This window comes from Mus caroli, unplaced genomic scaffold, assembly GCF_978045245.1.
Source record: "Mus caroli unplaced genomic scaffold, Mus_caroli_1 scaffold_4, whole genome shotgun sequence".
Taxonomy (NCBI): domain Eukaryota; kingdom Metazoa; phylum Chordata; class Mammalia; order Rodentia; family Muridae; genus Mus; species Mus caroli.
In genome coordinates, this window is record NW_028227259.1 from 128,035,145 (window position 1) to 128,237,033 (window position 201,889).

General features: G+C 48.0%; 6 protein-coding genes across 12 annotated transcripts; 3 read left to right on the forward strand and 3 right to left on the reverse strand.

Annotated features, from left to right (window-relative positions):
• Positions 1-34,748: 34,748 nt before the first annotated feature.
• Positions 34,749-36,632, reverse strand: LOC110295351 (hydroxycarboxylic acid receptor 2). The gene has a single exon (XM_021163872.2). It carries the CDS (start codon positions 36,574-36,576, stop codon positions 35,494-35,496), a length of 1,083 nt encoding a protein of 360 aa, XP_021019531.1. The 5' UTR covers positions 36,577-36,632; the 3' UTR covers positions 34,749-35,493.
• Positions 36,633-48,324: 11,692 nt separating this feature from the next.
• Hcar1 (hydroxycarboxylic acid receptor 1) lies at positions 48,325-51,502 on the reverse strand. Its single transcript, XM_021163836.2, has one exon. It carries the CDS (start codon positions 51,171-51,173, stop codon positions 50,118-50,120), a length of 1,056 nt encoding a protein of 351 aa, XP_021019495.1. The 5' UTR covers positions 51,174-51,502; the 3' UTR covers positions 48,325-50,117.
• Positions 51,503-78,765: 27,263 nt separating this feature from the next.
• On the forward strand, positions 78,766-97,992 carry Denr (density regulated re-initiation and release factor). Its single transcript, XM_021162974.3, has 8 exons — positions 78,766-78,919; positions 79,649-79,763; positions 86,717-86,736; positions 88,641-88,725; positions 92,627-92,710; positions 95,130-95,246; positions 97,393-97,532; positions 97,645-97,992. The coding sequence occupies exons 2-8, from the start codon at positions 79,658-79,660 to the stop codon at positions 97,687-97,689; spliced, it is 597 nt and encodes a 198-aa protein (XP_021018633.2). The 5' UTR covers positions 78,766-78,919; positions 79,649-79,657; the 3' UTR covers positions 97,690-97,992.
• Positions 97,993-101,037: 3,045 nt separating this feature from the next.
• Positions 101,038-138,920, forward strand: Ccdc62 (coiled-coil domain containing 62). Of its 7 annotated transcripts, none has more exons than XR_015047001.1 (14): positions 101,038-101,254; positions 104,619-104,811; positions 106,740-106,906; positions 108,848-108,949; positions 111,563-111,734; positions 113,994-114,095; positions 119,186-119,274; positions 119,808-119,923; positions 122,145-122,867; positions 126,122-126,230; positions 128,414-128,606; positions 129,900-130,016; positions 136,284-136,376; positions 137,939-138,669. XR_015047001.1 is itself a non-coding variant. In XM_021163904.3 (13 exons), exons 1-12 carry the CDS (start codon positions 101,093-101,095, stop codon positions 136,335-136,337), a joined length of 2,052 nt encoding a protein of 683 aa, XP_021019563.2. In that variant the 5' UTR covers positions 101,042-101,092; the 3' UTR covers positions 136,338-136,376; positions 137,939-138,669. The 7 variants fall into 7 exon arrangements, 5 of the variants coding, with proteins under 5 accessions (XP_021019565.2, XP_021019563.2, XP_021019564.2 ...); XR_015047000.1 differs by lacking the exon at positions 128,414-128,606 and adding an exon at positions 138,800-138,920 and having other exon boundaries at positions 101,043-101,254; positions 137,939-138,343; XM_021163904.3 differs by lacking the exon at positions 128,414-128,606 and having other exon boundaries at positions 101,042-101,254; positions 108,848-108,895.
• A 4,535-nt stretch (positions 138,921-143,455) lies between these two features.
• On the forward strand, positions 143,456-172,390 carry Hip1r (huntingtin interacting protein 1 related). Its single transcript, XM_021162507.2, has 32 exons — positions 143,456-143,690; positions 158,845-158,908; positions 159,113-159,255; positions 159,459-159,515; positions 160,456-160,536; positions 160,953-161,029; positions 161,290-161,351; positions 164,013-164,153; positions 165,022-165,079; positions 165,165-165,240; positions 165,339-165,479; positions 165,623-165,684; positions 165,874-165,946; positions 166,034-166,217; positions 166,307-166,395; positions 166,469-166,585; positions 166,657-166,758; positions 166,963-167,157; positions 167,931-168,078; positions 168,212-168,298; positions 168,666-168,773; positions 168,952-169,088; positions 169,314-169,424; positions 169,520-169,578; positions 169,779-169,809; positions 169,889-169,951; positions 170,160-170,260; positions 170,375-170,480; positions 170,594-170,717; positions 170,800-170,861; positions 170,957-171,163; positions 171,290-172,390. Exons 1-32 carry the CDS (start codon positions 143,598-143,600, stop codon positions 171,335-171,337), a joined length of 3,207 nt encoding a protein of 1,068 aa, XP_021018166.1. The 5' UTR covers positions 143,456-143,597; the 3' UTR covers positions 171,338-172,390.
• Positions 172,391-173,849: 1,459 nt separating this feature from the next.
• Vps37b (VPS37B subunit of ESCRT-I) lies at positions 173,850-201,658 on the reverse strand. Its single transcript, XM_021162471.2, has 4 exons — positions 201,475-201,658; positions 180,167-180,338; positions 176,844-176,926; positions 173,850-175,977 (listed from the first exon to the last, which is right to left on the reverse strand). Exons 1-4 carry the CDS (start codon positions 201,583-201,585, stop codon positions 175,486-175,488), a joined length of 858 nt encoding a protein of 285 aa, XP_021018130.1. The 5' UTR covers positions 201,586-201,658; the 3' UTR covers positions 173,850-175,485.
• Positions 201,659-201,889: the final 231 nt, after the last annotated feature.

The following is a 201,889-nucleotide window of genomic DNA, read 5'->3' on the forward strand; positions in this document are numbered from 1 at the left end:
ATTTTAAAGCTCTAAATAACAGTATATAAATACATAAAGGCACACCTTATAAATGGTCATGTTTTTTTCCACTTTTGTCGTCAAGAATAAAAAGAATTTACTTATTCTTTTAAGACTCCAAATAGTTCAGATACCCCTATCCCCCAAAATACCACAGGCTATCGCCACCACTGTTGATTGTCCACCAGAGCTTGATGGTAAAACACTATTGCTAAAGACACCATACACTCTGGCCACAGGACATGGAGAAATCAAGCTGGTGCTAAATAGGACAGTTCTTTCCTGCTGGTGACTTTTTGTAGAACTAGAAGGTGCCATAAAGGTCCAAGTTATGCAGGAGATGTCATGAGTAGTTTTACCCAGCTATGGACACCATGGGCTACTCTAATGACCCGTATGTCAAGAGAGTCCCATGTGTGCCACAGTGGCACAATTGTCATGGGGGCAACCAACCAATCACCTTATTCTTAGATTGAAGGCCTGAATTGCAAGAGAAATGCATACCTGGTACTGAGTTTCTGACCAGGGACCCACGACAGACATCAGGAGTGAACCTGTCTGTCTCAGTTAGGGTTTTACTGCTGTGAGCAGACGTCATGACCAAGACAACACATAAAAAGAGAACAACACTTAAGTGGGGCTGGTTTACAGGTGCAGAGGTTCAGTCGATTATCATCATAGCAGGAAACACCGCAGTCTCCTCCAGGCAGGTATGGCGCTGGAGGAGCTGAGAGTTCTCTACATCTTCATCCAAAGGAAGCCAGGAGCAAATTGCCCCCAGGCAGCTAGGAGGAGCGTCTCAAATCAGAACCCCACAGTGACATACTGCCTCAAACAAGGCCACACCTCCTTCAAGAAGGCCACACCCACTCCAAGAAGGCCACACCTCCTCAGTGTTACTCTGTGGGCCAAGCATATACAAACCATCACAGAACCTATTAATATCATTAGACTAAATGGACACAGTATCAACCTGCCCTCTATATTTGTACCTATATGGATAGACTTGCACATCTCTTAGGCCCCATTAGTTTCTTTGTTAACTCAAAAGGCTCAGGAACCATTATAGATGGGGGGGGGGAGGGGATGGAAAGACAGTAAGAGCTAGAGGGCGGGAAGCGGGGAGCAGAACAGCAGACCAGTCAGGACTGCTGCAGTTCCGAACTCACAGAAGCTGTGATTGCCTGAACAAGATCAAGCCAGTTAACGCTCCTTTAAATACTTACGAAATTACTGAATTTTTGTCTACTCAATCTCAAAATAAAATGAGTCCTTATGCTGGGCAGTGGTGGTGCATGCCTTTAATCCCAGCACTCGGAAGGCAGAGACAGGCAGATTTCTGAGTTCGAGGCCAGCCTGATCTACAGAGTGAGTTCCAGGACAGCCAGGGCTATACAGAGAAACCCTGTCTTGAAAAACAAAAAAGAAAACAAAATGAGTCCTTATATGTTTCATAGTCACAAGGACAAATGACAAGGGACAGAAAGTGGGAAGTTAGTAAGCACTGACTAACTTCCAGGGAACAGGGTGAGTTTTTGAGACTTACGTGTACTCTTCTACATGTCAATCAGAGTGACACTGCTAACGTTTTAATCCCTTGACCGCTTGAAATGGAGCGTCAGCTGATGGAGTGTTCTTTCTCCCCTGGTGACAGAAAGCATGACCTGATAAAAAATAAAGTCTGAGCTGGGCGTGATGGCGCACACCTTTAACCCCAAGCACTCTGAAGGCAGAGGCAGGCAGATTTCTGAGTTCCAGGCCAGCCTGGTCTACAGAGTGAGTTCTAGGACAGCCAGGGCTATACAGAGAAACCCTGTCTCAAAAAACCAAAAAACAAAAAAATAAAAAATAAAGTCCGGGGCTGGTGAGATGACTCAGCGGGTAAGAGCACTGACTGCTCTTCCAAAGGTCCTGAGTTCAAATCCCAGCAACCACATGGTGGCTCACACCCACCCGTAATGAGATCTGACGCCTTCTTCTGGTGTGTCTGAAGACAGCTACAGTGTACTTATGTATAATAATAAATAAATCTTTGGGCTGGAGTGAGCAGAGACTGAGCGAGCCGAGGCTGACCAGAGCTAGCAGGGATTGACTGGAGCGAGTGGGTCCAGTGAAAGCAAGCAGAGGTCTTAAAAATTCAATTCCCAACAACCACATAAAGGCTCACAACCTTCACAACAGCTACAGTGTACTCGTATACATAAAATAAATAAATAAATCTTTTTTAAACAAATGAGGTCTCATGAGGGTTTGGGAACTGAACCCAGCGCTTCAGTAAGAACCGCAAGCCCTCATAACCCCTGAGGCCATCTCTCCCGTCCATTACTTTTCATTTATGGACATGGGTGTGTATTATGTGAGTGTGTGCAAGTGCCCATAGAGAGGAGAGGGCGTCAGATCGCTAGGTTGTGAGAACCAACCATGAGGGCTGGGGACTGAACTTGGGTCGTCCATAAGAGCAATTTGTACTCTTAAAGGCTAAGATCTCCCCAACTCCATTTACATAGTTTTTGATGGATTATTATTTTTTTTAATTTTTTGGAAAACATTTTATGTGTGCAGGTGTTGTGCCTGCATGTATGTTTGTATACCATATCCGTGCCTGGTGCCTGTAGAGGCCAGAAGGCGGCATTGTGTCGGGACACCATCCAAGACTGGAGCTGTCCGGGGAGAATTCTGAGTGCGTGAGAGAAAACAAGAGGCTTATGGCTTCACTCTCTCTTCCAAATGGAAGTTTTCTTGAAATGCATTTTTGTGCCTCTCCCAGATGAAGCAGATAGGAACGAGCTTACTTCAAATTATTTTTTACTGCTTGCTGATGCTATTCAATTGGAATTTTATTTGTTTTAGTTTGTTTTTCAATTTTTCTCTGTATAGCCCTGGCTGTCCTGGAGCTCACTCTGTAGATCAGGCTGGCCTTGGAACTCACAGAGACCTGCCTGCCTCTACCTCCAGAGTGCTTGCATTAAGGGCAGGTGTCATCACCACCAAGTTCAATTAAATGTTTAAACTATCCTTTCTATGCCGCTGTGGAAAAACGTGTTTGCCATTTGTGGTTTGTCCTTGTGATTGTACACAGCTTGAACTCATGAGAACTTTACTCCTGTGGTTTCTCTTTAACCTCCGAGTGTAAACTGTCTGAGGACCTGAATCAGCATCGCTGTGGCAGGAGACTTTAGTATGCTCATTTAGCGGCTCCGGTCTCCCAGCTCCCACCTCCAAAACTTTATTTAGGGATGTAAGCGCATGTGGTGGTTGGAATAGAAGCCAGGTCCTCTACAAAAGCAACAGATGTCCCTAACCACTGAACCACCATCTCTCCAGCCCCGTGGTGGATTGTTTGAGTAAGAGAGTCAGCCTATTTGAAAGCCCACAGAGAGTTGCCTCACTGACACAAGACACTGATAGTCCACGCAGGAGTTTATGAGAGTTTAGTAACCTGTCAAGATTTGAGATCAGGCGCCCTCACATGAGAAGCTGCTACGAACACTTGGGTATGTCCTATTCTCTATGACTGTCCCTTCCAGAAGCCACACCCAAGCTTTTTTCTTCCTGGTGCCTCTCTTTAGTCTGACCCCTTGTGTTTAAACTTAGATTTAAAATCTCTTGGGCTGCTGAGATGCTCAGCAGGTAACAGAGCTCAGACTGACAACCCGAGTTCAAACGCTGAGACCCACGTGGTAGGAGATAACCGACTCCCACAATTGTCCTCGGACCCCCTTGTGTGCGTCATAAAATGTGCATGGGAGCGCATGTGCGCATGCACACGCATATACATACACACAAAGTAAGTAAATAAATGTAATCTAAAAAAATGTAGAGCTAATGAGGCCTTTCATCACGTATGAAGCAATAGCGTATCCTCTGTATTGGAAGAGATGACACAGGGAGGAAAGAGAAGGAAGTGGTATTGCTTCAAAAACAAGGCTTGTTGGCTAATTTTTGCCAGTGCTCCTATATCTAGGCTTCATTAGCATTTTAAGTCCAAAAATGGTTACATAATGCACAGCACATACTATATTTTATACCTCAGAAAAAGAGAAGTGGCAATTTACAAAATCGCCCTGACTACTTTTGGTCCCATGATGTCATGTGCCTACCCTTGGTGTCATGGTCATACGGGAGCCATGTGTCTAGGAAAAGTTGCATCATCAAACCCCAGGAACTGGTACAGTGAGGTGTCTTCCTCTGTTTCAGTGCCCCGTGGCCATCAGTTATATACTAATGACCATCCTATGGTTATAAATTTACTATGTAAAAAAATACAAACTGTGCGCACTGGGCTGCTGTGTCTCAGTGGTAGCCTGTTTGCATAGCATGCATGAGGCCAGGGGTTCGGTCCCCAGCATTGCCAATAACAAAAGAGTTCTGCAGTGTAGTCTCTTAGTAGAAGGCCTTTTTCTTAGGAAGCTATTTTCTTGTGTCTAAGTTGAGGTTCATAGTGACATTTTTCTGATTTATGTTTCACTCATAGGCCTGCAGGGAACGGGGAGTGTACCTGATAGGATAAAATAAGAACATGTATGTTAAAGGTTGTAAGGTAATGAAAAAGAGACCAGGCACAGGGTGACACAGGCCTTTAGTCCCGGCTTACTTCATTGAGGCTGGCTATGAGTGTTTATAGGCCTGCCCTACTTCAGTGGGCTGATTCTGTCTCTACGTTTGCCATTGAAGGGTTGCTTTCTCAGCCATGCATGCCAACATGGCTACCAACATGGCTATCATGTGCTACCATTCCTGCCACCTACCAACATGCTGGTCACATACCACCATGTCTGTCATGTGCCACCATGACTGCCACCTGTCACCATGTCTGTCACATGCCACCATGCCTGGCGCCTGCCCTATGCCTTTCTCACATGAAAGATTCTTATTCTTCTGGAACTCTAAGTTGCAATGAACTTTCTTTTGTAAGTTGCTTTTATGCATGGTGGTTTGTTTATTTATTTATTCAAGTTACATACCAGTGTCAGCCCCGTTTTTTTTTTTTTTAAGATTTATTTATTTATTATATGTAAGTACACTGTAGCTGTCTTCAGACACTCCAGAAGAGGGCGCCAGATCTCGTTGTGGATGGTTGTGAGCCACCATGTGGTTGCTGGGATTTGAACTCTGGACCTTCGGAAGAGCAGTCGGGTGCTCCTACCCACTGAGCCATCTCGCCAGCCCCTCATGGTGTTTTATTGCAGCAGCAAAAAGTAACTAAATACTTCCTGCCTCAAAAAAGAAAAGACAGAAAGTGAAAAAGGAGAATGTCATGGGGTTGTGAGTTTTGGGGGCTTTGCTGTTGGTGTTTACAGACGCGTCATCTGTCTTGTTTCTGTTCTAAAGATAGAACCCAGAAGTACAGCGGTGGGGGTGCCGCTCGCATGCCTTTAATCCCAGCCCTCGGGAGGCAGAGGTGGGCAGGTCTCTGAGTTCGAGGCCAGCCTGGTGTACAGAGTGAGTTCCAGGACAGCCAGGGCTACAGAGAAACCCTGTCTCGAAAAACCAAAACCAGAACAAAGAAAAACAACAAGAGTTTGTTCTCTCAGTTATGGAGAACAAAGGTTAGGGTTTGAACCTTCAGGCTCCCAGCCTAGCGGAGATATTTTGAAGGTTGGGGAATGTTGGGAATAGGGCCTGGTCAGTAGGGACCAATGTTTGAAAGCTTACCTAGCAGGCTTTCTTGGCTTTCCTGGTCAGCTTCCATATGCTGCTATATGCCTCACTCTCGTGAGCATGCACCTTTATACCTTCCCAATACAATGGACTCAAATCCCTCTGAAACCCTAAGCCAACGTAAATCAGTGTTGGTCGATTTGGCACAAGCTAGAGTCACCTGATAGGAGGGAACCCAAGTTGAGAAAAATCCCTTTACAAGCTCAGGCTGTGGGCAAGCCTGTAGGGCATTTTCTTCATTAGGGGTTGAGGAGGGAGGGAGCAGGCCATTCTGGGAGGCGCCACCTCTGGGTGGGTGGTCCTGGGTTCTCTAAGAAAGCAGGCTGAGCAAGCCCTGGGGAGCAAGCCAGTAAGCAGCACCCCTCCATGGCCTCTGCATCAGTACCTGCTCCAGGTTCCTGCCCTGAATTCCTTTGATGATAAACAGTGATGTGGAAGTGTAAGCAATAAACATACAAACAAACAAAAAACACCTTCCCTCTCCAATTTGCTTTAGTCATGTCACAGCGATAGTAACTCTAACTTAGACTAAATCTTTGCTCCCTTAAGTTGTTTTTCTTAGTCACTCGATTAGAGCATCTCCAAGTGACTGATACATCCCATTTCCCAAATCCAAGCTCTTGGTTTCTGCAGGATGCTGCACCCTCCAGTTAAGTCCTAAAAGAATGAGTCTGGAGCTGGAAACATGGTTTAGTTGATAAAGTGTTTGCCACGTAAGCAGGAGGGCCTCAGTTTCAACCCCTAGCGCTCACACTAAAACGCCAGGCTCAGTGTTTCAAAGGCCATGATCCCAGCCCTGGGGAGGTGGAGGGAGGCCAATCCCTTGAACCTGCTTGCCAGCCACTCTGGCCTGGAGAGCAGTGAGGGGTCAGTGGGACAGCTCAGTACACAGAGCACGTGCTGTGTGACCTGATGGCCTGAGTTCTGTTCTGTCTCCAGAACCCATGGTGGAAGGAGAGAACTGGCTCCCAAAAGTTTTCTTCTGATCTCCATATGCGTGCTGTGGTATATGGGTGCCTGCACACACACACACACACACACACACACACACACTCACACTCACACACTCACACACTCACACTAAGAGCAAAGCGGGGCCGATGAAGATGGCACAGAAGATAAAGATGCCTGGCCCCAAACCTGAGCACCTGAGTTGGATCCCTGGTGGAAGAAGAGAACTGATCCCTGCAAACTGTCCTCTGACTTCCACACTTGTGCTATAGTGTGCATAACACACACACACAGAAAGAGAGTTAAATGGATACATAAAAAAATAGGTAACAAGAAATGAGAGACACAGCCGGGCGTGGTGGCGCACGCCTTTAATCCCAGCACTCGGGAGGCAGAGGCAGGCGGATTTCTGACTTCGAGGCCAGCCTGGTCTACAAAGTGAGTTCCAGGACAGCCAGGGCTACACAGAGAAACCCTGTCTCGAAAAAACCAAAAAAAAAAAAAAAAAAAAAGAAAGAAATGAGAGACACCCAGTGTCAGGTGCTGTCCTGCACACACTTGCACACACATGCTGTCTCTCACACACGTAAGCACATGCACACAGGCACACACAGAGAAGTCTGAGGTCTGAGGATGTTGTTGTTGTTCTTCTCCTCCTCTTCCTCCTCTTCTTCCTCCTCCTTCCCCTTTCTCATTAGTGCTCTCCTCAGTTTGGGGCTGTGACACCCCATTTCTGCCTCTGTCATCACGGCCTCCTCCCTGTGCATCTCTGTCTTCTTCTTCTTCTTCTTCTTCTTCTTCTTCTTCTTCTTCTTCTTCTTCTTCTTCTTCTTCTTCTTCTTCTTCTCCTTCTCCTTCTCCTTCTCCTTCTCCTTCTCCTTCTCCTTCTCCTTCTCCTTCTCCTTCTCCTTCTCCTTCTCCTTCTTCTTCTTCTTCTTCTTCTTCTTCCTCTTCTCTCTCTCTCTCTCTCTCTCTCTTTCTCTCCTTATTGTGTATATAATGTTCTCCTTGCATGTATGCCTGCATACCAAAAGAGGGGACCAGATCTCACTATAGATGGTTGTGAGCCACCATGTGGGTACTGGAAATTGAACTCAGGACCTCTGGAAGAGCAGCCAGTGCTCTAATCTCTGTGTCATCTCTCTAGTCCCTTCTTTCTCTTACAAGAACAGTGTCATCGAACGAGGGTCCACCTGTCTGTGATCTCATCCCAATACTTAATTACATGTGCAAAGATTCAATTCCACATCAGGCTGGTTCTTAGGATCCCAGCAGACCATGGAAGAGCAGCCAGTGCTCTTAACTACTGAGCCATCTCTCCAATCCTTAATTTATTTTAAAGATTTCTATTATGTGTACGGTTGTTTTGCCTGAGTATCAGGTCTCTACATACACGTGTGCAGTACCCATGAAGGCCATAAGAGGGCGATAGATACCCCTGGAGCTGGAATTTCTGATGTTTGTGGGCCACCATGTGGGTGCTGGGGATTGAACCTGTTTCCTCTGGAAGAGCAGCTGGTCACCCCTTAATATTTTTCAATTATGGATATTATCATGCTAGACAAATAAATACTCTGCTACTGAGATATATCCTTTATCTTTCTTTTTCTTTTTCTTCATACTTTTTTTTTTTTTATGTCAAAACAGGCTCTCATTAAATAGCCCATACTGGCTTTGAATTCACTCTGCGGCCACACAAGCCTTGATCTTCCAATCTTCCTTCCTTAGCCTCCTGAGTAGCCAGCCATTGCTTAGTAGAATGTATACGGCAACCCCCTTGGACCTGATTTCCATGACCCTGTTGAATCTACAGAAACCCTACATAGTCCACAGGAGTGGGTGAGGGTTTGTGGTGTTGCTCAGTGAACCATTCACAAGGTTCTGGATTCTAGTCCCAAGGGAGTCAGAAAAGGGCATCAGAACCGGGGATATTGATGCTTGTGAATCAACATCATGGATGGTGGGAACCAACCCCGGATGCTCTAAAAGAGCAGTCAGTGGGCTCTTGACTGCTGAGCAACTGTCTAATCCTATCAGTTTTTTGTTTTTTTTGTTTTGTTTTTTGCTTTTGTTTTGTTTTTGTCTTGGGGGGTTGTTGTAGAGTTGTTGCTGTCGTTGTTTTGTTTTTCATTTTGATATAGAATCCCATGTAGCCCTGCCTGGCCTGTAACTCACTATGTAGATGAGAAAAGCCTTGAATTGCTGATCCCCCTGCCTCTGCCTCCTCCTAGGACCACAGGCCTATGCCAGCACACCCAGTTTATAGGATGCTGGGGATCCAACTACGTTTCCCATATTCAAGGCCAGCACTATTCCCCCAGCTGTTTTCCTCCCAGCTCCAGGTGTGTCTGTTGAAGCAGGATTTTGTTGCTCACTGTATAGCCCAGGCTGCCGTCACCCTCACGAATACTGAGACTACAGCTATACACCACCACATCCAACCGAAGGACACATCTACGGAAGAGTCCTATATTTCTCTCCCCCTAGGTCACTCCCAGGGAGCAGTCTCCAGGCTCCCAACTCACAGCCATCTGCCCAGCTCCTGGCCTTTCCCTGGCGTCCTGATTCCAGCAGCTATCTCCAAGTCAACAGGGTTCCATAGTTTTGTTTCCTCTTATTTTTGCTCTCCCCCATTGTTTTGGAAATAGCTTGCATTCCAGACCACTCAGGACTAAACAAACAGCTCACCTCCGCATGGACAGGACACACTGAACACAGAAATTCTCACAAATACTGCAGAAAGAGAATTAAAAAGAGAGAGAGCCCCAGATGCAGACAGATAGAAACGCAATTCCTTTCCCTAAGTTCTTAGAGCAGAGCTGGAAAGGTGGCTGCAAGCTGGCGTCCCTCTAGAGCAGGGGTTCTCAGCCTGTGGGTCTCGACCCCCTGGGGGGCCACATATCAGATATTTAGACGACGATTCATAACAGTAGCAAAATTACAGTTATGAAGCAGCAGCAAAATAATGTTCTGGTTGGAGGCCGCCACAACATGAGGAACTGTATTGAAGGGTTGCACGCAGCATGAGGAAGCTTGAGAACCGCTGTTCTAGAGAACCAGAGTGTTCAGTTCCCAGCGTCCAGCAGCTCACAGCTGCCTGTGAGTGCAATTCCAGGGGATCCAGTGCCAGTGCCCTCTTCTGACTTCCACAGGCGAGCGCGCGCACGCACACGTGCTCACACACACACACACACACACACACACACACACACACACCCCTCAGAGGGAGCAATCTTGATGCTTCTCCGTCACAGTTAATTTCCTGCAACTTCAAAACCTTTTATAAAGGAGTTGCTAAATCCTCGGGATTGGCTGAGGGGACATGGAAGTCTTTGAGGAGCCAGGAACTCTACAGAAGCAGATCTCCCTTTCATCAGAACAGCGAAGGGCAGAGGCCTCAGGAGTGCAGAGCACCCGGGTGAAGGGGGCTTGGGTGAAGGGGGCTTGGGGCTCTCTAGGGTGAGAGAAGGGAATTTTAGGGTGGAAAATTCCACATGCAGATAGATGTGTTGCCCTGCAGAATTAAAGCTGTAAATGCCTGTGGGAGGATGCTGTGTCGGTCAGGAGCTTCCTGGATCCTGGCTAGAGATAACCAGAAGGATGATGGGACCCGGGTCCTCTTGAGCCTCTTTCTGTCCCTTCTTCTCTTCCTCCCTCCTTCTCTCTGTCACTGTCTCTTTCCTCTTCCTCTCCCTCCTTTTTATCCCGCTATCCTGAAGCTGTTACCAGAGTGTCTGCTTTCCTGTCCTGAGTCTCTCAGCCTTCCTGAGGGTTTTGAGTCAGGAGACCTGCAGTAGAATATCTCGTTGATATTCGGACGGCTCCGGACCTGTTTCTCTTAATCCATCAGCTGTGCGAGCAGGTTTTCCTGTGGGCGACTCGGGACGTTGATTTTCCTAGCTGGTGCGTTGTTACACAATGGCTCGGGTGTTGGTGCTAATAAACATAAGGAGACCCAGTTCAGCAGCACTTACAGGCATTAACCCCCAGATCAGCCTTCTGCCCACGCCCCACGCAGAAGCCGGGCCAGTTTCCCTTTTCTTACAGCGTCCTCCCATGTGGAGTAGCAGGAACCTTCTGGGGAGCTCTCCTAGAATGTTCCAGAACCATGGACGCGTGAGTGGGGCAGGAAGAACTGTTCATTCTCTCTGCTCTTCCCTAGTCACTCCCTCAAGGTGTAGGAAGAACCCGAGGGTTGGAGGTGTATTTCTTTTCTTTCTTTCTTTCTTTCTTTCTTTCTTTCTTTCTTTCTTTCTTTCTTTCTTTCTTTCTTTTTTTTTTTTCTGAGACAGGGTTTCTCTGTGTAGCCCTGGCTGTCCTAGAACTCACTCTGTAGACCAGGCTGGCCTGGAACTCAGAAATCCACCTGCCTCTGCCTCCCAAGTGCTGGGATTAAAGGCGTGCACCACCACGCCCGGCTGGGGATGAGTTTCTGAGGCAAAGCATTGTTGAGTATGAGACCCCGCCTTTGATCCCCTATAGAAGCCAAGCTGCCTTTGATCCCCTATAGAAGCCAAGCTGCCTTTGATCCCCTATAGAAGCCAAGCTGCCTTTGAACCTGGGTGTTCTCACCTCTCTGCACAGACCATCACACAGAAAGGGTGAGCTTGCCGGGTGTGGTGGCACACGCCTTTAAGCCCATCACTCGGGAGGCAAAGGCAGGTGGATTTCTGAGTTCGAGGCCAGCCCGGTCTACAGAGTGAGTTCCAGAACAGCCAGGGCTACACAGAGAAACCCGGTCTCAAAAAACAAACAACAACAAAAAACATCGTATAGGCCTCTACTCTGAAAAACTATATTTCTTCTACCTAAGCTGTAGCCATACGGGGCTGTCTTTTGTTTTGAAAAGAAAACGCAGTTCTTTCACCTCTGGGTCTTGCTCCCCCTTAGATAAAGCTGTTTCTTGTCTTCTGTTTCAGAGCCTTGCTGCATAGCTAAAGGTGTCTTTCATTGGTGAAATCTGGGGGAGGTGTTTAGTGGGATATACAAGGGAAATCAGGGTTCCTTCTTGGTGCTCTATATAAAAGAATTTAAGAGTGGACTCAAACAGAAGTTCAGAAACACTGACACAGGGGAGGTCGGACAAACAGCCACAGGGCACGAGAGAAGCTTCAGAGAAAGAGCAAGAAAGCCCCAAACTCTGTGGGAAAAGCCCAGCATGCTTCGAGAGGCTGCTCTTTCAATTCTGGAGAATTCAGAAAAGTGGACACACCCTGTGTGGCTGCAGCTCATCATATTCTCCCCTGGGAAAACTATAGCCTCTCATTCATGACAAGTTCCTGTCCGTGTCTGCTACATGGCATAGGACGAGCTCACCTTCCGGAGCGTGGTTTCTGGCTAAGTGAAGGATGGGGCCCAACTGGAGTGTTAGGTCTCCACCCAGGCCAGAAATCCCATTCTCTTGACTTTGTTTACTCAAATACGTTGATGGCACAAGATAGATATTTAACTAGAAATGGCTTCAAGGAAGGATGGCATCTGTGATTGTGTATAGTCAAGAGTTCTGGAACAGGCCAGGAATAGAGTCAAGAACCCATTCTATGGGTTTTGGGTTTTTATTCCTGGTAACTGGGGATCGAACCTGGGACATCATGCACGCTACTCAAGGATTCCATCACTAAACTACACCCCCAAGCAGTAAAAACTCAGATTTGGTTATCTGGTTGGTTTTGGTTTTTCCAGACAAGATTTCTCTGTGTAGCCCTGGCTGCCCTGGAACTCACCAGGCTGGCCTTGACCTCACAGAGATCTGCCTGCCTCTGCTTCCCAAGTGCTGGGATTAAAGGAGTGCGCCACCACTGCCAACTAGAACTTAGGTTTTGTTTTTTTGTTTGTTTGTTTGGTTTGTTTCTTTTGTTTTGGTTTGTGTGTGTGTGTGTGTGTGTGTATGTTTCTCTCTTGCATCATTGAGCACTCTAGTTTGCTCTGTGCTTGTCACCTCAAGATACAAGAAGGGCTTGAGTACCTGGCGGTGGTGGCACATGTCTTTGATGCTTCTGAGGTTCACCTGCACGGCAGTGTGTGTCAACGCTCCGTTTGTGTGACTGAACCATATTCCACTGTGTGAAGAGTTTTGTTCATTCATTCATCTGCCTCTTTGGGGCTACTTCCTCCTTTTGGACATTGCTAAATAGTCTTGCAATGCTCTTATGAAAATACCTACATACATATTGCTCTGGGTAACCTGTTTTTAATGCTTTGGTCATTTACTTAGTTGCTGGATCTTATGAGAATATCACGATTCACTCTCCGAGGAATTGTCATATCTCATGTAGCCTAGGCTGGCCCCTTACTCTGTATGTAGCTGAGGATAGCCTTGCAGTTGTGACTGTCCTGCCTCTACCTTCCAAATGCTGGGATTACAGGCCTATGCTATAGTGCTGGGAAGTGAATCCAGGGCCTCATGCATGCTAGGCAGACACTCATGAACTGAACTGCATCTCGGGATCCCAGAAGCCCTTTAGAAAAATCAGGAAAATCCGTGCAAAGTGGCCCCGACTATCACATCTTCATGTCCACAGCATTGTCTCGGCAATGAGCCAAAGCTAACCACACCCCACTCTGTAGCTCAGTTGGGATCCAGTCACCTCCAAAAAAGGCCCAGTTGCTTGGAGGAGGGTCGTTTTTTTGAAGGACAGGACAGCGGCAGTCATGACTATGACTGTGGGTTCGGTGCCAACAGTGCCTGCCGCTGTCCTTACAGTCATCTGCATCCCAGTCTCAGTTATCAGTGTGTCAGCTTCTCTTTGGGGATTATGTAGCTCTCTTTGTTCGTTTGCATGTTTATTCTATAAACATTTGTACGGCTGAAGGAAGTGTGGGAACAAGAGTCACAGCAAACAGCGAGCCCGGGGCTCAGAGCTTCATACCTTCACGCCTTCGTGTCTGCTTAGAGCCTGCTCCAGCCAGTGGCTGTGGTTCTTGGCTTCCCTCGGGCACCGAAGACCACCGATGCTTACTTCCCCTTTGGCCCTGGCATGCATGTGTGCAGGCCCACAATAATCCAGTAGTAAATAGCTTTTTGTTTGTTTGTTGTTTGTTTGTTTTGGCCAGGGTCTCTCTCTGTAGCTCAGACTGGCTGGGAACTCACTCTGTAGACCAAGTGTGGCCTCAAGCTCAAGAGATTTCTTTGTCTCTGCTTCCTAAATGCTGGAAACACACCCACTAGCTGTGCATACTTTTTTTTGTACTGTAAGCTTATGGGTCACATGATCTCTGTCTCACACTCAGCCCTGCCTTCTAGAGTCAGGACACTAAAGGTGGCCCACAAGTGACCTGTGGAACCTAGGTCCAGGTGGGAGGAGACACATTCAGGATTGCAAGCTATAGGAAGGCACACCCTCTCCAGTCATGCTGGGACAGGGATAAACTTGAAAAAGAGCAAGAGCTTTTGCATTTTATACTGTGGGCGATGCAGTAAACACAGCCCCCTCCCCGGCCTTGTGAACAGCCACATTCTAGGAAAGTGGTATATATTAAAAAGCAATCAGTAGCAAGGTGGTTGGGCCTGTGGGTTCTCATTTGCTACTTGACTCTATTCAGCCCTTTGTTTTTCAACTCCCAGGAGTTACCCAACTTTCCCAACCACCGGTATTTGTTCTTTATGCTTCCCTGGGTTGCCATGAAGTCTTCCACTGATAATTTTTCTCCCCTTGTTTTAGAAAAACAGAAGAAAACATGCTTCTCCTTCTCCTTCTCTTCTTCCTTCTCCTCCTCCTCCTCCTTCTTCTCCTTCTTCTTCTTCTCCTTTTCCTTTTCTTCTTCCTTCTCTTCCACCTACTCCTCCTCTTCTGCTTTTTTGAGAAAAGGTTTCTCTGTGTAGCCCTGCCTGCCCTGGAACTTGCTCTGTAGACCAGGCTGGCCTTAAATTCACAGAGATGTACTTGCCTCTGCCTCCCAAGTGCTGGGATTAAAGGTGTGCACCACTTGATTAGAACATAAATATATATATATATATACATATATATATTTAACATGCATTTTTAAAAGCATCATGTTTTTCATACTTCCCAATAACTTCTAGAAGTAACATAAATCAGAGACTGACATTATCCTTAATTGTTAACTAAATACCTCATAGGTAGGACATAGCATAACTCATCCAATCATTTCCCAGATTCTTTACTGGGGGGGGGGGGATTCCCCCTGTGTCCAGTTTTCTACCCCTCCCACCACCAAAAAACAAAGAAAGAAAGAAAGAAAGAAAGAAAGAAAGAAAGAAAGAAAGAAAGAAAGAAATCTCCCATAAACTTCTTTTTAAAAATACTTGAATATTGCTGTCCTTTTATTTCTCTGGGACAGCTTCCCAGGAACGGGATTAGCATGTCAAAGGGGACGTTTGGTTTCAATTTAATAGGCTTTGCCAGATGACTTTCCCCAGTGACCAGGCAGTATCTGGGAATACCCTTTTCTCTACATTTCTGCCAGCTATTGACACCATTTCTCTTTCCTGTCCCTGTCAGTAGGAAGGATGCACTGTGATGATACCTTGTTGCAACATTCCGTTGTTGTCTAATCAATTTATTTCCCTTTGTGTGTGTGTGATGGGGTGTCAGATCCCCACCCAGGAGCTGCAGTTAGGTGGTTGTAAGGTGACCCACATGGGTGCTGGGAACCAAACCAAGGTCCCCTTAACCCCTGAGGCATCTCTCCAGCCCCTCGGTTGTGTTTTTCTGAGTACTGTTGAATTTGAGTTTCTTTTCCTAAGTGGGTTAGCCATTTGGGGTTTGCTCTTCTGTAAACAACCCATTTGGCTTGGTCAGGTCAATCTGTAAAAGCTCTTTAAATAGCGTGCATTTGGCTTTGGGCTTCCATCTTGGGGGGGGGGTCAGCGAAGGCTGCCAAGGGTCACATCTTGATTCCGCCCCACTGCCCATGTGACCTCAGCAACTTATTTAATCTTGTCATGCCTCAGTTTCCTCATCTGTGGAATCACCACTGCCGTTGCCACCGTGATCCCTATTTGGCCGCATTGCTGGGGTAACTGCAGAATACACGCAGAGTAAATAGACAGTTGCCTGGGGCACGGTAACAGCAGATGTTGGCAGCTGTTATTTATATTGCAAATATTTTTTCAGCTCCACCATTTGAATTGGCTTTATTTATGGTGTCCTTTGTCACACAAAACAGTTGAATGTTTACGCAGTCAAATAGATCCATTTTCACTCTCATAGCCTCAGAGTTCCCAGGCTTGAGTAAGGTCTGCCCCATGTCCTTCATGACAAATCTCCCTCTTGGAAAGTCAGAAGTATATGACTACTCCCTACGTTGGCATGCGCCATGCTCTGACCTCCTTGGCCTGTTTCCTGTATGTATGTCCATGTTTCTTGTATGTTCACGGTGTTTCTCACCCCAGCTCTGCGGGCTTTCCATACCAAGTGAGTCTCCAGTTCTTTTTGGACATTGTTATGATTTGAATCTGAATTGTCCCCAACAGATTCCAGTTTTGAACGTTTCATCCCCGCCTGGTAGAACTATTTAGGAGGAAGCACAAACACAAGCACGTGGGAACAGGCCTTGGATGGTTATCCTTGGCCGCTGGTCCCTGCCGTGCTGCTGGTTCATCACGGCGTAAACAGCCTCCATCACCCACCCCGGCTGCCCTGAACTGAGGCAGCGTGACGCACTGAAACCCTGAACCCAAAATCAATCTGCCCTCCCTTAATTTGTGCCTCAGTTCTCTTTCTGCTTGGTTGCTGTGATAAGACGCCATGACCAAAAGCAACTTAAAGAAGGATGGGTTCGAGGTGGAGGCTGGGGGTGGGGGTGGGGGCGCGGAGAAGAAACCATCGTGGCAGGGCAGGCATGGCAACCAGCGGGAAAGGCATGATGACTGGAGCAGCAAAACCACTGAGCACATTTTCGCCCCAACACAGGAAGCAGAGCGAAAGAACAGGAAGTAGGGTGGGGCCGTAAACCCTCCGATCCCGCCCCTCAAGATCCCACCTTCTAAAGGTTCCCTAACCTCCCCAGATAGTCCTACCCACCGGGGATCAAGTGTTCAAATAGATGAACCTGTGCGGGACATTGCTCATTCACACCACACCCGGTGTTTCTGTCCGGATTGAGAATTCCCCAGCCAGGCATGGTGGCACACACCTCAAGTTCCAACATGCCGGAGGCAGATTTCTGTGATCTTGGGGGTCTACATAGCAAGTGCCAGGCAATCTAGTCTACTATAGCAAGTTGCAGGCCAGGGTTGATTAGTGATTCAGGAAGACACTTGAGTTACATTTACTGTTCCTGTTTCCTTGTTTTGAGACAGGTTCTCAAGTAGCCCAGGATAACTTTTTTTGTTTTTTGTTTTCCAGATACAGTGTCTTCGTGTAGGCTGGGTTTCCTGGAACTTGCTCTGTCCACTAGGCTGGCCTGGAACTCAGAGGTCCACCTGCCTCTTCCTCTCGAGTGCTAAGATTAAAGGCGTGCGCCACCACCACTGCCCAGCTCACGGGTGCTACTTTATCCTCCTCCAAGTCCCTCCCAAATGCTAGGATTACAGATGTGCACTACCACACCTGGTTTTATGCCGTTCTGGAGATAGTGCCCAGAGCTTTGTGCATGTTAGACAAACACTGTACCAATTGAGCTGCAAACCCAGCCTGTGTTTTTGTGTTTGTTTTATACAAGGGACAACTTGCCTTTGGTCCTGTGGGATTAACAGGCCACTGCCCTGTGTAGGACTTCCGGTGTGTGTGTGTGTGTGTGTGTGTGTATGACCACGTCTGTAGTAGTCTATCCTCAGCACCCTAGTGATGCAGCAGCCTCAATTCCACAAGTAGGTTGAAAGCTAGGGATGAGATGCCACTGAAGTTCTAGAGGTCTCATCTAGGGGTAGAGTGCTTGACTAGCTATAAGGCCCTGAGTTTGATACCCAGTACCACAATCAATCAATCAATCAATCAATCAACCAATCAATCAATAATTGTCATTGGCAGCCAGGTGTGTTACCACATGCCTTTAATCCAACACTCAGGAGGCAGAGGCTAGCCTGGTCTATATATTGTGAGTTCTAGACCAGCCAAGGCTATATAAGAGACCCCGTCTCAAAAAAAAAAAAAATCAAATCAAATCAAATAAAAATGTCATTGAAGCTAGGATGCCCTGATGTTGGTTTCTGAAGTGTCTGACACGGGATCTTACACTACAGGTGCCAGTGGGTAAAAGCCCAAGATGGGGTGAAATATTCTCCCACGCAGGTGTCTGTCCCTGTGCCACCAGAGAATTATAGCAGCGGGAACATCATGGCGGCGGCAGGGTAGTGCGGCAGGTGTGGTGGGAGCCCTTTGGTTTAGATTTCAGGACTCGGATTGGTGTTGTTCTCCATGTTAGAGATACCAGCATGGGAACCTGATTTTCTAACAGTAGCTCTGGACAAGGAGCCCTGTGTATGAATGGCGTGAGAACCTCTTAGACGTGTCCTTGGATTAATAGTCAAAGCTAGAGGGCTTCCTGGGGAGGTGAACCAGGCACAGCAGAGCCATGACTAAATGCTCTTTGTGAGCCTTAATTTCCCTGAAGATAGTCTTCCAGAGTCTGTCAGCATCTCTCTCCCTCCCTCCTCCCTCCATCCTTCCTCCACCCCTCCTTCCCCTTCCTTTCTTTCTGCTTGTTTATTTCGTTATTTCGTTACTATTTTACATGTATGAATAAGCGTTTATCTGGCCTTTATGAATGTGTACCATGTGCTTAAATGCCTTACAGCCAGACTTTGGGCGGCTGTGAGTGGCCTGAGGGCCGCTGGAGCCGCAAACCCAGGTCTTCTTCGAGAGCGGCACTTTCGCTTACCCGCCATCTCTCCGGCTCCACTTGTTTTCCTTCTTCTTTTTTAAGGCGTCCAAAGGTTTGTTTGGGGGTGTTGGTGTTGTTTTGGTTTTTTTGAGACAGGGTTTCTCTGTGTGGCCCCTGCTGTCCTGGAACTCTCTCTGTGGACCAGGCTGGCCTGGAACTCAGAGATCCACTTGCCTCTGCCTCCCGAGTGTGCCCTGTTGCTCAAAAGGGTTTTAAAAGGACGTTTATGATAGATCATTAGGATATGTGGGTGTTGGGGATGGTCGGGAGAGTTTTCAGGTGAGAGAGAGTCCTGCAGTCTGGGGAGGTGCTCGGAGCCCACTGCATCCTGCATCCTAGGACGGGTTTGATCTTAGCAACCGTTACTCAGCCATTTAGAGGACAACATGGTGCATCCGTATGGCAGTTTCATCTGCCTGTTTCTCCGGAACCTTTAAACAAGCGCATTGCATGTTTTGATGAAAAAAATTTTTTCTCTTGAAATTAAAAATTAAAGAAAATGCCTCAAGAATTGTGAAATGGAAGAGATCTGTGGTGCAAAATCCAAGGAGGGGAGAATTGCTTCAACCGTGCACGACCTCTGTGCGCATGCTCCTGGGTGGCTTCCCCCATCTAGCCCAGCAGCGTGTTCAATGACCGGGAGGTTACCCAAAGAAAGCTCCGTCAGTCGGGATTTTACGGGCACGGTTGCTTGCACTGCCGGCCTCAACAGTAGGTAGGACCAAACAAGAAGCAGGTCCTGCAAGCTGTTCACTGTCCACCGTGTGTACAGTGGTACTCAGACGCTGAGACTGGGAGTTGGTGCCCTAGGATAACCTGAGGTACAAAGGAGGAGACAGCTCTGTCTACCCATCATCATCCCGGATGCTCAAGGCCACACAGAGCTCTAGCAGGAACCAGTGACAGAGGCGAGTGTCCATTTCCCATGGCGTCTCTTCCTTTCTCCTTTACCCCAGTAAAACGAGAACTTCTTGGCACTTTCTCTTCTCTCTTCTTCTTTATTTTCGCTCACATTCCCTCACGGGCTGTGAGAGACATCCATTTCCCACCCTACTCTCTGGGGCTTGGCTGAGAGAATGGCATTTTGCACAGTTTCCCTGACAGAAGGATTTGAAATCCTCTTTTGCAAGCGTCTGATACAAACCTGCTTAGATTTTTTTTCCCTCTAGACTGAGTTTCTCTGTGCAGCTCTGACCGTCCTGGAACTTGTTCCTTAAACTAGGCTGGACTCGAACTCATAGAGATCCACCTGTCTCTGCCTCCCAAGCGCTGGGGTTAAAGATGTATGCCATCAACGCCTGACTCTGTTTAGATTTAAAATGTTGGGAACACACGTGTCCAAAACACCGTTTCTCTCCTTCTCTTGCATATTTGTTTCCATTTACTGAGACGAGGTCTTCCCGGGTATCCCAGACTGGCTGGAATCACAGGTACCTGACTCCACCACTCCCGGCCCTCTTGGATTGTCTTTTTAGGTTCAGGGTGGTTGCTAAGTCTATTCTCAAGTACTTTCATCAGATGATGCCCTGGGGGATACAGCTAGATTCTTGGCTACCCTTTTTTGGCTTACTCTTGATTCTTTAGGGTGTTAAAACTACACAGGGGATGCTCAGTTGCAGTGTGAGTGCATTTTGCCTTCCATTTCTTTCCTGTAATTTTTCTTTCTTTAAAAAAACAAAGCGAGGGCTGGAGAGATGGCTCAGTGGTTAAGAGCACTGATTGCTCTTCCGAAGGTCCTGAGTTCAAATCCCAGCAACCACATGGTGGCTCACAACCATCCGTAATGAGATCTGATGCCCTCTTCTGGTGTCTGAAGACAACTACCGTGTGCTTAGATATAATAATAATAATAATAATAATAATAATAATAATAATCCCAAAAGACATTTCTTTTGAGACAGGATCTCTCTATGTAGCTCTGACTGCTCTGAACTCAATATGTAGCTTAGGCTATCCTCTAATTCCATCTGCCTCTGCTTCTCAAGTGTTAGGACTAGAGGGATACACCACCACACTGGCTATTTTTTTTTTTTTTTTTTTTTTTAGATATCATGATCATGAGGATGGCCTTGCTAACTTAAAAAAAAAAAAAGTCAGGTGGTGGCGGTGGGCAACTTGAATCCCAGCACTTGGGAGTCAGAAGCCAGCCTGGTCTACAGAGTGAATTTCAGGACAGCCGAAGGGGCTGGGAGAGATGGCTCAGTGGTTAAGAGCACCGACTGCTCTTCCGAAGGTCCTGAGTTCAAATCCTGGTAACCACATGGTGGCTCACAATCATCTGTAATGAGTTCTGATGCCCTCTTCTGGTGTTTGAAGACAGCTACAGTGTACTTACATATGATAAATAAATAAATCTTAAACAAAACAAAACAAAACAAAAACAAACTTGTCAGGACAGCCAAAGCTACACAGAGAAACCCTGTCTCAAAACAAACAACAAAAAAGAACAAAACAAAAGCAAAAAAAAAAAAACTTTTTAAATTCAAATTTATGTGTATGCGTATGTCGTGCCTGTTTGTATATCTGTGTACTATGTGCATGCCTGGTGCCCTGGAAGGCCAGAGAGTTTCAGATCCCCTGGAGCTGAAGTTCCAGATGGTTGTACCATTGAAATGTGGGTGCTAGGGGTCAAACCAGAATCCTCTGGTTGAATAACCAGAGCTCTTAACCGGGAGTCATCTCTCCAGGCCTAGGCTTGCCACTTCCTGAGCCTCCTGTCTCTACTCACAGGCTGTGACTGTGGGATGTGCTGTCAAGCTTGGCTATCTATCCCTAATTTCTATTATTAGCATGTTTTGTCTTTTCCTCTTCCCCCCTCTTTTGTGTTCCATAGCAAGACTGTAGCAGGTAGGTAGGTAGATAGATAGATAGATACATACATACATACATATGTACATACATACATACATGCATACATACTTACATAGATACATACATAAATGGGTTAATTGATAATAAATAGGTAGGTAGATAAACACACACACAGAGACACACATATAGTTGCTTGAGGTCTTGAGTTCCCTGGAGCTGGAGTTATGGGCAGATGTGACCTACCTAACTTGTGGGTGCTGGGAACTGAACTCCAGTCCTCTGCAAGAGCAGTAAGCCCTCTAAACTGCCAGGCCATCTTCAACATCCAGTTTTAGTTTATTTCATCTTAGTTTTTAAATCCTGACTGAAATATCAGATCTGCCTGCCTCTGCCTCCCAGGCGCTGGGATGAAAGGTGTGCGCCACCTGGCTATCTTCTTCTTTTTTTTTTTTTAACTTAAACAAATATCTGAGTGTGTTCGTATGTGGCGGTCAGATAACAACTTGCAGGGAAACACTGTCTCTTCCTATCTCATGTGTCTGGGGACTCCACACAAGTTGTCAGCCTTGGTGGCAAGTACCTTTGTCCACTGAGCCATCTTGCTGGTTGACTGAGGTGTTTTTTTTTTTTTTTTAAGTTGCATTTTAATGGACTTTTGCGGATTGATTTCCATTATCAAACAAGGTAGATGGGCAGATAGGGGAAGCACTTGGGGTATGTTTGCCTATGAAAAGCCAATATGTTCCTAAGGTGATTCTGCTTTCCCTAATGTTGAATTTCTCTGTTGTCCAGCCTAGCCAGGCCCCCCCCCCCTTTTCTTTTTGGCAAATTCTGTTCAGATTTATAACTGATAAATTGGTTCTTAAGCAAACACATATGGTGTTCCGTCCTGGAGCCACTAACCTGACCCCACAGAAGGCTGATAATCAGATTTCACCTCTGTCACCCAGGGCTTTTGTACAGAGCAGTTCAGCCCAGGCAGCATCAGCGACAGACATTTATCTCCTTGCAGTTCTGAGTGTCATGGCTTGGATCAGAACTGGATCCCGTTGGCGCAAACATTTCCTTCCTGTCCCCCAGCTGGTGACACTATGTTGGGAGGCTGTGACCGCTTTAGGAGGTGGGCCCCATCTGTCAGAAGTCAGGCAGTCATGTGGGGGAATGTTATACCTGCCCACTTCCGGTCTGGCTCTCTGCTTCCTGACACTCACCACGGCCACTGTCGCCATTTCAGTGAATGGACGTATTCTGCCATTTTCAGATCAGTGGCCAAGACAAAGCTCTCCTCTCCAGAGAGGAGATCTGTTAATATTGATTACAGGGATATGAACGCAAGGCAGGGACCAGCATGATGGCCCACACTTAGAATTCCAGAAAGCATTTTAGAGGCGGAAGCAGGAGCAGAGGCTGAAAGTTTGATACCATTCTGTGTTTCATAGCAAGACTGTAGTAGGTAGGTAGGTAGGTACATAGATGGGTTAGTTGTTAGTAAATAGGTAGGTAGATAAACACACACACACACACACACACACACACGCGCGCGCGCGCATACAGAGGAAGAGCATCTGCGTTCTGGGAAACAAACCCAGGTCCTCTGCCAAGAGCAACAAGTGCCCTAAACGCAGATAATGCTGACCCACCTGTCTACTTCTAGCTATCTACCCACCAGGTAGATGCAGGATTATGTTGTTTTGATTGTTTTAAATTTAGATAATAATAATAATAAAAACAGTTTTATGTAGCCCAGGCTATCCTCAAACTGGCTATGTAGCTGAGGATAGTCTTTGTACTCCCGATCCTCCTGCTTTCACTCCTGGAACACTCAGATTATAAATGTGTGCGCCACCATCCTGTTTATGTGGTGCTAGGGATCAATCCAGAGCTTTGTACATGCTGGCTGGTAGCTAGGCAGGCGCTCTATTAACTAAGCTGCATCCCAGCCTTGCTCTCTGTCTCTCTGTCTCTCTGTCTCTCTGTCTCTCTGTTTCTCTGTCTCTGTCTCTCTTTCTCTCTGTCTCTCTCTCTCTCTGGCTTATTGACTTTTTCATTTGTTTTTTGTTTTGTTCACGGCTCTCTATGCAGTCTTGGCTGTTCCTGGAGCCTCATAGATCAACCAGGCTAGCCTTGAAATCACAGAGATCTTCCCACCTCTGTCTCTTGAGTGCTGGGATTAAAGACACATGTCACCGCACTCACCCCAAAGATTTCTCTTTTTAATGATGTTTATATACATGAGCGTAAGTACCTGCAGAAGTTAGAGCTAGAATTATAAGCAGTATAGACTGCTGGATGTGGATGCTGGTTCACATTTAGGTCCTCTGCCAGAGCGGTAAATGCTGTTAACTACTGTCAACTCCAGTCCCTGTTTGTTTTGAGGCAAGTGTCTCCTGTAGCCCAGGCTGGCCTCATACTTTCCATGTAGCCCAGGCTGGCCCCATACTTTCCATGTAGCTCAGGCTGGCTTCATACCTTTCATGTAGCTCAGGCTGGCCTCATACCTTCCATGTAGCCCAGGCTGGCCTCATACTTTCCATGTAGCTCAGGCTGGCCTCATACCTTTCATGTAGCCCAGGCTGGCCTCATACCTTCCATGTAGCCCAGGCTGGCCTCATACCTTCCACATCACCAAGAATGACCTTCAATCACAGTCCTCCCGCCTCCATCTCCTCAATGCTGAGATGACAGGCTTTCCCACCTCGTCTCACAAGGGCTGTGCTTTTTGAGCCCTGCCCCCTGATCTCTGGTTGGCCATGCTCTCCTGGTTCTCCACAGGATTTTCCCGAGGAATGTCCATCCCAAGCAAGATGGCTCATCAGGTAAAGGCACTTTCTGACAAGGCTGAGATTCCGAGTTCAAGTCCTAGAACTCACATGGAGGAAAAAAAGAACTAACCCCTGAAACTTATTATCCTCTGACCTCCACATACACGCCGTGGCATGTGCACGCACGCACACGCACACGCACACGCACACACACACACACACACACACACACAAATGTAGAAAACAAAATTTTTGATAGAGTCTAATTAGGTAGCCCTGTCTGGTCTGGAACTCTCTAGACCAGGCTGGCCTTGAACTCACAGAGATTCATGTGATTCTGTCTCCTAGTGCTGGGATTAAAGACATGTGCTGCCAGGCTCTGCGAACCATTTTTTAGATCTATTTACTTTATATGTATGAGTGTTTTGGCTACACATGTATATACATGCACTGTGTGCATGCCTGGTGCCCACAGTGATCACAAGAGGCTGTCAGATGCCTTCCCTGAATGTTGAGTTGCAAGTTGATATAAGTGACCATGTGGGTGCTGGAAGTCATGCTGGGTCGTCTAACAAGAGCAAGAACTGCTCTAAACCACGGAGTGACTCTACCTCTCATTTCCTTAAAGGATTTATGTTACTTTTAATAGTGTGTGAGTCTGTGTGCAGGTAAGTACACATGTGTGCAGATGTTCTTGGAGGCCAGAAGAGGGCCGTAGTAAAGTATCCTGTAATCCTAACACACTTGGAACCCGGTAGACGTTGTGTACCACCACATGGGTGCTGGAAACCCCACTCAGGCCCTGTACAAGAGCAGCCTGCACTCCTAACCTCTGAGTCATTTCTCCAGACCAGAAGGGGAAACAAACATTTTAAGAAGGGGGAAAGAAATCAAATGCACTGAGAACCTTTTATGAGGAGGAGCAAGGTCATCCAAGAGTCAGCTTTGGAGATGGGAACCAGCCGTTCTAGAACATCCTCTAAGTTCTAGCTAGGCACTGCGCCAGGCAGCCTGGAAGGGCCTGAGGCTCTAATAGTTGGGAGCCTGGGAAGTTCTAAAAAAAAAATCCTGGACCCCCTCACGTGGGTCAAGGCTTGCAGCCTGTTTTCCAGGTCATGTTATGTGTCCACCTGTCATTTCATAAGAGCTCAGACCGTGAAGATGCTTATGTTTGCTCTCCTGGTTTATCATTGACCAGGAATGGTTTTAAACAGGTGACACAAACCCCCTGTGCTTCCATTGACTTCTCTATGAAACAGGGAAGAGCAACTTCCCTGTAACGGCACCACTTAGGGAGCCGTCGCTCTAGGATGAAACGGAACTGGCTGTGTGAGCCCGGCATGGAATCCATCAGCTGCCAGAGAGCAAATCTCAGGTTTGATAGGTAACCCGGGGTTATCAAACGCTGCCACCGCCGCCACTGACATAAGTAAGACCCTCCCCGTTTTGCCACCAACCAAATGTCACATGTTTTGCAAATGCTGAGAAGAAACCAGCTGCTTTTCAACCTGGTGACGTCAACAGAAGAGCTCAATTTCTCCTCTTTGCTGACTCGCTTGGACGATGTCAGGTGCTGTTTCCAGTGTAAACTCTCATCCGGGTGTGGCCAGGGCTCCGGGTGAATCAATATTTGTTGAGAGCCTGAAGGGCCTCTTTTTTTTTTTTTTTTTCGTACACAGGGCCATGGGATTGTAGACCTTAGGTCAGGCTCTGATGATAGCAATGCCCCATGTCAGCCCCTCCACCCCGCAAAGAGACAGAATGCAGCCAAATGTTACAGTTGGACCCGAAGAGAATCCGGCACTGGTTATGAAATCGTCATGTTCCTTTGGTCATCGAAGACAAAACAAGGACAGAAGTTACAGAACTTCTTTGTTTCTGTCTGTCTGTTTGTCTTTTGTGTGTATGTGGGTGAATGCATGTGTGTGTGCTGGTGCATGTGTGTGTGCTGGTGCATGTGTGTGTGCTGGTGTGTGTGTGTGTGCTGGTGTATGTGTGTGCTGGTGTATGTGTGTGCTGGTGTGTGTGTGTGTTGGTGTGTGTGTGTGTGCTGGTGTGTGTGTGTGTGCTGGTGTGTGTGTGTACTGGTGTGTATGTGTGCTGGTGTGTATGTGTGCTAGTGTATGTGTGTGCTGGTGTGTGTGTCCTGGTGTGTGTGTGTGCTGGTGTGTGTGTGTGCTGGTGTGTGTGTGTGCTGGTGTGTGTGTGTGCTGGTGTGTATGTGTGCTAGTGTATGTGTGTGCTGGTGTGTATGTGTGCTAGTGTATGTGTGTGCTGGTGTGTATGTGTCCTGGTGTGTGTGTGTGTGCTGGTGTGTGTGTGTGCTGGTGTGTGTGTGTGCTGGTGTGTGTGTGTGCTGGTATATGTGTGTGCTGGTGTGTATGTGTGCTAGTGTATGTGTGTGCTGGTGTGTATGTGTCCTGGTGTGTGTGTGTGCTGGTGTGTATGTGTGCTGGTGTGTATGTGTGCTAGTGTATGTGTGTGCTGGTGTGTGTGTGTGCTGGTGTGTGTGTGTGCTGGTGTGTGTGTGTGCTGGTGTGTGTGTGTGCTGGTGTGTGTGTGTGTGTGCTGGTGTGTATGTGTGCTGGTATATGTGTGTGCTGGTGTGTGTGTGCTGGTGAGTGTGTGCTGGTGTGTGTGTGTGTGCTGGTGCGTGTGTGTGCTGGTGTATGTGTGTGCTGGTGTGTGTGTGTGCGCTGGTGTGTGTGTGTGCTGGTGTGTGTGTGTGCTGGTATATGTGTGTGCTGGTGTGTGTGTGCTGGTGAGTGTGTGTGCTGGTGTGTGTGTGTGCTGGTGCGTGTGTGTGCTGGTGTATGTGTGTGCTGGTGTGTGTGTGTTGGTGTGTGTGTGTGCTGGTGTGTGTGTGTGCTGGTGTGTGTGTGTGCTAGTGTATGTGTGTGCTAGTGTGTGTGTGCTAGTGTATGTGTGTGCTGGTGTATGTGTGTGCTGGTGTGTGTGTGTGTGTGTTGGTGTGTGTGTGTGTGCTGGTGTGTGTATGTGTCCTGGTGTGTGTGTGTGTGTGTGTGCTGGTGTGTATGTGTGCTGGTGTTTATGTGTGCTAGTGTATGTGTGTGCTGGTGTGTATGTGTGCTGGTGTGTATGTGTGCTGGTGTGTATGTGTCCTGGTGTGTGTGTGTGCTGGTGTGTGTGTGTGCTGGTGTGTGTGTGCTGGTGTATGTGTGTGCTGGTGTATGTGTGTGCTGGTGTGTGTGTGTGCTGGTGTGTGTGTGTGCTGGTGTGTGTGTGTGCTGGTGTGTATGTGTGCTAGTGTATGTGTGTGCTGGTGTGTATGTGTGCTAGTGTATGTGTGTGCTGGTGTGTATGTGTCCTGGTGTGTGTGTGTGTGCTGGTGTGTGTGTGTGCTGGTGTGTGTGTGTGCTGGTGTGTATGTGTGCTGGTATATGTGTGTGCTGGTGTGTATGTGTGCTAGTGTATGTGTGTGCTGGTGTGTGTGTCTTGGTGTGTGTGTGCTGCTGTGTGTGTGTGCTGGTGTGTGTGTGTGTGTGTGTGCTGGTGTATGTGTGTGCTGGTGTATGAGTGTGCTGGGGCGTGTGTGTTGGTGTGTGTGTGCTGGTGTGTGTGTGTGCTGGTGTATGTGTGTGCTTCTGTGTGTGTGTGCTGGTGTGTGTGTGCAGGGACACATGCAAGCCAGAGCTCAAGCTTGGGTATTACTCCTCAGAAGCCAGAAGCCACCCATCGTGTGTGTGTGTGTGTGTGTGAAGTGGACATGAGTGCCTCTGAGCACAGGCACAGGTCAGACGACAACTGGTAGCAGCTGGCTTTCTCCTTCCTCTAGGTAGGATCTAGAGATCGAACTCAGGTCTCCCAGCTTAGTGGCAAGTACCTTTACCTGCTGAGCCATCTTGCCTGTCTGTAACTTTAATTTTTTTCCAAACCTTACTTTTTAAAAAGATTTATTTATTTATTTATTTATTTATTCATTGATTTGTTTATTATATGTAAGTACACTGTTGCTGTCTTCAGACACCCCAGAAGAGGGCATCAGATCTCATTACAGATGGTTGTGAGCCACTGTGTGGTTTCTGGGATTTGAACTCTGGGCCTTCGAAAGAGCCGTCAGTGCTCTTAACCACTGAACCATCTTTCCAGCCCCCAAATCTTATTTTTAATGATGATTCTTAAACGCTTTAACCTCCCTTGTAGCCTACCACCCACCAGAGGTAGTGGAAAAGAAATGAAACGGGGGGAAGTGGACCTGTTTTAAAAGGTTCTTTGGAGCAACTGCCATCTGTGTTGTCTGGAAATCGGCAGTTCAGTTCACAGGTTAGCAGCAGCAGCTCGATCCACTCACAAACACCTCGAGGATACACCAGCAGTCTAGCTTGGTAGAGTCGGGTTAGCAACAGCAGTGACAGGACCTAGCAGAGACAGCCAGACCTTAGCCTCGGCTTGAATCAGCAGGAGGGACCGACAGAAATACCAGGAGAAGTGCTTGGCTGTGCCTCTCTCAGCGAAGAAAAGATCAGTGAAGACTCGAGACCCACAAGCCTTGCACAGCTAGCTGTACCAGCAAGCCAAGCTCTGTCTCTGTCATTCCGTGGAGTCCTAGTTATACCCTCCAAACATCTCGTGTCCTTCACATGTTTTACTCTCAGCACAGGTCTCACCTCAGTATGTTCATAAAATCAGCCCAAGTCCTCAGAAGTGGCAACAAACTGCAGCACACCACCAGAAGTTTTTTGGTGCAGCTTCTATGGAGTCTCAACAAACGTAGCTCAAGTATGCAGTGTAAGGCAGACCGATACATTCGTGTCATAAGCAAAGAATCCTTCATCACATGTCCTTTCACGTGCTTGCTTTAGCAGAACATCCTCTCTCCTGTGTCTGCTTCAGCCAAATGTTCCTTCATGAGTCTGCCTGAGCCTTTCACACCTTAACAAAACGTTCCTTCACGTGTTTGCCCCAGCAAAACGCCATCCGACCGACTTTCCAAAGAACTCTAGAGTTTCCACTCCACCAGTCCTCACCTTGTTTTCTGAGACAGGGTCTTTCTTTTGGTCTGGAGCTGGAAAGGAGGCAAGTCTAGCTGGCCAGCCAGCCCCATGGGTCTGTCTGTCGTCACCTCCCCAGCGCTGTGATGACAAGTGAGTGCCACCATGCCCAACCTTTTAGCTGAGTCGGGTAACCAAACTTGTGCCCTCATGTCTGCATGGCAAGCATTTTACCAACTGAGATGCCTCCTCTCCCTTCTGAGTCCCAACCTTATTAAGCAATGTACACCACTACAAAGACCTTCTTCATTCTCCAGGAAGGACTTCTCCAGGCATTTGACCACGGGTCACAGGTGAATGAATGGGTCTGGGCTGGCAAGATGTAAATTGCTCCCATAGGTTGGTGGATATAATTGGTAGAAACAGTTTTATAGCACAGCTGACACGGCACAGTTTTTCCAGGGAGTTGAGGTGGGCTGGGCTAGAAGCTGGTGACGTGCAGATTGCCCTGAATCCTGACCCGAGGAACACATGGCAGAGAGCGTGTCTTTGTGCACACTAGTAAAAAAAAAAAAACCAAAAACCAAAAACCAAAAACAAAACAAAAAAAACCCTGTTTCTGCTGCAGTGGAGACCAAGGTTGGTCCAGAGCCACCTCATTCTTCTGAGATCTCTGGGCCAGTGAGTCAAAGCACAAAGTGTCCTTCAGTGTCTGGGACCCCCTTGTGTTCTCTCGCCACTTGGCAGCTACACTCAGGGGCCATCAGGACCATCCACTTCTGCCACTGCCTCTCCTAGATTATAGGATCTTGCCCAGCATGCTTTGCACCTCTCATGACCCCCAGGACCACAGCTTGGAATAGCTGAAGCTGAGATCACCTCTGTTGGCAGGGAGGAGGCATCTCCCCTACTGTTCCTGGTGAAAATATAAAAATGAAGACTAGGAATGTAGTTCTGGTAGAGCATTTGCCTCAAACTCCTGAACTACTAGGATGGATGTCCAGCACCACAATAAATAAATGTGCAAACCAAAAACACACACACACACACACACACACACATCTGTGAATGGCCAGTGCTACTTTGGGCTTTTAAATTTATTTGTTTATTTTATGTATGTGAGTACACTGTCGCTGTCCTCAGACACACCAGAAGAGGGCATCAGATCCCATTACAGATGGTTGTGAGCCACATTACAGATGGTTGTGAGCCACCATGTGGTTGCTGGGAATTGAACTCTGAACCTCTGGAAAGGCAGCTAGGGCTCTAACCGCTGAGCACTCCAGCTCTGGACTTTTTTTTTTTTTTAATTTGAACTAATCATTGTTGTGTAAGATGTGAGTGTGTGTGTGTGTGTGTGTGTGTGTGTGTGTGTGTGTGTGTGTGTGTGATGGAGCACTTTTGTGCTTAGGGACAAGCTCAGGGAGTCCGTTCTCTTATTCCTCTGTGTTGAAGAAGGCTTTCTTGTTTCTGGCCGATGACCCTCTCTGCCTTTCATCTCTGCAGGAGTGTTGCAATGACTGCTGCACACCACCACCTCCAGCTCTTTTATGTGGGCTCTAGGGCTTGAACTCGGGTCGTCGGGCTGGCGCAGCAAGCCCTTTTACGGGCTGAGCCATCTCACTGGCCCCTTCATGGCAGTTTCTAAGCATTGATTTGGAATCAGTAGTTTCTCCTGTGTGAAAATCCGACTTGTCTGACGTGTCCACAGGCTGAGTCACAGTCATGGCTAAGAGTGAGGTGATGGACCCTGTACTGGCTTGGAATTGCCCAAGCCAAGTTTCTATTTCTTTAAATAGGGATTCACCATGTGTCCCTAAACGCACTGTGGAGTCAAGGCAGGCCTTGAACTCACGATCCTTCCGCCTGACCTTGTGAGTGCTGGCACTGCAGACGTTTTGCTATCACATCCTAGCCTGGTTAACTTTTCTTCATCTTCTCTGACATATCCTTCCTCTCTCTACTTTTAATTTCTTGCGCAAGCTAACCCAAAGTGGCAGGGATTTCCCGAAACCGTGTCAAGAGATGTCTGCTTGCCTCAGATAAGACATCTTGGACAGGTGACAAAACAATTCTAATTCCACTCGAGTCAAGCCCCGTGAACCAGTGGGTTTCTTGAGGTTACTCTCAGGAACCTGGCTAAACAAAAGGCAGCTGCATCACTGGGAAGCCCACCCCAGCATGGCTGACATCTTATACAACTGTATCTCTGTAGCACCAAGCACAACTTGGTGGCAGTTCTACTGAAGAGCTTTTCCTCTAACAGCAAGTATTTGCTGCTTAGAGAGCCTCAGGGTTAGCCCTCTGGGGCTTGTCATTTTCTTCTGAGCTCCTTGAGCGTCTTCCGTCCGAGGTAATGTTTCCAGAGGCGGGGAGGCCCTGGCTACACAGTAAGAATATATTGGAGTTCTTTGTAGCCCGGGGACCCTTGTATTAACTCATTATAACAGGCACCGCTCTCCTGTTACTATAACAACAACAACAACAACAACAAAAACAAGTGGACGTGTATGCTGAGGTCAGGAGTTGATGGAAGGTGGCTTCCCCAATAGCCTTTCTTTCTTTTTGATACAAAATCTTTCATCAAACCTGGGGTTATCAGTTCTGCTAGGCCAGGTGTCCAATAAGCTCTAGTGATTTCCCCTCCCCAACTATCCTCCCTCCCCTGCTGTCTTAGCCCTCTCAGCCTTAAGGGTACAGATGTGTGCTGCTGTGTCTAGCTTTTTGTTTGCTTGTTTTCTTTGATTTGGTTTCTGGAGTGTTTTGTTTTGTTTCTGTTTCCCCCCCCCCCCCTGTGGCTGAGTCACACTATGCATGGTGTTGGCTGACCTGGAACTGTCTATGTAGACCAGGCTGGCCTCAGCTTCCTGAGATTCAGCCTCCCAAGTGCTGAGATGTAAGATGTGTGCCGCCATGCCTCGTTCTGTGTGCCAGGCACTTGACCACCTAAAGCCATTTTCCCAGCCCCTGACTTTTGTTTTTGTGTTTGATTTGAGGCAGGGGTCTTCCTGTAGTCATCAGATTGGCCCCAAATTCCCAGGCTTCAGCCACCCTCCTCTCTCAGCCTCCCAAGTAGACTGCAAACCTGTTCTGGAGGGAGAGCCTTGTTCCACCGTGAAGATATCACCAATTTGAAGCAAAAGCTGGGCCAGCCGGAGCTGACCCAAATCCCTTGGTGTTGATAAACGGTAAATCCCTGTAACTTTGCCAACACTGCTACTGTCTGAGGCACCCTGACGAACTGGTTTCTTAAGTCACTGATTACAGAAGCAAAGTCAGGGGTGTGAGGGTGAGGGGTTGGAGGCCCCTGGACAGGTCATCAGTGTGGGCAGCTGGCACTTGTCAACCGTGAATCCCACACAGCACCAGATCACATTCAGGAAGTGTTTTGAGTGTTAAACCTAGCCACAGTTGAAGGGCCAGGGGGTGTTGTCCTTAAAATCCTGGATGCTGTTCAGAGTCCCCCACTCTAAGAAAGGTCCCAGAGCGGGGTTGGGGATCGTCTAATAAATCTGAAAGGATGGAGAGTTCCTGACATCAGGAGTGGGTCATAGTCTCCAACCCCTGGCTTCTGGTTCTAGGCTTAGAGGATGATCTGTCCACATTTGGATGAGGTTGTTGGGATTACCAAAGAGGACGTCTCTCTTTACAGAGTTCAGAGTAATTGGAATGTGCAGCTCCTAGAACTCTCATGCTCCCAAAGGAAAAGCAGCTGCAAGACAGGTTTAGAGGGCATAAAAGAAAATACAGACAGACATAGATTATTGTAACATGGGTAACCGGGGCCAGCTAGGTGCCTCAGAGGGTGAAAGCAATTGGCCGCAAACAGAGCTGAGTTTGATCCCCAGAACCGGAGTGAAACTAAAAGGAGAGACTTGACCCTACAAACTTGTCCTCTGACCTCCATATGTAAACAGTGGTGTTAGGCACACCATTCACAGAAGGACAACAATACATAAAAACTTAAAATTAAAAAAACACTATTATAATTGCCCTTCCAATCTGAGCCTACACACACAGGCATTCATACACTGGGTTCCAGGATACCCACAGGGCCACAATCCCAGCATGCTCTAATCCCTTGTATAAATTCAACAATATTTGCATAGATGGTGTCGATGGGTGGGATGCTTGTCTAGAGTATATGAAGCCCTGGTTTTGATTCCTAGAACCACATAAACCGGGCATGGTGGTGCATACATGCCTGTAATCTCAGCAGGCAGGGAGTGGAGGGTTGTTTCTACAAGCCAAGTAGCAGAGGGATCGCTGTCAATCACAGGGGTTAGCGCAAGATGAGGCAAGCTGGTGCTAGGAGCCAAACTCGGCCAATACCTTGATGCTGGGTAAATGTCCTCCAAAACTTAATAATATATTTCTATTTTGTTTGTTTGTTTGTTTTTGTTTTTCAAGACAGGGTTTCTCTGTATAGCCCTGGCTGTCCTGGAACTCACTCTGTAGACCAGGCTGGCCTGGAACTCAGAAATCCACCTGCTTCTGCCTCCCAAGTGCTGGGATTAAAGGCATGCACTGCCACTGCCCGGCAATTTCTATTCTTCTAAGTCTCTCAGTTTGTGATTCTTTGTTAAGGCAGCCCTTAGGAGACTAACTCACACCCAACACATTCCTCGTTACCTCAGGACCTTTGCTCTCACTCCCCTCCCTGCGCCACCCCCCCACCCCCCAGCCCAGAGGTCTTCATAGCTTGCTCTGTCTAGTTAATCCTGGCTCAACTCAATATCACTTCCTCCTGGAGGCCCTCCCAGCCATCCCCGCCCTAGCCACCCTCTCTGTTCTCATAGTCACACCTGGCTGGTTTCACAACACCCGTTGCTTTTCATCCATGATCTTTCCTTCATTCCTGCCTGCCTCCCTGCCTTGAATTTGGGTTCAATGTGACGAAGACCATCTATCTGCTTAACTCTGGCCGTATTGCCACCACCCAGAATGGTGTCTGGCACACAGTTGCTGTTCAACACATGAAAACCAAACAAATGAATATCAACTGTTAACTTCGATCGATCAAGGACCAGGAGTTTCACCACCAGGTTCCCCGTGATTCATCCGAGCTGGGGAAATCCCTGTTTGGCTCCAAGCTTCTGTCTGCCGCCTTCCAGAAGAAGGCAAACCCTGCTTTTAAATTCCCACTTGTAGGAGCCGAAGGTAATAGAGACAGAAAACTGGGAACACTTGAACTAGGAGACGCTCCATCTGTCTGTCCCTGGTTTCTTGCCATCTACCGAGGGCTGAGAAATCACAGTATCTGAATTCTTAATCTGCATCCAGCTCGGGAGGGAAAAAAAAATAAGCCTCATCTTGCCAAAGGATCTAGGAGGGACAGAAACTGGAAATGAAAGTACAACAGAAACTTCTTGTTTCTCAACTGGCACGACGCAACCTGGTACATCTCCTTTCTGGCTCTAAACTGGGAACTGAAACCATTCCATAGGAAGCTCCTCTTCCTTCTCCTAGGGGTGGGAAAAAAAAGCCCACTCTGGTCTGATTCTCTTTTTAATATACAGCTATTAATAGCAATGCTCACCAAACTGCAAAGGGAAAAAACTCCGCTGTAAACTTTTCGGTATAGCCTTTCAAACCTAACTAACTTACATATTCCCCACCGGTGCCGTTCCCCTTGGCTATCTCAAGACAGGGCTCTTCTGCACCCTTCTGTGTTTTTGCAGTACACTAGATCTTCCTGCTAGGATACAGTTCATAACCCAGGTCTTAAGTAAGAAGACCGTTTCTGTGAACCCTAACCCAGACAAAATGCTGCAGCAGCCTGTGTCTCCTGTCGAAATTTATTGAAATGGTAGATGTTAAAGTACAGAAACCCAAGCAATGAACCCGCCCCCCCCCAACCATGGACACAGTTGAATTCCTTTTGATAAGAAACGCGGGGACAGAGGAGGGAAGCCACTGTTTCCCCAAAGCCTTTTAAAGCTCAGCTGAATTTTTTACTGTTTCTCTCCAGCACTGAGTTCAGTCCCTCCTGGGGCTATCCCCCTCTTACCACCATTGGAGACTCGGAGAACAATCAAATCTTTTGCATCTCCTCCCCTCTTTAGCATTTCTGCTAAAGTCTGGCTGAAAGGTAAACTGGTCCCACCGAACACAAGTGACCAACTGGCTTGTCAGTGACATCTGGGTAGAAATCCCCTCCAGTTTCGTGGATCCCCTTGTCCCCACTGGGGCCCACGGACAGGCTAAGTAGGACCCTAGGACGAAGAGCCATCTGTGACTTTGAGCAGAACTGAGGTGTGTCTGGGTGCATCTGGGGCTCAAACTCTGCAGGACTCTGTCTTCTTCAGTCCTGTAAGCTTAGGAGGCTGAGAAGTTCCCACTGTCTGAAAACTCCGCTTTCTGTTCCTCTGAGATTTTCTATGGCTGCTCCTTGCAACCAAAACTGCTCACTGCACCACGCCGTTTTCTCTAAATTCGATTCTCCGAATCTAGAAGTTCCAAGAAAGCGTAAGCCAAGTCTGAAGATGTTACCCTGTTCAACAAATGGCCAAATCGCCTCTCCAGAGAGCACAGGCCTGAGTGGCAATCTCCCTTCTTGTCATTATAACTTAACGAGATGTGGAAGCCAGATAAGGGGGGCTGCCTGGCTCACTGGGGTCAGCCATTAGCGCCCCTGGAATACTTCTGGTTGTGCTGGGGTCCCCTGTGAGCTCCACACTAGTGCTTCGGTTATTATCGGGTTCACCCAATGTTTTCTTTCGAAGGCAGCGGTTGATACATGTGGAGAAGAAGTTGGGGAAAGATGGACTGGAGAAATAGTAGACCACAGGGTCCAGCATGCTGTTCATGTAGGTAAAGCTAAGGGTGGTGAAGAAAGCCAGGTCCACCGAGGAGTAGATGTCACAGTTGCGCACGTTATATTTGTAGAGAAGCCAGAAGATGCGGATGCGCACAGCCACACTGGGTAGGAAGCAAATGATGAATACAATAGCCACCACCATGATGAAGTTGATGGCCCTCTTGATCTTGGCATGTCTGTCCATCTGTCTCTGCCTCAGGCTCCAGATGATCCTGCCTGAGCAGAACAAGATGATGGCCAGGGGCAAGAAGAATTCCAAGAGGAACATGGCATCGTGCCACCTGAAGTTGTAACAGATGCTGAAGCTGCTACACAGATATGCCTCGCCATTTTTGGTCATCATGTTTGTATAGAGGAGGTGGACCGTCAGGCCGATGGTGAGACCCCACAAGAAGCAAGAGATGATGGCCGCCGTCCGGTTGGAGATCTTGTTCAAGAAGTGGTGTGGATGGACCACCCGGAAGTAGCGGTCCACAGCCACCACGGTGAGGAAGATGATGCTGCCCTGTCGGTTCATGGCCAACATGAAGAGCATCACACGGCAGGGGATGTCTCCGAACCTCCAGTCCCAGTTATGGACATAGTTGTCTGTCAGGAACGGCAGGCAGATGATCAGGAGAAAGTCAGCCACGGCCAAGTTGAACAAGAAAATCCGGCTGGATTTCCAGGACTTGAGGTGGAAACAGAAAATCCACAAGGCAAGGCCATTGCCCAGGAGTCCAAACACAAATTCCAGCCCCAACACCGGTGGCAAGACCTTGGCGATGTTTTCATCTCGGAACACACAGCAGTTCTTGCCGTTTATCACTAGAAAATGGTCTGACTTGCTCATGAGTGGATCTGGCCGGTCCAGCCTCAGAGTGCCTCACCTAGCGAAGGCTCAAGGCAAGTGTGTGTCTGTGTGGTGAACCTGTGGTTCAGCCCTCGGCTTTATGTCATGTCAGGGTGTTGAAAGAGATGACTGAATGGTTACCAGGAAACTACGAAATCATTTAAAAAAAAAAAAAAGGCTAGCAAGGCTCTTATGCAATTTACTGTTTGCATAAACAAGTAATAAAAAAAAAAGTCCCCTGGGCAGACGGGAACCCAGAAATTTTTCTAAACGTAAAGGATAAGTTTAGGCAAGCCGACTCTCAGAGGTGGACAAGTCAGATCTGAGGGCATTCCTTCTGAAGGCTGCAGGCATGCACACTGGCTAGGTGATTGGCCTCAGAGAATCCATTCACTGCCGTTTACTTAGCTGACAATAATTAATAAATTAACAAGGGCAGTAACCATGCACCATACTAAAGGAACAGTCAGGCTTTCCAGGAGCAGTAAGAGTTCGTGTGAAATTCTACTATGCATTGGTAATGTGGATACGGTTTCCTCTGTCTGTCTGTCTGTGTGTCTGTCTGTCTGTCTGTCTGTCTCTCTGTGTCTCCCCCACATCCTTGTTTTCTTTCTAGGATTTATTTTTATTTTTGCATGCCTGTCTGTGTGGCTGTGTACATACAACAACAGCCCCAGAGGCTGTTGGATACCCTGGAGCTAGAGTTATAAGACAGTTGTGAGCCACCCCAATGTGGGGATAGGGAGCCGAACGCAGGTCGTCTGCAGGAGCAGCGGGTGCTCCTAACCTCCAACTCAGTTCTCTAGCGCCGTGCTCTTTTTCCTTTCTTCCTTCCTCTCAGATAGATGTCTCCTCTCGCTACGTCTCCCAAGCTGGCTTCTCCACATCTTCCTGCTTCTGCTTCCCAAGTGCTGGGATTGCAGACCCAGCGCCTGGGTGTGTGGTATTCGTAGAAATAGCTCTGATTTCAAGCCTCAAGAGGGTGCAGAAAGATTTCTTTTCTCTCTCTCTCTCTTTTTTTTAAGTGTGATTAAGTGTCATCCTACAGAGTATCTACCATTGACTATCTACTTTGAGTTTGAAATTAGAAATTGGAAATTTGCCAGGCGGTGGTGGTGCATACCTTTAATCCCAGTACTCGGCAGGCGAAAGCAGGTAGATCTCTGAATTTACCTGCTCTACAGATGAAGTTCCAAGACAGCCCGGGCTAGACAGAGAAACTCTGTCTCAAAAAAAAAAAAAGGAAACGTGTCCCTTTAGTTGCACACCCAAATCCTCTAATGGCATTTGATAGACCTTTGTAGTCTAGACTCAGGGTGACCTGATCTTGGATCCTATAGGATCAGAGATACTCCATGGAGACTGTGACAATGACAACTTTGAGATTGGTGGTGCCCACATTGCAGTTTCCAGTGTTCCAGATTCCATGTCTTGAAACTCCATGTTTGCCGGTTTTTTTCAAGATTGATTGATTGATTTTTATGTATATGAGTATACTGTAGCTGTACAGATAGCTATGAGCCATCATATGGTTGCTGGGAATTGAACTCAGGACCTCTGCTTGTTCCAGCCCCGCTTGCTCCGGCCCAAAGATTTATTTATTATTATATGTAAGAGCAATCTAGCTGTCTTCAAATGCACCAGAAGAGGGCATCAGATCTCATTATGGATGGTGGTGAGCCATGTGGTTGCTAGGATTTGAACTCAGGACCTCTGGAAGAGCAGTTAGTCCTCTTAACCTCTGAGCCATCTCTCCAACCATCTTTGTTTGTTTATTGGTTTTTTTTTAAAGATTTATTTATTTATTATATGTAAGTACACTGTAGCTGTCTTCAGACACTCCAGAAGAGGGCATCAGATCTTTGTTACAGATGGTTGTGAGCGACCATGTGGTTGCTGGGATTTGAACTCCGGACCTTCAGAAGAGCAGTCGGGTGCTCTTACCCATCTCACCAGTCCCCCGTTTATTGGTTTTTGAAACAGGATTTCTCCTTGGAGCCCCGGCAGTCATGGAACACATTGTGTAGACCAGGCTGACCTCAAACTTTTTGCCTGCCTCTGTTTTTTAAGTACTGGGACTGAAGGTGTGTACCACCGCACCCTGCTGATTTGTTTCTTTAATCTGTATGAGAGTTTGCCTGTGTTAGAATGCTATGTACACCACCTACTGCAGTATCCAAAGAGGCCAGAAGAGGGCGTTAATCTCTGGAAGCAGAGTTACAGATGGTTGTGAGCCACCACGTGGTTGCTGGGAATTGAACTCAGGACCTCTGGAAGAACAGCCAATGCTCTTAACTGCTGAGCCATCTCTCCAATATGTTTTTTTTGTTTGTTTGTTTGCTTTGGGGTTTTTTTGGGTTTCTTTTTGTTTGTTTGTTTGTTTTCAAGGCAGGATTTCTCTGTGTAGCCCTGGTTGTCCCGGAACTCATTCTGTAGACCAGACTGGCCTCAAACTCAGAAATCCCCCGGTCTCTGCTTCCCGAGTGCTGGTATAATACTGTATTTTTTAAAGAGACTTTTTGAAACGTTGAGAGAGAGAGAGAGAGTCTGTGTGTCGGTGTGTTTGTGTGTCTGTCTGTGTATATATGCATGTGAATACAGGTGCCCTCGGAGACCAGCAGAAGGTGTCAGGTTCCCTGAGGCAGGAGTTGCAGTTGGATATGAGTTACCTGATCTGGATGCTAGAAATTGAATTCAAGTTCTCAGCGAGAACAAGTGCTCTTAACTGAGACGTCCATCTCCAGTCCCTTAAACAGGCTTCTGAGACAGCATCTCCCTATGTATCTCAGGCTGGCCTGGCCTCACTGCTGGCCCCGATTGTCCTGTCTGCACGGAGTGCTGGGATTACAGGCTTATGACATGAACCCAGATCACTGCCTCTTCCTCTGCAATTGCCTTGAATGTTAGCTGGCATTGACGCTTGCTTGACTTACTGCCTGTGGGTGCTGGTAACGCTTCCTCCTGGGTAAATGTGATCTTATTGAGGGCATGTGTTTTGGTTTGAAAGTAAAAGACCCCCCTGCAGGCTCCCAGGCTGAAACTGTTTTTCAAGCTTAGAGAACTTTGAGGATGGTAGCTGGTAGAGACCAATCGCTAGGCCTGGAAAGTTATATCCACTTTAGGTTGATATAACTTTAGGTCTGCGCTCCTCTCCCTCCAGGTCCAGGCCTGAGGCACCACAGAGTGGGCTGCTTGATGTCACAGTGGACTGTGACACACCAAAACAGATCTCTTCTAAGTTGTTTTTGTCTGGTATTTGGTCACAACAACAACAACTTGAAAGTAACGCACACAACACCCGTGAAGTAATCCTATGAGAAACAACTAGCCCTGATTGTTGCTGGCATCCAGAATCTGTGTGTGTGTGTGTGTGCACGCGTGCGCGCACAGTAACTGAAGTGTGTGTGTGTGTGTACGCACACAGTAACTGAAGGCTGACTGCGAGTGGCTTCTTGAGCTGTTGTTGCCCACAGAACTCATTGTCTGGCCAGCCAATCCCAAGAGTCACCTGTCTTGACCCCACCAACCAGCACGGGGGACTACAGACACGCATCACCATGCCCGACTTCATACAAGAGTGCTGTGGACCTGACCTCAGATAAAGTGTTTGCATAGCACACCCTTTGCCCAATCGTACCCTTAAAATTAAAAAAAAAAAATGTAAGCATTAAACCTAGGACCCTGCAATCCTAGTTCTTACGAGACAGAGGCCGAAAGATTCGGAATTCAAGGCCCTTCTCAGCTCTAGATGGAGTTCAAGGTCAGCCTGAGCTACTTGAGACAGTCTCAAGACAGACAAAGGCAAACCAACTAACAACAAGAAGGAAAAAAAAAAAAAAGAGCCATTATATAGGTTAGCTTTTATTGTCAATTTAATACAACCTAGAAACAATTGGGTAGAGTCTCAATAAGGGATCGTCTGCATTGTGTTTGCCTGTGGGTATATCTGTAGGAGATTGTCCTGATTGTGTTAACTGATACAGGAAGACCTAGCCCACCATGGGTGGCACCATTCCCTAGGCCAGGGGATCCTGAAGTATATGAGAATAGAGAAACTGAGCTGAGTGTAACACAGTGAGTGAGCGAGGTTGCAGAAGCTTATCTCTCTCTGCTCTAAGTGTGGATATAATGTAACTAGCTGCCTCAACTTCTCGCCTTGACTTCCTCACAATAGTGAACAAGAATGGCAAACTTAAATAATCCCTTTTCCGCCCATGCTGGGTTTTGCTGGGGTATTTCTCACAGCAAACAGAAATGAAACCAGACAGTCATGGATAATTCTGTTTTCTTTCTTTCTTTCTTTCTTTCTTTCTTTCTTTCTTTCTTTCTTTCTTTCTTTCTTTCTTTCTTTCTTTCTCTCTCTCCTTCCCTTCCTCTCTCCCTCCCTCCCTCCCCCTCTCCCTCCCCCTCCCTCCCTCCCTCTCTCTCTCTCTCTCTCTGTCTCTCTCTCTCTCTTTCTTTCTTTCTTTCATTTTTTTTCTTTTTCTTTTTTTAGACTGGATTTCTCTGTGTAGCCCTACAGAAACTTCTTCTGTAGACCAGGCCTCCAACTCAGAGATCCACTTGCCTCTGCTTCCTGAGTTCCAGGATTAAAGATGTGTTTTCACCCCCCCAACACCCCCCCCAGCCTATCACAGATAAAATTAGAGTAACTACGAATAGTCAAATATGGCAACGTAGAACAGCTAATTCTGATCCATCCTTAGGGGGCTGTTATGCTCCTTACTTGTCCCCCCAGTTTCCTCTTGTGGAAACTGGGGACCTAGGTGACACCCCTCCCTTCCTGCTCCTGAGGGCTTCCCTACAATGCTCACATTCAAAGCTTCTAAACAGGAAATTTGGAGCTACTTAGAGGGAATGTAAATTGAGGTCTCTGGGTGCCAGGGCCTGCTATGGAATTTCCAGTCTTCCTACCTCTGGAGGGCACGCCCTGTCTTGTACTGATCTTTCTTTTCTTTTTTCTTTCCCCTTACTGGTGCGTGAGTTGTACAGAAACTTGTTACAACGAATCCCTTACAGTGATTGTGCAGCTTAGTGGAAAGGATATTATACTCATGGATATGACTCTCAGTCATCGAGAGCCCCTAAGCTGGGTGGGACAGCTTGAAAGGTGTGCCACGGTTCTCACAGAAGTTATTATGAGTTGATTTTTCACATGAGGAGGGTCTCAATATGTTAGCCAGGCTAACCTTGAATTTCTGGGTCAAAGGATTCTTCTTTGGGTAACTGGGACTCCAGATGTTTGCCACTGCTCCCACAAAACAGTTTTAAAACTTTGATAGGTCCTGGCGGTATATGTCTGTGAGCTTTGAACTCTGGAAGCAAGTAGAGGCAGGAGGATCACTGCAAGTTTATGGCCAGCCTGGTCTACATGATGAATTCCAGTCTAGCCAGGAGGGATATATAGACGCTGACTCAAAACAAACAAACAAACAAACAAACAAAGGGGCTGGAGAGATGGCTCACAAGCAGTTAAGAGCACCGACTGCTCTCCCAGAGGACCCGGGTTCAATTGCCAGCATCCACGTGGCAACTCACAACTGCCTGGAACTCCAGCTCCAGGTCTTCTGAGACTCTCAGACAGACATCCGTGCACATAAACCAAAGCCAAAACCAAACGTTAACTGATTAAACATGAGTACATAAAGTCGAGGAGGTGGTAGGTAGATGATGCTTTTAATCCTAGTACTGGGCAGACAGAGGAGTCATCTCTTTGAATTTGAGGCCAGCCTGGGCTACACACCAAGTTCTGGATCAGCCACAGCTACATGTGGAGAGCTTGTTTCACAAACAAACAAACAAAACAAAATAAAGAATTAAGCAAATAAATATAATAGGGCCAGGGCTGTAGCCCAGTGGTAGAGCACTTGCCTAGCTCACCCGATACCCTGAGCTTGGTCTCCAACAATATAAAAGTACCATAAGAATACCAGCTGTCCCTTGTCAACTGCTTGCTGTCTATCAGGCATCTTACTGAGAGATTTCCACGTGCAATCTCATCTTCTCTTCACACACATCCTGTGAAAGAGGTTTTGTTACCTTACCTCTGGAAAAACAGGGCCTAGAGCAGCAAGCGGTTCTCAAAACCTCCCAATGCTGCTACCCTTTATTTAACACAGTTCCTCATGCTGTGGTGAGCCCCAACCGTAAGATTGTTTTCGCTGCTACTTCATAACTGTCACTTTGATACTGTTACGAATCACAATGTAAATATCTGATATGCAGGATATCTGATATGCAACCTCTAGGAAAGAGTTGTTGGACGCCCCCCCTCCCCAAGGGCTGAGAACCATTGGCTTGGAGACTTTAAGCAGGTAACTCTCTCATGTCTGCAAATAACCTGGGTTTCTGTTTTAGTTTATCTATTACTGGTTAACGAGTCACCACCAAAACCAGTAGCTTAAAATAAACGCCACTGTCCTTTTCCTTCATGGGTATCTGGGTATCATGGTGTTCATGGGCATCATGACTGAATTCAGCTGGTTTCCTTGGGGCCTTTTCAGTTGGGGGTCTAGGTTAGAAATATAGAACTATACTCTTGTCACGGCCAGGAGAACTAGTTTTTCTCCTGGCCCTGACAAGATACTCAACAAACACAACTTAAGGGTTTGGTTTTGGCTTACAGTTAGAGGGGATACAGTCCCAGCATGGCTGGGAATGCAGAGCTATGAGCACGAGGCCTGGGGTCAACACATGCTGCGGTCAGGAAGCAGAGGGAGGTGAGCCAGAGGTGCTTTCTCCTTTGTATCAGTGTGAGACTCCAGCCTATACACTTAGGGTGGGCCTTCCCTCCTCCATTAAACCTCTCTGAGAACACCCCTCCCCCACTCCACCCCACCACACACAGAGAAAGTTTGAGACTGAGTCCTGGCGATGATCAAGAATGACACGGAGACACACGGGTTCCTCACCCTCTCGGTATAGTCGTATGCTTCTCCACGTGGCTTCTTCACCTGGCCCTGCCACGATGTGTTCTGCACACGGGGTAGGCTGGGCTGCATGTGGGTCACTCTGGGTTTCCAGAAGGCCACAGGCTGACCTTCTTCATGCTTGTGCTTGGGAATCCCAGAACACCACCACTATCATATCACAGCAAGGGTTCATGGTCCACTGAGACAGGAGACACTCGTAGAGTCCAGTGGCAGGAAGCACAGATTCTTGGAGGACATTTTGAAAGGTGTCTCACTGCAGACTGAAAATGTCATTGAAGGCACATGTGGCTTAAGGAGACAGGACAGACCTGGGGCTCTAATAAAGACGACAGAGTAGTAGAAGTGGAGAGATAAACATTAGTTGTACAAACGTGTGTGTGTGTGGGGGGGTATTTATATATACACACACACATACATATATGTGTGTGTGTGTACATGCATATATATACATATATGTATATCTACATATATATGTGTGTATATATATGAATAATAAATGCAATGAGTAGGGAAAGTGAGAAAGAATTTTTTTGTTTGTTTGTTTTTTCGAGACAGGGTTTCTCTGTGTTCTCTGTATATCCCTGGCTGTCCTGGAACTCACTCTGTAGACCAGGTTGGCCTTGAACTCAGAAATCTGCCTGCTTCTGCCTCCCAAGTGCTGGGATTAAAGGCGTGCACCACCACTGCCCAGCTAATAAAGAATTTTTCTATTTTCTTTTCTTTGTTTCTTTTTTCTCTTTCTCTTTCTTTCTTTCTTTCCTTCTTTCTTTCTTTCTTTCTTTCTTTCTTTCTTTCTTTCTTTCTTTCTTTCTTTCTTTCTTTCTTCCTTCCTTCCTTCCTTCCTTTCTTTCTTTCTTTCTTTGATGCACAATCTGACATAGCACAGCTGAGAATAACTGAACTTCTGATCCTCCTGCCTCAGGAGTGCTGGGGTTTCAGGCATGCACCTCCACTTCCAGTTCACGCCAAACTTGGGACTTAATGCAGAGTTTTGTGGATATTCAGCAAGCATTCTCTCAACTGGGCTACATCCCAGCCTTAGGGTTCTTTGTTTGTTTGTTTGTTTTATGTTCATTGATGTTTTGCCTGCATGTATGTCTGTGCGAGGGTGTCAGGTCCTGGAACTTGAGTTTCAGACAGTTGAGCGCTACCAAGTGGGTGCAGGGAACTGATAGCAGGCCCTCTGGAATAATGGATAGCACCTTCGGGTTGGGAGCCTGGCATGGTGGTTTTAAACCAGCCTGAGCTACATAGTGTGCCCCTGTTTTAAATGTCCAAAAAAAAAAAAAAACCCAAATCAAAACAACAACAAAAGCAACAACAACAAAATCCTGCTCTCCAGTACTAGGGCAGTAAGTGTGTGCCACTCTGCTCTCCAGTACTAGGGCAGTAAGTCTGTGCCACTCTGCTCGGTCTCATCTTGAAATTTTCTATGCTTTTTTTTTTTTTTAAGGGCCCTAAAATTTCCATTTTTGCATTATACCCTGCAGGCTGCAGAACCAGCTCTGCGGCTATGTATGCTTCCGTCCTAAGACTATGGTCTTGCATCATCCTGGAACTGGATTGGGAGCTAAAGGCCCAGAAGGCCAATGGGGCAGCCCTGGCAGCACAGTGAGGTTTAACTCCTCATGTGCTGGGGATCTCATCCCTTCAAGCCCTATGCACGCATGACTTCAAACCTCATCCTAACCAGTGTATCTTCAGTTAGAGGGTCAGGCATGGTGGCAAAGACGTTACAATCTTTCTTTCTTCCTTCCTTCCTTCCTTCCTTCCTTCCTTCCTTTCTTTCTTTCTTTCTTTCTTCCTTCCTTCCTTCCTTCCTTCCTTCCTTCCTTCCTTCCTTCCTTCCTTTCTTTCTTTCTTTCTTTCTTTCTTTCTTTCTTTCTTTCTTTCTTATGTGAATCAATATTTTGCCTTCATTTAAGTGCACCACACTCCTGTTTTGCCCATGGAGGCCAGGGGAGGATGTTGGATCTCCCAGAACTAGAGTTGTAAGCTGTTGTGAGCCACCACGTGGGTGCTGAAAACTGAACATAGATCCTTTGCCAAAGCAGCAAGTGTTTTTAACCACAGAACTGTCTCTCAGCCCCAGCACCCAAGAGGCAAAGGCAGGTGGATCTCTGTGAGTTCAAGGCCAGCCTGGTCTATATAAAGAGGTCCAGGCCAGTTAGGGCTGCGTAGTGACACCCTGCCTCAAAATAAGATAAAATAGGTTAGGAACATCTATTCCGAGGATATCCCAGAACTCACGTATTTTCCATTGTCATTGTCAATTAAAGACACTTGTCATTTGCTCTGCATTATCCTTATAGGCTATTGACTTTCCCCTGTGAGGGTGAATCATTTCCTTTAAACCTACTGTGTTCCCATCTAACAATAAACACTCAAAAAAAAAAAAAAAAAAAAAAAAAAAACAACAACAACCAAAGTTACACCCCTCCTCTTCCTCGCCAGTTCTAAAGAAAGCTTTTTGGTAAGACAGACTTGGCTGCACTCTGCCAGCTCCTAGGGGAAGTGTGTTATAGGCAAGGCTGCGCTTGGGGTTTTGCTTAATTTTCCTGGCTTTTGGTTTGTGGTGAGGGCCTCTGTCTGTCTGTGGGCCTGCCATGGGCTTCTGGGTACTGGACCTTGTCGAGGTTCGGTTTTTTACTGTTTATTGTAGTGTTAAGTGCTGACCTCCAAGACCCAGAGTCAGCCTTTGGGACCTGGCCCTCAGTTAATTCTGATTGGTAAATAAAAACACATGCAGCACAGCAGCTGGGCAACTGCCTGCCCTCCATGTTGGCTGAAGAGCAACCAAGATGGAACATGGTAAACAGTGATAATTTTGGGGTGGCAGATGGGAAAGTAGATTCTAACATCATAGAGGCTAGGCAGCCGCCCAGCTATTGTGCTGCCTAAGACATATTCAAATATAAAGAAATATAAAGGCTGTGAGTGTCTTTCATCCAGGAACATAAATGGTTAAAGGTGGGAAGGAACCCCGTGCCATGATTTTTTTTTACTGAGTTTTGTTTGTTTGTTTGCTTGGTTTTTTTTTTGTTTTTTTTTGTTTTTTTAGAACAGGACCTTTAATTCCTTCTCTTGAAGGACAACATCATTAAAAAGTTTTTTGAGCTAGCGTCACACTTAAGGGACAGGCTTTTCTCAAAATCCATTTTTACCAGGATCAGGCAACAAAAGTGTGAAAGGTTATGCCCAAGGATAGCATTTTAGCTGGGCAGTGGTGGCGCACGCCTTTAATCCCAGCACTAGGGAGGCAGAGGCAGGCAGATTTCTGAGTTCAAGGCCAGCCTGTTCTACAGAGTGAGTTCAAGGACAGCCAGGGCTACACAGAGAAACCCTGCCTCAAAAAACAAAAACAAAACAAAAAATCCCCCCCCACACCACCAAAAAAAAAACAAAAAAAACAAAAACAGTCCTCTCACTGGTCTCCATGTGGTTTTGCATATAGAATATGTATGTGCATTCGAATGTATGTGAAGACTATAAACCAACCTCTACTGCCATTCCTCAGGAGTGACTTAAAACATTGTTTGTTTCTTGTGTGTGTGTTTGCACACATGCATGTGTGCACACCCAGGTAGAGCAGACACACACTTGCAGAATTCACCTCTCAGGTCAAACTCAGGTTATCAGCCTTGGCGGCAAGCGCCTTCATCCCCAGCCATCATGCCAGCCCCTGCCATGTTTGCTTGTTTTGCTGTTGTTTCCTTTCTGACATGGAGTCTCTCACTGAGACCTAGAGCTCACCCATTCAGCTACACTGGCTGGCCATTGAGCCTCTCCTGTCCCTGCCTCCCCAGCCCTGGCATCCCCAGCGTGTGCCACCATATGAAACCTGCAGACTAAAGTTGGGTCTTCATGGTCATGTGATAGGCACTTTACTGATTGAAGGATCTCCCTAACCCAGTTTCCACAGATTTCTAGCATATAGGAGAGGCAGGCAGATCTCAAGTTCAAGACCAGCAAGCTAGCCAGGTGTGGTGGTGCACGCTTTTATTCCCAGCACTTGGGAGGCAGAGGCAGGTGGATCTCTGAGTTCAAGGCCAGCCTGGTCTACAGAGTGAGTTTCAGGGCAGCCAGAGCTTCTCCGGCTTCCTAGGAAGGAGTCAAGCCAAGAATTCTTACCAGCACCAAGGATCACATACCGTCTTTCTTTTTTCATGTTTACCATCAATTATTATTATTATTATTACTTTGTTTTGGGTTTTTCAAAACAGGGTTTCTCTGCATAGCTCTGGCTGCCCTGAAACTCACTCTGTAGACCAGGCTGGCCTCGATTGAAGATGTGTGTCGCCACCGTCTAGGCTGTATCTGCTTCTCTATAAGCATCCACGCTACTGTGTCAGTCCCTAGAGAGTCGCCATATCCCAAGTCCTGGCTCACAAAGGCATACATTTCCCATTCTCTTTTCTGCTTTTTCTTTTCAACCTGGCCAGAGCCTAAGCATTCCGTCTCTGGTACTCTGGGCTCTCCCACCCTTTCCCTGAAACCCTCCCTCCCCCCCTCCCGACCCCCGTCCCCACCCACCCACGGTGTGGTTGCCCATCCACTCTGGTTGTTGACAAAAACCACCACGGCTCTCTCTCTTCCTCTTCTCCATCTCCCTCCTCCAGCCACTGAGATTTCCAGCTTGCCTGCCCTGGAATTTTTCTTGTAAACTTTAATAAAATTACCCTCGAGCTTAAAAACAACAACCACAACAACAAACCCCATGTAATGTAGTAAGCCATTATTGAGCATGTGTAGCCAGAGATTCCCGTTTGGAGCGATTATAGTTGTTCAGCAACTGTTTATTTATCATCTACTACACACACACGGTCTTCTTCCGGGCACCTGGGAACAATAGATTTCTCGTGCTTCTGAGTGTACAGTCATTGACTTTGCTCCCAAACCCTTTGGCATCAGTATTAACCCTGCTGAACATCAAAACTGAGTGGCGTTAAATAAAGTCTTCCCTACGAGCACATGTCTAATAAGCATTTAAACTAAGATTCAAACTTGACCGTGTAGCCAAAAATTATTACTGCGTTAATGTATTTGGTGGGCGGGTGCGCGCGCATGCGCAAGTGTGCATGTGCGCATGAGTGAACCTATGTGGAGACCAGAGAAGCACCTTTGGGATTTGGTGTCCTCCTACCGCGTGGGTCTCAGGGATACTCAGGTTGGTGGTTTGGAGGCAGACCTGTTTACCCACTGAGCCTTCTCGCCAGCCCTACAGTCAGGCTGATTTTCGCTCCTGGGCTGGGCAACACCTCTGGCAAAGGAAACCACGGGGACAACCTTGAGGAGCATCTAAGGCTAAAGACATAAACGCCAAGGTCCCTTCCCTGGGGAGAGTACCCTGGAAACTGGAGAGAGTGAATGGCTGTCACCACTTGTGTGGCTTGAAAGTGGAACTAGGGTTAATATGGAATCAATTTCTTCTTCTCCAGGACTGGGGCAGCCTGGACTTTCACAGAATCACCTAGCTGTGAGAATTCTGGGTAGTATTTGGGGGAACATACGTGCTTGAGGGAGGCCCCCAATAGGAGACCCGGATGGCTGACCAGAAGTCTAGACACTGACGAAAGGACATGGAGCTAAACTGTTGCTGCCACCTCTAATGCTTTGCTTTCTCCCAAAAGTTGGCTAACGACGCTACAGCTAAAAGGGGCACAGAGGGGTTGGGAGTGCAGTTCAGTGGTCAATGCTTGCCTAGCTCGAGTAAGGTCCCAAGTTCAATGCCCAGCACCAAAGACAAAACAGACGAGGATGCTGGACAGGGTGGGACAACACACTGTGGATTAAACAAAGACTTGAGAAGGGAGGAAGGAAGGATTTCAGCTCAAACTCATGTGTTAAGCAGTGAAGAACAACCATGCTTGAATTAACCCATCCCAAATACCAGAAAGGACACCCCCCCCCCCCATGGCTGCGGTAAGCAGGCTCTCAGTTCCCACTGGAGAAACGATAGCTGATATCAGGTGGACAAGTCCCTCAGCATCTTCTTTGAAATGCAAACAAAAGAAAAACAAAGAAAGAAACCACTTAAAATCAGAAAAAAATCGTGGCGCCCGCAAGGTTAGAATAGATTCTTTTTGCTGCCCTCCTGGGGCACCTGGATGTTCAAACCTTGAAATGTGTGAGGCTCCCCAGGGAAGATTTAAAAACGGCTAGGTCCGGGTGTCCTGCAGTAAAGGGTCTCGCTCAGCTGGAAATAAGTGTATTGACTCAGTGCAGTTTCTATTTTTTCAGTCCAGGAAATACCGACGAGTTATTGAGATCGTTAACTCTCTCCTAGCTAGAACAAGACCCAGCCAGGCTCATACCGCTTTTCTCAGCCATGCAAAGCGACACCGGCTCCGGGTAGTTCCTAACCCGACACCCGCGGTTTCCTTCACACTCACACGCTGCCCCCTTACCATTGCAATCAGAGTATTTAAACACAACCAACCGGTTTGGAACCTTCTGGAAAAGGTCGAGCAGGATGGATCCCATTTCTACCTGAGTGAGAAAGATACAGCTAAGAGTGGGAGGGGGCATCTTCAAGTCCTCCACCCTTCAGATTTAACTCACATTGCCCACTTCTCTGCCTCGTTGTTGGGCTGTTTTTCTTAATGGCATTCAACACACTTGGAGATCCCACTGCCCATCAGATGGCCTCTGGGAACGATTTGCCCCATCGATGGAGCTCTTACTGCAGAGGTTCGAAATTGGCATCTCTTCTGACCTCCGTGTCTTCGAGCGTCCTGGGTGTTTGGGCTTCAGGCTGCATATTGTGAGCTTGGCGTAGAATTTGGGGAGCGAGGGGCTTGAGAAGTAATATACAAGGGGATCCAGCATGCTGTTCAGGTAGGTGAAGCTCAGGGTGACGTGGAGGGCTGTGTGGACAGAGGGGTCACAGGCACTGGTGGGCACCGTCCAGAGGAAGTAGAGCCTAGCCAGCACACTGGGCAAGTAACACGTGATGAACACAGAAGCCACCACCATGATGAACCGGGTGGCCCTCCTCATTCGAGCTTGTCTGGTCAGCTGCTGCCTCCGTCTCAGGCTCCAAACAACGTTGACGGAGCAGAACAAGATGATTGTCAGGGGCAGGAAGAACTCCAGCTGGAACATGACATCGTGCCACCCGTTGGCTGACTCCATGATGAAGCTCTCACAGGACGACAGCGTCCCCTGCACACACAGGTGACTCTCCATCAGAAGATACACAGTCCCCAAGATGACCAAAGTCCAGAGGACACAGGCAGTGGCAGTGGCAGTCCGGTTGGAGATGGCATTCACCATATGGTGGGGGTGGACCACTTTGAAATACCTATCCACAGCCACCACAGTGAGGAAGACAATGCTCCCGGCCCTATTCATGGCCAGCTTGAAGAGGACCAGGCGACAGGCGATATCTCCAAAAATCCAGTGTCTGCGTCTGAGGTAGTAGTCTGTCCGAAGGGGTAGGCAGATCATGAGGAGAAAATCGGCCACAGCCAAGTTGAAAAGGTAAATAGTGCTTGACTTCCAGGTCTTCATGTGAAAGCAGAAGCCGCACAGGGCTATGCCGTTGCCCAGGGCGCCAAGCACGAAGACCAGGATGAGTAGAGGAGGCATCACCTGGGAGATGGGTTCCCCCTCGATGAGACAGCACGACCCGTTGTCCATAGCAGTTGGAGAGAGGACCGGCATCCAAGGTGGCCGGCACAGAGGCACAGCTGCCTATCCGAACACTAGGGCTCCTCTAGCAGCTGGGCCCCTAACCTCATCACCCTGGGATGCAGGCGCTGCACCCACGAGAGAAACTTCAGCTAGGAAATGAAAGCCCGCAGCAAGTCCTTTCTCCTAGGCTTGGATCACAAGCTGCATGTCCCCTACAGAGGTGAAGCTTGCAGCTGGGTCAGGCTCTGGGGCGCAAGCGCTTTCCCACGAGTGTACATTTCTGGGTCGCAGCTCGGGGGTCCGACGCTATACATGCTACAGACTCGTTGCTAGATCGAGCCCTGGAGATGACTTTTCTTTTTCTGGTTTTGTCTTTTCCCTCACGCTCTGCACTGCAGAATGCTCTGATCTGCCAGAAGGCTTGCGGGGTGGGGGTGTGGGGGGAGCTTGTTTGCCCTCCCTCCTGGTGGAGAAATCTAAACATTTCCTGGAGTCGTTCTGGGCCTCTGCCTGGCTGCTTTCCTCCCTAACCTTTGCCTGACTACCCGTCCTCCCTCAATCCCCTGGGACACTCCCATGCAGTGCCAGAGAGGGGAGACTGTGTTCTGAGGCCTCTCGGGGCCACTTCCGGTGCCCACACCCAGAAGCACAGCCTCCACTCCTGGGAAGGTCTGCAGAGAAACGCAGTTTGAAACATCTGCCTGGTATCAGAAAAATTCTTTCTGGGCTGAGGGTCTGAGTCGGCTTTCATTTCCTGAGTCTCTGCGCTCGGAGACTGCGGCATGTGCAAAACTCTGCGCTTTGGGCTCTAGTCCTTCTGCCACCCCCACTCCAAAGAGATATGAAAATGATTTTCTCCTGTCTCCATGAGGCAACCTCTTCTAGAGAAGTCGGGTCCCTGCTCTACTGGGAAGTAGAATCTAGTTAGTTAGTTACTTTTGCAAAACTTTGGCTCTGGTTCCAATCCTTGGCTCAGAAGAGGCAAGCATCTCCCGATAGCCAGGTAGCGGGGTGAGTATGAAACCAAGAGGTCGCTTAAGGAGTTAATTTCTAAAATAATCACGGGCAAAATGAAACTGTTTAAAAAACTGGAGTCTTTGCTGAAATTTCCTGTCCTTTGGCTTGAGAGAGTGTCCATCTGCCGCCTTTTCCGATGTAGGAAGAATTGGCCCGGGGGGAGGGAGGCGGGGGGGGGGGGGACGGGACGGTGTGCACAGAAAGAACACAGGAGTACCTTCTTCCATATGCCGATTAAAGCTAGATTTGGGCTGGACATGGTAGTGCATGCCCAGAACATGCATGCGTGCGTGCGCGTGTACACACACATGCACACACACACACACACACCTTTAAAGTTTTGTTTTATTTATGTGTTAGTACCCATGGAGGCCAGAAGGGAGTGCTGGATCTTCTGAGATGGAGTTGCAGGTCGTTGTGGCAGCGAGGTGGGGCTGGGAACTTGCTAACACCAGTCCCGGGAAGAGCAGGAGGTCCTTGCTCTTCACTGCTGAGCCACATCCGCATCACCGCTCCATCACCGGTTTCTGGTTTCTCTCTCTCTCTCTCTCTCTCTCTCTCTCTCTCTCTCTCTCTCTCTCTCTCTCTCTCTCTCTCTCTCTCTCTCTCTCTCTCTCTCTTTCTCTCTCTCTCTCTTTCTTTTTCTTCTTAATGAACCAGTCCCATCCGGGTGTGGTAGCCCACACCTTTAATCCCAATGCTCTAGAGGCAAAGGCAGGAAGATCTCTGTTCAAGGTCAACTTGGTCTACAGAGCAAGTCCAGGACAGCCAAGGCTACAGAGAAACCCAGCCTGGGGCGGGGGGGGGGGGGGGGGGGGGGGGGGAGGACAGGGAGAGAATCTGTCTCAAGTGGTCCAGGTTAGTCCTGACCTTGCTCTATAGATGATGACCTTGAATCTCTTATCTTCCATCTTTCAACTACTAAGGTTAAAGTCTATGAGTCACCAGCCAGTTAGAATCCCCTTATTTATACCTACTTTCTGTTTTTCTTCCCACCTTTCTCCCACCCAGTCTTTCCCCTTCTGTCTCCTTTCTTTCCCCTCCCTTCACCTCTTCCTGACTTTTTAAGACAAGAGGTCTGTAGAGCCCTGCATTCACTTGAACTCTTCATCCTTGGTGTCACCAGGCCCACTGCTTACATTTTCCCAGTTGAATACTAGACTCCAAGTCAGCTCCGTGTATCCCCATGCTACCCCATCACAGATACCATCACCTCCTGTGGCATCACCCACTACTCCCCCATCACTGACAGTCACCTCCTGCATGGCTGTAGAAACCATGTCCTACCTGCCTTCACTTCCTCTCATTGGCCTTTGACATTCAGCTGCCACTGAGAAATTAACGTTGTTCTGTCCTGTGGCTTGAACCCAGGGCTTTGTGTATGTATTCTTGGCCAGTGCTACCATTGAGCTGGGGTGAGGAGTGTGTCATACCTTTCCTTCTGGCCTTTCCCTCCTCCTCTTTCCCCTCTCACTCCTTCTCTTTCCCCTCTCCCTCCTCCTTCCCTCCTCTCCTCTCCTTCCTCCTCCTCTCCTCCCCTTCCTCCTCCTCTCCTCCCCTCTCCCTCCTCCCCTCCTCTCCTCTCCCTCCTCTTCCCCTCCTCCCCTCTCCCTCCTCCTTCCCTCCTCTCCTTCTTGCTCCCCTTCTTCCCTCTCCCTCCTCCTTTATTCTGAAACAGGATCTCTCTAAATTGCCCATATTCTCTGTCTTTGACTTTTGAGGTGTATCTATCCCAAGCAGATCTTGAATCTGTGGTCTTCCTGACGGCATGTCTCAAGAGCCAGGACGGACACAGCTAGTCTACTGTAAGGCTCAGCTATTCCAATCCTCTTTCTTTTTGCATCGATGGGCCTCGCTAATTCCATCTGGTCTGTGAAAGTGCAGGAAAAAAAAAAAACAAAAAAACTTCTGTTTGGCTCCATACAGTGCTGGGAATCGAAGCCAACACTTGCTCAGACTAAGTAAGTGCTCTACCCCTGAGCTTCATCCTCAGGTGACTTATTTTACTTTGCTGAGGCAGAGTCGCACCCTATAGCTCAGGCTGCCTCAGCTTCCTGGGTACTGTTATTACAAGCCTGAGCCACCATGCCTGCCTGGCTCACAGGTCTTTTTACATTTCTGTTCTGTTTTGTTTGGTTTTGTTAGAGACAGGGTTTCTCTGTGTAGCCCTGGCTGTCCTGGAACTCACTCTGTAGACCAAGGCTGGCCTCGAACTCACAGAGATCCACCTGCCTCTGCCACCAGAGTGCTTGGACCAAAGGCGTGCGCCACCACTGCCCACTTCACATTTTTGTCTTTTTGTGTTTTATCTATTTGCTTTTTTTGTTTTGTTTTGTTTTGTCTTGTTTTGTTTTGTTTTGTTTTGTTTTCAAGACAGGGTTTCTCTGTGTAGCCCTGGCTGTCCTGGAACTCACTTTGTAGACCAGGCTGACCTCGAATTCAGAAATCTACCTGCCTCTGCCTCTCAAGTGCTGGAATTAAAGGTGTGCGCCACCACCGCCCGGCATCTATTTGCTTCTTTATGTGGATCGTTTTGCTTTTGTTTGTTGACAGCATCTCTTTTTGTAGTTCAAGCTGGCCTGGAACTCACTGTGTAGACCAGGCTGGCCACAAACTCATGCCAATCTCATGCCAATAGCTCAGAGCACCACTGCAATAGTCTATGATAATATTTCCTAAATGTGACAGATACACCAGAGATAGTGGGAAAATGAATCAAGAGGTCATAGAACAGCACACACATGTTTTTATTTTATTAGGTATGAATTTAATGGGAGTTAGCAAAATGCAATTGGTACCTTGGGCCCCTGGGCTCTAGATTACAGAAAGAGTTTAGGGGATGGGAGAGAACTGTTAGAATCTCCAGGGCAAGAACAGAAGGAGCCATTATTATTGAAAGTGTTTGCAAAATGGTCAAGATTATAATATTGCTGAATTATATAAACAGTCCTTTTCATAATGAGCTAACATTTGACTTTAGCACAAAAAAGAGAGAGATTTTAGAACATGTAAAATAATATTTTTAGTTTTTCTCATTTTGTTACCAAATTTCAAACCTCACATAGAGGTTATTGTAGTATATTTGACATCCTATATACCTGTGATTAGAGATGTGACTATATATGAGGGCTAGGCGTGCTGTGTGCCCGAGCTTTGTCTAAATGTTATGCAGAAGTTTATAGAGTTCAAGGTACGTAGGTTTAATTCATGCAGGGTCAATAGTAAGTGCTCTCTTTTATACAACATGCATTGCATCTGGACCTTAAACATATAAAATGGTCAGTGAAACTTCTGTGAACCTGAAGAAATTATTTAAAAAGGCATTTAAATGAAAGAAAAGGAAAGGAAAGGAAAGGAAAGGAAAGGAAAGAAAAGGAAAGGAAAGGAAAGGAAAGGAAAGGAAAGGAAAGGAAAGGAAAGGAAAGGAAAGGAAAGGAAAGGAAAGGAAAGGAAAGGAAAGGAAAGGAAAGGAAAAAGTAGGAGCTAGTTTTTGTTTGTTTGTTTTGCTTTTGTTTTTGTTTTGAGACAGTGTATCATTATGTAGCCCTGGCTAGACTTGAACTCACAGAGATCCCAAATGCTGGTGTTAAAGTCATGAGCCACCATGTCTGGCTGGGAGATGTTTAAGAAGCCTTACTGTATAGGAAGCTTAAGGGATATCACTTCCCTTAACTCCAGAGTCTTCTGCTTTAAGTTATGACTCTTCCACGAACTAGTCTACCGCCTACACACACTCTCGAACACCCACATGTGTGTGAACAACATGCAGGAATATAATGACACTTTAAGTGTCTTCCCAGAGCTATGGAGTCCAACACATGGAATGGAGAAACTACACAGACAGTGCATCCTAAATAAATAACCGAGCGAGAAGTGACTGCAGACCCAGCCGTGTGCACGTGTTGTCCTGGCTGAGAGAGGACCCTACTGGGCAGGAGGAAAGGGCAGAACAATTTGAAACCTGCCCGGCTGGTCCGATTATCAGCTCAGGGCACACACACCCTTTGGCACTGTCTACTCCGGTGCTTTTGTGAGTTGGCATTCCATTTTGTCCGTGACAAGGGCAGGGCATGGGATGTCCAGTGGGGCTTCCTACTAGCAGGTGGGAGGAGGAGAAGAAGGAGGAGAGGTATGAATTCGGGAACGCTGCTTCCCCAAAACTCTTTCCCCAGGAACCGGTGGGAGTGTGCACTGTCAGAGTTTCCCTATTCTGATGTAAGACCTTATCACAAGTGTGGCGACTCAAGTTAGACTCTCATGACACTGGAGGCCAGAACTGGGGAAATCTAGGTGTCAGCCATGGTCCCACTGGCTCAAGGACAGGTTCTGGTTTTTGCCTCTTCCAACTTTCTTGGCTTATGGCTCCATTCCTCTGTCTACTGGCTTTCTCTTCCATATCTGTCTCTATGCCTCTGTCTCTCTCTCTCTCTTTCTGTGTATGTGTATGTGCATGTTTATGTGTACGTGTGTGTATTTATATGTGTGTATGTGCTTATGTGTGTGCACATGTATGTGGTATGTGTGTTGTGTGAGTGTTGTGTATGGTGCGTGTACATGTGTATGTGTGTGGTATGTGTCTGTGTGCATGTATGGGTATTGTGTATGGTGTGTGTGCATGTATATGTGTATGAGAGTGTATCTGCCTGTCCATTCCAGCATGAGTATGTATGTGTGTGCATGTGTGTGTATGTGTGTATATATGTGTGTGTTTCTATGTGCATGTATATGTATGTATATGTGCTGGAGATTGAACCTACAGTTTCATATAAGCTAGGGCAATTGTTCTATCACTGAGTTATGGGCCCAGATTCCATTTATCTTTTATAAGGATATCCACCATTGATATCCTACCTGAGTTATGGGCCAGATTCCATTTATCTTTTATAAGGATATCCACCATTGAATGTGAAGCCCAGCTAGTCTAAAAATAGTTCATTTAAACCTTTTGTTTTTACTCTGTGTGCCTATTTGTGTGTGTGAGCGCCACCATCCTCATCTTCTGTACGTGAAACAAGGTCTGTTTATTGCTTTAAACACCATGCTCGCTGGACAGACAGGATTCTCCTGTCTGTCTCCATCTCACTGCTGGACTCCCTGACATTTGTGAGTCTCCTAATGTGTGTGCTGGGAATCAAACTCAGGTCAAATTCTCTGGAAGAACAGTTTATACTCTGGAGCCATCTCTCCAGCCCAGTGTTTGTTATTGTTGTTTGTTCCTGGTTTTGATACAGAGTCTCTCTGTGTAGCTAAGATTCAGCCTGTCCCTGTGCTGGGTGGTCCTTGGGTACAACAGCAAAGGCTCTTTCCAATAGTCCTGTTCACCACTGATCAAGTTTCTAGTGAGTCAGGTTTCTAGAAATCAGTAAAGGGCAGGCCTGAAGACATGGTTCATGTGCTAAGAGCACTGGCCTCTCTTCTAGAAGACACAGGTTCAATTCTCAGCACCCACATGGCTGACCACCACTGTCGGTGACTCTAGTTCCAGGGAAGCCAATGATGTCACCTGGCCTCCCTCCAGCACCAGGCATTCGCATTATGTACAGACATAAATGCAGGCAAAACACCCACCCTAAATTAAACAGTGTCAGAGCATTGTGTGCATGTGTATATGTGTGTTTGTGTGGAACATGTGTACATTTGCGTGCATGAACAAAATTAAACAATATCAGCGCATAGATGCATATTTGAAGAGAGACTATTATAGTGTAGTGGCTTTTCAATGCCAGTGTTCAAGTCCTGGGGTTCCTTTATACCCAAGTATTTCAAAACACCTCTTTGTAAGGGAAGAAAAATTATTGACAAAATTTAAAGGTTATGGTTTATTTATTTATTTATTTATTTATTTAAATTGGCTTGTTTTTCTACAGGTGACTTTGGCCCAAGGCTTACAGCTGGGAGAAAGTTCTCCTAAGTGGGGAAGCAAGGATTGCTTCACAGTGTGATCATGTGTCACCCTGACCTGTGACAGGTTCTGAAGGAAGTGCCTGCCATTTCAAAATAAACTTTGAAAACTTAAAAAAAAACAAAAAAGGGAAGCCGCCTACTCCCGAGGATGGGTTCTCTGAACATATGAAATGCTAAAAAGTCTTAAAAGGGAGAAAGTCCAGAGTTAAGAAACACATCGATTGCAATGTGATTCAGAGTTCCAAGTGAAGAGCCAGGGACACTGAGGGACACTGAGGGACATATGGTCATTGACTGACAAATTGAGACTATTCAGGGTTTATTACTAGTTAGGGGTAGTAATGATAACATGTTACATTTAAAGAAATAATTGTTAATTTTTTTATTTAATTAAACTAGTTTATTGCCAGGTGGTGGTGGCGGCGCACGCCTTTAATCCCAGCACTTGTGAGGCAGAGGCAGGCGGATTTCTAGGTTTGAGTCCAGCCTGGTCTACAAAGTGAGTTCCAGGACAGCAGGGCTACACAGAGAAACCCTCTCTCGGAAAACCAAAAAAAAAAAAAACCCCCCAAAAAAAACCCAAAAAAACAAAAAAACACCAAACCGTAGTTTATTTATATACTTATTTGTGAAGCAGGAGTGCATCTCCCTTGACACACTGTGTCAGTCGGAGGACAACTGGAGGGAGCCAGTTCTCTCATCCCATCATGTGGGTCTCAAGGGCTGAGCTCAGCCATCAGTGTCACCCACTGACCCATCTCGCTAGGCCAAGAGAGTAAGTCCTAGGACTGCACATGATGGCCCAGGCCTGCACTTCTAGCTCAGCGGCAGAAAGCTTGCTTAGCGTGGGCCAGGCTCTAGGTTCCAGACAGCACTGAAATAATAAAGGAAAGAGAAGGAGAAAATTGCTGCTGATGGCTCAGCCAGAAAAGCCTGGAGACTTGGGTTTCATCTTCCTGGACCCATGTGGTAGGAGACTTGACTCCCACAGGTCATTCCCTAGCCTCTATACCTGTGCTTTTATGTAAGCCATCTCTCTCATGCATACATACATATATACATACACACACACACACACACACATATATACATACACGTACATAAACATACATACATAAATGCACATACACACATGCATGCATGCACATGCATATACATATACACACATACATATATGTATGCACACACATACATATACATATATATACACATATATACATGCACACACACATATACACACATACATACACATACATACACATGCATGCACATACACACAATACACACACATGCATGCACATACATGCATGTGCATACACATATACACATACATATACATATATAAACACATACATACACACATGCACATACATATATACACACATATTACACACATACACATACATATACATACATATATACATATATACACATGCATACACATACACACACACACCACCATTTTCTTTAAAAGGCATATATTCACTTTTCTTTTTTTTTTAATCAAAATTTATTTATTTTATGTATACGAGTGTTCTATCCATATGTATGCCCAAATGCCAAAAGAGGGGAGGGCATCAGACCCCATTACAGATGGTTGTGAGCCACCATGTGGTTACTCAGGACCTAGGGAAGAGGAAACTAGCAGGTAAGCTAGCTCTTTGAGCCACCTCTCCAGCCCTCACTTTTTTTTTTATACTAAAGACCTCATGTAGGGCCTTGAGCCTGCCAGGCAAGCATTCTCACAGTGAGTTGTGTCTCTTTAGTTTTTGGTTTTGAAGCGAGTTGTCTTTTGAAAACTCAGTGTTCTGTTTCTGGGAAGAGATACCATGACTGTGGCAACTCATACCAAAAAGCATCTAAAGGGGGCTGGCTTACAGATGCAGTTTCAGGGGTTTAGTCCATTACCATCGTGGTGGGAGACATGGTGACATGCAGGTAGACGTGTTGCTGGAGAAGTGCCTGAGGTTCCATGTCTTCATCTATAGAGAGCGGGACCACACTGGGCTTGGCGTAGGCTTTTGAAACTTCAAAGCCCACCCCCAGGAGCACATTTCCTCCAACAAGGCCACACCCACTCCAACCAGGCCACACCTCCCAATTCTTCAAGAAGTATCACTTCCGGATGACTAAACCTTCAAACATATGAACCTTTGGAGGCCATTCCTATTCTAACCACCACACAGGGTCTCACTAAGATGTCCAGGCTGAGCTTGAACTCATTCTCTGCAGGTCAAGCAAGTACTGAATTTGCGATCCTGCATGTCTCATCCCCCAGGCCGCGGGCATTACACACAGGCTGATACTACCAGTCAGTCAAATGCTCACTTTTTAAAAACGAAGTAGCGGGTCGTGGAGGTGGGTCGTTTGCTTGTATGTCCGCTTTGAGACAGGTTCTTGTTGTGTCTTGTTGGCCTAGAACTTACTACGTAGACCAGGCTGTTCTCAAACTTAGCTACTCTGCCTATACCTCCCATTCAGGAACCACGGAAATCAGCTCAATATTCACTTTCTATGATCGGTATTATATCATGTGAATTTCAGCCCAACGTTAAAATGCGTGTTGAATGTCTGGGGCTGTATTACGGTTGATACCACACTTGTCTAGCACGCACAAAGCCCTGGGTTGAATCTCTAATACTACGTAAACCACGTGCTGTCAGTGTTCTGGGTTATGTGGGACTATGGATGAAGAATAGAGAGCCATTGCAGGATGAATTTAGGCTTCTCAGACAGAGGGACCAGCTTCTAGAGGACTGAACCTTGACAGCTCCTTTTATTGGTACTCAAACATCACCTTTAGCCAGTCAGTTCCCTATCTGACCCAGAGGTTATCTTGAAAGACCCATCCCCTAAGCAATTCTCAGCCAAACGAGACTTCCGGGTTTGCCCAGCCTGTCTCGGGACTAAGTTATGAAAGGCTCTAAAAATCCTTCAAAAGAATAACCCCATAAAACCAGATAGCCATCCCTGACAAAAGGCCACTTCAAAACTTGGGCGCCGTCACTCCAGATTCACGCCAGACACCATGATTCTGCTAAAATTCTGCTACGTGTGGCCCTGTAGAGATCTTGCCTCAAGAATAATGGCTAGGAGGCTGGAGAGGCGGCCCAGAGGTTGAGAGCATTTGAGGAGTTTGCGTCAGTTCTCAGTACGCACATGATGACGCACAGGCACGTGACTACGCACAGGCACGTGATGACGCACAGGCACCCATAATTCCAGAGGATCTGATGGCCTTTTCAGACCTCCGAGGGTTCGAGGCACAAATATCCATGATAAATAAATCTAATTTTTACAAAGGTATATGTGTCTCATAGATGCAATTTAAAATATGAACTATCAGAATATTCATCTCGGGATGAGGGACCAGGGGATGCGGAAGACATACTCGGAATTCTGCCACGTGGGTTTAAAGGGAGTCCATTCACAGGTTGGGAGATCTTCCTGTTGTTGTTGGTTTTCGTTTTTAATAATTTATACATTCCCACTGTCACATAGCCTCCTCCTGGGCCTGTAACCACAATCCTGAGAAAAGGTCGAGTTCCTCCTCCCTCCCGACTTTTCTCTTCTTCCCCCCACCTAGAGGCAGCCTCTGTATTCCCTCCCCCTCCCATATGAGACCTGTCACATGGTGTGACTGCATAGATCCAACAGTGACAGATTCCCCTGGATTCTCCTGGAACAGACAGTTGTGAGCTACCATGTGGGTGCTGGGACTTGAACCCACATCCTCTGGTTCCAGAGATGGTCACTGAGCCATCTCTCCAGCCCCTTGTTTTGTTTTTTCTTTTTCTTTTTTCTTTTTTAAAAAAGAGGTTTATCTATTTATTTATGTAAGTACACTGTAGCAGCCTTCAGAGGCCCCAGAAGAGGGCATCAGAGTTCATTGCCAATGGTTGTGAGCCACCCTGTGGTTGCTGGGATTTGAACTCAGGACCTTTGGAAGAGCAGTCAGTGCTCTTAACCACTGAGCCATCTCTCCAGCCCATATATTTGTTTTTCTTGAGACAAGGTCTTGCTATGCAGCCCAGGCTAGCCTTGATGATCTCCTCTTTCTCCTCTTCCTCCTCCTCCTCTTCCTCCTCCTTCTTATCTTAAAGATTTATCTTCTGTATGAGTGTTCTAGCTGCATGTACACTTGCATGCCAGACCCCATTAAAGATGGTTATGAGCCACCTTATGATTGCTGGGAATTGAACTCAGAACCTGGAAAAGCAGTCAGTGGCCTTAACCCTGAGCCATCTCTCCAGGCCCTGGCCTTGAACTTTTACACTTGAAGTTCTGGCTTGGCTAGTTAAGGGCTGAGATTACAGGCATGTACCAACATATTCCTCTGGCTATGAGTCTTCAGCAATCTAGGTCACTTCTCTCAGGTCCTCTGCAAGAGCAGCCAGTGTTCTTAACCATCTTCCCAACCCCACCTCCTGTTTCCTGAGAAATGGTTTGGCAGTGTAGTCCAGGCTGGCTTCAAACTCAGGATAACCCTCAAACGCTGAAATTGTAGGAATTTAACACTTTATCCCTCTGTAGCGGGGCTTTCAGGGTCCTACTTGTGGTTTAATAAAGAACTCGGAAACATCTATATAGTTTAAGGCTGTTGGCCTTTTTGCTGGGGCAATCTCTCAGCTAGTTTCTAACTTAACCTGACTTCTCTGCCATTGTGTCTCTTGATGTGGCACTCTCGCTATTCTACTTCCTGGTTCTGTTCTTGTCCATACTTCTGTCCCTCTGCCCATCTCCTGCTTTGTCCTGCAGTCCTTCTGCCCCAGCTCCAACCACCAGCTCTTTTCAAAAGCTGCACTCCATTCTCACACACACAAAAAGCTATTAGCGCAGTGGGAGGAGTCGCACACCTTACTCACTCTGAGCCCATCTTCAGCAGGACAATGCCAAGTCCAGATCTTAGTGTTTCCCTTTGGCCAGACTGAGGGCAATGTGACTTTCCGTGACCTCCCCCATGGCTGCTTGCTCTTTAACAGGATCTCAGAGAGTCCTCTTTTCTGTCAGGGGAGGAAGTGACAAAACATATAGAAAGCAGGTGATGGGTCATAGAAATCGCAATACCAAATATCCTTCCAGCACGTGGCTTTGCCCAGCACAGCCAATAATGAAAATACAGGGGCACACATAAATAGCCTTTTGATATGGTATGTGTCAGTACAGGTCATCCCAATATCCATCGTTAATTATTTCTTTATTGCTGTGCTGTGGATCACATGTAGGGAGATGACAAGTATTCTGCCCCTCAGCTATAACACCAGCCTTCACTTTAAAAAAAAAAAAAGTTTTATTATTAGTCTGTGTGCTGCAACATTTCTATGGAGGTCAGAGGCCTCGCTGGTTCTTGCACTGTGGACCTGGGGTTCCAACCCAGGTCATCAGTGAAATATAATGCGGCGAGGTGGGTATATTTAGCGGGCTGGAGCCAAGGTGTATCCCTGAGAAGTTATGTCATGCAACAGATCTGATGTAAACGTTGTTTATCGGGGGGAGGGGAGGGAAGTGGGCACTTAAGGAAGGGATATTGGCAGACAGGTGGACATATAGACAGGCAGACAGACAGGGCACATAAGCAGAGAGAGGGGTCAGAGAGGAGGAACACACAGATAACAAGAAAGGGAATGCAGAGAGAGCTGGGGTGGCTGGCGGCAGAGCGTGGCAGCAGATGATGACGTCAGCAGTTGCTAGGTCCTAAGAGCAGACCAGTGGAATTGCCCGTACGATAACATTCCTCCCTGTCTGTTTAATTAGAAATGAGGAACTAGAGAGGGTGATGGTGAAGCACCAATGAAGGGATCGTGTTCTCCAGACTGCTCCCTGCTGCCTGCGGGCGGAGGTGTCTTTTGGGAAACCTAAGAAAACTGGGGTGCTGACCAAGTCCTGGAAGAGCTGGCTGTTTCACTAGCTGTCCCAGGATGCTGGAACAGATATGTAAATTAGGGGCAAAAGATTAAGTTAAGGAGTTTAGGGGGAATATTTTTTCTTAGGCATACATTTGAAACTTTTAGGCCCGGGGTCTTGGTACTTGTGGGAGGGGAGTCCCAAAACCAGGGAAAGGGGGGAAGGGACCCCACCTTCTGGTATAGACAATAACTGGGAAGCTCAGGTTGTTGATTGACAGGGGTACTTATCTGGACTCCATTTGACCCATGAGAGGTGGATTCAAGTCGATTCCCTGAAGCTTATAAGACTCTTAAAGTTTACAAAAGAAATGTGTGCCAGAGCCAGGCATGGTGGCGCATGCCTTTAATCTCAGCACTCAGGAGGCAGAGGCAAGCAGATTTCTGAGTTCGAGGCCAGCCTGGTCTACAGAGTGAGTTCCAGGACAGCCAGAGCTATGCAGAGAAACCCTGTCTCGAAAAACCAAAAAAAAAAAAAAAAAAAAAAAAAAAAAAAAAAAAGAAATGTGTGTCAGACATATTAGCATCAGTGTTGTTTGTAACCTGGACTGAAGCCCGCATTGTAGAAAGCAGACCCACACCTTTGCCTCATAGAAGCTCGGGAAACAGTGTTGGGTTAGACGCATGGATGCTTTTTAAGGCAAAGTCAGGGAAGGCAGATGCCTTCCATGGAGCTGAAGAGCCAAAAGTTCCATTGATCTTGATTTTCAGTCTGACTACAGACCGTGAAAGAGGGGCTTCTTCCCTTCATCCTGAAGACGGACGGGGTGGATCTACAGTTAGCACAATGAGAAGCACTTTTAAGTCTATACTTGGAACAACCAAGGAAATGTAAAATCTTGACCTTGTGATAATGATAATAGTGGATCATAGAATAGAAAGCTTTAAAAGAATTAGACTAATAACTTTACAGAACTTTATTGATTAACATTAAAGCTCTGAATGTCTGCAGTCTCGTTAAAGACAAAGAATCTAGATAAATATTGCTGTGAACCTGACTAGACCTTAGGAGTTTATAAACCTTGATTATCAAATATATCTTTTTAAAAACAGATTTATTTATTACATGTAAGAACACTGTAGCTGTCTTCAGACACTCCAGAAGAGGGCGTTAGATCTCATTACAGATGGTTGTGAGCCACCATGTGGTGGCTGGGATTTAAACTCAGGACCTTCAGAAGAGCAGTCAGTGCTCTTACCCGCTGAACAGCCCTATTGAATATATCTTATTTATCAAACATTCGTTGCTCCTTCTCTGCATTCTCTAGCAGCTTGCTGTTGAGCAACTAGCAAGGCTGTAAGTAGACATATATCCTAAATTAGCTGTTGTTAATCCAAATAGGCCTTTATAATCTTGAAATTCCATCATCAAATACAGAATATTTTAAACCAGGGTTGAATCACATATACAATATGTTGTAGCAAATATTATTTTGAATTTCTATCATCATACAAAAATTTGTACCAATCTAAAATATTTGAGACTTGTTGCATTCTTAGTCTAAAAGGGAATGTAATAATAAACTGAGGTCTAAGATGTTTTGTAATTGTTGCTTTATACCATGTGGTCATCTTAATATGGGGAAGTCATACGGCAGGTTGTAAGCCATGTGGCCGTTTACATCCTGGTGACATCACCAGCCAAGAAGAAGAAAAGCCACATAGTTGCAGTTTAAAAACATGTGTGTTTCTAGTGATATATATATCCCCCCCCCCCCGAGACAGGGTTTCTCAGTGTAGCCCTGGCTGTCCTGGAACTCACTCTGTAGACCAGGCTAGCCTTGAACTTAGAAATCCGCCTGCCTCTGCCTCCCAAATGCTGGGATTAAAGGCGTGTGCCACCACCGCCCGGCTCATGATAGATATTTTTAAGATGAGAGTTGCATCCAAGTTACATTCACATATACATATGGAATGAAGTTCAAGTTACATGCACACACACAAACACACTTATACACAGTGTATAGCTGTGTATATATTTTAATTATAAACCATTTGTTATAAATTTAAAGCCAGATATTGTTGCAGATTTATATAGATTTTAAACCATACCTAATGAGCAATGTGCCAACTCTTAGGTCAGAATTTACAGCATTATCTTAAGATATTAATTTTTTTTGAGAACAGAGTGTAAGGATGGGAACTAGAGCTTTAAGCAGAGCAGAGCAGAGGGAGTTTAGACGTGAGATATTTGGGGATCATTTGTCTGTGTGTCCATGGCAGAGAGGATTTGGAAATCAGGTGTGCCAATTTCTGACCATTGAATGAAGCTAAGTTGCTGTTATAAAATCTGAGTCTATGAAAGGAAAGAGAGAGAGTGCACAAGCTTAGCTTAGTTGTGCAGAAAGCAGGAGGGGGGGAGTGCATGTGGTCCACACAGGTAGGCTGCAAAAGCCAGAGCCTCGTGGAGGACACAGAGCGCTAAAGAATCAGACTCTAGAATTTGGAATCAAATTCTCAAACGGTCTGTGCATACGTCCGGAGTAGTTCTGAGAGCAGATGCTGCTGCAGGACCGTGTGTTGAAGGTGCTGCACTTTTTGCTCCTATCTCACTTCAGCTTCCAGCTCTTGCAAACTTCCAGGCAAGACATTTACGTGTGTGGGGAAAGGAGACCGGACAGAAACAAAACAGGATTTGGAGCGAGCACACAGGAATAAAGAGAGAAGTGTTTTTGTTCCCCAGATCACTTGGGTGGTATGTTGAGGCCAGGTTTGACAAGTTTAGAAAGTAGGTGTGCCAGGACACAGTTCTCATGAGAAGAGTTCCAGACCTGGGTCCGAGGCATCCCAGGGACCCTGGGGAGACCAAAATGAGAAGGCACAAGCTGTCCAGTGAATTATCATCCAGTGGTCAGGGGCCAGGACTAAGCCCCAGCGGACACCATTTACCTGGTACCAGAATTTTCCAGAAGCTAAGAGGGTGGGAAACTATGCTGGAAAAAAAAAGAAGCCTCATCCAGGGAAATGGTCAGACTAAGAGAAGCATTTAAGAGAAGTTAGAGCAAGAACTCACTAGTTGTCTGTGTTGGATGGAGTCCCTAGCCATCAGTGGGCCAGAGGGCAGATTGGTGGCAGGTGTAGTGGGCAGGTGGGATTCCCATGTGGTTAGACACCAAGAGAACCCCTCTGAGCTTACGGCACCAGTGTCATGAAATGTAATACATCAAGTGGGTATCTTTGGCAGGGGCCAGCCAAGTTGAATCCCTGAGAAATTATGTCACACAACAGATCTGCTGGAAAAAGAGGAGTGAGGACTTGGGGAAGGGATATTGGCAGACAGATGGACATGTAGATAAACAGACAGGGAGAAGAGAAAGGGCAGGGGTGGCTGGCAGTCCTTTTTATCTGCAGCCCATACTTGGCACACCTGGTAGGCAATGACGTAAACAGTTGCCAGGTCCCTGAGAGCAAGCCAGTGGACTAGCCTGTACACTGACCACCAGACTCATAAGCAGGTTTTACATCCTGAACTATCACTGGTCCTCCAGCCTTGAACTTACTTTTTTTTTTAAACATGAGTAGCTTGTAGTGAGAATTGTGGTTAAAAAAAACAAAAACAAACAAAAAAAACCAGCTATGTTACATGAACATGTTTTTTTCTTAATCCCAGATGTGGGTCTGCTTTTGATTGCGCACAGCAGTTGACGACTTGCCCTGTGTGTGCCTTGGGAGGGGCGTGACCTTTGCCAGCTGCCTATAAGTTTAATTCTGAGGAGTCTTGAGATGGGAGAGATCCAGGGGCAATAGCCTCTCCCTCTCTTGCTGCCCCTACTGCTACTGGCTGCTCCTGCTGCGGCTTTTATTAGTATTGGTTTTACGGGACTGCTGGATATCCTGATGATGATCAAGACTGGACTTGCCCCAAGGAACTGTGTATGTCTCTACTCAGTAGGGAGTAGCATATTGAGGTTCATTCCCTTTCCCCCTGGAACCTTCTCTCCTACCTAGGGTTGGGTTGGAAGGGATTATGGTGGATAAGGGTTGGAAGGGAGGTAGAAATAAAAGAACCCAAATAAAGTAACCTCCTCCCCAAATTATTCCTAAAATACCTGCAACAATTTTATAAGATTTTAATAGGGGCTTTGATGAACTGTACGAAGAATCTCAATAAAGACTCCCTCTGCTTTGTGTTCCTCAGATCCAGAGATCTCACCGGCTGACTAAGCAAAGATGGTTTCCAGGCCTGGCAGCTCCAGATAACAGGGTGTTATCTTTCTAAATCGATCTTCTGTATGGAATATGCATGGGCCTCTTGTGGCAGAACTGGTTGAATCCCTGTTGGTCCTGTCTTGCTAGAATAGCAGATGACCTTATTAAAGAGCTAAATTTTTTTGGAGGAGCCAAACAGGTTGGTTTTCTTTAACCCCTGAGGAGCCGCCCACTTCCTTTACACTTCAGTTCCTAACCCTGCTCGCTTGGCACAGGGTTCTGGGATCAGGAGCTGGATAAATGGCGTGTTCGTATGCTGTGACTGTCACCTCAGTATCCTGCACCCTTCCTTTGTTATTTATATCCTGTCTAAAGTTTAGGAAGATAGGTCTCCATGAATCAAAGATAGCCTGGTCAACAGAGTGAATCCCAAGCCAGCCAGGGCTACAAAGTGAGGCCCTGTCTCAAAACAAAAAGCTGTTCAAGTAAAACGGACCTCTTGAGAGGGGATGGATGGCCAAAATATGGCGACCAACAAATATCCAGACCCACGGGATGGCTCCACGGTCAAAGTGCCTGCCACCAACCCTGATAAATCTGAGTTTGGTCCCGAGAACCCGCCTGGTGGAAGGAGAGAAGTGACTACTGCAGATTCGCCCTCTGACCCTCTCATGTGTGCCCTGATGTGTACCCCCCCCAGCCCCTCCCAAACAAAAAGAAATGTAATAAAAGCTATTTTCAAGCTGGCTGGAGGTGGCGCACGCCTTTTAATCCCAGCACGCAGGAGGCAGAGGGGGTGGATTTTTGAGTTCAAGGCCAGCCTGGTCTACAAAGTGAGTTCCAGGACATCCCAGGCTAAACAGAGAAACCCTGTCTTGAAAAAAACAAAACAACAAAATTCAAGGGACATTCGAGTTACCACAGTTGGTGATGAACCAGGCAAAAGGAACCACGTGACCTAGTGCTGGTGGGAACACGTGACTTAGGGCTGGCAGAGAAACGACAGGATAAAGCCTGTGATTTCTGGAGAATCTGAACCTTATGATGCTGTATCAGACGCCAGTCACAAAACCCTGGGCACCGGTTCTGATTCTCATCAATGGGAGACTTCTCAGAAAGGAGTGTCCACGTGGCCCCTTCCTGCAGGCTTCCAGTGACTGGCTGATCACGCCCCATCACTTCCCCTTCTTTTTCAACCAGGCCTTCATCAAGTGTCTCTGGACTTGCTTAGTATGCCTACAGATTTCTTTCTCTTGAGCTAACGGGAATATCTGGTTTTCTGGTGGTATCAGTCGGGTAAGCATTCTATAGTGCAAGTGAGAACCCTACTGTAATGGTTTGAACACATGGGGGCTAGAGTTTTTCTTTGTGTGTGTGTGGGGGGGGGGGGCGCAGAGGACAATCTCAAGTGTCTTCCCTCAGCCACTAACCACCTTTTTTTTGCCTTTTTTTTGTTTTTTGTTTTTGTTTGTTTTTTTGTTTTTTTGTTTTTTTGAGACAGGGTTTGTCATTGTCCTGAAAGCCATCAAGTTGTGGAGGCGACAGGACAGTAAGCTCCAGGAATCTGCCTGTTTCTGCCTCTGCATCCCTAGTATTACAAGAATACGTGGGCCCAGCTTAGTTCTGGGAAACAAACTCCAGCCCTCAGACTTGCAGCGCAAGCAGTTTTTTCAGACTGACATGTCTCTCCAGACTCTGAGTGTTTGTTTTTCAAAATAAGAAGCCCAGGATGGAGAAAATCAAGAGCCCGTAAGGCTATCGTTAGCATAGTGATTAGCATAATACCATAGTCATTATTATAAGTACTACCTGCCTCTGCCTCTGCCTCCCAAGTGCTGGGATTAAAGGCGTGTGCCACCCCTGTCCGGCAGCAGATGTTTTTTAAAAAAGATTTTTATTGGCCGGGCGTGGTGGCGCACGCCTTTAATCCCAGCACTTGGGAGGCAGAGGCAGGCGGATTTCTGAGTTCGAGGCCAGCCTGGTCTACAAAGTGAGTTCCAGGACAGCCAGGGCTATACAGAGAAACCCTGTCTCGAAAAACAAAACAAAAAAAAAAAAAAAAAAAAGATTTTTATTTATTTTATTTCTGTATATGAGTACACTATAGCTGTACAGATGGTTGTGAGTAATTGAATTTTGGACCTCTGCTCACTCCGGCCCAAATATTATTATTATTATTATTATTATTATTATTATTATTATTATTGATAAGTACACTGTTGCTGTCTTCAGACACACCAGAAGAGGGCATCAGATCTCATTACAGATGGTTGTGAACCACCATGTGGTTGTTGGGAATTGAACTCAGGACCTTCGCAAGAGCAGTCAGTGCTCTTACCCACTGAGCCATCTCTCCAGCCCCTATTCTTAGACTTTTAGACTTGGTCCTTGTGGTCACAAGGTGGCAGTTTTATTTTCTGCCTTATGTATATGATCGATCCAGTCAAAAAGAAGGGAGCAGAGGTGAAGCTGGGAAGGGTTACATTATATAAAAAAAATTGAGGGCTGGAGAAATGGCTCAGTGAGTGAGGGCACCTCCCATCAAGCTGTATGGACCGTCTCTCAGTCCTCAGTACCTACATGGTGGCAGGAGAGACCCAAGCCTTGCATGCTGTTCTCTGGCCTCTGACCAGGTACCTTGTGGCATGCAGGTGTGTGTGTAGCCTTACACACACAGACGTGTAAATAAGTGTAAATGTTTTTCTATTTAAAAATTATGCTGTTTTAAAAAAAGATTTAAAAACATGATTCTCTCCAGGTGGTTGTGGTGGTGGAGGTGGTGGCGGTATTGGGACACCTTTAATCCCAGCACTCAAAAGGCAGAGCGGCAGGCAGGTCTCTGAGTTTGAAGCCAACTTGGACTGCAGAGAGTGAGTTCCAGGATGGCCAAGGTTTCAAAGAGAAATAGCATATCAAAACAAAACAACAGCAAGAAGAAGAAGAAGAAGAAGAAGAAGAAGAAGAAGAACAACAACAACAACAACAACAACAACAAAAACCAAACCTAAACTAAACACAGACGAGCAGTGGTGATACGTGCCTTTAATCCCAGCACACAGGCAGATCTCTGTGAGTATGAGGCCAACCTGGTCTACAGAGTGATTTCCAGGACAGCCAGGCTACACAGAGAAATCCTGTCTTAAAAAAACCAAACCAAACCAAACCGAAACCATGATTTGCCCAAGTATAAAATGTATATGACAAGAATTTGATTTATCTCCTTATTTAACAGGGTGTTGGTTTACAGACAATTCTGCTAGGCTCCGCCCAACAGCTACCTAGCAACAGCTTGTGTCTCTGCCTGCCAGGTGGGAGCCAGGCCTATAAGAAGACAGTTCATTACCACACTCTCTCTTCCCCTTCTTCACACTCTCTCCATCTTCTTTCTTTTTCTGTTCCCATGTGTTCCTGGCCAACCTCTCTTTCCCTCTTCCTTTCTTCCTCTCTTTCTGGCCTTCTCCCCCACTTTTTCTCTGCCTCTGTGTCTTTCCGGATCCTCTTCTCTTCCTCCATAAAGATACTAGTATAGTCTGTTGCGTGGTGTGATTCCTCAGTGACACACCATAGCCATTCAGCCAGGTATTCCTTCCCCTCCCCCACCTCTGCCCCACTGTAATTACACCAGATTATACCACCTTGTAAAACATAATACAAGGAAAGATGCTAATTACTAGTTCAAAGAGAATTTAAAACAAAGCCAGTTGAATGTATCTCAGTGGACCAGTACTTGCCTGGAATGCCTGACTTTGATGTCCAGCACCAAATAAAACCACTTGGATTTGTCTTAGTTATGGTGACTATTGCTGTGATGAGACACCTTGACCTAAGCAATGTGGGGAGGAAAGGGTGTGTTTGGTTTATGCTTCATCGGATGAAGTCGGGACAGGACTGAACACAGGGCAGGAACCTGGAGGCAGGAGCTGGTGCAGAGGCCATGGAGGGGTGCTGATTACTGGCTTGCTCAACCTGCTTTCGTATAGAACCTGGGACCACCAGCCCCGGAATGACACCACTCAAAATGGGCTATATACACCACTGAAAGAGAAGAGTAATTACCAATCCCAGTCAGCTATGAACCCTGCAAGCTACAGCACTGACCTGCCTGGCAAGGTGTATGCACGGGTGCTCTAGTGGCCAGATTGTTATGGGGAAAACCAGTTACCTTTTTTTTTTTAAGATTTATTTATTATTATAAACTGTATCTGTCTTCAGACACACCAGAAGAGGGTGTCAGATCTCATTACGGATGGTTGTGAGCCACCATGTGGTTGCTGGGACTTGAACTCACGACTTTTGGAAGAGCAGTCAGTGCTCTTAACTGCTGAACCAGTTACCTTTTGACTGGACTGAAGGCCCAGTCAATGAATGGAACCCATGTTTGACATAGTCACTGAGGAAAACTGTTAGCATTTTGTCTAGGCTCCGCCCCACAGTTACTTGGCAACAGCCAGGCACACCACACCTGACTCACTATAAAAGGGGCCGCTTGCCCCCTCCACTCTCTCTTGCTCTCTTGCCTTCTTGCTCTCACTCTGTCATCTTGTTCCTTCCCCCCTCTCTCCCAATCCTCCTCCCTCTCCTTATGGCCGGCCTCTACTCTATTCCTCTTCTCTCTCTCTCTCTCTCTTCTTTCTCTCTCTTCCCTCTTCTCTGCCTTTCTCTGTCTCTACTACCCTTTCAACTCCCCTCCCCATGCCCTGAATAATTTATTCTATCATGTGGCTGGTCCCTCCAGAAGGGATGCCTCAGCACGGGCCCACAGAGGCACCCCCATCTGACTAAACATAGACCTTCTCTCCTTCTCCTTCTCCTTCTCCTTCTCCTTCTCTCTCTCTCTCTCTCTCTCTCTCTCTCTCTCTCTCTCTCTCTCTCTCTCTGTTTTTTTTGAGACAGGGTTTCTCTGTGTAGCCCTGGCTGTCCTGGAACTCACTCTGTAGACCAGGCTGGCCTCAAACTCAGAAATCCACCTACCTCTGCCTCCGGAGTGCTGGGATTAAAGGCGTGCACCATCACTGCCGGGCTCTCCTTATCTTTTAATAAACACAACAGAAATCAACTACTGTTATCCTGCTAAATGAACTTAACAATTAAACGACTCCTAATGACTTGGTTCTATACACATGGGTCACATCAGAGAAGGTACTTCTTTCAGTAGACCCACACTGGAGAATGCAGAAACCAAGAGCCCTCAGAATGCTCAGTCCTAAGTGGGCTGATTCATCACGTTCCCTCCGCCCAAGGCTGAGGGGTCTAGGTGCAAGACGCCATTGAAAGATTTGCAAGAACCAGAGGTAGCAGTTAGCTTCCAGGAAATAGCACTGACCAGTAACAACAGAGCAGATGTACACATAAACTAACAGAGAGTGTGACAGTGCCCAAGACCTGGACATGCTCAAGCCAGGCAAAATTCAAACACAGAGGAACGGAGGCAGGCACCAGTCCCACCCCCAGGTAAGGAGTTCTTGGCATTTAATTGCGGCAGAGAGAGGAACATCAATTTCCTTCAGTGTTGTTGAAATTATTAATCCCAAACCAGGGTTTCTACCCCGCCTATGATCATTCAGTTCCCGGATAAAAGACACACACACCCTTTATATTTACAATAAGCCTTAAACAGCACAAGAGCTGGGCAGATATCTATCTTGTATGCTATTAGAATCTACTTTCCTATCGGTAACCCTGAGTTATTGCTTACAGTGTTTCATCTGGGCTGCTCTTAACTCCAATTGGTCAGCCCTCAGGGCCACATTCATATGGCTCAGCTAACCCATGGCAGCTTCTCCTTCCTTCTTTCCTTCCTTCCTTCCTTCCTTCCTTCCTTCCTTCCTTCCTTCCTTCCTTCCTTCCTTCCTTCCCCTTCTCCTCACCTCAGGGGTTCTCCTCTGACCCCAAGCTGGGAATTCTAAACCCCACCTATAATTTCTTCAGCCCAACTATTGGCTGTTGGCATCTTTACTTACCAATCAGAAATAACTTGGGGACAGGGTCACATAGGACCTATATGCAGGATCACTTGGGTCTACATGCAGACTCCTGTTCTTGCAGGTTCACACTTAGCGTTACACTAGACAACAAGACCAAACCCCAATACTATCTGATGTTTTGTTTTGTGGTTTTGATTTGTTCAAGAGAGAGAGAAAGAGAGAGAACAGATATAAAATTTATAAAATTTGAGAGGTGCTTGGGTAAGGGGAATTCCCATTTAAAAATATATTCTTGGGCTGGAGAGATGGCTCAGCGGTTAAGAGCACTGACTGTTCTTCCAGAGGTCCTGAGTTCAATTCCCAACAACCACATGGTGGCTCACAACCGTCTATAATGGAATCCACCCCCCCTCTTCTGGTGTATCTGAAGACAGCAACAGTGTACTCACATAAATAAAATAAATAAATATTTAAAAAAATATATGTCTCAAAAAACCAAAAAAAAAAAAAAAAAAAAAAAAAAAGCCAAAAGCCAGGCGTGGTGGCGCACGCCTTTAATCCCAGCACTTGGGAGGCAGAGGCAAGCAGATTTCTGAGTTCAAGGCCAGCCTGGTCTACAAAGTGAGTTCCAGGACAGCCTGAGCTATATAGAGAAACCCTGTCTGGAAAAACCAAAAAACCAAAAACAAACAAACAAAATAAATATATGTATATATACATATACATACACACATATATACATATATATATATTCTTAAAGAAAATCAACAAATAAAAAATTACAAAATACACCAAAGTACAAACAAAAAAACAAGAAAACCAATGTGTGTGTGTGTACACATGTGTGCATGTATACACACAACTATATTTATAACACTATGTACACGGGCAATCAGAAAGATTAATATGAGTTTCAATAGAAGTGAGAAGCTTCACAGAGGATCAAACCCCGATTTTCCAACGGAGACTCATTTGCATATCAGTGGACAGGAGCCAGTTCTGCTAGCGTCAGTATTAAGCAATTGTGAAACACCAAAAACAGCACAAGATGGGGGTGGCTGGCAAGGAAGAGAACGCTAGGACCAGATCAGTCAGGGTTATTTTTCCTTCTTCTTCTTTTGCAACAGGGTGTCACTAAGTAGCCCTGGCTATCCCCGTACTCATGATGTAGACCAGGCTGGCCTTGAAGTCACAGAGATCTGCCTGCCTCTGCCTCTGCCTTTTGAGTGCTGGAATTAAAGGGATGCACTACCAGGACCAGGGATAGTTAATACTTTTTTTTTTTTAAGTATATATGAGCATGAGGATGCCATAGTAGATAACTACGTGTTAGCATGAGTGTTAACAATGGAAATCTAGTCTCCAGGAAAAGAAACAAAAACTCTTAAGTGCTCTCTAGCGCAGCCAGTTCTCTAGCACAGCCTTGAACTTCTGACCCTCTTGCTTCCCGTCTCTCAGCTGCTGGAACCACAGGGCATACTGTGGCTTATACAGTGCTGGGATTTGAACCCCAGGGCTTTTGGCCTGCTAGGCAAGGACTGTACCAACTAAACTACATCCTCAGACCCCTGACTAGGGCGGTGCTTGAGAGGAAGACCTCAGGTCTCGGAGAAAGATTCTCCCAGTTGCTCAGTGGCACTTACCGTACCTAAGAGCTCATGATATAAAATACAAATTTTGAGTTCTAGTGCCAAGCGTCCAGCTGAAAACCAAAACCACTGTGTAAGCATGCAAAGCAAAAGAGGTTAGCATTCTGCAAACTGGTTTCATGTGGGAAGAAACTGGTGAGTGGGCGTGGTCACGAGGCCTTAAGCTAAAGGCTAATCTCAGAATGGGTGGGGCATCACAGAATTCCTGGCAGTGGAATCCCCCGAGAGTGAAGAAGGGGGTTGGGGGGAGAAGAGCTGAGGGGACACACGACTCAGCAGTTACTGCCAGATATGTTGCTCAGGGTAGAAGAAGGCTGCTTCTATGGTTGCCTCTCATTGGCTGAACACCGACCTAGAAACTGGGGAACAGGAAGCTGGCACAGCAGTTTGTACGGCACCCTCTTCTGGGCAAAGCACAGGAGGAAAAGGTGAGAAATAAAAGCTTGAGGACGTTGGCATCTTGGGCACCTAGCACCAGGCAGGTACTCCATGTCATAGCATCTATGTCTAACAGCCACCAATTGTCACATGCACAACTATCTTAGATACCATTACAATGCTTACCAAGTGGGCTGAAGGGATGGCTCAGCAGTTAAGAGCACTGGCTAGTCTTCCAGAGGACCCGGGTTCAATTCCCAGCACCCACATGGCAGCTCACACCCGTCTGTGATTCCAGTTCCAGGGGATCTGACACACTCACGTAGACATACATGCAGACAAAACACCATGAAATAAAATAAAATTTAAAAAATGTTAACAAGTGCCGGGCAGTGGTGGCACACGCCTTTAATCCCAGCACTTGGCAGGCAGAGGCAGGTGGATTTCTGAGTTCGAGGCCAGCCTGGTCTACAAAGTGAGTTCCAGGACAGCCAGGGCTATACAGAGAAACCCTGTGTTGAAAACAAACAAACAAACAAACAAACAAAAATGATAACAAGTAAACTGACCGATGTTAACAATTCATTGCTATGTACTTTGATGTTTTATTTTAATGAGTAGATATATATTCATATGTGTGTGTGTATATGTAGTGGTGTGTTTGTGTGTGTGTGCCTGTGCATACATGTGTGTGCACAGGCAGGGGGCAACATTGAATGTCACCCCTTTGACATTAGCCTGGACCTCAACAGTTAGCATAGGCCAGCTGTTCGGTGAACCCCAAGGATCTCCAGTTCTGCAGCACAGGGATGGTAAACACGCAGCACCACGTCTGGCTCCGAATATTTGTTTGTTTGTCTTGTTTATTGTGTTTTTATATGGTTGGGAGGGCCATGGCAGACATGTGGAGGTCAGAGGACAACTCCGGTATTGTCTCTCCTCCTACCTTTATCTGCGTCCCAAGAGCCGAACTCTCAGGCTGCTAGGCTGTGGGGCTGGTCCTCTGCCCACTAAGCCATCTCAATGGTCTCCATGCCTGGCTTTGGACATAGATCCTAGCAATCTAATTCAAGTCTTCGTGTTTACCAACTGGGCCGCGCTCCAAGCTCTCTGTATCATGGTGTGCTTTTTCTTTTTCTTTCTGGTTTTTTGTTTGTTTTTTAAACATAGGTCTTACTGTGTAGCCTTGGGTGACCTTAAACTCAGCAGTCCTTCTGTTTCAGCTGCCTAAGTGCTGAAACTACAGGCATATAACACACACGCACACACACGCGCGCACACACACACGCACACACACACACGCACACACACACACACACACCCGCACACACACACACACACACACACCACACCACACACACCACACACACACCACACACACACACCACACACACACACACGCATACACACACATACCACACACCACACACACACACCACACACACACACGCACACACACACGCACACACACATATATATATATATATATATATATATATATATATATATATATATATATATTCAGGGTTTCTCTGTGTAGCTCTGGCTATCCTGGAACTTGCTCTGTAGATCAGGCTGGCCTCAAACTTAGAAATCCACCTGTCTCTGCGTCCTGAGTGTTGGGATTAAAGGTGCATATCACCCACCATGCTTAGCGAAACGTACATCTTTGCTGTGTGTTTTTTTTTTTTTTTTCCAGTCTGTAGATTAAACCCAGAGCCTTGTATATTCAACACAAATGCCCTACGCCTAGCTACAGGCCAACAACTTTTAACTTTGTAGACTAGGTTGGTCTAAAACTCAGACACTGGCCTGCCTCCGTCTCCCAAGTGTTGGGATTAGGGCTGGGCCTGTAACTCAAGGCAGAACACTTCTATAGCATTCACAAAACCCTGGGTTCAATTCCCAGCACCAAAGGAAAGTTCCGGGAGGGGGCCATATGTCGGGTAGCTTAGTTCATGCAGGTGATATTAAAAGCAAAAACGTAATGGTCTTTCTACCAGGCCCTTTCTGAGCTCCGAAAGTGTCCCAGTGCTATTCCTGTTTCACAAGTGGGACTTGGGCTGAGTATGCAGATGAAGGGATTTCCCCAAAATAAAAACAAGGAAGCAAAATTTAGACAAGGACCCGTGTGGTTAAAACCAGAAATCCTGAGACCGGATGGGAAAATTCCCGTTATAGAACACGTAGAAGGTGAAATATGCAAAAAGGAGCATATAGGAACAGTCGTCAGCCTGATGAAATAAATTCGAACAGTAATTAATATGACCTTTGCAGGAGTAATTCCTATTTAGGGAATTGGAATGAAATAAAACCCTATGTCTCATTCAGCCACCATCTGTCCGCCGTGGGGTGACTTATGCATCAGGCTAGTTAGTGGTTAGTCGGGACACTAGGATGTAGCCCAGACACTGGGGCAAGGCTGCCCACATCATTAATAGAGAGTCAGTCACCTGTGACTCAAGAACCTCTGCGCCAGTCCAGTCCACGCCCCACTGCGCAGGGACAGCCTGAGCCGCTGGCTCCACCTTTGCCAATGGATAGCCAGCGCCCCCTACCCGCCGGCCGCCTCTACACAACTCAGTCCGGTTTCCCCAACCCACACCCCTTCCACCCGGGGCTCTACGCAGGGGCGCATGCTCCTCCCTTTTTTGGCCCCGCCCACCCCCGGCACGGTGGCGTCTCGCGACATCCTCCTAGCGGCTGGCCCGGGATATCGCGATAAAGGCTCATTGTCTCGCGCGAGCGCGCCCCAGCAGCGAATTTCGGGGCAGCCGTGGCCGGGAAGAGGAGTTGCATGTGTCGCTTCAGCTGGCGGGAGCGGAGGCGGCGGGGGCCGTGCGACCGGCTGGGTAATGAGGGCTCTCATTCGCGCTGCTGCGGCGGCTTCCCGGGGAGCTGGCGGCGCGGCCGATGGCGGCCCAGGCGCTGCCTAAAGCAGGAAGGGGGCCGGGCCGGGCGTCTCCACGCCCGCCCACATGGGGGCCTCCTGTGGCGTCCCCGGGATGTCCCCCTTAGCCCAGCCTTCCCGCGGGGCTACCTGTCCTTTTCCCCAGACCTGGCCCGATTTCCCCTCCCCAGGCTGTGGCATTGCCGTCCTTGTCCCTGGCTTGGTCTCTTTTAGGGATTTTGCTGTCGCCGCACCTTGCATTCTGGGCACCTCGAGTGACTTCGTCCCTGTCGTGCCAAGATGTCCATAGCCTTTTAACTGCAGGCTGCATCCCTCCCATAGCAACCTCAGACCTGTCCCGTCTCTGTTGAAGCCACCACCCTATGTCCCCCCTACTGCTTCCTCTTTTCCTCTGGTGTCCCCTTTTGCCCCTGCCCCAATCCTGAGCCTTCACGGCCCCATTTAATTCTCGCTTCCCTGTAAACCCGTGGATGCAGGTAGATGAGGCTCCAGTTGATCATCAGTGACTCTAATGAGACTTCGTGTCCTTCTTTTAATAGACTCAAAACAGCTTTGGTGTTTGGGGATGCACAGTGGAAGCTAAGACTGCACCCCACCAAGGCTGCTTATTTGGGGGGCGGGGGTCGAGCTTCTCAGATAGTGAAGTCGTGTGTGTCATTCTTGTTTCCAGGTTTGTGAGATGGCTACTGACATTTCTGAATCCAGCGGGGCAGATTGCAAAGGCGATACGAAGAACAGTGCCAAGTTAGATGCGGATTACCCTCTTCGAGTCCTTTATTGTGGAGGTAAGTGTTGGAACGACTTACTCGCTGGTTTTTATACCTGATATTGATAGTTTCACATTTGGTCGTGTTCGCTCCCCCAGCTGTCTTTGGTGGTTGGGTGGATTCTTAGTTGAAGAGACGGGGAGCCTAGTGAGGACCCATGGGTTGGTAGATACTCCTCCTTTTCCTGGGTCATTTGGGTCTTGCGTCCAAGCCTGGAGGAGTTTCCTGGCCAGTTGAAGTAGAGAGATATACCAGGAGCCTGATCCCAGCCTGACTGGTGTTCCTTTGTTAAGGAAAGCTTGTTGGAAGCTAAGGAGCCTTAGGGATGGTGAAAGATGGAAGAGCTAAGGAACAGAATCCTAAAGGAAATGAAGCAGGGCCTGGAGATGTTGTTTGGTGGCACGGCACTTGTCCAGAAAGTTCAAAGCCTCTACATTCAGTCCCAGTCCTGGAGTGAGGAGGGTTGGGGGGGGGGGAGCTTGATGTCTGACTAGAATCTTGAGTGGGTTTATTCCTCCCCCATTACATTTTAATTTCATTTGTGCTTGTGTGTACTCGTGCCACATCCATGTGTGGCTGTCGAGGACCTCGTGTGGGCCTTGGTTCTGTACACTGTGTGGATCCCGTGGCCCTCAGGCTTGGCATCAGGTGCCCCATATGCTCCTTGAGCAATGTTAAATTCTTACAGCACAGGAAGGGTGTTGGTTAAGGAGTAGACGGAGAAGATGAGGTCGGAGTGATGTGTAGTCTGACAGTCTGTGGAAAGTCTGGCTTGAATGATATGATGGGGTTTTGTGTGTGTACGTGTGTGAGTGCGTGTGATAGCAGAGGTTAGTGTTGGATGACTTCCTGACTCACTCCCGTGTGTCAGTTCTTGGGAGAGGTCTCTCACTGCATCTGGCACGCACTAATGAGCTGGACCAGCAGGCTAACAGGCACTATGGATTCAGCCTCTGCAGGGTCGGGACTGAGGGCCTGTGGCTCTCTGCACAAGTTTTACATGGATACTGAGGTTGCTGGGGATCCTGACTCAGTCTTTAGCCTTATGTGGCAAGTCCTTTATTGAATAAGACTAAAGCATCTCCAGACTGTTTCCCCCAAAGACAAAGCCTTTTTATGCTGCCCTCGCTGTCCTGGAACTCCTTCTGTAGACCTGGCTGGCCTCAAACTCAGAGATCCACCTGCCTCTGCCTCTCAAGTGCTGGGATTAAAGGCGTGCACTACCACTGCTTGGCCCTGCTAGACTTATTAATAAAATGAAGTTGGAGTTTAAAGAAACAGGCTCTCCCTCCCCCCACCCCCGATCCCCGTCACCAAGGAAAGGGGGGTTTATGTATATACCTGAGTGTATATGTGTGTGCCATGTGTGTGCAGGAGCCCGTGGGGGTTAGAAGAGGGCATTGGATCCCTTGAAACTCAAGTTACAGGCGGTACTGAGCTACTAAGTGGGTGCTAGGAATCAAACCTGGGTCTTCTGTCAGAATGTAAAGCCTCTTTAAGCACTGAGCCATCTCTTTAACCTTCACCCTTTCTTCCTTTTTCCCCCCTTCTTTTAAACAAGCTTGGTTAACTTTATTGTAGAGAACCTGTGTGGTAGCCATGGTTAAATCCTGGGTCCTCTGCATGAAGATTCTGGTTTGAGTTTTCACAAGACATTCTGTAAACTCCTGATAAGGAGATTTGAATGAACACGGTCTCTTTCCAGAGGTCAGGTAGCTGTAGAATCAAAGCTGGCCTTGAAGTTGATGAGGTACTGTATAGTCCGGACTGAAGTACAGTGGTCATTATCGGTGCTACTCATTGGCACCAGCTTCCTGGACATAGGAGCCAAGATGGTGCCGATGGCCTTTTTAGTGTCAGTGAGATGAAGCAGCACAAGGCTACAGCAGCCTGCCACTTCATATGGGTGTGCAGTTCTTGTGCCCTTAGTAACCTCTCTCCGTAAGGATGGTGGGAAGCTTGGCCAAGCTCCTTGGATGGCAGTGGCTACCCTTGGAACACTTAACTTTCAGACCAGTGTGACTGCTGTAGTCCCCAGGAGCAGGAGTAGTCCCTTAAATCTGGGCTGCTGGGCGGTATGAGTGTCTTCTGCCTCAGCACTTATCCTTAAGGGATGTCCCCAGGAGAAAGCCAATGTCCTGATTCCTTAAAGGGCGGGCAGAAAAGATCTCTAGAGGCTTGGTTCTCGTGTCCGTAGCACCAAGTGGCTCAGCTTGCTGTTGAGGATCCTCTCCTTGCCTTTGGTCTTCACTCCATGAATAAAATACTCTGTGGCCTCAGCCCTGGCTCCTGTCACGACCCTAGAGACTTCTGCCAAGGCCTCTGAGGGAGTTACAGTGGCCTCCCAAGCCTGGGCCCCTGAGCCTCTGCCTCCTCCAATGCATCAGCATCATCTCCCCTTAGGTGTTTTCCCATGGAAGATGCAAGAAACTGTAAGCACGGGCTTTAAGGGAGCTTGTGGGAGGTGCTTAGGAACAGGGAAGAACACAGCTAAGACATGTTTGCCGGCTTCCTAAGAGAAGCCATCAGGGTGGCTCAGCAGGGACGCGTGCTTGCTGAAAGGCCTGAGCACCACATTCGTTCTCTAAATTTGATGTAAAGGAACACATAATCCCTGCCTTCATGAAGCTTAGGCAGGAAGATCTCAGAGCTAGACAGACTCTGTCTCCTCAAAACCCTTGAAAGGAAGGAAAGGGGCGGAGGTAGAAAGGAAGACATTACATAGAATGGATTTGAGTTTTGTTATGATATTGGTTGTGAGAAGTGATGGGCCAGAGTATGCTTTCTGACTTAAATACTTCCAAGGTATGTGGCCCTAGGCAAGTTCCCTGATTTCTGTAAGATTTAGAGATCTGTTTCTTAAGGTTTGTAAGATGAGAAGAAAAGAGAACATATTAAGGCAGATGAGCCCGGCATGGTGGCAGATGTCTCATCCCAGCATTCAGGAGACAAAAGCAAGCTGGCCTGGTCTACAAGCAAGTTCCAAGCCAGCCAAAGCTACATAGTAAGACCTAGTTTCAAAAACAAGAAACAAAACCAAAAAAAAAAAAAAATCTTAAGACAGACGATTTATATAAATTCCGTGGCACAGTTAACTTAAGAATAAAATACTAATTCAATATAACATTTTTCAGACTGGGTCTCTCTGTATCCCCGAGTGGCCTGGAACTCACTGTATAGATCAAGACTGGCACTGAAGTCACAGAATTCCTCCTGACTCTGCCTCTGCCTCTACTCTTAGCTAGCTAGCTTGCTTGCTTCCTTCCTTCCTTCCTTCCTTCCTTCCTTTCTTTGAAGAAATTTTAATTTTATATATGGTGAGTACACTGTCACTGTCTTCAGACACACCAGAAGATCCAATAACAAGTGGTCGTGAGCCACCATGTGGGTGCTGGGAATTGAACTCAGAACCTCTGAAAGAGCAGCCAGTGTTCTTAACCACTGAGCCATCTCTCCAACCCGTAATTTTTTTTTCTTTGATTATTTTTTTTTCAAGTCAGGGTTTCTCTGTGTAGCCCTTGCTCTTTTGCAACTTTAGCTGTAGACCAGGCTAATCCCTAGGGTTAGAGTAGGAATTAAAGGCACATACCACCATTCCTAGCTTCAGTGTAGTTCTTTAAGCTTGTTTACCAATGCAGTTAAGAACTGTTGGGCTTGGGGAAGGGGAATTGTGACCAGGACATGTTTTATGGAAAAAAGTTTTACTTAAAAAAAAAACCAAAAAAAAAAAAAAACAGCCAGGCAGTGGTGGCGCACGCCTTTAATCCCAGCACTTGGGAGGCAGAGGCAGGCGGATTTCTGAGTTCGAGGCCAGCCTGGTCTACAGAGTGAGTTCCAGGACAGCCAGGGCTGCACAGAGAAACCATGTCTCGAAAAACAAAAACAAAACAAAACAAAAACCCAGCCATTGGGCCTCTGAGATGGCTCAGCAGGTACATGATTGTTGTACAGTCTTGAGTTGGAACTCATGACCCGCATTGTAGAAGTAACAAACCAACTCCTGAAAGTGGGTCATGGCACAGCTACCTGTATATACACACAATAAACAACTAACAGAGATCAAGCCGGGCATGGTGGCTGAGGCCTGCAGAAAGGAAAGTTGTTGCAAGATTGGGGCCAGCTTGGGCTACAGAGTAAGACCCTATCTTAAAAACATAGCAGAGCTTACCTTTAGTACCAGCACCCAAGAGGCAGAGGCAGGCAGGTCTCTGAGTTTGAGGCCTTGCTATCTATCTATCTATCTATCTATCTATCTATCTATCTATCTATGATTTTATGTGTATGAATGGCTGTTTGCTTATGTGTCTGTCCATGTACCACTTGAGTGTCTGGCAATCACAGAGCCAGAAGGCATTGAATCCTTTGTCTGGCCAAGAACTCAGTGTACTCTAGGCTGGCCTCTGCTTCCCATCTGCTGGTATAAAGGTGTAAACCACCACCCTCTGCTAGATTTCAGGGGGGAAAAAAGGTCATGTAGCCCAGGCTGTCCTTGAACTTGCTGTCTAGATGATGATGACAGTGACCTTGAACTTCTGATCATCTTGTTCTGCCTGCTGAGTGCTAGCTTCAGTTGTGTGCCACTGTGTCCAGTTTATGAAGCATTAAGGGTCAATCAAGCCCAGGGTTTCTTGGGTTAGAGAAACAATAAACAGATATACAATCCTAGACCTTATGTATGTCACCTCTGAGGTGACTTTTGAAAGGGTGTGTGTGTGAGTGTAGAGCTCAGGACAGCCGTTGATAGTTAATTTTCCCGGTGTTGAGGAGTGCAGTAATTGAACTCAGGTAATCAGGCTTAGACTGACTGCAAGTGTCTGCCTGCCGGTAGTTCTGTTCCCCGTCCTTCGCCTTTTTGAGATCGTGTGCTGTTTTTCCTTTCCCTCCCTAAGTTTTGCTGGTATTGCAACACTAAGGGAAGGGGTGCTTCTAACTCCCAGGGAGCTTGAGATCCACATGTATAAGAAACACTTGGGAGTAATGGGCTCACTTGTAAAGGAGACTGCTACCAAGCCTGACGCCTGAGTTCGTCCTTGGAACCCACATGGTAGAAGGAGAGAATTGCTTAGGGAATAGAAAACACTGAGTTAAGTGATACTGATACAACTATAAATTAGGAGTGGAGGAATGGAAGGGTCTCGGACGAGTGCAGTAAGGGGGTGACAAGCAAATGGGCCCTGTGTTCAGCCTTGGGTCCTAGTGATAATAGTGTCCTGTGAAACAGCAGTTTTATTGACTGCCTGTGTGAGTCAATGATACGAGGTGTTTTCTGTGGCCCAGGCCTGGAGAGCAGAGGCTACCAAAAGATACATTTAAAGTTCTACATTAGCATGTTAGGATTTTGGGCTTCATTAGCCAGCTTGGTAGGAAAGTACAATGGCGTTCTTAATAGGTCCATATCACAGTGAATCTGTAATTGACATCTGGATAAGGTGCTGTTCTAGACTCTGGGAAGAATTAGAAAACAGCAAGGCTCTGCCTGTTCTCTGCATGTAACTTAACATTCACTGAGCAGCTTTAGTGTTAGGGGGCAGGAGGGCAGTCAGGGTACACAGGTGTAATTGGTAGCAGAGGGAAACAAGAAATACACATCTGGGACAGTCACGGTGGTGGTGTGGAAGGGGAGAGGTTGTGGAGAGTTGGAGGAGACTGTAGAGGTGAGCACAGTTGGTAGGAAGGTAGAATTTAAGCAGGGACAGAAAAGCAGGGAAAGTGGTAGGAAAGGATGGGGAATGGAGATTTGCAGGGATTGTGGTGTGCTTGATAATGATCTTTGAAGTAGGAGCAGAAAATTGAGACAGTTGGGTCTGGGACCAAAGTGTGGGGACTTGGGTCTTAGATGCTGTTGGTCACTGAAGGATTTTGAGCAAAGAAGCTATGTTCTCACGTAGCTTCATGTCTGGCAGCAGGATAAAAATTGGAGGAAGCAGACTTAGTGACTGACCAGCCTACAGGAAGATTTAGTCAGATCTAAGTGGGGTTTAGAAGAATGGTGTAGTGACCTATGGTGTTATGGACCTACAGTCCCAGCTGCTCAGGAGACTGAGGCAAGATCATTTGAGACCAGGAATTCCAACCTAGCCTGGGTGGTAGTGTTATGTGGCCCTGTCTCTGTCTCCTTCTCTGTGTTTATTTATGAGTCTATGTGTGTTTTTGTCACACCCTGGGTCCTCACAGATGCTGGTTGAGGGTGGCAGATCTCCTGGAGCTTGAGTTACAGATGGTTGTTGGACACTGATGTAGGTGCTGGGAACTAAACTCCCATCTTTGCAAGAGCAACAGGTGTATTAAAGTGCTGTGCCACCTCTCCAGCCCTGGAGAGATACGAGTTAGAGGACACTGGTGTTATCTCTCAGCTAGAGATTTACTTAGCAGGGATTTAGAGGACAGATTGACTTTATTTAGAAAACATGTTTTATGCTTCTGCTTGTGCCATTGTGTTTCATTCAGAGAAATGAGTAATGCACAATTGTCTTGAGGAAGCTCTCATCTTAACTAAAGACTAACACTTATAGATGAATTAGAAAATACTAAAAAGTTTGATATTACATCAGCAGACAGTTGTCTTTAGATCATAATGTCAGCATACTGTCATTTGAAATAATCGTGTATCTTTTACCTCTGAAGCCTGCAGAGCAGTGTTTGAGAAGTAAGTGGTAGAGACAGTGATGAAGGCAGGCAGGCTGGTGCGTGCTGGTGACCTCAGCACCCAGGAGGCGGAGGCTGCAAGGTCATGGCATTTGAAGCTAGCTAGAGTGATTCCTGCCTGGTCCTTAGTATTCTTGGAGTGTTAAGAGAGGGAAAACCCTAGAATATTTGATTGAGAAGTAGAAGAGGTAGTGACACATAGGTGACTTTAAAAAGGAGACAGCTGGGGGTGGGGGGTGGAATGAAGTACTCTGTCAGCTAGGAAGGGTTAGGAGGCTTGTGTTCCCATGGCTCTAACCTCTCATCTTTTTTCTCCCCATCTCTAGTCTGTTCATTACCAACAGAGGTAAGTCCTGCTCGGCAGCTTTGTTGTTTTCTGCATGTGAGATCACTTTTTTTTTTTTTTTAAAGATTTATTTATTTATTATATGTAAGTACACTGTAGTTGTCTTCAGACACTCCAGAAGAGGGAGTCAGATCTCGTTACAGATGGTTGTGAGCCACCATGTGGTTGCTGGGATTTGAACTTCAGACCTTTGGAAGAGCAGTCGGGTGCTCTTATCCACTGAGCCATCTCACCAGCCCCGTGAGATCACTCTTGATGTTAGAGCTAATCTTAAGAACTTCTGTTTTTCATTTCCTATCATTTGATAGCATTTCAACTTTTTATAGACAACTTTGGATCAGAATAGTTTGTGTGTATGTGTGAGAGCGTGCGGATGTAACATGTTCCACAGTGCACCTGTGCAGGGCCGAGGAAAACTTGGAGTCAGTTCTCTCCTATCCTGTGGGTTCCAGGATACCAAAGTCAAGCAAGCTTGGTGGCAAGGACGGACATGAATTCACTGAGCCATCCTGCTGACCCTGGATCAGAACATTTTTATCTTATAAATTAGACTTTTGAGTTGTCCATGTACCCTGTTACTTGCTTGTTTCTTTAAATTAGGGTCTTAGCTAGGTGTGATGGTGCACACCTTTAAGCCTTTAATCCCAGTACTTAGGAGACAGAGGCAGAGGCAAGTGGATGTCTTGTTTGAGGCCAGCCTGGTCTACAAAGTAAGTTCCAGGACAATCAGAACTACACAGAGAAACTGTCTCAACCAAAACTGAATGAATGTTGGAATGTTGGAAGGTCTTACTATGTTGCCTAGATTATCCTTGAACTCACACATTTAAACAATCCTCCTGCCTCAGCCTCTTGAGTAGCTATGACTATAGATGTCATTTTTCTTTCTTAAAAAAAAAGATTTGAGTTACTTATTGATTTACTGTGTATGTGCCTGCATGAGTTGTATATTGTATGTGCACAGCAGGTGCCCTTAGGTCAAAGGCGGCATTGGAGTCTCTGGAACTGGAGTTGCAGATGGTTGGTAGCTGACTGTGGGTGCCAGGACCGGCTGTAGGTTTTAGATTTTTGTGTGGAATTCGTAGTAGTCAGATGATGGAAGCAAAATGACCTGAAAGCCAGGACATACATGTTAGAGAAGAGGAAGAATGACAAGGTCACCGTGTAAGACTTTCCTTCAGTCAAGCTCTGTGGACAAGTCAGGAAAATAATGAGGGCCATGCTTTTTTAATGACTCCCCGCCCTCCCTCTTGTTTCTCAGAGGAGGTGGCCTCACTGTATGGTTTATGACTTTGATCTCACAGTTCTTGACCTGGTCCTCTGAGTGCTGGGCTCACAGGCATGTGCCTGTGCACCTGGCTGTCACTCTTCCAGGGACCCTTCTGCTTGGTGGAGAAGGAAACTGCTGCCCTGAGGGGTCCTGAGCTCTGAGGGGTCCTGATCTGGGATTTCTTTCTTTCTTTTATTTTTAATATTTATTTATTATGATATATAAGTACACTGTAGCTGTCTTCAGGCACACCAGAAGAGGGCATCATATTTCATTTCCAGTGGTTGTGAGCCACCATATGTTTGCTGGGAATTGAACTCAGGACCTTCGGAAGAGCAGTCAGTGCTCTTACCCGCTGAGCCATCTCTCCAGCCCTGGGGTTTGTTTATTAAAGGTTTATTAGATTTCCTGAGAATGAGTCAGGTGAGGCTGAGCATGGCGGCCTGGTAATTCCAGCACTGCACAAGCCAGAGGATTTGGATGTAGAGGCTACCTGGCTACCTAGTGAGACAGAAAGAGAGTGTGTGTAGCTTATTATTCTTTGTGTAGGGGGTATATGGGATGGTTTCTAATGAAGTTGTATTGATTGAAATGCATGATTTCTCACTTAAGAGTTCTTTTCCTTCTCTTCTAGTACTGTGAATACATGCCTGATGTTGCTAAATGTAGACAATGGCTAGAGAAGAACTTTCCAAATGAATTTGCAAAACTTACTGTAGGTATGGACTCTTTTCCTTTTTTGAACATTGTTTTGTTTTTAAGTTAGAATTGTATTGAACAAATACACGTGGGCATTTTAAACATAAGAAAGTTTAGCTGGGGGGCCTAAAGAGATGGCTCAGCAGTTAAGAGCACTGAGTTCAGCAACCACAGGGTGGCTCACAGCCATCTATAATGGATCTGATGCCCTCTTCTGGTGTGTCTGAAGATAGCTACAGTGTACTCATATACATATAAAATAAATAGATAATTCTTAAAAATAAAAACAACAACAAAAAAGAAAGTTTAGCTGAACCTAGTGGTGAAGGCTTAACTGCCCCAGTGATATGGCAGGCTGTAGTTGGACAGTCAAGGCCAGCCAGGCAACTTAAGAGACCCCATCCGGTAATGGAAAAGAGACTCGTAGATGTAGCTTAGTGGTAGGGTTGGTGGTGCTGAGGTGTCACAGACAGGAGGACAGACCTCTTGGCTCCTCTCATAAGCTTGGTAAAATAAAGGTAGTAGCAGGAACAAGAAAAGGTCTAGGCTGGAAACGGCCTATTCCATTCCAGTTTGTCCCATGTTGCCCCTTTCTTTGCTGCTCAGTTTCGTATTGTTTCCATGAAGCAAAAACCCTTGTCTTTGGTAAGGCCTTTGCAGGAATAGGCACTTACTTAGTCACTCTTGGAAAGAACACTTGAGCCTGGTCTTGTAATTAATTAGCCTCTGAGCATCACCTGCCTAGACTATGATTGTGACTTGGAGAGGGATGCAGGAAAAGCAAGTCTCATCCAGAACCCGATGTTAACAAGAGCAGTGTGTTAAGATTCTAAACTGACAATGAAATAGGTGCGATTGGCTCATTCTGTGAGTGCTGTCCTGTCTGGAGAGTAAAATGAAAACAATTTTACATGGGGTCAGAGAATGCTACCACTGTGAGGGAGGATGCTGTCAGCAGGCTGACATAAAATAAAGGGACTCCAGGGATTCCTTCGCCCACAAGAAGAGCCTTCTCAGACTGCAGCTGCCTGTGACATTACTGTCACCTCTACTCTGGCCTTGCTGCAGAAGTGGCTGCTAGGTTTCTGTCCTGCTCACCATTCAGGAACAGACTGGCAATGAGGAGGAAGAAGGGATAATTGAAGATCATGGGAATGAGGCAGAAGGAAAGAAGCAAGGTGAAGTGGGCTTAGCTGAAGTGTTTCCACTTTGAGGCTGTGAAGGGGCGATGAGTGTGCATCTGCTGCACAGAAAGCTGAGGTGCTCACTCACTCACAGGACGAATCCTGGGAAGCACGTGGCCTGAAACTAGCTGTCTTAACTGGCAGTCACTGAGGAAGGTGAGGACTGTGAGTGAACTGCTGATTTGTTTGTGGAGCAGCAAGTGAGCTTTATCATTTAAGTACTTTGAATGATACATGAATCGAGCATCTTTTTCTTCATGTAGCCCTGCATATAGTCACTGTGTATCAAGATTGGCCTCAAGCCCCTTACCCTCCTGCTCCCACTTCTGTGCCAAATCATGGGGGACAGAACATGCCGCCATGCTTCTGGCTAAATGTAATTCCTTCCCAATTGGCTGCAAGGCTAGTTTTCTTTGGTGAACATTGGTGTTTAGATTGAGTCCTTTCTGTTCTATCCCTGCAGCTCTTTTTTTTTTTTTTTTGGTTTTTCGAGACAGGGTTTTTCTGTATAGCCCTGGCTGTCCTGGAACTCACTTTGTAGACCAGGCTGGCCTCGAACTCAGAAATCCGCCTGCCTCTGCCTCCCGAGTGCTGGGATTAAAGGCGTGCGCCACCACACCCGGCTCCCTGCAGCTCTTAACTGCAGCTGCCGTGGTGTTAACACGTTGCTTATATTGTATTTTTATTCCTATCTGAACAATACAGGTTGTTTTGTTTTTGAGACAATCTCACCATAATTCTGGCTGGCCAGAACTTTACAAATGTTGAGAGAGGGAGGGAGGGAGGGAGGGAGGGAGAGAGAGAGAGAGAGAGAGAGAGAGAGAGAGAGAGAGAGAAGGGATGGAAGAAAGAAAAGAAAAATGTTGAGAGAGAGAAGGGATGGAAGAAAGAAACGAAAGTTTCCCTTATTTATTTATTTGTTTTTTGTTTTGTTTTGTTTTTTTCAAGACAGGGTTTCTCTGTGAAGCCTGGGCTGTCCTGGAACTCACTCTGTAGACCAGGCTGGCCTCGAACTCAGAAATCCACCTGCCTCTGCCTCCCAAGTGCTGGGATTAAAGGCCACCACTACTCTGCCTTTTTTGCTTTTTTATTAATTTTAGATTTTATTTTTATTTCATGTATATATACTTGAAAAACATGTTTGCATACATGTCTGTGCAAAACATGTATGCCTGGTGCCTGTGGAGGCCAAAAGAGGATGTGGGATCTCCTATAGCTGGAGCTACAGGTCACTGTGAGCCCCCATGTAGGTGCTGATAGTCAAACCTAGCTCCTCTGCTAGAGCAGCAAATGCCCTTACTTGCTAAGTCACCTCTGTAGTCCCATTAGAAATTTCCTTGATCTGAGTATTTTACTTCCCTTCCACATGGCTAAAAAAGAATCATAATTTGTGAGCTGGGCATAGTGATGTGTCCTGTAATCCTCCTACCTGAGTGGCTGAGGCAGAGCCTTGTGGGGTGTTTTGTGCTTTGTTTTTAGATTTTGAGACAAGGTCAGCTACCACAGAGTCTGCCTATCTCCTAATTGCTCCTTCCATTCTCTCAGAGGTCACCCTGACTGCTCTTAGGGACTTGGGGAGGAAGATATGTGCAGCAGTTCCAGGGCCTCAGAGGGGAGTCTGTGTAAGGTGCCACAATAAAACTTTACCAGGGGCAGTGATCGAGGGCTGAAGACACCCATTTGGGGATGGTGTGTATCTTTGGGGCTTGTCAGATGAGTGTGGTAACATTTGTAACATTGTCTACCATAAAATGTAACTATGGAGGAGGCCATTTGTCTGTCAGCTTGAAGAGTTCAAGGAGTAAACTGGGCAGAGTGGAGCACACCTTTAATCCGGGCTCTTGAGAGGCAGAAGCCAGTGGATCCCTGAGATTAAGGCCAGCCATAGCTACATTGAGTTGCGAAACTAGCAAGGTTACACAGGGAAACCTTGTCTCAAAAACCATAAAAAGCAAACAAGAAAAAAAACAATTTAAGTTTATGTTGGCCATTGAGTTTCTTTGACTGTAATCTCATGGGGAACATTTTAAGATACAAAGTTAATGAGGAAAAATTTTGACATCTTGGTTAGCTTGGTTTAGTTTAATAAGATGAGGCATAACTTTGTAGCTGGCAGAAACATTAGAATCCTGTAGGCTGATTGGCAGCATTTTACTAGTAAAAGATCCCTCTGTTCATAGTCCTCAAAAAAAAAAATCTGAGACAAGCCCTCCAAAATGATAGTCTAGAGGTTTTGATCAGGTTTCTTTTTTCTGTCAGTTAAATAATTTAGAAAATAGGAAAAATCATGCCAGGCGGTGGTGGCACACGCCTTTAATCCCAGCACTTGGCAGGCAGAGGCAGGTGGATTTCTGAGTTTGAGGCCAGCCTGGTCTACAAAGTGAGTTCCACCAGGACAGCCAGGGCTACACAGAGAAACCCTGTCTAAAAAAAAAAAAAAAAGGAAAAATCTGATAGCAGTAGAGAAATCTCAAGCATACAATCAGCAGTTGTAGAATGGTGTTTACTGGGGGTAAGGAAACACCCGCCAGCCAGCACAACTGGAAGCCAAAACATCCAAACCTTGTACTTCCGATCCTCCTGCCTCTACCTCAGTGCTGGAATTAAAGTAGGGGCAGAACCCAGGGCTTTGTGCGTTCAAGCCTGAGCCACATCCTCAGCAGGTGATTTCTTTCTTCTTTAAAAAATATTAGTATAAAATGATGTTCATGCTCTTCCGCTTCATTATTCTATCCAGAAAATTCACCCAAACAAGAAACTGGAATTACTGAAGGCCAAGGACCAGTAGGGGAAGAGGAGGAGAAGAAAAAACAAAAAAGAGGTAAGGCCTACCCGCAGTTGTGGTTTATGCAAACGTTCCGTCCCTTTATAGGAAGCGGGTGGAGAGAGGGGGCTGTGAGTTGAGGCTTATGTGCCTGCTGACCCGAGCGGGCATGGTGGCTCCTGCTCCAAATGTTAGTGTTTGAGAGACTGAGGCCAGAGGACTGCTGGGAATTCAAGGGCAGCCTCAGCTACATAGAGACTCTTGTCTCAAAAAAAGAAAAAGCAAAATCAGCTGGGACATGGTGGGACACCTTAATCTCAACACTTGGGAGATGGAGGTGGAAGGATCTCAGTGAGTTCCAGGACAGCCAGGGTTTGTAGAGAGACCCTGCCTCAAAGGGAGAAACAAGACTTACTCAAAATACATGCATGTCTGTCCTATGTGCATTTAACATGCAGCCATTCTGCTGAAGGCTCCTTTTGCTTACACTAAGCTCTGTCCTCTCTAAAACAGTCTTCATGCTGGAGCGCCATCCCGCTCACCTCTTCCTCGCTGTTTTGTGACTAAAATCAGCTCCCCTCCCCCCCCCCCCCGCATGATTTATTTTTATTTTAATTGTATATGTATGGGTGCTTTGTCTGTATGTCTATGCACTGTAGGCATGCTTTGCCCATGGAAGATAGGCAGTAGGACTCCTATCTCTGGAGCTGGGCTCATCTTAGGAGCATCAAGTGTGCTTAACTGCTGAGCATATTTTAAAGATTTGCCCTCCCCTATCTTCCCTCGGTGCTGGGCTTTGGACCTAAGGCCTTCTACATGCTGCTTGAAGAGAGATCTCTGCCAAGTCTGTCGCTCCCTTTTCTTCACTGTTGTCATGTGTCCTCAGTCAGACCTCTGTACTAGGTAGACTGTCTTCCCACCCCCACCCCTGTCACTCACTGCTGTTCCAGCCTGTCTTATCCTTACTTTATTTAACCTTACTGAAACTGTGGTAAAAGTCACCAGTGTCTTGGTATTTGCTAAGTAGAAAGAACATATGAACCTTTCTGAAGTGTGAATTTCTCTTGTTTGTCTGTGTAAACCTCTTTTCTTCCAGGTGTCCCTTAAAAATGACTTCCCAGGCCCTCATTCTGCTTGTCCTATCTCTAACTTCTGCTACAGTGTATACCTATAGTCCCCAAGTCTGTATCTCTGCATCTGGAAATGTGCCTGGTCCCCACAGATACCACACATGACGCACTTCCAAAGCTAAACTGACTGGTCCTGAATTGACGCTTTATTTCCCCCTTTTTGGCAAAGGTAGCACAATTATTCTGTCATCTAATCTGGAAACCCAAGAGCTGCGCTGGGCTCTGCCCTCTTTAATAGTCCTGAAACCAGCCCTTTCTGTTCCTCCTGCTCTTTACTCTGGGACTAGCAGCTGTTACGGAGGCCACACTGGGTTTCTTTTTTGCTGAGTTTCTGCTGGAGTGACTGCAGGAGCAGTGATTGCCTCCCCTTCCACCTTACTCTCATAGACCCACCCTTCACACGACAGCTGACATGATCCTCACAGCTATGAATCTTTCTTTTCCTTCTTTCTCTCTTCACTGGTTATGCTTCGCCCAATGTAGTGATGCCTGGGCTTGGCTCCCATTCCTTACTGACTTCTGACGTCCTGTGCTACCTAGCCATAAGCATTCTCCAGTGCACTCCCTAGATGCAATGTCTTTTTCTCTTGGACTGCATATACATGTGTGTCCAGCCATTTGTCTTCACCTGAATACTTTCCTCTTTATCATTCACCTTAGGAGTCACTTCTTTGAGGAAACATTTCCTGTTTGTTGCTGTTGTTTTTTATTTATTTATTGTGTTGGGTGGTGTCGGCTCACACTTTTAATCCCAGCACTCAGGAGACAGAGGCAGGTGGATTTCTGAGTTCCATGACAGCCTGGACTATACAGAGAAACCCTATCTTGATAAAAACCAAAACTGTATATATATTTATTGTATGTACAAGGTGATGCACATGTGTGGGAATCAGAGGACAATTTGCAGGAGCCAGTTCTTTCCTTGTATCACATAGGTTCTGGGGTTTCAACTCAGGTCATCAGGTGTGGCGCAAACACCTTTACTTGATAACAAATCCATAGGCCCTTAAGTGGTCTGACTGAATAAGCCAGGCTGGACTTGAACTGAGTGCTGCGATGCTATAGGCCTGCACCACCATGTCTGGTTTAACTCCCCACCACCTCTCATTTTAATAGACTGTGAGTCTGCAGGATGGGAACTGTGTCTTGTTTATCTTTGTACCCTAAGTCCTTCGTGCAGTGCCCAGCACATAGTAGGCACCAGTTGGTAAATGTTTATTGGATAAGTAGCCTGGGTAATTTTGTATTAGAAAAGAACTTAAAAATGAAGCAGAAGACTCAATATTGTGCAGTGTTTTATAACTGTGAAGAAGGAAGCAATTGATGTGAGTTCTTTCTTAATGAAGGTGGAAGAGGTCAAATAAAACAGAAGAAGAAGACAGTACCACAGAAGGTCACGATAGCCAAAATTCCCAGAGCAAAGAAGAAATACGTGACGAGAGTGTGTGGCCTTGCAACTTTTGGTGAGTTGAGATGTAGTTTGTTTCTTTGTTTTCAGCCTCAGAGTCTAGCAGCTTAGGTGATGAACTGGAGTCTGTCTTATCCTGAATAGCAGTTGTACTGCGTGCTTGTGTTTGTGGCTTTGCAGAAGCTGCATCCCAGCTTCCGGATAGCTCTATATGCCAAAGAGGTGCTAATGGGGGTTTTGCATTTCTTTCCGTTTTTGTTTTGTTTCATGTGTATGGGTGTTTCACTGCATGCATGTTTGTGCACCATGTGTCTGCCTGGTGCAAGAGGGTGCTGGATTCTCTAGAACTAGAGTTACAGACACTTGGGAGCCGCCATGTGGGTGCTTTGAATCAGACCTAGAGCTTCTACAAGAGCAGCCAATGCTCTTAACCACTGAGCAATCTGTCTTTCTGGCCCTTGTTCTAAAAATTGTGTTTTAGACAAGATCTTGCTCTGTAGCTCAGGCTAGCCTGGAACTTGCTGTCTAGTTCCGGCAGTCCGCTCACCTTATTTTCTAGGTGTTGGGGATTGTAAGCATGTGTCATGTTCAGCACGTTTGGTTTTGTTTTCTGTTGCTGTTGCTGTAAAGTTCTGTTGTACCTTAAAGGTAGGGTTGCCAGGTGTGATGGTACACCCCTTTAATTCCAGCACTCAGGAGGCAGAAGCAGGCATATGCCAGTCTGGTCTATATAAGGAGTTCTAGAGTAGCCAGGGCTTCATAGTGAAACCTTGCCTCAAAAACAAACAAACAACAACAGCAGCAGCAACAAAAAGACTGAGTGAAACTCTAATGCCTCAGGCTGGCTCTGCGAGTAATGAGGGATGTCATTGACCTGATCCTCCTGCTTCCACCCCCAAGTCCTGATTTCTAGGAGGGTACTAGCACCCTGCCTAGTTTATGTGGCCCACTGCTGGAGATTGAAGAGAGGACTCTGCTTACTCATCTAATCTCCGGCCCTGGGTTTTACATTTCTAGCTAATTTTAGAACTAACATTTAAAATCTTCTGTAGAAAATACTAGCACCTTCCCCCTCTCCCCTTTTTGGTATTTTTGCTTGGTTTTTGTTTTTGAGATGATATTTTGCCATGTTGCCTTAGCTGACCTCAAACTACTTCTTAGCTTCTTAAGTATCTGGGGTCGCAGGTGTGTACCAGTGCCCAGCTCTTAGGGATTATTGCTTGGATGTTTGTACAGAGTGCGGTGGGGTAGATAGAATTTAATACTGCCCAGAACTGCTCCTATTTTTCTACCAGCCTTTTTTGAGAGGTTTGAAAACTAGCCCATCTCCAGGATTTGACAGTAGAGGTGAGGGGAGGAGGGTAATGGTGTGACGTTTTGTTCAAAGCCTTCAGGTGTTAGATTTAAATTATAGGTATAAGATGGCATACCTATAATACTGCCACGTGGGAAGCTGAGACAGGAAGGCTCGAGGCGTCTGGGCTTAGATATATAAAGGCCTGGTTCTCTGTTTCCAGTGTTTCTACTATAAAGAGCTTAATTAAGCATGATGCTTGGAAGTAATATGCTCCTGGATTTTCTTCTTTCTTTCTTTCTTTCTTTCTTTCTTTTTAAAACATGGTCTTTCTTTTGTGGCACTGGATATCCTGAACTCACTGTGTAGACCACGCTCTCCTGTAATCCAGAGATCCTTCTGCCTTTGCTTTCTGAGTGTTGGGATTAAAGGTGTGAGTTACCATACCTAGCCATTTTGGTCTTACTGTGTGGTGGAATAGTGTGGAGGATGCTATTTTATGTACTGAGACTATATGACCTAGAAAATACATGTTACGGGGCTGGAGAGATGGCTCAGCAGTTAAGAGCACTGACTGCTCTTCCAGAGGTCCTGAGTTCAAATCCCAGCAACCACATGGTGACTCACAACCATCTGCAATGGGATCTGATGCCCTCTTCTGGTGTGTCTGAAGACGGCTTCAGTGTACTCCTATATAATAAACAAACAAACATTTAAAATAATACATGTTAAGACCTCTACCTGTGGGAGTTTTGGTTACTCCTGGTGGGGCGGGAGGGGGTCATTAATACCATCTGTTAAATGGATTTAAAATGTAGATGAAATTTCAAAATGAAGAAATACCTTTGTTTATGATTCCAATTATGCTCTCGTCCTTTCTTTTTCTAAAACAAACAAACTGAAACAGAAATTGATCTCAAAGAAGCACAAAGATTTTTTGCTCAAAAATTCTCCTGCGGTGCCTCAGTGACAGGGGAGGATGAGATCATCATTCAGGGAGACTTCACAGATGACATCATTGATGTCATTCAGGAAAAGTGGCCAGAGGTGAGTGCACAGGCTGCGTGTACCCATGGATGCAGGGTCTTAAAGCAAGTCATTTCCTTTCTTTCTTAGTTTTGGCCACAATTCATGAAGTTCTTTCACCTGTGTCTTCTAGGTGGATGACGACAGCATTGAAGACCTTGGAGAAGTGAAGAAGTGATTCTGAAGTCATTGTTTCTGACTGTGACCTGAAAGCTGACACGGCCAGCAGAGGAGAGGCCTTTCAGAATATATACATATGTACATATGTGTGTATATATACCCTACAGTAAAGCTGTCGACTCCTCGTCCTCGGCGTCCTCACTGTTCCGTACAAGGCTGCTTGTTTGGTTGGTTGGTTTGGTTTTGTTTGTTTTTATTTTAAATTGCCAAAGTCTGAAAAGTGAGAGAGAGGGAGAGACTGTCATGCTTATGCATGAATCTGAATTTAGTCAAATAAAACATTTTGGTCATTTGGTACTGATTTTTTTTCTCTTTTTAACTTTTCATTTTAGAAAAACACTCTAGATTCTCCCTCCACTCAGTGCTGTCAGTGGACCCAGGGCCTCGTGCATGCTGGGCAAGCACTGGCACTTCTCTGTGGGAAGTTTCTGTTGGTTAGCTCACGGGGAGAGAGCTGAGCAAACTTTACAAAAGAATCTGTCTTTCATTTCCTTACTAGAAGTGTGTCTCCTTGGTTGGTGAGAATCTAATGGACTTTTAGTTGGATTAGTTCCTTCATTAGCAAAAGTCCACTTTGTCACAGGGTGGGTAGGTTTGCTCACGCTGTTTGGAGATTACTTGGTACAGTGTGTTAAAAGCCTTAGAACCCTGTGCACTGTTTGACCCAGTAAACCACTTCAACACTATCGTAAGCTAAGGGCAAGTCCTGATACAACTCATGGATGAGGGCGCCAGGCAGTGTTACGATGTTGGAGCTTATAAATAATACAGACTGGGTACAGAAATGGTGCAGCCTGTGGTAATATACTATATATTTGAAAATGCCTTTTCCAAGAATATTAGGAACCTGTTTGGTGATGTTGACTAAGACTGCAAATTTGTTTTAGACGTTTATTCTTCCTGTTAGGAGTGACAGATGCTCAGCAGAGCTAGGAGCTCTTACTCTGCCCATATACCGTGGGGGTAAAATCCTAACCAGTTAAAAACAACATCTGTCTGTTTTCAGTCTATAGTTTGGGAAATTGCAATTTAACTATCTTACTGAGAAACTAGGCGTTTTAATGAATGAATCGGGTGAACTTAAGTTTTGGAAATCAGGTGTTACATGTGAAAGTCATTTATCTTTTAAACGCCTTAGGTGTGGGAATATATGTAGCTGGGCAGAAGTGCTTACCTACCATACTTGTAGCGTCACAAACACAGTTGTTAAAGATTCCTTCAAGAATGTAGAGTCCACGAAATCATTATGCAAAAACATCCTTCCTTGAACAAAGGGGTGCTTTTTTTGTTTGTTTTAAAGTCTTAGTATAAAATGTGTAATAAAGATGTGAAGTTAAGGGCTACAGAGATGGCTCAGAGGTTGAGGGCACTGACTGCTCTTCCAGAGGTCCTGAGTTCAATTCCCAGCAACCACATGGTGGCTCACAACCATCTGTAATGAGATCTGGCGCCCTATATGCAGAACACTGTATATAATAAATAAATCTTTAAAAAAAATAAGAGTGAAGTTAAAAATGAAATTCTTCGCTAACTGAATTTGGCTAAGTGGCAACATTTGGCAAATCAAGTGCACCAATCATGGATACTCCAGTTTGTGTTCTGGTGGTGGTTTCTTGGTGCTGTAAGAATCCCGGTATAGGTACTACACCCTCGGTGTTCATGGAAAAGACAGGTCAGTGTCCACAGACTGGGCCCCCTTTGGGTATGATGCCAACAGAAGCTAGAAGAACCTGTAGGAGCCCCTGGAGCTGGAGTTAAAGGTGGCTGTGAGCTGCCTGCCCATTTGCATGCTGGGAATGGCACTTAGCACTGTTAACCACTGAGACCATCTCTCCAGATCTGAAACAGTTCTTGAAAAATGCATTTTCAATCCTTATCGTTATCATCAGCAGGTGTTACTGCTAGAAAGTGGTCTAAAATTGTCCTTATTGATAATGTGACTTTTTTCCTTCCACTTGAAATTTAACCTTCCCCCTAGTTTTAAAGGTTGATTTTAATTCTAATTGTCATAATCTTGTTTTGTTTTGGGTTTGGGTTGTCTTGGAGCTTGCTCTGTAGACCAGGCTGGCCTTGAACTAGGACCTCTGACTCAGGAGATTTAAGGATTTAAGGTGTGATCAACGCCTGGCTAGTTTTTATTTTTTTGCTTTTTCACTTGCTTTTTTTTTTTTTTTTTTTTTTTTTAGTTTTTCGAGACAGGGTTTCTCTGTGTAGCCCTGGCTGTCCTGGAACTCACTCTGTAGATACCAGGCTGGCCTTGAACTCAGAAATTCGCCTGCCTCTGCCTCCCAAGTGCTGGGATTAAAGGCACTATGCCCGGCTCACTTGCTACATTTTTATTAGGTGTTTACACATGTGGTAAAGAGTTTGCTTCCTGATGGTGACAGATTCAATCCCTAGCACACAAATAATTTTAAGTTCATTTACTTTGGTGTGAGTGTGTGTTGGTGTGCAGAGATAAAACAACTTTGAATTCTCTCCTTCCACTGTGGAGTCCTAGGATAAATCTCAGGTGGTCAGGCCTGGGTGGAAATCGCTCTTAGGGTCCAGGGTTATTCTGCTTACCCCCCTCTGACTCCCTAACAACCATAAAATGAAAGGCCGTAATCCTAGAACTGGGAACCAGGCAGGAGGATGGCTGGATAGCCCTTTTAGCATAAGTGGTGGACCTGCCTCAAAGGTGATGATGGAAGGCCTCTGGAAGTTGCACTGGTGCGGGAATGCACAAACATGGAAATAATGAGACCCAGAATTCCCCTAGGTCCCCGTCGTTCCCCCTCAGCCGCGGAATCCAGCAGTAATACGGTAAATGTGACAATAGCACATAACAGGCTGGAGAGATGGCTCAGTGGTTAAGAGCACTCACTGCTCTTCTGAAGGTCATGAGTTCAATTCCCAGCAACCACATGGTGGCTCACAACCATCCGCAATGAGATCTGACACCCTTTTCTGGGGCGTCTGGAGACAGCTACAGTGTACTTACATATAAGAAATAATAAATATAGTATATACATTAATGATATAATTACTAAAATATCTTTTAAAAAATAATCGCATGTAACAGTTCTCATCACTACTAAGAGCAGATCGATGATCGATTGACTGGTAGACCCTCTGTCTCCAATGATCTTGGTTCAGGCCAGTGCTGAGAGCCCGGCCCGGTTCTTAAGACTAAACATCCACAGGGAGCGACCCAGGGTCACTGGGACGTAGAAACGGCTTTTAATTCACTTCGTCTTTCCCGCTGCGACGCTCCGGGAACCTTAGAGGCGCAGAAGCCTTCCGGCATGGGAATGAATGTAGGTTCTGGTTCTCGAGCCGCGAGCTAGCACAGGCGCAAGTCTCGCGAGAGCATCCCTCCTGCGCAACGTCGGCCCGGCGGTTTGAGTGCGCATGCGCGCATGCGTAGCTCTGAGGGCGCGGCGTGCTGGGCTGTGGCCTTGCCCCCGCCGCTGCGGCCGTGCGCCTATGGCGTCTCGGAGGTGACCCGCTGCTGGCACCAACTCTCTCTGGGGGCGGGGGCATCATCCATGAACCCTTCGGCGACCTTATACCGGCGCCAGGTGAGCGCCGCCGCCCCGGGACAGGGAGCCGAGAGGCCGGCCCTAGCTGGGACCCAGCGACGAGGCTCGAGCACCGGAGCGCTGCTGTTGTACGTTGGCAGGGACATTGCCTTCCCTCGCTTATTTAACAGTAGCCTAGCGAGTGGACGGACTTCTTCCTTCCCTTTGACAGTCTCGAACGTGAATTTGCCCAAGGATTGCACTTAACGTATCAGTGTAGGGTGACACGAACCCTTTTTGTATGCTGGGTTTATTGCCTGGTTACCTCCACTGAGCCCCGTGCCCCCCACCCCCTGCTGCCACCCCTAATAGACTGGAATCCAGGTACTGTGACTTGGAATTCCAAGTTCTTTTGTGTGTGTATTTAGGTACTAGTAACTGAAAGTCATTATTTATAAGTCTTTTTCAAAGTACTGTCCGAAATCATATAATGACTGCCCTATGAACTTGACATGCCCTCCACGCCCTGGGTAGACCATGCTGGCACCACTCTGAACTCTTCCCCCACCCCACGCCTCCTGAGTTCTGAGAATATCCGTGTGAGCCGTCATATCCCAATGTTAAATATTATCTTTAACTTGGGGCTAGGCTTAGCTTGGTGGTAGAGTTGTCTTGCACTCATGAGGCGAGTTCAGTCCCCACCTTTCCTACACAAAACCAGAACATAATTCTGTACCGTATGGTTTGGTTTGGTTTTTCAAGACACAGTTTCTCTGGATAGCCCTGGCTGTCCTGGAACTCACTGTAGACCAGGCTGGCCTAGAACTCAAAATTCCGCCTGCCTCTGCTTCCCGCGTGCTGGGATTAAAAGCATGCGCCACCACGCCCGGCTAGCATCTGAGTTCAAGGCCAGTTTGCAGAACTGACAGGGCTGCATAGCAAGGCCCTGTCTAACTGTAATTAATAATAATAATGATAGCTAATGTTGAGTGATTACTATATTCCAGGCACTTATGAAAACTATAGGAGCCAGGCGTGGTGGCGCACGCCTTTAATCCCAGCACTCACTCCGGAGGCAGAGGCAGGCGGATTTCTGAGTTCGAGGCCACCCTGGTCTACAAAGTGAGTTCCAGGACAGCCAGGGCTATACAGAGAAACCCTGTCTCGAAAAACCAAAAAAAAAAAAAAAAAAAAAAAAAGAAAACTATAGGTCTGTAATTCCAGCTACTGTGGAGTCTGGAAATTTCAAGGCCTCAGAGTGAGCCCCTGGGCAAGGCAATTTAGTGAGACTAAGTCTCAAAAGGTTATTTTCCTAAAAGGCTGTGGAGGTTAGAGAGATGGTTTGATGGTTGGTTAAGAGAACCGTTTGCTCTTCCAAAAGACCTAGGTTTGATTCCCAGGGCCCCTATTGTGACTCATTAATGTCAGCAGTTCTGATAGCAACTTCCGACCTCCACAGGCACTGAGCCTGCAAGATACACAGATGAACATGCAGTAAAGCACTCATACCCAGAAGTAACAATGATTAACAAATGCTGTAGATATTGCTCAGTGATAGAGCATTTGTCTAAGAGTACTGCTGTTACCCTTTTACAGGTAAAGACTGAGAGTGAGAGATGCCAAGTAACCTCATTAAGGTTATATAACCACTAAGTGGCCAACTCCAGATTCAGGTTGATAGGACGTGACATACATTGGACTTTAAAATGGTTAGTCACAACCAGGTGCTGGTGGTACATGCCTTTAATCCCAGCCCTTGGGAGACAAAGGCAGGCGGATGTCTTGAGTTCAAGGCCAGCCTGGTCAACAGAACAAGTTCTAGGACAGCCAGGGCTCTACAGAGAAATACTTTCAAAAACACAACAACAACATAGTGATAATAGTAACCAAGAAAGATTATAGGTAATTTTTGTCTTGATAAGCACCACCCATGCCTGGCCTATTGTTTAAATTATGTGTGTGTGTGTGTGTGTGTGAGTTGGGGGGGGGGTGAGGGGTGTATATGACATGTAATGTAGACGTAGCACATGTGTACATGCGGAAGCCTGAGCATAGCTTTGGGGAGCTGGTAAGTTCTTTCCCTCCAACTGTTACCTGGGTTCCGGGCATTGACTCGTATTACCAGGCTGTAAGGCAAGCACTTTTATATACTGAACCCTCCCACCCTTTTTTAAGATTTTTTTTTTCTTTTATATGTTGTGTGTTTTGCCTGCACGTATGTCTGTACCCCATGTGTGTGCCTGGTCCTCAAGGGGGCCAGAAGAGCATCAGATCCCCTGGAACTAGAGTTTTGAGCTGCTATGTGGGGACTAAGAATCAACCCTATATCCTCTGGATCCCCTCTGCCCTGTTTTTAATTATATATGTTGAGTATGACAAGCAACAATATTAAATTTCCAGGCTGGAGAGATGACTCAGAGGTTAAGAGTGCTGCTCTTCCAGAGGTCCTGAGTTCAATTCCCAGCAACCACATGGTGGCTCAGAACCATCTGTAATGAGATCTGATGCCCTCTTCTGGCCTGCAGGCACACATGCAAGCAGAACTCTGTATACATAATTAATAAATAAATCTTGAAAAAAAAATACTAAATTGCCCTTGATAGATTGAATGTATTTCAGTAATGTATGTGTTAATATTTAGAGTTTAGTTAGTTTATATTTTTGTTGTGGTTACTGCCACAGGGTCTAACTATGTAATTCTGGCTGGCTTGGAACTTGATGTATAGACTAGACTGACCTTGAACTCATAGAGATCCACCTACCTCCAACCTCTGTAGTGCTGGGACTAAAGAGTTGTACCACCACTTCTAGCTTAATTTTCCTATAGATTAAATTCCCATTCTTTGATAAGAATTGACTGTAATATTGTTTAAAAAATTATTTCATGTTTATCTCTCCTTGGTTTCCCCAAAATTTCTAGGCCAAGGATTGGGAATATAACTCAGTAGTTAGATCCCATGCTCATTAATGTCTGTTTGAGCTCCAGCACCATACACACACAAACACACAAAGGCAGCAGGAGGTGTGTGCTCAGGAGCGCACATGTACGTGTGCGTGTCTCTGCATGCGCGCATGCGTGTGTGCTGGAGTACACAGAAGGGCAAAGCATTGTTGACCAGAACAGGAACACTGGCAGTGAAGGGCGGGGAAGGCAGAAACTGAGTGAGTGGGGTTAGCCAGAGGCTTTGGAAGTCCTCTGACTCTGTAAGGATTGTGTACTGTATGATGGAAGATGAGAGAGGCAGACCGTGCAACAGGCTTGAACTTGCTTTAAACAGAAATAACTTGATATATTGTCCTTGAAAGAGGGTAAAATTCAATTTTACAGTTCAGAGATGGCCACAGAATAACTGTTTGGAAAGTATATTGTGGCTGATGTGTGGTGTTGGGTTTATCTGCATTCAAAACCGCCCTCCATGTTTAGAACATCGGATCAGAAGTTGAGACTTCCACTATTGAGAAGCAACGGAAGGAACTTCAGCTGCTCATCGGGGAGCTGAAAGACCGAGATAAGGAGCTCAATGACATGGTCGCAGTGCATCAGAGGCAGCTTCTCTCCTGGGAAGAGGACCGGCAGAAAGTGCTGACCCTGGAGGAGCGCTGCAGCAAGCTTGAAGGTCAGAACCGCGTGCTGCTCCTGTGCATAGGCCTGTGAGCTCACACATTCATTAAGGGCGCTCATAAGGAAGAGGTAAAGAATGCGGCTCCTGATGTCATGGAGTTCTGTCCTGTTGAAGATAGGAGGACTTTATAAACAGTCGCCCTGATGTACTGACACAGAGGGGCAGAGTACTCAAATGTAGTGGGGTTCTGCCTCCATCCTTGTCCATACACCACATGCATGCAATGTGTTCAGATGCCAGAAGAGGGCTCTGGATCTAGAGCTAGTGGCTAGTGGCTAGTGGGACTCGAACTTGGGTCCTCAGGAAGAAACACTAATGCTGATAATCACTGAAGCATCTCTCTGGCCTCTTTCCTTTCCTTTCCTTTCCTTTCCTTTCCTTTCCTTTCCTTTCCTTTCCTTTCCTTTCCTTTCCTTTCCTTCTTTTCTTTTCTTTTCTTTTCTTTTCTTTCTATCTTTTGTTTTTTGTTTTGTTCTGTTTTCAAGCCAGAGTTTCTCTGTATAGCTCTGGCTGTCTTGGAACTCACTTTGTAGACCAGGCTGGCCTCGAACTCAGAAATCCACCTGCCTCTGCCTCCCAAGTGCTGGGATTAAAGGCAAGCGCCACCAGTGCCCAGCTGCCCCCATCCTCTCTACCCGCCCCCCATCTTTTTACTATTTTTTTTTTTTGAGACAAGATTTCTCTGTGTAGCTCTGGCTGTCCTTGAACTCACTCTGTAGACTGGGCTAGCATTTATTATTTTTATTTTATATGTGTGAATGCTTTTGCCTGCATGTATGTATGTGCACCATATATGTGTCTGGTTTTCTCAGAGGCCAGGAGAGGGTGTTGAATCACCCAGAACTGGAAATACAGAGAACCTTGTGCTGCCATGTGACTATTCGAACCAGTCTTAGGTCTGCAAAACAACAAGTGCTCTTATCCACTGAGCTACCTCTCCAGCCTTTATTGTTATTATGTATGTTAACACTGATGCCTGAGGGTCCTGGTGACAGAGCTGGAGTTAAAGGCAGCTGGGAGCCACAGAGTGCAGGTACTAGGAATCAAACTGAGTCCTCAGTAAGAGCAGAAGAAGCTCTTAGCTACCGGGTCACCTCTTCAGCACTTTGTCTTTTATTTACTTTTAAATTGTGAGATAGAGTATGGTTTTGGACTTCCTTTGTAGTGAAGAATGACCTTGAACCCCTAATCTTACTGTTTTCACTGACCTAGTGCTGGAGTGCTGGGAGATCATCACTGCCGTGCCTGGATTAGGACTCTGCTGTCCTAGCAGTTTCACCAGTGATACTAGTGCTGCAGGTTTAAGGACCACATTTTGAGCAGCAAAGCTGAAATGCTCCAAGAGACACGTAAGAGGATATTCAGAGCAGCACGCTTTAACAGCTGCACGGTGGGCACGACCTAGATAATCCCAGAAGCAGAGCAGACACTGCTGTCAGGTACCAGGTAAACCTGGTAAACACAGGTGACAAATCTGGTGGCTCTCAGGATCTTACAAGTGAGGAGACCAACGCCTGCGTGTAATTCCATTTGTATATGGGTCAGATTATACTTTGGGGATGGACGCAGAAGTAGGTAGGAGAACAATAATAGTAAAAAGCAAGGATGTTGGCCTGGAGTGTAGGTCAGTGGTGGGCAGGTTCCTGGCCTACCATCCTTGCATGGGGAGTGAGTGGGCAGCAAGGAAATGGTTATTCCAAGATCTGGGCAGTGGCTGGAAAGTGGAGATGAACAGAGATTATGTGTGGGAAGGTGACTTCTGGTTAGTGCCAGTGTTTATTTCTGGAATACACATGGCATTGTGCATTTCACAGTAAAATGTTTTAAAGAATGTTCATCAGACCTTTATTTCATAATCCCTGATTTTGAAAGTGCTGCCTAGTACGTCTCAGTACAGACACAGTGACTGAAATTCCCCTCAGGTGAGCTGCATAAAAGGACTGACATAATCAAGTCACTGATGAAGAAGGTCAAGACCCTGGAGTCCAATCAAGCCGAGTGCCAGACAGCTCTTCAGAAGACGCAGCAGCAGCTCCAGGAGATGGCTCAGAAGGCCACACATTCCACCCTCCTCTCGGAAGACCTTGAGGTTGGCTTTCATTTCTGATGGACTTTATTAGTCTGAATGCTGGGCTTCCAATGTCGCCGTTAAAAGCAGATGTGTGTGCATGGAGGCATGAAGTGTGTGTGTTCTGTCCATCTTAAAAGCAGATGTGTGTGCATGGAGGCATGAAGTGTGTGTGTTCTGTCCATCTTAAAAGCAGATGTGTGTGCATGGAGGCATGAAGTGTGTGTGTTCTGTCCATCTTAAAAGCAGATGTGTGTGCATGGAGGCATGAAGTGTATGTGTTCTGTCCATCTTAGTTCTGTGTTCTCCCTGCTTCCTGCACAGCTGCAGCACAGGATTGTTCTGTGTGGGATGAAGTTTCTTTCATCCATCCATAAACATAAAGGGGTTTTAAACTTTTTTTTTTAGAAATTTTTTTGTCTTTCTCTTTTTTTTTTTAGATTTATTTATTATTATATCTAAGTACACTGTAGCTGTCTTCACACACACCAGAAGAAGCCATCAAGATCTCATTACAGATGGTTGTGAACCACCATGTGGTTGCTGGGATTTGAACTGAGGACCTCTAGAAGAGCAGTCCGTGCTCTTAACCGCTGAGCCATCTCTCCAGTCCCAGCATAAAGGTTTTTGCTGTTTCCTTTAGAAACACTGTCCATTCTAACAACAATGGGTTATTTCAGAAAACCTTTCTCAAAGTCTGAAATAAGAATCTTCAAGTTTTGGTAGCTTCAAATATGGCTTTCCAGATTCTGGATCCCCCCCCCCCCACACACACACACACACACTTCCCTTCGCTGCTCTGATTCCCTCCCCTGTTTCTGTCTCCCCTCCCTTTCCCTCTTTCCAGGGCCTTGATGATGCAAATGCTTTACATTCTCAGAACACATCTCCCCAAGTCTCCTCTGGCTTGTGCTGAAGCTGCAGTCCTCCAGTCTCAGCCTCTGAAGTACTGAGATTAACCTCAGGAAGGTCTTGCTTGATATGGTTAAACACACCCATGCCAGGGCTAGGAACACAGCTGAGAGAAAATTGGGTTTTCAGTTCTTCTCTTCTCTTCTCTTCTCTTCTCTTCTCTTCTCTTCTCTTCTCTTCTCTTCTCTTCCTTCCTTCTTATAGACTATGTAGCCTAGGCTGGTCTCAAAACGTTTAATCCTTCCGTCTTAGCCTCCAGGATGCGATAGTTACAGCGTGTGCCATTATGCTCAGCTAAGCTTTATATTTTAGAGCAGTTTTAGGGTCACAGCAAAATTAAGACTTCAAAGTCCCCATGCCTGCTGTACCCACACACATGGTGCCCCCACTTGTGAGGCACGGCATCATGACAGTCTCTTCACTGTAGCTGGTGAGTGCATGTGGACACATCCTCATCACCTCAAGACCAGATTATGTAATGGCTCACGTTTTGTCTTTCACTTTTGATAGGATTTGGGCAAATGTATATTAGCATATTGAGCCAAACCCAGTGTAAAGATTTTTAGCTTAGATGTTAAAAAAGATGTGCAGCCACGTGCATGTGTCTAACATCAGCACCTGGGAGGCAGAGGCAGGCAGGTCTCTGTGAATTAGAAGCCAGCCTGGTCTACAGCGTGAGTTCCAGCACAGCCAGGGCTACACAGAGAAACCCTGACTAGAAATGAGTGGCTTCATTTTTAAGGAAGCGTGTGATGTTTTACTTGTGTATTAATTAGAACAAAATGCTTTTACTTAAAAAATGTTTATAAACACAACTTCTACAAATCAGTACAAGTTAGAACAACTGCTAAGTATTGAGAGGAAGCTGGAGCTAGCAGAGGAACAGGCATTTACGTTCATTCCTTTTTGATGATTTTTAATTCACCCACATTGTTCCTGGAAAATGTTAAATTAAAAAAAAAAAAACAGAAGTGAGTGTCAGTTGTGGTTGGTAGCACAATGGAAGTGTTAACAGAGTTAATTACTGTTTTCTGTACTGTTCTCTTGTAGGCTAGAAATGAAAATCTCAGCAGCACATTAGTGGACCTCTCTGCTCAGGTAGGACAATTGCAAGCTAGAGAGCAGGCGCTCACTACCATGATAAAGCTAAAGGTAATTGAAATGCCATACATCCACCTCAGAGCGCTCTGCAGCTTACAGAGCTCACCCCACACACCATCCTTCCCCAAGTGCTTAGCAGCCCAGAGACAGCTGCCAGGGCTGCTCACCTCACCTTCTGCTCTCACAGATGAAAGGGACAGCCTGACAGTGCTCTCACACCTCGGGACTTGGTATCAGTGCATCTTTCCTGGGTGTCTGCAGGAGTTCTGAAAATACTGACCATTGGATGCTTGGCCATTAAACCAAGAGGAAGCAGGGTAGTGGTAGTGCAAGCCTTTAATGCCAGCATTCTGGAGACAGAGGCAGGTGGACCTCTGTGAATTTGAGGCCAGCCTGGTCTACAGATGGAGCACCAGAATAGCCAGGGCTACACAGAAACTCTGTCTCAAAAAAGAAAAGTGGAAGCTGTCAAACACTGGTAGAGTGTGAAACATGGAGTCCTCAGAAAGAGAGAGTGTATGCTCCTCTGTGCCTTTGGTAGCTGCTAAGCAGGGCGATGACGTTGGTGTAGTTGGGACATTTGCAGATGTGTGCCATTGACTTCCTGACGTTAACGTTGGGACGTGATCATGAGCAAGCTTTCTGAAAATTAAAGAGAAACTGTTAAATTTGTAGAATTAGCTTTAGTTAAAATAGTTGCCACCACAGTGCTGGCGGAGCCTGGGGAATAATGAAGATGCTTCCTGCATGTTAGGACAGTGCATTCATGAAGATGCAGAACTCCCGCCCATAGTCAGAGGTCTGTTTGAGGGAAATAAACTCTGCTAGCAGCACATGCCTATCAGGACGTAGTCAGACAGACGGAGTAAGGAGCTCCTAAGCTCCTCCCTCAAGGCTGACATAAACTGAAGAAATTGTCTCACCTAGCCGGGCGTGGTGGCACACGCCTTTAATCCCAGCACTCGGGAGGCAGAGGCAGGTGGATTTCTGAGTTCGAGGCCAGCCCAGGTCTACAGAGTGAGTTCCAGGACAGCCAGTGCTACACAGAGAAACCCTGTCTCAAAAAAACAAAAAAACAAAAACAAAACAAAAAAAAAGAATTGGCTTACCTGCTTGTTATTTTTAAACTGATCTAGTCATGAACTTTTCTTGTTTGGGGTTATTGTTTTGTTTAATAAAACAAATTTCCTTATTTATGATGCTGAGGACTGAACCCAGGGCCTTTTGCATGCTAGGTAAATACTCTACCACTGAGGGACATTTTTAGCCCTTCCACTGGTTTTGATTTTGTTTTATTTTGTTTGCTGGCCTGAAACTTGTAATGTAGTCCAGGCTAGCCTAGGACTCACTGATTCTCTCAGCCTCCAGAATGCTGAGATTCCAGATGTGTGCCATCATTGCCCAGTCTTCCAGTAGTTAAGTAGTTTGCCCCAACCCTCTATCTCCCTCTTAGCCCACTGAGTTTGTAATGTCTTTTGTTTGTTTTTTTCCCCCCAAAATTTGCATGTGTGGTACTGCTGTCGTGATAGGTGTGCTGAGGAAGGTACACGTGTTAATCATGGTGTGTCGGCAAGTGTCCCTGAGACTAAGGATTGAGTCTGGCACCTCACTCGTGCTGGGCAAGTGCTCTACCACTAAGCTTCCTCCCTGGCCATCTAGTGTGATGTCTATTATAGCAGGCAGATGCCTTTCTCATAACTTCAGACAGCTTCAACCACAAAAGCTTTTTTTTTTCTTTTTCTTTTTTTTTTAATTTACTTATTTATTAGTTACATGTAAGTACACTGTAGTGTACTTCAGACACTCCAGAAGTGGGCATCAGATCTTGTTACAGATGGTTGTGAGCCACCATGTGGTTGCTGGGATTTGAACTCAGGACCTTTGGAAGAGCAGTTGGTGCTCTTACCCGCTGAGCCATCTCACCAGCCCCCCCCCCCAAAAAAAAAAAGCTTTTAATACAGCATGTTGGTTGAATGAGGTCCTAAGAGTCTATCTATCCTTTTAACAAGCTGAAATATGGGCCCCACAGGTCTGTGATCCAGGGAATAATATCCCCCACCCCCATCTAAGAGCTGTCAACTCACTTGCTGAACAGTGTAGCTTGGCTATCAAATTGTGTGATTCTTGCTGGATGTGGTGGTGCGTGCCTTTAATCTCAGCACTAGGAAGCAGAGGTAGGTAGATCTCTGTGAGTTTGAGGCTAGCCCAGTCTTTATAGCAAGTTCCAGGACATCCAGGGCTATGTAAAGAGAGCCTGTCTAAAAAAAAATTATCTGATTTTCAACTTTTCAAGAGAGAGTAAGATGTCATGACACATGTAGGTTCAAAAGCCAGCCAACAAAACTGAAATGGCGGTTACAGTGCCATGGTCACATAAGAATGTCTTTCTATGCCAGGCAGTGATTGTGCATGCCTTTAATCCCAGCACTTGGGAGGCAGAGGCAGGAGGATTTCTGAGTTCGAGGCCAGCCTGGTGTGAGTTCCAGGACAGCCAGGGCTATACAGAGAAACCCTGTCTCCAAAAACCAAAAAAAAAAAAAAACCAGAAAACAAAAAAAACAAAAAAAAAACTGAGCTCACTGTACAATGCAGTCTAAGCAAGAACGACCTTACTAATTAGTTGGAATTTAAAACATGGCCTAACTGTTTCCCCTCGGTTTTTAGGACAAAGACATTATTGAGGCTGTCAATCACATTTCGGACTGCTCGGGTAAATTTAAATTGTTAGAGCACGCTTTACGTGATGCCAAGATGGCAGAGACGTGTGTGGTGAGAGAAAAGCAAGATTATAAGCAGAAATTGAAGGCACTTAGAATTGAAGTCAATAAACTGAAAGGTAAGGAAATGACAGTTTAAAATAATAGTACGTTGTCTCTGGCATTCACTGTATCTGAGTTCTCTTAGTTTTATACTTGAGAGAGATGTATTCCTGACTACAGACCCTAACACTCGATGTCTGGTTCCTTTATATAGAATTAATGCCACACGTTTTGTGATATAAGATAACACAATTGTGGTTAGACTGCATTTTTTTTTTTTTTAGAGCAGAGGACTGAACCTGGTACCTTATACTTACAAGATCTCTAACCCTGAATCATATTTTTAAAAGAATCCCACTTCAGTTCACTTGCCTGTATCAGGTGGCTGTTGCCAATACACACTGTGTAATGAACAACAGCAGTGTAAGTGCAGTGGGTGTTAAAGCCCAGGCACTGGAGTTGGTCCAAACAGCCAGGCTTCTCCTCAGACCAGTTCTGCTTCAAGCATGAACAGAATGTGGAGAGGATTGTTGTCTGTTCTCAAGTTAAACTGTTTTAACTAAGAGGTTCTGAGACTGAGCCAGGCATAGCAGTCCAGGTACAGCTCTTACAAGTAGACAGAGGACTATTAACTCAAAGTCATCCTTCACTACACAGAGACCTCAAAGCCCAGCCTAGGCTGTGTGTGGCCCTGTCTCAGCCATACTCCCGAAATCTGACATTTTTATCTTGACCAATTTAATGTAAAGGACTCAGCAGTTTTACAATCTTGGGTTTACCATGACTTCACCAATGGTCTCAAGTCCTGTCTACATTTATTTTTTATTTTTTTATTTTTTTGGTTTTTTTCGAGACAGGGTTTCTCTGTATAGCTCTGGCTGTCCTGGAACTCACTTTGTAGACCAGGCTGGCCTCAAACTCAGAAATCCGCCTGCCTCTGCCTCCCGAGTGCTGGGATTAAAGGCGTGCGCCACCATGCCCGGCTCGCTGTCTACATTTATAATGTCAGCTAAAGTCATCATTTCATATGCTTCATGACAGTAGTGGGTCATGAAGTGGGTCAGCATAGCCACAACAGTAGGCTAAACACTGTTCATCAGTGTTTATCTGGTGTCTGCGTGGACCAAGTAAGATGTTCAAGTATAAGTCTGTTGTGTCAATCCTTACATATTATGAGTACTTGATTAACCTAGTACTTATTTTAAAAAAAGATATGTTTATTTATTTTATGTATTCTGTCTTCAAATGCACCAGAAGAGGACATTAGATCCAATTACAGGTGGTTGTGAGCCATCATGTGGTTGGTGGGAATTGAACTCAGGACCTCTGGAAGAGCAGTCAGTTCTCACAACTGCTGAGCCACTCTTCCAGCCTTATTTAACACATTTTTAAAGTAGGGTAATGGGAAATAGAATAGAGAGTAAGGGAGAGAAACTTGATTGAGAAAGTAAATTTGAAGAGTTAGCATTTGAGCTATGACTGGACTCTAGCCAGAATCCGACGGAGAACCTTCTCGGCAGAAAACAGGAAGAACAAATGCAGGGGCAGAGTGGGGGCATCTGGGTTGGTTTATTTGTTTCCTTCTTGGGAAAAAGGAGCTCTGTTTCCTTTAGGAGTTGGGTGCACAGACAATTCAGTCTGGTGCTTTTGATGGGACCTGTGTACCTCGAGTTAGTGACAGGTCCCACAGGTGGACATCCCACGAGACTATAGCCATTAAGACACCAGTCCCATATCCATGGGAGCCTCATATAACGTCTCATTAACCAACTGGACTGGCGGTAAATTAGGGTTTTCACAACCTCCGGAGCAGCCTCTGTCATTGCTGGAAGATTCCGGAAGCTCAGGGAAGCTGTTTCTTCAGAAACTCCAGATGCAGTGGAGCGGCTCCGTGTGCAGCACTGAGCTCTCTCTGGAGTGAATTCTCAGTTCCAAGAGAGTCGGAAGGTCTTCAGCAAGAGTAGGGAACAAAACCCAAAATGTCTCTTCTGTATCCCAGAGGCGGTCAAGGATCAGAGAGAAAAGGGGAGCAGGGAGGGTGGTGTCACTGTGGGCCTTGCTGTTTAGAGTAAGGAACTTGCGTTTCACCTGAGTACAGAAGGGAGGGCTCCTTACCAAGAAATGACACAAGGAGTTTTTATTTTTAAAAATTGCTCTGTGTCCCTTGGGTTATAGCAAGAGAGGCCAGGCCAGAGATCGTGAACAAGCCAGCATGCATTGACTGTAGAGCTACCTGAGTCCTCAAGCTGCTGAGGACATGGATTTTCTGTGTAGTGTCTGCGTTTCCCAGGAGGCTGGTACTTACTTGAGGATTTTTCTTCCTTCTGTCTGTGAAGAGGATCTAAATGAGAAGACAACAGAAAACAATGAACAACGAGAGGAGATAATTCGACTCAAGCAAGAGAAAAGCTGTCTACATGATGAGCTAATTTTTACTGGTAAAAGAATTAGATTGATGTATTTGAATAGTTGCATGTTTGTAACTTCATCTTTTTGTCATAGGCTAAAAGTTGTACACCTCCCTCAAAATAGACTTTTGGTATTTTGCCCCGTCTTTTGAAGAATTGGTAAGGGACTGGGCCTGGGTTCTAATATTTTTATTCTCCTCCAAGTAGCTGTTTTCAACTACATTCTTATCCAGCTTGAATGGGTCATTATCCTTCTCGATAAAAAAACCAAAACATTCCTGCTGGAAAGTTCATTCTAGGGGAGGAGTGTAGCCCAGCTGCTGAAGTGCCCGCCCACACGCCAAGCCTCAGTCCCCAGCAGGAGCAGCTGGACCTGGGTATATAATTTGTAATCCCAGAATTTGGGAGGCAGAGGCAGAGGATCAGAAGTAACATCATTTAAAAAGAACCTTATGGATTGATGAGGGGAGAGTATTTATAATTTTAGACACTATGTGAACAACTAGGAGTTCAAAGGGTCAGGCCATAACCTAATGTGTAGAATACTTATCTAGCACTAGACTTGGGCTCCAGCACTTAAAACTTTAGGAATTCAGCGTTCAGTTTTACTAATTAATTCCCTGTGTCATGGGTCAATAAGTTGGGAGAGCACTTGTGTATTGTTGTACTGGTGTAGCCCAAAGTAAGAAAGTGAGGCATGCGGTTTCCTTATTGAGTGTTGTGATGTCATCCCAAGCTTTCCCACCACACAGCACCTCCCAGGCATTGCCCCTGCCCCTCCCACTGCAGACTTTAACTCCCTTCTCACTGCACACATTGAGTGTGTTTATCCTCCTGCCTGTCAGGGCTCCCCTAAGCTCTCATGTCAGCCATTGTGTTAGGAAAATCATAGATTTAGAGAGAATTTCAAAGAGAAAATTAGATAAACATTTTTTGTCCCAGATACTCCTCTCCTCAATCCACTTCATTTTAAGAGGAGAATAAATTCCTACAGAGAAAGGAGAATAGAGCATTGTCTTTACAGTTTTTAAATACAGTGGAATCCTTCATCTAATCTCCCTTTTAAGGATTGCCAGTTTCACCACTAGAGGGCACTGTCTTCATTAGTTCTAGGATTTCTGTCTTAAGTTGTGTCTTGTGTATAACTAAATGTACAGTGTATTTGCCACTTTACAGTTGAAATCATTCTGGGTCAGCGTGTATGTGAGTCCACTAAAGCCTAGACACTTACAGGCCACAGAGAATCAGAACTAAGCCAGTGATTCGAAGACATTGATTGATTTTCCTATAGTGTATTCCAAGATATATTGCCAAAGGTCAATGTCATGTACGTCTTCAGCTGCCTGCGTATTACATTAAGATGCATGCATACATGCATGCACACACACAACACTGCACGGGAAGTCAGAAGACACAGCCTAGTTTACAGGCTCCAATGTGATCCTGAACTGAGACTTACAGATGTGGACCATCACACCCAGCCCACCCTTGTTTCATAGATATGAAAGTCTCCTTGGTTCATAAAATGAGACTTGCTAAATAAAACTATAATCCATTTTGGAATTAACTTTTTTTTTTTAATTTAAGATTTATTTATTTATTATATGTAAGTACACTGTAGCTGTCTTCAAACACCACAAGAGGGTGTTAGATCTCATTACAGATGGCTGTGAACCACCATGTGGTTGCTGGGATTTGAACTCACGACCTTCAGAAGAGCAGTTGGTGCTCTTAACCACTGAGCCATCTCTCCAGCCCTGGAATTAACTTTTAAAAACATTTCCTCAACCAATTGTCTTTTTGCTGAAGACAATTCTTCTTCTTCTTCTTCTTCTTCTTCTTCTTCTTCTTCTTCTTCTTCTTCTTCTTCTTTTTGACAATTCTTCAAAAACAGGTTTTTTTGGTTTGGTTTGGTTTTTGTTGTTGTTTGTTTATTTTTTGTTTTGTTTTGTTGAGACAGGGTTTTTCTGTGTAGCCTTGGTTGTCCTGGAATTCACTTTGTAGACCAAGCTGGCCTCAAACTCACAGAGATCCTCCTTCCTGCCTCTGCCTCCCGAGTGCTGGGATTGAAGGTGTGTGCTACCACTGACTGGCCAGTTTTTGTATGTTTTAATTATAAAAGTGAGTCAAGGGGGCTAGGATGTAGCTCAGCTGGTAGAGTGTTTGCCTGTTGGACCTTGGGTTTATTCCTCAGCATCATAAAAACCAAGGTGTAGCTGGTGTGGTAGCCTACCAGACAGAGGTCTGTGGACCTATGTGAATTTGGGGCCAGTCTAGTCAAGTTAACGAGTTCCAGGAAGCCAGAGATACATAATGAGACCCAGTCTCAAAAATCAAATAACAACAAAACAATGAAAAAACAAGTTGTGTGTGTGGTGGGATAGGTAGACACCTGTAATCCCAGAAGGATCAAGATGGCAAGGTCAGCCTCGGGTAATGTAGTGAGTTCGAGGCCAGCCTGGATTATGTGAGACCCTATAGTAAAAAGAGAAGAAAAAAAAGTGAGGGCCAGGGATGCAGCTCAGTGGTAAAGCCCTAGCCTAGCATGCTCAAGGATCTGGGACATAGAAAAGTAAACCTAGGATTAAGTAAGTGAGTAAGAATTGACGGTGTGTGTGTAGCTCTGTGGTTGAGCACAAGCTTGCCTAGAGCACCCTAGACCCTGGATTCAGTGTTCAGTGAATCAAGAGTGGGTGGAGTAACAAAGCTGGGAAAGGCTTACTGTGTGGCAGTGCTGTCATGTTCTAGTGAAGAACTGGGCCAGAAACTTGACACGCTTTATTCAAAATTGCAAGTTCTAAAGTTTTACTTTCAAGTTTAAAAATTTATTTTCTCTTGTTGAAGATAAAGTTCTTCACATAGGCTTAGAGACATATTTCATTTCTTTGTACCATATGGTCATTAGGAGTTTGCAAAGAGGATGATTTTAGTGTGTCTTGACTGCTGGGAATGGAGCCTCAAGCTACAGTCAGTAAAAGGCAGAGCCTCAGCCAGACTCAGACACCGCAGAGCACCTTCCTCCATGCTGTCTTGTGCTCAAGAAGAGCTGTTAGCACAACTTCACACACACTCTTTGGTTTCTGGAACCACCCTATAGAAATAGACAGACCCACTCCATCTGATCCCTCATCTACGCAGCCTTGCATGCCACTGTCTGGCTAAGCAAGCATGGCTGTTTATGTTAGAAGTGCTTCTGATGCAACAGGAGGTCATTCTAAAACTCAGCTAAGCTGGGCATGGTGGCATTTGCCTGTAATCAGCCCTTGAGATGTAGAGGCAGAAGGATCAGGAGCTCAAGGCCTACTTTGGCTACATAAGATGGTCAAGGCCAGCCTGAATTACACAGGAACCTGTTTCAAAAATGAACACAGTGGAGATGCGGAGGTAGCTCAGTAGTTAAAGAGTATTTGCTTTGTAATCCAGAGGCCAAATGGATCCCAGCATCCAGCACCAACCCAGGTATTCCTGAAATTACCCCGCTCTCAGGGTAACAGATGGAAGACCCTTGAGGCCTTCTGGGTTCTAGCCTGGCTACACTCATATCCAACCAGATTCAGGGAGAGACTGTTTCACAGAAGCAGAGGGAGAATAGGCTCTAGAGACGGTTCATCCAGGAATGGTCTGTGCTGCCACAGCTGAGCATTGACTTCAATCCTAGAGAGAGCTGATTCTTTTTTTTTTTTTTTTTTTAAAGATTTATTTATTTATTATATGTAAGTACACTGTAGCTGTCTTCAGACATTCCAGAAGAGGGCGCCAGATCTCGTTGCGGATGGTTGTGAGCCACCATGTGGTTGCTGGGATTTGAACTCTGGACCTTCGGAAGAGCAGTCGGGTGCTCTTACCCACTGAGCCATCTCACCAGCCCGAGAGAGCTGATTCTTGCAAGTTGCTCTCTGACTTCCACATGGATAACATTGTGTGTAAATAAACAAATAAGTAAATAAAGGCTGGCAAGATGGGTCAGCGAGTAAAATGTTTGCTGTCAAGGCTGATGAACTGAGTTTAATCCCTAAGACCCACATCGTGGAAGAAGAGAACTAAGCCTCAAATCCTCTGTCCTCCATAAGTGTGCATAGTACTTGTGTGCCTGCAATTGCTTCAAAAATAAACACAATAAGTCAATAAATTATTTGCTACTTAAAAAAATACAGGTGGATCCCTGGGAAGAGCCCCCAGTTGGTTATCCAACACCAAGTGGTCAGCCTTGAACTCACATACGGCCAAGTCACAGTCTAGTAACTGAGCAAGTTGTATATGTGTGTGTGTGTGTGTGTGTGTGTGTGTGTGTGTGTGGTTATATATATATAACCACAAAGACAAAGAGTAGCTGGGATCACAGGTACATATGACCAAACTCAGCTTGTTTAAAATAAATGCCTAAGACTGGAGAGATGGCTCAGCTGTTCAGGACACTGCCTGTACTTCCAGAGAATCCAGATTCAATCACTAGCACTCATGGTTGCTGACAGCTCACAAATGTCCAAGGGACCTGGTGCTCTCTTCTGAGGGTGGTGTGTGGCACACATACATACATGCAGGCACTCACATACATATAATCAAAATGGTTAAATCTTTAAAAATAAAAGTGAATCCTTGGCCAGGGGTGATAGGATGCCACAGTTCCAACATCTAGAGGCTTCAAGAGGAACATAAGTTCAAGGCCAACCTAATAGAGGGACCCTTCTCAGTGAATAACGACTATTTCTCAGTACTTGCTCTCAGGCTTTGTTTTTGTTTGCTTGTTGTTATTTTGAGTTAGGATCTCATGTAACCCAGGCTACCCTTGAACTCCTGAGTTTCTTACCTCTAACTCCCAAGTGACAGGATTACAGATGTGTGCCCCTGTGCCTGGCTTGCTTTCAGGTTTATTGTATGCATATTTTCTTATAAGCACATGCATATATTTTAAATCCTTTTGACTTAACAGTAGTTATATTGTGTATTTTCTTGTTTTCTGAAGGATCTATTCAGAATCACAGATTGAAGCCTTTACCAGTCATTCTGTAGTTTTAGGTTTAAGGACCACAACAAGAGTGTTAGTTGTTAATTGTTAGAACTTAAGAGCTATGTGTTGATATTGCTGATGAAAAATACCCAATCATATTTTCCCTACACAGTTGAGAGGGAAAGGAGGAAAGATGAATTACTTGATATTGCAAAGTCAAAGCAAGATCGTACAAATTCTGAGCTCCAGAATCTGAGACAGGTATGTCCCAGCTGCCTACACTGTGACCACAGGTGGAAGATACTTGAGAATTAGGAAGCCAACAGCCTGTTGATTTTGTGGGAGTTTCGTGACTCTGTGTGTGTGTGTGTGTGTGTGTGTGTGTGTGTGTGTGTGTGCGCGTGTGTGTGTGTATTTGTTTTTGGTATACTTTCCCTAAGCATCCTGGAACTTGCTTTGTAGACATGCTGGCCTGGACCTCAGAGATTCTCCTGCCCTACCTCTGCCTCCCCAGTGCTGAGACTAAAGGCATGCACCACTACTGCCCAATACCTGTTGATTTTGTTAATGGTGCCTTCTAGATCTTCACTACATCCAACATTTGTCATAGTTAGCATAGTAGATAGTCTTGGCTGTGGGAACTAGTGGTTAGGAGATGAGATGTATGGAAACACCCTGTTGGAACCATAGGAAACAGCAAAGCAAACTGTCTGGTCTATTAGGATTTCAAAGCCAAACTATTGATTCAGTTTGGTTTGGTTTTTATTATATTGATTTGTTGATATCTCTGGCAGATTTATGTAAAACAGCAGAGTGACCTGCAGTTTCTTAATTTCAATATAGAAAATTCTCAGGAATTAATACAAATACATGGCTTAAAGATGGAGGAACCAAAGGCCCTGGAGTGCAGGTAATCTTAGCCTATGCTATTGGTGTTGATTTCTGCTTCCATGAGGTTAGTTTTACTCTGTACTTGCTGTACCTACTGCTTGTACAATAGGCTATAAATCTGGGTGCACTAATACTTAGGGTAATTCTAGCCCTATAGGGGATATGATGTAAGAATTTTTAGATGTGATCTTTAGGTGACAACTAACAAAAATACACCTAACAAAAATAAAATCATGGACCAGGTTTGTGTGTCTGTGGGTAGAAGGCTCTGAGCTGGAGTAGATGCTACAGAAATGGCCAGGCCTTCATTAAGGCAGCACTTCCAGTGTGTAGATGCTGGGATTAGCATAGGGAGCAAGATCTATAGGACGTGATGCCTGCCTTAAAGAGTAATGCAAGGGCTAGCATCAGCAGCTGCAGCAGGAGCTGAGATCTTCTGGTTTGTTTGCCTGTTAATAGGAGGCATCCTTCCCTCACTATGACAAGAACTGTGGAGATGATCGTAAAACTGAAACATTAGCGCAGATAAACTACCACAACTGAAGACCATCTCCTTGCCCTTGTGTTCTTTCTTTCTCTTTCTTTCTCTTTCTTTTTCTTTTCTTTGTTTTTGTTTTTGTTTTTTCGAGACAGGGATTCTCTGTGTAACCCTGGCTGTCCTGGAATCCACTCAGTCTGCAAACCAGGCTGGCATCCAACTTGCAGGGATCCGCCTACCTCTGCCTCCCAAGTGCTAGGATTAAAGATGTGCGCCCACAGCTAGCCAGCCTGCCTCTCTCTCTCTCTCTCTCTCTCTCTCTCTCTCCTTTTTTTAATGTTTTTGTGACATGTTCTCACTAAGTCATCCTGGCTAATGGTAGTCTTCCCTTCTACTGGGATTCCAGGTCTGTGCAGGCATGCTCACTGTAAAGCCACTGTACTGTTCCAGGAGAGAGAACTGGGAGTCCCCAGTCTGCAGGCAACTATGACCTCTGAACTAGATTGGCAATTACTGGTGATGCCAGCTCCTTTCCCTGGGGAGACTGGAGTTAGTGACTGCAGGGACAGGGTGTTGAGAGGCTGTATTGCAGGTGGCACTAGGAGTCACTGTGCTATGCTCTACTTCTGTCTTGATGCCCTCTGTAGGGGGTTACCATCAATTGTTCCTTGTCCCATCTGTTGCTGCCACCTGTAGACCCCAGACCCACTCAGTGTTCTCTTTCAAGCCTTTGACAGAAATCTTTTTTCCTCTTTGAACTTTATTGCCACTGAGAGGCACTGGATGAGTTGAGGTTGCTCCCTAGAAATGGCCCAAGCCTGCCTGCTGAGATGGCTCCAGAGTTCATGGCACTTGCCACAGGCCTACAGACCTGAGTTCAATTCCTAGATCCCGTATGCTAGAAGGAGAGAAGCAACTGCCATAAATTGGCCTCTAACTTCCATATTCTCTCTCTCTCTCTCTCTCTCTCTCTCTCTCTCTCTCTCTCTCTCTCCCTCCCTCCCTCCCTCCCTCCCTCCCTAAATCCCTCCCTCCCTCCCTCCCTCCTTCCCCCTGCCCCCCAGAAAAGTACAGTGGCTTTACAGTGAGCATGCCAGCATAGACCTGGAATCCCAGTAGAAGGGAAGACTGCCATTAGTTTTAAAACTAGCCAGGATAACTTAGTGAGAACATGTCACAAAAACATTTAAAAAGGAGAAAAGAAAGAAAGACACACACGCACACAATCAATCAATCAATTTATAAAGTAAAAAAACCCAGAAAAGTGGTTCATGCCATCATAGAAAGAAAGAGCTGTTGAGCTGTGCTTTCTAAGGGGTCAGATTTGGTGAATACAAACCAGGCATGGTGTGACCAGGCATGGTGTGCACACCTGTATTCCTTGTACACAGAAAGATCACAATTTCTTGACCAGGCTAGGCTACAATGTGAAAACCTATCTTAAATCAAATTGATGGAATATCTGATAGGAAAACCTTAGAGGAAGGCATAGCAAAAGGTCTAGTTGCATTTGTGTGGTAGTCTTGACTTTGTTGCTGTTGTTTTGATGGTATACACAGTGAGTGAGGGATGGAAGTGGGTGGGGCATGTAGGCTTGGTGTTCAGAAAGGCTTCCTATAGGGGGCAGGTCTGGACTTGGGCTCTGAAAGTCAGACTAATGGGATTTACTGGGACTTAGCTCTACTAATGATGCTTCGGGGAGGTGATGTTAGTAGTATCAAGTCTATCTTATAACTCCTATTTTTTTGTAATGCCACTGTAGCAAGGACATGTGTTTATCAGACCTTGACAATAACTACCCAAAAATCGATATTAAAAGAGAGAGAAATCAGAAGTCATTGGTTAAGGATCAGACGTTTGAGGTCCTGGTGGCTCAGCACAATGGGTCAGACAAGAGCTCTTGTGATGCTTGCAGAGAGAAGAAGCTACAGGTTAACACTGCACTCGGGGAAAAAAGTGTAATTGCTCTCTCATCTCTATTTACCAAAGACTTACTGGAGAAACAAAAGTCTTGGTCTCTGGGTGGGAAAATCCAGACTGAACCAGAAAACAAAGTTACCCTATGCAAGGTCCATGCAAAATCACCAAAATGCGATGGAGTGGGGCTTCCGACGGAAGAGAAGCAGCTCTCAGAAACCTCCGTCTCGCTGTCTGACGAGAAGCAGTGGCATGACATCAACGTCTACCTGGGCCTTTCCAGCTGCTCAAAACAGCCAGACAGGCTGGACGGGGACGGCCACGACCCCACAGGAACATCTGAGGTCTCCTTCTGCACCCCGAATGCAGTCGGTATAGGTGACAGTGTCCTGTCCGAGTCCAAGTGCTGCCACCCAAGTAACATCATCATCGAAGCCCCAGGACATATGACCGATACAGAGTGGATGAATATTTTCAAGCCTTCCAGAGCACAAAGGATTGTTCGCCACAAAACTATGTGCACTTGTTCAAGAAGTGTCAGCGCAATGAAATATAATTCCTCAGCAAGGTTAGTGATGTTCACATCTGTAAACAGCGGCGCAGACACGGCAGCAGGGACAGGGGGCTGCAGTAGACATCCATGCTTATGGCCAGCAAGAAAGCACCGCCAACTACATCTTACTTCAGACAAACCTTTTCCTCAGCGCATAGACACAGGGGTCTTTGTGCAAGGAGACATTACAGACTCCAATGGAGAGTTAGCACTGAGGGCAGCTTCTAAGGCAGAGGTTTTGCTTAAAAGCAAAACCAGTTATGAGCTGGGCAAAGATGTTTTATTAGAAAACAAGCAAGTAGGTCACTGTGCAGAGTGGAATGCTGTTCTGGGGCATTCCTCACGCCAGCATGCTTCCCAGTTGACAGCTGCCCCTGTGAGGCCCAGACTGTAGTACAGACCCCAAGTCACAGTATCTAGCATCACTCCACATGGCCCATGCACAGCTCCTCTGCGTCCAGCTCATACCTGTATTCAATTTTTTATAACCCAGGCTTTCTTAGTTTCTAAATATGATGTGAAAGACAGAACATTTGTGTTTAACAAGCTGATAAAAGTAACTGGCTTCTTTTTTCCTCAGACAATTAGTATATGCTAAATTATTCAAGCTTGTCTTATTGTTAGCATTCGTGAGTCTTGTGGCTGAGTGGCACTGTAATAATGCCTGCTATTTTTAAGTAAAGCAGAGCTCTTCAGAGCACGGTAAGGATGAAGTTTCTATATTGAGAGCCTTATTTTAGTCCCTGCATTGACTTTCTCAGGACTTTATGGTTAAAATGTCTAGTACTTACCTTATGTAGGGTATTCTTTGAACCCTTTAAGAAGCTGGGGTCACTAAGAACCATAAGATATTCTGCTAAGTACACAATTTAAAAATTGTTTGCCATACTAAATGTCATTAAGTCATTTGATTTTTAAAAATCTTTAGAATGCTCAAAGTATCAGGAAATAGCTGTCTGTACCCAGATCTTCAAGATCTTCTGTGTGTTTGTGTGCTGCTGGGAACTGAAACATAGACTTTGTTCATCCTGGGGAGGGGCTCAACCACTGAGAGGTACAGTCTTGTGCCCCCCCCCCATATATGTGTGTGTGTGTATGTTTGTGAGTACACTGTTGCTCTCTTCAGACACACCAGAAGAGGGCATCAAATCCCATTACAGATGGTTGTGAGCCACCATGTGGTTACTGGGAATTGAACTCAGGACCTGTGGAAGAGCAGTCAGTGCTCTGTCCATCTCCAATAGCCATCTCTCCAGCCCCGAAATATTCTTTATTTATAAGGGGAAGCCTACATTGGATAGTTTTGAGAGGGTTGCATGTGTGATGTACAAATAAATTCAAGCTTACATTCTGGGTTCTTCTTCAAAGTTTCTAAGACCTCAATAACTTCTATAATTTAAATGTCAACTTGTTCTGCCAGCTGAGCCTCAAGCACAAGTTCAGGATAAATAGAAAAGATTGTGGTGTTTTCCTGTTTATCTCAAATTACAAGAATCTGTGAACCCACTTTCTTCTCTAAGCTAATGTTCTGCCTGGGCCCACTTACCAAGCAAGGTCTGTTTGTGAGGGGGAACCACAAGTGCCTGCTCCTGTGTGCTTCCTGAGGTTCCTACCTGCAGGGAAGCAGTCAGCAGCTCAGGCACTGCTCCACTTTCACTAGGCAGGGGCACAGGCCAGTTTCACAAGCTGAAGCCTAGCTTTCACAACTAAGCACTAGCACCTACCCTGACATCTATGGGATCCTGTCCCTAGACCCTTCTTTATTTTTTCACTAAAACTTAGTTTCTTTTATTTCAGGGTTTGAACCCAGAGCTGAGAATGCTAATCAAGTGCCTTACTAGTGAGCTTGCACCCCTAGCCAAAACCAAACCAACTAATTACATTTATTGATGTGTGTGTGTGTGTACGCGCCCCACAACACTTGTGTGGAGGTCAGAGGACAACTTGTGGGAGTTGGTTCTCTCCTTCCACCCTGTGGGTCCTAGACATTGGATCTGGTTCCTAGGCTTGGTGACAAGCAGGTTTACCCACTGAGCCACCTTGGTGACTCTTCTGTGCTTTTAAAGTTTCATTTATTGATTTCTCTTTTCATTTATTGATTTTTTTGGAAACAAAGTCTCACGTTATAAATCTGGCTGGCCTTGAACTCACAGAGATCCGTTCGCCTCTGCTGAGTTCTGGGGTTAAATATGTGCTCAGGATGCTGGCATTTTTTGTTGTTGTTTGTTTGTTTTGCTTTGTTTTGTTTTTAGGGTTTTTCTTTCTTTTCTTTCTTTCTTTTTTTTAAGATTTATTTATTCTATGAGTACGCTGTAGCTATCTTTAGATGCACCAGAAGAGGGTACCCATTACAGATGGCTGTGAACCACCATGTGGTTGCAGGGAATTGAATCCTGAGGACCTCTGGAAGAGCTGTCAGTGCTCTTAACCACTGAGCCATCTCTCCGGCCCCCAGATTTTTATTTCTTTCACTCTCTACTTCCCCACTCACCACTTCCAGACAGGGTTTTTCTGTGTAGCCCTGGCTGTCCTGGAACTCACTCTGGAGACCAGGCTGGCCTCAAACTCAGAAATCTACCTGCCTCTGCTTCCCAAGGGCTGGGATTACAGGCATGTGCCACCACTGCCCGGCCTAAGAATATTTTTTAGTTAGTTTATTTTTTGTTATTATTTATTTAACTGCTGTGTGTGTGTTTGTGTGTGCTCGCGTGTGTGTGCACACATGCACACACATAAAGATATGTAATTGTCTGTTAGAAGAGGGTGTCAGATCTCTGGAAGCTGGAGTTGAACAACCATGTGGATGCTAGGAATGAACTTAGGTCCTCTGTAAGAAAAATGCATGCCCTTAATCAGTGAGCCATTTATCTAGCCCTACCTCTGTTCTTTTTTGAAGGAGGGAAATTCCTTATTCTTATAGTTACCCTAAACTACTGATTTTAATTCTTGCAAAAAATATGCATGAATATATAATACTCAATCCAGATTTACATTATTCCAATCTTACTCAATCCAGATTTACATTATTCCAATCTTGGCTTCCTTGTTTACAAAACCTATTTAAGCTAGTGAACGTAATGTATGCTTGTTAGCCAGCCTTCCCGAGGCTGCAGTGGAGTTCTAGTCCAGCATTGGAGCCATAACAAGTTTGAGGCCTGGACTACATAGCAAGCTCTTGTCAATTCGTAGTTCCCTGAACAACATACTTTCTAAGTGTATGAGTGGCGTGTGTGTGTGTGACACTTTCTCTTCGGTCTTATTTTCCGCAGTGAGCTCATTGGCATGCAGCCTTCCCCGTGTGTGGGTTCCTTAAAGTCTGCTGAAAGAGAAGAGGAGTCAGCGGCCCCTCCTGACAGAAGACCCTCAGCCAATGAAAAGGTGTATGTTGTGCGTGAGCACTCTTCGCCTATTGAAGCGGTTTCTCCTTAACATGCTTTTAATTCTTGGTAGCGTCATTGCTAGATCTTTATAAAGTTGAGGGCCTCCATCATACATACTGGAGAGATGGTTCAGCAGGTAGTGTTTGCTGCTCTGGGACAGGACCCAGGTTTGCTGGCTTACAACCATCTCTAGTTTCAAGATGGGTATTAGGCACCATTCATGCAGGCAAAATACTCATACACATAAAATCATCTAAATGGGGTTTTGGTTTTTTTTGGTGTTTTGTTTTTTTGGGTTTTTTTAAATTTTGTTTTTTGAGACAAGATCTTTGTACATAGACCTGGTTGACCTGGAACTTACTCTGTAGACCAGGCTGGCCTCAAACTCCCCGAGAGCCACTTGCTTCTGCCTCCTGAGTGTTAGGACTAAAGACGTGCACCGCCATGTCTGGCACTACATTTGTTTTAAATCATAGATCTTTAAGGTTACTTGAAAATGCTTATTCTGTCACCATTTTACACACACAGGCACACGCACACACACACACACACACACACGTACCCCTTGTGCTCCCCCCACCCCACCCTGTGTTCCCTGTGTGCTCCCCCCGTACCCTCATACTTTGCTCTTATTCTTTCTCCATTGTCTTCTTGTCCCTTTTTAGGTTATTTCCTTCCTTCCTTCCCCCCCCTCCCTCCCTCCCTCCTTCTTTCCCTCCCTCCATTCCTTCTTTCTTTCTCTCTCCTTTTTTCTTCTTTTCCTGAGACTGGTTCTCTGAGTAGCCCTGTCTGTCCTGGAACTCATTCTGTAGACTGGCTTTACACTCAGATCCGTCTGCGTCTGCCCCCCCCCGCCCAAGTGTGGGGTTAAAGTGTGTCCCACCACTGGCTGGCTTACTTTTCTTTTCTTAACTGTTTGTTAGTATTGTCTGTCTGTGTGTGATGTGCATGCATGTGTGAGTACAGGTGTGTACCACAGCATCCATGGGAAGTCTGAGGCTAGCTTTCTGGTATAGGTTTTCTCTTTTCACTGTGGGTCCCAGAGATTAAACTAGGGCATCTTGCTAGCCCTTGAGATTCTTATTAAACAATATTATTTTTCTTTCAAAAGTTGTTGTATTGATTTTTTTTTCAACTTGAAACCAACAGCAGTACAAAAAGGATTGACAGCAAATCCTACTCAGTTGCTTGTCCCTAGCCACGCCTTCCTTCAGACACACCCTGTGACAGCAGTCTCCAGAGTCAAAGGTGACAGACTGGTGACCTTAGACAGGGCTGCAGAAATAACAGTGCACAGCACTGGGATTCTACTATAGAAGAAACACGCTCACCTATGAGTCCTCAAGAAGCTAGGTGCAGATTGAAATCCCCTGTAGCCATCCAGCAGTCACAGGGAACGGGGTACCTGAAAGGGGGGCTGGAAATAAAAAAGGAAGGACAAAGGACAGGGTACAAGAGAAGGATGAAGCCAGGACAAAGATTCTGATCAAGGCTCAAAGTTTAATTTTCAGCACTGCATTTATATAGGGAAAGCCTACAGACCCCATCCTTTGTTTCAGCTGGATTATGTTGCAAAGCAAGTTTAGTGGGCAGTCTACTCCCGTAGGAAATTGCAGGTGCGGCGGAAGACTCTTCCTGGGTTGTTAAGGTTCAACTGTGGGGAGCACTTAGGTCTATTTAACCTGCTCAAGGCTGGGGGAAGGGCACAATCTCCATTCTGCTACTGCTGCTGCTGGGCAAGGTGAGGCCTGGTGGACATAGCTTTCCTTCCACTCTCTTGTCATGTGCAAGTGTGTGTGCATGTATATGTGTGCGCGTGCATATGTGTTGTGTTCTCTTTCAGCATCTTACTGATTCAGGATTCAAGAACTATGGAAATGGACACTTTCTCTAATTAAAGAATGTTTTATCAATTTTTTACCTCCTTTTCTGTTTTGTGTGTATGTGTTTAGGATTGTTTGTTTGTTTGTTTTTTGAGACAAGGTCCCATGGAACCCAGGCTGGCCAACCATGTAGCTAAGGACTTGAACTTCTTCGTTGTCCAAATGCTGGGATTATAGGTGTGCACCACTCCCAGGTCTTCAGCATCCATCTTCTTCCTCCTCTTCCTCTTTTCCTTTCTCTAACAGAATCTCCCCTTTCAGTGCTTGTATTACAGATAATTTCCTCCTTTTTCTAAAGATTAAAGGAAGAAAAAACTAGCCAGGCATACCTTTACTCTCAGCACTGGGAAGACAGAGACAGAGCAGGCAGATCACTGTGAGTTTGAGACCAGCTTGGTCTATACAGTAAAAAAAGAAAAAAAGAAAACAGAAAGAAAAAAGAAAAGAAGAAAAGAAAAGAAGATGTTTTGCGGTCTTATTTTGAATAATAGGTGAGAACAATAAGCTTTGATCAGTTTTTCAAACTTTTTATTTCCTTTGCCCATGCCCCGCACATGTCTGGTAGAAAGGAAAACAGGAAAACAGGAGAGAAGTTGTAGTACACACCTGTAATCCTGACACTCTGGAGACAGAGGCAGGGTGTTGTGAGTTCTAGGCCAGCCTGGGTCACAGAGTGAAATACCAGTCTCAAGAAACCAGAACCAAGCTGGTGAGATACTCCCTCCTTTTACAATTATTTATTCGGTTGTAGGATGTTTTGGTTTAGGGTAAAGGCAGTCACAGCAAGCCTGACAGGCTGGATCCCATCACCTAGACCCACTAGGTACACACAGACAACTGGCTTTGCTACGTTTCCCTCTGGCCTCATGCCACGGAGCACTCTCCCACACAGAGTAAACAAGCGTTCTGCTTCTCAATAGAGGCCATCTAGACGACGGCTCAGAGAGGGTAAAGGTGCTTGTACCACACCTGACAACCTGAATTATGTTCCTAGAACTTAGAGTTTGGAAAGAGTACAGACTCTTACCGTTTTCTGCATAAGAATTGACTCTTGCCAGTTGTAGTGGCAGACACTGGTAGGATTTGCTGAAGGAGGCAGAGGCAGGAGGATCATGAGTTTGAGGCCAGCCTGGGCTACACATTTAAAAGAGAGAGAGAGAAAGAGAGAGAGAGGAGAGAATTGACTCCTTTATCTTGTCTTCTGATCTTCACCCTCAAAAAATAAAATAAAACCAATACAAATAAAATAGCCAGGTTAAATTGAAGTACATCTTCACATATTCTAGAGGCCCTCACGCCTTCAGTGTCAAGGTTCTGTTTTACAGTTACTTAGACCTGCTAATTATGACGACTTTTTTTTTTAAGACAAAGTGTCACTACATAGTCCTGGCTAGCCTAGAACTCATTAGGTAGACTAGGCTAGCCTCCTTAGGTAGCCTGCTTCTGCCTACTGAGTGCTGCAATTAAAGGTGCATGCCACCATACCCATCTGGCTTGCAGTTTGTATTTAGGGAAGCCAAACAATGTCTAAGAATCTTTCCTTATAATTAGTCATAGTAAGTTCTGTTTGTGTTACATTATCTCCTTGAGTAGGTTGTAAGAAATGAAAGGAAATGGGTCCTTTTAATAATACTGATGCCTCTGCTGACAGAGGTGACGTCTGTGGCTGTGTGAGTTGTGATTGTGCAGAAGCCCTTAGAAATGTCCCTCACATCGCTTCTCGGCCTTTTGGCTAAGATCAAGTGTAGAAATGTCCCTCACAGCTGTGCCTGGCTTGTTTTCAGGATGACTTCTCTCCTACGAGTAAGCTCCAGCGGCTGCTGGCCGAGTCCCGGCAGATGGTCACGGATCTGGAGCTGAGCACGCTGCTACCCATCAGCTGCGAGAATCTCAACAGAAGTGTGCGTCCCCTTTTCTTCCTCTTAAAAACATGGTGCAGATATAGGTGCATGTTTAGGGAGGGGCGTGTGTGTGTGTGTGTGTGGCCAGAAGACAACGTCAGTGTTGCTCAGGAGCTGTCTGCCTTACTGTTTGAGACAAGGTCTGTCTATCCCTGTGGGTGCTGGGGATCAAGCTCAGGTCCTCGTGTTTCCGTGGCAGGTGCTTACTGACTGTCCTATGTCCCCCGCCTGGATTCCCTTTTCTTGAGCCCTACAGCAAGAGGGTCTGAATGTGGGAGGTGGCGTTCTAGTAGAACGAAAGTTTCAAGAAGAGAGGCACAGTGCTCAGGAGTCTGAAATGGGACTCCTGTGCTGTGGGTCCAGAGAGACCAAACCAAAAACAGTCACTGCTCCAAACTACTTGTTTCTCATTTGTGGGCTGTCTGAGGGCAGACACTTGGTTTGTTGTTTTCTGCTATTGTAAAGGGAACCTAGGGCCTTAAGTAGCAATACCTTACCCTCCATCCACATTCTTAGAGATGTTTTAAAACACACAAAGTTACAAAGTTCCTTTTCTTTTTCTTTTTAAGATTTATTTATTTATTTAATATATATGAGTGCACTGTGGCTGTCTTCAGACACACCAGAAGAGGACATCAGATCCTACTGCAGATGGTTGTGAGCCACCATGTGGTTGCTGGGATTTGAACTCAGGACCTCTGGAAGAACAGTCAGTGCTCTTAACCACTGAGCCATCTCTCCAGCCCACACACAAAGTTTCAAATGTTTTTATTTTTTGTTTTGTTTTGTTTGTTTTGAGACAGGGTCTCGGTTTATAAACCTGGCTGACCTGAACTATGTAGACCAGGCTGGCCTTAAACTTGCAGAGATCCTTGTCCTCCTGAGTGCTGGGGTTAAAAGTGTGCACTACCATATCAGGCTTCAGAATCTCAAATTTAAAGTATACATAAGATTTTAGGAACACTCAAAAGTAGAAAAAAATACAGTTGCTCATCTCTGACAATCACAGAATACCTGCCATTTTAAATTTTATCTTCCTCCTCTACATACTTTAAATTTTACATTTGTTTATTATTGTGTGTTTGTTTGAGTCAGGGTTTTTACCCTTAACCCTGGCTAGCCTGGGATTAGTATGGATGGAGACCAGGCTGTCCCTGTCCTGTGCTCCTAACTCATAGAGATCTGCCTGACTCTGCCTCCTTAATGCTGAGATTAAAGACATATGCCAATATGTCTGCTCTCTCTCTCTCTCCCTCCTTCCCTCCCTTCCTCCCTCCCTCCCTCTCTCTCTCTCCCTCTCTCTCTCTCTTCCTTTCTTTTAGATATTTGTTTGTTTGTTTGTTTGTTTGTTTGTTAGACATGGTCTCTATACCCCTGGCTGGCCTGAAGCTCTCTATGTAGATCACACTGGCCTGAAACTCACGGGCCTCTGCTTCCCTCCCAGGTTCTGGAACCAAAGGTCTGTGCTACTCCCAACTCCCGTTTCATCCTGTAACATTTTCTGTTGCTTTGAGGGTGGGATAGAACTGTCTTCTGGATAGAAAGCTCCTCCCTCGCTCGCTATATTGTACGGTACTTCCCTCTTTTCTCTATAAGTCCTCTACACTGATGTTTAGATGTAGGGATTTGACTAGATCCAGCTACTAAGCTATCTCCCTAGGCTGAAAGCTGTCATTCTTTCATTCTATTTCTTCTGACCGCAGTAAGACTTCAACAGTAGTCGTATAAGCTGCCATGTAGATTTTATTGCCTGTTATCTAAACAATGTACACTGTGGGACAGGGTGGAACTTGACATATAGCCCCACATTGTGAAGTAAGAGCTCATGGCTTACACTTCCCATTTCAGACTTAAGGAGCAGTCTTTAGACATGCTGCCTGTGTAATTAAAAATATTTGAAAGCCATTTAAGTTAGACTGATTTCATATCTCTGATCAAAACTCCAAGTAACAACAATAATGAAAAGTCTACAAGAATACTGTCCAATAACAATTGTATTGGTTGTGTGTATGTGGAGGACAGAGGACAATTGCAAGAGGTAGGTCTCCCTTCTCCCCTGCGGGCTCTGGGGGTTGAGCTCAGGCCGTCAGTTGTCAGCAAGTTTCTTCACCTCCTGAGCCTCCTCACCAGCTCCCTTATTTCTCTCCTAACGTGGCTGGGGTTCCTGATAGCTCAACAGCATATTGCATTTTGATGCAAGGCCCTGGATTCCATCTCTGTGAGTAAGAAATCACCCACCTCCAAAACTCCAAAATAAAAGTACCAGATATTAAATGAAATATAATTTACATACAATAAAGTGAAAAATATCACTAAGAGTTATTTTAATGTGGGCCTGCGGAGATGGCCCAGTACAAAGGATGCTTGTTGTCTAAGCATGAGGACCTAAACTCAGATCCCTAGCACCCACATAAAGAAAGAGCCAAGTGTGGAAGTAGGCTCTTAACTCTAGTGCTGTGGGAGTCAGCGGCAGGAGGCTCCTGAGGCTTGTCGGCTGCCAGCCTCGCTCTAGAATCAGCGAGGGACTCAGTCTCAAAGGATGTATGGCAGAGTGAGAGCTGACACCATGACCTTCTCTGGCCTTCACTCACATGTACAGGCATTCATACCTGCACACGAGTACACAACACACACAGACACACACACACAGAGGCATTCATACCTGCACACATAAGTACACAACACACGCACGCACGCACGCACACAAAATGCCTTCAGTGTCTTCCCTGCTGTTTTGATGAAAAAGTAGGAAAACTCATGCTGCTTCAGTGTTGTCCTGTACATAAACCTGTGAGCAGAGTGTTGGCTGAGAAGAGAGTCTTCATCAGAGGGTGTTCCCTGAGCGCCCTTGGCAGTGAGTGCCTCTGTACTGTTCCACATGCTGTGATTTTTATCACTGCAGACTAGTTATGCCTGTTGCAGAGCATTGTGGAAATGCAGTTACACAGTATATATACTTTATTGTTCCCATGTTGGTCCTCAGAACTAACATGGGCCTCCTCCAGCCTGTGTGTACTCTTCACCTTTTCCCTTGATATTTTGAGACTCATTTATGTTGTTGGGACATTGGTGCTTTGTTCTTCTTAGTTCCAATTGTATGAGTATGTGCATGCAGGAGTGCAAAGGCTGTGTGTAGACATGCTGGTGAGGGTCAGAGGACAGCGCTGGGTGGTGTTCTCAGGTGCTGCACATCAGCTTTTGAGACAAGGTCTCCAGCTGAAACTCACCAAGTGGACCAATGTTAGCTGGTTAGTGATGGACCTCTCTCTGCCTCCCAGCTCTGAGATTACAAGCCAGTTCTAACAACTTGTATTTTTGTTGTTGTTGTTTTGTAGACAGGGTTTCTCTGTGTAGCCCTGACTATCTTGGAACTCACTCTGTAGACCTGGAACTCAGAACTCTCTGCCTGCCTTTGCCTCCTGAGTGCTGCAATTAAAGGTGTGTGCAACCACTGCCTGGCTCACACTCATATTTTTTAAAGGATTATTTTCATGTGTTTTGCCAGCCTGTGTTATGTCTGTATAGTGCTGAAAGAGGCCAGAAGGGCATTGGGTTTCTGTGACATCCTAGCTGCTATCTCAGCTATAACCCAGAGTGGCCTCGTTTTGGCCTCCGTGGTATGAGCTGTGTGTCTGTATCTCCATCAGTTTCCATTGTGGTTCACAGTGGTTGATCACCTGCCACAGAGGCTGCTCAGTAATGACCATGAATGGAATGGAGAAGAAAATGCAGGGGAACGGACCTCAGATCTATACTGAAGCTGTGAGGCTGGCAAAAACTTGGGTTGAGAGAATTTTTGAGTTGGAAAGACCCAGAAGTCTATAATCCTAGCCCTTCACTTTATAGATGAGGGAAGGAAATTAAATCCCTTGAGCAGCATTCCACAGCCAGAATCAGAAAACAAACAACCAACATTGGCTCTAGACAGGATATATTTGCAGATGGATTATCTGACTCTGGAGATGTGGGAGACAGGATTTACACAGCAGAAATGTACTCGGCAACAAGCTTCATGTACCCTTCCCCTTGTGCCTTTGAACTTGTTAAAGCTAAAAACAGGAAAAGCAAATGATTTATTTATTTATTTATTTTTTGCAACAAGGAAGCAGGGTAAAGGTTTGGGTATCCTGTCTGCCTTTCTGAGGTGTCACCACTGGGAGCTAGCTAATGGGTAGTACTTCCGAGCCTTTCTGTGGGAGAGATGCTCTCCCATCACACTGGTGAGCTCCAGACGGTCACCCTCCTGCAGGAAACAGCAAGGCTTCTGACCCTTTGACAAGCAGTGTCGTTTGTGATTCTCCCAGACACTCCTGCATGGGCAGGAGATGGCATAATTCCAGGTTCTCCTTGGAACTTTTAGTTTGCATTAGACAGAGACTGTAGCTGTTCCTAGCAGGGTGCAAAGGATAGGTACAGCCCACACTCCTTGCTCTACTCTACAGGCTTTAACACTGTTGTGTTGAGGATCCGAGGTGAGTGGCTGTGCAGGTACTGCAGCTCATTGGTAGAGTCAGAGAACAGATAGCTTGTAGAGGACCATTCTCCTCCTACCATGTGGGTCTCTTACAACTCAGGCCTCAGGCTTGGTGGCAGGAACTTTTAACTGCTAGAGACTTCTCACTGGCCCAGTTTGGTTTCTGTTGTTGTTTTAAATATTATTTGGTCTTTTGAACCTGCGTATTAACTGTTCAACAACAGCAGCAGCAGCCGCAGCAGCCGCAGCAGAACTCTAGTAATTTAAAATTTGACCAGAAAAAAAAGGGGGGAGGGTAAATTGCAGTCCTGCTGGCCACACCCAGGGCAGCCCCTTATTGCAAATGAGAATGGGGGCACCTCAACCCTAAATGGAGCTTGGCACTGTGACTAATCCACAGGGCTAGACATTTTATGTATGAATTTAAGATTTGTGCCTGTAATCCCAAAACTTGAGAGGCCGAGGTGAGAGGATCATGAGTTCAAGACCAGCCTGGGGGGTGGGGCATGGGGGACTTTTGGGATAGCATTGGAAATGTAAATGAAGAAAATACCTAATTAAAAAAAAAAAAAACCAGCCTGGCCTATATGGTGAGACTCTGTCTTCGAAAAAAAAAGAAAAGAAAAGTGGTCAGGCAAGGGGCACATACATACCTTTAATCTCAGAACTCACCAAGCAGGCTAGTCTGCCTGGTCAGTGATCCACCTCTCTCTGCCTCTCCAGTTCTGAGATTACAAGCCCATCCACAATTGTATTTTTTTCCCTTTGAGACAGGGTTTCTCTGTGTAGCCCTGGCTGTCCTGGAACTAGCTGTGTAGGCCAAGCTGGCCTTGATTTTCTGCCTGCCTCTGCCTCCTGAGTTCTGGGGTTAAAGTCATGCACCATCATTGCCTGGCCACACTTGTATTTTTAAAAAGACATATTTATTGTTATTTTATGTGTATGAGTGTTTGTATGAATATATTCTATACAATATCTGTACAATCTTGTCTATATAGTAAGTTCAAGGCCAGCCAAGACTGTATATCAAGACTCCCCTCAAAACAAACACACAAGCAAATAATAAAATAAATATTACTGGAAGTGATGGTGCACACCTCAAATCCAGTGCCCTAGAGGCAGAAGCAGGAGGATCTCTGTGTATTAGAGAGAGACCAGCCTTTCCAACATAGTGAGTTCCAGGACAGCAAGAGCTACATAGAGGGATCCTATCTCAAAAAGACAATAAGTAAAGAAAGAAGAGGTGGGGAAGGAGAGGGAGAGAGAGAGAGAGAGAAAAAAAAAAGCTATTGAGCTGGCTGTGTGGCTCTTGCTGCCTAAACTGACATTCTGAGTTGAGTCCCATGACACATACACACACACAAATAAGTATGTTTAATTAAAAAATACTTTTAAGATGGCAACAAAGTGACAGGCCGGTGAGATGGCTCATCCAGTAAAGACTCTACCAGCAAGAGTGACAACCTAAGTTCTACCCTGTCCCTGCATCCCACTGGTGGCAGGAGAGAACCAACTCCCAAGAGTTATCCTCTGACCAGCAAACACATGCCATGATATGGGCTTACACAGACACACACACACACACACACATTACCATACAAATAAGTTGAGAAAGAATGACAACAGAAAGACTTTGTAAACCTGGTACAGCGGTGAGAACCTATAGTTCAGATATGTCAGTCCCCAGTCCCCCTAAGGTCTTTGAAAGTTATTTGTGTTTAATTGTCTAAAGTACTTTTTAGTTTCTCTAACCTAGATACTAATTTTGGAGGTTTTTTTTTTTTTTTTTCTAGAAATTAGAAGTCTCAGAAGAGCCAGATGAAAAAACCACCTTTGTTAGTCATTGAAAGAGACAAAGTCAACTTGGACATTCACTGCGGCTTTGCGTAGGTCACCTTTGCTTGTCTCACCCTATATCACAATTGGTATTAATAAGTAACTAGGAATGTCAGTAATGTAGAGTCAAGGCCACACATCCATCCGGCCCAGTAATTCTTTCTCTTTTGCCTGATTTGCTTTTACTATAATTGACATGAGTAGAATGCCAATTACTTGTAAGAAATATAAATAAAAAAATTTGTTCTCCATACTGATAATTTTTTTTTTTTTTTTTTGGCTTTTCGAGACAGGGTTTCTCTGTGTAGTCGTGGCTGTCCTGGAACTCACTCTGTAGCCCAGGCTGGCCTCGAACTCAGAAATCCGCCTGCCTCTGCCTCCCGAGTGCTGGGATTAAAGGCGTGCGCCACCACGCCCGGCCCATACTGATAATTTTAAATCTAAGGAAGTTGGTGTATCCATCCATTTTTGAAAATTGGCAACTTAGCTGGGCAGTGGTGGCATAGTCCCTTTTTTTTTTTTTTTTTTTTTTTTTTTTTGGTTTTTCGAGACAGGGTTTCTCTGTATAGCCCTGGCTGTCCTGGAACTCACTTTGTAGACCAGGCTGGCCTCAAACTCAGAAATCTGCCTGCCTCTGCCTCCCGAGTGCCAGGATTAAAGGCATGTGCCACCACGCCCAGCTGGCATAGTCCTTTAATCCCAGCACTCAGGAGGTAGAGGCAGGCGAGCCTGGTCTACAGAGTGAGTTATAGGACAGCCAGAACTATATAGAGAAACCCTGTCTTGACCTCCCTCCCGACCCCAAAAAATCTTATTTGGGCCATCTGGCACAGTCTGTAATTCCTATGGAGAGGCTGATGCAGGATAATCACAAATTTGTTCAACCTAGTAAGATCCCACCTAAAAAAGTAATCCTAAACCGGGCGTGGTGGCGCACGCCTTTAATCCCAGCACCCGGGAGGCAGAGGCAGGCGGATTTCTGAGTTCGAGGCCAGTCTGGTCTACAAAGTGAGTTCCAGGACAGCCAGAGCTATACAGAGAAACCCTGTCTCGAAAAACCAAAAAAAAAAAAAAAAAAGTAATTCTAGTGCTTGGGAACTTGGGAGACGGAGGCAAAAGGATGAGGGATTGGAGGTAAGCCTGGGCTACATAGTGAGACCACCACCCAGAAAATAGAGCTTATCAAAAGGCATGTAAATTTACATTTGAACAGTGCTTCTGTATGTCTGTCTGGAAAGAATCTTCAAGTTTTGTGAGTCTGTCACCCAGGAAGCACTTTCTTGTGTTGTTTGAGTCTGTCAGAGCTTCCCTCCAAGTGCAGTTTAATGAATTCCATGGTGCAGGTGCTACAGGTGTCTCCTGTTAGGCACCAGAGCCTTTCCAGTAGGAGGGCAAGCTGTCTGAGCTGCACCCCCCCAACCCCCACCACCTGCCTCCCCTGCCTGCCCCTGCTCTCACTGCTGGGGAGTTTTCATGTATATAAAACATTGTCAGACCTCAGTGAAACCAAGAAAACCAGATGTGTTTTCAGGGGCTCAGAGCAGGGCTCTCAGCACCATGCAGTGCTGACTCGTTTGCATTTTGTTGACTGTTTTGTTTCCTCCCGAAACAGAGTTGTCTTTGGAAGGCAGAGAGTGGACACCATACAGTCAGCCACCTGAAGATAAATGAGAGCACTGTGATCCCCACAAAAGCAGCCTTTAATGCAAAGGCCAGGGGACACGCAAAAGCTCACTTCTTAAAGCAGCTATATTTTGTTTTTGATGAACCATTTTTTTGTGTAAAAAATAATTTTCATGCCTAAAAACTGAGGCCCTACTTCTACTTTAGCGTTTAGAAATACGCTGAAAGGGAAAGACAAAAGCCAAGCTGTCAAGATGCAGACACCTTTTAACAGCATCCTGGGAATATCCGACACCCTGTGTGTAAAACGCCACCTTAGCTGTCTGCCTCCTGATCCTTACAGTCTCTGTGTATATTCACATCAAAGCCATCATTTCCCAAAAGCCAGCTTCCGGTATGTGACACAGTCTTTCTTCTCTTCAGCTTTTAGTGTTGGACTTTGTTGTAGTGGTAGACCTGAGATAAAGTGGTGCAAAGTTTGTAACAGGATATTATTACCCTGGGTGCTAGCAGTTAAGGCCTGTCTGTCCTCAGGAGACAGCTGGACCTTGCCTGGCTCTGTAGTAGACAGTTCACTTACACAGGACAGCGCTTGCTGGAAGATCAAGTTTTATATGGATTTTAAAGAAAATATTGAAGACTCAAAATTCTATTTTACTTGTAATTTTATTTTTTAAAAAGAAGATTATACTATTTGCCTCTGCCCTTACTACCATAATTGACCAGTTTCATTCAGTAAAAATATTTTTAACAATAAAAAACATTTTATTTGGTTTCCTTTTATTATACATAACTAAAACAAAGGAAGGTATTTATTTATTTAATCCATCTTTATGGCTTTTCCAAACAGGGTGTCTTTGTGTAGCTCTGGCTGTCCTAGAACTAGCTCTACAGACAAAGTTGGCCTCGAACTCACAGAAATCTGCTTGCTTCTGCCTCCTGAGGGCTGGGATCAAAGACGTGCGCCAGTACTGCCAGGCTAACAAGCAGCTTTTAATGCAGCCTGGTAAGAGACTGTCTCCTAAGCACTGCATATGAAGGTTGTATTGTGTGGGTCAATGTCCCTTTGTTCGAGGCTTCAGGGTTTCTTCCCAGATGATTTTCATGGTGGGGCGGGCGGGGTGGGGTTGGGGGAGGCTGTTGAGCTCACCTTTGTAATGAGGGTGCTGAAAAGGAACTGGGTGAGGCTGGCACACTCTATAAATACTTGGTTTCTCTTCAGACTGGTTGTGCTGAGCCAGATTAAGAATGCAGAGCTGATCGTGAACCAACCAAGCGAGGCGCCCAGAATGCCCTTGAAGAGGCCAGGGTCCAAACTGAGAATGCAGATAGTAAACTTTTCCTGCTCTGTCTGATGGGCTCACGGCTGCTCCTCCACTTGCCTGCCAACAGGAGCACCAATCACATGCTCCATAGGAAAAAGCAGGGTAGAGCAGGATCGGAAACCACTGTCTTATAGCTAAGTTTCATTTCATTTCATAGGCTTGAAATATCTATAGCACCTATATATTCCAGGCTGGCTCAAACGTGTGGTCCCCCTGCCTCAGCTTCTCCAGTGCTGGGATGGCAGGAGTCTACCACCTGTGTGTCACCATGCCCAGCCTTACAAACCTCTTCTGATCCAACAAGATTATTATGAATTAACATGAAATTCAGAATGGCAAATTTTAATATGATCAACTTCTCTGTCTCGACATGTCTTTTTTTTATATTGGAGCAATTTCTCGAGTGTGGCAAAGAGTTGCATGGTAAACTAACCTTTAGGATTTCCACTTTGTCATTATCATCTCTAAAACCAACATATCAGAAAGTGACTGAATTATACTGTAATTCTCCTGCCAGAAATGATCTCAGCATTGGAAAAGACCGGTACAGGGTATTTTTAAAACTTGTGAACAGACCTTTTAAAACAGAAATAGAAACACCCCCTCCAAAAGAAATTCTGAATCAAGACTACACATAAACACTTAAAACAGCTTTACCCAGAAAGTGCCAAGAGAATGCTTAGAACTGAGACTGTGGTGTGAGCCCAAGAGCGAAGGCCCTGCCTCGAAAGCCTTGTCACACTCTGAACAGTGACCCATGGCTACTCCTGTGTCCCTGATTTGTAAGTCTCTTGCTAGAATCATGCCTGTAGCTTCCTGTTCCTTAAGACAGTTGATGTGAAGCCGGGCGGTGGTGGCGCACGCCTTTAATCCCAGCACTCGGGAGGCAGAGGCAGGCGGATGTCTGAGTTCGAGGCCAGCCTGGTCTACAGAGTGAGTTCCAGGACAGCCAGGGCTGTACAGAGAAACCCTGACTCGGAAAAAGAAAACCAAACAAAAGGCAGTTGATGTGATTTTGGTCCTGCACCTTGCAGGAAGGCCCACCACTTAAGCCTCCGGGATTCTAATCAGTAAACCCCATGTTCCGAAGAGCAAAATGAATAAAATCAACCAAGATGCCAGACACATGCACCAGGGTTAAGATGGGGTGGCCTTCCAGAAGAGTCTATCAAGTGGTGGCACACATGAATCAGCCCAGTTAAGGAGGACCTGTGGGTTCTCCTCCAGGTAACGCTTAAAACACAGACAGGATCGGTAACCCTACCTGCTGGGGGCCAGGCCCAAGGATGGCAAGCTTAGGGTACAGAGGGAGTTCAGTGCCAACTCAAGCAACTCTAGTGAGACCTGACTTCAAAACAAAGTAGAAAGAGGAGTGGAAATAGAGCTCACGGTTAGAACGACTTTCCCAGCATGCACAAGGCCCTGGATTCCATCCCTGGTCCCTCACACATACAAATTCATTGTGAGCACACCATGTAGCTTTGGAAGCCCTGGGAGATAACTGGGTAAGTAAGCCCTGCCTGCGTTCTGGTAGGGAGGGAACACAGACCTTAAGTAGTCACGTGGAAGACTGGTGTTATGAAGTAGAATGGTGAGATACTGAGACATAGGTCAGGGTGGAGGAGTCAGGGAAGTTTCCCTGGAGAAGTAGCATCTGAGCTAGCTGCAAGGTAAGCAGTCACTCAACCAGGCAGACAGGAAGAGAATTCCAGCTATAGTAACAGCATGTGCAAGGTCCCTGAGGCTCTGGAAGGAGCATGATGCATGTGCAGACTTGAAAATCCAGGATGGCGCAAGACGGAACTGCAAAGGGGCTGGGTGCATCCTGCCTGTGTGTCAGCGAGGTGGTAGCTACCGCAGCACACAGTCTTTTTCAGTGAGCCCCCCAAAACTTTGCCCGGTTGGGGTCTAATTTATATTCCCCTGGGGAACAATTAAGCAGCGATTACAGTTTACTAAAAAGGGGATGGCAGCAAGTTAGTGACATTCAGTCAACGACCAGGCCCCTCTGCTCAAGAGGTCTGGAGATGGGCTGGTGAGATGGCTCAGCAGGTTAAGAAACACTGACTGTTCTTCTGAAGGTCCTGAGTTCAAATCCCAGCAACCACATGGTGGCTCACAACCACCCATAATGAGATCTGATGCCCTCTTCTTGTGTCAGAAGACAGCTACAGTGTACTTATGTATAATAATCAATAAATCTTTGGGCCAAAAAAAGAAAATGATGTCTGGAGGTGAACCTTAATAAACAAGGCAGTGGAGTTTCCATCTTTGTGCCCCGGAAATGCTTTTTCTAATAGCATACGCTAACAGTAAAGTCTTCACTCTGTTCTCTACTCTGTGGGGCTGGTTTATTCTTTCAAAACCTTCATTTTATATGCCAACTCTTTTTAAGTCACTATATAAGCTGGGTTGGCCTCATTTACACAGAGGCCACCTGCCTCAAAAATGCTGGATTTAAAGGTCCCATGCTTACCCTCACACCTGTTTTTTTTTAATTAAATTGATGTGTTTATTTTGTGTATATGTGCATGTGCATGCCACAGCTTGAAATTAAAGGTCAGAGGACAACATACAGGGATCATTTCTCTCCTTCCCCCATGGGGGTCCCAGCCATTGAACGCAGGACCTCAAGCTTGGCAGCAAGTGCCTTTACTAACCCATTTTATTGACCCTCAAGCCCATTTTAAAAAAGCATGGTCGTGTACCAGGTGCTTTACTAGGTATGGAAAGCAGAAGGCTGGTTAACACAAGGCCACCTTGACCTTCAGCTCCTCAAAACCTCACCCGCAGATACATTGTAATTGCCATAGGGACTCCAGTATCATTACAAGTGTGCTTGTCTGGGTGCACTGGCTGAAACCTGGCAGATCTGCGACCACATCCTGAAGACATCATTTTGCAACAGTGTGAACCTAGGCTTAAGCCCCCCCCCTTTTTTTCTTGGTCTGCAAAAATACCACCAAAACTTTAAGATTAAATGGGATCCTGCTGACTGAATGCCGAATACCATGCCCAGCGCAGTAATAGCCTTTATTGACGAAAAAGAATGGGGACTTTTGATAATGACAGGCCACTGTAGTAGATGTTCTATACCCAATGGGGGCTGGTCTTTTGTATGAAAATCACAGGATAACTGGTTTTTGTCCCGTGTGAGAAAAAGAGTCTGAGAAACAGCTGGCATAGAACAAATCGGCTCCTTTGTTGTGTTTTTTCTTTTTTGACCATGGCTATTTAGTGACTTGCTGAGGATTAGGGACAAGATAATAGGTATAAGGGGTTTAGTCCCATACCTGGCAAATAGGTTTTCAGTATTGGCTGTTGTTGTTACTCATATTTTGGCAAAGGAGCTTTTCATTGATTGGTATTAGATAAAGCACGGCTAATTTCTTAGTGGCAAAGACAGCCTTGTCCAACTCTGAAATGTTGAGTGGATGTCAACACAGTAAGGAATGAGCAATGGGAAAGAAAGGGTCCGTCTGGGTCCTCAGAGAGCTTCACCTGACCTAGGAGACAGACCGGCAGGTGTCTAACTCAAGACAGCATTTCCTAGCTCAGGGAGTTGATACTTCATTTCAAAAAGCAAAGACTTGAAGAGATGGCTGGGCTCCCAACAAAAAGACCAAAGAAACCTGCAGCATGGCTACTGACCAGACTCAAGGAGACAAGACTTATTTGTTCCAGTTTCCCCCCTACAGGTGAAGAGAAAGACCCAGCGTGATTTTTCCTTTGTTTGGGGAGATGGTAAGAAGGTATGTAGCCAAGCTAAGTGGGTATTTGTCCTTGCCATCTGATCTGTCAGAATTAGGGAACTGGTGTGTTGGGGAATCCAGGAGAGCTAGAATTGTGCAAGGAGACAAGGACAGGTGTACAAGGGACATTCCCAGGAAGTCCCACGGGAACGAAGCGGATGCAGAGTCTTGGGGTTCAAGGAGTCCCGGGGGACCAGAAGGGGTGCCGGATAGGGCGTCCCCGGGGACTGGAAGGGTGCAGGGCAGAGCGTACTGGGTGACAGAGGGTTGCATGGCAGGGTGTCCTGGGAGTCCTAAGGGACCACAGTGGGGGCTACTAGGCATCCTAGGGTTGATCAAGGGATGCAGTGGGCGGGGCACGCCAGGAGTCCCCGGGACCCGGCGGGGGCGGGGGGCGGAGCGTTCGGAGCCGGGGAGGGCGGGGCGTCGGTTGGACAGCCGGAGTGACTGGCGGGAGGGGCAGCAGCTCCTCCCCGTGCGGCGCGGCGCGCGGCCTCGGTGTGCCTAGGCTCGAGGCGGGCGGTGACGCCTCATTCGCGCGGAGCCGGGCCGGGACACGGTCGGCGGCAGCATGAACAGCATCAAGAATGTGCCGGCGCGGGTGCTGAGCCGCAGGCCGGGCCACAGCCTAGAGGCCGAGCGCGAGCAGTTCGACAAGACGCAGGCGAGCGCGGGCACGGGCTGGGCGGGCGGTGGCGGCGGCGGCGGCGGCGGCCCTCGGTGCGCTCGGCCCTGCGCGGACGGTTGCGGGCTCCGCGGCCCCGGGCGGCGCAGGTGACCGGAAGCCGCGCGACAGCGGGGCTGGGCTCCGGGATGCGGACGCGGCCCAGGTGCGCACGGCCGCGCGGGGCCCGGAGCGCCCTCTGCTCGCCGCCGCCTTTCCAGGGAAGCTCCCGGCTCCCCTCGCTGCCGAGCTGTTCGCACGGCCGCACAGTATCTTATTATCTGCCCCGGTGAAAAGTTTCACGTAGGTCGCCAGACTTGTTTGCCCGCGCGGGGGCCCACTTATAAATAGGCTGCCACCCCCTCGTTAAACACCGGCGCCTGACAGACGGAAACTTCCCAGGCTCCTTTCCTGTGCTCCCACGCGCCGCTCTCCCAAGAGAGGGCCAGACCCGAGAAGGTGGCGTGGAAAATTGAATAATGGCCCTGATGCGCATTCATTCATGCATGGCTTCTGGGGACCCACTGTGCAGGTGTTGCTTTGGTTTTGGGTTTTTTTTTTTTTTTTAGACAGGGTCTCATGAAACCCACGCTAGCCTTAAAAATCATCCTCCTGCTTCCAGACGACCACCACCAACACGTCTGCTTCCCTCCTTTTTGTTTTACAAACTCTGCCCTGTTCTTAATTAAGTCTTGGGTGGACTCATGGAGGTTGTGGGGGGGGGGCGCGGAGGGGTGTCACTACTTATTTGACTACGAAGTCAGCCCAGACCGAAATGGCTGCTTTTTTTTTTTTTTAAGCTTTAGCAATAAAGGAAGCCAAAGACTCCTCCCACCTGTATCTGAAGCAGGTTGGTGACATTTGCATTTGTGGGTGCCCCACTGGCGAGTTCCTTCCCCCTTGGTCAGAGCAGAGAGCAAGGACTCGTCTGCGGTTGCTTTCAAAACACGTTAGCACAAGCAGTCTCCACTAGCTTTCAGTTTTGAAATAACAAAACGGGAGGCCTCTCACCTTTGTGCTTATGATGGACAGGGATAAGGATAAATCCTCAGGACGGGAGGGCTCCGAGCGAGCATGCCAAGTTGCCAGTACCAACCTGGCTGCGAATGATTAATTTATCCGTGTGATCTCCATCTGGTCCAGCCTGGATCCCCCACCATAAAAAACAAACATGGCGTTTGATGTGAAGTCATTAATACATAATTAATTGTGCTAGTAAACTCGCAGAGCCTAGAGAGAAATACTGTTGGCACGGAGGATCTGTTGTCAAGAGCTTGATTTATTCAGTGAGTTTTAGAATTTTTTTCTCTCCCTGCTTTTAAGCAGGTGCAGAGAACGCTGATTGCTGCAGGAAGAGATGGGAGAGGAGATGGGCTTTTAAAGGTCAAGTTCATTGATCTTCTTAAATGACTATGTCAAGGGTAACCTTCCTGAATGTCAGAGGGACAATCTCTGATATGGGACCACATGAGGTTGGTGGCTGGTTTGTAAATAAGGGAGTTCTCTTGACCTGCTTTGCCCACTTTTAAAACTCTTGCTATGTTTGTTTGTTTGTTTATTTATTTATTTATTGTGTGTATGTGTGGACGTCAGAGGACAACTTCTCTCCTCTCCCCATATTGGTTTTAGGAATCAAACCCAGGTTGTCAAGGCAGTAAGCGCCTTTGCCCGCTGAGCCACCTTGCCTGCCCTCCCTGTGTTTTTGAGTGATGAAGAGGGTTATTCATGAAGTATAACTTTGTACTGAGGAGTCTCACAGGACTCACCCACTCGAGAGCAACTTTTTCCCAGGAGAGTTTGAGGCCAGCATCTGGGTATGCCTGTCTTCACGGTGACTTAGTGAGGGCTGTAAGAACATAGTTTTGCAAGTGGTTAATATTTAATTAGCTCATTCCCAGAAATATCTAGCAAGCTGCCAGGCAGGCTCCTTGCAAGAAAGACCTAGAGAGCCCTGGTTTACTGCTTCCGTGTGTCCTTTGGGACAGAAAATGGCACATCTGGTCCTGGGACCTGCCTCCCTTTGGGACACACCTCCTGTCTTGACATTGATGTTTGGCAGGGTGGTGACTGTGGAATAGCTAGCTTAGATTTGAAGTCCTCAGCCGCCTGCCAGCCTCTCCTCTTGGGCTCCCTGGGCCAGGAGGAAAAGGAGTGCTTACATGTTTGCTCTGTGGACAGGACACACCCTGTTTTGCAGAGAGCTCTGTGGTTACCTCTCAGGAGTGTGGAGGGAGGCAGTCATCCTGCCTTCTGGCAGCTGGCGCTTCAGTTATGAGCTTCTGACCCCAGTGGCATGTCCCGGAGACAGCGTCCCGGAGACAGTGTCCCAGAGGCAGTGTGTTCTGCCTCTTTAGTCCCTTCGTTGATAAGACCCCTTTTCAAATTGATTATAAAATGCTACACAACTCATTGTCCCTGTATTCTGCATAGTATACCTTTGGGAAAAGAAAGATATTCTGACTTCATGTAGCACGCTTGTAGGCCGGGGAGATCAGATCTCACGTGCTTGCTCACCTTGTGGTGGGCGAGTTGCTTGATGATAGCGTCTGCTACTGCTGCTTCAGAAAACAGGGCTAGTTCTGTGTCTCTGGATAAATGTACTCTGAGATAGGTTGAGTCATGTCCCTGCAAAGATGACCACAGCCTAACTAACTGGGTTATTTGCGTAATTCAGATTGTAGATGGAATCAAGTTGCTTATCTGACCCTGAGGTGGCTGGTTTGATGAGTCATCAGGTGGGCCCTGCATAACAGGGTCCCTAAATGCAGATGACGGAGGCTGGGAGGCAAGTGGCTACAATGGCTGGAGGTTAAACTCTACAAGTGGGTTGAAGGAGCCAACAGCTAAGGAGTAATGCCCTCCTTTATAAACTGGGAAAGGTGAGGAACCTACACAGAGAAACCCAGACCTACTGGTGCCAGCTTTTAGGGCTTCACTACCCATTCTAGGGGCTGGCAATGTAGTTCCATGGATTCCTGAACCCACGAGTTTGATCCCCGCACCACATAAATTCATCATGGGGGCACAAGCTATATCCTTAGCTACAAGGCCAGCACTCAGGGGCAATAAAAACATTGCAGACTTGTGGCCAGCAGGAAGAACTGTAAGATGTATCAGTGCTTTTTTTAGGGCACTAAAACTGTAGCAATTTGTTACAGCAGCAACAGGGGGATAATACATCCAACACCGTAAACATAAGTAGTGTCTAGCACATAGTAGGGTGTCAGCAAATAGTTGGCCTACCGTTCTCCACTCCCTCCACCCACAAAGTTCAAAATCTGGGACCTCTCTGAAAGAGGTGAGTGGTCTTTGGAGCACACTGTGCCGCTAGAAGCCATGAACATCCCAATTGTAGTTTCCTTTCTGTGGAAACACACAGTTGCCCTTTTTGTTGCGTATCTGAGCCTCTGATTTACCCACAACATGCAGAGGCAGAGGGGAGGGATCTTCTCTCAGGTCAGGCTGAGAGAAGCCCTTTAATCAAGGTGCAGGGTTAAACCCAGGGCAACATCAGCTTCCAAGGTGAGAGGGTGAGGGGTGAGGGGTGGGGTGAGGGCGGCCCACTGGGAGCCAGCTGCTGAGGCGGTGGTGGATGGAAAGTACTTCTTACCTTCCGATTTCCAGGTCAGTGACGCATCTCTTCAGCAGTCCCCCCTCCCCCCTCCAGGGAACAAACTCTTGTAAAGATTAACATTTATTGACAAGTCCCTACTTCGGGCTGTAGCTGCTTGATACAGTAGCACTGAATAGATGCTGAAGAGGGGCCACATGTGTAATACTCAGATGTCTGCTGACTTCTAGAAAAAAGCAAACAGGCAGGTGAAGTTCATTTGGATTGTATCTTTGACTTCGCCCAGCTTAGCCTTGAATAATCCGTCTTCCCACTGGAGCACTGTTAAGAGTGAATGGGATTTTTCTCATTTTGCATCTGTCTGTCTCCAAGGAGTCTCAGCCCCGGGGGCAGTCAGCAGCTGCCTGTGGACGGGGCAGGCGTGAGTAGCAGCAGACCTCAGGCAAATGGGGGTGATGTGGTTGGGGCAGAGCCCCGGGCGTTGGTATGGTGTGGAGTTGCCTCAGCCAGGTGATTCTCAGGACCCACTTAGCAGAGGCAGGACACATGGGAACAAGCAGGTGTCTTGAACCTGCCCTAGGCTCTGGCTTGAAAACAGTTCTCAAGTTCTGGGAGCCTTTCAGATCCCGTGCCATTGCTCAGCCCTGGTCTGCCTATAGCTCAGGGTGTGTCTCGGTGAAGCTCGACAGCAGAGTGCTTGCCTACAAGTAAGAAACCCCAGTTTGATTCCAAGCACGGCAGGAGGGGGAAGAGTGTAATTATAACATGTTACTACACGCTTACACGCACAAAATATTTATAATAATAGAAAAAAATCCCTGCCCCAGAGTTGGAGAAAAGCCCTAACCCACATGGTGAATGTCCAAAACCCCTAACTCTGTCTAGCTGTTATCTCAGGACTGGTGGATTCTTGAGGGCTGATGCGGTCTGTCCTGTCTCCACTGTGTCCCCAGGAGTAGGCATAGGCCTGTGTGTTACAACAGCTGGCTGAATGAAAGGAGACAAAGCCAAAGCCCCTGTCAGAAAGTGAATAGGCTGGCTCACACACTTGAGAAGCTACACTTAAGGTGGGCTGGGGCTGCCTCCCAGGATGCCGGCATTCTGAAGTGTCTTCTTCCAGACCAGGCTGGGACTGAGCTGCCTGTACTTCAGCTGCTTCCTGCCTTTGCTTCTGTGCACCTCTGGGGCACACTGACTACATTTTTGACCTCATCCTGCATAATTGGGGTACACAGTAGAAGGGGAAAAGTCACCTTTGTACCCCCTTGGGGAAGAGAAGTGCACTATGGCAAGTGTACTGAGCACTTAGGAACCTGGGCCAGGCCTGGCTCTGTTGTTGCTCTGTGCCTCAGTTTCCCACCCCACCTCCCCGCTTTGTTTTTCTTGACAGTGTTTCTGTGTATTCCTGTCCTAGAACTTACTCTGTAGACCAGGCTGGCCTCTGAGATGATCTGCCTGCTTCTGCCTGGAGTGCTGGAATTAAAGGCATGTGTGTGCCGCCACCACCTGGTCTAGTTTCCCCATTTTCTTTTCTTTCTTTCTTTCTTTTTTTTTTTTTTTTTTTGGTTTTTCGAGACAGGGTTTCTCTGTGTAGCCCTGGCTGTCCTGGAACTCACTCTGTAGACCAGGCTGGCCTCAAACTCAGAAATCTGCCTGCCTTTGCCTCCCGAGCACTGTGATTAAAGGCGTGCACCACCATGCCTGGCCTAGTTTCCCCATTTTCAAGATAGGAATACTAACAGAGCTCTGACCCAGTGGGGTAGCTGTAGGTATTTTCAGGAGTGTAGCAAATGTGTTAGTGGTTAGATTGTGTGCAGAAAAGCAGACAGGACTGAAGGAGATAGAAGTTGTCCCTGTGTCCTGAGTATAGCCCGCCATGTGAGAGGGACAACTGAGCCAGGCTGCTGCACAAAGGAACAGAGCTGGGTAGAGCATCGGGAAGGTGGCACTCTGTGCACCATCCCTTCAAGAATGAGTGTCAGGTGTGCACCCTCCATACACCGCCTAGCTCGTGTCTGGTGGTGTGGTCTGCCATAGGGATTCCAGGGAGTCTGGGGTAGAGACATCGGAGCACTCCCTGCAGACCTGCCCCCTTTCTGAATGGGGAAGAATCTCCCCCTGACCCAGCTCTGAGGCCGGAGTCCAGCCACTGCGGTACAGGAGCCTGTGAATGAAACCCAGCCGGCCACTTGATCCCAGCAGCTGGGTCCTGTCCGTGAGTGGAAACCCTGTGGGGGTAGAGTGAAGGCCTGATTGGCAAAGGCCAGGGAAACTCAGCTGGCTAACCTGAGATGTCTGGCAGGCCTGGTGTACTGGTCAGCCTAGCCCTTCCCCCTTCTCCGCCTGGGAATCGCTCTTTATTTCAGGGCCGACTGGATTATCACTTCATACATGCTGGCATCTAACTTCCTCTGCCCAAGCTTTTCTTCCCTGCTCCTGATGGTGTAATGCACGGTGTCTCTAAGTGGCTTGGCAGAAACTCTAGAGCAGTGGTTCTCAGCCTTCCTAGTGCTGTGACTGTTGTGCAGTTCCTCATGTTGTGGTGACCCTCAACCATAAAGTTATTTTTCTTGTTACTTCATAACTGTAATTTTGCTACTGCTATGAATTGTAACATAAATATCTGATATGCAGAATATCTGATATGTGACCCCTGTGAGAGGGTTGTTTGACACCCCCCCAAAAGGGGTTGGGGCCCACCAGTTGAGAACCAGTGTTCTCTAGAGAGACACACCTCTCAGCTTGGACTGTTAAAACAATGGATCCCAAGAGATGGGAATTTCCCCAGGAATCTCACACAGGAAGAAGGAAAAGGCTGGGAGCAGGCAGGGGAACTTGTCTCCTGAAGAGATTTCACAGTTCTAAGAACTCGTCAGACCACCCTGCAAGATGAGACTAGCCCAGTCCGTGGGGATCAGTGGTGGGCATACTGATAGGGTCTGCTTAGATGTTCCTGGCTGTCGCTCTGACCTCAGGACCCTGAAGGTAAATTTAAGGGGATCACTGGATCTTTGTCCTTCTTTCCTCCGTGGCCACATTGAATAAATCTCCTTTTCCTGCTCGTTCCTATTCATTTGGCTGTTTGAATTGGCTTCAAGAGGAAGGGTGGTGGTGTTCAGTGACTCTGACAGAGGACAGCCAACCTGCAGGGCAGGAAGACGTGGGCAGCCGTGGGGCTGGGTATGTGTTTCTATCTAGGGATGGCTGCCATTCACACATGCCCACCTACTGTCCCTGAGGTCCTCAAGTGAGGACCGTGTGCCCTCCTTAGGGCTACAGTGAAAGGCCCACAATAAGGACAGCCTTGGGAACCGGCAAGCCACAACCCAGTTTCCATTCTCTGGCTGCCTCCCATCCTGGCATGGATGACCCACAGCGTCCCACTGGGCGAGTGAGCCCATGGACGGCATTAGTACAGGCGGGCCTTTGTCGTCTTCTTGCTAGGTAAACACAAGTCTTGAACTGCAATAGGTTCATCTGCCTGGGTGTGACTCAGTCCTCTGGCTTGTGGGACAAACAGGTCTGTGATGACATCACCAATACCTCAAAAAACAAAACCACCCAGCTGCCTCCCTGTCCATCTAGATTCTGGCACAGCAGAGGTGTGACTCAGGACCACGTCTTTCTGCTCTGTATTCCACCCACAAAGTCTGGAGCTGGGGTGGCAGTGGGTTGGGCCATGAATTTGTCAATAGTGACCATAGGACAGGTTCTCTCCCCAGGGTTTTCATGCTGTCCTTAAGGTGTAGACTGTCACAGACTAATGCTTGCATTTCCTCAGTAGTCGAATGATGCAGAGGTCAGGAGCGAAGGGACAGGAGATTCGAATGAAGGGGGATGCAGTTGAATGGGCCAGGGCCAGTCGGTTGCTGACTTCCTGTCTGCTGAAATGATTCCGCCGTGGACCTCTGTGCTGCTTTGCATATGGCCCCATCTTAGCCTCCTCGGCTACAGAACTCCTGTGTTTGTGGTCATCAATGGCCTTTGAGGTAGCAAAAGTGTTTGAATGAGAGCACTCTGTCCTCCAAGCCAGTCTTTGGAATCACAGAGCAAAATAACTCACCGCCCTGCCAACGGCTCTGAGCCTGGGCTCTTGGAGGAACCTGGCTGTCGCTGCCAACTGCTGCTGTACAGCCTCGTGATAACCACACAAGGAGGCTTAAGTTGATTCACTTCAGGGATGATTTTAAAAATAGAAATTATTTTATAGCTCCCTTAATAAATACCTCTAGTGGCTCAGTTATTAGTGGAAGAAAGACACCACCTTGAAGTTACCAGTGCCTGTGTCTAAAAGAGCTCTTATGCCTCAAGTGGTCCCTCTCACATGTGTCCAGCAAAGATTTATTGACTGTCCTGAAAATGCCACAGAGGGAAAGATGTATGGCCATTCCTCATTGTGTAGGGGGTTGGGTCCAGGACCTCTGAAAATACTATGATCCAAGGATGTGGCGATATACATCTTTAATACTAGCACACAGGAGGCAAATCTCTGTGAGTTCTTGGCTAGCCAGGGCTACCCAGTGAGACCCTATCTCAAAACAAACAAACCAGAATCCATGGGTGTTCAAGTGCCTTGGTAAATGGTAACACACGTGGTTTATGCACAGCTACTCACATAATTTAAACCATGCACTCAGTACAGTGTACATGACTTACACATGAACTGTTATCCTCTGCTGCTTATGGACTAACGAGGAAGACAAAGCCTACCTGTGGACAGTCCAAATGCAGACTTTTCTCCTTGAATATTTTAATTGGCATTTGGTCAAAACTACTGAGTGTGAAACTCATGAAGGGGTAGTGGGGTGCCTTTGTGTTCAAGGAGTTGGAGGCAGAGTGAGTGATAAACTACTACTTTCAGATGACAAATGCTATAAATGAACTTAAACAGGACACAGCCAGGCACAGGAGGCACATACCTTTAATCCCTGTACTGGGAGGTAGATGTTGGTGGATTTCTGTGAGTTCTAGGCCAGTCATAGCCAGATTCTGTCTCAAAAAAACAAAACAAAACAAAATTCCAGGATGTCATATATCCAGAGGTAGCTGCTTTAGTCAGGGTAGCTGTAGGCAGGCCACCCAGACGCTCAGAGCTGTGAGCAGAGGTCTGGCTCTGGGCCTCATGGAGGCCAGAGATAACAGGTTCTAAGTCTCGGTCATCCCAGATATAGTTGGACACTTCGGAAGAGCTGAGAACAAAGTGGGGGCCCCAGGAGCAGCTTGGTCATCCCAGGACCGAAGGGAGGAGAGGCCAGGGAGAGAGGTCTCTGTGTGGAACGAATTCTTTAGCTGGTTCCATCTCTCATGGATGGTGCAACCATCCTCTACTACCAGATGCGCGGTAGTGGACATGGGGAAATAAAGGGAGTGGGAGAAAACCGGTGTCCCACCACAGTTCTGGTGCTCTGGGCAGGTGGACACGGGAGGACTGTTACATGCTTTCCACACGCCCTGGGTGGGTGTCTGGCTGTGGGAAGCTACGGACCCAGCCCATGGGGGTGGACAAGGGCAGTCATAGGTGTCTGGGCCTCATGGAGGCCAGAAATAACAGGTTCTCAGTCTTGGGCATCCCAGACACTGCTGGACACTGCAAAAAAGCTGAGAACAAAATGGGGGTTCCTGGGGGTGGCTCGGTCAGCCCCCCCGGGGCTGAAGGGAGGAGAGGGCAGGGAGAGAGGGGGTGCTGGGTGGTTCCCACGCGGGCAAGAATCCTTGGTCCCGTCCATGGCTAGAGCACAGGAAGGGCTTCCTTCCAGAGGGAGGTTAGATGAGGCTCTTTAGGGAAAAGCCTATCCCATCATTCAAGCATGGCGGGCCTTCATGATCAGAGACAGTCTATGGTTTTAGAGCTTTATTGTAGAAAGTCAGGGTGAAAGAGAGAAGGTAGAAAGAGAGGGAGAGAGGTCAGTCATGCCCACGTGGAGAGAGGGGAAAGAGAGAGAGAAGGAGCTAGAGAGTAAGAATGGTGAGAGCTTAAGAGATCGAGGAGGGGCCAAGCAGCCCCTCTTATAGTGGGCTGGGCTGTCTTGCTGTTGCTAGGTAACTGTGGGGAGGAGTCTAGCCAGAATGCCAGAAGCTTGGGACATTGTCTGAGTGACTGATAGTCACAGAATTATGGAGTTGGGAGCTCTGTGGTGTCAGGCTCCTGTCTCTGGGAACATGGCTCACTGTTCCGTCCCTTGTAGAGTTTTCTACTGGGTCACAGGAGCAAACCTCATTCAACCAAAACAGGCTGCCTTTCACTTTCACGGCCCCACATATAAGGACCAGGAGGCAGCTGAGGGAGGATCACAAAGATGCATTTGACAGGGGCTCTGTATTGATTTGGTTTCCCTTCCTTTTGCTGGGGATGGAGCCTAAGACCTCGTGCATGCTAGACAGAGGCTTGTCCATACATCAGCCAAGACCTCGTGCATGCTAGACAGGGGCTTGTCCATACATCAGCCAAGCCCTCGTGCATGCTAGACAGGGGCTTGTCCATACATCAGCCAAGCCCTCGTGCATGCTCGACAGGGGCTTGTCCATACATCAGCCAAGCCCTCGTGCATGCTCGACAGGGGCTTGTCCATACATCAGCCAAGCCTGAGCTGCTGAGTCTTTGCTTTCTAGGAGGCCCCAGAGTTTTCTGCTTCATACTTGGCGAAGTTAAAGTCTGGGCTTGGGAAGTTTCTAAAGCAGTGTCTCCCAGTAAGTGAGGACTACTCAGCTGAGGGCTCCTCAGCAGCCATCCTAGAGAGTCCTAGAGAGTCCTGTTTCTGTGGGAGGAGCACACGGAGTGAAGGCACTGAGAGGCCGGTTGTACATGTGGCCATGTCCCATCAGCTCTAAGGCCTCAGGCAGGACACAGCAGCAGCTCCTGTGGCCCAGCAGAAGAGGACTCAGGATGGTACTGACATCCAGCACACGGAGATACCGAGGAGCCACAGTTGGGTTGGCAAGATGGCTCTGGGGCGCCTCAGATGATGCTCACCGGCTGGGAATGAGTCCTGCCAACCCCTTGTAGCCATAGTACCATGGGCAGTCTTTCTGCTTTTCCACGCTGCTGTTCTCTGTGAGAGTCACAGCACACAGCCACAGGAGGGTCCTGTTGTGATATTGGATGCTTAGGGTGGGCCTGTTTAAGTGACACACTTGGCATGTTTTGTTTTTATGACACTGGCCAACTCCTCATCAGGGTCCTTTAGGAATTCTTGGGGCTCCTCCTGAAGACCTGGTGAGATTCCCTGCTCAAGCACTTGGCACAAGGATGAACTCAGTAAAACTGATGGGACCATTATGTCACTGGGACCTGGCCACTGGCCCCATGGCATCTCACAGTTGCCATAGAACCTGTAACTGCACTTGCCCTGTTGCCTCCAGGATTGTCCCCTTGCAGACTGAGAGGGACTCTCCTGATTTATGAAGAAGTAGGGACAAGGGGGCCAAGCATGGTGGCGCATGCCTTTAATCTCAGCACTTGAGAGGCAGAGAAGGTGAATCTCTGTGAGTTTAAAGCTAGCCTGCTCTATACAGTGACTAGCCAGGGCTGCATGTGGGACCCTTTCTCAAAGGGAAAAAAAAAGTTAGACACCATTCTGCATCTCTCAGTTGTATGGAAATCACTCTTCTTGGCTTCCTGGTGAGTCAGACAGGATTTAGGGTGTGATAAGAACCCAGACACCCCATCCTTTAGTGTTCTGGTGTTTCTCCAGCTCTGGGTTTGCCTGAGGGCCGCTGAGGCCACTCCTGATGTACCAGGTTGGTGGGAGGCTGTTTTCAGGGCTGGGATTCCCTCTACCTCCCCCTTCACTGTGTGGCTTCCCACCTGCTATGTGAGTGTGGGGGTGACATAGTTTCAGAAACACAAGTGTCACTGAGGTCAGACCATTTCACACTCTAGTCTCAGAACAGCTGTGTCGTAGGGTCTGCCACACAGGGAGGTTCTGAAGCATTCATAACTCCACTCTGCTCAGATGTGACCCACAGCCACCTCCTGAGGACAATTCACATAGAAGCCCAGGGGAGGTGGTGGGTGCTACCCCTGCCTGCTGTGCCGTCTGGGAGGATGAGCAGGGGCCAGGAGTACCCACAGACGCTTACTGTGTGAGCGAGCACTGGGCCTCCTTGTGTGGTGCTGGCCACCCCACACATCTGCCCACCCTGCACACAACGGGCCTGTGTTCCCGGGAGCCAGCCTGCGCCTGCATAGGATGGCTAGCTGACACGGCCCTGTCCCTTGTGGCCAGCTCAGGGATGGGTGGCACCCAGGCCCTCCACAGAAGCCCCTGCCACGTTCCCTCTCAGGCTGCATTCCTCTGTCCTTGTGACCTAACTGCTGCACCCTAAGGCTGGGGCAGCAGTCACACACACAGGCAGGACTCCTGCACATGCCAATGACATGCTGTGAAGTGATGAAGTAACGCTACCAGGGGGACATTTGGAGAATCGTAAAGCAGATCTAAAGAGGGCCAGGGACAGCCAGCTGTATGGCTCACCCCTTTAATCCCAGCACGTGGGAAGCAGGGACAGGGAGACCTCGGTTTTCAAAGCCAATCTGGTCTATATATATAGTAAGTCTGAGAACAGACAGAACCAAGTAGAGAGATCCTGTCTAACACAACAGCAGCGGGTGAGGGGCCTGGTGTTCTTTGTGACTCAGGTCAGGATGGGGAGGGTTGAGTGTGTTACACGTCGGGGGGGTTTGAGAAAGCAGGGGCTCTCTCGGGTGTGGTAATGCACACTTGTGAGAGAGAGGGAGAGAGAGAGAGGGAGAGAGAAGTGTGTGTGTGTGTGTGTGTGTGTGTGTGTGTGTGTGTGTGTGGCTTAAACCTCCAGTGGAGGGTTATTGAGATGGCTCAGCTGCTAAGGGTATAATGGTCCTGGGACTTGGAGAGTAGAAGGAGAGGATGGCTCCTCAAATTGTTCTCGGACTTCTACACATGTGCACAAATTAATGTGAAGAGATTTTCTGGGGTCACACTCAAAGTTTGAGTCAACACCCGCTATTGAGTTGTGTTGAACCAAACTACCGTCTCGCTCCCCTTGGGTTATTACTCTGCTGGCTGAGTGGTCTGCAGAGACCCCTGCTGTTTTTAATCATGTGCATGTGTCTGTACACGGGGCGGCAGGTGCCCACAGAGGCCAGAGGAGCTGGGGTTGCAGGTGGCTGTGAGCCTCCTGACGTGCACGCTGGGGATGGAATTTGGGGTTTTTAGAAGTGCAGACAGTGCTCTTAACCCATGAGCCATCTCTCCAGTCTCCGTTTTGTTGTTGTTGTTGGTGGTGGGTTTTTGTTCTGTTTTACGGTGAGGAAAAGTAGAGGCTCTGCTGCAGGCTAGGGAGGCTTGGGTCTCAAAAGTTTCATCATGGGCTCTTGGTAACCTTTTTCCTCAGAGGAGGAGACTTCCTGCCTGCCCATTCCCAGACTCACTACTTTCAAGGATCTCAGCCCCTCCCAGGTCCTGTCACCTGTGCTCCGTGGGCGGCCCCATGGGCTGCTTCATGGGTGGCTCCGTCTCCTCCCTGTTTGCCAGGAATCTTTTAGGGCAGGTGACCTTCATCATGAGAGCAGTTCGGATGCCGGGCAGCGTAGGCTGTGGCTCCACAGCCCAGAGGTGGGACGCTCCTTGCTGTGAGCATGGCCCAGCCCACTTACCACTTGATCCCTGCCAGGGGAAAGCTGTACCAGGAAGCTGTGTAAGAACACAGCATGGAGTCCAACAGACCTGACTCTGCCCTTATTACCAATGTACACAAGATACGCAATCTCTCTGAGCTTCAGTTTCCTCTAAGAAATAAGGAAATGGCATAGTAACCATCTCCCAGATGCCTCTAGGAGATGGGTGGCATTCTGTGGCTGTCCCTCTTGGCCACTGTTGTGCCAAGTATCCCCTCAGTCGAGGTGATACCCTGGGCGTGCAGAGTGGCAGTCTCCCCACAGCTGCTGGGTGGCGGCCCTGTGCTTGTGTGGAAAATGAGACCTGGAGGGGGCCACGGGAAGGAAGCAGGCTCGGCACACAGACAAACAGGTGGTTGGCTGCCTGAGGCTTTGTGTACTTGGGAAGGAAGACAGAGCTTGCCTGTGTTCTTTCAGGACCCTAGTGGGCTCTGTATGTGAATGGGGGTCAGTGGGCCTCTCTAGGCTGTGGGGGAGCAGGGTCCAGCTCAGGAGCAGCCCATGTCCAGCCCTGACAGACCCAGATCCATACATCTTATCAGAAAGGGACTCTGTGCCCCACCAGGCCTGCTACTCTTCTAGGAAAACTGAGCCAGCCTATTGAGCGTATGCTGAGCATCTGCTGTTGGGAACCCACTGCCCCAACAAGCAGGGCCTTACTGCTCCAATGCTGCAGCGGGAGTGCATGGTGGCCTCTGGAAGATGGAGCAAAAGCGAAGCTGTCACACTGCCCTGCATTTGCTGGCCTGTTGGTTGTGTCCCTAGGTAGCACGCCCAGTGTAGGTCCTTGGCTCACCTGGGTGAGCACACTCTGGTAGGTTGCATATCCTGGCCTCTGGATCTGTGCCTGTCAGTCCACTCTACCCTCCTGTCTGGGGCCTGGGGAGCTCACTCCACTTCATAAACACTAGTGACCTGTGAAGGCTCATCTGACCTTCCACCTCTGTCCCTGCCAGTGGAGCCTCAGAGGAGTGGGTGACGGATAGTGCTCTCTGTGTGGCCTGGCTTCCTGCCCATGGAGCTGGACTGGAAGGCGTTAGGCTGGGGAAATAAGATGTGTCCAATGGGCTGGAGAGATGGCTCAGTGGTTAAGAGCACTCAGAGGTCGTGAGTTCAGTTCCTAGCAACCACATAGTGGCTCACAACCATTTGTAATGGGATCCGATACCCTCTGGTGTGTCTTGAAGACAGCTACAGTGTACCTGTCATATATGTAAAAATAAATAAATAAAATCTTAAAAAAATATATGTGTCCAGTGGAGGTGAGAGTCCCTTCAAGACCGTGGCATGGTTTAGTCAAGTGTGAGGCTTCTTCCTTCTCAGGTGACAATGTCCTGGCTCCACACAGGCTCTCCTTTGCCCTTCCCCCATCCTCAGGGCCCACAGTTGTCCTCAGTGGCATGAGCAGGTGCCTATGGAAGTGTGGCCAGTGCTAGCACCTGGTTTCTGCCTGGTCCTGGCTGGAATGTCAGCTGACATCTGTGCTGTGGGCTCTGCTGGACAGGAAGGGGGGTGATACTGAGGCCAAGGAGCCCAGTTGGGCCAAAGGGCAGATACCTACCCTTCTCCCTGGTGGGAGCATGGGCAGAGAATGCTGTGTTGGGCTGTGCCCTTAGCCACTCTTCCTGGAGTCTGGGTACCTTTTCAAGGAGAACAATGTAGAGGTAGATCAGACATGCCTTTCTGAGCCACAGCTCAGCTTGCCTCCCTGCCTCCCTGAGCCTGGGGCTCTCGGTCACCGTGACATTGGTACCAGCTACAGGTCATGGAAGAGAAGTTTCCTCAGAGTGTGGATCAGGGAAAGTGTGTTCTTTCTTGCCCCCAAACTCGTCTTCCAGCAGACGAGGTGGCCCGTCTTCCTTTGGGTTGTGTGTCCCGTACGGCTGCGGACAGATGGGGGTCTGACCCTTCCTCTGTGTCTCCCACAGGCCATCAGTATCAGCAAAGCCATCAACAGTCAGGAGGCCCCAGTGAAGGAGAAGCACGCCCGGCGTATCCTTGTGCCCTTGCATCTTAGGGAGCTCTCAGGAGACTGTGGGCTGAGCATGGCCCTGGCCCAGGGTGTGCCGAGTTGGGAGAACATGACCCCAGGACTCCCAATTGTTGTGGCCTGGGGTGGATGAGGACATGGAGAACTGCAGAACCCCTAACTGCCCCCACGTCAGTCTGTCCTCCACTTGGCCTTGACCCTCTAAGGTATCATCCTGGGCACGCATCATGAGAAGGGAGCCTTCACCTTCTGGTCCTATGCCATCGGCCTGCCACTGTCCAGCAGCTCCATCCTCAGCTGGAAATTCTGTCATGTCCTTCACAAGGTCCTCCGGGATGGACACCCCAACGTGAGTAGTGAGCACAGCCCTTGGTCCCACAGGCTCAGGCGAGCGACGCCGCCATGCCACCAGCTGACAGCATCCACAGTATTCCCTGGAAGTATGCAGCTCTGACGTGTGTCTGTCCTCCGGGGCTGGGGGCTGGACACCCTGCCCAGTGCTGGGAGGGACGGCTCAGGTTCTGTGTCCTCCCCTCCCTTCTTTGGCTGCAGGTCCTGCATGACTATCAGCGGTACCGGAGCAACATACGTGAGATCGGCGACTTGTGGGTAGGTGTGGGGACAGTGTCCAGGCAACGTGGCCGAGCTGAGGGCAGCATCTGGGCGGGGATTCTCTTTCCTATTGTCCTTGGGGTTACTGTGGAGGCTGAGCACCAGTCAGTGTGAAGTTGGGGCCTGGGGCAGGTGAATTGGCCGACAGCTCCATAAAACAAGCCCATTAGTCCTCTTGAGTTGGAATAGGTGGCAACCCCATGCCTCTGTGAAGATCGGGGACTCCCAGGATCCCCTAGACTTTAACCGGAAGCTTTAGAAGGCATGTCACATGTAGCCTTGAATTTTCCACGCGTTTGCCTGTCAGTTTTCAGAGTCAGTAGTCAGACCCCTGGGGAGCCTGTGTCTGGATTCGCTCTAAGGTCCTCAGAAGTCAGAGGCCTCAGGCCTCCTTCCCAAAGCTCTCATCTTCAAGAGCAGATTCAGAGGGACAGTGTTGCCTGTCCAGAGCCTCTGTGCTTTATGCGTGTCTTTTGATGTAAGGAAAATGGCATTCATCACAGTGGCTGCTGCAGACACAGGCCCTGCTGGCGTGGCCACAAACCATGATGTGTTTTTTTTTTTTTTTTTGCAAGAGGGAGCCGGGAAGCTGTGTGCAGACCAGAATGCACCTCCCCAGGCTGCCACCAGCTCTTTAGTAAAGTGCCCTGCTCAGAACTGGCCTGTTGCCCCGACAAAGGGCTCTCTTTGCCTCTCACAAGACTTTCTCTGGCAAGAGTGACAAGGAATGACATTAAGGAGGGGAGCTAGAGACAGAGTAATGAGATTGATGAAGGTTAGCAGGAAATGTTTGTTGAGCGAGTGAGTGACTGATTTGTGGAAGAAAGGCCTGCTTCTCTTCCCACCTCTATTCTCCCTGTCTGGGCACATGCTCAATCCTTGGGATTCCTAGGTGTGTTCTTGACAGTGACCTCACACAGGGCTCCCATCCCCACAGGGCCACCTTCGTGACCAGTATGGACACCTGGTGAATATCTATACCAAACTGTTGCTGACTAAGATCTCCTTCCACCTTAAGGTAGTCTTCCCTGAGCAATCATGGACTACGGGACTGGGAGGCTCTTCTCTCTGTGACATCCTGGGGCATAGAGGGGGTTGGATGGCACCTGTCCATCCATGCTCTGTCCACTTGCCGTGGAGGCTAGGAAGACTGGCAGGAAATCATGGGGCTGTCTCCGTGTTTGCATAAATCCAATGCAGATGCCAGCCTGTGTGTGCTCCAGTGGCCTTGCCCGTCAGTCCTGGTCAGGCTGCCCCTGCCTCAGCCTCAGGATTTCTGTCGGCCCCTTCGGCTTAACTAGAGAAGCTGGAATCACAGAATGAGGGGATTGGGAAACCTCCCTGGCGACTCCCCTTCTCATGGGAGCTGTCAGGAGCAGGGATGGGATCCGTGTGTGGCTGCTCAATGAGGCTGCATGGGGGCTGTTTCTGCAGCACCCCCAGTTTCCTGCAGGCCTGGAGGTAACGGATGAGGTGTTGGAGAAGGCGGCGGGAACTGACGTCAACAACATGTGAGTCTGTGCAGCCTCAGTTTCCCCCAAGTGCCTGCCTACCGGGGACCATGTCAAGTGAGACCACAGGGCTGAAGGTCATGACCCCCAGGGGGTCAGGCTGTGGGTGAAGGGGTTTATCGGGTACTCCATGTTTCTGCCTGATGGAGTTTGCTTCCTGTTCCTAAGGGGTCTCGGGGATTGTGTGGGTGTGCCCTGCTGCCCTTGGGGAATGTGTGGGTGTACCCCGCTGCCCTTTGCATCCCCATCTTTTCTCCTAGTTTTCAGCTCACCGTGGAGATGTTTGACTACATGGACTGTGAACTGAAGCTTTCTGAGGCAGGTGAGCAAGTCACTCATGTCAGGCTGTGAAGGCACTGGTGGGCAGGCTGGATTTTCACTTGTCTTTCCTGCTGTTGGGGTGAAACCTGGGCCCCACTCACACTGGGCGAGTGATTCTCCTGATAGAGCATCCACAGTAACCCAGATCTTATGTGCACCTCTTCCTTGGGGTCCCTCTCCCTCCAAGACAGAAAGGGGCCTCATGGCACCTCCAGAGCACAAGCAGAGACTTCCCTTCCTCAAGACCCTGCGTGCGTCCAGGATATGGCACATGAAGGCCACTATGGGACCCTGGGTGCTGAGGGTGGGGTGTGCCCCATGGAGGACCCTCTAGGCTCCTGCCTGGCCTCTGCACTGCACTACTCTCCAGGAGAGAAAACATAGCTAACATTTCCTACTGTGTGTTCTGAAATGCTTCACGGTCCTGTCAGACTGTCCAGCCAAAGAACTGGCAGCCGCTGGACAGGAAACCTCTGAGGGCCTGGGAGGTGATTGTTCTGGGCTGTACCTTCAAAATAACTGCTGTGACTCACTGCTGGCCATGGTGAAGCCCAAGGCACAGCCTTTTTAAGGAAAAACAGGGAATTGGGAAGAGGCAGGACCGCCACTCTGAACCCTGGGTCTGGGCCTGTGGCTCTGGTGGGTGAGAGGCCAGCGTGGAGCCTGTCCAGGAGTAGGACAAAACAGCAGGTCACCAGGGGTGTGGCCCAGTAGTGCAGCTGGACCCAGGCCACCACACTGCCTTCAATGGGAGTGCAAGGCTCTTAAGAGAGATGTGCCTCAGAAGGCTGAGGCAGGAGAATCATGAATTTGAGGCCTGCTTGAGCTAGAGTGAGTTCAAGGTCAACCTGGGGAGCTTAATGAGACCCAGTCTCAAAAGTGAGTAGGGCTGGAGAGTGGCTCTGCGGCTGGTCCTAACTGTCCAGTTTTAGGGAATCCGATACCCTCTTCTGGTCTTTGAGGGCATTGCAGGCATGTGGTGCACAGGCAAAACACCTATACATAGAAAATAAAGGAAAGAAAACTTTAAATAAGAGGTCTGGGTTTGGTAGCACATGCCCTTAATCCTGGTGCTTAAGAGAAAAAAATCAATCAGATATCTGAGTTTGAGACCAAGCTGGTCTCAATTAGCCAGGGCTGCACCTAAATAATGAAGTGCTTGCCTAGCATGTGGGGGGGTGGGGTGGGTGGGCGACACTCTGGGGAGGAGCCAGGGGCAGAGGAAAGGAGAAAGGAAGGGCACAGAACAAAACCAGAGTTACACACACATGCACACGCACACACACACACATACCCCAAGACAAAAAAGCCAAAACCAAACAAAGAAACAAAACCCTAGTATGGCTTCCATCCTTGCAGACAGCTCTCCCCGCCCCCCAGGCATGGCCAGACCAAGGGGCTTCTGGCTTCTGGCACCACTCAGGTCGGCCCCACATGGGGCCTGGCTGCTCTCCCGGCCTGGCTCACCGCCCGCTCTTTGTCATTCCCCTCTCTGCCCCAGAGAAGATGCTGGCCAGGGAAGGCAGCCTCGTGTTTGTCCTTTGTCCGTCCCTCTTTGGAGTTCTGATACAAGGCCTGATTGTCAGGGTCTCCAGGACAAGTGAGGTATCAGGTCACTTGGGGTTCCCAAAGCCTGTGTTCAAGGCTGTGACCTGGAACAGACGCTAGCCAGTCTCCACAGCTACGCGATGGGCTATTACAGTGAGTCTTTTTAAGAAAACCAAAAAACCAAACCCGTATGGTATGGTGTTTGGCCTGCATGTACATCTGTGTACCATGTCTATGCCTGGTACCTGTAGAAGCCAGAAGAGGGCATCAAACCCTCTGGCACCAGAGTTATGGGTTAGTTGTGAGGCTGTGTGCGTGTTGGGAAACAGAACTCAGGTCTTCAGGAAGAGGCCTGCACAGCTGTCCCTGAGCCCCCTCTCCAGCCGCTTTGGTTGTTTTTGAGACAAGGTCTTGCTTTGTAGAAGTTTGGCCTTGAGCTCAATCCTCCTGCCTCAGTTTTCTGAGCAGATTATAGGTTTGCACTAACATGCTTGGTCGGAGTGACAGTATTTTAAAATAGATGGACTACATTTTAATTTAGTGTGTGTGTGTACATGCCTGTGCCATGGCACATGTGTGGAGGTCAGAGGGTAACTTAAAGGAGTCTGTCCCTCTTCATGTACCGTACAGGTCATCAGATTTGGTGGTGAGCACTGAGCCACCTCTCTGGTGCCCTAAGCTTGTTCCGTCTCTGAGGTACAGTGTGAGTTTACGGCCCTGGAATGTGGAGCAGGCATTCCTGTCCTTCAGTGCCTGTCCCCAACTCACCCTGGCCAAGGGTTCTAGAAAACCCTCCCTGCCTAGAGCTTATTGAGAGCATAGCCCAGCCTTACTGTCTACCTTGACCTTGTTCCAGGGGGCTGTCCTCAGTGTGGGGCAGACCCCAGCACAGGGCACTAGTCCCAGCCTAGAGGATGCTGTTGAAGGCCCAGATTAGAATCCCAGCCATTACTAAACCTCCACCATGGTTTTGACAGCACAGTGGAGGGCCACTCACCCACTCCAGGGCCCTAGTGCCTGAGCTGCCACAAAAGTGGACCTGGGTGGGGCTGCCCACAAGCTGGCCTCCAGCTACATCCGCTCATGCTGGCTTCCACCTGCGCCCTTTCCTCAGTTTTCCGGCAGCTCAACACGGCCATCGCAGTGTCCCAGATGTCTTCTGGCCAGTGTCGCCTAGCGCCGCTCATCCAGGTCATTCAGGACTGCAGCCACCTGTACCACTACACAGTGAAGCTCATGTTCAAGCTGCACTCCTGTGAGTGTGCAGCCCTGGTGGGGCCTGGAGGCCCTGTGTCCTTCTATGCTGAGAGGGAAAGAGGCCTGAGAGGGAGGGAGGGAGGGAGCAAGTGAGCGAGAGAGAGAGAGAGAGAGAGAGAGAGAGAGAGAGAGAGAGAGAGAGAGAGAGAAAGAGAGAGAGAAGACTGAGGGGGAACTGAGAGAGTACTAGTTTAGAAAGAGAACCAATAAACCCTTCCCTGTTAACGCCAATAAATGTGTGCCGGGCGTGGTGGCGCATGCCTGTAATCCCAGCACTTAGGAAGCAGAGGCAGGCAGATTTCTGAGTTCGAGGCCAGCCTGGTCTACAAAAGTGGTTCCAGGGCAGCCAGGGCTACACAGAGAAACCCTGTCTCCAAAAACCAAAAAAGAACAAAACACCAATAATGTGTTTGGGGGTGGGGTGGCCATTTTCCAAAGCAGAGACTTCGTGTGTGGAGCTGTTCGTTTTCATGGCTTTCTGCACACCTGCCGTAGGAGAGGACCGTGGCCCCTCCCTGGGCCTCATGTTTTCTGGGGTGCAGTAGGGAAAAGGCTGTCACCAGTGTTTGGAAAAGGTCCTCAGGTCACATGTGCTGGCTCAGGGCGACTTCCACAGTCCTAGAGCCCCACTCCAGAGCCAGGTGCTGGGGAGGCAGTTTTGGCCCTGACAATCTCTCTATCTGCTCGGTGCCGCCTTGTCTGGCTCCCATCAGAGCTGAGGAGACCCCATGGAGCCTCGTCTCCCCAGTTAGGGTGGACTGGCCAGGCCACAGTCACCCCTCTACTCTCCAGTGGGTCAGGGAGGGAAAGCAGGCCTCAGAGCGGCGTGCAGAGAGGAGGTCCTGGACACTTGTGCCATCCCTCAGGTCTCCCGGCAGACACCCTGCAAGGCCACAGGGATCGGTTCCACGAGCAGTTCCACAGGTACCAGCCAGGGAGTGGTGCTATAGCATGGTCGGCAAGAGGGCTGATGGCTCCCCTGTGACCTGTCTCCCCTTGCCACCTGCAGCCTCAAAAACTTCTTCCGCCGAGCTTCGGACATGCTGTACTTCAAGAGGCTCATCCAGATCCCGCGGCTGCCTGAGGTGCCTGGCCCTGCCACCTCCCAGCCCACCAGCCCCTGGCTCCTGGCAGGCCCTGGGGCGGGGGGGAGCTGAGGATCTCCCAAACACTCTCCCTACAGGGACCTCCCAATTTCCTGCGGGCTTCAGCCCTGGCCGAGCACATCAAGCCGGTGGTGGTGATTCCCGAGGAGGCGCCCGAGGAAGAGGAGCCTGAGAACCTAATTGAGATCAGCAGTGCGCCCCCTGCTGGGGAGCCAGTGGTGAGGTCCCCATGTCCCACTGTCCCATGTCCCGAAGGGCTTCAAACACAAGACTGGGCATGTGTAGGGTGACTGGGCCTCCCCTACCATCCCTTGAGGGCGTAGACGGCTGGGTCAGAGCGCCATGTTCTCTGCTATGGCAGGTGGTGGCTGACCTCTTTGATCAGACCTTTGGACCCCCCAATGGCTCCATGAAGGATGACAGGTGAGTCCCCAGGGGCTAGTTAGGGTAGGGAGGCTAGGAAAGGCCTTCTGTCTGGGAAGATCATAGGTAGGACCTATAGAGCAATGACAAACCCAGCCCTGAGCCACTGCTAGTGACATCTGCGATCCGGTGTTGGGCAGTCAGGAACCTTCTGGTTGATGAACTTGAGCCCAGGATCTCTGTCCCCAGGGACCTCCAGATCGAGAACTTGAAGAGAGAGGTGGAGACCCTCCGTGCTGAGCTGGAGAAGATTAAGATGGAGGTGAGGGGCGTGGCCCATGGTGGTCCCTGCGAGGGTGGTCCCTGCGTGGGTGGACCAGGGGTCCATCCTCCCGGTCCTGCCCTGCAGGCGCAGCGGTACATCTCCCAGCTGAAGGGCCAGGTGAATGGCCTGGAGGCAGAGCTGGAGGAGCAACGCAAGCAGAAGCAGAAGGCCCTGGTGGACAACGAGCAGCTGCGTCACGAGCTGGCCCAGCTCAAGGCCCTGCAGCTGGAGGGCGCCCGCAACCAGGGCCTGCGAGAGGAAGCGGAGAGTGTGTACCTCTGGGGCGGCACCCAGCAACAGGGTGAGGGGTGGCTTCCCCCCTACCTGCCCACTCCACTCAGCCTCACCTCTCCGCAGGGAAGGCCAGTGCCACGGAAGCACGCTACAGCAAGCTGAAAGAGAAACACAGCGAACTCATTAACACGCACGCTGAGCTGCTCAGGAAGGTGGGTGCCCAGCCTCGGGAAGGGCAGCTTGTGGGCCAGGGTCCAGAGTCAGAACCCGTCCCCTGCCTTCCAGAACGCAGACACGGCCAAGCAGCTGACAGTGACACAACAGAGCCAGGAGGAGGTGGCACGGGTAAAGGAGCAGCTGGCCTTCCAGATGGAGCAAGTGAAGCGTGAGTCTGAGATGAAGGTGTGTTCAGTGTGGGGGGGCCCCCCACCCTCCCCGCCCCGCTGCCCCACTGACACGCTGGCCTGTCCTAGATGGAAGAGCAGAGTGACCAGTTGGAGAAGCTCAAGAGAGAGCTGGCGGCCAGGGCAGGAGAGCTGGCCCGTGCGCAGGAGGCCCTGAGCCGCACAGAACAGGTGCCTGCTAGCCAGGGGTGCACCACTGCTGCTGGGGTCAGGCTGGGACAAGTCGGTCCGCTTGCCCGTCAGTTGGGCCATACTTAGGTGGCAGCGGGCCCTCAGGAAGCTCTCAGTGTCTTGGGAGGCAATGCGGTAGGCTGCAAACTCGGGGGTAAGGCCAGGTAGGTTTGGCCTGGCTGTTGACATGTTTCATGTTCCCAGAGTGGGTCAGAGCTGAGCTCACGGCTGGACACACTGAACGCGGAGAAGGAAGCCCTGAGTGGAGCCGTTCGGCAGCGTGAGGCAGAGCTGCTGGCCGCTCAGAGCCTGGTGCGGGAGAAGGAGGAGGCACTTAGCCAAGAGCAGCAGCGGAGCTCCCAGGAGAAGGGCGAGCTACGGGGGCAGCTGGCAGAAAAGGTACGGCGGCCTCCACCCTGCCACCTTCTCCTTGTCGGGCAGCTCACCCCTCTGGTGTGGGCGAGTCAGTTATCTGGGCTCAGCCTGGCACCCCTTTATTGCTGGGACAGACTCAGCTCTCCAAAGAGAAGCCCCAGTTCTCCACCTCCTTCCACCATGTTTTATTGTCTTCTCACTGTGGGGTACAAAGCTCCAGGTTGGCCTCAAGCTTAGGGCTGTCCTCCTGCCTCAGCCTTCCGTGTGCTGGGTGTGTTCTGTCCCTCAGCGTTGTTTATTGTGATTTTGATTTGCATTTTCTAGTTGTCTAATGATACTGAATATCCTTTTTTTTAAAAAAAAAAAAAAGTTGTATTTACCGTTGTGGGGGATGGGGGATTATGCATGGAGGTCAGAGGACAGCCCGTAGGAGCCAGTTCTCTCCTTCCACCTTCTGGGTCCCAGGGGTTGAACTCAGGTTGCCAGGTTTGTTGGAAGCACCCTTACCATCTTGACAGCCCATTGAACATCTTTTTGTGAGCTCGGTGGCCCTTTGAGATAAGTCTGTTGAGGTCCTGGGCTGTTTATCACTGTTTGTCCTGTCTTGTGTCCCCACCGCCCCTCATGAGTAACTCAAGTCCTGGGAGGTAGGGAGGTGGCCTAGAAATCTCTCCCCTCGCTAGACTAGGGCATCCTTCCAGAGGGAGTTAGTCACTGTCCAAGGAGTTAGTCCTTGGAGTTAAGCCCTGGGCTTGAGGGGTCTGAAGGTCCTGCCCCAACCCTTCCCCTCCCATCAGGAGTCTCGGGAGCAGGGGCTTCGGCAGAGGTTGCTGGATGAACAGTTGGCGGTGTTGCGAAGCGCAGCCGCTGAGGCAGAGGCCATCCTACAGGATGCAGTGAGCAAGCTGGACGACCCCCTGCACCTCCGCTGCACCAGCTCCCCAGGTGTGTGATTGGGGGCCCCTCTGGCCTCCGTGCAGACAGCTGCTTATCCCCCAGTGATGTCTGTGCCGGTCACCCAGTCCTGAGAAGCAGGCGGCAGTGGGTTGAGGCTGCACTTTCTTCTCTGTGTTTGCAGACTACTTGGTGAGCCGGGCTCAGGCAGCCCTGGACAGTGTGAGTGGCCTGGAGCGGGGCCACACCCAGTACCTGGCTTCCTCTGAAGGTGAGTTCAGCTGGAGGTGGTGTGGACCTGTAGTTTCTGTAGGGTTCCTGCAGCCAAAGTTGCCTGGTGTGTGGCTCTCGGGGAGATGGGCACCTCTTCAGGAACCGTGTTGTGACTCAGAGCCTTGTGCCTGTTAACTGGCTGACATTGGTTATCTGCCTGAGTGGAGGGAACAGGGGCCTGGAGTCACCCTGACTCTGCTTAGTGACTGACCCACTGCCTCCTGACCTCAGCACCCCTCTGCCTTCGTAGGCTGGGGTGCTGGAGTCTTAGCCCAGACTCACTGAGAAAATGGTCCACTTGCCTTAATGTTCCCACACAAAATCTTGTGGCTCCCACCCACAACCTCGGCCTTATCCACCTGCAGATGCTTCTGCCCTGGTGGCAGCGCTGACCCGCTTCTCTCATTTGGCTGCGGACACCATTGTCAATGGTGCTGCCACCTCCCACCTGGCCCCCACTGACCCCGCCGACCGTAAGTAGAGGCTGGTGGTAGGGCCTGGCTCAACATTGTCTCACACGAGGGTCTTCACAGTGTGCAAGGGAAAGAAGGCCCTTCCTTTGGACAGTCCTAGGCCAGCGTATGTGGGGACCTTATCCAGGGCTCTTAAGCAAAAAGGCTGCCCTCATAGACCTTCCCTTCACCCCAACAGGCCTGATGGACACATGCAGGGAGTGTGGAGCCCGGGCTCTGGAGCTGGTGGGACAGCTGCAAGAGCAGACGATGCTACCAAGGGCTCAACCCAGCCTGATGCGGACCCCCCTGCAGGGCATTCTGCAGTTGGGCCAGGTGAGATATGTAACCGAGGCCCTGAGTGTGGGCCGAGGGGATGCTGACTCTGTCCTTTCCATGAGGGAGGCTAAGCAGGTGTGCGCACTCACAGGCTGCAGCTTCAGTACATAGGGCCGAACCTGCACACACCACCACCTTTGCCACCCTCGTCTGCTGCCTCTTGTACACCTTTACCTGGGCCTTGATGAGGTTGAGTCTACATGGCTGACTCAATCGTTTCAGGACTTGAAGCCTAAGAGCTTGGATGTACGGCAAGAGGAGCTAGGGGCCATGGTGGACAAGGAGATGGCGGCCACTTCGGCAGCCATTGAGGACGCTGTGCGGAGGATCGAGGTGAGGGCTGAGTTCCTGTGGGAACTGAGGGGATAAAGGCTGCATCTGAGCAGGGACAAATAGCATATTCCTGGAATGTCTGTCACTGGGTACAGGACATGATGAGCCAGGCCCGCCACGAGAGCTCGGGAGTGAAACTGGAGGTGAATGAGAGGTGAGCACGACTTCCATCCCCAAAACCCCTGCGGGAAGCAGCTTCCCTGGCCCACGAGATCCGACCTTCCCGACTGTTCAGCCGTCCAGAAAGGGGCTGGACACAAACTGCATGTCCCCTGCCCTGGTGTGGAAGATCCTTGCATGATGTGACAAGGCCACACTACAGAGCTGTCTTCTCTCTTCTCTGTGTCTCCCTAGGATCCTCAACTCCTGCACAGACCTGATGAAGGTGAGTGTGAGGGTGAGTGACTCCAGGTTGGGTTGTGTCGGGACCACCAGGGAAGTCACACCCATCTTGGTCTCGGCAGGCTATCCGGCTCCTGGTGATGACCTCCACCAGCCTGCAGAAGGAAATTGTGGAGAGCGGCAGGGTAAGCCAGATGTGCTGTGGTATGGCAGCCTCCCTGGCTCGGTCATAAAGAGAAATAAACTCTGATCCCCTGACCCCTTTATGTATGACATCCCCCATACAGGAGGGTCTGTCGCCACAGCTAAAAGTCCCCACACCTCAGGGAGGTAGGTCTCAGGGATATGCCTGCACTATCCAAACGTCCTGTCTTCTCCTCCCATTGCCACTAGGGGGCAGCAACGCAGCAGGAATTTTATGCCAAGAATTCACGGTGGACTGAAGGCCTCATCTCAGCCTCTAAGGCAGTGGGCTGGGGAGCCACACAGCTGGTGTATGTCAACCCAGGTGTGGGTGGGGTGGGCACGGTGCTGAGGTTGGCTGTGGGGGCTTGCCAGACTGTTCAAGATGTGGAAACCCAGACTCTTGGTTGGCCCCGGCCCCACAGAGAGTCAGCCGACAAGGTTGTGCTTCACATGGGCAAATACGAGGAACTCATCGTCTGCTCCCATGAGATTGCGGCCAGCACGGCCCAGCTGGTGGCAGCCTCAAAGGTGAGGCTGTGCTGACCTCTACCATCCCAGGTTTGACGTGTGCCGTGCCTGGGCTGGGGGCCCTCACCTGCTGCCTACAGCCAGCCAACCCATGCCCGCTCTGCTCCCTGCAGGTGAAAGCCAACAAGAACAGTCCCCATTTGAGCCGCCTGCAGGAGTGTTCCCGCACTGTCAACGAGAGGGCTGCCAACGTCGTGGCCTCCACCAAATCCGGCCAGGAGCAGATCGAGGATAGAGGTGAGCTCCTTGGTATTCAAAGGGGCTTCCCAGAGCTGGTGGGAGGGGTCACTCACTGCTGACTTCTTTCCCCTGACCACAGACACCATGGATTTCTCTGGCCTGTCCCTCATCAAGTTGAAAAAGCAGGAGATGGAGACTCAGGTGTGTACCTCTCGTGCCCACCGCTGCCAGGCTCTGATCTCTGGGAAAGACCCTGGGACTCACGAGCAGTGCTGAGTTGGCTGTGTGGCCTGCAGGTGCGAGTCTTGGAACTGGAGAAGACACTAGAGGCAGAGCGTGTCCGGCTCGGGGAGCTTCGGAAACAGCACTATGTACTGGCTGGGGGGATGGGGACACCTAGCGAAGAAGAACCCAGCAGACCCAGCCCAGCTCCCCGAAGTGGGGCTACTAAGAAGCCACCGCTGGCCCAGAAACCCAGCATAGCCCCCAGGACAGACAACCAGGTACCAGGAGGCATTGGTGCTGGGTGAGGGAGGAGAGCTTGCCAGGGGTGGAGTAGGGCTCCCTCGGATTATACACAGGCTTCTGATCTCATCTACTGAGCTCCTTCCTCTCTTTGACCCCTGCAGCTCGACAAAAAGGATGGTGTCTACCCAGCTCAACTTGTGAACTACTAGGCCCCTAAGGTGTTCAGCAGGATGGCTGGTGGTCGTGCCTGGGTTTCATGTGGCTGTCTGGCAGTGGTCAAGGGGCCTCTGAGAGGCCTCCAACTCTGCCCAAGGGGCCTAGTCTGTGGGACAGTTCATCTGGATGTGAATCTATTTATCTTAAGTAGGAACTGCCTCGAGCAGCTGGGACCCAGCAGGCCTGAGCCACAAATCTGCAGCGGACATCAGGGATAGTCTGAATGCTGCGAGGTATTTCTTTCTTCGTAAGTTTAGTCAGCACACTGGGAAAAGGCCATATAAGCCAGGAGCCTCCTTGTCTCTAGACTCAAAAGTCTGAGGCCTTAAGTGAACAACAGAAAGAGGGTCCCTACTGGCTACCAGGGATAAGGGGATGACCTGTGACCCTTGAGCCAGGGAGAGCAGGTAGGCTGGGTGGTGTCATCACCTGGGGGCCTGGTGCTAGGGCATCCGTGCTGGGATCCCCAGGAGACCAGGCTTTGTGTGGGTGCCTGGCAACAGCATGGCTGGGGCAGCCCCTGCTCAGGTGCTGTCTCTGCCCGTGACCGCAAAGCCAGCCTCCCCCATGCAGTTTTCCGTTCTCCTGGCTACTAGTGTGGCTGTTCATTGCCTACCTTGATGAGTAGATTTCAGGCCTCCTAAAGCTGGGGCCTTTCAGCCAGTCAGAAGCTATTTAAAAAAAAAAAAAAAAGAGCAGATGCCATAGCCCACATTTCTGGAGGCTCAGGAGTTCTTGCTGGAGCAGCCCAGACATGGAGGCCTGGCCTTGCCTGCCCCTGACAGTTTGAATAAATTTGTGTTTCTTGAGCCTGAGGAGGAGTGGCTGGGGGTAGGAGATATCCAGGCCACCAATAAAGCCAGCAGCTGGTCTGGGACAAGTGCCCAGCTTCCCTCCAGCTGCGTGCCCTGCGCCCTGGGAAGGCTACCAACCATGGACCAAGGTCCGGGGCTTTGGGAGGGAGCCGGCTCCTTTGCTCTGTCTAGTGTTCCCTGTGTTGAGTTCCATTGGCAATAAAACCCTGACTGTTGTTAGCAGTGCCCTAGTGAGGGCCTCTGCCAGACTCTTCATTTCTCCAGAGATGCACACACTTGTTTGGCCCTGTGTAGGTGTCTGCAGTTGACACTGGAACCTGAGCCTTGCTAGAGCCGCTGGCAGCTCTGTCACCAAGCACCAGGCTTTCTCTAGATTGCTATAGCATGCGCCATCCTTAACTATAGGCTGGACCAGCCATTACCCTCTTCTCATCTCCTCAAGGCTGACTGAGGCCCCTGCTGTTCCAGCCTGGAACCCCTGTGGTCTCCTGAGGGTCTCACCAGTAGTCAATACCAGTGCACCATCTGAGACCATGTGCTACAGTGGGCAGTTTCCAGACTTGGAGTGTCTGAGCCGGTGGGTTAGGACCTTGATCTGCATGCCACATACTCTGTGTTCTAGAGAGTTCTGCACCACTCAACTTGCAGCCCCAGCAGAGGTGACTGGGGGCTCATCTCCACTCGGCATTTATAGGACCCAAGAATGGTCCCCACTGTGAAGCCTGCCTTCTCCAGATGGTGCCAGCTTACCAGGGTGCTTTGCAAATTGATTTCCAGTGCATGAGGCTAATGGAGCCAGCTGCCAGGTCTGAATCATGTTTTTACAGAACTTTAGAACACTTTGTTTGTTTGTTTTCGAGACAGGGTTTCTCTGTGTAGCCCTGGCTGTCCTGGAACTCAACTTTGTAGACCAGGCTGGCCTCGAAGTCAGAAATCCGCCTGCCTCTGCCTCCCGAGTGCTGGGATTAAAGGCGTGCACCACCATGCCCGGCTTTTAGAACACTTTCTTAAGAGTGTTTATTTTTACAAACCAGAGAAAATTGGCCCAAACTAGGTAGTGATCCAAGGACCCATCTGACCTAACATCCTAGAACTGGAGACGAATCACCTCAAAGGTCCTATCTCGGAAGTCAGCCCACCCCCATCATTGACCGAGATTTCCCTCCCTGGTTCCACTCTACCCAAGCAGAAGATCCAGTAGGTCCAAGTTCATAGACTCAGAATTTGGCTGTTCAGCTGGGAAGTCCCAGGGAGTGATCGTGATGAAGTCCATTTCTTGGTCACTATTCAATAAAGCTTGCTTTAAATAAACCACTGAGAAAGCCCATTGTACTCGCCAGGAGGGGCCTACAAGCTAGCAACTGCAGTGGAAGAGATGATCAGATTCTTTTTCAAGGTGAATGGATTTCTCAGGACAAGCCTCCCTCTTCCTAATATGGCCTCCTAATAGCATCTCCTGTGTGTAAGCATAAGGTTGCGTCTGAGGACGGGACGGCTTGGATTGGGCTGCCCTTGGGTTAAGTCCCTTGCACGGAGGAACCTTGTGGTTCAGAAACACAGCTGAGCTGAGAGCAGTAGAGTACAGGTCACGGGATACATGGCTCAATCAGGGACAGCGGGCACAGTCGCCTGTGGTCACAGACATGCCCAGTTAAAGCAGTGCAGGGTCAATGAGAGAAACACAGCAAACTGAAATTAATAATTCTCAATTTATTAAGAGTTCTACAGCTTTACAGCCCCAGTGCCAGCTATGGCCTGGCAAGGTCAGCCTGGCGGCCCCTTTACTACATCCACCCGGAGCTCCCATGTGGCTGCAGCCCGAGACTGGGCAGTGGGCGTTCCTGGTGCCAGCTGGTGGCAGAGGTACTGAAGTGGCATATACAGCTTTGTCTCTTTACAGAGTGGTTCCAGTAAGGTACAGAGTCCAAATCCATGGAGAGGAAAATAGTCCAACTTGGGGACAAAGGCTGATGGCCCTGCCAGTGGCCCAGCTGGGCAGGCTCACTAATTGGCACTGCCTTGACTGTGTTACCTTGGGCTGTAGCCAGCTGGCAGGGTGAAGGTGGAGTTCTGGGTTCTACCAACAGGCACACAGCCCTCTTCTGGGAACAGTGTGGGGCTGCCCCTCCCCAGCCGGGCCCTGGGAACTCTGCACATGTGGCACCTGCAGATGACATCCCAGAGAGGAGGGAGCTGCCACCGCCAACCCTGTGGGGCGGGCTTTCCCCAAACCCCTCCCATGCCTCCGCCAGCACCTGCAGCGCAGCAGCTCCTGAGATTATCCCGGGTGGAGGAAGATGGATCACTCCTGACCCATCACAAAGTGACGAGGCCCGCCAGGCCCTACCTAGCTGGTCTTCGGCTCCATAGGGCAGCTGCGGCTGGCATGCCTCGGGCTCCGAGTCCTGGCACCAGTGAAGCTAAGGCACAGCACGGGCACTGGCAGATGTGACCGTGCACTGCTTGCCCGACAGGAAGCGGCACTCAATAAATCTGCATTTTTAACCAGCTCAAAACAGTATCTGCATTTTAAAAAAAGTTTCCCTGAATGGTCTTGAGAGTGTCAAAAAAGTTTTCTTTCGAAATATAAAACAGGAAAATTACAAGTGTAGCAAAAACATTGAGTATCTTTTTTTTTTTCTTCACAGAAACCGTGACGCGGCTTGAGGTGTGTGGGGAGGGCTGAGGGCTGGACTGTGCAGAGTCGGGCTCACACTGGCCTCGCACCCTGGGCCGCAGTTCGCCTGGCCTCTGCACACCTCACAGCAGCCAAGTGCAAACTCTGTGTGGCTTTGAACCATGAGAGCACCCAGCATGGCAGGAGCGGGCGGTTACTGGGCTGGCCTGCCTTGCACAGACTCGGTGAACAGCACAGCTGCCCAGCAGGGCCTGGCTGTGGGCACACATTCCAGGCTGGCCAGCCGAGACCAGTCTTTACTAGCGCCATGGCAGCTGGTGGGCCAAGACTCGAAAATAAAACATAATTAATCATGCTTATTAAATAAAGCTGCAACAGGAGGGCCAGGATTCTAACCTGGAGGGGGGGTAATCTTTCCAAACGCACAAGTCCATCAGCACGAGACACTCGGAAATCACACCCAGCACAGACCAAGGTGATGCAGACTGGCCTGGCACAAACAGAGCTCCCTTGGTGCACAAAGCCTGCTCTCTCATACTTACCACGGACCTACAGTTCTAAAATCAGGTGGGCGCACTGACCCAGGGCACCCAAGCCCTTGGCCCAGATGCTGATCCGTACAGCCTCTGTTTGCAGAGCTCGGCACGGCAGGCAGAGGATGTCTTGCAGGAAGAGCAGGCACCCGAGCTCACTGCAGGATGAAGCCTGGCTGGTGTGGAGCCATCCGTGGAGGGGGTCTCTGGGGCAGGGCTGGTGGGTACGGTGACACCAACTGTGTGGAGAATCCTTGCTGAGAGGGGAGGCCCACTCTGGGAGGCAGGGGTGGGCACTGTAATCCTGGGTATGCAGAAACCTGTCCCGAGCCCATGGCAGCAGCGAAGGGGGTGGCTATGTGTCCTGCAGGCACCGGGGGTGGAGGGGGGGGGATACGCCGAGGCACGACAGAAGGGAGCCCAGTGGCCTCCAGAGAGGGGTAGGGAAGGGCGGTGGCAGTTGATGGCTCGGGCACCCTGGGTGGTGGCGGGGCCCCGGCCTGCGGGAGTCTCTGTCCCTTAAGCACCAGCTCCTGGAGCTTCTCCACTTTCACACGGCGCATGTGCGCCAGCTTCCGCTTGCTCTGGTAGACATCAATAAAGGAATCTAGAGGAAGCTCTCCATCCAGAAACTTCTCTGCCATGTTCTACAAGAGGCAGGAGAAAGCAGGTTATAAGATAGGCCAACTGTTAGGAAGAAGGCTCCCTTCACAGCCCAGGCAAAGGGAAAGAGGCTCTCAGACCCCTGTAGTACCCCTTTCTCCTGGGAACACTCCTGGGTGCCCGTCTTCTGCCACATGCTCAGAGCTGCTGACCTATGGGCCTGGGCCTGGGTGATGCTGGCAGGAGCTATCACCTCGCAGAGCCACAACAGACAGATGGCAGGGCTGGCATGGCCATGCCTTACTTATGACAACATGGTTCTGAGTTCCCAGCTCTCTCACTCTTGAGAGATGGCCACGGCCCAGACCCTGCCCTCTGGTTTCCACCTGGCTGCAACCCGACCAGTGACTCACCCTGGACAGAGTTCACAGGCGAGAACCCTACTTGTGGCTATCAGGGCCTGCCGAGGCCTAATGGGTTAGTCAGACAAGGCCAGCCTGACCTGGCAATGTGTAGCCAGCCCCGACTTGCTAAGGCATACACACAGGTGACCCTGACTCATTTCCTCCTCCCCTCACAAGGCTCCAGCCCTGGATTCAGCCAGCCACGTGTAGCAGCAGCGATTAGCTGCCTCGGTGACCACAGCAGACGCCGCAGACACTAGCATCCAAGAAACTGGCATTAGTTCAGGGCAGCATGAGCATCCCACACCCAGGCCCCAGCTGAACCACTTGATCCCGGCCTAGCACGTTCCCTAGCCAGAGGCCAAGATCCAGGCCCGTGTGTGTTGGAAGTGCCGCTGGCTGGCTGTGGAGCTGTGGGGCTCCCCTGTCCTGGGGACAGGGACTGAACAGGGTGACCTAAGAGTCAAGCCATGCGGAGGGCGGTCACTAGGGCTGTCAGGCCTTACCTCAGTGTCCTCCTCAATCTTGGCCCCTTCTGCTTGAAGAAGCGCTAACAGAGTCTCCAAGGAAGCGTTGTTAGACTGTTTATCTGGAAAACAGTAAAAAATATGATGGCATAAGGCTGCATATCCTACCAGATGCCTCTCAGTTGGACAAAGTCATTTCCAACGAGAAACAGACTTTCTGGGAAGCTGAAAGGAGAGCTTTAAACACACCAGAGGAGCCGGAAGGGGCAAGTTGTAGGACCAGAGCACGCCAGCATCTCACCTCAGGGCAGCAGAGCATCATTTGTCCACAGAGCTGTCGTCCCATATGTGACCCCATCACTAGTCACACAGGCTTTCTCCAGTACTAAGGAAGGGCTGGACAGGGGCTCCACAAGTGTAAGGCAAGGAAGCCTGCCCCTGAGTTCTATCGACAACCTACCCTGTTCTTATGTTCTGTATAATCTGACGGCATGGTCGGGTGGACCTGAACCTTGCAATCCACTTGTGGCTACACCTGCAGGCCTGTCACCCTCCAACGGTGTATTTCCCACTTTTTCTCTCAGCCACTTTCCCTTATCACATCCTCTTTTTGAGTGATAACTTCATCTAGCACACACACACCTGAAGCCTTGGAGTCTTAGATTCAAACAGCGTGAGGGGTTAGAGAGAAGGCTCAAAGGACCTGGGTTCAGTTCCTAGCACCCACGCCGGGTAACATACACTCACAGACAACTACATCAGAATCAATCTTAAAACAAATAAAACACCCTATGAATAAATCTGCAGCAATCTCCCACCAGGCCAGGCTGGATAAGACATCCCTAGAGGCTCCATCTTGCCTTCTCCCCCTCAGGGCTGGCCTTTACAGCATGGATGTGACACTGCACTGGCTCTGCCTGCCAGCCTCTCGCTCAGCATCTCCCTGCCGTGGCAGAGATGTACCTGAGGCTTCTTTTCATAGCTGCCATTCCACCCCAGCCTGCACTCTACAGATAGACACGTCGATTATTCTTCAACTTAATCATTGTAAAAAACAAACAAACAAACAAAACCAACCAACCACTGTTTGTATTTGTCTCCTCGCAGACACAGTGTCTCCTTCCACTGGGGACAGGCCCAGGTGGCCCTGAGTCACAGGACATGCCCTAGCATTAGAAGACCTGGCTAAGCCGGGCGTGGTGGCGCACGCCTTTAATCCCAGCACTCGGGAGGCAGAGGCAGGCGGATTTCTGAGTTCGAGGCCAGCCTGGTCTACAAAGTGAGTTCCAGGACAGCCAGAGCTATACAGAGAAACCCTGTCTTGAAAAAACCAAAAAAAAAAAAAAAAAAAGAAGACCTGGCTAAGAAGCCTTCCAAGGTGGTGCCAGCACCAGCATTTGGTATTCAAATCTTTAACATTTTTTTCTTACAATCTGGGTGGGTGTCAGCAACTGTAAGGACATTATAGGGACCAAGAAGACTGGAGTAAACAGTTGCTGCAAACCTCACGGGAGAAGGCGATTTGAGGTTTTGTGGGGTTTTTTAATTTTTGAGACAGGGTCTCTCTACGTAACTATGGCTGCCCTGGAATTCATTCTGTAAACCAGGCTGGCCTAGAAATCAGAGATTTCCAGGCTGCCTTGTGAGTGCTGGAATTAAAGGTGTATGCCACCACACGAGGTGTTTTAATGTGTGTCTTTCTGCACGTATGTGCTGGTTCCAGCAGGAGACACCAGATCCAGCCAGCTGTGGGCTGCCTGTATGGGAGCTGAAAACAGTCCTTGGGGCCTCTACAGGAGTAGCAGGCACCCAACCCGAGCCATCTCTCCAGTCCAGACAGTGTGTCCCTTTTTGGTTGTTTCTTCAGACGGGGTCGTTCTTGTAGCCCTGGTAGGCCTCCAACTCACAAAGATCTACCTGCCTCTGCCTCCCAAGTGCTGAACGCCAACATAGCCGACTCCCACAAGTTTTCTTTTTCCCCTTTGTTTCTTAAGAAATAGTTTTATTTGCCGGGCAGTGGTGGCGCACACCTTTAATCCCAGCACTTGGGAGGCAGAGGCAGGTGGATTTCTGAGTTTGAGGCCATCCTGGTCTACAGAGTGAGTTCCAGGACAGCCAGGGCTATACAGAGAAACCCTGTCTCAAAAAAAGAAAAAAGAAAAAAAAGGAAGAAATTGTTTTATTTGTATTTTATGTACATTGGTATTTTGCTTGCGTTGATGTCTGCGTGAGGGCGGTTTGAGCCTCTGGACCAGATCACAGGTTGGGAACTGAATTTTGGGTCTCCAGAAAAACAGATGATGCCCTTAACCACCGAGCCACATCTCTCTAGGCCCACAAGTCAGTCAGTTTGTCTCTCTGTCTGTCTCTCTGCTCCAAGGTCTCTCAATCTAAACACTCCATGAACAGCCACAGCCTCAGCCTCAGCCCTGAGGCCAGCTGCTTTACACCCGCAATCCCAGCACTTAGGAGGCAGAGGCAGGAAGGGTCGTCTGCTGCTACAAAGTTCAGTTCAAGCCCGACCAGGGCTGACACACGCAGCACACCACCACTCTCTCCCAACACACTCACTCCTGCACCATACAACCCTCCACACCTACATACACTCAGACACACACACACACACACACACACACACACACACACACAGAGCACACCACCACTCTCTCCCAACACACTCACTCCTGCACCATACAACCCTCCACAACCCCACATACACTCTCAGATATACCACACACACACTCAGACATACTATACACACTCAGACACACACACACAAATTCACCCCCCCACACACACATATACTACACACTCAACAAACACGAATAGACTACACATACCACAGTCACAAATATACCACACACATTGACAGCACACACATACACCACATACACACTCAGTCCTTCTATCTTTGTATACAGATGAAGTGAGCTCTGACACTTCTGCACAATGCTCCGGCGATATGTCTCTTCTGAAGTGTCTACCAGCTGACTACCCTAGTTGAGAACATTTCTGCTGTACTCTCTGGAGCAGGCCGAGTCGTGGATTTAGAAAGTGGTTTCTTCCCTAAACCAGTAGTGTGTTGCATACACAAACCATTGCTTGTCACGGCAGCCACTAACGTGACCTGAGACTTTTTCATGTCATTTTCCTGGTAGGGAGTCCTTATGCTTACTTCAACTCTTTTCAGTTAAGACAGGGTTTCTCTGTATACCCCTGGCTGTAGTCCAGGCTGGCCTTGTATTAAGAGATCCACCTGCTCTGCTTCTGCCTCCCGAGTGCTGGGACTAAAGGCTTTCGCCACCACCGCTCAGTCTTCCTTCAGCTCTTTAATCTCAAAGATCACCTGAAAAAAAAGTTACCTAGTTTGGTCTTCTTTATCTGATAAGCCTCAAAGAGAACCTGGAGTTCCTGGTATTTTTGGGTCAGGCGAGCTTTCTGAGCATCCAGTTGGGGCTGGTACAAAAGGTTTCCCTCTGCCAGGCTCCGGTTGCTAGCCAGGGTCATCTCTTTGTTAAGCTGAACAGTCTGCGTCTGCAAGAAACACACAGGCCGATGAGACGGAGTGGGGGGTCGGTGGGTTAGTTCTCAGGCAAGTTCTGCGTGGGGGGCACCCGGAAGGCCACGCCCTCCCTGGTCTCCCAGATGGCCTACAGGCTGGGCAGACAAGCTAAGCAGAGAGTCCTGCCCCTCCGCCTTCTTTCTGAGCACTCTCCCCATTCACAAAGGATGCAGCCGGTTCCCTCCCTCCCGATGGCACCGCACTGGGCTTTGGCTTCAATGGATGCACTGTGACTTGGAATCCTGCACAGCTGCTGTTGTGCTGGCAAAAGCAAACATCTGTAAAGGCAAAGGGCTGGGCCGTTCAGAGCAGGGTCCACTGCTGCAGAGGAAATCACAGCCACTTTCATCAGAGGGTGCTTGGCCGGCAGGATGCCAATGTGCACTCCATGGTCAGCCTCAGATCAAAAGAGCCCAGTCAGGGCCCAGAGAGTGAGTTATGTTTACAGTGACCACTTCTCCATCTTTCTCACTCCCACCCGCCCGCCCATTAGCAGCTCTCCTACGTCGTCCCCATCAGTACAGCTGACCCCCAAAGGGAGAGGGGTTGACTGTGCAGAACAATGGTCCCCTCATCAACTCAAGGCCCTCTGACAGGGATTGAAGGCTGGCTGTGGGGGGCTTCGAGAGGGAGGTCTGTGACAGGGACAAAGATTGGCCACTCGGGTTCAAAGAGAAAAAACAAGAACATCTGTCTTCTGGTTCCTGATTGTCACTTGGGACAACTTCCTTTACAAGGCCTGTCCACCATTACCTCCATTTCTGCGCTTTAAGTTCAGCCCTCGCCCCAGGCGGCGCGACAGACAGCCTTTTTCAGCAGCAGCTCTTCATCCCTGCCCAGCCGTTCATTTTCCCTTTAATATTTTTCTGCCACCCCACCCAGGCTATTTTTGCTATGACTTCCTTCCTCTCTGTATTCTGTATATAGTCCTCTGTTCCCCCACCTCCCACCGTACCCTAGACAGCTCCAGTGTCCTCACTCTTGGGACACACACAGCGGAGACCAAGGGAACCCTTGAATACTGAGTACCTGATTGTGCCGGAGGCATTTGTTTAGCCGATACACAGACCCTAAAGACCATACTCGGCTGAAACCAACCATTGAGGACCTCAGTCACAAAGCCACTTAAACCCCCCCCCCAGCTCAACACTGTCAAACACGAGCCTGACACAGGCCCATGGCTGGGGGCATGTAGACACTTTCATTTCTCTCTGCTGCTGAAGCAAGCAGGGAGGACCTGGCAAGCAAGCAGGGAGGACGGCTGAAGTCTAAGGAGGGTTCCTGGGGGGCAGGGAGGACTCCCGTGGCCCATCTGCTCCAGAGCTACCCTGAGCTATTTGTGGACTCTGTGGACCGATGGCCCCATGAGTCTTTCCTTCCATTGTTAAGCTGCTGAGAGGAAGAAACCAAGCAACCTGTGTATAGCCACTCTGGCAGGCAGGCCTTATAAAACTGAACCTGGAAATATCATCTGCCCCAGAAGCTATACGCATGAGCATTCCTCCAGAGAAACAACATCTCCTCTACACACACATGCACGCCCCCTACACTTAAATTTCCCAGTAACAATAATCTGTAACGTGCAGCAACCCTCATATCTTTTACTACGAGAACAGTGCAGCGGTGATGAATGCATACCATGAAATACTATTTGGCAATTAAAAGGAAGAACAGGGGGCTAGAGAGATGGCTCAGTGGTTAAGAGCACTGACTGCTCTTCTGAAGGTCCTGAGTTCAATTCCCAGCAACCACATGGTGGCTCACAACCATCTGTAATGGGGTCTTTAGGTGTGTCTGAAGACAGCTACAGTGTATTCTTAGAGCAGGACTCAGACACCATAAACTCAAAGAAAACCCCATGGAATCACAGGGTGTGAAGAAAGCCAACCCTGAAGGGCCATAGATCTGATTCCATGTATGCAGTAGTCTCAGATAGCAAGATGGAGAGAAAGAGGTTTGTGCGGGGCAGGGAGGGGCTGTGAGTAGACAGCTTCTAACTGGGAACGGAGTCTCTGTTCTATGTCCTGTCGAGATCAGGGTCCATCCCTTGGTTGTGAGTGTAATGTGTTAGAACTTTACCAGGTCCTACCACTGGGGGATGAGATAAAGAGGACACAGGAACCGTGTCTCGTGTCTAACATCTGTCCCAACGCTTATGCCTAAATCAAGCTTAATCAGAAGGAAAGGAACTGTTGTGGCCTCACAAGTGGGGGGCGGGGCGGGGATCAAGGCCAAGGCCAGGACCAGGCAGTGGCTCCAGCTCCCAGCCCGCTGCTGGCTCTGCACCGTTCTTGTGACTGTGTGTTTCCAGATGGGTTCCCAGATGTGTAGGCCAGGCTAGCCCTGAATTCACAATCGTCCTGCCTCAACTTCCCAAGTACCGAGGTCAGCACATTGTGAAGCACCACACTTACGCTGTAAACGGCAACACTGGGACTGCAATGCTCTGTCCCACACCACTGATGACAAGCCACTATCTTCCAGGCCTGAGGCAGGCAGAGGAAACTCACAGGTACAGGAACACTCAAAGTGGAGCCGTATCCTCTGTAGGGCCGCTCTTGCCCCGCTCCCACTGGCTGAGGTGGAGCTGGACCTGTTCTTTACACCCTGACTCTGAGGCCTCCCTGACTGCCCTGAGCTAATAAGCCACCCACCGCCATCGCTCTCCACTCTCAACAATAAGAAATGTCTCTTCTTGCTCACTGCCTGGCAAGCCCCATCAAAATCCAAGCTATTGGATCGTGCTTGGCACAACAGGCCCCCACACACAGAGACCACTCAGTGGTGAGATCTGCTCCGCCCACGTACACCCTCCCCCTGAGAAAACAAAACCAAAACCATCTGAGGCCGATTCTCCACCAAAGAACAGGGCGGGGCTCCAGGGTGCTTGTCAATCATGTGCAAGGTTCTGGGTCTCATCCCCACATCACCCAACAACGCCAGGGTAACAAGATACGGACTAAGAAAAAGCAAGCTGTTGTCAAGGAACACGGAGCACTCAATGGGCTCTCGAGGAATGTCACCTGAGTCTAAGCCTATCTCAGGCACGTGGGGTCACACTCGGTGGGTAGTTTCCAAAGCAGAAGCAACACAGTAGCCTCATGGTCCCGAGGTGGGCGTGGGAACGGAGACATGCGAGCACTTGCCTGGGCATTGTTAAAGGTAGCTTCACAACAGCCACTAGCCATTGGCTACCATCAGAATACAGCCGCTACCCATCAGAATACAGCAGTTACCCATCAGAATGCTCCTTAAAGTGGGTGCTGAAAAGCTAGGTGCTTGTAGGCTGGGGCACAGCTCAGTAGCAGAGCACCTCTCTAGCATGTATGAGGCTCTCAACCACCTACTAGCCAACTGTCTGGATGGGGCCCAGGCAAGGACTTTTCCCCCAAAGTCTCAGGGGAGTCCAGCACGCAGCTAAACTGAGACACACCACTTTGGTTTCTCTATAAAATGCGAATACAAAAATATCTTGTTCCCACAGGGTCCAAGTCAGGACCACTTGCCCTACATAGCACAAAGTCCTGGAGGAAAACACAGGGAAGCCTGTGCTGAGAACCAGGCAGTCATCTGATGGGATTCATAAAGCCAAAGCCACCCACCAATAAAAGAAATCAAACAAACTCCCAATGATGATGGCAGGCTGTTAAACTGGTTATATTTTTTTATATGCCCTTTGGGCGAGCAGATTTTTTTTTTTTTAATAAGAACAAATGACAACAAGTCTTAAATGACCACCCAGAGAATCTCCTCAACCTCCAGGAGGGCAACGGCTGCCAAGGCAAGGGTCGGGAATGCCTCGAGCTAACTGACCTTCCGTTCTTAGCTTTTGTAACTTTGGCAGGGACAGGGACAGGGGAAGCTCGGCAGGGCCACTGGCCCAGCAAAGGCTCCGAGAGCGCAGAGGGAAGTCCACTTTAGCAAACGGCAGGCTTGAAAGGAGTCCAAGCCGTTCACATCCTCATCCCCATGACAGGCGAGGGCACGCGTGGGAACGAGGCCGGCGGTGGCTAGATTCCTTGATCTTTTCCCACGGTCCTTTTTTTTTTTTTTTTTTAACCATAGAGCAATCTTTTCAGGAAATAATTTCTCTGTGGTAAAGAGCCATTTCTGTAAATGCTCTGGGCTTCACTTTAGCTTCCTTTTCCTCTTATGGAAACTGAGCGGTGTGTGACACATTTATCAGGCCCCATTTGCATGGCTATTTCTGCCCAGGGGCCTAACGAGGGCCGACTAGGACATCTGCCCAGAGTTAGTTAACATGGCCAGCCTGAACTCAAGGAATCAGTTCACTTCCAAACTTTCTTCTTTGAGCTTCCACTTGATTTTTTTTCAATCACTTGATTCATTTTAACAATCATATAATTAATTCTACAGGGAAAAAAAAAGTTATTTCCTTACATTAAAAAATGTATTTCTGATGTCAGTACAACAGAAGGCAAACGCCCTGGGAAAAGAGAACACCTCTCTTTAAAACTGGGGCTGGAGCCGGGCGCGGCGGCGCACAGGGGGTGAGAGGCAGGCAGACCCTGGAGCTCACAAGCCTGCCAGGCCAGCTGATAGGTGAGCTCTGCGTTCAGAGGGACCTTGTCCCAAGGAGAAGGTGATGAGGTGGAGATGGAGAATAGAAGACACCTGTGACCTCCACCAGTGCACACCTCCCTACACACCCTGTCTGAAATGGGGCAGACCGAGGAGACCTGTTAGACAATGACCCTGTTAGAAGAAAACAGATGTAAGCTCCCTGACCACGCAACATTTACAGATGGGAAACTCCCTCACCCTGCTGGCTAGGGCCAGGTCAAAGGCTTGGGTTTCCAGTGGACGCCATCCAAACCAGCTACTTCTCCAAAATGAAATTCTGACCCAAGCTGGCCAGAGTCTGGCTCCCTTGTCTGTAATTACAAGCGTGTCTTCCTAAATGCAGTCCCTGATTCCTCCTTACACAAGACATGCTCCTGAACTACAGGAGCAAATATCCCTCCTCCCCGCCCTCCATGTCTCCCTCTCTCCTGTCTTTCCAGACAGGGTTCTCTCTGTGTAGTCCTGGAACTCACTCTGTAGGCCAGGCTGGGCTTGAACTCAGAGATCCACCTGCCTCTGCCTCCAGAGTCCTGGGATTAAAGGCGTGCGCCACCAGCACCTGCTCAGCTGGAAATTCCTAACAGTACAGGTAGCCTGTCACATGATGCGAATCCAGGGATCCAGCTGAGTCACTTGAAGGTTACAACCTGGTTACCTCCCCATTCTCGGCAGGCCTAGCATATGCATAATCTTGCTTTATTTAACAAGCAAACATATTACTGGGCAATAAGCACAAGTCCTATCCCTGGCATATATGACATATGCCACCAGATTTGTCCATGTGACTCCTAGGTCCCCAATGGCCTGTCCACAACTCTACCAAGCTTGGCAATGGCTCTGAGCTGCCTTTATCTGAACAGCCCCACCCCAAACTAGACCCTCCCTGTTCAGGGTTCTCTGTCACCTCTTGTACTGAGTGTGGAGGAGTGTGGCCACCACTTGACGTGAAAGAGGGGCCACAGCACGTCATGCCAGACTCCCAGCTCCTGCAGTGTGACACATACACTCTGAGGCCACAGGACTGCGGTGAGCTGCTGCAGCCACCACAGGGCACGGGCACAGCGCTGGCATCTTCTTCTGTCCTCGAGGTCCACCCTCGCTCCTGGTCTGTTCCTCGAAGCCAACCGACTGAACAGTCCCTATGACATCTCTCTTCCTTTTCTGGCGCTGTGACTCAACAATGTGGACCAAAGATGGAAGAAGGTGAAGTGGGGTGCACATCCTCACAGGGTCAGGGACACACACACACACACACACACACACACACACCTTCACTCCTCAGTCACCGCCTGTCCTTGCGGTCCAGCTCCTCCGAGAGCAGAGTCTAACTGTCTAACGTAGTTTTGTCAGCATTACAGACTGACGCTTGTTACCACCCAGTGGGTACTGACACCCTGTCATCCTGGTCTGCCACAGCACTGTGCAGAGCACTAAATAAAGGGAGAAGGGTAAGATCATGACGATGGATGCCAGACACGAGGTGGTTTGGGGAACCCTCTGCAGCTATACTCAACCCTCCCCATAGACAAGCACAATTCGCATGAGAAAGCTGAGTTATTGGACTGCCCTGAGGCCACTGTAATTTCCCATTCATTCAAAGGGAAGAAGCTTTACCGGGTCCCAGTCCTAGACAAAGAACTAGGCAAATAATGACTGATGGGCGAGAGAAGCTGCCTGCCACTGGTGGGCACCCTTACTGGTTGTCGAACACAAGGTAGTCAGCCTTGAAACCTACACACACAAAACAGACGTGTGTGTGTGTGTGTGTGTGTGTGTGTGTGTGTAGTATGCAACAATAACTAATGAACAAGAGCTATCAACCTGAGGAGGGGGAGGGAGCTCGGGAAGGATTAGAGACGGTACGGGAAGGGGAGGGGAAAATGTGTAATTCTATTTCAATTAAAAGTGTATTTTTAAAAAACACAAGCAACTGCTCATCCTGGTCAGTCACAACATGCTCTAACAGAGTGGCTGGTCACTCATTCATTAGTTCGTTCCTTCATTCACGCAGCAAACACACAGGAAGCACCCCCAAGAGCCCTGACAATGACCTGGAAGCAGCCCAGACCTCCAGCGTCTCATGGTCAAGATCATCTCCATGCATAAGGCTCTGCAGGTTGGCCGCTGCCCTAGTCCAAGCAAGGCCATGTGTTCTGTCACTAGCAGTGTGGCCTGCGCACACACAGTGCAGTGCCTTGGAACGGGGAGGGGAAATGGAGCTGATCCGATCATAAAGGGCTAGGGAGCTCCTGGGGCGACTGAACACTTCACTGTGGTGGGTCCCCATCCTCCCACCCCAGTAAGTGCCAGCATCTGTGCCCTCTGCCCTGCTGTCACAATGCTGAGGTTTGCCTGAGTGTTTTCTCCGTGGCTCTGCTGAGGAACAAACAGAGACAACAGTTCACTACCTTTCACTTCCAACCACCACCTAGGACTCACTCCCGCTGTCTGTCTGTCTGTCTGTTATTATTTCCACGCACAGCACAGCCGGCACATAACCCTATCTTGGGTTCTTGCCCACATTTTAAAACACCCTTTTTCTTCATGTAAAGGGCCTTGCCCTTGCTGTAGGCTATCTACAGAGTCACCCTGACTCTGGAAGTATTTAAAAGCCACAGCATCCAATCACTCACTCTTAAAAACTCGGTGGGCGAGCTCTGTATCCTGACGGCAGTGCCAGGAACACTCTCCGCATACGACACCACTTCCGAGGCATCTTCCATGTCTCCCAGTGCTGGCTGAATCACTAGAGCTTCCTGCCTTATTTGATCACAGGCAACACAATTCACACAGGAACAGCATGATAGTGGCTTCGCTCACTTTCACCCTTTTAAAGATAACTTTTTTTAACCAGGCATGGTGGCGGCTCATACCTATGATCCCAGTATTCTGAGGCTGAGACAGGAGGATTGCTGTAAGTCTGAGATCAGCCTGGACTACTACAATGAGGCTCCTTTTGTCTCAGAAGACCAGAAAAAAACAAACAAAACAGCAAAAATCAATCAATCAAACAAACAAAACAACTTCTGGAAGAGGGAGTTAGAGTCTGCAGTGTATGACGCTCTCCAACTGCCCAATTAGTGAGGCTATCATCCACTGAGCACATCTCCATTTGGCCTTTGCCACCTCAGATAAACTTAAAGCTCCCTGAAACACAACGATGAGACGACAGTTCCACTGTGCCACCCACAGCAAAGGGTTGAGATTGCACTGGGACCTCGGATACTGTCAGCTTGTAGAGCACGCTGCTAGGAACACGCTGGCCTGTGGCCTGCAGGGCACACGCTCAGCAGGTTAACTGCAACTGTTTACCCATTCACCCATGCAAGTCACCACAGTCACAGGCTGTACGCTGGGAGTTTCTTTTTAATGGTGTATATTCATGTATCTGTATGTGTGGGTATGTGCGTGAGTACTGGCGTTGGAGAGAGCTACACATGGCTGAGCCAACCAAACTTGGGTATCCTGCAGGAGTTGTATATGCCTCTGACGCTGAATCACCTCTCCAGCCTTGGTGTGTTTTCATGCTTATATTACATACTGTGTGTGTGTGTACACATGAACATGAGTGAAGTCATAGAATAACTTATGGGAGTTGGTTCTCTCCTTCCATCATCAAACTCAGGTGATTAGAAGGCTCGGAGGCAATCACCTGTACCCTCTGAGCCATCTTGCCGGCCCTGAAAGCTCAAATCCATATCCCATTCGAAAAGAGTTAACCAATGGCAAAAGTCAGTTCCCAGCGGACTCGGTGTGTTCAGGAGGCCTGTGTGGTCCAGGCCAACAGTCATCCCCCCCCACCCCAGGTCTGCTGCGACAGTCTGAGGCTGCTCCCTTCAATTCAGACCTCCCTTCCCTTTTCCTGAGAAGAGCCTAGCAGTGGCAGACTGCTTAGCACGGTGACAGAGGGAAGATCGGCTGGTCCAGAAATACAGCGGAGCAGCTGCGGAACATTACGAAACTGTCCCGGGGGTTGTGTGAAAGCATCTCCAAGACTACAGCCCACTCAGGAAGGAACTCACCAGCTGCTTATCAAAAGCTCCGCCCACTTGGCTGAGAAACAGCGGTTTCCTGGGTAGAGTGGCAAATGCCTTTAGTCCCAGCATTGGGGAGGCCGAGGCAGTCGGATCTTGGCAAGTTCAAGGCTGGCCTGGCCTAGCCTACAGAATGAGTTTTGGTACAGTCAGAGCTATAACAGAGAAATCCTGTCTCAAAAAACAAACACACAAACGGACCAGCATGTCCAGTCACACTTTTTTTTTTTTTTTAAAGTAAAGATACTTTGTTGCTGGGATGGAAGACATAAGTTGCTTTCTCAGAAAGGAGTGGGTACCGGCCTCTAAACTTAGACCCATCCTCACGGAGCTGGCCACCAGGCTAAGGACTGGGACCCCACTCACATGAAGATCAAGAGCCTGAAAGCAAACGGACCAGTCCCAGAGAAGAAATGAAGTCACTTCTGGGACACACAGCTTGCCAGTGTCCTAGTTCTGGTAGGAGGATACGCCAGGGCTTGCCATTTCCTAGAAGACTGATTTCCTAATATTCAGATAAAAAGAATCAAGCTCTTGAAACTTGGAATGACTTAGATGTGGTGTGAGGCACAAGCCACCTGTCTGATTGGCTCTGATAACTGAGACCTGATTTAAGATGTAACTTGACTAGAGCCACTGGGACCCTGGGTGAGGTGGGAAGGCAGGAGGATGGGAAGGCAGGATGGACCACCCACACTCACAACAATACTAATTGCCCTGTCCCTTGGTTCACAAAGTGGGGTGTGTGTGTGTGTGAGTGTGTATGTGTGCGTGTTTTCCCAGACCACGAATCCCAACCTTTGCTGCTAAGCCTGGAAATTCTGCACCACACATAATTGGAATCAGTTAACTGGGCAGATGGGTTAAGACGCACTCACACCAAACACTTTGGTTGTTTTGTTTTCTTTCGGATAGCTCTCACTATGTAGTCCAGGCTGGCCCCATACTCATAATCCTACCTCCCGCATGCACTGGCTACCCATTTCAAAGGCAGGAATGTGCCTCCCCAGCCCCTTAAGACAAAGGTCTTTCCTGTGTGTGTGCAGGCGCATGCGTGCATGCACACGTGTGTGGAAGCCAGAGGACACAGTTATCTCTTTTCAGGTGTGTCAGCTTTACAGTCTTAAATTAAGACAAGGTCTCTCACTGGCTGGCCGTCTCTATCTCCCCAGCACTGGGCTTCAAGTGCACACGGCCCACTACCTGGCAATCTTGTGGGAGTCTGGCTTTGTACGCGTGGTTTCTAGGGATGGAACTTTTTAAGCACTTTACCCTGACCTAGCTCCCTAGCCGCCAAGGTCTTTTCATTAAAGAAAGGTCCCACTTTCTTCATTAAAAAAAAAAAAAGACTTATTGATTTTGTGTTGGGTGTTTTATCTTCACGTGTACCGTATGTATGCCCAGTACCCAGAGACCATAAAGGGGCGCCGGATCCCCTGGAACTGGAGTTAGAGACGGTTGTGAGCTGTCATGTGGGTGCTGAAAACTGAACCCCGGCCCTCTGCAAGAGAAAGGAGTGCTGTTACCCACAGCCTGTATCTCTCCAGCCCCTCCACTTCATTTTTAGGTGGTCACATCCTTCCTCTGAGTGAAGACCATGAGAGCAGAATCCCAGGACGCTCTGACTGGTTCTCAGTCCAGTCCCCACCTCGCTCACCTTCGAGCCTCTAGGTCTTTCCCTAGTGAAACGCTTTGTATCAGCCCTTTCGAAAGCACATAGCTAGTTCAGCCTTCACAGAAGCAGCCCTCGTCCTTCCATGCACAGCTCACCAGCTGGAGAGTATTGCATAATTTCTAAGCAAATAAACCCAGAATGAAGAGGTCTGGCCCTTGATGAGCGGCTAAGGAGCAGCAGAGGCCAGACTCACCATGAGGAGCGGTGAGGGGCATCACACTGTTTACTTTGAGACAGGGTTTCTCTGTGTAGCCCTAGCTGTCCTGGACTCACTCTGTAAACCAGGCTGGCCTTGAACTTATGGAGATCCGCTTGAGCCTGCCTCTGCCTCTTAAGCCCTGGAATTATTTACTTATTTATGTCTTCAACGTCTGAGCTCAAATCTTCCTGCAACAGCCTCTCAAGTAACTGGGATGACAGGCACACGTGACCACAACTGGCTTAGATCCTTTTAAAAACTTCCAATGCTTGCGAGTGTGTGAGTCTGTGCATGTGTGTGTACATGTGTGTGCGTGTGCATGTGTATGTGCATGCTTGCACAAAGAGAAATGCAAATGGATGGGGACGGCACACTGGCACAAGCCATGCCACAATGGATATGCAAGGAGCTAGGACACACACGTGACCCGAGGACAGCATAGGATTTAGTTCTCTCTTTCTACCATGTGGGTTCTGGGATCGAGTTCAGGCTGTCAACTGGCATTAGCCATTGAGCAATCTCTCTGCCCCTCAGTCACCTCTGTTGATGGCAAAGGCAAACAGATGTAGACTTACTGGAACCCTCAGTTCAATGAGAAGAGCTCTCAGTCTTCTGTGGTCATTTAAAACCGAAGACTCTCTCCCTAGTCCACACCCGGCCCAAAATTCAGCTTACTAAAGAAAACTTCTAAACCCCAACTTCTACGTTTATTTTTCTCTCTTGTCGGGGAACAGATCTCCCATGTTGCCCGGAGTGGTCTTAAACTTATGGGCTTGAGTGACCCTCCTCTCTCAGCCTCTCAGCAGTGGGACTGTGAGGGAGGCCACCGCATGGCCCTGGAACTGGGTTTTCTTGGTGGTTTCTGTTTGAGGCCAACCACCGAAGCAGTCGAGGTTTCTTGGGCTCTCTTTCCTCTTACCCACAACTTCCAAGAGGCTGGTGTGGGGGCGTCTTTCAGCTTGGTCTCTATGAAGTCCGAACGGAAAGCTGTCTATCCTGGTGGGCCCCGGGTTGTGTGTCTTCTGATGTTTCCCTCTTATCTTTAACACGAGTCTTGACATGGCCTTTCTAACCCCGACTCTGACTTCGGTCTTCATGACTTTCACTACCTAGTCTCACTTTCTATAGAGGAGAAAAATCCTGTTCTAATTGGGAGATTTTTTTTTTCCTTCTTGTAGGTAGTTAGAAGAAAAAAAAAAAAGAAATTAGTCAAAATGAGAAACTATTGCTCTCTAGATTATTCTACTTAAGTTTCTTAACAAAAACCTAGCTATCTCCTGTAGGTAACCAGACGCCTAAGCCATCCTGATTCCTGATTCTCCATCACTATAACAAAATACCAGAGTTAATCAGCTTATAAAGAGGCGCCTTGTTTTAGCTCACAGTTGCGCGTTTCTAGTTCCTAACAGGGCTTACCCATCGCCTCAGGCCACTGGTGGGAAGATCAGAAGACAAAGGCCAGGAGCGCAGTGGTGGGGAGATAAGGGGCACAAAAATGATATTAGCAGGGCCAGGTCCACAAGTATCTTTGGTTCACGCCCTCGATGACTGAAAGACAGGTCCCTCTGCAATAAGTCCATCACTGCAGTCCCAACACTAACCGTTCACTGGGGGGAAAAAAGTCCCTAAATGTCATTTAACAGGATTTATCATGGGAGGGGATTACCTGAGTACTCAGGATACACAGAATATACACATTAGGACAAAGACACAGAGAAGATGTCAAATAGCCACTGAAAATCATGCTATGGGAACCGGTGGTGTGGCCACCAACCCTGCCCATCTGAACTCTAATCCAGGGACCCACATGGTGAAAAGACACACCGACCCCTGGGGTGCTTTCTGATCTGTCGGGTTTTCTAAGAGTTTGTGATGCTGGGTCAGAAACAACAAATACAGGCTACCCACCTCCTGAAACGGAGTCCATAAAACTCACAAGGCCTTCCACCTTGCCCCAGAACTCATTGCAGACATTCAACAACTACTGTGTTCCCACTGATCCCCCAGGAGGCCCCAGGCATCCACTTATGATCTAGGAAATCAGAATGCTGCACGCAGGTGCACAGCCTCCAGAACTGCAACTCACACCCTCCCAACACCTCAAGTCCCCCCTTCCCCCACCCCACCTCCCCACAAGCCAGGGTTGCCCCCCACTCCCCTCACCCTGCCAGAGGAAACAAAGCAGCCCCCCCACCCCATTAACCACCATTTCCCTAACTCTACTTGCTGGGGGCCGTGTAATGATCAACAGTTAAAATCACAGGGATTGATGCCTGAAGGAAGTGTCTGGCCTCATACCGCTGTGTTAGGACACGCAGGCCTATTCTGCTCACTGTCAGCGCCAGGTATCACACTGGCTTCTACAGGCTATCTGATTTAATAATGCTTTTTGTTCTTTCTTTCCCCAGGCTGGCAGCAATCTCCCTATACAGCTGAGGATGGTCCTGAAAGCCTGATCCTCCTGCCTCCGGCTCCCAAGTACTAGGACCACACAGGGCCTCCATGCCCTGGGGGTCCCATGCTGGGGATTAAATGAATGCCACCTGGACTGCAGCTGCTTCTCTCCTATTAAATAAAAAGTCTCAACTATGTCTCCCTGTCTAGCCTTAACTCATGCAGCCTTAACCTGAGCACCGCACAGCTAGGGTAGCAGGCAAACGGCTCGGCGCCTGTCTTAGGATGCTGCTAGTGTTGATACTTCAGTGTTAACAGTGAGCAAACTAGTATATGGGAAACTTGACTCAAAGTTTTCTTGCACCCCAAATCTTGTCTCAGTCTCCCCATTTCCTCCCATATATGATAGCCACAACTTGTAGTCCTAGTACTTCAGAGTCTATTTGAGGCTAGTCTGGGCTATACAGCAAGATGCTATCATCCTCCGGCCGTTACCAAAAGCAAATCCATACATATATACATATGGTTGACTTCCCAATTTTTGTAGTTTTTAAAACTCATGCTGCCTTTTTTCCTGTCATTTTCTTGCTGAACACACACACACACTCACACACACACATGGATTATTAGCTTTCCACTATATCTCTCTCTACCATGCAACTGACAGACACACACGACCAGTTCACTATTACCCAATTTGGGCAGAGCAAGTCCCAGTGGCTTGGCGGGAGCACAGCCTCCGGCCCTGAAGCCCACTACTGTGGCTGCTTGAGGTTCAATATGATTTTCCAGCCTAACTGATCTTCACGTTTCCTCATCTTATCCACCCCCCAACTCATCCCCCACACTCCCCCGAGCAGAGCAGACTCATCTCCATAAATGTCAAGGGTAGCCAACTGCAACGCTCCCTGGCTTAAATCCTGGAGTGGCTCTCCGGAGGATCAGGCCAAGCTCCTTACCCTGGTGGCCAGCAAGGCCATCTGGTGCCGCCCGCCCACCCGCCTGCCTCTCTAGCATCAGCCTAGCACTGGTCCCTCAAGCATGTCACTGTCACTGCACCTTTGGAGCTCCAGAACCCTGTGGGGAGTCCTTGTTCCTGCTGTCCACCCAGGCCTTAGAGCCCACTCCCTTAGCTCCTGATGACCTATACCTCAACCTCTGGATCCCTGCTGAGTCACGCTCAGCCAGGAAACACTCTGTGACCTTCCTCCATGCCCCAAAGGCTTCCCCTGACTATAGTGTGTTTAAGTTCCCGTACTTAAAACATGTCTTGTGGATTTAGTTGTGTATACCAGCATGATCCTTAGGGCTGAGGGTCCAGTTTGGTGGTAGAGAGCCTGTCTCGAATTCAGAAGGTGCCGGGTTCTATCCCCAGCCCCACAAGAAAGAAAAAGGAAGAAAGAAAAAGAAAACTGTGGCTTTTACTGGTTTCACATCCCCACAAGGATTGAGTAATGAATAAACCTCGAACTCAGCTATGTGCACACAAAGGGGAACCGGCTGTCGGTAGGCAAACATTAATTAGCCACCACTGCGTCCCTTCACGGTGCTGGGCACTGAGCTATGGACATGAACATGACCTCAAGCGGCCACTTGCTAACCCTTGGAGACAACAAAAGCTTTGATTTAAAAGAAGTTTGTGGCCAGCCAGACGGCTTAGCATGTCCTCATGACAGCACTCTGACTTTAATGGCTGAGGCCTACATGCTGCAGAGAACCATCTCCCACTAGCTGTCCTGACTTCCACACAGGCACACACAGAAATAAAAATGTCAATTAAAAAAAAAAAAAATGTCAGGGGTTGTGGCACATGCCTTTAACGTCAGCACTTGGGAGGCAGGGGCAGGGATGTGAGTTTGAGGCCAGCCTGGTCTATACAGCAAGCTCCACTCCGGGGTCAACTCAGTTTGCTAAGTGAGAGTCAGTCATGTAGCCTAGAGATAACAATCCCAGTACATCACACCTCACACCTCAAATTCCATTCTACATGAAGAAATCCCACAAGGAGCTATGCTTCTCCCTCTGCCCTGCTGCTACGGAGAGTTCTTCCAAGTGACGGCCGGGAAGGAAACAGCCAAATACAACTTTAGTCTCAGCACGCTCTCGGCGCCAGAGGCTGCCTGGTCAACTGTCACCGGGTCTTTGTGGATAACCTTGGACTGTGTGCCCTCCCCTCCCCCCCCCCCCCCCCCCCCCCGCACAAATCCCCATGGCAACGTCCACTCCAAATACTGCAGTCAGGGCCTCATGAACAACACAGCTGGCCTTCCTTAGGGCAGGGGCACAGCCACAGCAGATCAGGTGAAAACAGCCACTCCAGGTTCCACTTTAGGCCAGTTTAGGCCAGTTCAGACAGAAGCACAGAGAGAAGACATCAAAATGGGGGTCACTCAATTCCCAGAACTTCTTCCGGATATTTGATGGCACCTCCTTGCTTCTGACCACACACTGTCTACCTGGTGATCATGCAAGCCTTATAGGCTCTTTGATTTCCAAGCCCCAGGGAAGGTTGGCTGAAGTCCCAGATCTCAGATAGAAGGGTCTGGAGGAGCCCCAGAGCCTAACACACTTGCTCCTGTCCTGGAGGTGCCCTGCTGGAGCCCCACATTCCAACTGGGTCCTCATTTCACCTACAGGTGCCCCTCTTCCGCACTCGATCCGGGCTACTCTTCATCCACTGAAGCCAGGCCACTGTTCACGGTGGCACTGATGGGGACGCCCTGTATGTCAGGCACCATGCCGGTGACAGTGAGGAAAACACATGTGACAAAATGAAGCCATGGGCCCACAGGGAAGTGAGCAGGCTATAAAATGGCTATCAAATGCCACAGATGACACAAAAGAAGAGGCCAAGGGACATGTCTGGCTGAGGGAGCTTATGCTCGGGTGCCGTAAGGGGCAGCGAGACTGGCCGGGCCCAGACCCTAGTCTCTTTCATTTTTGAGAGACTGTCTCTTACAATTGAGCCCAGTCTGGTCTCAAATTTGTGACAGTCCAGCTGCTTCAGACAATTCAGCCAGCTTCAATCTATCATCTCAGAAAGGCTCTAAGAAAGGGAGGGAGCTGTGGCCTCTGGGGACCACTCCCTCTGGGTTGCATAAAATCCCTAAAAAGGCAGGCACCACCACTCTCCCTAAAGTCTGAGAAAACTGAAGGGCACAGACTTAACACCCAGTCACATGACTCTTACCTACCATATCTTCCCATAAACCTGTAACATTGCTATTTAAAAAAGGAAAAACCCACCAGGCAGTGGTGGCGCACGCCTTTAATCCCAGCACTTGGGAGGCAGAGGCAGGCGGATTTCTGAGTTTGAGGCCAGCCTGGTCTACAGAGTGAGTTCCAGGACAGCCAGGGCTATACAGAGAAACCCTGTCTCGAAAAACCAGAAAAAAAAAAAAAAAAAGAAAGAAAGAAAAAAGGGAAAACCTAGGTGTGAGAGTTCACACCTTTAATCCCAGCACTCAGGAGGCAGAGGCAGGAGGAGCTCTCTGAGTTTGAAGCCAGCTTGGTTTATATAGTCAGTTCCAGGATAGCCAGGGTTACGGAGTGTGACCCCACTTGCCTAATCGGCAAGTTCAAATTCTTGCCTTCTAAAAACCTAAGTCCCACCAGCAGTGATTCAGCCTGTGTGTGTGTGCGTGCGCGTGCTGAAGGAATCCAGGGTTTGCGTTCCATTTCAATGAGCCATTATGACTGGGGCAGTGGCTACTGTCACACACGAGTCACAGCCCAACAGGCCTCAAGGAAGCAGCTTCTTCCAGGCCGAGTTCTTTTTTTCCTTTCCACAAAACACTCTGTCTTTTCAGACTCCCGAAAAGTCTGTGTGCTGGCACCTTCATTCCCACAGGAACAAAGCTGAGGCATTCGAATCCTCTGTGACCGTTAGCCGCAGACCAGGCAGCCTTTTTCATAGGAGACACACAGGGAGAAGTGACCCGAGAGGTCCAGTGTACTTGCCTAATCCCCCAAGCAACCATTCCTTTTATGGGACTGCCTTGCCAGTCAAGGGGGTTCATGTGGACAGATAAGGGTGCATTCCACTGCCAAGTAAAAATAAAGTAAGAAAGCGAGGCAGTAAGACGGTTTAAGCCAGTGGGTTTTCAACCTTCCTACGCTGCAACCATTTAACGGAGTTCCCCATGTTGCAGTGACCTCCAACACGGAGTTATTCTCATGGCTACTGTTGTGAACTGTGATGTCAATATCTGTGTATTCTGACGGTCTTACAAGAAGCCTGTGGAGGGGTCGTTCAACCTCCTAAGGGGTAGAGACCCACAGGTTGTAACTGTTGGTTACAACAGGTTGTTAAACTGTTGGTTCAGGTGGTAAAGGGCCTTTGTTGCACAAGCTTGAGGTCTTTGAAGGAAAGAACCTCCCATCCCATGGAGGAAGAAAAGAGTCGTCCTCGGATCCCCACTCCTGCATCAACACCCACAGGTACACCAAACAAATTCAGCCAGGCATGGCGGCACAGGCACTTGGGAGGCAGACAGAGAGGCAGGTGGATCTCCCTAGGTCTGTTTGGTCTACAAAATGAGTTCCAGGGCAGACAGAGCTATGCAGGCAGACCCTGTCTCAGCCCCCAAGTCGGTTTCCCATCCTGTCCCATCCCTGTCCCAGTCCTGGTCCCCACCTCCCCACTCACACACACATTTTTTTTTCCCCCAAAAAGAAAAGAGAAAGCACACAGGGCCGGAGAGAGGGAGAGAGGGCACTGCCATCAGGTCAATGCCCGATGCCCGGTAGCTGTGCTAAAACTCACACTCTGCAATTAAAATAGTGAAGACAATGCCCACAGCAGTTAAGTCTAACAGTGAAGGCTGTCACCAAGCCACACTTGACAGCAGCCACAAAACATCCCCTCAGGCTGCGAGAAGCCTCACCCTACAATTTAAAACCCGTCCTTCTGCCAGCTGAGAGAGAGAGAGAGAGAGAGAGAGAAAGAGAGAGAACATGCCAGCCTTCATCTCAGCTGTGCTGTATGAAAGTCCCATTCCACTCCCCAACGATTCCTTGCACCACTGAGTCACACGACCCCTCTGACTGTAGAAAGATAACATGTTTGAGGCTAACAGCAAGTCAACATTTACTTTAAAATTAAAAAACAAAAAACAAACAAACAAAAAAAACCCCGAAACGTTATTCATCTGTTAGGGTGACATCAACTAGTCTCTTTTCTTTCTTAAACATGTATTTATTTATGAATATGAGTGGTATATTTACACGTACACCTGCGTGACAGAAGCGGGCATGGACCCATTGTAGATGGCTGTGAGCCACCATGTGGGTGCTGGGGATTAGACTCAGGTCCCCTGGCAAAGCAGCCAGGGCCCTTAACCACTGAGCCGTCTCCCAGCTCATCAGTCGTACGCAGGGGTACACACAACGCAACATGCATATCAGAGCGAGCATGCAGGTCAGAGGAAAACCTCAGACGTTCCCCCTCAGGCGTGCCTTGCCTCCTCAGGTCCAGTCCACCTTGTTTTCTGGGACAGGGTCTCTGCAGCTCCCCTGCTAGGCTAGGCTGGCTGACCAGTGTGCCTTACAGAGCCTCCTATCTCCCTGTCCTGCGGGAGACAAACAGATGACAGCTGTGTGGCACCATTCCTGGCTTTTTATGTGGGCTCTGGGGGTTGAACTCAGGTCTTCCTGCTTCTCCAGTAGGCACCTTGCCAACAGAGCTATCGCCCAGCTCCAGCAATTACTCTTTACTGAACACTGACCATAAACTGTGTTTGGTGTTTAAAAGTCACCATCTCACCTGACCCTTGTCATCTCTATGAAGCATCATCCTGCCCTTCCCAAGAGCAGCTGTTCAGAGAGGTGCTGTAAGCTACCTACAGTCCACACAGCAACGAAAGCAGCCAAGTCCACTCCACCCTCCACCGCAGTCTATCATTCCAAAGCCCCAAAGCTCCCTAACACTTTCCCATAAGGAGTGGATGGTTCAGGATGGTTCACAGACTCTTCTCTTTCTCTCTTGAAACCAACCCAAAATAAACAAATGCGTGACACAACGGGCCAGGGGAGGGAAACTTTCACAACCTAAAAAATAAAATAAAAACCCAATGTCGGAGCCCCACCCATCTCTTTGGAAAACACCGCTCCTAACTAGGACACCGGGTGTGCAAACCAGGTATTTTGGTTTTCCAGTAGCTTCCCCGTTTTTAAAGCTCGACACACTCTACTGCTGAGTAACTTCACTATGTAGTCTCCTCGGGTTCCTCCCCATTTCCATCCGTGGTAGAAGGACATTTTGACTCCAAAAAAAAAAAAAAAAAAAAAAAAACATACATAAATTAAATCAAGAGTCCTGCTACATTTATTTGCCTTTCTCTTCCTCTAACAAGCTCCAGTTTTAACCCATGCCCTTTAATCCCAGCACTCGGGAGGCAGAACCAGGTGGATCTTTGAGTTTGAAGCCAGCCCGGTCTACAGAGTGAGTTCCAGGACAGCCAGGTCTACACAGAGAAACCCTGTCTCAAAAACAAAACCAAACAACAAACCAACCTCTAGGTTTCCAGGGGGAGGATGGTAAGACTGGAGTCACAGACTATTTGACTCACTCCCCAGTGATCCCTCCGCTAAGTACGAGTTTATGTTGTTAGATGTTCCACTTACAGAGTTCCAGGAGCTGTTCTCACTGAAACAGAAGAGTCACATACAGCAAAGTGGCAGCTTGCAGGCAGGGTCACATGCTGAGAGGCATACCCATCATTTTATTATTAAGCTGGAAAGACACCCTGCACACGGCCAACAAAACTTCTCTCAGAAATGGCAGCGAGGCCAAGCAAGGACTGTCCTTTCTTATGCAGGCACGGAATTCTCATTTAGTCAAGAAAGATGGATTTTTTTTTTGGTCCCTTATTATTCTCTGAAAATAGACAGTGCCACATGGAGACCACAAACTGAGGAAACTACATCTCAGGGCAAGGTTCTATGTGCCAAGCTGCCAAGCCCGTGAATACAAGGGGTGTATTAATGGAAACCCTGATACCATCTTACTACAGTGGCCTCTCTGTAGCAGCAGACAATGATCTGTTGAGGGTTTTCCAGGGATTCTGAATGTACAACCTTCTCACAAGCCCCCTTGGAAGGGGGCTGGCTGGGTGCTGAACAATTCCTCTTCGGAAAGCAAGCCAAAAAAAAAAAAAAAAAAAAAAAAAAAAGCCCCCCATACCAGCTTCTGGCAGGAGGCAAAAAACCTAAGCACTGCGGGCTTAGGGAAGCTTAGACTTCCCAGACAAAGGAGGTAGTGGGCCACAGAGAGCTGGATTAGACAGCCCCAGACTCCTAACATCAGCGTCAGGACCAGTTGGGAGACAAGGAAAAGGGGAAGTCCAGAGGGCAGATCGGCAAGGGTGAAGTCAGTCACTCCTAGCAAACCACAGGCGAGGTGTGGAGGAAGATAACCAGAAACAGGGGCGGCTGCATGCCTTCCAGAGGCTGGGCCAGCGTTGGGCTATAGAGAAAGGGGTTGGGGGGGGGGCAGCAGTCAGCTCCCTTTTGCTCTGTTGCCAGAAGCAATTTCAGGAGCCCAAAGAGGCGGGCAGACAGCTGTGGAGCAGAGGCAGGCATGCTAGAATTCCCTCGATCCTTTCTTTACAAGGCCGGGATGCTTGGGGAATGGGATCCTCGCTCAGACCATTCACAGACCAACCAAAGGAAGGAACTCTTGAGCCAACTCTCCCAAAGCCACTTTCACGGGAAAGGGCCTTTTAGGAGAGCGGGCAGCCACTAGGCCCCTTCCCACCTTACCCTGGCTGTCTGTGGCCTGAACTTCGAGGACCCCCTTCTCAGAATCTCATCCTAGACTCAGCTACAGATCTCTGCTCAGCACAAGCCCATCTTAGAACGGTCCGTCAACACGAGCTGGTCCCCAGATCCGATCCGCTCTTACTGGTTTCAGTGCCCCCCGCGACTTTCCAACCTTTCCTTTCAAAACCTTCCCAAATCCATGCCTAGTCTACCTGCTTTGGTCCCCTAGAGTCCTTGGGAGACTCAGCGGCAGTCACTTCCACCCCTACCAAGCCAATCTCGGCGTCTTCACTCTCTCTCCCGGCCCCAAAGAACCCATGTCTCGGTTCTAGGTTCCGATCTCAGATTCAAACCGGCCTGGGGCCCTCGGTGCCCCCGATTCTCGCGTCAGGGCCCCACTCTGGCTGCCAGCGCGCCGTCCCAGCACCCCCCCACTTCCCCCCCGGTTCCAAGGCGCTCACCTCTTCCATCCCCCGCACCATGTCACCGAGCTGCGCATCGTCCTCCAGCAGCTCGTGCAGCTGCATCAGCGACAGCCCCGCGAAGCGCGCCTCGCTCACGGCGCCCGCCATCCCGCCACTCGGACGCTGCCGCCGCCGCAGCCGCCGCCGCCACTCGGGCCGCCAAGCTCCGCCGACCGGAAGCGCCGCCCTCAAGCCCCACCCCTCGCGGGGGGGCACGTGACGCCAGCGCTGTGTGTGACGTCATCGGCGCGCGAAAGCGCCGCCCAGAGTCCGAGGTTTCAGAGGAGGAGCTGGAAGGGACGTAGAGAGCCTTGTGACGCCATCACGCGGTCATGATATCACTACGGTGGAGGTGAGTATGTTGTGAGGTCATAAGAGCCTTTATTTTTATTTTTTCCCTCAAGGTAAAAAA

Excerpts from the sequence above, each read along its gene's own strand:
- Hcar1 (XM_021163836.2), bottom strand. The coding sequence starts at position 51,173 with ATGCCGGTCCTCTCTCCAACTGCTATGGACAACGGGTCGTGCTGTCTC.
- Vps37b (XM_021162471.2), bottom strand. The coding sequence starts at position 201,585 with ATGGCGGGCGCCGTGAGCGAGGCGCGCTTCGCGGGGCTGTCGCTGATG. Across the intron at positions 180,339-201,474 it reads TGGTGCGGGGGATGGAAGAG|ACGCAGACTGTTCAGCTTAA; the intron begins GTGAGCGCCTTG and ends TGTTTCTTGCAG. Across the intron at positions 175,978-176,843 it reads AGATTGAGGAGGACACTGAG|AACATGGCAGAGAAGTTTCT; the intron begins GTAAGGCCTGAC and ends TGCCTCTTGTAG.
- LOC110295351 (XM_021163872.2), bottom strand. The coding sequence starts at position 36,576 with ATGAGCAAGTCAGACCATTTTCTAGTGATAAACGGCAAGAACTGCTGT.
- Ccdc62 (XM_021163903.2), top strand. The coding sequence starts at position 101,093 with ATGCGTAGCTCTGAGGGCGCGGCGTGCTGGGCTGTGGCCTTGCCCCCG. Across the intron at positions 119,924-122,144 it reads CCAAAGGCCCTGGAGTGCAG|CAAGGACATGTGTTTATCAG; the intron begins GTAATCTTAGCC and ends ATGCCACTGTAG. Across the intron at positions 122,868-126,121 it reads AAATATAATTCCTCAGCAAG|TGAGCTCATTGGCATGCAGC; the intron begins GTTAGTGATGTT and ends TATTTTCCGCAG.
- Hip1r (XM_021162507.2), top strand. The coding sequence starts at position 143,598 with ATGAACAGCATCAAGAATGTGCCGGCGCGGGTGCTGAGCCGCAGGCCG. Across the intron at positions 164,154-165,021 it reads CATGTTCAAGCTGCACTCCT|GTCTCCCGGCAGACACCCTG; the intron begins GTGAGTGTGCAG and ends GCCATCCCTCAG. Across the intron at positions 168,299-168,665 it reads GTACCTGGCTTCCTCTGAAG|ATGCTTCTGCCCTGGTGGCA; the intron begins GTGAGTTCAGCT and ends ATCCACCTGCAG.
- Denr (XM_021162974.3), top strand. The coding sequence starts at position 79,658 with ATGGCTACTGACATTTCTGAATCCAGCGGGGCAGATTGCAAAGGCGAT. Across the intron at positions 88,726-92,626 it reads ATTTGCAAAACTTACTGTAG|AAAATTCACCCAAACAAGAA; the intron begins GTATGGACTCTT and ends TATTCTATCCAG. Across the intron at positions 97,533-97,644 it reads TTCAGGAAAAGTGGCCAGAG|GTGGATGACGACAGCATTGA; the intron begins GTGAGTGCACAG and ends TGTGTCTTCTAG.